Genomic DNA, 288,358 nt, shown 5'->3' with positions numbered 1-288,358 from the left:
GATTATTTGATTTCTTCTCAGGAAAGAGCAAGACAGCTCTTGTTTCAATTAATATTTCAATCTCACAGAACACTGCATAATCAAAAAACGTAAGAGGCCCCTGCTATTTCAAAAAATTGAACTCAGTGATTAAAATAAAGATTAAAAATATCATGGAATCCTTAAGTGGCCATAGCAGTATAAATACACCTCAAGATACCATAGCAACACTTTCTCTTTTATTATTAAATAAATTAAGTATCTTGCAGGCTCATAAAATGCCAGTCAGTGCAGACGTATTTTGGGCATCACTCCATAGAGCGTTCGCCTGCTGGTCCTCTTCTCTTGAGCTTGTCATATTGAAACACTAGAGGTCAGCCTCCCAAAGAAAACTAACCACTGCTCTGTTTTAAATCCATGAGGAATTATGGGACTTGGACTTCACCGCATTCAAAAGTAGTACTGGAGATGCAGTGATCAGCAGAGTGCCATGCTCAAACTACACAAAACCATACAAGGGCATCAGGCCAGGGGAATGGTTTTGTTCTTAAGCGAACCTTCTTTGAGTATGTTGCTGATGGGGATTGAACCAGCTAGGCAAATATGAATTTTGCATTATATTCCACAGACACCTGTGTGAAGCCTAGAGAGCTGTCAAGCACAGAGACTGAATAAACAAAAGGTTAGGCTGTATTTTTCCCAGGACAGAGAATACAGGTTCCCCTTTTTGGCCATCTTAGATTCACAGGAATTTCCAAAAAGTAAAGGGGCTAGCAGCAAAAGAATTGTTTATTAAAGGTAATAAAATACTAACTGGCCCATAAAGAGAAAAGCTGGGTTTCTTGCACAAAGAACAGAAAAATGCTTTTGTTTCTTTGCTTCTTATAATTAGCACTGTTGCATTTGCCAAGGATAAATCACGCATGACCAACCTGACTGTCTACTAGGTGAAAATTAGCAAATTCAGGGACAAGGAGAGAGCAATGCACATCATTTACATCAACTTTAGCTTTTGACACTCTCCCCCAAAACAGTCACCTATTCAAGTTTATACCTTACATTAGATGCATAGACAACTACATGGATTGAAAACTGGTGCAATGGGCAGGCTCAGAGGGCAGAGATTTGTGGGTCATACTCTACCTGGAGGTAGCAAGCAGAGTACTCTTGGGGCCTATCCTGGGATCTGTCCTCCTTCACATCTTCCTCTACGACCTGGAGGAAGGATGCCATGCAGGCCACTCTCATCAAGCTTGCACGTGATACCAAACTGATGGCAGCGTCAGGGGGAGCAGGTGATACGCTCAAGGGCAGGGCTGCCATTCAGAGGGAGAGGCTGGAAGAATGGGCCAACAGGAACCCTGTGAAATTCAACGAGGACCAATGCTAAGTCCTGCACCTGGGAAGGAGGAACCCCTTGGAAGGACACAGGCTGCAGCTCTGTGGAGAAGGAAGATTAGGTCTTGGCAGACGCTGACCTGGCTGTGCATCAGCAAGGACCCTTGGCAGCAATGAAGGCCAACAGCATCCTGGGCAGCATAACCAGCAGCATAGCCGGTACCTCAAGGGCAGTGATTCTCAGCACTTTTACACCACATCTAGAATGAGGGAAGGAATAGCTGTCTGCCACTATCTCTAGCAATGTTACAAAGAACACAGAGCCAAGCCTTTCACAGTACTGTGGGAGGATGACAGGCAATAGGCATAAATTGAAAGAAGAAGAGTTACGCTTGGACGTGAGAAAAAAATTTTTTACCCTGGGATGGCCAAGCAGTGACAAAGGTTGCACAGGGATGTGCAGGCTCCATCACTGGGTGTTTTTAGGGTCCACCTGGATAAAGTCCTGAATAGCCTGACTCCTCTGCCCAGCTGACCTTGCTTTGAGCTGGAGTTTGGACTAAAGAACTCCTGAGATCCCGTCCAACCTGAATGGCTTTATGACTTTTCAGCAAGATATTCTGTTTAAAAAGTCTGTAAAGGATGTTCCCTTCTTTCATCTTAAAGCTTAGCCGTGCATAGAGTTCCCCAATTTAGGGAATTATAAATTAAGAGATCTCAGTTTCAGTCCTTATTCTGTCAGTACTCTGTAAAACGGTCACTCCTCCTATTTCAGGTTGAAAGGCTTTACACAAAGGCAAAGCCTTATTAGATAGCACTGACCCGTGCTTCTGATCCCATGGAACAACTACAAGCACTTCAAGGTGACAGAAGCCACTTCACCTCAACACACAACAGCAGTTCAAACGTCTACAGCAACACTACACAAGACATCAGGACAGGAGATAAGGCAAAGTAATGAAGCCATTAGAAAATGAAATCAGCACAATATTAGGACAACTACCAGAACAGAATTGCCCAGACTGAAAACACGCCAGAACTCACGGTGAGAAATCTCTGTTTTGACAAAATCAGTCATTAAGGTCTCATATAACTAAGTGCAGGGGAAGGGCAAGCCCTGCTGAACCCCAGGAACCCTGCAGCCTCCTGCCACCTACTAACCAGGCTCAGTTTTGCTTATTTTGCTCAGTCCAGTGGAATCACTGCCTGCGGCATTTCCTTTGTTTGCTTATTTGCTCACTTTGCTGAATGGCCTTTTCATCTCCAGCTGTTTCAGTCTCCCTTCTTCTCCCACCATTTGCCTTTTCCATGGCTGTTTTTATGCTCAATTAGCTCTCCATTCTCCATCCTGTCTCCCTAGGCAGGCATCACTGCACTCCTTGCTCGGCCATAACTGTCCCCAAATCCCTTTGTCACCTCCAGCTCTTCTAGAGCTAATGACCAGAACAGATCATGTGACAATGAAAGTGACATCCTGTCTCACCTGTAAGCTGGTGAGACAAGCAGGAGGTCTTCTGACAGCAACATGGAACACGTATATCTTCTAGCTGCCAGATAACCATCAGAACAGCTGAACATTAGTGACTGCTTCCTAGTGTAATGTCTAAATTTTTAGTAACATAGTGAAAATAAAGGTGGAAGAGAAAAAGAAAAAAGGGACAAGGCTAAAAGGATCTATTTTCATATGCAACATACATCTAAATTAGTATGTGGGAGAGAAAGGATGAAGAATAAGTGAACAATATTTATCCCCAAATAGAAATAAAGAACATTGCAACTTCTGTCTAAAAGTAATGAAACGCACTGTCGTGTTGCTATCCTCCAGATCTCAGTGGAAAACAAAAATCAGCACAAAGCCACTGCAGACATAGTAGCCTACATCAGCTAAAGTACCAGATAATTTATTATAAGGAAACTATTTTTAGAAAGGCAGAAAATCTTGGGGTTTTTTATTTTGGGGGGGGGGGGGTTGTTTGGTTTGGTTTTTTTTTTTTTTACTTTTTTACTACCTTCTTCCCTCATTTTACAAAAGCTTATTGCTTAAACTATGTGCTTGGGATCGGAGGCATAAAAGCACAACTTCAGTGAGGCTGCAGTTGCTGAAATCCTCTGTGAAGCTGGGTCCTACTGATCCTGCTTGACACAAGGGACAAACAACATAAATGTATCTCAGGCTTGGCAAGAAATTGCCTTGATAATCAGGTCTAGCACACACAGTAGGATCGTCTAAGAAAGACGACTAAGAAACAGCTGTGGAAGTAAACGGAAAAGGAGATGAAGACAGACAGGAAAGCGCTACAAAGGACACTTCCCTCCCTGCCCCCCCTGCATAATTTAAGCCATGTATTTATGAAACATAGTGAAGGTCTAATTATGCTAGCTAGTAATGAACACTTAATTGTAATTAGCCACAGTTTCAAGCTAGAGGGAACAATTATTTTCATTATTGCTAATTAACGTACAGGATGCTATGTAAGATTTTTTTTTTTCCCCTAATTCTAACAAAGTGACCTCACCCACTTCATTGCTTTCCTCTTTTAGTACAGCAGGTTTCAGCTCTGCCTTCTCTGCTGCTCATCACGATCCCATTCCATTTATTCTCTTGCTTTCATTAGTCCTTTCAACTTTTCAGTCTGTGTAATTTCTATCCATATCACAAATACAGCAAACCGTTGAAGTATTTAGGCATTTTCTTAGCATACGTGTGTAGTCCCATTAACTTTAATGGTTTCTCAGAACTGGATTTCAAAGAATTTCATTTCAGCAGATATTTTCCTGAAAATTGTATTTTCAATGTTTTTTATTTTCCTTTTTTTTTTTTTTGCTTTCCACTTTCAGTTATGTAAAAGAAAAAATATCCCTTTTTTTGGCTGAAACATTTTTGTTTGCAAAGTTATGCTGGGGAAAAAAAAATCAATCTTTTTCACATACGAGAAATGATCAGATGAAGTTATTCATATGGACAAAAAGTAGTTGAATATGGGGTGCTTTTTTCCTGGAATTAGTTGTTGTATGGCACCCAGAACTACCATCATGATGACCACTTCTTGCATTTTTCCACTATTTTTAGTTTCATCTCTTCAAAACAGTGGTGATCTGCCATCCCCACTGAACCCATTATCAGCTCTTTCTTCTGCTGTCTTCCGACAATCAAGAACTGGGACTATGGTGTCATGTTAAGCTTCACATCTTTGATATCTTCTTGGTAACATTTCAAAACAGTCTGCTATATGATCATCTGATAATTACCTTCTTATTCCTCTTTGTCTTTGGGGTTGAGTAAGACTGTTTCTAATTCTGGGAAAGTCGATATGAATTTGACTACCACGTAATTCCAAACAGCTGTATCATTATAGCAGAAAATTATAGTCTTTTACCAAACCTAGCACATTCTGAACACTCAGAATGCAGGCAAGACTATTTGGCACATTTCAGCTTGGCAATCCTTTCAAAAAACAAAATTTGCATTTAAAATTGGCCTTTCCTGATTTGTGGCATAATGATAGGCCAATGGGGGAAAGCTTGCACTCCTCTGATGTTTCATCTAAATTGTATAAACAGAAAGATTACATTGTCCAGAGGGTATTTGTGAGAAATATTAAAATCCACTGAAACAGTCATAACTCACACATATTCTTGGTACCATTTCAAGGCAAAAGGAGTCCAGGATTTTTAAGCATGTATCTCACAGTCTTACATGTTACTCTGCTATTTAATTCAGTTGATGAACAAACAACAACAACATATAACTGGGAAGGATATAAACCCTGAAGGCATAAAACAGACTCTATTAATTAGAGATTAGGATAACATCAAAGGGGAGAGCATTACCTTTCCTTACATGTTCATCTGAAGCACCTGGTACTGCCTATTACTGTTGGATATGGACACCAGCACAAATTGACCACATGGTTAATCTAGTTCAATGATTCCCATGTCTTCTGCTAGTCATTGCCATGTAGGAGAAAGAGGGTTATTGATCTCTGTCCTCATATGCTGCAACTAAATCCAGGTATATTATGGCTTTTGACAACCATTGCAATAAATCTTGCTACAGCAAGCCCACAAAAACAATTATCATCTCTCTATAACTACTAAACAACAAGAACAACCATCCCTGACATAGTCTTATGACAGTCTCTGCTACTCCATAAACTCCATATGGACAAGTACCATACCTATTTTTCAGCCTGCAGTAAGACCTTATGCAAATCATCAAGGCTGACACTGTTAGATAGGTTGGTACTTGTCACAACTCAGGACAATGAATCATCGAATATTAAGCTGTATTGATTTCATGGGTTACTACTAGGAGACACCAGCATCAGAGAAAACATTCCTCAGAGATGGTTCAGCTCACTCAGTTCAAGTACAACTTACCTACCTAAGCAGCACATATTTTTTTTTTTTTTTCCATAGAGTAGGACCCACAACTTTACAGACCTCCATAGCCCTTGCGTGAAAACTAGTTCTACTGTTTTCCCCACAGGTTAAATGTTACCTTATGTGATAAACACACAATAACCTACCATAATGTAGGTTAATGTAAAATGCAATTTTAATATTTTGTGTTTCTTTCCTACTGCATCTCCTACCTTGGCTTATACTTGTTTGGAGTGGTTTTTTAAACTGGTTTCCCCACACTGCTGACTGTAATGAATAAAGAAGCTCCAAAACACTCAAAAGAGGTATTTGAAATCCTCCACGGCAGTATATAGGTACCCTAAAATAGCTCATAGCACTCGGTCTATTACCAGGAAGCATGTTTTAATATGACAGATGCATAGCAGCTCATCTTCTCCAAAAGCAGGGAAGGGAGAGAAGGAACACCAAGTTCTGTGAGCACTTTGCAACATCCCCAATTTATATAATCCACAAGTGAATGAGAAAAGGAATATGCAGATTCCCCTGGTGAAGTCCCAAGCAGCTAATACATGTCCACACTTCCTGTAGTTCTTTAATTAAAAGAAAAAAAAAAAACCAACCCACTAGTCACTGAAGATGCCATTAGATTTCCCTGAAGCTTCTGAATAATTCTGTGATTGAGGTAAAGGGATAATGCATACTGTGAGGGCCAAGCCCATTTCAAGGAAAGAGGTCTTTTCTACAGTTTTTTCCACAGACAATTGAGAAACCAGAATCTGTGAATTAAGGTCAGCAAATCAAGTCACTGTGCTGTTATGGCTGGGATAGGGTTAATTTTCTTCAGAGTAGCTAGCACAGGGCTATGTTTTGCATTTGTGCTGAAAACAGAGTTGATAATACAGGGATGTTTTAGTTACTGCTGAGCAGTGCTTACACAGCATCAAGACCTGTTCTGCTTCTCACACAACCCCACCAGCGAGTAGGCTGGGGGTGCACAAGAAGCTGCGAGGCGACATAGCTGGGACAGCTGACCCCAACTGACCAAAGGAATGTTCTGTACCATATGACATTATGTTCAGCAATAAAAATCTAGGGGAAGAAGGAGGAAGCGGGGGACGTTTGGAGTTAGGGCATTTTGTATTTCCAAGTAACCATTACACATGATGGAGCCCTGCTTTCCTGGAGATGGCTGAACACCTGCCTGCCAATGGGAAGTAGGGAATGAATTCCTTGTTTTGCTTTGCTGTGTGTGCAGCTTTTGCTTTACCTATTAAACTGTCTTTATCTCAACCCATGAGTTTTCTCACTTTTACCCTTCTGATTCTCTCCCCCATCCCAAGCAGGGGGGGAAGTGAGCAAGCGGCTGTGTGGTGCTTAGTCGCCGGCTAGGGTTAAACCACAACAGCAGCATAAAAAGAAAATGAAATCATGATCTGTGCTGCTATAATTCCTGAAGTGCAAGGCAGCACTCCTTGCCCTCAAAGCATTAACGCCAACATGCACAAAGCAACACAAGCAGAAAGAAACTTTATACTTTGGCTATCTGATTGAGTGTTGCTATGCTGAAATACAACATACAAAAACATGCATTTGTCACTATATATTCATTGCAGTGACTACACGTTCTCTGGTAGAATAGAAAGAGAAGCCCTGGTGCACAACCTGGAAAACAACATTATCTGTCCCATGTGAAACCCTGTCATAAAGGCATCTTCAGCTACTAGAAGTCTGAAATGAAATAAATTTTGCAGCCCTGGACAGTGGAGCAGCTCCTCAGGAGCTTCTGTGCCCAGCACAAGCCTGGCCCCTAGCAGATGAGCACCTGGGGACCCTTGCTTGGCAATTTAAGACACCGCTATCTGCTCTTCCCCTCAGCAGGAAGGATGCATTGGACAGGTGACCATGCCCAAGCAGCCACCATGCAAGTCACAGCATAGCCTGAGAATAAAGGAAAAAAGCAGCAACTTTAGATCAGTATCAGAAGGTACATCAAATCATGCAGCTTCTGAGGAAGACAGAGTGACAGCCGAGACAGCAAGGAGAATTCCCAGGCCTGTGTCACTCTGATCCTTTTATGTCGTTTTCACAGTTTTTCATGTTTATTTTCATACATTCTAGAAATGCAGATCACTGCAGTTGCTATGAATCTTAATTACGGGAGAATTCCTATTTTTGGAGGGACAACACAGCCCATAGCATTCACAGGGTCCAGGCACTTAAAAGCAAGCTGTAATCCTCAGGGATGTTAAGTAACAGGGTTAGGGAAAAAAAACCCAACAAAGTAGTGATGAGTTTAAAAGTTTCCGGCAAGCTGAAGTACTAGAAAGCAAAGGGAGGCTGTGGGGAAACTCTTCTGACTGGTACTCTCAAAATCTGGTTATGTGCCAAAAGGATTCATACCATATATGAAGTTAAGATTTTATTGTTAGTTTAAGTAATAACTTTCCAAGCTAATTTAAAGTTCACTAATTATTAGTTATTAGCACAACTACGATACTACCAACGCTCATAGTCCACAATAATACTGAAAAGCATCATACAGTTAAACTTTTAACATACATAAAAAGCCTCTTCGTAATATCTATTATCTGCACCTTTTCTATGGTATTATATTTACGCTTCCAGTGTCCATCTGTTTGATGGCTTCAGTTTTCCTCAAGCAGAGTGAGGGTACAGCTGATGACAAGTCATTAGCATCCTGAGGTCTTCAGCAGTAGGAGTTCAATGTTCATGATGCCAGTCCCTTCTTCCCCCTCAGTCCTCAAATCCACCAAGCATCATTTTCATGTTTTCTTGACAGACTGTTTATATGTTCTTTCTTTCCTCTGGTTCCCAATTATTTGTTAGGGGGTTTTTTTGTCATTCTCTGTTACCTCTACACTGGCTTTACCCAATGACAAAGCAGCTCTCCTGTAGTGACTGCTAACTGACTGGAACCTCCAACATGACTTTGCTTTTTCACTCTGCTACACAATCTTTTAGTTTTACAGATGGTTGCTTGCTATTACTATAAGCTAAAGCTAAACTGAGGCCAAATGATGCCATGATCACCTGACTGCTGGACAATCACAGCTAAAATCAGCCTGGCTGGGGTAAGCCCAGAGAGCCCCCTGCACCATCATGTCAATACAAAACCTGCAGCCTTAGACTAGGAATGACAAAAATCCTATTCACTGGGCTGTGACTCTTCTGATCAAGTCTGACCTGTTGGCTGTAAAGCTTTAAAAGCTGGGAGACAGCAAGTTCTTTTACAAGAAGTGCAAAGAAACGTTACAGTCCATGCTTTAATGAACTTTGGGGTAGGTGGACCCTATCTGCTCTACAGTAGCAGCTGCTGTTCTTGGGGGGTTATTAAGATAATCTCACTCAAAAAGGAGCTCTCAGATAACTTACTGCAGGTTGAACTTCACTTTTAACACCTACTTAGGGCATCTGTAGACAAGTGACGTATAACAGGGTGAAGGTTTGGGTTAAGGCCACCTTTAGCAATGCCAAATTCCACTCATCCTGAAGGGAGGAAGAGCCTTCCCCTACTTTGCTACTTCATGCGAATGGGGGAAGCCACCAGCAATCCCTAGGAGAAAGTACTTCTGCTTACGGCAAAGGATAAGGGACTTCCCCAGGACCTGGAACAAGTTGCTTCTATGCGAAGGAATGAGTAACAGCTAGAGAGCAGACCAGGACACCTGGCTCCAGCAGCCAGAAGATGTCATCACTTCTGTTTATTGGTACGACTTGATAAAGTACACCTTCATGTCCTAGGCTTGAAAGCTTCTCTGAAGCAATCAGGACTGCATCCTCACCTCCAATATGTGTAAGGCTGGGATTCATGCACTATAAAGTTTGAACACTGTATTTTCACAGAGATCGTGGTTTGCTGTTGAACAAATGCCCTCTTTTGGCATCCCTGAACTGTGTCTTTATATCCCCATCCCTTTTAATTAGGCCGTAAAAGGTTGTTGAAAGCTTAGATCTAAGTGAGTCATGCTTTCCAGGGTAAATCGGGGTTGAAAGATTCCCAGTTGCCAGTAGGAAGGCTGGAAGTTGAGCACCATGGGAACAACTGTGACCCAAGTTCTCCTGGGTAATTCTGATCCTCACTCAGATTTTAAGCCTTCCTATTCCCCACCAGCTTTTGCAGATAATTATAGGGCCCTGTTATAGCCACAACATTTTTTTTTTTTTTTACATTGCTAATCCATAAAACACTATAAAAGAGAAATAAAAGATTGAATTTTTAAAAAGTGTTCAACACAAAGAACTAAGTATGTGAGTAATTTAACAATGTCCTCCTAAGTTCCCCTGATAATATATGACTGAAACCTAACAAAAAAAAATTATTCTTTATTAAGGAAATGTCCCTTGCCCTTCACCACAGGATTAGTCTAACTCGTCTGTCTCCTCAGGATCTTACAGCTGGCTCAGATACAGAGACCTTTTAACTTGCCAGGCAGTGTAAGATCTAAACCTCTTTCCTAGCAAATGGCCTAAATAATTCTATTCTGTGAGCTATGAAAGCCTAACAGTCTCTCCTGATCTCATCTGCTCACAACTTCAAAGTGTTTGAAACCTTAATAAATAAGCCTTCTCTAATTCCCACACACATGCTATGTTAACACAAGTGCTTCAATGATCAGGTCTGCAGTGAGCTTCCACAGTCTAAGAGAAGGGATGAGTGTTCGCTGCACTTTCCTGCTCTTGCTGCAGCAGTGAAGATATCAGAGTAACATCCCTTGCTGCTCATAAGCACCCTGACTGCAAGACCATAAAACAAGGACAACCTACATCGCTTCCAACCAAAAAACATAGTGACCTTTCTCTGTCACCTCAGCTCAGCATCACCTCCCTGGAAGGTCCAGCATCCCAATAAGATTTCTTTCTTAGTTAAGATCTGTGTTATGTACTTTTAAAATAACATTTTTTGGTTTGGGGGTGGGGTGGTTAAATGATCTTTTCTGAATGATGGGCATTAGGACCCTACAGCACATCTGCAGGTAAAGGTAAAGAGAGAAGACAAGATCAGGGTTTAAGTGTGTGTCAATAGAAGACATCTAATTATTTTTAAAACAACTGTTGTCATTGTTGATGAGGACTTCTGAGGATTTACACAGAACACGAAAACTAACCCAAATCTTGTTGCTCTGGGATAATCTAGCTCCCATTCAGTTCCAAAAATTTGAGGATCAAGCCTGTGTTTTCTCCAGTTAATACACCCTGAGATTCTTTTGGAAGCAGCAGTCTTCACTGCCAGAATGAACTACAACCTCCTGTAGCAAGGAAGTTGGTGGCAAGCGCTATCAAATGCAGCATGTACTAACAGAGCTATAATGGAGCCATTCCTTGGGCTTACCTCCTTCAGATGCATTATCTGCCACCTATGAAGACAGAACGCGTCTCATGCGACAGTTTATTGGCCTTTCACATGCTACAAGGTCAGCAAAACCTCCTCCAGAAACTAGGGCAAAATCATACAGCTCAGTTAAGGAAAAATCCCAAATGAATCCCAGAAGATACTGAATATATCAATTTCCACACATCTATTGATAAATCATAGTAATATTAAAGAGGCAGGGCATACAGATGTTTTATTTAAACCATTATTAGAACTGAAAGTTATAGTGATTCTTTTGTTTCCAAGGGTTAGTGATTGGGCTACAGGCCAAATTGCCATACTGCCAGCTTCAGCAACCTAAAAATTTCACCTGTATTGGAACGGTGACTTTCAGAGGCCAAAAAGCTAAAGTTACTGCTAAATCAGTAGAGCCTTGCTAAATTACAACAGCAAGGAATGCAGCACCAAAACGCAATTAATTGGATTTGGCTGTACTCACAGAGCTGACAGCCTCTGTCTCTCAAATCACCTTTCAGCAGATCAGCAAACAGGCATGACAGAGCCCAGCAGCATCCCAGCTCTCCTGTGCCAGAAGGGAAGGAGCACTGAGAGGGAAATGAGGATGTGAAAACCCGTCAGAGACAGCCTTTCCAGAAGGCCACAAGAAATAAAGCTCAGCCTCATGTGCTTGGCATCATGGATGTCTTGTTAGTCAATAAATCAGAAATAGGTACTTGTTCCTGATCAGCATCTCCACTCTATTTGCATGACCACCACCTTAATATCTCCTCCCTGTCTCAGAATTAGACAAAGTCATGCTGCTTCTTACAAAGCACTTTGAAGTCCTACCAGATAAAGCATAAAATCTTATTTATTTTTACTGTATAACTGTCAGGGGGCTGCTCCCTAAGGTGATGGTGAGCCAAGGGCTAGCAGTGGCCACAATGCAGGCTGGGCAGTAAGCCCACCGACAGGGTTCAACACCACAGCACCAGAGCTGGGCAAGCAGAGTGGGGTGGTGATAACAATGTGTCCTATCTATGGTCCAGTGATCATCAGGCAGAGGTAAAGGACCAAGTCGGGTCCAAGGTCAGTTCAATAAACCCAAACAACAATTCAGGAACAGAACTAGGGACAGCTACACCTACAATGTAGTGCAAGGACTGGGTCCCTAAGCCTGAGCTTAAATGAAGCCCCTGGGCCCATGGACAGAGGATGTGGCTGGGGTCCCAGATGAGGCTAGGCAGAGCCATTAAGGCCTGTTGGTGACAAGGTGTGAGGGCCAACAGCAGTTCCGGGAACACCTTCTCAGCAAAGCAAAGCCTTTCCCACAAGAACTCTGGGCTTCTTTCACATGACCAAGCTGCAGTAAATTGCTGATTGATAAAGAAAGTCCTGAGAAAATGTTTCTGTAAAATTTCATACTTGCAGGTGTTATCAGTTAAGAGGAGACTGAACTCAAGTTATTCAGTGCAAATTACAGCCAAAGCAAGTCTGTACTGGTATGCTGTGCTTGAACCCAGCTGGCCACCACAGTCCTGCTGAGATAGACTGCCCAGATTGGGCTCCAGGCTTTTCAGGATGGACCTGCACACCCTAGAGACAGAAACGCTGGGTCAGCACCAGTGTGGAGCAGCATCGTTCCCAAGAGAGCAGAAAGAGACATATTGGGTCCTCCAGCCTTCAGGTATATTTCACATAAATATTGCAAAGTATCCTGAGGCTATACAGTTTTCACCACCACCTGCACCAATCCACATCAATAATCAGTGCAACGGACACATCTTTGCCTCTCCCAAGTTTTCTTTGGGGCAAACTGTGCCCCAGAGCAGATGGGAAGAATGTCATGGCACTAACCTCAGCTCAGTCTGGGGCCATTTATGCCTAGCTATTCTACTGTCCATTACATGCAAAGGACAAATAAAATGTGCACCTGCCAGTGGTGACTGCACCTTCACTATGTACCACCACCAAGGGGTTGGAGACTGTTGCCACCTGCACCTTTGTTGGGGTGAAACATGTGAGTTCACCCTCCTCTGCATTAGGCAAAATGCCAAGATATCAGCCCAAACCCTTCAGACTGTTTGAAATAACTCAGAGGACTCTGCCTGCAGTGGGTCAGGGAGCATTTGCACAGCGTGCTCTGCTGGTAGGGCTTGATAGTAACATCTGATGGAAGGGGGTGGATAAAGAGCAGGGGCACAAAAGCTAAACCTGCTTGAAGCAGCTTCAGAAGAGGCCCTTTGCCTCTAAGCTCTGAAAGGAGAGATGAATTTCACTTCTGATTGAAGACTGATGTTATCCTTTAGCAGCTAGTTATCTCTGAGCAAAATAAAAAACTGATTAGAAATCAAGAGTTGGGCACTGGCTTGAAGTTAATGAAGTTAATTTATCATAGATCCTGCTTCAAGTAAAAATAACAGACTGTGTCTCATGAAAGTCTGGGATAATGGTTGCTCTGGCCCCAGTCAGAGCTTCTAGAGAGAACAGCAAAATTAGCGGTCAAGGAAATGAAATGCGCATAGTGATTTATATACAGCCCTGGGTAATATCAGCAAAATTAGTGAAATTAGCTCCTGATATTATTTCTGCTCCTTAGGTAAATTATTTGAAACAAATGTCAGGCAAAACCTACTTCTTATATTAACTGAAATTGGCCTGAGTGAGAATGCATTTCCAAGGGTGTAAACCTGGAGAAAAAAAAAAAAAAAGAACTACAAAGAGAGATTAATGCATCATGGTGCACAAGGTAAGGGAAAAGGTCTAACCAACATAAGTTTTCACCATTAAGAATCTGTAAGAGAATGAACTAGATGGCTTACTGAATATGTTAAGGTGCCAGAGCCTGCTGAAGATGGAGTTTTGCTCTATCAAAGCCAATGCAACACTCAGTGCTCCATTCGCCCCAAAACACACTTTCTGAATGTTCACATCATATCATAATACACTACAGAAAGAAGCCAAATGTGCACTAGAGATGGAAATTCAAAATGGAGTCAAGAAAATATTTAAGGCTCAAATGTTTCTTTGGATGCAAAAGTAACACATTCAGCATGTGCCAAAATGGGTAAAATAGGTAGATAAACAGTACGTGTGGCTTATGAATATTCACTGGCTTGTCTACATAATAAAGCAATGTCTGCAACATGAGAGTACCAACAAATTATATTGTTTACTTTACTAGTCTAATGACACAATAAGGACAATGATGGTAAGAGATTATACTGAGCCCACAGAGAGGTGTTACCTAATATTGAGTGCTCAGAGAAAATAAGAACTGAAGGAAGAACACAAAAGATTTTAACATTTGGAAGCCTGGCTTTGAGCTAATGTAAAACAACTATGGAAGTACAATTATGCCTCTCTAATACATGGAAAAGCCCGCTACAGAAAGCGGAAATACTTAAAAGACAGGGACTATATAAATGAAATTCATCCTGGTCAAGTTTAAAGGCAGCAGAAGCTGATACGGTTTAATAGGAATGTAAAAGCAATAAGCAAATGTCTTCTAAAAATACAACCATTCTCACAGGTAGGATTGAGAGCTCTAAAATAAATTAAAAAAACCACAAAAAGGAAGCATAAAGAGAAACACTGAATTTCAGATTGCAAGGACTGTTCCAGCTAACTGTTGAGATATCTTAAGAACTGCAGTCACCTCAGACAAAAGATAGCAAAAAAATTCAATCCCTAAAGGAAACAGTGTAATGCTGAAGAGGAGCAAAGAAAAAATAAAATACAAAGACTGCATTTATAAAGACAATAAAAACCTAAGGACCTCTAAGCCAGACAAGTGACTTGCAAGTGCCATAAAGAAGTGGCTTTACTCTTTTCGCTTCCAGGTAGAAGCAGTTGTGAGCAGAATGTGATTAAATCAGTGCAGGGCAGTAGAGAGAAACCAGAGTGGCAAGCATTAGATGAGTTAACTCCTTTCCATTATTTTCCCATCCCAATGCTTACTTTTGTCTTTATTCTCATCCAGGTACTCTTCCAAATAATCATTCTAAATAAGTTTGCTTTCTAAGACCTGTAAGCACTAAAACCGTAACTGTTTACTCCAATAGCAGTACCATGTCTTCAGCTGAGTATGTACAACTGAATGCTCTGCATCCAGTTGCTGCATTAAGGCTGAATTAAGCAACAACAGAATGTCCTGACCCTCATATCTCAAAAGTGCTGCTCTATTAAAGACAGAAGTGTCCTCCTAACTCCTTGAATGTGTCTTGAAAATTATGCTCTAGTATGAACCAGAAAAGCATACGTAGAGGTTTTGACATTTATAGATATGCTAACACAAGGACTTAGACCTTGTCTCAGTCAGCTATGAGAAAATCCTTTGTTTCTCCTTTTGTGCCTTACTCAAAGCAAAGTTCTCATCATCTTCACTCATCATCATGCAAGAGACCAAGCCAAAAGCTTTCATGCCAAGTAAGACTGCTGCTGTCAGTGAAGAGTTTGTAGTCAAGAGCCAGTCCTTGTCCTAAAGACCTTATCCTGCAGAGTCATCATCAGTCTGCTCTGTAGAGGTCTGTGGGAAGAACTTGAATTTCATCTGTCAAGCACCAACCACAGTGAATGGCACAGAGTGAAAGACAAATAGTGTGTGTCCAAAGGAGCTGACATGACAGGTAAGCAGAAAAATGCAGGTTTCCAATACTATAGGAGAGGTGGGCAAGAACTGCATTGTCATTGCACCTCCTGATTTCAATATGTATTGGCATCTCCATACTTATTTTTGACTGGTTTAGCTAATAGTAGTGGTGATGAGAAAGCAATACCTCACTGTAGCCAGACAACCTTCACCCAGGGTCAGCAGTGATGTTTGTACAAATACTCAAGGCACTTTCAAGTCCATTACCACCACTTCTACTGGGGAAGGTAGAAGGGAGAACAAAAGCAGATTTAAAACAAAACAAAACAAAAAAAAAACCACCAAAAAACCCACTACAATAAGAGAAACAATGATTTCCCACCAGAGCTTCTTAAAACTGTTAGAATTGAGCATATATGTGTAAACACACCTTATCACACTTTAAAAAAAATCTTGAGATGTGTGAGCTAGAGAGAGATGTATCACATACAAGAATATGCAGAACCATTTGGAAATCAGTAATTAAGGAGTACTTTCTGAAACAAATACTTTATGATATTCCAAACAGATTTGCATAAAGCAGACAGGGTGGCCTGCTCGCTAGGAGCAGGCTGACAGCATACTCAGCATTCCCAGCTAGTTCTGGAGCCACCAGGTACGTGGCAGTCCTTTCAAATAAAGGCTTCCTAGACAGAATCAAATTTATTTGAATGGCAGCAACCCTCATGCAGAGAGTCTGACAAGCAGCACAGCTCTCTGCAGACCAATATTGCTGACAGACAAGAGTGTCATGGACTCCAGTCACATTGGGAAAGGGAAACCACAACTCGGGAGCTCCAGCTCTGATGAGCCAAAACAGCCTCTTGTAATAAGAATTAGCAGGCACACCTGAGAGCCACTTACATGTCCTTTCTCCCACCCCATGTCCATCAACAGGCTGGGCAGAACAACACTGGGGAAGGGGTGGAATCAGATTTGACCGACTCACATGGTTAATTAAAACAAATTTCCTCTGTGGGAAGGAGAACAAACAAAGTTAAAGGGCTGAAGAGAAAGACAGACCTTATTGCTTATTTTACCCACATTCTTGCTGTATCACACACTTCTTTATTGTTCCTGTCATGGCATTACCCACCAGAAAGCAGGTGGCTGAAAGATCCAGTAAGCATCTTGGGAAAAAGAGTCCAGCATAGTCAATGGCAGAGGTAAAGCAAGCAGGTGACAAGGAGCTCCCCATGCTTTGCGTAAGAGTCTGTTCACAGGAGAGGGCTCCAACATGAAAAAGACTCAGAAAAAGGGGAAGGGGTGGTACTTCCACAGTTAACAGTAAAGTATAAAAAGCAGAAGCATGCTATTTTTTCAGAGTTTAAAGGTGGGTTGTAAAATAAAAGGTCTTTTTGGGTTGTTTTTTTTTTTTTTTTTAAACAGCCAGAAAGCAAACTTCGCTTCACTCTACAAAGATATTAAGGCTGCAGTTCAAAGTCACTAATGAAGTTGTTAGCATCTTCTCAGCCCCCTGCATCCAGCATTCTAGTTAAAGGTCCTTGCTGACACTTACGCAGCTCTAGCCCAATGCTGTTCCTTCTGCAGTAGTGTCTGTCACCAGCAATCAGTTTTCTACTCATCATCCTTCCGCTGCCTATCCCTGCATTTTCCCTTTCCTGCCAGACTGTGCTCCCTGCACTGGAATATCTCTTCTGAGGCCCACCACAGATGGTCCACATTAACATTCCTCCCCCATAACCCCTTTGGAAAGACTTATTCATTTTGGAGGGTTGTCATTTTAAGAGTTTTTCATTACCTAGCTTGCCTCTCCCACAACTGCATTGTTGTCTTTGGAAGTATCCCTTTCAACACCCCTAAGCCTTCCCTTTCTGTCATATAACAAACAGCATTTTCTAAAAAGTCCCCAAACACTTCTTCCCCACATCTCAAACTAAAATAGCTACTGTCTATAAAACCAGACAATATGCAAAAGAAACCACATTGTCACAAGTTTATTCATATTTTGCTGTGGTAGAAGTAATCACTCTGGCACCACTTGCAGCACTAGGTATCTAATTTTCAAGTCAGAAAGACTTCAATTTAGCAGCGTAAGGCTCCAGAATATGCAGTCATTCTGCAGAATTGCAGCTTGGAACCACTTCCTGCATATACGGCAGAATCACTAATATTCAATGTCATTTGCTGAAAGTGTAAGGCCACTGAAGCGTGGCCCATCTGTAATTATAAAGATTGTCCTGTCAGTGAGAAGAAAAACATTTGATTCATACACCACTATCCTCTTACAAAAATTATTCCCCATTCATCCATGAATGAAATGGGAATTTTGCCTCAGCTGATGGTCCCCAATTCATAAGCCAGAAAGTACCTCTTATTGCTCTATCATTTAAAAGCACATCCTTCAGGCCACACTGTAACCACTTGTAAAAATATGCTCTTAGCTGTACAGTGTTTCAGTTAACCCCCCAATATTAGTGTGTGGCCCTGTCATAAGGTAATGACTACCTAATAACTGTTTCTCCTCTCTCTATCTAGAGCAAAGATTTCAGCTCAGTCATATCATGGAAATTTGTAGACAGCAGAACACCATATTCCTATTCCAAGTAGATAAAATTGTCTGGATTACAGTTAGTAAATTCCTTTCTACAGGATGGAATAGTACGTCCTAGAAAATTTTTATAACCATCTGGGTTATCAACATATCCAGGCACACAAGTGTCATGTGCTACAGGACCAAATGCCACAGCCATCCTAGCAGTGCTCATTTATCAAGGCACTACAAAAATATTCTCATTGTCCCCATATCCATACCACTGTGACTCCTAATGTAAAATACTGGTGTGAGATTTTTTTTGACCCTTTTTCAAATGCCAATTTTTTAGGCAAAGCTTGTTTGGTACCTCTCTAGGAAACTGATTATTCAGGTTAAGAGTCCTTTATGTGGAACAGGGTTATCAGCATGAGGCAGCAAAATAACTGCACTCCACAGGAATAAGAGCTAAAAAAGCTTAACATCAAAGTTTGGACTATTCAGGACAGGCAATTCTCAGCCTGTAACTCTAGATAGAATTTGTTACCAGAAAAGCCAAAATAAGTTAAATCATTTCCTCTCTGAAAATACCTTATGCCAGTGTCCAGGGTTTTGAGCCATCTGGAAGGATGCAGCACAGATAACACCCAAGTGTTCATAAAATACTTCCTCCATTGGAGCACATTGCCACCATCAGCATGCAAGGAAAAGTGTTTCAGAGAAAATGCAGAAGAATGGAGAGCTAAAAATCCGAAAATAAGGATAGACTATGAACTCAAAAGAAACAGTTGTTAAATGTCTTGCATTTCACAAACACTGGAGGAAATAGTAACCAATGAAAAGGAACCAGGAGATTTTTTTAAAATATCCCCACAGTTCCTGCAGTGGGCAGAGATTTCTACTCTGATAGTTCAGGTTTTGATGGTATGAACATTGTTTGCTTTTCCCCTTCAAAACACACACACACTTGCTGAGTTTCTGACCTTCTTCAAGCCATTTCCAGAGTGTGGTTGAACCAACAGCTCTAATCAAGATGTAGATGCACAACCCTTGTCGCAGTTTAACCCCAGTTGGGAACTAAGCACCACACAGCCGCTCGCTCACCCTCCCACCCTGCCATGGGATGGGGGAGAGAATCAGAAAAAAAAAGTAAAACTCATGGGTTAAGGTAAAGACAGTTTAATATGACAGCAGAGGAAGAGAAAGTAATAATAATAACTATAAAAGATTATACAGAACAAGTGATGCACAATGCAATTGCTCACCACCCACTGACCAATGCTCAGCCAGTCCCCCAGCAGCGATGACTGCCTCCCAGCCAACTCCCCCCAGTTTATATACTGAGCATGACATCATATGGTACAGAATACCTCTTTGGCCAGTTTGGGTCAGCTGTCCTGGTTGTGCCCCCTCCCAGCTTCTTGCTGGCGGAGCATGGGAAGCTGAAAAAGTCCTTGGCTAGAGTAAGCACTACGTAGCAACAACTAAAATGTCAGTGTGTTATCAGCATTCTTCTCATACTAGATCCAAAACACAGCACTGTACCGGCTACTAGGAAGGAAATTAACTCTATGCCAGCTGAAACCAGGACACCCTACACTATTGCCCTTCAGAATTTTCTTAACTGCTCAGGAGATGTTTTCCTCTGTCCCCACTCACACTGATGTTACATCCACTGCTTCCAAAGGAGACTTCCACTTCTTCTCCCAACACATCTCTGGCACAGATTAAAGTCTGAACAGCTGTTCAGCAGATCTGAACATAGCAAGAGAATGAATTGGTTGAAAACTCTTGTTACTTTACTCCTAGAAGACAAGCAAGGTTACAGAAGCATACAAACGAGAAGCTGCATCATCCCTGGCACACCGAATCCCACAGCATCAACAGCAGAGGTCATATACCATGGGGAACTGCAGTTCAGAGGAGATGAGGGCCAGAAGGTAAAGAACAGCTCAACCAAACTTCAGCTTCCCTTAACACATGAATAAATATTTTATGACCTCTGCCTGTTATAAAAACACAGTTAATATCTATTTCTTTGTTTCTTTGATATTAATTAGGAAAAGGGAATGCCTGTTGGGGCAAGAGCACTCACACTTCTGCTTTTTTTTTTTTTTTTTTTGAGATGTGCTGCCTCGTTTGCTAATGCTAAAGGCTCATAAGGGTTCCTGAGTGATGAATACAGATGTTTTTTCCCCTTTTGATCAAAAGATATCTCCACTGGAACACCATTATTCCCTAAAGGCATTTGTGGTCATGGGTCCATTCTCGTCAGTATAGAAATCAAAGTTGCAAAGATTGCATTTGGGATACTAAACCCCTCCCATTCTGTCCTGACTAATTTCAACCAATAATAGTATAGTAAAACAGTATAATAGAATAATAAAAAGAAGCATGTGTGTACTGTGCAATGAAACACAGAAATAGCTCAGAAAGGACTCACCAGAATGTAACCTGACCTTCAAGATGGCTATAAAATATTGACACCAAGGTGTGTATGTTCTGTACTGATGTACAGATTTTAACAACTCATTTTAAACATCCCATATGAAATACTGTGCACTGTGACATAGGCTCCATTGTGCAAGAGACAGAATCCCAAACTCACAAAGCAGCAACTCTTCTAATGTTGTATGGAAAACAGAGCTCTTTGTTCCACTTTCAGTGACACAAGTAGGAAATAAATTTGTTGCATTTATTACATCTACCAAAAGAATGCAACATCTTTCTGTCAACAACACTCTATCCTGAAAGGCTGAGACCATCAGAGTTTTTCCTCCCTGCAAAAAATACAACCAGAAATAGCTCTTTCTTTTACTCATGCATGAACTGTGGCTGATGATCAAAACCTTCTCATTTTCAAGCTTTTCAAAAATCACAATACTTTGGTAAAATCACTGTCAGGTTCTGCCTTCTCCAGGATTCAGGATTATGTTTATCTTATTTTGCTACCGAGTTCTTAGGTACTTCTATTGCATTTCAAAGCAGCGAGTCTTTACGCATAGCTGTACCTCATGCCCTGCTTGATTATTTACTAATACTTCTTATTTAACTCCATTGTTGGATCAGTCAAGACTGGATTAAGACAAAATATTCTCAGTTGAAGGTCACGAGCATGAAATTCAGGCAAAGAGCACACGACATGGTCCCTGGGACAAAGACCTTGCAGTGCCTCTGCAAGTATTTTTGACAGCTTTATTCTTAATGGTTTCATGGGAGCTATTCACTCTTTTGATTTCATTTTAGAGGCTGTGTGTTTCTAATAGGGGTCTTCCAGCCCTCTGGGATCCCTTGAAAATACTTTGTTCTGATACTTTTCTTTAGTAATAATGCAGTTCGCTATTTTGTCCATTTTTTTTTCTTGAAAGTTAGCTCTTTATTGTGGGAGTAGCTTATTTCAGAATTAACACTACATGTTTATGCCACTGAATAGCATGCTGACACCTATGAATCAGGAGCATACTCTACAAATAATATGCATTAAGCAAGGGTGATAGGAAGAAGGAAGAAGCTGAAGATGGAAGCGCTGTATGTTAACATTGCATGACCTAGGAAAACAGATTGCACAAACCAATATTAATTCAACAGAAGCTGGGAGGAATGGAGGACTGATACATGTTTAAAGCCAAAACTTTATGGTATGAAGGTCTCAGGTTTGTCTAATAAAATTGGATATAGACAGACAGGCGCACGCATACACAGAGAAAAGCCCCAGGAAATTAATTTTGACTTAAAAAAAAAAAAATGTAGAAGGGAAAAATGCAAGTGTGGGTGCATGGCTACTTGATATACATGGCTCCTAACGGTAGCATAGGCACCTCTTTTTGAATGTCACAACTTTGAATCTAGCTTTATATGGAAATGGAAAGTGGATTTTATTTGGATCATGAACAGAAAGCTTGAGTTTCTCAGCTGCAGTATTTTCTTCACCACAGAGAGAAGCGATCTGTTCAGTCCCCATTTTCTTCTCCCTTAAAACATCTTAGCTAAGCCTCTTTTTTTTCAGCTGGTGGTACAGAGCTTCCTTACAAATCAGTGCCTTCCTGGAAGATATATATAGATTTATATGGATTTTTTATGAAGAGAGAGAAAGTGCAAGAGAAAGAACTGTGCTTAGTTAATTTAAAATGCTTGGAAATATGACCTGCAGTCTCAGTAGCTACAAACATATTCTCTAGCAACCCAATCACTGATAAAGATTTCAAGTCCCTACTGAAAGTCAGTAAGCACACCTCCTTCTTTTAAATTAAGTGGAAGTTTGCTAGTGAGGAAACAGTTTTCTCTCTTGCTATCTTAACGAGTTCCTCTCCTGCTTCAGTCAGACCTTGGCCAAGCTTTTCTTGCTTACACAGAACTAAATAGTTTCTTCTTTCAATTGCAGTCTCTTGGGGAAGTCTTCTTGCTCAGTCACTAAACTCAAATGATTTACACAAATGCACACAGTTCTTTTACCAGCCGTACAGAAGTATCTTCTGAAGTCATCTTTCATACAGCTCAGATGCACAAAGGCATACTAAAACCTTTTAGTTTGGTTCTGCGTGCTCTGATACCAGAAGCACCTGTAAACAGCAGTTACCATTAACAAATTAAGTGGCTTCAAGGTCAGTTGCAGGATAAGGAGCATTTAATCTTATTATTTTTAATATGCATTTATGCATAAAGTGAACTGCAGTTGGTTGAACTGCAATTTGTTAAACTATCATTCCTCATTTGTATAGCACAATAATGATACATTATTCTACTCTAACCAATGTGTATTAGACAAAAAGCTTATGTCTACATCATTCATTTGATAATACAGAAATTTAACTTCATATGTAATAAGCCAATGTTATGAATAACTGTATTTTTCTAATACTTCTTACAATCTAAACCTCAAAGCATTCTACAAAACTTCCTGGATTCTCTCGACAGCTGTACAATGAAGATGACTAAAATAGATAGAAGTGAAATGATTCACACAGTCACACAGTAAGTAACATAGCCAGGCCTGGGGCTCAGTTCAAATGGAGACTAGCTAGCAAACCACAAAGGCACTCTGTATCACCACATGATTTGCAAATCCTGTGCTGAAAAAAAAATGAAATATTTTACTTTTAATAACTCCACTTACCACCTGAACTAAATGGTAGAAAGGCTTTGTTTTGCATTAGCATTGTGAGTCTGGAAAAATTGTTTGATCCCTAGCATATCAGTTTTGATGTATATTTGCTTCCACTTTCTTTGCTTTCAGTCAGTGGTTCAGCTTTATAGAAAAATAACAACCAATCTTAGATGTAAAAAGGTAAAAAAACCCTTACTTCCAAAATATGGTGATGGAGATTTTACTAGTGCTTGTCTGACCAGGAACAAGTTGTAGCCACACACACAACAGATTCAGAACTTTCACCGCAAAAGTACACACAATCTCGACAAGAACTCAAGCCGTGTTACCTTGAATCCTTCAAGTCAGTGTCAAATGTTGTTCCAGAACACCTGTAGGCACTGCAGTCTCCAAAGTTAAAATACATTGTGGAAAACACATCGGGAATAAAGTACAAAGTATCTGCACTTCAGAAGAGACCTAAAATGACCAAGTAGCAGTACTTTGGTGCAGTTTTCTAAACTTTGAACTGAATGACATGGGGCTTCAAATCTTCCCAGCCTGTATCACACACCTCCAGAGCCTGCTCCTGCACTTACCAACTAAATTCATTTGTTTCAGTTGGAGCTGGGGAAGTTTTATCATCATTAAGCTTCCACATAGGGCAAAGACACAATCCCTTCTTCTGCTTCAGCTCTGAACTTTAATCTGCCACCAGGCAGAAAGCTTCAGTAACCCCGGAGCTAAGTGTGACAGAATTACAGGTCACGCTTTCAGTGACTTCAAAATGTAAAGACACTTAACATCCATCTTGTTATTTCTTTTTTAGATACTTTGAATTTTAGATCTGGGTTTTCAAGTCTAAGCGCAGATCAGCAAGTCAAAGTGTTATCTAAGCATCCAAAGCGGCCGCAGTCAGGGGGGGAAAAAAAAAAAAAAAAAAAAAAAAAAGAGTCCCAATTCCTGCTTTCTTGTCTGACTGAAAATGAGAAAGACTTGAACTATCTCCTTCTGGGTGTCCCAAATGTTCATATCCCTGACCACAGGCTAGAAGTTACTGTCATCACCACTCCGTAGCTATGAAGCATGATTGTACTTTAAGCTACTTCATTCAAAGCTGTCCAGTTTAATGTAGTCAGTGTAATTGGAGGTTAGGCTAAAGCAGCTGGTTTTGCCCTGAAAAAGATGGGGAGAGTCATAAAGATCATCCAGCTGTAATATGACAGGACTAGGAATAACCAGCAAATAGTTTTAAGAAGCCCTAGAAGCAATTACATCTTAAACCACCCTGAATGTTTGCAAAGACAAGTCATTTCTACTCTCAAACATGCAATCAAATTAATGGCATTTAACACGGTTTAGCTCACACCAGCAACGGACATGTGCACAGCCATACTGACTCATTACTCCACAGTACCATGGTCAGGTACGCAAGTCCTCATCATTTTTCCAACAGAGTTTAACTTATTGACAATATCATGTAACTTAGGGTAGTGTCCTGGTTTTGACTGGGATAGAGTTAATTTTCTTCCTAGTAGCTGGCATAGTGCTGTGTTTTGGATTTAGTAGGAGAAGAATGTTGATAACACATTGATGTTTTAGTTGTTGCTAAGTACTGCTTATGCTAGGCAAGGACTTCTCAGCTTCCCATGCTCTGCCAGGCGCACAAGAAACTGGGAGGGGGCACAGCCAGAATAGTTGATCCAAACTGACCAAAGGGCTCTTCCATACCATATGATGTCATGCTCAGTATAGAAACTGGGGGGGCTGGCCAGGGGGCAGCAATCGCTGCTCGGGAACTGTCTGGGTATTGGTCGGCGGGTGGTGAGCAATTGCATTGTGCATCACTTGCTTTGTATATTATTATCATCATTATTATATTGTTATTATTATCATTACTATCTTACTTTATTTCAATTATTAAACTGTTCTTATCTCAACCCAGGAGTGTTTCTCACTCTTACTCCTCTGATTCTCTCCCCCATCCCATTGGGGCAGGGGGAGTGAGCGAGCGGCTGCGTGGTGCTTAGTTGCTGGCTGGGGCTACACCACGACAGGTAGGAAAAAAACCTGGGAATGATAGCAACAGGAGAAAACAGCAGGGGTATGAGCACACCCAAACAAGCTTCAGTTCAAAGTGGGACAAGGTCAGCTCATATCATTCATGAGGGCATAGAACGCTTGAGTATGCAGGAGTTGAGGCTACAGAGAAAACTAGGATGAAAAGAAAGCATCTCACACTAGGCAGTGGTAGGAAGCATCAGAACAGCACCAAAACAAAAAGGAAAAGAGAAGCAGTAGGGAGGGAGCTGCAAGGACTGCCAGGAACCCACAGGGCTTACCATGAGCTCAGCTGATGGGAAACAGCAACAATGTTCTGTGAAACCTGGAATTTTCATTCCTCTGAAAATTCCAGTATTTTGAAACAAAACTCAGCTTGCACTCTAAATTGGAACAAATATTAGAAATATTGATATTTCTCTGTGAATATTTGTTGCTTCTAGGGGAAGTAAAATTAATTGACTAAAAATTTTCTTAAAAAAATCCAGCCACCTCATCATCTTCAACTCTTGGTCATTTGTGCTAAGCCCTCTCCTCCCCCAAAGAAATTAATGTCAAACAAAAGGGCTCCCTGTCATTGACCATGAATCTAGGAACCTTGTCAGCCTTAGCCTGGGCTGAGAGTATAACACTTTAAGCGGTTTGGGAGCTTTGCAAGTTATGCTGCCTTCCACAGCTAAGGGAGAAATTCTACCCTGTATCCCTGCATCTCTGCTGTGCTGAGAAAGCCTCAGGAAAAAGCAGTGAATATTGCAGGAAGCACCTTCCACACAGCAACACACACACACAGCAAAAAGATAGGATTTGGGCATGTATAGATGCGCCTCTGCTGGAATACACCTCCCAGAAGTTCCTGGTCTTCTGGCAAGGAAAACAGCCAGCAGTCCTGCCTCCATAACAACACACACTGTATGCTGCAATGTGAAATCCCCACATACTAGCAGGAAGCAAAGGACTCGCTTTTTGGGAAAAAAAACAACCAAACAAAAAAAAAAACAACCCTAAAACAACAAAAAAAAAACCCCACACCACAGTATGCGCTCCTCCTAGCATGCATCAGCAAGAGGGACTTACCCAGACAGGCGCAGCTGGGGTCTCTGCACTCCTGCCATCAGCAAACAGAAAACTGGGTCATCCATGTCAGTGTTACCTGTCCCTCCTCTAGTTTCTGAGACTTCTCTCCCCACCCCAATAAAATACAAGAATTATAGTCACAACCTGCCTTCTAAATACGTGTAATGTCACCGCTTCCAAATGCAACCACTAGTAATGAACTGAAAGAAACCCTTTAAGGGCCAATTCATTTCTGTATATTATCTTGACATCAGAAGTCCACATACACAAGCACACTATTCCAAACTCTTCATTTTTCAGTTAGCTAAACATTTTATTTTGCCTTTGGGGTTCACTCTCCTCCCCCCTCCTTCTTTCTTACTTTTTGTTTTACCCCACTCCTGAGTATCCTGGATCAAGATCACCACCAGCAGTACCATTCTGCACACAGAGATTCATCTTCCTCCAGTTCATTATTCATTAACAGCACATATAGCTATGCCTTTTGACTCCTAGGTCTTGGGGTTTTTTTTGGTTTTTTTTTTTTTTAAAGCCCTGTTTTGTGAAACATGGAGTCTGGAGTGAAAAGGATTCAAAGTCATCATTATTCCACCTTTATCTGCAGTGATCTTTCTCATCCATTATTCCTTAAATGATCTAAAGCCTCCTATCTGCTGTGTTCCTCTTCATTATCTGCTATTCCCATCTCATCCGTTTCTCACCAGCACCGTCTTTGTTCTCTGCCTTTCATTTTCTGCGCCACATATCAATACTGCTTGGCATGATCTAGAGGTTCACAATGAGGAGTCACACAAACGATTTTCTAAGTGTGATGCAGATCACAAAAAACAGATTTTAAGCTGTGCATTAGGATACTGTTGCTGTTATTCAAACTGAGCCCTGCCCTGCAGTAAATGCCCTGGCTGCTCCCTTACCTTCCAAGGTTTTTCTCCAGAAACACTCAGAAATGGCACTGCTAGACTATAACTAATGATGGAAAGAGACTTGACTTTCAGAATCCTCACCTTCATCTTTCTCCTCCAGATTTACTGCTACACACGCTTGACTTTGTGACACTTTTTAATTTCGTATGTTGAACAGCATACATACAGTACACTGATATACATTTCTCTATAGCCCTGACATCATTTATTAGCAGTGGCTGAATTACCCTTGTCATGCATTTATTAGCCTTTTAGAAGATGTCTCTCTATGAATACATAAGCTAGCTGTATTCTTTGTCAGCATTCAGCAAAATTAGCACTGTGGTAACTGGGAAGTGACTGAACTAATCAAGCTGAGCATGCTTTCTGCTGTTTCATAGCAAGAACTCCATGTAGTTGATCAGTCATCAGGTAGCCACTGGCTTTCAGACACCAAATGGAGCTAGTCTGCCTCTCAACAACTCTGGACCATGAGTTTCTAGCTCAGGGGTTGCTAGTAGGATTGAAGGATTGCAGTGCTCCCTTCTACTCCTTTTCTGTACAGCTGTGGATGAAATATGTATGAAATATAGCCCAACCCACAGGAGGAGGAAAAACATCAAGGAGGACAGGAGGAAAAGCATCAAGAATAAGTTATAGAAAAGACTGTTCTAGACAAAATAAAAAGCATTTCAATGCCTGTAATACTGGCTTCAGAGTCCATCATTCCCATTCAGTCACATACAAGAGACATAAGTATCTGGAATACAGCAGAGATCTGTGCTGGCTGCTCACACTGCCAGGGAAAGACACAGCCCAGATATTACTGCATCTGGATTTGCAGACTGGAAAGTTTGCTTTTTTTTTTTTAACCTGCCTTTATGTTTCTCATTGTCTCCAGTTTGTGACTACTGAATCTTTCTGAAAACATAATGCCAGGTACATCAGTAGAGTCTTAATGTCACATAACAAACAATGATCGTGCTTGAAATTTTCCTGCCTACTAGGAACTGGACTTTCTGTAGGCAGTTCCTTCACATGACTTGATGAAATTGCCTGAAATGAAGAACTCTGCACCCAGTCCTACCTTGCACCCAACCCTCCTGATGTTTGCTAGGCAGAGGCAAAACGCTCCCACTGGTGTGACCAGACAGCGCTGGTCTGGCAGCCTTTTGGTTTGTGATTAGACATGGCGACTTCAGTACAACTTCCTTGGAAAATCATCTAGAGCTTAGGTGGACATCTGCTTGCTGTCTGCATTGATTTTACAGCTTACAGGGAAGAGAGTCAGCACAGAGGAGGACAGAAATGACACAGCCTTATATTCAACTGCAGAGCTTCCACAGACAAATGACGCAGATTACTAGAATCAACTAGCTAGTGAACTTTGCTTAAACCATTCTCACCTTAAAGTTCCCCAGGGCAAAAACTGAAGACAAGTTTGACTGGGGGAGGGGAGAAGAAGAGAGAGCAAGTGTACATCACTAGAAAATCTGTTCTATCAGATAACTAAGTGCATTTGCATCAAAGTTTTAAATTATCAAAGTAAATCAGCACAGACATTGAAATACTAGGGTGCAAAGAAAGTAAATCCAAAAGGCTGCTTTAATTACCTCACTTAGGAAGGAGGACTTTGGTATTAATTCAACTTCATACTCATAAATGTCATTCTATTCCTCCTTCCTTATAACGGAGCTTATGATAGGTTTATATCTTTCATCTGACCCTCTGGTCCTGTTGTAAATACAGTAGTGTTCAATGCCTGTACTTGCTGAGTAAAAGGAATGAAACTAGGTCCTGTTCCCATACAGGTGAAAAAACAATTAAACCCCATAAAGCTTGGGGCGGGGGGGGGATGTGTTTTTTTGGGTTTTGGTGGTGTTTTTTTTTTTTTACCTACACTCAACATACTCCCAAGCAGTCAATCCTGACTCCACCTCGCCCATTTGTCTAATGTTGCTTTATCTGCCATTCAAAAACAACTCGAGATATAAATTCCTCCTGTGTGTGAACATTTCAGAGTGCCAGAATAAGATGTGCCTCAAAATACCATGAGCACAGGAGAACAAAGCACATCACATGCAGGACATCAAGTTCTTTCCACAAGACAGGGAAGTTTGAGAGCATTGTATTTGTCAGCACAACTTCCTCACTCAGAAAGGTGACAGTTTTGAGCACTTCTGAGGATTTTGAAATGCAGGCAGCATATGTTGCCATTGACACACAAATGATACCGTGTTTTGTTTTTCAAAGAATAAGCTTTTGATAGCCATTGTCAAGGGATGTGGCAATCTATTTAATAAAAGACAACGAGTCCAGATTTCAGCTGCTGTAGATCCCTGCTGCAACGCCTGTGATAACAATAGGGCTATGTTGGCTTGGAGCAGCACAAGTTTGTAAAATCTGCCCTGATAAATTTACAATGCATCAGAACATCACCACCCTCAACAAGAAGCCTAACACAGCTCAACCTTGTTGTCCGAAATGACCTGAATAAATGGAAGGGAACTACATTTTTCCTCTCATCTTTGGAAGTTCATGGGACTGATCAGCAACGAATGGAAATGAGGTATGAAAACAATCCATGCATTGTCCTATAAAATCCAAAACAATACAAAAGATATGGATTTATTCCTTAAAGGACCTGAGGATTTCTCAGTTGGAGACTGCTTTTCTCACAGGGAGAAAGTTGCACAGTTTTAGTCATCTTTTTTTAAAGTACTATCAGTAAACGAGAGGAATTAACACATATAAGAATAAATTAGACCAGAAAAGCTTCTCTGAGTATCTGTTGTTGTCCCACTTTGAAGGTTACAACTACAGGCAATATTGCCAGGTACCCTGCATGACTTTATCTTAAAGGACGTGAACAGTTTATCTGTTCAGTTTGTTTATCTCTGTTCAACTTGGCCTGAAATCAGTCTGGTTCCTCTAAATCTAGCTCTAAAAATCCATTCAGGAAAATCTCCTATTTATATATAGTACCTCTCACACAGTTTTCCAAGCACTTTTCTTAGCCTTAAATATTTTGTACTACCTTTTAACTAAAATTCCATAACTGTCAGTAGGTCTGCCTTAACATTTCCTACTTGAAGAAACAAACATCAAATTGCTTACCACATTGTCAACACAAGAAACCTGCTATGGAAGTAGGAAGAAAAAAAGCTCTTGGTTCCCTTTCCTCCTCTTAGAAACCATAAGGAATTTTTTTTTTTTTTTTTTTTTTTTTCCTGTGAGGGTGGTCAAACATAGGAACAGGTTTCCCAGACAGCTTATAGATTCTCCATATGTGGAGCTGCTCAAAACTCAACCAGATACCGTCTTGGGTAACCTGCCCTAGCTGACCCTTCCAACCTGAACAATTCTGTGATAAACAAGCACAGAGTCTTGAGCTTTTTTTTTTTTTTTTTTTTTTGTGGATAAGCGGTGAACCAGGCAGATGTTTGTTGGGTACATTCAAGTTCCTGTATCTCTTTTGTATCCTAAATGCACTTCTCTCTCTCCATGACACACTGTTTTAATATATACATCTGGCAACCCAAGACAAATCCTAGCAGGTACTGTAAATGAAGATACAGTTTGGTTTTCAGTAAAGAAAGACTAAGTAAAGCTGTTTTTACTTTGATCTGTCTGATAAGATGAAGACAAAAAATATATATATATATATATATATTCACCTTGAGGAGTTACATCTATTGAACATGCAGCAGCACAGCCCTGTGGGGATGGAGGCTCTGAATCTGTAGACTTAACAGCACGAACTCTTCCTGTGTACAGCTAACACGGTTGCACATCAGAGGTAGTAAATAAAGGCTTGCTGACTTTAGTACCTTTTGTTCATCTAAGAATCCGTAAAGAATATTTGAAGGCAATATTTTATCTCAGCATTCACCTCTGACTAGACTTTCTTGGTTTACTGCAGGAATACCTCTATATACTTTTTTCACATTAGACAGCATGCGCATATTGTAAGGTGAGGTTTTTGTGAGGACAAACTTCAATGTTCAAAGTTTGAGTAACAATGTTATTCAAAGACAAGAATTATCCCCCCATTTTTAAGTTACTTTGATAGGCATTAATTAACCACATCATGTAGACTTCCATTAACTTAACAGGAAAGAAAAAAGAATTAGCACAATATACAATCATTCAGAAGCTGCCCTTTTCCATTCTCCCAAAGACAGTTATTTGCCTGAGTGTCCTGCTACATTTTCTCCCTTCCTATATCTAGATTTGATGCTGGTAACTGGGCCCAATGGCTGCAGAAAGCTTACAGAGGAGAAAAAAAAAAAAAAAGAAAAAAAAAAAAAGGATTGTGGGGTGAGGGATGGGGAAGTTAAAAACAAACAAAACCCATTATTCCATCCAGACCAGAAAAAGACGTAAAAGTAGGAGCAGCTTTTGCAGCAGCAGCGGCAAAAGCAATTCATCCAAAAAGTAACACTGCCCGTGAGCCAGCAATACACCCTCATGGCAAAGGCAGCCAACAAGCATCGTGGGCTGCATTAGCAGTGTTGCCAGCAGGTCAAGGTAGGTGATCCTTTCTCTCCACCCAGTGCTGGTGAGGCCACACCTAGAGTGCTGGGTCCAGTTCTGGGCTCTTCAGTAGAAGACATGCACTTCGTGGAGCAGGTCCAGCAGAGGGGTACAGAGATGAGGAAAAGACTGGAGCATCTCCTATGCAAGGAGAGGTTGGGAGAGCTGGGACTGTTCAGCCTAGGCAAGAGAAGGCAGGGGGTTGTGGTGTATCTTAGCAATGTTTATTTAATACCTGATGGATGGGAACAAAGAAGAGGGAACCAGACTCTTCTCAGTGTTGTCCAGTGACAGGACAAGACAAAAAGGGGCACAAATTAAAATACGTGAAACTCATCTAAACACACAAATCACCTTTTTACTGTAAGCATGGCCAAACAGTGGAGCAGATTGACTAGAGATGCTGTGGAGTCTCCATCCTCAGAGATGTTCAAGGCAAAATAAAAAGAAAAAACTATGTATGGCAACATGCAACATAGATAATTATCAACAAGATCAAACACAGTTTTAGCTGCATGTAAATGAGAGAGTAATCCCATTTTGTAAGGAAGCAGGAAGAGAAGCAGCACAAACAATCCTCATCTATCAGAAACCATCCGTGACAATTCATCCCCATAGCTTAGTTTTATATTTCACCTGTGCTCCTGAGGGGTCATTTCAGGGATGAGGCAACTTGACAGAGCTAAACCAGCAATTTCACTGAGTATTCTTTCATTGTCTGCATCCATGCATTATCTGGAGAAGGCCGAGTTAAATGCCTGCAAATTAGATTGAGGGGGGCAGGAGAAGCAAAGTAGCATTTTATAGCCTGTAATTAATGAGTCACTCAGCTTGTAGACAAACATTTTGAATACTGATTGCCGCAACCATCATTCCTATACCCATCATTTACACCAGCAATAGTGTCACAGCAGCAAGAGTTCTGCAGTCCCCGAAAGCCTGAACTCATAGCCTTGCCAAGCCAGCGTACGTTGCCGGAGACAGAGGAAGAGTTAAAGGACAGGGCCATCACATTGGTGGGCAGAAAGGGATATTGAGGGGTCACCTTGAGCATATTAATTGTTTAGTAGGATATCAGTATTATTCCAAATTATTAGTCACCCACATTAGAGCTGTTCATTGTCCTTCATTGTCAGGCCAGACCTGAAGGCCCTGATTCAATGTAAAACAAATATTTTCACTGCTGGCAAGCAGTACTCACATCCATACAGAGTAATTTCAGTCTTTATCATTTTCCCTATAATCAATGCTACTTCTGTTCTTAATTTGCACGCAGAATCTGGCACAGGGAGTCTGTTGTACCACCAGTTTAGAAGTACACTCAGTCTGACGCAGGGTGCATGCACACACTCTTCTAGTGGTTTGTTTATAATTGTTTAATACCAAGTAGCTGTTTTCCTCCACTGGAATGCTTCACTGATCTCCCCTCCTCCCTGCCACCTTATAGGAAAAGTCTGCTAGTAGGGATGTGACAAACATCTGGTTGTCACTACAGGGGTGTACTGTACTAATCACATAATGACAAATTATGCCATTAATATGTAATAATTAGCACTTCCATATACAAGATGCACCATCTCCACAAAGCTCTTCAGGGCCATTTGCCTGCAAGGTGAGAAGTCTCATGCATTTTACAGGAAGGTTAACACAAAAGACCAATAGCTATATGTTCTTTAGCACCTGTTTGAAAGACAGCTTATTTTAGTATTTTTTTTAAAAAAATATCAGGTGTTGTGAGAAAACCATTGGCTTGTTTTATGGAGCACACTTCTTCAAAGTTTCCTGTCATGTCATAGCCCTCTGATGTATGCAGCCTTGTAAACACTTCTCTTGGAAATTAAAAATAGTGTGTTACTTGCCTGGTTGACCACTTACCTCTTATCTGAATTACCCACCTCATTAGGTACAATTACTGCTTAAGACATGCTGATCTGCTCAATCATGGCAGCCACTGAGGATTCAGCATGAAACGCTGATATCTCAGTAAAGTGTGACCTAAACCTAATACATCTTAACATATATCGACCCTGTTGTTTTTCCACTTTTAATTAAAAATTGACTTTTTCAGTCATTTTACATTAGTAACAGATGGGGATGAAATAAGGATAAGCAAAGATTTGCTTCTTGCACCTAGAAGACCTAATATTGCAGCAGTATAGAGAAATGGGCTTGAAATAATCCTGTGCACGTGCCTGCCAATGGTCCTCCATAACACAATAGCTAACAAAGTGACAGCATCAGCCACGGGGAGGGAAAGAGTGCTGGTTAAGTTCAAATTCACCATAGCCCAATTGACTGGATTTCTGACAAGTACTGGTATATTTTAAACCCAAAGGAATGCACATGCAAAACTAACAGCAGCAGCATTACCAGCTACCCCAATTTTAATCACAAGTCTCATGATACTTTGTGTCTTCCTTAGAGGCCTATTATCAGCAAATCTCAATTTTTCTTTTTTAAAAAAGTAGATTTGTAGACCTCATTGTGGAGGAAAGGTTAAAAATTCAAACTAACCACTTGTTACAAGGTAGATCTTAGGGGGAAAAAAGCTACCACAAATGTATTGACTTTTAAGCTAGTGCTGTGATTTGGGAAAGCCTGAAGTTGGCAGTACTGTACTGACATTGGAGGTAGTCTGTTTGGTTGCCTTTCTTACTCTTTTGGGAGAGGCAGACTAGGGGTTTATCTTGCATTAACCTATTGAATATACATGCTCATACTTTGTGCCCAGATGCAATAGCCCTCTTGGATAGGTAGCATTTTTGGGCAGCCCCAAATTCCTCCTAAATTAGAAGGAATTGTTCTGATTTACACTACTACCTCCCACATCTGCCTTTAGTGGAATGAAATCAAGCATAATACACTTGCACATATTTATCACAGGAATATTGCATTACATGTGCACATTTTCCAACACTGCATAACCTTGGCTATGAAAACCTCATGTCAAAATGTTATCACCTATTGCAAAGTATTATATAGTAGGGGTGGAAATAAATTAGTCTAATACTTAAGCTTCCAAAGGATCAGCTGTCTCTTCTCCAACATAAATAGGCCAAATACTGCAGAAGAAAAAAGAAAGAGAAAGAGAGAGAGAGAGAGAAAGAAAATAAGCCTCAGCCAATCTACACTCCACTTGCATGCAAACACTGGGCAAGGAGAGCCCCTCTGCGTGCACAGACACACGACCACCATCAGCACTCGGCCACCGGGCAGCTCACCAGGCAGGTAGACATCCTTGTTTTGAGTGGGGAGGTTGTTTGGACACACTCTCCAAAACCACAAAGCAATAGTTAGAAAGAACATAAAAAATAAATTTATTCATAATGCTATGAGCTCCAAATAAACAAAGAGTCTGGTTCAAAAATCCATGAGATTGCTGTTAAATAATTATGAGAAATTATCTCATCTCCACATTCCTACATTGCACCTATTCAAGTTTTTAAGTTTTCCTCTGCATTGACAAGAACTAGAAAATTATCATTTTTTTTTAAAAAAAAAAGCCTAGAAGCTCTTGCAAGCCTTTTTATTTCAGTTTTAAGAAAGGAAAGAAGCACAGATACTAAAACACATAGTATAATTGCACTATAGATAACAGCATTTGGATTGGTTTTTCTATCTGTGCACATGTCACTATCTCCCTAATTAAATATATCAGAATTCAGAGAGGCCTGTATTTCTGGATTACAGCCATTGGCAGCACTGGAAAACACCAGATACTTTTTTGCTCCAGCTGTGCCTACTCAGTGCTAGTATCGTTCATAGAGCCACAATGTCACAGCTATGAATGCGGCGCTTAGCAGAGCTGCAGCAGTGCCAGTCTCACCTCAGCCAACAGCATAAAAATGTAAGCCCTTCTGGGAGCATTAATAATGCAAGGTAGGCAAAGTACAAGGCTTGGCACAGCCTCATGTGTACATTAGCTGAGGCAACCAGGATGAACAGTTAAATATGGCTGGATAAGTCAACAGTCTATGTGGATTCCTGGTACCCTTTTCCATCACCCTCAAGGGCTTCATGAATAAAGATAAGCTACACAAACACTCTCCATCTATTTTTTTTTTCTTCCCCACCCCCAACATCATTGTACGTGCACACTTAATGAACTACCTTATCTCTTTTGGTAGCAGTGACCTGAAAGATTCAACAAACCCAAGCCTGAATAATTTAAAAATAACCAAACAAATAGCTGAGAAAAATGATAAGGGAATGCTTAGCTGACAACGGTGGATGAACAAAAACTTATCTTTAGCTGACAATGTGGTCAGTGTATGATGTCAACACAACAAAAATTGCATCAGAAACAACAAACAAAAGTTACCTTGACCTTTCTGATTGTCATTTGGTGACTTCAAGTTAAATGTCTGCAGTAACAAAAGACAAAGACATGAGGGAGAAAAACATTGAAACTTGTTATGGCTTTGTAGTATGAGGTTCAGGTTTTGAAAACCTATGGATTTGGTATTAGATTAAATGCAAAGTCCTAATCTTCTTCCATTGTTGTTTCAGGGCTTGTGAACAATTTCTGCACATCTCCCACACTGCAGCAAGACAACATACCATTGTTCCTCAGAAAAGGAAATTGAAAGACGCTATGCTTTTCCACAGAGTTACCACCCCAAGGTATTTGTCTTTGATAGTCTTATTTACAGAGTTGCTCAGATTTCACAAATCCTGCTAAAACTAATGCAGACTAAAAGTGTTTGGTGTCACTGAGCGCTAAGCAGGGAGCCACTGAGACTTGGTCCATACTACAGAGTTCTGCCTCTGTGTCAAAGCCAAGTTCCCACCTTGGTTGGCATGCCAGAAAAAACTTCATATTGGGGAAGCAGCTACATCAAGAAAGAGGAGATTCCATTTTTTGTTAAAAAGTGCTGTATTCATAACTCTACCATCAGCAAAATATGCTCTGGATAAGGTTCAAGGCAGATTAGAGATAGAGTTACTTGCAAAACTAATATTGAACACATACTTCTTTTGGCATGAAGAAATTCCAGTTAAAATGGAATCTGTCTGAAAAGGGTCTTTGAGACTTTTTTTCTTCATTTGTTTCGCAACTCAGGATATCCTGATCTTTGCTTGTTCTCTGAGCCACCTTTTAAAAAACACCATGTACTTTTAACTCTCCAAAAGCTACCAGATGGTTGAAAAATCAGGCCAGTTACTTAAAAGTGCGACTTCAGTAGCTTTTAAAAAAATGTGTCCTAGACTGGTTCCTGTCTCCAAGGCTATTACAGTACAGGTAGGCTGTTTCCTCAATTTCGTTGTTTTATTGGGATCCACAAGGAAGGATAGGCATTGCCACTTTTTGTGAAACACACAACTAACTTTTGTTGAAGCACAATGCATTTGAGGTTGGTTTTAATTATTACTATTTCCTGTCCTCTTTGACAGACATAGCGCCTTCTATCCTTTGACATTGTTTAGGGCTGAGGTGGCAGGTTTCATCTGTATGAACGGCAGGTCTCTTTAAAACCCAAGATCCTTCCTTCATCTCTCCATGTATACAAAGGTATTCTTGTGCTATGGTCTCAGAAGGATACGCCCACCCTCCTGTGCCACACACTGATGGAAACTAACTTTTTTCCCCCCTCCTAGATTATCAAGGCCTCTTTTCTGTCACTAGTTCATTAATGTGACATTGTCATCAGATTTACCTGGGTTGGCACTAAGCAGTGAAAAGCCCTGACGTCAGAGATGTGCTCCTTGTTCCCACTGGCAGGCTGCACACAGCCATGGGATTTTGTAGATGCGAGGGGAAGGAGTGTGCAAGGCTGATCAGTGGGGTTGACAAAAGAGGGAACAGAAACACAATCTGTAGTTAAATCTTCTTAGCCCTAATGAGCGTTCAAAATAAATTAGACAAAAATGCTGTGAATGTAACTGTTGAGGTACTGGAAGAGTAAGGCAGAAAAAGGAAAAAGAACTAATGCATCAAGGAGATCATCTGCCCTGCCCACGTGAGGAAGAATGAAGCTGTTGGGATGAAGCAAGAAAAGCAGGCTGGGGCCAGAGATCTACAGTAGCTGCAGAGCCAACCTGAGATTAAAAGTACTGTCAATTAGCACGAGCCAGCATCACAAGTTAATGCAAGATAGCACAGTTCAGAGAGAGAGGACCTTGGAAACCAAGTGACTACATGAGACAAAAGAGACATCACATTCAGCTGGGGAGAAAACACAAAAGCAGGATGTGTGACTCAGACTACTTCAGTTTCACAGCCATGTTTGTTCTAAGTGATTGTGTTTCCTCTTTCCAAAGGAGATGCCAACCACTTGCTGGAAGAACATAAGCCCCATAGGCTTGCTTGCCTTTCACGGAACTCACAGATGTAGTCCAGGAAATGCCAGGGCCCCTGGACAAGAACTTCTGCATGAACATAAACAACCCAGCAAACTAGAAAAGTAGCTGGCCCCTAACACACCTCAGTGCTCATTTTCTATTTTGTTATTAAGCAACAGCGTAGGAAGACACTTCTGTTATGATGCTTCTGAATATGACTTTTAAATGATCACCTGGTTGAGTAAAGCATTACTCAGTGCTACAGAGAGAATGGTCCTTTGTGTTCATCTTCAAAGTTTGATAAAATACCACCTTTTAAAAAGCTTTTAGTAGTATCAGTCAGTAATATGTGATGCCCAAGGGTTTAGAATAAAGGCTTAGAGACCAAGATCTCTTGCAAATATTTCATGTTTATAAGGTTTTGAATGAACTTTGGGCCTACTTAAGTGTTCAAATAATGCTGCTAAGCCCAACTCCACTGTCCGCTTAACAGTTAGGAGGTTTCTACATGTCATACCTTGTGCACTACATAATAGGAGCTGGGTTTTTTAAGCAAAGTAGTAAGGTGCTATTCTCAGCTGAAGAGAAAAATTAGTACTGAATGACATTTTAGGCAGATATGATTAAATATTTTATAATCATAATAAAGATATTTTTGAAGATTCTGAGAAGCAACCTCAGTTTTTATCATCAAAAAGAAATATAATTTACCTTTCAAGCACATATGCACACAAGAGCCATAGGGAAAGGGCATCTTGTTCACCACTGAGATATTTCAGCCAGCTAGGCATATGTAGGAGACTGTAAATCATATACATGTTCAGGACTGCTAAGGAGTTAAAAAATAAAACAAAAAGGTCTTTGAAACAGTTTTGCTCTTTCAAATACAAAAAGAAGTAGAAATGATTTCTGGGTGTGACTTTTTACTGGAGTCTTCATGGAAGATTATCTACTTTTGACAGCAGTGACGAACAGCCCTCTCTGGTGTGCTTGGAGAGGTTAGTCATCCAACTCCTATGACATTCCCTGACTTTCACCAGTGTCTACCATTGGGAAACATGCCAATGGCTGCACAATAACAACTTATAAAGGTCTCAGGTTCATTTGTTTCTAGTATGCCACAGTCAGAAGAAGCACATTTAAGGACCCAAGCACTTACTGTATTTAGGACTTACCTAAGCAATTTGATTACAAATGGCTGTGGAACTTTGAAGTTTAAAACAAGTTGTCTCACTACAGACTTTTAAGTTTGCTTCTTTGACTTAAAGAGGCTCTACTGTTTCAAAAACGACTGGATAAAAGATGAGCTCACAACAGCTAGGCTGCAATAAGTGAATTCCTATAACCACCAGGCCAGAACTTAGAGCAAACACATTGCAGAGCATTAGAAGTCTGGTCTAGAGCAATATAATATCAACTGCAAGATTTCCACCAGCTTCCATGGGCCTTGGATCAAGCTCCTGGGGCGGGGCGGGGAAGAAGGGGGGGTTCATCCATAGTAATATTATCTAGCATGATACCAAGACTGTCTCATCTTGATCTACAAGTAGAAAAACAGCTTTATAGCAATGTCCATATAGCCATAGCAAATGCCACAAAACAAAAATGCATGGAGCATATAACGGAGGATGTCTTGAAAACCAAGATGCATCAAAAAATTGACACAACACAGCTCAACAAGACTTTGTTGTCTGCATGTGGTGTATCTACAGACCACTCAACATTGTCTACCTACAGAAAAGACTCCACTCAAAGCTTTTCTATGTACGTGTAGTATATAGACAGAGAACATACACCCTACAGACAGAAAAGCCTCTCCTCACTTTGTATAGACCCTTCCTGCCATATATGGAATATACCTATCTACCTGATCCTCAATATAAGGATAGCATATACTCTATATACAGAAAGGTCTTGTCTGGTTCACTCAGGGGTTTTGGTGGTTTGGTTTTGGGGTTTCCCCCCTACCCCATCTCTATATCAAGCCTATACAGAAGACACCAACAAATTCCTAAAGGAGTTCATTTTCTAGAAACCCCAGGTGAAAGTCCTAAAAAAAGTGCTGTAAAATTCCTATGGAGATTCCAGGTTTGAGAACTCGTAAGAGACTTGTGGAAAATTCCTTGGGAGTTAGAAAAGAATTTCCATGAAAACCAATGAGGATTTCTTAGAAATATGAAAAACCTTACAGCCGAAAAAAAAAAAAACCCACCAAAGGAATTCCTACAAAGCCGAGCAGAAAAGTCATACAAGAGAAATGGGCAAGTCCTAGAAAACATGGCACAGTTCCTAAAAGACAAACTAGGAATTCCTTAAAAGCATATGGGAATCCCTAAAAAGCAAATGTGACATTCCTAGGAAAAAATCAGGGAATACTCGGAGAGAAAATGGGCACTCACAGAAAGCATATCTGACATTCCTAGGAAGCTGACAAGAAATTCCTGGAAAACAAATAGAGAGTTACCAGACAGCAGGGGAGAAAATCTAGCAAAACAGAAAATTCCTAGAAAGCAGATAAAGAACTCTTGGTAAACAAGGAGTGAACTCCTAGAAAGCACAACAAAAGTTTTTGGAAAGCAGATAAAGAATTCCTAGAAAGGAAGGGGGAGAATTATTAGAAAATAGATGACGATTTCTAAGAAAAGCAAGCAATATATTCTCAACAGCAGTAGGGAATTCATAGCAAGCAGAAGGAAAAAAAAAAAAAACACAACCTCTAAGAAAAGAGATGCAGTTTATAAATTCTGGAAAAAACACAGGGACCTTCCAGAAAGCACTGGAGAACAGCTAGAAGGAAAAGCAAAAATTCCTTGAAAGCAAGCAGGGCTTTCCTTGAAAGCACAGTAGGGAATTCCCCCAAAGCAGAGAGGAATTCCCAGAAATGACACTTAATTTATCTGAAAGGGGGGTCTTTCCTAGAAAGTGAGTGGGAGTTCCCCAGAAAGCATGTGACAGAAAACAGCTGGGGGATTTCCTGTAAAGCCATGGGGAAAATCTGAGAAAGCAAATAGGGAATTGCTAAAAAGCAAATCAAGATTTCCTCAAAACAAAAGCAACCATTTCTAGAAAGACAAGGACAAATCACTAGAAAGCAAATAAGGCATTCCTACAAAGCAAATGAAGAACTCCTAGAAAGCAGAGAGGACATCCATATATTGTAGGCAATCATAGAAAGCAATGGGGAATTGCCAGAAAGCAGATGAGAAATTCACAGGCAGCAGAGGTAGGGACATTCCTAGGAAGCAGATAGGGAATATGTAAAGGAGACATAAGGATTTGCTAGAGACCAGAGAGGAGACATTCCCAGAAAGCCAAAGAATGGCATTCCTAGTAAGTAAAGGGGGCAGGGTATTCCTTAAAAGCAGAGGGGTTACTCCTAGAAAGCAAAGGAGGCTGTAAGGGAATGCAATACGAGAGCATCCGGTTCATTAAGCTATTTGGTTAAGGAGTATTCAGTATAAAGAACTAGTCACAAGGAATAATTTAGACACATGGATGCACAAACAGTATTGAGCAGATGATAACGAAGACAGTAACAAAGACCAGAACTCTTTGGTCGCTGATTGATTGGCTGCTATAGGAGCTACCCTGGCATAACCTTGAAGATGGCTACAAATGAACTATACAGTTCAACATGAACTTCATAAGGAGAAATACAATTATCAGGAGTGCTGTAATTCACTAGCAAGCTTTCAGAACTAGGAAAAGAGTAGAATGTCTGCATCTAGAAAGACTCAAGGTCCAAGCCAGTGGTTGAGTAAGGAGCCCAGGGTCCAGACATGAATATTAGGCAGATAGAGCCTATACTGATATTCAGAGGAACCGTAATTGTAAGTGTGTTTGAGACAAGCACATGACAGCATGCATCTGTCTCACTAGCAAACATCGCACTGGATAAGCCAGTAAGTAGGAGGAGACCCCCCTACCACATGAGGAGGCTCAGGATCCAGGCATGGATATCAGACTGACTTAGAGGTCATGCTGATATTCAGGAGATGAATGTGAACCTACACAATGAGGACATTGAACTGCAATGGATGGGCAGACTCCTATAAGACAAGGGATAGTCCCAGAAAACAAATGCAAGCATTGCTTGAAAGCAGATAGGAGATATCTAGAAAGCAAGAGAAGCACTCTTTGAAAGCAAAAGGTGGAGGTATATTTCTAGCACAAAAAGTGGGGAATGTTCCTAAGAAACAGGAAGGAACTATTCCTAGAAAGCAAATGAGGCAATAGCTTCTGAAGAGCAGAAGAAATTTTCTTCAAAAGCAGAGAAACATTATCCTGAGGCAGCTGAGGCAGGTTATAGCTAGAAACCTGGATGTTCCTAGAAAGCAGCTAGAAGATATTACTGGAAATAAAAAGGGGACATTCATAGAAAGCAGAAGTGAGGTGTTCCTAGTAAGCAAACAGGACAGTCCCAGAAAGCAGACAGAGAACATAGGCAGAAAATAAAAGGATGTTACTCCTGGGAAACAGTGATGAAGCAGTAGCTAGAATGAACATAGAAGGTTCTTCAAAGAAACAAGAGGGGGAATACTCCTTGAAAACAGAGAGGGGATTGTCACAGAAAGCAGAGGCAGACTACTCCTACACTTCCCTAAGGTGGAGATATTCCTAGAAAGCAAAGGGAGAATATACCTAGAAAACAAATGGAGGATGGAGTATGTTCCTGGAGAACAGAGAAGGAGATTTGTTAAAAGCAGAAGAAAAATATTGCTATGAAGTAAAGGGAGAAACTCGGAAAACAGAAAATAATTCTTTCAAGAGAGCAGAGGGACCTTTTTTCTAAAAAATGGAGGACCATTATTTCTAGAGAGCAAAAGGGGACACAGTTCTAGAGAGGAAAGTGGAGTTAATCTGCCCAGAGCAAACACAGGATCTTCCCAGAGGCAAAACAAGGGAAGGGGGATATTTCTAGAAAGCACATAAGGGGTTATATTTCTAGGAAGCATTCCCAGGAAGGACATGGAGGAATATTCCTAGAAAAGCAATACCTAGAAATTAGAGAGAGATTTCTAAAAAGCCAAACCAGAAAATATTCCTAGAAAACAAGATGGTTACTTCTGGAAAGCATCTGGGTTTGCTCCTAGAAAGCAAACAGGAAAATCACCTTGGAAAGCAGAAGAGGAGATATTCCTAGAAAATAGAGGGGCAATATGCCTAAAAGGCAGAAGGGGTATATTCCTGGAAAAACAAAACTTCCTGGAAACTGAGACCAGGCAATATTCCAAAACAGCAAGTGGGGCTTGATATTCCTAGAAGCAAGTCAGGCATGTTGCTAGCAAAGCCACCTGTGGTGTTACTCGTAGAAAGCTGAGAGGGGACATTGCTAGTGAGCTGAGAAGGTATGTTCCTAAAACAATAGCTGTTAAATGGCTAGAAAACAAAAGGGGGAGATGAGGGCATATTCCCAGAAATCAGGTGGCAGGGGACCTTCCCAGAAAAAAAAAAAAAGAGGATAGTTCTCGAAATTCAAAAAGGAGTGTTCCTAGGAAGCAAAAGGGGGCATATTCATGGAGAAGGGATAATACTCCTGGAAAGCAGAATGTGACTATTCCTAGAAAGCAGCTGGTGGGAGAGGAATATGAGAAAGCAGCAGGATATTTATAAATAAGGCAGAAGAGAACACCCCTAAAAAGCAGAGGGAGAGTACTCTGACAACAGAAAGGAGACTATTTTAAATGCTTTTTAAAAAGCAAAGCAGGGAATATTCCTGGAAAGCAGAGGTAGATACTGTCCTAGACAGCAAATAGTTGCATTGCTAGAAAGCAGAAGGACAATACTAAAAAAACCAAAGCGGGGGGAGGAAATAGAGAAAACAAATGCCAGAAATATTACTTCAGAATATTACTTAAGAACAAACGTTAGGAGCATTCATGGGAAGCAATTTGGGGGGATAGTCCTGGAAAGCAGAGAGAGTATTCCTCAAAAGCAAAAAAGGGGATACTACTAGACAACAAAGGGCATATTCCTGAAGGCAAGTGGGGAGTATATTTTTTAAAAAAGTCAATGGAGGGCATGCTACAGGAAAATGGGGGGAATGGTCCTTCAAAGGAGAGAGGGGGAAGAAATATTCCTAAGACCAAATAGGGGTGGAGGGAATATTCCTAAAAGCAGGAAGACATGGTTTAGTCTAGTCTACCCTTGATTGGCTTAGAGTAGACTTGGTAGTGTAGGTTAATGGTTGGACTGGATGATCTTAAAGGTCTTTTCCAACCTAAACGGTTCTATGAAGATATTTCTTGACCATAAACAGAAGAGACATTCCTCCCAAAACCAACCAAACAAAAAACACCTCAACACAAACCAGCAAAAACACCCCACACAAATGGGGAATATTTTCTAGGAAACAACAGGTATGACTCCAAAAAAAGCCTAGAAAGCAGTGAGAGGAAATCCCAGCAAGAACCACAGGGAATATCTAGACAGTGGTGAGGGGGATTCCTGAGGAGATCTGAGGGGAAGAACCCTGGAAAGTCATGTGTGCTGGGAGGTCCTGGGCAGCAGCAGGGGAGAGCTCCTGAAAAACACTGTGCTAGGACAACTTCTAAGAAGGGGAAAAAAAAAAAGGGGGGGGGGGGGGGGGGTGTTATTCATAGGAGTAATATTTCACAAAAAAAAATGAGGGAGAATAATGTCTTAAAACAAGGAGGGGAGATTCTAGAAAACAGCAAGAGCAAGTGGTTGGTCACTGGATCAGGGTCCCCAGGGAAGCAGTCACAACATCAAGCCTGTCAGAATTCAAGGAGTATCTGGATGATGCTCTTAATTGTACAGTTTAGTTTTAGGTAGTCAAGTAGCAGGGAGCTGGACCTGATCTTTATAAGTCCCTTCCAACTTCAGACATTCTATGACTGTACGAGTCTAATGCTGGAAAGAAATGGGGCAAGGAGCAGGTGGGTATTGAGGGCATCCCTGAGAAGCACAGCAGGGCAGGGACGGTTTCTCAGAGAGCAGCACAGGAACATTTCCTAATAAGCACTAGGGTTTTGCAAGCAGTAACAGGGGAATCTCTAGAAAGCAGTCAAGAGAATCCCAAGAAGGAAAAAGGAGAAATTAATGGGAAAGCAATATGCAACACTTCCTAAAAAATAATTATGACATTTTAATAGAAAAGGGGATATTATTCCTGAAAAGCAGTTGGTAGGAATCCTACAAAACAACAAGGGGAATATCCAGAAAGATAACAAGGGGAATATCCAGAAAGATAACAAGGGGAATATCCAGAAAGATAACAAGGGGAATATCCAGAAAGATAACAAGGGGAATATCCAGAAAGATAACAAGGGGATACCAAAGCAAAACAGGGGATTCATAAGAAGTGTGGAAAATTCCTAAAAAGCAACAGTGGAGAGATTCCTAGCCAAGGTGAAGAATTTCAGGAGACCATTAAAGGAGGGGTGGGGGAAATGCCTTGGAAAGTGGAAGTTTTCTGGAAAGGGATTCATAGTAATCAGGAAGATGGATTTCTACAAAGTAATAGGCAGAATTCCAGCTGTTAAAGTGAACCCTAGGAAGCAGTGGCAGACAAACAAATGAGTTGTTGGTATCAGTCTGAGTAAACTATAGGGGGAAAACCAGGGGTGGGGGCCAGAAAGAGGCACAGAAAGCCATGCAGGAACATTCCCTAATAAGAATTACAGGGAATGCCTAGAAAGCAAAAAGAGCTAGAAATCATGCAAATTTCTAGGAAACATGAAAGGGACATGCTTAGAAAGCAAGCAGCAGGGATGAAGTGGGAGATGAAGAGGTAGATTCCTAGAAAGCGTGGCAGATTTTTAGAAAGCATTAAGGAGAGATTCCTAGAAAAGATTTGGGTCATTAATGAGAAAAAATAAGAGGGGATTCCTACAAAATGTGGAAACATCCTAGAAACACTTGCAGGGGGATGGATTTCCCACAAAGACTTGCAGGGGAAAGGCAGGTTCCAATAAAGCTTAAAAGGGATAATTCCTAGAAGGCTTGATGAGGAAAGGGATTGCTAAAAAATATATTTTGGAGATGAATTCCTAAAAAGCATATTGGGGGATTCCTAGAAAGTGTGGGAAAACTAGAAGGTTTTTCATAATAAGAAGCAGGAGAGGGTCCTAAAGAGTAGTTGGGGAGCAGTATAAGAAAGCATTACTATGGGATTTCTCAAAAACATTTGGAGGGAACTCTAGAAACAAACAAGAGGATTTCTAGAAAGCTATATTAGTAGGACACCAAAGAAAACCATATTGGGAGTTTTCCTAGAAAGCTGTTTGACTGAGTCAAAGAAAACACTAGGGGGAATACCCAGAAAACAAAAGGGGATTCTTTAAAAAAGGTGGAGGAATTCATTAACAATAAGAACAGGGATTCCTGCAAAGCAGAGAGGGAATTTCCCACAAGGCAGAGGGGGAACAGTTGATCAAAAGCAGTGCAGAAATGCTTCCTAGAAAAACATGCAAGGACATTTCCTAACATGAAATCAGGATGATTCCTAGAAAATAAAGGAGGTGGGGGGCTCAGAAAGAAGTTGGGAGAAGCTCTAGAAAGCATTAACTGGAAAGGGGGGGCAAATTCCTAGAATGCAAAAGGGAAGGATTGCTGGTGTGGAGTGTTTCTGGAAAGGGATTTATAGTTAGCAAGAGGATTTACTACCTAGAAATTAATGTGTGTTTCCAAAAGACCATTTAGTGCAATTCCTCAAAAGTTTTTAGGGTGAACCCTAGAAAGCAATGTGGAAGAAGGGTTTCTACAAAGCAATGTTGCCAGGGCACCAAAAAAAAAAAAAAAAAAAGCAATATTGAGTGGTGTTCTAAAAAACCTGATGGGGTAAGTCCAAGACAAACAGGGGAAACTCCGGGGGGGGGGGGGGGGGGGGGGGGGGGGGGAGAAATTCCCGGGGGGGAAGAAGATTCCTACAAACCACTATTGACACATTTCCTACAACCCCCCATGGAGCATTTTCTATAAATCCATAGAAGAACACTTCATTTGGGGAGCATTCCTAGAAAATACAGGGAATTCCTAAAAAGCACGGGGTTTATTCCCAAAAAGTAAAAGTGAGGAGGGATTGCTAGAAAGATTTAATGCAGGATTCCTTGAAAGCAAAAGGGAATTTATTCCTAGAAAACCTAGAAGATTCCCAGAAGGATTTTCAAGGCAGAGTGTCCTTAAAATTTGAAGCTTTCCTGGAGAACACAAGGACTGGGTTCCCAGAAAACATGGACAGTTCCCAGTGTAGTCAAGCATTGGAACAGGCTGCCCAGAGAGGTGGTGGAGTCCCCATCCCTGGAAACGTTCAAAAAACGGGTAGATGTGGCACTTGGGGACATGGTTTAGTCTAGTCTACCCTTAATCGGTTTAGTGTGGACTTGGTAATGTTAGGTTAATGGTTGGACTGGATGATCTTAAAGGTCTTTTCCAACCTAAATGATTCTATGATTCTAAATATTTGTGTGGGTACAGTTCCTAGAAAGCATTTTGAGGAAAAATTCCTAGAAGGCACTCTGGAGGGGGGGATTCCTAGAAATTTTCAAAGTCTCCTTGAAAGCATTGGGGCTGGATTCTTCACAAGTCTAGAGAATTCCCAGCAACCATTGGTACAGGGGGGCATTCCTAAAAAGCATTTCAGAGCAGGGAGGGGACAGGATTCCTAAAAAGCATTGGTGTTTAGGAAATACTAGCAATTCTGGAAAATGCCTAGAAAGCATGGGAGTGGAAAGATTTCTAAGAAAATATTGTGAGGACCATATTTCCTTAAAAGTATTCAGGAAGGCAAGGGGGATTCCTAGAAAATGTAGATTATTCCTAGAAAGTGCTCAAGAGGGCTGGGGTTCCTAGAAAATATTGGACATCCCAAGAAAGCAAAGTAGAGGATTCCCAGCAAGTATTTAGAGGGGATTCCTGGGGTGGGGGGGGAGTCACCTAGAAAAATGTAGACATGTCCTAGAAGGCATACGTGCACATGTGCTTTGGGCTCAGCGGGTTCCTAGAAAGCATGTGTGTGGGAAGGATGCTACAAAGCATTGGGCATTCCTAGAAAGCAAAGGGGAGGGAATCCTAGAAAGCATTAAGGGATTCCCAGAAAACTTGGAAAAATCCAAGGAATTGTTAAGGGGAAATTCCTGGAAAGCTTTTGGAGAGGATTCCTAGGAAATGCAGGAAATTCCTAGAAAGCAGTAAGGAGGGGACTCCTAGAAAGTGTTGGGCACTTCTAGAAAGCATTAGAAGGTAAGATTAATAGAAAACATTGAAGAGATTTCTTGGAAAGGTAAACACCAGAAAAAGCAGTAATTCCTAGGAAGGGAACTAGAGAATTCTTAGGAAACATTTGGGGAGCATTTCCTATTGGAAAATCCTAGGAAGCATTAAGGGGCAAATTCTAGAAAGTGAAAGAGGTCATTTCTAGAAAACAAAACAGGCACATCCACAGAAATTGTGGAAAGTTCCTAGAAAGCAAGAGGGGTGGGGATGCCTTAGAAATTAAACCATGGAGTCCTAGAAAATGTGGACAATTCCTACAGACAAGTCACAGGAGTCCTAAAAAACATGAAATATTCCTAGAAATCAAGGAGCAGTGCTAAAAAGCAAAAGGGGAGGATTCCTAGAAAGCAAAAAGAATGGGTTCCTATAAATAGTGAAAAAGTCCTAGAAATCAAAAAGTAGGGGGAGAATCCTAGAAACAGAAAACAGATGGAGTCCTAGAAAACATTAAAGGGCAAGTCCTAAAAAACCCCATACAGTTCCTAGAAAGCAAATAAGGTAGGGTTTGTAGAATGGAAAAAGGAGTGGGTTGTGGTCCTAAAAGAGAGCAAAATCAGGGGAAGCTTCCTTTAATGCTTTCTAGAAAGCATTATGAGGGAACCAATCTCTATTTTGAAGGAGAGAGAACATTCAAGCTGCAGGACAAGGCTTTTTCCACAATATATATGCCTCTCAGCTGCACTCATCCCAGAGGGGCTTCTTCTGAAGAGTGCATTTAAAAAAAAAAGAATCAACAGAAAACAGCTCAAGCTAAACCCCTAAATCTTTGAACTGTGGAATTTATTGAGCATTGGACAGAAAGTTCAGAGCTTGAATCCAGCCCTAGAGATAGAAAGTAAGTCACACATAGCAGACTGAAAAGCTCACCATAGGACATTTTACCTTCACCAACAATTTCCTCTTGAACAATTGTGTGGGCTTGTCCTGGTTTCGGCTGGGATAGAGTTAATTTTCTTCCTAGTAGCAGGCATAGTGCTGTGTTTTGGATTTAGTAGGAGAAGAATGTTGATAACACACTGATGGTTTAGTTGTTGCTGAGTACTGCTTATGCTAGTCAAGGACTTCTCAGCTTCCCATGCTCTGCCAGGGGCACAAGAAACTGGGAGGGGGCACAGCCAGAATAGTTGATCCAAACTGACCAAAGGGCTATTCCATACCATATGACGTCATGCTCAGTATATAAACTGGGGGGGGTTGGCCGGGGAGCAGCGATCGCTGCTCGGGAACTGTCTGGGTATCGGTCGGCAGGTGGTGAGCAATTGCATTGTGCATCACTTGCTTTGTATATTGTTATTATTATTATCATTATTATATTGTTATTATTATCATTACTATTTTACTTTATTTCAATTATTAAACTGTTCTTATCTCAACCCAGGAGTGTTTCTCACTCTTACTCCTCCGATTCTCTCCCCCATCCCATCAGGGCAGGGGGAGTGAGCGAGCAGCTGCGTGGTGCTTAGTTGCTGGCTGGGGCTAAACCACGACAGGGCTTATCTCCAGAAAATGGCAGTGCATGTGCAAACTCTGGGGAAATTAAAAAAATAACAGTTTTTAATAGGAAAGTCAATGTATACACAGAGCCCATGTTATTTTACAAGTCTTATCTGTGTGCCTGTAAGGGATTACTCAGCAGCCCTCTGTGTTAACATGTGGGGTGATTTCTTCTTAGAGCCTTATCCATCTATTAATCTGTATATTTTATGTAAACTACTACTCCAAGCTGAATCAGAGCAAAGTAGCTACCACCACTTTTATTGTTAAATGAAAAAGAGATAAGAGAAAAACATATGATTCTTCACTGACTGCGCAGAAGTTATTAATCAAGTTTTTGCTTCCTGGAGCCACAAGCTCAACTTTTGATGGAAGTAAGGCAACACCCCCAGTTACCAAAGTATCACAAGGCTTCAGTGCTGGTCTAGTAGACTACCCACCTCCCATGGACATCAATCAGTTTTGCCACAAAACCTTCAAGACAGCCGGATTAAGTGTCCATTTTCTGTTTCATTACCTGCCTTTGCCTCTATTACATAGTGGCTGGCTCCTTTCCAAAGGAAATTAACTCTTCTGAGCCAGGATTTGACTCTCCCATCTTCCCCCCCCACACTTCTGTTTTATTTCAGGAATTACTTTCATGCTGCTTTATATTCAAAAGATACTACATATAAATGCCATATGTTTATTCATCACCATACCCTATCAATCTTTCAGACACAATGACAGACTGACAAGGCAAAAGTGTGTGTTTCTAAACCCACCTGAATGCTCCTGCCTCAGGTGGCACATGGGGAAATGGTCACAGCCTATGCTAGCAGGACAACATCAGGAATGGAAATTTTTTAAATTGCCTAATTTTCACTCTCATCTTAGGTTTGCAGCACTGGAAAGCAAAGTGGTTTGTAAACAAGGCTAGTTTTAGATGGGATTTAGCAAATAGATATGGTATCACAGCATAAGATCATAGAATCATAGAATGCTTTGGGTTGGAAGGGACCTTTAGGGGTCATCCAGCCCAAACCCCCTGCAGTGAGCAGGGACAGCTTTGACTAGATCAGGCTGCTCAGAGCCCCATCCAACCTGACCTTGAATGTTGACAGGGATGGGGCCTCTACCACTTCTCTGGGCAACCTGTTCCAGTGCTTGACCACCCTCACTGTAAAAAATTTCTTTCTAATGTCTAGTCTAAATTTTAACTCTCTCAGTCTGAGAAATCCAGGTAGCACATCTGAAAGTCAGGTTAGTGATGGTGAATAAGACATAACTGAGTCTACCTCAGGCAAGACAGACTTGCCAGGAACCCCAAACAAGCTACGTTAGGTGCTGAGTGCAGAGAGGGTATGTTACTCCGCAGCAGATCAGCATTTTAAAAAAGAGCAATAGCTGCAAAACAGGTAACTGAGCAGTTGCATCCTTTACAGCACCAAACCTCTAAAATCCCAGATTGAAGTGAAAATGAAAAAACCCACTGTACCTCATGCCAGAAATGTAACATGAGCAGGCAAAAGGTGGATTAGTCTAGTTTGGTAACACTGGCTATTAAGGTTCACCTTGGAAACCTGCTTCCAGCCCTGCCATCGCTCCTCCCCAGGCTGCAGCTCAGCAAGCAAAGTCATCTTGTCCATCTTCCCCCTTGCCTAGGCAGGCTACCAGCGTGCAGAGAGCCTAATCCCTGCATGGTAAACTGTTTATCTGGGAACATCTCTGTACCTCATCACATGCAGTCCTTTGATCCTTACCCTGCTGGAGGGGCTGTGTGCTAGGGAGGTGAAATAAAGCTGCTACTAAGCTAATCCCACGATGCAGAGGGAAGGTGGTCCTCACTCTGGGCAGCAGGATGGCATTTCCAAGGAATAACGGTACAGCACCCACATAATCCCAACCCCATTCAAGAGTGTCAAAATGCACACAGGGACCAGCCCAGCCTTAATTCAGAGGATGCATAAGGGTTCACATAAAGGACTTGAGAAGCTGCTCTCAATCCCTGTCTCAAACTCCAGCTGGGCTCCTATTCCAACCCACATCCTCCATTCCTGCTTCCGTCCCCTCCCAATCTCTTGAAAATATATTTTAGATGTTGAACTTGGATGACTCAAAAAACATTCACCCAAAAACAACTATGCAGAAAAAGAGAATTAAGCTCTACTTTAAGGCATTAAGACATTTCCATGAACTAGTGTGTGTCAAGAAAATATGCTTTTTGAGTCAAATAATATTTTTTTAATTAAAAAAGAACCTGAACTGCAATGTTTAGTGTTCTGGAAGGGTTTTTCATTGGGTTTGTTTTTTTTTTTTTTTCACTGCTGCTTCTTCTGGTCAGTTCCCATGGTGGCTGCCCCCACCCTCCCAGCAGAAGTTCCTCCACCAACATCACAGGAGCAAGTTAATGCTTTAGCACACAACTCCTAATAGCTGTAGCCCAGTTTTTAAATTAGTACCTCACACTCCTTAGCTTCAGGGTATCTGTAGACCTGCACCCTGAGGAAATTGGTGGACTGGAGCTTTTGAAGGTTCACTCACCAGCTCTGTCAACAGCTTTAGTTCCTTCTAGAAAAGGGGACTAGGAAAGCAGGTAAAGAGAAGTAGGAGTAAAGAGAATCAACACTGCCTTGCAAGAATTAGTATTTTAATCACAGATGCTCTCTCACCAACTTTCCCCCCAGAATCAGGAAGTGGCATCCAAGGAGAGTCTCTTCCTGAAAGAAAACTTTTCACCTTTCTTTTTACCTCTTCTCCAAGACTGTAAAAATTGCAAAGAAACTGCTGTTTAAAACATGGAAGCAGATGACTTAAGTCATAAAGAAAAGGCTATACTTAAGAGTAGTTTCAGATCTCTCCCCTCTTTACCTTTGATGGAAGCAAAAATATGTGTTTTCATTCTGCAGAGCTCTCAATCATTCTGTTATTTGCACCTTATCAGGGGTAGTGGGGAGACATGGACACACCACAATCTAGTTGACAGGTGTATAGAGGAACAAGATCAGCTCTGCAGAAACTGAGATTCCTAGAAAGTCGATCTCTACTCATATGACACTATATTCAAATGAAAAAGTACACCGAAGAAGCCTCACAGTCAACATCCCCTAAAGTCTTGATATGTTGGCATCTTTGTTTTCTAACGAAGTAATCAAATCTACCTGAGCACCAGTCAGCACCTGTAGATATTCTAGGTGTTTGAAGGTACTTGCAGGCCCAGCTTCATCTTAACAAACAAAATGAAAACCAAATTCTGTTTTCCCCTAAAGATACAGCGATACCACATAGCTTCAGTGAGAGCTATCGTAATGTTACATAATTAGTACTGCCACATCATGAGCAACATACTGAGTGTAACATGAAACACAGTGCATGAAGTGGGCATGTTTTTACATTTTTGACAAAACCTTCATGCGGGTGGTATCAGCGGTCAAGTAAATTAGGAAGACCCATTCAAGTCTGTTTAGTCTCCTCAGAGCTGCAGGAACTTCCAACACTTACAGTGAGAATAGTCATCTTTGAAATATATGGTCATATCCACAAGTACAACAAATCTAGGCCTAAGTAGATCTACAGAGTCAGTAAGAACACAAGTGATATTTCAGTTATCTTGTAGTAATATAAATTCCACATGTCATACACTAATTAGATGACAGTAAATACAGAATGGGAAATAGTGCTGTTTTGAGGCAACTCAAACGCCATGATGTAAAGGCTCCTACTTAAAATACATAGCTAAATACATAAATCAAGAAATCTTAACTTACTCTTTCACCTGTGATGTCACTAGTTCACTTCAATACAAATACCTAAACTGTGATGGTTAATCAGTTTGCTATTAGAGGTACTTGAGAGGGGTTTGGGTGAGGAGGTCAGGGCTCCTCTGTCTTGGCAGCTTAGAATCATAGAATGCTTTGGGTTGGAAGGGACCTTGAGAGATCATCGAGCCCAACCCCCCCTGCAGTAAGCTGTATGAGTTCACCAGTGTTTTCTCCAGGTTCTGAGTGGTTCAAAGTGCTGGGGTAGGCAACCCAGAGGACACTGGCACAGAGTTTCAAGTTATGCAATAAAACTGTGTTTTATTGTTTGTTTCCATTTTACATGCTATGTGCTCAGGAGCACCCTTTAGGAAATCACTTGTTCAAAAAAAAAAACCAAACAAAAAACCCAACACCAAACGAAAAACACCAAACCACCAACCAAACAAGCAACAGAGTAGGGAGTGAAGACCACTAATCAAACAAGTTGCTTACCAGAGCAGAAACTCCTGTTCCTGACTTGTACAACACTGTCATAGCCAGGAGTGTGTCAAATCCATAGACACTAATGCTATACTTAAACACTTTTTTCAGCTGATCAGTGATCCTGTGATAACTGACTACCCACAGATCTCTATCCCAGCTTGTGCTTGGGACAGGACCTGTTCTGAACACTAGTGAGGCAGAAATGAGTCGCCTTTTAATTAAATCTGCACACAGAGAGCAAAATTCACATTATTCACCTTGAAGGATAAGAGCCTCTCTTACCTGCTCTCCTTACAAGCCTAACTTCATTAATTATGTAAGGAACAGCCTTACCTCCCTGATACCTTTTTCCATTTTTCAGCATTCATACCTGTCCCAGAACCTCCAGGCAAAGGTGCAATGTTAAGAGCAACCAAACCTGTGCTAGGGGTATCTTCTGACAGTAACAGTACGAGGTAGCATCTTCTTAGGAGTTGCCTGAGAAATGGTGCAAGGTAATGTGCAGGAGGTAGCACGACACATAGCACAGCTATTCCATACTTGATGCGCTACTGCTCACACTGGCTTACAAGCTCAGCAGGACAGATTTGTGCAAGGCACTAAATAGCCCCGTGCGGGTCACATGGAGATCAACTAACCGCCAATTTTTATTTAATCCCCCAAAATTATTTTTTGCACACCTTTTTATATGACTGTCATTAATAGTATCAGAGAAAACAGTCAGTAATTTCCAACAAATATTTGACTCACTTTAGCTAAAGTCAGTTCCATGAACATCTCTACAATTCACTGCTGTGACAAGAAAACCCATTTTTCACTCAAAGACATTCAGTATAACACTGTGCAACTCCTGTTGCTGCAGTAAAGCAGTCTTTTAAGGAAAGATAAAAAACAATCTGTATTAAAAAATTAGGAAGGAAACTGGCAAGAAGTTTTTTTGTTTGGGGTTTGGTTTTTTGTTTTTTGGTTTTTTTTTTTTAACATCTTTAAGACATCCATGGATTATCCTAAAAGCCTCTCATTAACAGAACAGAAATTAATCTCTTTGGCCAGCATTTGTCTTTCAGGTGTTGCACACTTTCCATGAAAGAGGGTTCCTGTGGCTTTTGTTGTTCACTTCTTCACTCACTAATAAATTACCATGTGACAGCCTGAGATTCACTGCCTACTCCATTTATTTGTATAACCTCTCTACCTTGGAGACATGGGTGATGTATTTTCTTTCAGGATAGTCAATACAAAATATATTCAGTTCTACTCTCTGTGCAAGAGATACTTATTATAATCTAATTTCAAGGCAAATACTGCAAATGCTGAATGGTGTTTTAGACAAGTAAACATGAGTGGTATATTGAAGTGTTTATACTAGATCATGCTTTATGGTTTTTCTCATGGATAAACTGGTAATGCAGAATACACTGCTAAAGTGCTAATATGACTAATGGTTACTCAAGCAAAGAAAAAAATATGTTCATCATTTTGCTGCAAGCTGCTGGTTCAGTACAGTACCACTTAGCCAACTGGCCACAGATTAACCCATAACTGTCCTTTATCACACAGCTTAGTTTGAGAGAAAAGGCAAAGGCTGCACTCTTTGGCAATTAACAAACTGATCTATAATAGCCCAACAAGACTCACCTTCTTCTACACATCTACCACTTTCCCTAGTTTGCATAAGTGATGCATGTGCCACATAAGCTCCCATGCCAGGATCAGCACAAAATGGGTATTTCCCATTGACACATTACAGGGACTCTTCAAGAGAATCTTGAAAGCCCACCTGGATATTTTTACAAACACTTGATATTTTTATTCTTTATTGCAACAGGTGGAATGATTAAACATCAGTTTAACCTCAGGAAGCATCTTGGTTCTGTGGGACTTACCTCCCTCGCCCCAACTGCTCCACTACAAGACAGATATTGAGGTGCTGGAGCACATCCAAAGAAGTGCAACAAAGCTGGTGAAGGGTCTAGAGAACAAGTCTTATGAGGAACAGCTGAGGGAACTGGGGGTGTTTAGCCTGGAGAAAAGGAGGCTCTGGGGAGACCTTATCGCTCTCTACAGCTACCTGAAAGGAAGCTGTAGCAAGGTGGGTATCAGTCTCTTCTCCCAAGTAACAAGTGATAGGACAAGAGGAAACAGCCTCAAGTTGCACCAGGGAGGGTTCAGAGCGGATATTAGGAAAAATTTCTTCACCAAAAGGGTTGTCAAGCATTGGAACAGGCTGCCCAGGGAAGTGGTTGAGTCACCATCCCTGAAGGTATTTAAAAGACATACAGCTATGGCACTTCAGGACATGGTTTAGTGGTGGACTTGGCAGTGTTAGACTTACAGTTGGACTTGACCTTAAAGGTCTTCTCCAACCTAAATTATTCTATGATTTTGAATTCACAAATAAGAAATAGTTGTCTATAGCAGGCAATATATTGCCTGTTATATCTCCTTTGCAGTAGCTAGCACAGAATATTTGAGTTCACTCCACACAGGACATGAGACCTTGGTTATATGAGAGGGACAGAATACTATTATGTTTAAATGAAATTTTGAAAATAAGTGTTATGAAACTGACATGAAGTTGTTGTACATAGTAGATAAATTGTTTTTATCTGCAAAGACCAAATTCCTCCTTGATTTTTTCTAAACAAAATCGTCATTTAACTCCATTTCTACTTCAGCCAGAGCAGAAGTATAGGAATATTCTTATAAAAGTGACAATCTCTTCAGCCATGAAGAATAGGAGTACAACACAGGACCTCTCATGGATTTTTTTTTTTTTTTAAAAAAAGGATAATGAATTATGATGTTGTTTTCTGCAGTATAAAATCACTGCCTTAAAGAAAGAAAAGAAAAAAAATCATTTGCCATGTTTCCTCAGAAAGCCTCAAACTGTTCACACCACACTCATCAAGTATATTGCAGGCACAGATTTCAGAAAGGACAGACTAACAAATAACTATAATCCCAAAAGACAAGCTAGTACCAAGTTGAATAGTTCAAACAAGCTAGCAGCTTGAGAAATGCAGGAACCATTTCAACAGAAAAATTCTCAAACACATCACCTTGAAGAGAAAATCTCTAAAAAAAATATAGCAAAAGATGCTGAAAATTGAAAATTACCATATGCTAATTTATCCTCAGTAACAGGTCATCCTTGAAAGATAAATAAATTCAGTTCCACTTGAATAAGAACCCTGTCAGCTTCAGGCAAATATCTGCAGCTTTCAGCTGTATATGGTCATGGATAGTGGTGGTAGGGACACAAACAGCAGGATGGTACCCCAACTCTTCAGATGAGTGTATAGTTTCAACTCCTCGAACACTTACTGTTTACTGCGAAAAATGCAGGGTATAGGAGGTATCAACTCTTAATGTAGACTGTCAAGGAGGCTGTTCCATGCAAAGAACAATTATAAGGAATCAGAGGGGGAAAGAAGTTCAGCAAAGTTGTTTCCAATTTTCTCTAATTTGCTTTCTAGCAATTTATCTTGTTTTCTGCTATACAGCAGGCCCCATTACCCCCCTTCCCCCCTCCCTGAGACTCTCCCCAGTGATTTCATCCATGCTACAATCACAAAGAAACAAGCCATTTATACCCTGGGAATAACAGTACAGGCAGTTTGTGAAAGAAGGAGACTCCATAGGTTTGGTGGCATTTCTATAGCTAAATGAACAAGCTGCAACCAACAATAATGGAAAGCAACCCTTAAGTAATTGCTTCAAGTAGTGTAATAGTTAGTAATTACCAAGGAAAAAATTTGCAAAGAAAAATACTATGCTAAGCAAGTGACATGTCTGCTTTTCTAACAATTACAAGTTCTTAGAAAATATCAGATATATGCAATGAATATGCCTGAAAGAAGAATAGTAGTTTTATAGTCAAGAAATTATTCCAAAACTGATGGTCCAGTAAGATAAAATGACTGCTCAAAAAGAATAAAATAAGTAAATGGAATACTAATGACTGTATAATAGCTACAGACTACTAGGTCAGCCCATAAGTAGTTTACTTTTTTTTTTTGCTTAAAAGACAAAAAATACAAATGTTTTAATGTGTAAGTAGACAAACAAAGATAAGCAGAATTTTGTTCCCTTTCACATACTGTTTTCCAGTAATGCATGACAAATTAGCCTGTTGAGTATAAAAATCACCTGTTTTCAGGAAGAAACCTCTGCCTCTGTCATACTGAGCAGTACACCATGGCTCTCTGAGAAGTGAGTAGAGCTGTTGTGCAGCAGTAAGGAAAAAGGCTGGGAGCCAGGATCAAATCACCCTTGCAAGCACTACTGCTACCTTTATTACATGCATCAGCTAACTGTAAGAAAGTAGACTTAATACAGAAATATGAAAACAGTAGATAAATCTATTGAGGATTTATTTAAAAGGTGTATCTCTTTGGGACAGATGCAAGAGCTGCACAGCCTGACAAGTCCTGGCTCAGCTTGCTGCCCAAGACCAGCTCCCTGGTAAAAGGTGTTGTGCAGAAAGCGCTGGGAGATGCCCCAGCAGACACTCTCCCCCTTTTGCTTGGGAACTGCTCTGACACTGAGGCTCACACCCTTGATCGCCACCTGAGCTATGCTGCAGCTGCGCTGCAGCCATCCCTGTGCCCAAGCAAGCGCCCCATTGATCTGGACCCTGGCCTCCCAGCTCAACCTTGGGCTTGCCTCATCACCAGCAACTTCCCTGGTGATGTGGACTCTTGGCTGAACCTGGTGGCCACCCCGAGGTCTGCCCTGCTTGCTTCACAGCCTGCACCAGGCTCCCAGGTCCCCTGCCCTTGCAGAGCAGCCAGCCCTTGCTGCTCTCTGGCACAAGGCACTGCTGAGATAGACCAAAGAATATGCTTCCCCTGCTTACTTTGGGGCTTTGGATGCTGTGCCTGCACAGTAGCAGCAGTGATCACTCCCCACAGCAACCAAAACCAAATCAGCTTCAATATTCTAACTCCTGCCCCACACATTGACTTCAGAAAAACTGAAGAAGCGAGCTTCTTGCTCCAATGGAAGACCATCCTTCTTGTGATTAGAGATACAGTGACAAGATGACATTTCTCTTTTTCCCCTGCTCAGGCAAGATTGAGCCCTAAATCTGTTAAAATAACTGACCACATGCTCCACAGATAAGCCTATTATACTCTTAGGCAGCAGCTGGGAGAGTTAACCTTGATCTGAAATCACCTTTAGCTCTTTGATAGAGAGGTGACATAGGCAGCCAGGCCATCACAAACATCGTAACTGCAGAAGTGTTGGATACGAAGGGACAGCATTTCTGGCTTAAACAAGTTTGCAGTAAGCCCAACTGCAAATGCACCGTGCATGTGGCATCATTTAAAATTCCTATCCAACAGTTATTCCGGGCTTTGTTAATTTCTATTAGTACTTCTTTCCTTCTGTATTCATTTGCTAGTACAGATGAAGGTCAGGGGAGAACAATTCAGCACAAGCTGACCAGAAGTTCAGAGCTCACCTCACTACACAGATATAACCAAAGCATCAAACATGAAGGACAGCATCCACTTTCTGCTTGGAATATGTGTCAGACCCCAAAAATCAAACCAGATGGTGATCTACTCCTTTCCGAACACATTTTATTCATCATGAAGTCTATTTCAAGCAACACTGTATGTCACCTGTCAGGGTAAATGCAGATGAGTCTTCCCAGATTTCAAATTCAAATTGATTCACATTTCCTAAGCAGGGAGATATAAATGTACTTGCATGTTTTGGAGCATTTTCCAGCCAAAATGCCATTGGTTTATGTGACATACCACCACATCGGGAACTAAAGGTAATCAAGCTGTCAGGCACCTTCCAAGGTGTAGGTGTCCTTATAAGTCCATACACTCGTAATCTACATTTCACACTGTGGCAGCCTACCAAGGATGAACAGGCAAGCAAATCCTACATCTCCCTGTTCCTTGTCTGCCTGCCTGCTGCCTACCTCTCCCCTGTTCCTAGCAGCTCTTTGGCCTGCCACTGGCTGTGAGTAGTCTCCACTCCTTATAACTGCTCAGGGAGAGGGGGAGTCACATCTCTGGGCTCTCAGTAGGAAAAGAGATAAAAGGAGCAGCTGGTTTGGGGAGCAGGAGGCCCACCGGCACAGGAGCTTACATCAGTAGGCAAAGATGCAGCTCATCAGGCACCCTGCCATGGTTTGCCCTTGCTCAGCACCTCACACACACTGAACTCGACATGGGGCTTCACACTGAGCTCAGCAAGCTCTGGGCAAGCCTGTGCTTCCCGTCTCCCAGCCCAGGACAGCTTCTCCATAGAGAACAGATCGAGCGAGCGATAAGAAACAGCCCAAAGTAGCCTCACCAACAGAATAGTATAGTGATACTGTTAAAAAAAAAAAAAGAAAAAACCACCACAAACAAAAAAACGCCACACACCAAAAAACACCCCACCACACACCACTTTTGAAGACCAACCTAAATGTGTTGAAGCACTGTAGCCCAGCATCACAGACTTCTTAAAGATCTTCCCCCCTCCCCCTCAGAACATCTAATATCTTGCAAATTATCAGTGAAAGCAGACACAGACCTAGCAGGCATTTGTTTTTCTTTCCCTGTGAGGCTTTTTTTTCTTTTTTTATTTACAGACTTCAGGTTTTCAGATTAAAGAAAACCCTATCTCCACCTGCTCTGCAATGCCCTAAAGGTGTCACTCATTCACTTAAAATGTGCACCTGGTAACCAGGGGCTCCCACCAGCCTAGGCATACATCCCACACCTCAGAGTTCTCCAAGGGAGGCATCACACTCCAGCAGATGCTGTGTTTAGAAGTGACATCCTTGGCAGCTGGTATTATGAATATTCCTTAGAAATTCATGCCATTTACCTACCTGTTCTTTGTGACAAGCAGACCTAAAAGCAGCTCAAATATTGATCCAGCTGGGACAGAGATATGTCATCTTATTTAACACCCTCACAAGCCTCTGCTAGAGGGGCTGGAGTTTAAAAATCTTTTGCAGGAGGATGCCCAGGAAGATGCTGCATTCCCAGCAACCTGCAGCAGTCACAGGAAGAAGAACGATGCCATCAAAGCAGGGAGTTTGGCAGGGTATCAGGACAGCTATTTGTGTGCACATGGCTGCAGTGCTGTTTGAAACCAGTAGCTCTGTACATAGTGCACTAATAAACAGCTAGTTTGGTCCGAGAAGGTCAGAGACCTCCTGTGTTGGCACAAGGACATCAGAGAGGCGATATCATAGGGTATATCGACTAAGATAGTTTCAACACTGCAATAGGACCAGTGAGATTACAAAAGAAGGTTTCCAAAATAAGCCAAACAATGGCTTCTTACAATTTGTTCTCTGTATTTAGTTCACAGTTCTTGGATTTGAGAGGTTTCCCAGGATCCTCAGTCTCTCTCACAGGAGTGGCAAATGCGATGGCCACACATCACATTTAAGCGCCTCTTAAGCTGATCTGGAATTCGGTTTGGTACTTCAGTACCTAGCTTAAACTAAAACCTGAATATCATCCACACTTCTACCACTTCCCCAAACTATCCCCCATGTCCACAACTCCCTTCCTTCACCACCTGTTTCACAGCTTTTCCATACCACTTCCTGAAGGCCAGCTAAACACAGGAAAATGTAAACCTGCTCTTTCTTCCCAAGCTCTTTCCACCCACCCCTGGCAGCTCAGGCTCCCACATCCACCTTGTTGTTTGACCCAGAGCCCTCATCCCCCTCTTCAGGACACTCCCTACCTCCTGCCTTGGATCCAGACCCTTTAAGCTATCTCCCATCTTTTGCCTCCAGCTGGCACTGCCCACACTTTTGACCAAAGCTGTGTCGCACCCATGTAAGACTTCCACCCTGCTTCATCAGTTCCATGCACCTGCCATTCAGATGACATTCCTCCTTTTCCAAAGCCTCCCTTAGCCTCCCAAAGTCCTGCAAAAACACAGGTGGCAGTGGATCAGGAAACACAGCATTAGGACACAGGAAGAAGAAAACTTCTGGAGAATCACAGAAACGTGATATGTCATTCTCTGTATTCCACATCTGAAAAACTGCCATCATTTTCTGTTGTGCCGCCACTAGGACACAGACTGGTATCTATAATACAGTTTGTGTATAAATAGTAGACATGCAAAAGTTTGTCCCTTTAGATCATGTTAAATCCTATTTAGATTTCTAGCAAATGCCAGCCTCCCACCGTCATTCACATCAGCATGGCTTCCCTCCCCTCCCCACCCACTCCCCCCCCCCCCCCAAAAAAAATCTTTTGAGGATTTGGACTATCTGATCTTGAAAATTACCTGAATTACACTTTAATTATTCTGCATTTAATTGCATATTAAAACATCAAAACAACTATAATATTTCTGAGCACATCACTCCCACCAGTTTCCTCAAATACATTAGTTTTGAAAATCTGATTCACAATAGTTTTGCATAGCTTTCAAGAGGGACAACAAAACAAAGGCTGAGGTATACCAAGGGCAGTATATGCACATTCTTAAAATAAAGGATTTCTATGCTAAATAAACCTTTAGTTAATCTATTTCTCTACAAGCAAATAAACCTGATTTATTGCCTGACTTCTTTCAAGAAGAAAAGATAATTGACAGTATTATACAAATGACAAGCTGAGTTTCTAATCAGAGCTGGCATAAGAACAGATAAAATTGCAGTTAGAAACCTAGGTTAAGGTTAAAGAAAACTTATAATTAAATAAATTACAAATTTCACACATGACAGACAGGCATTTAGCTCCATTTGGGATTTGACAGTTTCAGCTACAAATGTAGACAAACTATACTAAATTAATAGAATTAAAACACAGAGTTGTCAATGTCTATGCCATTAACAAGAACAGATTTATAAATGAAGCTTGAGGCAAAATGAGTCTGAAATTCAGGACATTTCCATCTTCATATTTGTTTCTACCTAATCTGATTTACAAGATGCTGTGTGGCCTAATACCCACTTTAGAGCTCTGCCATGATATGAAACAATAAGATTATATAGCATGAAAAACAGGTTTGGGTCTCCCCACATAATAGATATCATTAAAGAAGTACATATACATATATATTGCTGTTAAGTTACAAAAAGGGTGCTGTCCTGGTTTCGGCTGGGATAGAGTTAATTTTCTTCCTAGCAGCAGGCATAGTGCTGTGTTTTGGATTTAGCAGGAGAAGAATGTTGATAACACACTGATGGTTTTAGTTGTTGCTGAGTACTGCTTATGCTAGTCAAGGACTTTTTCAGCTTCCCATGCTCTGCCAGGCGCACAAGAAACTGGGAGGGGGCACAGCCAGAATAGTTGATCCAAACTGACCAAAGGGCTATTCCATACCATATGACGTCATGCTCAGTATATAAACTGGGGGGGGGGTTGGCCGGGGAGCAGCGATCGCTGCTCGGGAACTGTCTGGGTATCGGTCGGCGGGTGGTGAGCAATTGCATTGTGCATCACTTGCTTCGTGTATTATTATTATTATCATTATTATACTGTTACTATTAGCATTACTATTTTACTTTATTTCAATTATTAAACTGTTCTTATCTCAACCCAGGAGTGTTTCTCACTCTTACTCCTCTGATTCTCTCCCCCATCCCATCGGGGTAGGGGGAGTGAGCGAGCGGCTGCGTGGTGCTTAGTTGCTGGCTGGGGCTAAACCACGACAGGTGCACAAAGAATCAAGTTTTTCCATTTAAAAAGTACCAATTGAAAACACTGGATTTCCTGACATTGTGCTTTAGGGACATTAGAATAGGGAAAAACACGCTCAAACACAAAGCTTGGAGAAAATCACCAACTGTGTTCATAATCCAAGAGCTCTCTTATCTGCACAGAGGTATAAGCCCAGTGTAGCCCTGGCAGAAGAATAGTCAGCACCTCTGCACTTGCTCATCTGCTCCCAGCAGGGAGCACGCTTGGCTAAGGACAACACGGCCCAAGAGGCACCAGGGAAGTGCTACCAGGTTGATATGGCAGCAGTGCCCCAAACCGCAGTGCAGCCCCTTCCCGCACACCATGCCCTACTCCTCCTGCACCCCTTTCCCCACGCTGGCCTCCTGCCCTGCCTCACCCCTCTCCTGGCCCAGCACGTCAAAATCCTTTGCTCAGATGGGATGGGAAGCAGAGCACAGCAGTACGGCCATTCCAGCCTGGATAATATAGGGGAGCTGATTTGCTCTGCTAAAAGACTGCGTTTATCAGCTCTGGCATAGCCTTATGCTCAGACAGCTGTTGCTTCCAGACCCATGTGAACTTGGAATTGTGTGGATACACAAGAAATTTTTTCAGAGGGTGCCATGGGTTCCCTGCTCTATTCCCCAGCACGCAGTGGGACACACACAGATGCCACTGATCAGCCCCTGCCCTAACCCTGCATTTCAAATTAACACACAGTAGAAAACCCTCACAGCTCAGCTTTTTATCAGCCTTGCAAGCTGGTATCAAGCCCTGGGTAACAGCCTCCCATTACCTCCTCTGCAACTACCCAATGGCACATGGAAACACCTCCAGCAAGGATGCACTCACCTGAGAGACGGTTACCCATTGCTTTTACTCCTCTGCACCTCACCTAGAGGTCAGAAGACATCCTTCATGGTCCCTATTAACTTTTTTTTTTTTAAAGGAGGGAATGTGGTAGTTCTGCACTGTCAAAAGTTGCTAGCAGAGGCTCAAGGGCTTGACAGCACAAGGAATATGGAGATTTGGTGGGTATTGTCAGGGAAGCAGGGCAGAGAAAGCTTAACTCACAGGAGATGGAGAAGGACACCCCTGGGTACAGGCTGAAATAACTGTAAGTCTAAAAAAGGGAAGATTTTGTTCAGAGAAATTGCTGGTAAGCAGTAGTTTGATCCTAGTATCTGGGTGTGTACACAGTAAAGGTGGTCCTTCAGCCTGGTGTTTCTGCTGAAAGACTGTGGATCAAAAAGCTGATGCTGGTATCTCTAGCAGCTTTATTTGGGCCACAGAGTTAAGACAAACAGGACCTTTCAGCCTGCCTGAAGTACTAGAAATAGGATTGTGAAATAGATGAGAAACAAGGCACTATCTGAAGAGCTAATTTTGATGAAAAAAATACCACTCAGATCCAGGAGCATAATATTAGCAACCAGACAGTCATATTACATGCAGAGCCTTGAGCAAGTAACATGAGGTTTTAAAGCAAGAATTAAAGAAGCTATTCCACCATTCCAGTCCGCCTCCAAGCTGGGGTTCAGGGGGAGCTGGCACACCTGTAGCCCTATCAACACTATAGAAATACAGTGTGGCATCTGACAAACGGCCCACAGCTGGAGCATCATTGCCTCCACATTCGCAGTGAGGCATCAGATGTATTCACCAACATCATGGTTCAGTGCCTAATTGCTTCAGCACACGCCATGACATGTCATCCTCTCTGCTGAAGCTCAGAAGACTACAGAACTATTTTGGTAGTTGTTTAGTACATTACTTGACAGCTACACAGTTAAGCAACTGTTTTGCTTTCTCATGAGCAAAAGAGCTGTCAGGGTGAAATTTGTCCCATTGTGTAACTGACATTGGCTTAAATTTGATTCCTTTCCTGTGTCTGGTGTCTCTTACTCATGTCTTCTTCACAGGGGTTGCAAACCCCACATAGGCATTATCAGCGGTGAGTGTGAAGTCTTACTGATCATCAAAAAAGGTGTTCCATGAATTCTGCGCAGTGCGAGGCAGCTCAGGGTTTACCAGTTTGTGAAAGCCTGCCATCACATCTCATACAAGAACAACCTCTCTCAGCGTTATGCTCCAAGAAACTAGAGTGCCAGCCGCTGCATCAACAACAGCAAGGCTCATTAAGAGGCAACTCTGACAGTTATTTTTAATGTAATTGCATCCTGGAAAATAGCGTACCTTTGGAGTCTCATCACTGGATGTTGACACAGCCTTAAGCAGGAACAGTAAGATCTCCTGGGATTTGCCTGATGAAGTCGATAGAGGGAATAAGCAAAGAAACAACTGCTTGGCATGGTAGAAATTAGTACCTGCTAATTATGGTATATAAACATTTGCTGATTCCTTACCTGTCATCACCTGCTAATAGTGGATGCTTTAGCTGACTACCTTTTCCTTTTGAACTGAATTCTTCTTTTTGCAAACTGAGCAATGAAACAGCCCACAGAGCATTTCCTTTTCATCTCTCATGCACACACAACACTTGAAAAGCAATAAATTACACAAAGCAGAGTCATTCAAAGGAACAGTCCTCTATGGCATTGCCTACCAGCCTTCATTCAGTCCCATCGCAATTGGTCCAAAATGAGTTTAACCAACAAAAAAGAAGAATAGACACAGAAAAACAAGCAAATGGGACTAGCTGACAGAGACAAGCTCCAAAATCAGTAGCTGGGTGAAGTAGGAGTCTCAAGGAACTTGGACTAAATGAAAACAATTTAGTTCAGCCAAAAATTGCTACGCATTTCCCAGGCAACTTCTTGCAAAAACAGGACAAAACTGAAACTTTCCAAAGTTATTTGGAAGAAAAACATGTCCTTTTCTATAGATAAATGGGATCAATAGTAAGGGGTGGGACAGGGCAAAGGACACCACACACCAGGACTATTCTGGTGTCCCTTATTCTTCCATTCACTGGCATACACACAAGAATCCCCAAAACCAAAATAGAAAGTGTGAATTTTTCCATTATTTTTCACCTCTTTCTGACCTGTAATTAATAATCTACTAAGCTATTTTTGTGGATGGCTTGTTAAAATTGTCTTGCAAGACAGATGACTCTAGTAAGTTTCATACCCAATAAATATTCTTGGCAGTATAGAACAGACTACTCCTGACTCTCAGAGGAATCCAAGGGCCACCACTAGGAAATGTACTTCCAGAAAAACAGAGCAAAAGAGCAGCACCTGTCAGAAATATTAGCACAGGCTTTTTAACATGTATGTGAAGGGCAGCATCACAAGCACCTATCAAAATAAGGATCCACTGTGCTATGCACATGCACTTTGAAGGCTTGATAATGGTCTAAAGAAATCACTACTTTCATCACTAATCCATCATTTTGCATAATTTCTTTCCTTCAGGTTTCTAACCTTTTAACGGTTCTTCTTAACTATTCCCCTTCCATGCTTAAAACCTCTGCATCCTTACATCTCTAATGTCCCAAAACATGCTCCCACTCAGTCTGTGATGCCCATACTGACTTCTACTTGCTCCCTGGGGTGGGATGTGTTCCTCACCTATCTTATAAAGTTATCTATCCTATAAAGCTCTTAAGAAGCTCTCTTTAAATTATGACCTTAAATTACCAACAGTCCCAGGGAACAAAGAATATACTTTAAAACAAGGAAACCATTACCCCAGGCATATTTTACTTCTCTCCCTCAGCAGAGAGGCCCGAACATTGGATTAAACATCCAAGGAGCCTCTCCTGTATGACTATCCTGACTCTTGAGTGACAGATGGCCTGACCTACTCATATTAGGTGATTTCAATCCATTAGCACTGTCTTAAATCCGAGTCATAGATCAAACCAAAAATATACTATATCCAGTGGTCTAGATGTCTTGAAAGCGTTAGAGGTACAGTCTAAGTAAACAGTATGCAGACTGATCAAATACATATAGAGCACGCACCAAAATAAAGCGCATATTAACTTAGGTAAATAGTACTTTTGTCAAAATAACTCCTACAAATTTACACAAGTCTAAATGGTGTTTATCCAAGAGTCCAAAACAGCTCCCAAGTTATCACAGTATTCTACGCTTTCCCAGATTAATTTAAATTAAAGCATGCACAACTGTTGATCCATGTTGGTGGTGCATTACCATTTCCAAACAAAGCCCTTCATTACTATGGAGGTAGGGCTGGATTCTTGAGGAATATTTACCCTGCATGTCAAGCGTGTATGCAGCACTGGAGTGCCCTGTGTGCATATCATTACTCCCCACATCCTGAAGCCCTCAACATAACCACACTGCTGAGAGTTTCATGACAGCATCAGCTAAGGCTAGTTTATTTTATCTCATACCCTCATCTTTGGATCTTTGCTGCTTCTGCTGCACATCATCTCTGCTCCCTGCTTTTGCAGCACACATCATGCCTTCAACAGCAAAGCTTGGCACTTATTTCCTGCTTCACAAATTGGCAATACCCCTGTAAAATTTTAGAATGCCACTAAAGCTCAGCAAGTATTTACTGGGGAGCTGAAAATAAGAGTAACCTGTCTAGCAGTGACTATGCAAAAGGACAGCAAGAAGCAATACTTTACTGGTTGCTGAAAATGGCTGACAAACCAAAACAGGAAGCTAGCAACAATCTGCAAGAGCCATTAATTTCAGGATCGACCAAAACCTCTCATGTCAAGTGTGCATGGCACTATAATCCCAAAATTCCTTCCTTTCCTTTCATTGCCTTTGAGTTTTCTTGTTACTCCTCCCCTCCAGAACCAGCTGCATAAGCACTAGCCTGTTGAACTCAGCGTGTAGTCTGCCAACACAGCAATTAGTTTAAGCCCCAGGAGAAGTAGGTGAAAACCAGTAATTATTTGTAGGAGGGATTATGTTGTACTAGTGATAACCAAAATGGCTTTGTTCCTTCCTTGGCTGTATTTTGTTCTTTGGAATACAGATGACCCAAATAATTACCTATTTCAGACTCCACAAAGGCAAGCCCAATGCTCTGGTTCAAATCATGCATGTAAAATAACCTAGAATTGTTAACCACAGCTTGTAATTGCAAACAATAAATCAAAGAGCAAGAAGCAGTACAAGAGATATCCACTGTAATTACAAGTCAAATTAATACTTCTGCACAGAATACACCCTCCTTTTTCCACCTGACTTCAAATACTATTTCCTCTCCTCCCCGTATCCCTAGATTCAGAGATTCACTTTGCTTGAAATGCTATTTCTTTCACCCAGCTTTGTGCTGAATCTCTTTTTCCGTCTAGTCCCAGGACTTACCTTGCTGGTATGGTGCCAGCCAGGGAGTTTGGTGGCTGCAGTGAGCAGCTGACCCACGTGAGGTGGGTGAGGTTGTACCTGGGAGTTGGCCAGCAAGACCTGCATGTCTCCTTCCTCCACAGGAAGAAAGAGTCTGTATCTGTTTAGTTCCTTTTAAAAGAATTATCTTTTCTTAAACACAATCAGAAAATCAATCACAAATCATTGACCTAATGAAGACATTTCCCTACACAAATGCACATACTCACAGTGTAAATAAAATGTCAGAGCCCTGAGTGCACTAGCAAGCCCTCAATCATCTTGACCAGCCTCAGCTGGGACCCCCAATTAAACTTCTGCCCACAGTGCAGCAGGTCTGGATAAGCTCAGGCTGCACCCCCAATCCTCACCAGAGCTGTTTTGTTGCTTGTCTTCACAGCCCCATCTCCTGGATGGACCTTGGACCTACGCTGTAGTCATGCCTGTGGTACACCCATCTCCCCCTCCCCACCCTGCTGCTGATGCCCCAGAGAGACCCGAGTGTGGTTCATCCCCTTGCCTTGTGCAGGGCTGCGGGATCTTGCTACCAGCTCCCTTCCTTGTCTACCCTCCTTGGATCCTGTGGGGCTGCACCCTGGCCAGTGTAGGTGCTAGGGTCTCCCTTGGCTCTGAGCTCATCCTTGAGCAGCTCCCTCACAGGCAGAGCCACAGACAAGTACCTCAAAGTCAGCAATGAAAGTTGTATTCCCCTTGCAGGAGAGAACATCCCCAGATTTCACAGGTCCTGCACAAATTATAACCACCTACTCTAGAAATCTTAGTTCAATCTTTTTCTTAATTCTAAGCCTAATTTCTGAAAGTAAATTCATCTGTCCCTAGCAAAAGATAGGAAGCACCTTTTGTCTCCAACAGGATGTGAATAGATGTTCAACCAGCACGAGAATTACTCATCCTCTGCATTTCACACCAGAGCAGCAATACACATATAGTGCAACAAGCACAGCAACATCAGTAGTGTGATAAAAATGGTCTTTCCCTTAGTTTAAATAAAAAAATTAATTTAGTTCAGTTAACCAATCACCTGCACTTAACCATGATTTTTTGCACATATCATTAGGAAAAGTCAGGAGGCTAAATGAGGCACAGCTGTTAGCAAGAGGTCTCCTTGCAAGCACAAAGGAAAATACATGGTCACCCACTGAAAATTTAAAATGGTGAAAAATTAAGAGTCAGTGACCAAAACAAGACTCAATCTCTCCATTTTCCATGAGGTATAAGTATCTACAAATCTTACGGTGAGAACTGGTCTGTTGGAAGGCTGATATTTGCATAAGAACTAGTTCAGGCATACCTACTACAGTTTCAACAGGAAAACTAATTATGGTGGGCAGGGATGAAAGGCAATAGTGAGTAGACCTTGCATTGTAGGTGACACACTGCAGCTGCTTCCCCATCAGGAGCTACAGGTGCAGCACTGCACCAAGCACAAGCCCTCACCACCCACATTCCAGCATTCCAGTCCCATCCCTATTTCCTAGGCCAATAACAATCCTTAGCCCCCACTTTCAAAATGGTCCTTCAAGGATAATACAATAATAAATTAAGGGTTTGGGCTTTTTTTTCCATCTAGAAGAGATAAATACAACAAGAACCAAGAGGCCAAACTAACTCAGATTACAAATAAAGCATTTTTCACAGTGAGGGTAATTATCCACTGGAAAAAGCTTATCCCAAGGAATGGTCCACATTAAGACCAGCACCAGAAAGCAGTCTGCTTTCTGAATGACAACTTTTAGCTCCATTAAGTTACTGAGCTCCAGATGCAACAGGGAGAAATTGATAGAAGTGAGGAGTAAATGAGGCAAGTCAACAGTTCTGTTTAAACAAAACCTATTCCACCATGGCAAAAATAAAATGTAGCAGCTGTAACATTGAAAACAAAAGTTATTTCCTAGAGCATCACAGATAGTTGTAACAAGTGAGCACCGTGGAAGTTATGTAAAGAAAACTAGATGATTAAATTAGTGCAGACAAAAAGTTTACTGCTACATTACATTAATATAGCCCCAGAAACATGAAATCATACAAGAGAATGACGATTCAGAGAATACAATTTGTGAATCAGACATTAGATCTCATTGCTAACCAAAACCAACTTCTGGGCCCATCCCACTTTCGCAGGGGGTCTTTTGGGGAAGAGAGAGAAAAGCTTGAGGGAAAGAAGGCCTGCGCCAAATCATTCAGAAGATCAGAAGGGATGGTAAGAGCAGTTTGTAATCACTATTTCCCACTCCATTACCCCCTGAAATCAAAGATGTGCTATGACCATCTTCTCATCACAATCATTAAAGATGTCCCAGCATAGCCAGACCAGAGACTGACCCAAAAACCATCCCACTTCCATTAGCTGCCACCACACCTTCAGCACAACTTGCCGTGGGAGATAGGTAATCATGCAGTCACCCCGGCCCTCCAGGGGAGCAATTCTCCCTTGCTTCATTCCTTGTTTCTTCCCCTATTTCCCTCTTAAAATTCACAGAAGACCAGCTTAGCTGACCGAGACTGCCTCTCTCGCCCTGGCTGGGAAAGGCTGCGGTCACAGGGGCAGCCCGGCTCTGCTGCCACAATGGCTTGGGAAGGCTGGCTACAGCAGCAGCCCTCCACCAGCAGGCATCCTGTGACACACAGCCCGTGCCCCAGACAGAAGTTCCATTTTCTGCCCTTGGCTTATCCTTTTGCTCCCTCTTCTTTCAGTGGTTTCTCTCATTTTGCTCTCAGAAAAAAACAAGATGAAATTTTAGCAACAGGCACTTCAGCTTGCTTTCTTCTCAGTGCCTCCGCAGACAAAAGTTAGATATAACCATCTCTAACACCAGGACTTCAAAAAGCTGTTAAATACATTTCCCTCCTCCCCCACCCCCCCCAAATAAAAATTCTCTTCTGCCTTCAAGCACTTCAATTCCCCCCCCCCTCCTTTTTCTATAACCAATAAAAGGTTAAAAAGGCTTTTCATGCAAGCAGAAGCCATGGGGGCAGGCAAGTAAACACATCCTCTCTTTGAATCCCAAGCTGTGCTTTACTGTTTAGTGCCATACAGTGACCAGTCTGCGCCCAGCCAGAGACAAATGCTGCAGGCTTCAAACTCTTCACAGCCACCTCGACTTACACCCACCCACTTCTTGAAACAACTCATATACATAATTGGTCCCTACGTGGACACTTGTTTCCTAGTGGCACTCATTCCCTATTTTAGTCTTAGGTTAAAAAGAAAAGGTTTTAAAGACATTGAAAGACTTTCAAAGGTATTTGGTAGAGCTAAGCAAAGTGGCAAGTACAGGAATACCTGTCCACGTTTAGAAGCACACCTTTCATTCTTTCCTGTCATAATTCTTAGTGTTTCTTTTCATTAAATTACTGCAGTAAGCGTGAATACATGAGACAAATGCACTTTTATGCTCCGGTATTTACCAAAAATCACATTTTGATGCTGGTTCACAGCTCACACGGTGCATGCCAGAAGTCATTCAGCAAGAGAAATGCTTCTGCTCTCCAAATACAGAAGTCTTAGCCAGTCAGTATACATTTCAAATTCCAAGCCCAAGCAGTTGACTCTTCTAACACAGTGGAGAAAGTGAGACCTGAAGAGGTCAAAAACAGTTTCAAACCAAATGAAGAAACACACATCAAATGAGTTTCAGAACTTGAGAGCAGGAAGAAAATGTGAGCATTTTGAAATACACTAAAAAATGAAAACAGCACACCTGAGATTTTTAAAGGTAGCAGCTTTAGCACCTGATTTCAAACACATTTGAGGAGCCTGAATTTCAGCAGGTTATTGCTGATCAGCTTCTGGAAAACCAATTTCCTCCAGAGCATGCTCCTAGCTTAGCACCCTCAAACAACACTCAGTAGTCACTCAAAGTGCTTGGCTTGAATAGCAAAGCCTCATGCCATCTCCCCCAAAGCTACACACATCAGCTTGCCATCACATACTGGGGTCGAAACGCGCATTTTGCATTCGTAGCTCACATCTGTTTCTAAACCTTAGACCATGACTGATGGACTCAAACACATATGGCAAGTCCTTTCAAAATCAGAGGTGAAAGTGAACCAACAGCCACATGCTAATACTAAAGTGAAAGCTGTCATATTTTGGGCTTCTACAGCCTATGGTATCAGTAAAGGGAATTTTGACAACATTGCGTTACTAATTTGCTGTCACTGAGAGTGAGTCATCGCTGCCCCACAACATGCATTGCACTGTCACTTATGACAGACTTGCAGCTGGAGGTTGCTGTGTTCAGGCTGCAAATCCACCTAGCATTTCAACGATTTTCCTTCCTTCTGTAGATGAACATAAGTTTTCAGACTGTTTTCTTCCACAAGCAGGTGTTAAAATAACTAATTATTTTACTACCTGCAACAGACATTGCATTGGCCAAAGCCAGACCTGTGTTGTCTGGCCAGCAGATCCCAGTGGAGGAGCAAAGCCCACTGGAACCACGCTTTGTAACTAGCCCAAGCTATCTCTAATTTTCAGTTTGAAGATGTGAAAAAACCTTTTGAGAGAAATCAGCTTACATCCAGTTGTCTAGAAAGCCTTCTTTCTAGGGGTGGAAGAGATCAACAAGACAAAGCAGGTGGCAACTCTAGAGGGATAACACTCCCAGGGGTCCAAGAGAAACTGGAAGGGTCGTCTTCAGAGGGTCAGAGTGCGCTTTAATCTCCATCCTCATCTGCCAGCAGGAGCATCTTCATAGGAAGGGAAGAACAGGAGGAAACTCTGCCTCAGCCCAGGACACCAAGCAGGGGTCTTAAAAGAGGTGGCAAGCTGCATTAACCCTCCAACGCCCACGGTCCAGGGCCAGGGGCTGGCAGGGAGCTGCCTCTGCAGCACTCTCAACCCTTCTGCTGCCTGCCGAGCACCTCACTGCTGGGCTGAAAGCACCACCTGGTGTCTGCAGCACCTCAGCCACTTTCTCAGTTCTGTTCGCAAGAGTGAGGCCCTTGGGGAACGAGCAACACAAACTCCCAATTCCAGGGGAAAAGGAAATATTCAAGCCCCAGTTCTCTGTTCCCCTGTGACCCATGTAGTTACTTTCTCCACCACAAGACTGACCACCGTTTACACTGGCAGTGGTATTCTGCTATGCCAAAAAACAAAGCTGTGAAATTCAGATCCCAGGGAGTACGCAATCAGACTGCATGTGTTTAATTAGCGGCAGATTCAAAGGTTGCCCCCAAGCTACAAAGCAGGAATTTCAGTACCATTGTATACTATAATTTTAATAATCTAATTAAGTCTGTTTGGAGCCTAGTAGAAATACGTGAAAATGATTAAAGAATATCAAATTCTTATTATCTCTTGCTATGTAAGCTTACATACTTCTGTGCTTCATTTGCAGAACAGTTATAGATACCATACCTTCCTTGTAAAGATTGCTCCTATTTTATATTTATTAACCTATGGGGGTAGGGTCAAGTCAAAAAACAGAAGTAGATATTTTTAGTAATAACTTTCAGAGTGCTTCTGATTTACTGACAACAGCTAATATTCATGCCATGAACTATTCTTCATCTTGAACATGGAATAAAAAAAAAAAGGTTTAAATAGGTGGGATGTTACACACCCAAGCAGCAAGCACAATCTGGCTCAGCCATTTCATCTTTGTTGCTGTGAAATGCATATCCTTGTCTAACTTGATACCTGATGTCATTTAGATGTTGAGATACATTGAACCATACTAGAGCTCTGATTCTTTAAAACCTGTGGGTTTCTTGACCTGTCATCGTTTTCCTGCAAAGTAACGTCCAAATGGCATCTCTGACATTTCAAAGTGACAGCAAACAGGCTGTGTAAGTACATTCACTGGAGGGAAAAAAAAAATCAATAACAGAAAAAGAAGGCATTTGCTTACAGTACAGTAATGAATTCTCAGAGCTGGGTTAAGCAGACATACTGTCACAGTGAGAATCAAAGAGTTCTTGCTTTGCTTTTTGGCTTCCAAGCAGTAATAGAGGGGAGTCCCATAAGGTCATTTTGTGGAAGGAAAGAAAGGGTGGGAAGAGAACTACAAAAATCCATCTGGAAAGCGTATCTACGCTTTCTTATGAATATTACTATCAAGTTTTCCAGTTAAGACTGGAATACATTTGCCATAAAACTCAGCTATCTATTTCCAAATGAAAATAAATGCATGAAGTAAAGCAGTCCCTACCAAGAAGCTTCCCAGATGCTGAAAACCTACAGAACCCATCAGGCCAAACCCAAAATAATTTCCCACATTCTGATACCTCATTTCAATAGGACATAAATTAGTGACAGCGGAGAAACACACTAAGCGCAAGAATGACATTTTCCTGCACAGCAAAAATGACTGAAGATCTTGAAGAGCAGCAGTCCCTGGTCTATTATTCAGATACAGTGGATAAGGTTGTTCAAGGCAGTTTTGCACTCTGATATAAGTGATTTCTGAACTAGAAAAGGATATAATTCTGTGTAAGGTTGATTGCCACAGCAATCCATGGGCATTAAAGTGAAATGGATATAATGGATTTCATAGCAGGAACAGAGTACAGCACCACAGAATCACAGGTAACCCCACATAAGGCTGCTATGAAAAGTCACTGGTAAATAGAGCACTTCAGCAGTCTTCATTGCAAAAGGAATGGATACACATAATTCTATGTTATTTTAGGAGAAGCACCCACCTCCTCTCTGCCAATAAGAGGCTGTCCTTTGACTTGACACAGTAACAAGGAATGGAGGCACTGGCAACCAGCATTAACCTTATACATTCAGACAAGGACCTAGTCTGTTCTTGCCCTAACACAAATGGAGAGCACATCCACTGAAAACAGCCAGCAGTGCGAAAACTGGAGGGAAGGCAGTTTTGTTTCCTATACATTTCAAAAGCATTGAGTGCCAGACCCCCTGGAAATAGACAGGTGTTTTACCCCACTAGAGCTTCAGGGGACAGGTTGAGAAATCACATTTCTTCTAATTTGCTCTTTCATAACAAAATCATCATGCCTCCTGGAGCTCACATATTGCTGTATCAGAAGGCAGGGGTTTACTGAGAGATTGCAAGGCCTGACTCCAGAGGCACCTTGGATCCATATGAGTGCTGTATGCAGCATCTGCTAACAGCACATTTCATTGCAATGGGTCTTAGACAGACATCACTTTAATTTTAGTGGTGCTAAGGCATAGAAGTTGCCCTAACCTAGTTTTTCACAGCTGCTGAACCAGGGGAAAAAAAAATTACACCAGTTTCCACTGAGACAGGGTGTGAGCACTCAAGAGGGAAAAAATAAGCTCTTCTTTGGATGCCTAGAACAAGCTGGCATGATCATGAGATCTCTCTACCATCTACTCCTAGACAGAGATCCAGGTGAATGACCATAGGAACACTTCACCCAGCAATCGACACCTGAGGATACTAATCAGTCTTGCACCATGAGAAAGGCACTATCACTCCTAACCCTCCAAACCTGTCCAGCATTGCAGGCACTTCAAGGAGTTATTAACATGCACCTCCATTTTGAAAATTTTTGTCTTTGATAGCAAGAGCCCCCAGAGCTGTCAGATCCCCTTGAGTTTACTTCACATAGAGGGCCATAAAGAATAAAACCCCCAAGAGCTTGATTTGAGCAAAGCAGAGAGGAAAGTTCTTGAGTACAGGAGTAGACAGTAGTAAAACAGAGAGGGAAAACACCAAAACAGTAAAAAAAGTTTTAAGATATACCTAGTATCAGTGTTGCTTTCCCAGGAGTAGATCAGGAAGTTATGTAGTGCAAAAGTCCATCTCTAGAATGTTTCTCCTTCCCTCTCCTTCAGTCAAAAAAAAATTCCCTTCTAATTTAGCAGTCTGGTATTTGCAAGATTACAAAGGGAGCACTGGCAAGCATATTTAGCAATGATATTTCACAGGTGAAGGGATTTGCTGAAATGCTGACTACTCAGGTTTATCTTTTCCTCCCCAGTACAAATAGCAGCCACATATCAGTACACTGACTGCGTCTACTTGGGCATGCCTTTAAGTAATTCAGCTTGAACTCTCAATCAAGCACTATGAGTTTGTTTCCAAACCTTACATTTTATATTGCATAAGTCCAACTGGGTGGCAGGTACTGGCTGCTCTAGTATTGATGATGCACCCTCCTTACCTCTCATACCTCCACAATGAACTACTGACAATGACTTATCTTTCAAAAGAAGGTAAAATACATAAATATATACAAATAATTTTAGGATTAAGGAGTCCCTAAAGGAAAAAGAACATAAAGATCAGATATTCCAAAATTGTTCTACTGATTTACTTTCCAAAAGGCAGATTCAAAACACACTCCTTCACTGGCTATGCTCACCTTGGGCTCCTGGCCAGCAGTGGAGAGCAGCGTTTGCCCATGGGGAACAGAGCAGCACCAGCGCTCTGCCTCAGAGATCTCCACACAAACACAGCATGGACCAGGGAAGCTCCTGCTCAGGACTTCCATCCTGGCTACATTTTACACCCACAGGGTGCTCTGTGGAGCACAGCTCTACGCTCTCAAGTGCCAGCCTTGTGTTCACAGGGAAGAAGAGTAGAAGCAGTGGGATGAAACTTGCAGAGACTGAAGGATTGCTCTGTGTGGCCGCAAGGCATCTTAAGGCTCTTCAAGTTTAGGATGAGTCTAAGCCATCAGGCAGACATAGCCATTGTCACATTTTGTAAACAACAGGTCATAAAAGGGTGTCCATCTAGTTTCTTTCACAGGCTTTTCCCCAGAAATCAAGCTTATGCAGGGTGTTGCAACCAGGAGCAATTCCCTGTGTGGTTGGTTATCGTGGATCTGTGTCACGTTACTAATTTCAACCCCTGTTTTGGAAAGGTTGGTCCTAAGTAATGCACAGCAAGAGTGAAACAATGCCTGTGGCTAGTCCAAGGACAGGAATCCAAATCTGCAATAGCTACAAGACCATGCTTTCTTAAAGGAATGCCTACTCTTGGATACATTAGAAGTTATTAGTCTGTGCCATTAAATCCATGCTATTACAGTTCTAGTTTTATTTTTGTTCTAAGAGACAGTTCTACACCAATAACAGACGGTATCAGTAAGGAACCATAATAAAAGGGTGAAACACTTATTTGTAAAGCATTATAAGTTACAGGGAAGGAGCACTGCTGTATTATTAGCTTTAAATAGCAAGGCTTTTACTTTTTTTTTTCAGCTTGCTTACTTGTAAAATGCACATATCATTCACTCACAGATGCCCAACTTTATGCTGAAAGTGAGAAGTGACCAATGTAGGTGCTTCCTTTGTTTCAGACAATTAGTAGAGGCTTGAAAGGGATGCAGTAGTTAGATTTCATAGTTTATTCATTCTAAACAGAAGTGTATAAACATACATGGCTATAAAAGTAAGTTAGCATTGGGTAAATTTGCATTATTTGAGTTATGGAAGAACTATACTGCATTACATCTGTTGATTCCACTCTATTTATGCTCGCCAGAGTCTTACAAAGGAACAAACTATATTACAGAAATAAAACTGGCAGGGAAATGCCACAAAATAATTATAACATGGTATTATATTTTATCTCCCCCAAACACTTCCCTATGATTATTTTCTAAAGGCATTTATGGTTAAGGAAAATGCCTAGTTTTAAAATAAGAGATGCTAAATCTACAGCATGAGCTATAAATTGGCCAGGCACAAAGAAGTCATCCCTCTGGAATAAACGTGCAATAAATTCTAGAAAGTGCTTGGGATTTCAAATCACTGCTAATAGATTATGTGTGGTAACTCACTCAGAGGCCAAAAAACCCTCTTCCTATAATGGCCAACAAGTCTGACTTAAGCTTGAAGCTTAGGATCATAGACACTTTCAAATTGCAGAGGAACCTTAGCAGCCAGTCACATGTGGTTTGAACAGAAGCCTGGAGCAGAATCTGTATAGTAACAACTGATAACTTTAACGTTTTTATTCAGTTCAGATGTTGGCTCAGTACCTGAGCATCAGAGTCAGCAAGATCAAGTGAGGGTGTCATGCTCCCAACTGGGAGAACTTTCCCTACTGTCATGTCCTCATTCTCATTCCTCTGCATCGCCTTCATTTTAATTACCTCCAAATCCTTCCTCACAGAGATTTCACTTAAGTCCCTGCACTCCAGCTGCTAAAGTGTCAACATAAAACGATAAGTAACTGAACAACCATCAGCAAGAGATAATGGAGAAGATACACCGAATTCCCACTTTTCAGCATTGATATAAATTATTCCCAACTCCTAACACAAATGAAGACACTAAGGTCATGATAGGACAGAACATGGAGTAACTAACTCCCAGCTGCTTAGGACAAACACATATGGTAACATACCCTACAGCTCAGAAGTCACTGCTTCCAAAATGAAGCAGTAAAATTGATGTAAGTCAGGATCTATTGATGAGTTGTCTAGCAGGAAAAGCATCTTTAAAAGGAAGATAGAGAAGTCACTGCCAAGTTCTGAAGAGGAATGAGCTCTGACTAAAAAGGAGAACTAACATCCTTAGTCATTAAAAAAAAAAGCACGCTGAGATCCTATTCAGGTTTCTGTTCCACGGATAAATTGGGTGTGGAAAAATGTTGGAAAAACCTTTAAGATGACTGTTTAATCATTCAACTTTATGAAGGAGCGACTGCATCAGTGGACAAGGGAAAAGCAATGGATGTCATCTACTTGGACTTCTGTAAAGCCTTTGACATGGTCCCCCACAACATCCTTTCTCTCTAACTTGGGGAGATATGGATTTGATGGGTGGACTGTTCGATGGATAAGGAATTGGCTGGATGGTCGCATCCAGAGGGTCGTGGTCAATGGCTCGATGTCCACATGGAGACCGATGACAAGTGGAGTCCCTCAGGGGTCCATACTGGGACTGGTGCTATTTAACATCTTCATCAATGACACAGACAGTGGGATCAAGTGCACCCTCAGCAAGTTTGCAGATGACACCAAGCTGAGTGGTGCGGTTGACACACCAGGAGGATGAGATGTCATCCAGAGGGACCTGGACAAGCTGGAGAGGTGGGCCTGTGTGAACCTCATGAGGTTCAACAAGGCCAAGTGCAAGGTCCTGCACCTGGGACGGGGCAACCCCCAGTATCAGTACAGGCTGAGAGATTAAGGGATTGAGAGCAGTCCTGTGGAGAAGGGCTTGGGGGTACTGGTGGATGAAAAGCTGGACATGAGCCAACAATGTGTGCTTGCAGCCCAGAAAGCCAACCAAATCCTGGGCTGCATCAAAAGCAGCGTGGCCAGGAGGTCGAGGGAGGTGATTCTGCCCCTCTCCTCTACTCTTGTAAGACCTCACCTGGAGTACTGTGTCCAGCTCTGGAGCCCTCAGCACAAGGACATGGACCTGTTGGAGCGGGTCCAGAGGAGGGCCACAACAATGATCAAATGGATGGAACACCTCTCCTATGAGGAAAGGCTGAGAGAATTGGTGTTGTTCAGCTGGGAGAAGAGAAGTCTCTGGGGAGACCTTATTGTGGCCTTTCAGGATGGGGGCAATCTTTTTAGCAAGGCCTCTTGTGACAGAACAAGGAATAACGGATTTAAGCTAAAGAAGAATAGATTTAGACTAGACATAAGAAAGAAGTTTTTTACAATGAGGGTGGTGAAGCACTGGAACAGGTTGCCCAGAGAGGTAGTGGAGGACCCATCCCTGGCAACATTCAAGGCCAGGTTGGATGGGGCTCTGAGCACCCTGATCTGGTTAAAGCTGTCCCTGCTCACTGCAGGGGGGTTGGGCTAGATGACCTCTAAAGGTCCCTTCCAACCCAAAGCATTCTATGATTCTATGAACCACAAAGAACGATTACCGACACTTGGGATCAGGTCATTTGGTTTTTAAGAACAAAAAAGACAGAGGTATAGTGCCACCAATTTGTTTTACACTGTTGGATATCCACAACCAACATATCTATCAGTCACCCTTTAGGATTTCTTACCTCAAGCAAGCACAGGTTGAAGGCTGCGCTGGAAAGGTGCTTCAGCACCCACACCACTGTGAAGATGTGAAGAATCCATCCGATTCCAACAGTGGCAAAGCTGTAGAGGTCAGAGGTGGTTCTAACCTCTCAGGGTATCTATGTCTTCTCATGAGTAACTTCAAGACAATTTGCATGCAGAAAAGCAAAAACAAGAACTGGAGCAAGGGAACACTGTATTTCAGAAGCTGCAAGTGTGAAAAAAGAATGAATGTACCAAGCACACTGAGTGAGAGAGATATATAGAGCACAAGAGGAATGAATGTGTCCTCAGGTAAATGAGGAAAGTTATCCCATGCAGTGTCATTCTAATGAGAATGCTTTCTATTGTAGATATTTTACTTCCAAGGCTGGATCAGTAAGCATTTGCAAAAATTCATGAGAACCTCAAAACAAATATTATATTCAAGAGCACATAACTGGTTGCAGAGCCCCCATCAGAGGTTACATTTCCAAATCCCAACCCTGCAATCAGGCATTCACAAGTTTGAGTGTTTTTATTTGTTCAGATAAGTATCTTTCATTAGTGTCTTGTGTGTACATGTACTTTTGAGAGGAAAAGCTGGCCAGAATAGTTATGCCACAGCAACCACAAGGTTGACATCTTCCCGTACCAACCTTCTCTATACAGGTCTTCTGTGCATCAGCCATGCAGCATTCAATAGCCACGACAGCATCCTAACACACATGAGGCTTAAGTGTTTACTGGATCCGGAATCTCAGGGGCAGAAACCATAGTATCTTAGGACTTGTTTGTAAATTGCCTTGTATAAGAGAATCCCAGATCAGATTATATTACAATGCAAGCAGCAGCAACCACATGAAATTTTAATCCAGGAAAACAAAATGGAGACCAGCTTTTTAAATATAACAAATAATCATGAAACAAGTTTTGATGACAGAGTAACTCAAATAGCTCAAGTTGCTGGTTGAGTAAAGATATCAATACATTTGGAAGTTATTTTAAATATAGTATAATTTAATCGTATCAGACATGAGGCTGGTCAAAAATGTGTTCATCTGAATTTATTGCAATATGCAACAAAGTCAATCACACAACAGCAGCGGGGAAGCAAAACTGAAATTCAAAGTAAAGTACAAGTAAAGGCAGAACATCCACCCCTGACTTGAACAAACCAAGCCAATTAAAATCCTGCTGATTTTCACAGAAGTTGTCTGATGTCATGGAACCCACAGGACTTTTATAAAATGGAAATATTAATAGTAAACATTTTACAGTATTGTTGAAGTGAGCATCACAGTTGAAAGCAAGTAAAAATAATGCAGAGGTAAATAACACAACCTGAACTTCCACTTGAGGGAGGGAATGGAATCCATCATGTAGCAGAGAGGTTTTCCACTACAAATTTAACTGGATTGTTTTCTGTCAAAGTGTTATTTGATACAAACATAATGTCCATAATACCACACTTTTCTGTATGTATTCTCTGCAAGATGATCCCTCAGACAGCAGTGATAGCTTGGTCCTACACTACTGTAGATGTTTAGAAACAGCATGAATTAAAAGATTCAAGATGATCTAGAGTCAAGACCTAATCTGCAAAGCACAACCAAGTCCAGAGGATCAGGCTTTTAGCCATGCACTTGTTTGATTTTTTTATTTACTCCAAGCAAGAGCTAGCTATACTAAAGCTGACCTGCCAGCCTCATACACTCAATGCTACAGCTCGCAAGATGTCACACCCTAGACTGGGTAAGATGGACGAGGTTTGGATACAGCCTAGCCAAGTGCATACTGAGCTCTAAGCATATACATTGTCTTATTGACTTCACAAGTACTGATCACAGGCCAAAAACCAAGGACTTGCTTATGCAGGGCAAGGGGTTAGTGCTCAGTACCTTGCAGGATGAGCCCCTACTGGCTACATTAGTCCATCGGCCCAGTTTATATCACCTTTAGGTAGAAGAATAAAATTGATGGCACCCGAATGACATATTCTCCCAGATCCTTCAAAGTGTGAAACTTCAGCAACCATATACCCACAAATGTTCCACCTCTTACGCAGAATCTTCTGAATCTATCAAAATTTGTATTTCTTCAAACTACATATTTGATCAGTGTGCTGCCTGAATATAGGAGATAAACCAACTCACATCCAGAATCAAGAGAAGAGAGTCACAGTATTAAGATTTCTGTGTACAGATCTTAGCTACTTGATCAAGGCAGCAAAGGTTTTAAACATCCTCAGCAAAGAGATTCACACACAGAAAAAAAACCAAAGATCCTTTTGCTCCATTTTGCCTTTTTAGTTTATCCCTGCAATGCAGAGGACTGATGCAGAGAAGGAAAATGCTGCACAATATTAACCAGTTCTTAAAAAAGGGACTTTCCATAGTTTCTGCTACAGCAAGGTTGCTTTGCACCTCCGTTGGGCAGTGCCCTTGTAAGATAATACTGAAATAGTTTACATAATGCATCAGAATACTATAGTGGCATCACTGCAATCTGTTTTATTTCTGGAAAAGAGTTAATCAAATAGATCCGTTCCATGACAAAGAGATGCATAGGGGAGAACTGGCACATATTAACCCCATACTTGAAAAGAATGAACATTATTATATGGTTTTAAATGACCACCAAAAACCTATGAAAGAAGAAATGTGTTTCTCTTGCTTCATTTGTAACAACTGAGGTGCTAGAAGAGTGTTTCAGAGAAAAACTGCACATATTAAATATACACATCCTTCCCCTGAAGCCATCGTTGCTATTCTCTCTCTCCTAGTCCCTAAAACTGAACAACCATTCCAGAACCAGGCAGTAGCACAAACATGTGAGTAACAGAAGACAAGTGACCATAACACTAAATAACTACACCTAGATTCTTTTAAAGCTTATGAGTCTCCCAGATCTATTGTTCAAGGCTGTGGAGAGAAGTTCCATAGTTAGCAAGAAATCCAGTAATATTTCCCAAGGTCCCCTCTGAGCAATCCCAACTTGGAATTTTAATTCAAGTTTTTAATAGAACAAACTATGCATAGCAGCATACTTCGTAATATGAAACAGAAAGCCCTGGATATACTGCCTTTATTGAAAGGGGTTTTTTTTCTAAATCCAGAATAAATAAAACCAAGTAAACAGAGCACAGCTTTAACCTCCCACTTCTAACATGCATAATCTTATTTGGGAATGGCTTAAATGAAGATACAGGAGGAAAGATGTAATAACAAGAAATGCAAACACTGCAAGGAAAGAAAAAAAACCACATGTATTTAAATTCCAGGTTTTCCCTGCTTGTTGTAAAACAGTTCTTTTACAATCAACTGTGCTTATCACCCAATCTACAAAAGACAAATTATACACAGGCTTTATGTTCATTTGAAGATACAACTGGAGTGCCAATTTAAAAACAAAGGGCATTTCCTTCACCAGCAGAACAGAGCTCCCAGACAGCCATTACAGATGCCCCTATAGCTACAGTTCTGCTGCAGGAACATCTACTGCCCCTGCCTGGCATCTGGCTGCCGTGGTCATAGCTTGAAGAAGCAGAGGAGGCGGCAGGTATAAGCTTTACGTAGAGACACAGGAACCAGCTGGCCTGGACAGCAGCCATCATCGCCCAAGACAGCCCTGATGGCTAGACAGCCCTTGGTGCCGAGATGGGACACTTCGTAGCTAATGACTTGGGGCAGCTGAACAACATGGTTCCAGGGCATTTGGAGCTAGCTCATGCCATCTGTGTGAGGCTGCTTTGTGGACACCCCACCTAAGTGCAGCCAGCAAGCTCCTTCGTCAGGCTATTCTTCCAGCCCTGCTTCAAGACAGCACCATCCCACCTGCAGTCCCTGTACATTTTATTTCCCCTGTTGCTTCCTCCCTGTCCTTAAGTGTATAGCTTCTATTCGGAAAAGTCCGGATGATGTCTAAGGATTGTTATCTGTGACTTCTCTAGTGACCAGAGCTACTTCTTGAGAATCAAGATGCTCTCCCAGGTCCTTGTGGAATTTGGCTCTTATAGCCTGAAAACAGCAGGGTTTTTTCAAGTGTGCTCCACTGCTTTGCAGCCTCAGTAGTCATCTATGCCCAAGTACAGCAATATAAGCGTTAAAGGCACTGACAGGTAGGAGTGACCAGGGAAGGGCTAGGCAATGGAAAAATCCAGGCTATCACTCTGCAGCTTCTGCTCTTCCATTCCTAAATCAGAGCACAGTGCAGCACTGGTATTATTCTATCCACCTGACTAATTACAGCTTCGGGCTTTCAAACAGGTACAGGAAAAGACTTCCTATAGGTATGTTTTGGCAACTCAAATGTGAGACTGTTGTCTAGTGTGCCAAAGCACAGGAAAATCAATTTTGCTTGATATGAAAGCTCCTTAATATGACAGTGACATTATCAGGTTTCTGTTAACCTTTAGAAAAATTATGTCCTCATTTCTATATTCTTTGTATTCCAACATAAGCCCTTCTCCCTGCCCCCCTGTTTAAACATGCACTGATAGATTCAGCTGTTGGGCTTATTTATTCAGTGGGCAACCTATACAACTGAGATTTTGTCCACAAAACACAGTTACAGTACCTCCAACCTCTTCCCCTCTACTGTAACTGTGAACCACTTGGAGATGCATCACAAGCTGCAAAACATTAATGAAGTAGTTTTACATTAGTGGAAACAGGGGCAACAACTTTGAAGGTCAGGGTCTCCACCTTTCAAACTGTAGAATAATAGTAACATACACAAAACTGCAAAATACACTACTGCTGGAAAAGGAGAAAAAGAAACCTGCAGTATGGTATAATTAGAAAAGAAAAATGCTCCTCAGAAGAAATGCCCAACTGGCACCAGGGGAAACTGTGGGTGTAAAACTCATAAGTGTTTGAACACCATCTGCCAAGATATTAAAAAATGCAATTCCAGGCACAAAAAGCAGCATAACAAATTCAAGAACTGCCGAGCACAAGGGGTCTGAAATCCAAGCTCCAAGAGGCCAGGAAGAAGACAAGAAACATGTTTCTTCCTACGTGTGGCCAGTCACCACTGTAAATGTATACAGTTCTACAAAAATAATCTAGTATGAACAAGAAAGTATATTCTTGCTTTTGAGAATCAGTAGAATAGCTGGTTTTGAAGTGCTTGAACTTACTGGCAGAAGTTATTTACTGCATACTTTTTTCAGTATAGAATGGAGTCATTATACAGTAAATATCCAAGTCCAGAAACACATCCAAGCACTTATTCACGGCTGCTCCTGGCCTCCCTCCCATAAAGTTATTTTCCTCAGAGGCAACTCTGCTCTGCGCTTCGGGCAAACGGTCAGTGTAGTGCACCACCAGCATTGCTGATTTATATGTATTTAAAATTCAGTCCAAGACAACAAGCACTGGGCTCCAGGAAGCAAACATGGCCTTAATGCAGCTTTCTCTTCCTATTATTTGGGATTTAGAGAGATTCTGATTAAAATTATCTTGTGAGAGCTAAAGTCAGAGGATAAAATGTAAGCTATACAGCCAGTTTCAGAAACTGTTACTTCTGGAAGATAAACAACAGGATGTCTCTCCTGCACTGAGGCTGCTCTGAGCTGAAGGTTAGCTACAAAGCTGTTTCCTAAGCAAGCATGGCTAAGCAAACAAAATAAAAAGATAATAAAATCCCAAAGAACAGATAGCTCCAAAACAACAGCAGAATGACCCTGGGTCTTGGGAGCGAATAAAAAAAAAATTTAAAAAGTGTGGTCTGAGCCCTGCCAGTCCCAGCACCATGAAGCTGGCCTCATGAACAGACAGCCTGTGACTGAGGAGGTAATGGCCCCAAAATACATCCTCCCTAGTCCCACCAAGGCTAGGACACATTGCACCCTCCACAGCCCCAGCTGGACCAGTAGCAATATGAGATGGGCTCCCACAGGGTGAGCAACAAACACCCCAGTTGCTCCACCTAAGGGGACTGAACACCAGAGACACCCCAGAGGGACCACACAAAACACAGCTTCTGCATTTCCGTCAAACCCTAGCAGTGTCATTGCATTCAGCAAGTTACAACTGCAGATAAATCACATGCAGAATAATACAAAACTGAATGTACTGGGAGATCTAGTGCAAAAAACACACATCAGAATAAGTCATCATGTTGGAACAGTTTTCAGGTTGGTAATTACATGTTATCTGCATCTCCATTAAGAAGCTAGGCTTAAGCACCATTTGGACCTCTACAAGCATTGCATACCTCCTAACAAGCTAAAACACTGTATCTGCTATAGCTATGAAAATATTAAGATCACATTTTAAAACTAGGAGACTTGTAACAAAGAGGAAGGATTTCAGATGGTCTATTAAGTTATGCCACATTTAGAAATGGTCCATAAAGACTGTAGTAACTAGATTTAATGGATAATTTTTTTTTTCCTCTCTCTCAATACACAAGCAAGCACCGATACTGGCAAAAGCAAGCATGACCCTCTACAATGTATAGGACACCCTGCATTTGCTAACAGGCCAGAATAATTTTGTTCCATGCCTCTCATATGAAGAAGTCTGTAAAACAAAAGTTATCCTTCATTCTGTTTCCATCGCAAACCTCGGGGGGGGGGGGGGGAGTGGGCAGAGAAAACCTTCTGTAGCAGAAATGGCTAAGAAAATATACTTATATACTTCATTCCTTATACTGGTATTTGAGCATGTATTTCAGCCAAGAAAGGACTGTGGGTTTTAGTGAACTCCTGGACTCTCAATAAGGCTTTTAATTAATCAATCACTAATTCATGAAACCTGAATAATTGATTCAGCACATGGCAGCAGCACCCTCGGGGAGAAGAGAGAAAGCAGTGAGATCAGCTCATCTGCTCATACTCCCCATGCCTGGTGAACCTACTCTCCATCACCCCATGGGTGGTATCCTGAGTAATACCTCTATACTCCTTGAAAAAGTGGGTACCAAGCTTCATACTGAGATAGGCTCAGCATTAAATTAGAGCACAGGGATTTGGTGCTAAACTGCCTCATCACTTGGCTGGCTTAACTGACCTCAGAGCCTCAGTTTTCTGGGCTCAGAGATAAATGGCTTTAAATTTTTCATCCAAATTCCTACTGGCCTACCTCCCAGGCATTCCAGGGCACCTTTCACTGGGGTCACCTGTCTCTTCAGTACCTCAGCAAGAAACTGGATAGTCCAATTGGCCAGGTACTGTCCACAGCAAATAACCAACATTATCATGTCAGAGCAGCTTCTCTCTACTGCTTTCATCAGCAAATGAGTGGGTTTTACTCTAAAATTGTGGAGAAGTAGGTATATAGCATGACTACCTTCCTTTCTGCCAAAAAGTCACCCCATGGTCTCCCATGGTACTAGCAGGCTGTAAGAGTGGGTGGATGGATGTAAGATCAGGGCCCTGTGCACAGCACATCCTGCATCTCTTGCACTAACATTCACCACCACCTTCTTGTCTTAAGGCAGAGAGCTGGTGAGACACGATGCAAAGAGAGGAGGTTTCGAATTGCTTCGTGTTTGTCAAGAACATTATTGCACTATGGTCCAGTCCACAGCACTTGCAAGCACCAAGTTATTCTTTAAAAGAAAATTAAATCCCAGAAGAACTGTAGGATTTCACTGTACATTTGGAACTTTGTATTTATAAGGCTTAGAATTGCTTTGTCCCTCCAGTTCAGTTGCCAGTGGGGAATTGCAACCCTTAACTTTTAGGTACCACAAAAATCTACTGGAATCCAAAAATCCCACTTTATATGCCAAATCCTGTTTCCAACAGACATGGGAAGCTGGTTGTCTGTGTGTAGGATCCACAAAAGTTGGCAAATGAGGAGTGAGTTTCCTTAGCTGTTCATCAAGACAGACACAGAAGAGGCATGAGGATCAGAGTTAATTCCTTAACTCCAGAGCAGAGGGAAGCAACAGCCATGAATCCTTTACTCAAGTCAGGCCATCACCTGCATTTATCAGAAATGCAAGTACCACATGTTCCTTCTTCGGCTGAAGGGACCTGGGTCACATCTCCAGTAGGGTACAGGGTGTTACAGCCTTGCAGCCGCCTTCTGCATTGCCCCAGGATTTGCTTCACTTCTGTAGCATACTGAAATAATTGTAGGAACGATCCTCAAAATTTTCTCTTCTCTCTCCTGAAGGACTGTGGTGGTCCATCCTCTCCCTTCCTTTTTTTCTTTCTTTGACTGCTTTACGATTTCAGGAATTCCAGACCACAGCCTTTGTGTAGCGAGTTGTCAATTAAGCACCCCTTAATTGTACCAGAAACTCCTACATGGAGAGCGGCCCTGTCCTTATCAGAAACTCCATATTATGGTTAACAAGGGGACCAAGAACAATAAGCTACCCCTGACAGCCTTGAAACAGAGCGGTATCATTGTTAGTGGAATTCCAGCAATCACCAGCCCAGATTGTGGCTCAGATGGAAATTTACCAATGACTAAAGCAAATCATCTCATGATCCTATAACCAGCAGTCCTAAGTGAGGTCCTTTGAGCTCTCCTGGACTGCAGCAGGCTGCAACCAGCATCTCCCTTTGAGTGGGACACCTCTCAGAGCTAGGAAACTCTTAAAGTTTGCTAAAATCAGAGGTCCATTGCCAAAGACTGGCAGTGGAGCCTGGGCTGAAACCCTTCACTCCTCATGGCTCAGCCCCTCACCTGTTGAAAAATTTAACATATCTCACTGAATTCGAGGGGAATTTTTAACAGGTGTACCTTTATATATATATATATGTGCATTTGTGTCTGTGTGTATGCATGTGTGAATCAGTTTAAGGTAGTCTGTAGATGTATGATTTAATTATAAAGCGAGTCTTATACTGCTGCATTATCCTTAGTCCCATACACCGCTGACCAAGTCTGAGGCTAAGATTGGACCTAGCCACATCTAAACTCCTCTCTGAAAAGGAGTTTAGAAAGCAAGGGGGTCTAATTCTGAACCTCATGACTCAACGGGAGGGTCCTCCTTATCCCCTGCATACACGATCTCTCTGTGAATCATTCCAAGTCAGTATAACTTAATTTTCCTTTATGCACTTCTCTGTAGTAAGAGTGAACCTTGCCATCTTCTAATCTTTAACTAAGCCACTGTTTTGATCAATTTTGTCTAATCATTTTGTTAATCACCGATGATTGAGTGCTATCAAAATATCACAATCAAATCCTGTGATTTGCTACAAGTAAATTCTAAACTGCTACTAAATCAAACTGTGTGAAGTCAGTCATTCACGATAAATTAACATAATCAGCAGTATTCACAAACCTGCATTCACAACAAGAACTGCCTGTGTTCACATGTGCTCACAGCAGCAAACATTAAGAGAAGGACCCCTCACCCAAAAAAAAAACCACCTCTAAACTGAATAACTTCTGTAAGCAAAGTATCCATACAAACACTGGTCTTGATTTAATGAGATATTGATGCCCACATATTTGCCTGTGCACAATACATCTGCAGATACAAACTGTATCTATTCTCAATTGATTGCACACTGCTTCCTAGTTGGCTTATTCCATCTGAAACTCAGAATGAAGATCATTATTTCAAATAAGGGCAGATGACCCTGTTGCAGGGTAGAAAACAGAGTGCTGTTGCATCTACCTGCCTACAGTGCCTTCCTACAATTCCTTTTTTATCCAAACTGGATTCTACACCCCACACCCACCCCCGTTTTCTTACTTTTTTTAATCCAAAAACTAAAACATCAGTGATAAATACTGCACTATCTAACTCTCCCACACTTCTGCTAGCACTGCCCTCCATCCAGGAGCCAGTCCTTGCCGCACTCACTGAGGATGGGAGACACCAAGCATCAGTTCCTCCCTCACTGGGAGAGGAAACCTGACTCTGATGCCTCATGATTGCAGTCCTTACTAGGGAGGATGGGAGACCTGTGTGGCCTATTCCCATATGCTCATCTGTTCATCGGAGAGCATACTGATGGACTTGACCCATGGCTTTTCTTTCTCCACCTGAATGATTCAGCTATGCAGTAACTCTCTCTTGCTATTTGGACCAATTGGCACTTAAGTATCCTATATAAAGAGCACCTCTCAGCAAGAGAGGGAGTCTGAGAAGCCTATCTCAGGACTCCTTATGGCCAGGTTCGCTTAGAAGTGGAAAACATGCATTCGGAGTCCTCCAGCAGAAAGAAAATTAAATCCTATGATTGCTTTCACTGGTTGAATGCTCTACCTGCTGTGTATTGCAATGAAGAAATGAGGGCAAGCAGAAGGAGAGCTTCTGGATCATACGCATATAATCACCTGAATGCAATACCTACTTTGTTATCAGCCACTTATAAAATAAAACAAACTTTTATTATGCAGAAAAAATAGCCAGAACTAATAGCTCTGGACCAAAGGGAAAAATGTCACTGTAGTTATAATAAAGTATTACCAGCCTAGGCCGTGAAACTGCCCAGGTGAAATTAATACTAAATTCCTAGAGGCTGCCCATAAACAACACTTATGCACAAGCCTTATTGCCAGATAAATGAGGTGAAAAGGGTATCACTGAAAGTAAAGTGGCTTTAATGGCAAAAAAAAAAAAATCTGGTGTGTTCACTATAGGCATCAGAAGAGGCCTGATCCTGTCAATTTTGTACTAATTCAGCTGCTTCGAGGATCAGACCTTGCAGCTATTGTCTCTGCCCTATAAATATGCAAACAAAGACTTCCAGACTTGCCAACATATGCAAAAGTAATTGCTTCAGAGACCCTAGATAGTGCAAACAAATAACATGCCAATTTAATGTCTGCTTCTCTTGTTTGCAAGCACAAAAAGTTGTCTCAAGGTTTTTCATCCAACTATCCTGGATACCTAGGAGAAGATTTTTAATGAAGTTTTTTGCCAGGTAAAACTATGCTTCCTGTATTTACAGATCCACAGCACAAGTTCCCTAAACAAGCACTGACAAAAAAAAAAACCACCAAAAACACACACACATAAAAAAATACCATGAGCACAGAGGCAAAACAGCTTTCACACAAGCAGGTTTTAGTGTCTCCACTTTTGCCCATTAGGCCTTCTAATTTCGCAGAGTCAGGTTTTTGGGTAGTTTGTTGTTCGGGCTTTTTAAACACACTTGAATTTTTGTACAGTATATTGATTTAATATATCAAGAAATTAATCTCATTTCATAAATATTCTTAAGTGAACTACATTGTAAATTCTTCACAACTAGAGAACCAAAATATATTTTTATCCCCATAGTATCTATCAAATAGGTCCTGCTCTAGGGTTACAGGCTTCTGTCAAATACTGGAAGAACAATGCTTATTGTATACTGAATTCAAATTGCTTTCAAGTCCGGAATAAAGCTTTGATACATGTATATGCTTAGTCATCTCCTCTCGAATCATAAGCAGAACATGGTTTTGCCCCTGGCTTATTTATCTGCTTCCAAAAATACTATTAACAGGGGGAAATTTGTGTTTCTTTAATAAATGACCGCAAAAGTTAACCTGCTTCCCTGCTCTTCTAGTGTGGGTATGTCCATATCACATGCAAAACATACCTGCCTCTTACAGCCTCAATTGCAGTGCATAGATCAGCTCGGTAAAGTCATTATTTGCCAGCCTTTAACACACAGCAGACTCTGGGATATCACCTTCTTCCTATACAAGGTGTGTAGAGCGTTTCTACCATTTAATGTCAACTCATTGGAGGCAATGACTACACTCCACCACTAAATTGCAATTTATAGGTTTTACACATACATTTTACATGCAGCAGGGCACCTCCTGCAAGAGCTTACAACCAGTTCCCTCTAAGCACCTCTTATGCTGCACACAGAGCAGCAACCACGAGAAGCCAACGCAGGAGGGCATCTGTGACCCATGCAACTAGTCTAGCATTATGCTAAAACTGGCAGCTGAGCCCAGCTTCAGAGGAGCACAGCCTTCATCTGTAGCATCACCCAAATCCATCTCTCCCATCTCCCCAGCCACTACTCAGCAGTATTAAACAACAACCTCTTATCCTCACTAGGTCATACTTGACTAATATCACTCTTGTTTGTTCTCCTTTTCCCCACCCCATCCACCAGCTTTGCACAGCAACAAGAGCCTATTTTAATGTCCAGCTTCCCCGCAGCAACAGCTCCACCTTCTTGTGTCCAGTGACAGCCAAACCTTCCACTTGCAAGTTTCCTTCCCCGACTAAGCAGCGGCTAACATGGCTTTTCTGTCTTCCCTTTCAAAGACAGACACTCCAGCTTGTTAAATAAAGACTACAAAAAGTCATTCTCTGCTGAAGTAATGTCACAGTAGAAGAGAGAAAGAGGATCACCAAAAGAAAATTATGTGATGCCATGGACTGTCAGCTCCGTGTTATTAGCACCAAGCCTGTCTCCAGGTCTGCCTGCTCTGCTCTCCTGGGCCATTCAGCACCCACCATACCTGAAAGACATTAGTCTGTATTAAATCTGGCCTCAGATCCTTCGGTAGTGTCATGGTTTAGTCCCAGCCAGCAACTCAGTACCACGCAGCCGCTCGCTCACTCCCCCTACCCTGATGGGATGGGGGAGAGAATCGGAGGAGTAAGAGTGAGAAACACTCCTGGGTTGAGATAAGAACAGTTTAATAATTAACTCTATCCCAGCCGAAACCAGGACAGGTAGCAACACATACCTTCAATTCAACTGATTCTCCCTCATAAGTATTGTTGGCATCCACATGGACTTGGACAAAATTACATGTTTTTCTGGGCATGCTACAGAAGGTTTTTTGTTTTTTGTTCCTCTTGTTCTGCCTAACTCAGGGACTTGGTAGGCATTGGGCATCCCCCCAATGTACTTTCTTTCAGTCACCGGTGACTTGAATTCTCTTATCAATACATGCAAGCCTTGCTGTATGTCATTGCTTAGATATTTAATTGCCATGGCCAAAATCAATCAATTTGTGAAAACACAAATGTTCAAAAATACAGCAGGCAATGCAGGGAAGCTCTGGAAATGCTAAGTTCACATCAAATGAGCTCACATCAAGGAGCTCATATCGTGTATAATGATACATGCCTATGCTTTGTCCACGTGTTCGCTGTAGGGTAATCAGAATCTGTTTATGTTTCCATCACACTCCCTGTGAGCCACGTTTTCTTTCCTCCTTGGATTACATACTGAGAAATCGAATATACTTCCATACATAAACATCTTTTTTCATATATAATGCACCTAAACTCACATATTTCTTTATTTAAAAAAAACAAAGAAGTAACCAAGAGATGCTAGGATTACCTTTGAGAACCACTGAAAGGAGCTAAAAATCAGGCTACAGGCAGCGCAAGCACAAAGGCTGAGCAGAAAGACATGTCTGCCCCAATACCATACACAATTTCTACAGAACCCAGCATTGCTGGACTAGGAAGCCAGACACAAAGGTTGGAAAAATGAATCTAGATCTTTTTTATAACTTTTCACAATATTATTGCCCAGAAACCATCCTAATAGTTCAGTGCTGTGAACAGACATTTATAGGGTAAAATAAAGAGCAGTCTGATATATTGGTGTGATGATGAACTTCAAACCAGAAGGACACAGAGGAGGACTGAGAATTCAGATGATGCCATGCAGAAATACTGCAAGTTCTTTCTATGGGACTTGGAAGAAAACTATTGCAAGCACTCAAGTCAAGTGAAAGGAGCCAGGGGAAGTTTCCAAGGGACTAGGAGGGCAGAGAGAACAGGAAGCTCTTCCAGAGCATGATTTGCTACATCTAAGCTGGACTCTTGCTCTTAATTGTTCTCTGCAGCACCCTCTCTGCCCTTCTCAGTTCTTCCCTCCCTATCACCTGCAGACCATAGCATCTGCCTCCTACATTGGCTGCCTGAGTTTTCAGGCTCAAAACCAGCTTGACCCCTCCCTCACAATTCCAGCAAATTGCAAGACTCCGTTCCATTGAACAACAGATATGACAGATACACTGAAAGTAGAGCACAGTCCCCTTCCCTAAGTGAATCTAGCACATCTAAAAATCTTAAAATCAGTTCAGATGTGAAGAGTTTTAATCACATTCCTTAACAGGAAAAATAGGTTCAGGCTTCACTGGTGTCTAGTTTAAAATATAGTAATAAATTTCACTTGAGCATTTAAAGAGAGCTAAAATAAAACCTTAAAAGCAGACATGGATTTTTATGAACATTTCATATACAATATAGAGGAGCAAAGATTTTATTTTACAGTACCTTGGTCTGCAGGCAATTGGCAATTCATTTACTGGGTGCCACAGGCATGCAGCCCATCTGGTGTTAAAAATAGACATAGAAACAAAGGTCGTTTGTTACAAACCAGCACCTAAAGACAGATAAGGGCATCATCTCCCTGGTGATACATTAAAAAAAATGAACAGAAAGTATCAAACCCAAGAGATATGAATCCAGTGTGCTGGACACAGCAAATGATGCCACCATAGTCTGGAGGCAGTGCTGTGCTTATGAGGTCCTAGGATTTCTCTGAGGAGGAAGAGCAATCCTATCTTGGCTTTGGGTCAGTGCATATGAGGGAGGCATACAAAATTCCATGTGCTACACTAAGGAACTTGGTCCCTTCCCTTATTCAGCTGCCATGACATTAGGAGTTACTTCATGTCTAGACCACTGCAAGGACAGTTTGGTACAACCAGTGGACCAGCCTTCCAGTGAAATTCAGGTATAAACAGAATACAAACACTGGTCACACCCTTCATGTCCTTTCCAGCTCCCTCCAAGGCTAAACTACAAAGGGGTTCAACCAGGATCCTCAGTCCAAGACACAACCTTGGGCTACTCTTTCAAGAAAAGAAGCATTCATGTGGCTGCACCATCCTCACAGTACTTTCTCAGGCTCAAACACACCTGGCAGCTTTCTTTTTACATTTCACTAACCCTACAGCACTTGGTGTAGCCTCTCCTCTAACTTCAGAGGTCTCTGTCGCTCTCCTCAGGCTATTCTGTCATTCAGATTTGGCCATGGTTGTCCTTTCCCTCCTTTCAGGTGAGAATAGACAGTTCTCTCTGCCTACCTCAAGCTCCAGGACCGGTCCCCCTCAAACACACATGATCCTGTTTTATTTGCAAGTGGTATTTTATACCTGTTATTGGGGAGGGGAGGCAGAATCATTTGTAAACACCTCATATGCTAAAGTTCACGGTCACATACCCCAGCATTGAGTGGGGTATGTAGACAAAGTGCTGGTAGCTGCAGCTGGGGACAGAGGGAAGGTGGGTGCTCCAGGCTGGCAAGAAGGAAAACGTGAATGAACGGTGCAAGCCAAAGGAGAGAGCAGCTGCTCCCAGGGCAATGAGGGAGCACTGCTGGACATGAGCTCCTGGGGAAGACCACAAGGACACTCTTGCCATGGAGACAGAAGCTGACTGAGCAAACAAGCTAAGGGCAACTTCAGATGGAGAGCCATGCCAGGTGACTGTGGAAATGCAGACCACCCCACCTCCTGGGGGACTGTGGGAGACAGGATGCAGAGGAAGGACACCTTATGATATTATGAGAGTCTAACAACTTGGACATACTCCTTTCCAAAGTCTGCAGCTGAATTTAGGACCACCAAGTCCTTACGTTCTTTTGTTGCAAATAAATTGATAAGAAGCCTACTGTCAGGAAGGGAGTATATTTGACTCCAGCTACAGGAAGATAAAAAGTAGTGAATATCTTGTTAACATTATTTGTTGTTCAAACAGTTCTTCAGTTACAGTATGACCATAGGGGCAAGAACCTCCTGACCCAACACAGTTTTTCCATTATTTCGGTTTGAGGATTTTTTTTTTTTTAAATTTTTTAAATTCTTTCCAGATCAGAAGTCTTAACTTAAATGAGTATCTAAGTTTAAGTCCAGTATTAGAAGATGACAACACCCCTTAGGTGCATATCTGTGACACCACAGCTCTTATTACATCAATATCTTTTTCAACAAGGCTCCTGCATAACTGAGGAGCTCCTCTGTTATCTCTTGCTAACTAAACTCAGAAATTGGTTAATAAATGGGGTAGGAAATTCATCTGACCCCTGTCTAGATGCCCGCATAGCAGAGGATAGTTAAACACTCGCTCTTGCTAGGAGCAGCACCTTCAGCATAATTTCTAACTCATAAGACTCTAGACATCTAAAGCTCAGTGCCCTAATCTAGCAAGTAGTGACAGCCCCTAAGCCTCCTAGATGCAAAACAGGACTCTGCTGTTTCACAGGGTTTCACTGAAGATGCATACAATAATGTTTGGGCAACTCTCTCTCCAGCATCTTAGGGTACCATGAAAACTTATTTTTGTCAGGGCATAGACATGCAACACAGAAAGGCCTTGAATCACAGCTGAATAAGGAAAACAAAAAGGAATATTAAGTAGTTATTCATTGAAAACGACAAATATTTCCATTAGACTGCATCTAGTAATAGAACATTTCATGACACACGAGGATTGCAAAGACAAGCTCCCTCCCTTTAGCATTCTTGGCTTTGCAATCTTAATATCCTTCACTTTTCTCTCTCCATTCACTTTCCTGCCAAAGAACAACTACCCCATCCCATAACAGCAACCAAAGTGGTATTTGTGACATGCCTTTCTAAGAAACAGTATTGAAATGGAAAAAAAAATCCAACTGAGAATCTTATTAATTCATCCTTCAAAGGCATTTTCATCTTGGACTTTCATAATCTAAATCTGTAGTGGAGATGTGTTTGTTTTCTAAGCAAAGAAATTTACTTCCTGCCAGTCAGAAAAATTTGATACAAAAATAGAAATTTAACACTGCTCTCCAGAAAGAAACTCAAAACATGTTCCCTGACTGCATGCTCATCTATAGCACATGTCTACTGATAGGAAATCTAAGCTACTGCAGGGAAGTTTTCAGTTCTTTGTACTGTCGTAACCCTATCATATGCCTGTATGAACAGATTACAGGATATTTCCATTTGAGATAATTTCTCCTGTTTGTGCAAGATATTAAGCTAATGTTATATGTATTATTGTGACTGACACCCACCTGGATTAGCAACAGTGGGCAATTCGCTGAATTATCCTGCATCACCTCTCTGTAGAAAGGTTTCAGTTCTAACACTGGCCTATTGTAAAAAGCCACTATCTGAAAATACATTTGAGAAAGCAGTTTAATGCTTGGTTCTCCTTTCATAATATCAGTTTATTGTGTTTTTGTTTGTTTGGGGGTTTGGGTTTGTTTTTTCATTGGTTGGGTTTTTTTCGGGGGGTGGGGGAGGGAGTGTTCTGTTTTGGGGTTGGTTTTTTTTGTTTGTTTTAAAACCAGCCCCTACTGCCATTTTCCTGCCTAATTAAATTAGGCTGTGAAGAAGGACAGACATTTCCAGCACAGCTCATTAGAGCACATCAAGGCTCCAGAACACCCACAACACCCCAACAAGCAGCTGGTCTGAGGAACCCTGCAATCTCACAACCCTCCACCACATACTGCGACTGCCACCACAGCCACTGCTTCCTCACAGCGTAAGCAGATGCTCTGGAAACATTCCCATGGGGTGAGAAGCTGTGCACAAAGCCCCCCTGCCACAACACCATCAGCGATCAAACGAGTTTTGGGCTGGCTGCTGTTAGTCCTACAATAAGGGAAAGTTAACATCATGAAAAAGAAGACATTTATCACATTTCAACATTAACAAGGCACAATGCAAAGCAGGAGACAGTACATGAGCTGTGGTTCCTGTGGTCATCATGACAACGTCATCCAAATAAGTTTCACAGGAATGGGAGCTGCGTTCAGCCTGATTTGCCAACACTTCGCCTTTCTCAGGGTCAGCCTCAAGCCTCGGACCCATGATTTCAGAGAACAGGTGTGCTGCACTTCAGTAGTAGCATCCTGGATATTTTAAACTACAAAATACAACATGTTTATAGAAATCTACGATATGCAAGAGATAAAAGTCCAGGGACTGGTTTTGGTAGATATGGTGGTATTGTGTCAGAAGGAAGCAACTGCAGCACTAATGTGGATGGTACATCCTGGGGAGGAGCGTTCTGCCACCTGTCTACCTGATGCAGCATTTTTTATTTGTCCAACATGAAACACTCATCCAGCGAGCAGAAAACCAAAGCCCATGACAAATGCATTTAATGCTTCCCTTTTCTCCAGATATCAGCACTACACTGAGCACTCATAGAACTCTGCTTGGTCAGGGTGAAAACAGCAAGCTTTACTCCAAATAGCAGTACATGGTCAAGAATCTGGTCTCATTATAAAAAGATTCATCAGAGTGATAGGAAACAGGATGTTTTAGGTGACCCAAAAGTAGTTCAAGAGACATAAGAAATGAAAAAGCCTATTTGAATAATAACCAAACTACAAAGCAGGCATTTCCCCTTTCTCAACCCCTTGTTAGCCCAACATACACCCAGGAAGTTATACGGTCAGAAAGGGATTTGAGAGACCAGTTTTCAATAAGAAGTTGTCATAAAGATGGACTGAATCAGTACAGGTGCACTTCATGAAAATTAAGAAATACCCTGAATGACAGGGCTCCTCACTGTGGAGCTCACCTGAATTGGGCAAATACATCAAGTGAAAATACAGCTCTGAGCACTGTGAGAAGCACTCTGTGGATGACTGGATGCTGCCAGCTTCAGTTAGCAAGAGTCTGCAGGCAGAAATAAAGACTATAATAAGTTTGAAACAGAAGACGGTGGTGGACTTACCCAACATATTGATAAGGGCAGCAAAAAAAAAAAAATTATTTACATAAAACCATATTGGCAACTGGACAGTTAAAACATTCTCGGTTGCAGCCTCTTGTTACTCCTGGCCTGTTTGACATCAGGGGAAGAAAGATATCATGTTAGTGCTCATGACACCTGCACACAGAACAGGGAACCCTCTAAAGCTAGTGTGTGGGAAAGCCAGACCACCCCCCTCCAGGGATTAAATGCCTGTGTGCTCCTGCGCACAACCAAGGCCAGATTCATTTCAGGCTGAGGTCCCCATCCACAGCTGGGCATCCCAGACTGGGCTGCACTGATGGTTCCCATGGCACAGCTGCTGGACAGCTGCAAATTAGCATGGCATATTAAAGAAAACTGGGATTTTCTTAACATGCATGGCAACAGCTGTCTGAGCTATGCGCTGAGACTTACTGTTGCAAAACCCATTTTCCCCTCTGTTAAGATACTAGGCATGCTGCTATTTCAGGCAAGTATCCCAGAGGTAATACACACTGGAACAAAAAGGATCATTTCTTTCATGTCTATTATGCACTACTAATAGAAGGAAGATCTATTTGCTGTTTAGCTGAGCAGAATCACTGCTTCCTTTTCCACTGGGGACTCACTTAAATATTTTCAAAAATCCAATCCACGGTGGAAAGGGGTTCCTGAGTGTATGATTTTTAAGAGCAGCAAGGAGAAGAACAAAAGGAAGCCAAGGTGCTGGGTGAAACGCAGCACAGAACACGAGTGAAGATACCCTGGGGGAGAGACAGGCATCAGTCGGTAATTCTCTCTACGGACTACGTAAGAGCACACGGGTACTGCTGTAATACCTGGTAATGATCTACGGCATTACGCCCTGCCACGACTCATCCCAAGCGGGCAGCTGGCCCCGCTGGCTTTGGGGTTTGCCACGTGCGAAGAGCTCCGCCAGGCTGCCGCGGGATGCGGCCGGGCCCCCCCCGGGATGCGGAGGCGAAACACGCCGCAGCCTTTTCCAAACATCTGGCTGCTGCTCCTGGCAGCGCGGGGCGATCACCGTCAGCCCTTGTAATTCTTGTTCGCTACGTGTATACAGCTGGCAGATCAGTTTAATTCCTCTTTATCTACATCGGGTTTCTTTAACCCTGCCAGGCATCTGCTACTCCTCCCAGCCTTATCATTTTCTTTCTCCTTCTTGGGTGTTTGCCACTTCTCAGTTTTTCTCTTCCAAATCCCTGTCACTCTCCCTTCCCCCCTCAGCTCCCCCCACAGCCCCATCCCTATCTCCTCACTGTATGTCTTGTTTTTCAAGATAAAACAATGAGTTATTCAGACAAAAAAAAAATCCATACATCTGCTGGATTGAACAAATACTAGGATGTGTTTTGCTCTGTGTAAAGAGGATGTACACATATCCCGAACCTTTCTGCCCCTTTAATATGGTGTCCTAGGCAACCTGAATTTTCATATTGGAGATACAACCATCCAAGCTTTTCTGGTTTTAATAAAAAAATTAACCTTTGCACATCAGATAAGGATTTCAGAAAACACATAACCTGATTATGCCTAAACTCCATGAATTATTCATTTCTCCACAAGTAAGAGACCAGATTTAATTATGTTTGAGGGTCATCTTCTGTAGGATTAAATGTTGAAATCCTCATGATTTGTCTACCTAGCAGTTTTAAACGCAACCTACATTGGGCTTTAGATGTACATACATACACATGGCATTATCTCAGAAGATGTATGAAGTTAAAAATATACCAATACCTCCATACATATAAAGAATAGACCTGTCTACTGACAAGCTGTTTGTATATTAAATCCAACACAACATTATCTACATTATTACAAAATGAAAACAATAAATTAATAATACTGAGTTATCTAGAATGTGGCCATGGGTCATATAAAATGTTTATGCACTCTGTTTATAAGATCAATTTCTTAAACAGCTATAGGCCAATGTTAGCTGTCGGAAAATGTGTATCAATCACAGAGTAACAGCCTCTTGTCATATTTGGCATGCCTTAAATCAACTTCAGATGAGAGACTTTGATTGTAATCAATATTAGTTGTCTGTGTAAGCACTTTATAGAACACTTTTACTCTGGAACACTGATGAAAAGTGCCTTACAAGAGCTATAATAATAAAATAATATAAATGCTTCCACCATTTCAAAGGAACTCATTGCCAAAACCCAAGATACACTCTGGTTTTCCTTCCCATCAAAATTATTTATTTTAAGGGCTGACTCACCACTGCATTAATCTAATTTCACACACATGTGTAGCCTAGATTTCAGCATACCCATTCCCCAGTAAAACTAGAAGCATATCACAGTTAAGCAATCCCACCATTTCTCCATATTGAGGGGTTAGCTTTAATTATTTTATTTGGAACTGCTAATATAAATCAAAATAATTTACTGACAGCAAGCACTCTTGTTTGTAGGACCTGATGTACAGACTAGTTTCCTTCTGATGGCCAAGTGACCTATAGCCACAGTCACTGCATCCCTCACCCCTGCAGCCAGCAATACATGCAACCAGCAGGTGAAGAAGTTGCACTGCCTCAGTTTCTCTACCTAAAAAGTTGGTGACATTGAATTTTTTTCATATAGTATTTCAGGACCTACTGAGAAAAGGCCTATTTAAGAGGCTGTTACTCTTCTTAACTGCTTACAGAGTGGATTTTCAAAGCCAAAAAGAGAGATTGCTTTTCATTCATATTTTCTGATGGTTTGGGGTTTTTGTGGGTTTGTTTTGTGTTTATTGGGGGTTTTTCATTGGTGGTGGTTTTGTTTTTTTGAAATCGAGTTAAGCATAACTTGTGTATATGAAACTTTCCCTAGATGTTTGGCTTTTCAAAGGTATATAGAAGGGATTTGGAGAGCAAGCTAAGCACCCGACTCCTCCAAACATCACAGCTTTAAAGCCTGCAGCTGTCTTATTCTGAATGTACAGCTATGCTTACAAAAATTAATTTGAGAAACAAATATAATGTTTAGCAACAAATAAAGGATAACTCTTCCCAGACCTCTGCATAAAACAGGCAATTCAGTGTATCCGAATGAAACGAAAACAGTAGGTCTCAGCTACAATTTCTCCATGCTCTTCAGATGGGGACAGCTGTGGAGACAGCTGTTTGTGTGTGGCACTTACACATGTCACTAGATATATGATGAAGGCAGTAGCCCTTGATGGTTTTGAACTGAATCAATGTTTAAAAAAACCCAGAAATTTAAAAATCCTAGGCTGCCCAAAACATAATAGAACATTTATTATTTCATTACTCTCCCCCCATCACTACTAGGGAAAGTGAGCAAGTGACAGGAATTGGTATTAGATATGGGTCAATACTGCAGAAATCAGATCTGGACTTTGAATCCCCTGAAGACTGCAGGGATGGGATCCCATACTTAACAACAATATACAGCAAAGGCTCTTCTCTTATTTATATATCTAGGACAAAAGAAAACATTATTTTCAATGCCAGTAGTCTAAATCTAACCCACTGGTTTTTAAATCAGAGATCTAATTTCAGGACAAAGCAAGCACCACAGATACCAATTAATTTTATCAGCTTTCACTTAGTCTTTCTTGACAAATCTTGGTTGTGAATCACCAGTAAAGCAAAAATAAGCCCTATGTTTTCCCCAGTCACTTTCTCTGCCATTTGGCAGAGAGGAGGCCACAGCAGCTTAAGGTATTCTGTTCCAAACATGGCACTTTTTCACCACAGCACCTGAAGAGGTGCCTGCGCTTGGGGTGAAGCTTAGTTTATGCTACAGCTGGTGTCTTATAAAGGACAGAGACAAACTGTTCAGTCTTCCCAGCCCAAAGCTTCACACAGGGAGCAGTCATTCACAGGAGTAACCCCACTGGCTTCAGTTACTACTCAGCAGTTGGAATATCAGCATCCTGCTAAAGCATCTTCATTTTCAGCTGCTGAGCAGCCACGCGTGCTCACAGAGCCAACAGCTCTGAAAATGAGTGTGTAATTCTGCCTTCAGGAGGCCAGCAACAGGCCTCTGAACATGACTGTCATATTTGTGTGTATTCACACCAGCTAAGTTGTTGTGCGTTTATCCCAGGGTACAATATACAGTTTAAATATGTATGGTTGTAAAACTAGAAGAGACCCTGAAAATTGCTTCCCTTCTCCTAGCTAACACCTTTTTATACCAACAAAGCCTTACATGTAATGTAAATTGCATGTCTACCCTGATGTTTTTTCCTACAGGGTGCCTTCTTGCCATTTGTTTTCCATTGGAAGACAACTAAATGGCTAACATTATATTTTAATACTTTAATATACAATATTTCATTGTTTTGTGAAATATTAACGAGTCCTCAATGCATCCTCACATAACTACTGTAGGTGTCTAGACTACTGCTTACTTCAGAACTGCTATACTGCATAAATGTAGGTTTTCTGTTACTTTTCTAAATGCATCATTTTCTGATATGAAATCCCTGCCCAACATAAATAAAAATACTTTATGGATGACTGTCTTCACATGGCAGCACCCTTGCAGTCTGAGCACAGGGGTCTTTGAGCCCAAAGTCCTGCAAAGATTCGTAAAAGAATTTAAGGATGCACAAAGATTAACCTGACCCCCTGGAGTACCCAGATAAATATTATGTCCCTTTCCTTCATAAGTCAGGATATTGCATTATATAAACATGCTCTTTCAGAAGCCACAATTCAAAAGGACTTATGTGGCCAGGCACTCCAGCACCAATTTTAGCATAAGCTAAAATCCCAGCAGTACTTATACTCACGCCAGTATGAAGCCTCAATAGGACTTGAAGAATGTGCTTAAAGCTAAATCCATAGCAGGCCTGGCTGAATTGAGACAGATTCAAACACAGAGGCAAATATGCTCTCCCGAGCTGCGGGGAGCTGCAGGCTTTTCCCTGTTGACATCAGTAGGAGGACACCTGCAAAGGACTTGTTTGATTAGGGCCAGCCCATGCAGCAGGACATGAGGTTCACACTAGTTTCTTTCTGGTTTAGGGTTTGTTTTTTGTTAGTAAAAGGAGATAATTTGTTTCCCCACATGGAACGATTTGAACTTCCAAAATTCCCAGAAGCCTTACTATCTATTCAAAAAAAATTCTCAGTTTGCTTGGTACGTCATTTCCACTCATTTTTTTATTCCCATTGCTAAGGCATGTTCTCTTTTTTTTTTTTTTTAATTGCAAGTAACCCACATACTACTAATTTCATACAAGTTTAGTGAGATTTCAATGGTAAAGAGCATAAAGTGCATTAACCATGCCAGACAAGTTGCCGACACCTGTACAATGACTGGCACCTCACCAAATCCTAAAAGATTAACACCAAGAAACTAAAACCAAGGACCTGCTACCATTTGCTGGTAACTGCCTACAGCCCTCCAGCAGCAGAGCCTGCGTTTTTTGCTTTACCATCAGCCGTCTGAATATCTTGCAGTCCTTCCTCCCCACTAAGTAATCAAAAATACCATTGAAACTGTTGTTTTATGTAGCTTCACAGGCAAAAAAGCTGGAGCCCTTACTCCAGCTTGGTGGAGCACAGGCTGGAAACACTGCTGTATTACCCTCAACCATAGCATACCCGCATCCTCACTGCCCAGATGCACCTCAAATATGTGGCTGGGAGTCACACATGGACTGTGCAGTAACCATTTACACACAGGTGGATTTTCACCAGAACAACATTTGAATAAGTGCTACTTTTTCTTCTTTTCTTGGGTGGTCTCAGTTTTTATCTCTACATGTCCACCTGAAACAAAGTCTGTCATGTTTGTCACCTGCACAGGTTGCTTATAGCTGTCTTTTCATCCAACACAGAACAGAGGATGTTGTACCAGATCTCTAGAGAGGTTTCATATGAGTCTGTATCATGTCAGAGAGTTACAGCCCTATCCCCTGAGCAGAACAGTTATAATTTAATAAGATAAGCTATAGAATTTAGTACATTTTCTAACCAGCTATAATACACATGCTGCAATTCTTCCCAATACAACATTGAGCTGTCAAAACCACACTCATATTCTGGAACAATTACACACACAGAGCCATAACCACAGACTCTGTACGGTCACACTTAGAGTACAACCATTTTTAAGGGGCTTTCCCTCCGAGACTCAGTAGTCTTGCATAAGTGTTAGCTAATGTTAACCTTGAACCCAGCAAAGTTTCCAAGCCCACAGACACATTTGCAGACCTGATGTCTACTCCAAGTCAGGACAGTTCATGGTCCAGGAACTCTCTTATCAATGCAACTCCCATTTGTCCCCAATTACCCAAACACAACACAGGAGAAGATCTATACAGTTTCAGTGCCTAGCAAGGCAGATGAGGCCATTCTCCCAGTACCACACAAGCTGAGCTTTAGCATTGACTTCAAATGCAAAAGGTCTCCTCCAGCTTCTCCCTTCAAGGAGCCTGCACTACACAGCATGCTTTGCAGCAGCTGCTCGCTAAGGAGCAAACTCACCTTTTGCTCCAGAGCGCATGGGGGTATCTCCTAAGCTGACAGCACGCTTCACCTCCTGGAAAGCCAAGACATGGAGATCCCCTAGCCACGGGGAACTTGTGCAGACCAGAGGAACTTGTCTCACCTCCTAGTAAGGGTAACTACAGCAGCCACCAGATATACTACTTGCAGGTGCATGCAAATAAGAGTTGCTACAGCTGTGTGTGTTTATATATTTAATGCCCATTTCACTGATGAGTGATATAAGAAAGGTGGGAGAGTCTTAGTTCTGGTTAATCCATGAGAGCTGTGAAATGGCATGACTGTCTTCATAGGGGAGGGGACAGCTATAGCAATGCCCCTGTGACTCAAAAGGGCTAAAAACTAGCTATAAGTCTTCAGAATCCAGGGACCCTCCCTGGTGCTGCTGCTCTGGGCCAGAGTCTGCTTACTTATTCTGGAGGAGTAACACCTGTGAGATCTCTCAGCTGGCTTCTTCCAGCAACGTTGACCCACTAAGATAAGCTAAAACAGAGACATTTCTTGCAATCCTGCAGGGATAGTTTTCTTCTGTCAGCAGCTCCTTCAAACCCTCTTCCTCACATACATTGCTTGAAAAGGGGTGCAGATGCCCTCACCTCAACTGCTGAGCTCTGAAGCTTGTCCCTCCTCTCTTTGGCTAGCCCAAGAAGCAGCAAATTTCTGGCCATTGTCACGGGGTAAAGCCTGTGCACAGCACAGGCATATTGCCCCAGTTTCCCACCAGTGCAAAGCACCACACAGCACAATGGAGGCATGTCACTGTTTCCTGCAGCACATCCTTGGCCATCGGTGCAGGGTCCCAGATTTTCCCCCGGAGCATCAGTTTGCTTTCAACCACATTGCAGTGTAGTACCTCAACCCCTTAACATCACACAGGTCCCCCATGTGGAAAGCGTGCCATCTCCATCTGCCAAGCAGAGAGTCTCCACACAGTCCCTTTACAAAGGAAGCTCTCTTTTTGCATGTCTTACCATTATAACCCTAGGATGTGCACAGCATGGAGCACATAGGACAGTCCTTCAAACTCAGTGTCTGCTAGTGAACATATACTCTCCTGGTTTTAAAGTATGGGAGCCTTACCCTGTGGGTGTTCAACACCTTGGAAAGTCAAGCAATTCATTGATGCCACCTGAAAATGGACCAAAAAATACAAAATAGGAGGTTCCCACCTGCATGATTTGTTCAAGATTATGCAGCCAGAGATGAGGCCAGAACTAGTAAACAGTATCTCCTCTTCGAAAACAGTCTTGATTTAATGAAATTGCAAGTATTCGAAAGCAGTGACCAGAGCTCAGAGTAGCAAATTGTACCTACAAAGGCGCCTTCATGAGTCCATCCAGCTCCCATAGAAATCAACAGGGTCCTGCCCACGTTTAGCTCAGACCCCACCAGACAGATTGCCCTCCTAGCTAGGTAGGGGTAATCCTTCACACCCAAGCAGATGGGCAGAGAAGGGAGAAATTATTTCTCCATCATAAGTGTTCCCTGGGCCAAATGCTCCAAGGCTCTCTCTGTTACATAGGCACAGCACAGCTGCTCTCTGGTTTCCAAAAATTTGGTGTAGGTGTGCATGCTGCAGGTTAGCACAGTTTTTATCCCAATTCAGAAAAGTGCATCTTCCTTCTCTGAAATATGAAAGGTCAAGAAAGAGAGGCAGCAAAATATTAACCTGGCATTTAAAAAAAAAAAAAATGGTGGGAACTCAAAGCCATTTCAGATTTCATGGATAAGAATTAGGCTAGAGGTGGGGAGAGCAAAAGCAATGCACAGCCGCTCTCCTTAGCCTTTTGCCCTCCTGTCTGAGAAGGTGCTAATTTTTTCTGCGAACACTATTATTCTGTCTACCCCAGTAAGGAACAATGCTGAGCTCCTCACTGTTTCTAGAATTAACAGAGCTCATTAAAGTTACCTAGAGTTAATGCTGCTGATCTTTAATCCTCTCTGCTCTATTTCATAACCGCTGTTGTATGAAAGCCGTTTGAGCTGTGAGTTCACTTTTGTTGTATTCCCCTGCAGACAGGCAGCAGCCCTGTTGTGGAGAAACCTGGAATGAACTCCGAGATCCTATTAGGGGTGGCAAAACCTCCCTGGATTCTAACAGGGTTGAGATTTCCCTTGTGCTCTTCAGAAGGCATTTTTCTGTATAGCAAACCCACTGCAGAGTTTGGAGGCTTGAGCTGAGCCCCTCAGCAGAATTGGATAGGTTCCTTGCTTAAGTCCCTACCTACGCACATTTCTCCTATGAAACCTCACTTTGTTTTGCCTGCTGCAGTTTGAACACCATAGGTAAGGGCCCTGTCAGCCTGTCTCTTTGAAGATTATTTTATTGTCGCTTGTCAGGACTGAACATAGTGTTGGACACCCTGCTCTGTGCTTGCTTGCTTTCTTGCAGCATATGGCTGTATGCTTTAGTCCCTTTCTCTGCCCTGAGAAATCTTTCACTTTTGACCCCACCAGCTCTTCATAGGAGATAGTTAGAAGCCCAGAAAAGCTGTCTGAAGGTGCCCCAGCACAGCTTGATGCCAGAGTGTCAATGACCATCTCCGTCCCTGACCGTAGCCATTCATATGAGCATTGTAGCAGCTGCTCTGAGAGCAAGGGCCAAACCCTACAGTCTTCATTTGAGCTCAGCTTGCAAGACAGTCAGCTATTAAGGAGGGCAGGTTACCATAAATGGCCTTTCTTGTTTCCCTTTTGGGCCCAGCTGGGGGTACAGGAAAGACTCATAGTGAAGTTAGCAGAGCTGAACCAAGCCCTGGTACCAGGAGGGATTATACACAGAACAAACCCTGCCTTTTAATAACACCCCAACTATATGGGCTCATATAAATTTTGTAGCATGCAATTTTAACAGCTAACAAGCCATATCACTTTTATTACTGAGACAGTAATAACAGTTTTATTAGTTTTAAATGCTCTGCTGGCAAGCAGAGGACTTTCCCCTCTGCAGAGCATCTCTTGCTCACAAAGTCTAGTGTCTCTGCTGATAGAGAAGTGAGAGCTGCCCAGGTTTGGAGTGATTGAAATGAAGACATGGGAGACAGCAAAGAAGAAAAAAGTGAAGGTTGTGTGTCAATTCAGAAACCTGATCCAGCCCCAAATTAACTCTGCAACCCTACAGCTTCCCTCTGCACTCCCAGAGTGTCAGACATGGTCCCACCACAGCCCACTGGCCCCTTGGAGCTAGTGAGATGGTACAGGAGCTTACAGTCAGTGTCAGGAGACAGCATAAATGTGGTTTCCACTCTTTTTTCTGCCCCTGAACCTTCTGCTGATATGTTTATACATTGCCAGGTTGTAACATGAGACACCACTTTTAAAATAGTTCTTTTCAGGCACAGAAGTCAGACTTACATCAGAGTTTCTGCAACATCAGGAAACTCTACACAACATGCTCTGAAGGATAAAATTCTCCCTGTACGGTTTCCTCTGTTCTTCCAGTCTCCCCACCTCTTCCCAAATCCGAAGCCCATGCTCTTGTTAGAGTAAAGCTGCAGTCATTGCCGTTCCTCCCCAGAGCAGTATCTTGTTGTACGATGACTGCCCTGTAGTTGCAAAGTCCCTGCTAGTTTGAGATGCAAATCGTCTTTTGCAGGAAGACAGCTGAAGACTGAGAGAATAAAAACTCAGGATGCTCATGAGGATTAATAACAGGCTCAGGTGGAGTTGCTCTAAGGAGTATCAGTAGAAACAGATTTTCCTTTTTGTTGGCTTCCTAAGGTTGACATTGTTCTTTGTGACATTTGACTAGGAATTCTGTTCACACCTGCTGCCAATGCCTGCATATATGGATATTATTTTTGGTTGTCTACAGTAGTGTCTCTTGTTCCTGTTGCCTAGTTTCTGCAGTGCTGCTGCCTGGATCAGCTTTGTTGCTTTTCTAATAATAGGGGAAGAAACCTCAGAACGATACACAGGGTTCAAACCCTGGAAAGCTGGAGGAAGAGAACTGAGCTTCAAAGAAAATGAAGTGGAAAAAGAAAACTGCCTTCTGCTGAGAAACTACAGAGGACTTAGGCATAGGGTAGACAGGATCTACCCCTTCCCAGTATCTTGAATATTTTATTTTACCATCTTACTCCCTCCTTTCATCCCTAAGTATTTTTAATACATTTGTGTGGGTGTAACTCTCTTAAGATTTTCATAAGAAGTCAAAACTAAGTTCCATCATTATTCATATGGGCAATCAGCAGTGCTGAAATCTTTGGACCCATGCCACAGACCTTTACCTGCCTGGTCCTTCCTTCTGTGGTATGTCCAGCAGCTTCTCCTTGCTTGGAATGTTTCACCGAAACCGCAGGGGAGACTCCCTGTTTTCAGTTTGCATGGCTGGGTGCTAGAGCCACCGTAATCACAGGAAGGGTCCAGCTCTGTCCCAACCAGAACATGTTCAGTGCAGGCAGCTCTTCAGGAAATTAAGCTCCTAAAAGCTAAATAGCCTATACATTATTTGCACTAACTGCACTGTTTCAAAGGCATTTCGCTTGTTATGTTCTTGGAGACGGTCTTCCCTACAGCAGAAAATTGTCCATCTCTGACAAAAACACCATCTTCCTGCTCAGAGCAAGAAGGAGGGAGGAGCCACCAATGTGCCACAAAATTTCAACTATGGCAAAAAGTTGGGTTTATTCCCACTGATTAGTGGGACTGAAGCAGAAACTCAAAGCAGCAGTTACCATTTAGCAAAACTCTGCAAAGCCAGAAACACTAGCCCCACAGGGAAGCGGCTCGCTGTCTCCCCTGTTGAGACAAACTGCTTTCCATTGGTTGAGTCCCAGGACTGAGAAGGTCAGCCCAACACTGGGGATGGAGACACAGCTCCAAGTGCAGTGGACGAATGCACAATTTTCCCCTATTTTAAGGTATATTTAAATACCTTAAGGGGGATGTTGCTGAAAGTGAGTAGGTGGTGTACTATATCTTTCAAAATGTGTGTACAAACTCACTAGGTGGGAAGAATATACAGAAGAAAATATATCAATGACAACCCAAGCAGCTCATGTCTGCCCTGACATTGTTAAATGTGCAAAAAAAGGTTCTGGGGATTTCCTTCAATACAGTCTTACAAAGTGAAGTTCAATTTATTCAGCTTGTTGAAAAGGAGGTTGAAAGGTGACTCAATCATTGTGTAAAGGTAATTACATAGGGAAACAGTATCTGATAACAAGGGACTCCTTAATCTCACAAAGAGCCAGCAAAGTCACGTGGCTGGAATCAGAACAAAACTGCTCCTGCCATTAGTGGTGTAAAGGCAATTAGAGACTGGGAAAAAATTATAAGGGGAAGCTTTAGAGTCATTCACTGGAGATGTTATGACAAGATTAGGTATCTCTCCAACAGATAGATGTTGCTTGATTCTGAGGCACATTTTACTGGCTACATATGCACAGTCCAGGTGCACCATCACGGCAGTCCCATTTTGTCTTGAGACTCCCTTCCTGCATAGTCTCCTTCTTTATGTTGTCCCTAATATATTTGTAATACTTATAATACTACCATTAAGATAACAACCACAGCTTCACATTTTGGAGCATCTGACAACCTGCAGCATTTAGAAACAACATAACTTCATATCCCCCCCACACTGATTCTCCACTGATAAGGCATATTACTTTTCTTGTTTTTCTATCGTCTTGCTTTAAAGAAAAAGAGATTGGACAGATTGTCAATAAACAGGATAAAACACACCCAGAAAGATCAATCAGAACTGCAAAGCAGCACAAGGAATGCTCTTAGACACATGGCTGGTGTGCAGACAAAGCTCATACCAGCTTTGGGTAACGAGGAAGGGACATCCAAAAGAAATTTCCCTCATTTTTCTGGTGTCATGTGTGGATAGCAGCATAGGGTCAAACAACAGAGCAAGAAGATAAATCAATCCATGAGATAACATTGCTAGTGATATTTCACCTGAATTCATGCATCTAGTAGTCAGGCATCCCTTCAACTAAAAAGGAATACCACAACCAGGGAGTATTTCAGTCTCTCCTAAACTGAGATGACTCTCGGTTTGCCATCTGCTAGGAGCAGACGTAGGCAACTGGCTTGAACAAAGCGTGCAGCTTCCAAAGCCAGGTACGTGGGACAGTTTTCAGCTCTGCCCCTTTTCCAGTTTGAAATGTGAGGAGCATAAAGTGAAAAAGCGTATTAAAATAAAAATATAGTTGATCTGATAAGAGCTCTCCAACATGATTTTTTTTTTCTCTGACATTATTAATCAAGTGGTTGCTAGCATAATGAAAATTCATTGATGTCAAGGACTGCAAAATGAGTATTGTTTACTAATAATGAAAACCTGCAGTTTGCTACAGCTTAGTACGTAAGCAAATATTTAAACATACAAAATTCACAAGTTAACCAGATTTTATGCAGCAATTTATACAGAGAAAAGGATCCTATTGATTCTATAATTCATTGTCTGTTTGTGAAGGAAACAGAAACTTTGAACCACCTTCTCCGGCAAAAAGGAATAGAAAATTGTAAAGCTATGAAATGCACCACTTCGTAAATTCATCTACGTAGCAGGTAAAACGTAAACTGCTTTCATAAGCCTGGCAAAATATATAGTGAGCTATTGTTCTAGGACAGCCTTTGAACAGAACAAACCTATCTTGGAAAACTTTCATAATGCAGCCATCACGCATCTCCCAGTGTTTGAGTAGTCTCAAATATCTCCCAGATCCTGGGTCCTAACATTGTCAGGTGATCTGATAGTCCGTATTTTGTATCAGTTGTTTTCTCTTGAAGAAAAGGAAGATGCAGATGTGGTTCCTAGTCCTGCTTTGGGGCAGTATGTGTGTGGCTGAATGGCAAGGCTTTGTCTGCAGGCGTCAGGCCTTATAATCAATTTCTGCTTACTGCACTCCTGAAATTCCTGGTCTGCCATCCCTCCCTTGCCCGCCTTGCAAAGAGAGAGAGGCACAGACCACAGCTATCATGATGGGTACTGAGAAAACAGATTTTTTTCTATATGAAGAGACCAAAATTTTTACGGAAGTTCCTTTTATGGCTGGTATTTGATATATATTGCAAGTCACATTAAAATTAAATAACAAAAATATCACTCAGGATGAAAGAGACATTTGAAACTGGGATTTAGTGTGAGTTATACGGCTTAATTCCATTTCTCCAGTTCACAGATGCAACTCATAGAGGCTTCGCTTAGAACCATAACTATGTATTTGAGGTACAAACCGTATTCTTTAAAAAAATCATTACTCCAAATCAAAGTTGTAAATTTTCTGAAGGAATTATGATGTTGATATGCTAGTCAATTGAGTAACAGAGACTATGAAACCTCTTGACTTCAAGTCATGCTGCTTTATTAATACTGTTCAAATACAATGATTTGCTCCTTGGTAAGTATAAAAATGTTGACAAAAAGCAATAGTGGAGTGAAACAAGCAATAACAAACATTACTTTGACAGGGATAAAAACAATTGGCTCAGCTTTTAACCTGATCATAATTCAGAACACATATTGCAATGGCTATGAAGTTCAAGGAAAAAAAATGTGTCAAAAAGATTCACTCCTGTGGGTCATTTGAGGGTTTTTTGCTGATATAAATGTATAGAATACATGTATGTACAGGTTGACTCATTATATAGGTGCTTCACTCTTTCAAAAAGCATTTAAATATCCTTTTTTTTTTTTTTTTCAGAATATGTAACTATAAATTCTGAATTCATTCTGTAGCACTTAAATTCTTTTGTACAATCATTCCAAAATATCATTGGAGTAACCGTTAATTCAGGCGTTGATATGAGCATTGTATATTTGACTATAGTAAGCATGTATAAACCTGATCCACGTTTCCTTTTTAGTGACATGAGTTCACATTAGAAGGACAAAAAAATTCCTTTCAGAAATAGAAAACTTTAGCAGACTTAGAAAACTAGGCAGACTTTTTAAACAAGTACATGGCACAACTTGCACAGAACTTGCAGAGATGGTATAAAACTGCAGCATGAGAAGACGTATTACTGCAAACAGTTATTTCCAGTAGCTCTTCCCCGGTGTCTGCTAATTGCCATAATGACTTCTGCAGCCCCAGCGTTGGGTCACTGGCAGCATCATCACCTCATGCACCAGCATTTCACGCTTCCCTCTCCTCTGCATTGGCAGGGCTAGTTGGAAGAACTGCCTCCTCCATCCCCCCGAAAACCCACTGCTCGTGCACCAGTGCTCACGCTCGGTAAATGCCAGCAGGGAAGGCAGTCCTGGAGATGAGGTGGGAATGGCAGCTCCAGGGCAAACCGGTCACCTCGTAGGTGCTCACTCTCTACAATGGACCAGATAACAAAGATGAGACAGGGAAGCAATAAAATAAACATTTTCTCTTTAGTCAGAAAGTTTCATTCAACCAGCCTAAAACAGCCAGCTGCTTGGGAAGAGAGAATACAGAATAACCAGAGGAATTTATTATTGTTCAATTTATTTTAACCTAACTTCTCTTGATGTATTAAAACCTGCTAAGACTCCTAATTATATTTTTGTACAGAGCACATGTAAATCACGTTAGCTTGCATGCTTCAAGGTGAAAAGAGAAACCAGTCCATGGGAACCTTTTCTGTCTTGGTCTTACATAATGCCAGACATTCTCATTGCATCTAACACTAATAAATAATTGGGCAAAGGATACACAGTATGATAAAAAATACACAAACATGTCTGTAAAGGTGCATTCACAAAACTTGAATATTCTGGATTTGCATATCCTAATGCAGTCTTGACATTTTTGTCTCAAATATGGTCAGAAAGACCTGACAGCAGAGTTAGCAAAACTTCACGAGACTGCAGCCTCCAGGACTTCTCTTCCGCTCGCACATTTGACTTCTTCACAGAAAAGTCTCATTTCTCACTGTCTTCTATGAAGTCTCTTGCCAGAGATGAATGTGCCCGGCCCCCATTCCCATGTACAGACACCCCTTTTGCAGCCCTCTGCCAGTGCAGAAAGGTTGCAGTCACCCGCAATAATATTCTGCCTTTAATAACCTGAGGGTTTAAACCAAATCAGAAATAATAGGCCAAGCCTTTTTTCCACTTACAACATGAATATATTTAAAGGAATATATACCAAAGAAATTGTATCAAGTTCTTTCTAAATGTATCTTGTAACATCCCAGTCAAGCCTGATAACTTTTAGAAAGTTTATTTAAATTTGACTGCAGGAATCAAAAAAGGCTCTTTTAAAAAGGGAAGCTTGCTTAAAACTTACCTACAAAGTAGATTTCTGTTTCTTTAGATGTTATAAGTGTGATACAGTAACAAAGAACATAGATTGAACTAAAGTTTAAGCAGGCTGAAAAGCATTAAAGGAATCTGCTCCGGGCTTTCTGCCAACAGCATTTAATGGCAGAGAGAAGAAGGGGAACAAGAGAACCAGCAAAAGGTGTTGGGGTTACATTTCTGGAAAAGAGAGCCTATATATAAGAAAAGTTCAAATAAGAAGGAAAGAAATGAGAGGAGAAGCCATCAAAAGTAGCAGAGAACAGCTTCTGCCTTTTTGGTGAACTGACAAAGGGGTAAGTTATGGAAGAAAAGGTTAATCTAATTAACAAAATACTCAGGTGCAGACATTACTTCATGTCTGCTGGCCGGCAGGAAAATAAAAACAATTTCTGATCAGAGTTTAACCTAACCTTTTCATTACTAAAAGGTGGTATTTAATCTTCTTGTTTGTCTATTTAGCAACTGACGATCACACACTGCATCTTCACTACCCGTTTCCCTAAATGCCTGGTCTGTGGTTATGTGGCTTCCATAAGTAATTGGCTGACCTTTATTTCAAGAACAGGAGTGCAGCAGAGCAACAAGAGCATTTATAAAATACAACAATGCATGTAGTTGAGAGCTTTAACTGGAAAACAAAACTGTATGTATGTCCCCTTGTGCCCAGATAGGATGAGCCTGAAGTCCTTTCCATCTCAGAGCAGACTCAATCTATTTCTGTCAGGGTGTGGGGCGACAGCCCCTGTCGTTGTCTCCGATGTATAGCACAGGTAAGTAAAATAGAATAATCTTGCCTTTGGAGCCCTTTTCCCCTTTGCCGCAACCTTTCCTTTAGTCTCTCTTCCTGGGATCAATGTGAGTTACACACCTGTACCACCTTGTTGACGGCCCTTGGTTTGCCTGCTTACCTGGGTGGGGAAAGAACCTCCTCCCTTGACAGCGCAACAGCCCAAGGAAGCAGTGGTTTGCCAAAATGGACGTATCTTGTGTTGACCGTAGCAACTAGTGAAGAGCCAGGAGTCAAAAGGACCTGGCCAAGGAGGAGCGAGGGGAGCAGCTGCAGAAGGTCACTGAACCCAATTCCCGAAGGAGTGTGCTAATCTCAGTTTACAAGCTATCACCCTCACAAATGCTCATCTAAAACCAAAATCGTATCTTATTTAGCCATTTTTCAAAAAATGATGATTAAAAACAACGATCTAAAATTAAGAAGATTGATTCCTAAAATACTACTCCAGGCATGACAAATAACTCGCACATCTGAGCAAAAAATAGAACATACGGTATGAGTCAAGAATAACCTGGCAGTCTTTAATACATATTCTCTGTTGAAAATGGCATCTTTGGTTTCCTCTGTATATATATATATGCTTTTGTTGTGCACAAGCCTGATATTATATATTTCTGGGAACCAGTTAACACCAACAACCACTCCAGTGCCTCCAAACCCTTCTAGAATTGCTTGCCCATTTAGATTACCCCAAAGTAATCTAAAATATTTACTGCAATCATTTCTGCCTCACTTAAGAAAAAATCTGATTTACTTTTTATATGGTTCAGGCTAGAGAGGAGCCTGCTATGGTCAAGCCAGTCTTCCTCACTGAGTCAGAAAGCTCACCCCACGGAATGAGCACCTTCAGGTGGTGATGCTCCCCACAACAAAGAGTGCAGAAGGAAACGTGGAGTTGTTGCTTCACAGACCTTCTTTCTAAAGGAAGCAGCATTCTTTATTTATTTATTTACTGCTTTTTTTTTTAGAGGTTAAAGATGTAATTTATTGCCTATGCTGGGCAATCAGTTATTCCCAGACTTTCTCGCTGTAAATCTACATACCACACCTGGTTCTTTGAAATTCTAATTATATAAAAGAAACTGTGGTTGCAGAGGCTGCAACCCCTCCTAAGAAAGACAAGACAAATTCTTCTGATATCCAAACTAAGTTTATCTGTAGTGTTGATAAATCCCATGGTATTTATTACATAGAATCATTTAGGTTGGAAAAGACCCCTAAGATCATTGGGTCCAACCATAAACCTAACACTACCAAGTCCACCACTAAACCATGGCCCTAAGCACCACATCTACATGTCTTTTAAATACCTCCAGGGATGGTGACCGCTTCCCTGGCCAGCCTGTTCCAGTGCTTGACAACACTTTTGGTGAACATTTGGTATATACATTCTTTAGAAAGTTAGCTCCTGAGATGGATCAAATGAGAATAAGTACAGTTCCTAGAATCAGAGAAAATGAAAGTATAAATTATAAATATTCAAAGCATGAAAAAAAAACCCCACTCATTTCTTCAATCCATTGTTTTAAAATCCTAATGTTCATTTAACTTCCTAAGCAAGAGGGTGAAATGGGAGAGAGGAGTAATTTTGATCTAATATTCACGGCTTCTACAGGCCTGGAACTAACATCTGAATGGCTCCTGTGTTCCAAAATATTTCTGAATTCAAGATCAGTAGAGGAAGCGTGGAGAGGGTTTATCTGCATACAACACTGTGCACTAAGAACAAGAGTTCTTGGCAAGTAATAGTTTTGTTCTTTTTGGAAAAGTCTGACGTTACCTACAGCTCAATCTATGTCATCATTTAAATGATACATAATTTAGAACAGCCTCTTTTTTTTAATGAAAAAACTTTAACATTCAACAAAGCTTGGTGGCACTGTCATTGCAAACAAAATCCAATACATAAATTACACATGGCCTGATTTCAGCGAGAACATTTTTTTATTGCTACAGAAGCCAAAGCACAATTAATACAGCTGGCCAGCAGTTCATAATCATGCTCCCAGAAACTAAGGCAGGGTCCGTTTCATAGATCAGGACCTTTTGTAATGTGTAATTGAATACAATACTGCATATAGGAACTACATATTATGTGCTGCACATTTAATGCTATGTAATAATTACAGATAAGTATTGGTTACTTTCCCGTGTTGAACAAGGGGATTAATGCTGGAAAACCCTGTGGAACAGCCTGTGGCAAACACCAAGTCATAGCACTTATCAATAAAGTACAGAGGTCTCAGAAAGAAGCATGGGGTAATTATCTGTGAATCAAAAGCTAGGGGTTTTAGCACATTCTCACCAATAAAAATGCAGCTTGTTATAGTAGTCTCAAAAAAACCCACTAAAGCCTATTGCATTTTTGTAGCTTTGATGTTGTTTTCAAACAAAAAGGCAGTAGCTTTCCAAATGTAAATCTTGGCTCCAGCCTACCACCCTAATGACCTGCATTCAACTTTATTCACTGCTTCTACAAAAGAATTTCATTCAGTCATATTTGCAGTCAAAAACACAAGTAAAGGTTTTTAAAAGTAATGTTTACTTCACTTACTTCAATCCTAATATTCATATGTTTTACAGTACCTTTTGTGATGTAAAATGAAAGTTCTACTTTGGACCACAGCAGAATTCAGCTTCTTGGGAAACTCTTCCATTGCACACTTGCTATTTCATATCATAATAGCACACTTTGAAGACGACTGCATACATGTCAAGTCACTAAACACAGTAAGGCAAAAAAGAAGCTGGACGTTGCACTGAACCTTTTCAATTTGTTATCAAATTTTAAGTACTGCACAACTCAAAAGTTACACTAAATACAAAGGGAAGCTATTCACTCTTTTTCTTTTCCTGTAAGAACACAGTCCGCTCTTCCAATAAAAAGCCCAAAGTTGAGAAGGAAAGTAACTCATTGTTACAAGGACAAGGGTGAGCAACATAACAGGTGCAAGAAGCCAGTATCTTCTTGAAAAAAAAAAAACTGTTTTTTGTTTTTACAATATTGCAGCTTTTCTAAAAAAAATTAATTATTTTATTATGTCACCTTTTACCCCCAGATGCCACTGAATAACATTCAGGATAGGGAAAGACCAATATGAAGCATAGCACAGCATACACATGAAACAAAATGTTTTTTCCTATTAAAAAGACAGGAGTCCACTTCCAGGCATCTTGATGGAGAAGCAAAACACAAAGGTATTGCATACTCTGTAGCAACTTCCTTGTATTGTAAGACAAAGATTTTTTTATCATCTCTGAGGAGCAATGCTAAGACAGTCAGACTTCAAAGAAGAAAAGAAAAATTTAACAACTAGCAACACCACAGATAAATGCCCTAAATAGCTCCTGCAAACTGAGGAATCATATTACTGAAATATTTCACAGCTGCTTACTTTTATAACTTGATTTTCCCTTTTTAAAATGGTAAATAATATTCAGTTGTAACTTTGGATGATGGCTTACCCTTAAACCCTAACTGCACTGTGTTCTATTTGGTACGTACTCCAGTGCCTGCAAGCCACAAGCAACACTCATTTACTATTAACATGGACATCACATTCCAGAAATAAAAGTATTTTTAAAAAAATTAAGCATCAGCATCACCATTCTTCTATGGGTTATCTTACACGTATGGAACCCCAAGTGAGCAACCGGAGAAGACCTTGCTTCTGCTGTGTGACAGAGGGCGAGCATCTGCACTGCATCTGGCTAGCTGGGATGTTTGCTAGCTCTGGCTAGCTCTAGGGGAGCCGGGACGGGGGATGCTGGTGTCCGTCACACTCCAGAACTAACAAGCAACACAGGGTCTGAGCTGGCTGTGTGCAGAGCCAGTTGGTTACAGACGGTTCCTTAGCTTCTTGGAGGACCCACATCTCCAGGAGCCACTGCCTTCCCATTATCCTGGGTGATGGGGGCTGGGTGCCAACTCCAGGCAGAAAAGGCCGCAACAACGTGGAGTACGTACGCAGGGATTGCCGCGAGCATCCTCGCTACAGCAGAGCCCAGACTGGCCGTGAGCAACATGGTCTCAAGCTGGTTCAAGGAGCTGGTGAACAGCAGCTGCTCCTTCAGCTCCTTCAGGGCTCACGACAGCAGGTGCGCAGCTCCACCGGGCTGTAAATCCAGTATGCTGGGGGCTCGCGTCAGCTGGAGGTGTGAACGCCAGTTCTTGAACTTGTCGGCATGAACCCTTCATTTTTAATTTCCTATGCTCAGCCACATGTTGAGTTTGTCTCAAGTGCTTAGTACTTTTCAAGTGGGAAAGGCTGTACCTCAGCACAGCAGCTAGCCTGCCTACCCGGATTGCTCTTGGCTGAAAAAATGAAAAAGTGAAAACTTTTGACTTTTTTCCCCCCTTCCTCTCTGCCTCCTCTCTTCGTGTTTGTTTACTGGATACTGAGCCCACTGTGCAAGGATGCAACTGCTCGTCTGCTGTAATTTCAGCAAGACTACCAAGGATGGTTCCCAAAAGCCTGGGCAATACCGGCTGCCCACCACATCCTTGTTTCCGTGGAACACATTCCTTCAAAAATGTTAATTACAGACTCGCTCTCATGGCTTTTGGCCACTGAGGTGGGCGACTTGCACACACACACAAAAAAATGAATGTAAACAATCATACTTTTCACATGTAGAGTTTCAAATAGCAAAGGAAACAAAGAACGAACTCCAATTAAATTTCCCCAAGCAACCCCCTTTGTCACTCCAAAAACCTTATGCTAATTAGCATTAAATATAATATTCCAAAGAAAGTTTTCTTCAGTAACATTAACACAATTTAGTTCCTTTCAAAGAAGAATTTTGTTAGAAATGGTTAGTCAGTACCAAAGACATTTGAGTGCAATTTTTCAATAACAATACATCAGTCATATTGCAAAGCCTATATGTTAAAGCTGTTTTCTAGAGGGTGGCATCTGCAGACAAACAGCTGTTGAATTTTTTTGGGCTGACCTCATTTTGTTTATAGGAGTGACAATAAGCTGTAAATATTTATTATGATAATTTATGTGGTTTGTATTTTGATTACTATCAAGTGCTAACATAGCAGGATAGACACTTTGCTGGAAATACAAATCAAATTCCAAAACTAATAAACAAAGTCAGTGGGATATTGTCTAGAAAATGTAATCAAGTAATATTCATTATCTTCTCTTAAATCTTCCAAGGGGCTGAACAAATCGTGTTAGGAAGGTGCAGGGATAATTTACATTCACTGCCCCTACTTTTTGTTTCCCACCTGAACTCCTCCACCTAGTTGCCAGAGTGCTTCCGTAGCAGCTCCCACCTCCCTTGGGGTATCAAAGGTAGCCAATACAGAGCAAGGCCATGTCACCGTTTCCCAGTTCCTCACCTCATCTGAAAAAAGAAGAAAAAGAAAGCTCAGAGAATTGCACTTGGAGCATACGTTTGTGTATGTACACGTACAGACATGCTTACAATGACACCACCCCGTTGCGTTCACACGTACGGGGATTCGTAAGATATTATCTCAGTGACTTTCCACAGCATTCAACACAGTGCACACACATTAATTTTAAGTAGGCATGATCACCCATATTAAAAGTACCTCCCTGAAACATGCAAAATATGAATTAAACGTCATGATGAGTGAAATGCATTCAAATATATTTTTTTCTACAAAAGGTAACGGCTATTTCTGCTCCCCAATTTCTGGGCATGAAATTACTATTGACTATTAGACTCTCTGTTGCCATTGTGCATTAGCACAAAGAGCTGTTTCCCACTCAAATTCTGGAAACCAGTTCATACAGAGGGGTTTTTTTGCTAATTGTACCACCGCTGGACACTCTGGTAGGTTCTCTTTGTGACCTGAAAGGTTTTGCTCCACAGCTGGACAGAGTCCCTCCCATTCATTAACTCCAGAATGAAATCAAGGGCATCCTCATTCACGGGATAAATCCTACATAACAAAAAACTCCTCTAAAATTGTAACTTTTTACACAATAGCATAAAAATAATAATGGAAACAATACATGGAAAGCTTTGCTACTTTCTAACAAATCCTTAACAATCTACATCCTAAGGGCAGAAAGCCATTAAAGACAATTCAAAAGTAATTTTGACAGCATAACGCTTAAATAAGTTAGACTGGAAGAAGGCGTATCTGCTTGCAAACGTATATGCCTCAGTAGTAAGCAGCACTCTCTTCTGCGGCAATTCGTTATTCCGCATATAAGGTCTCCTGTTACCAGGGCATTATAAGCGTTTCCATCACATTTGGAAAAGAAAAAAAAAAAAAAGCCAGATCAAGTATATTTAGGTTGGGTTTGTTTTTTTTTTTTTTTTTTTTTTTATACAGAATTAACAAGTGTTTCAAACTCTCCTTCCACCAGAGATTGCATTTGCACATATTCAGAAATCGGTGTGACTTACATTTCAAATCTTTACAATGTGTGAAGAACTTTCAACGATAGCTTAACTCGGTAAGTGGGTAACACAGCAGGTATGAGCAACTGTTATGGTATTATGTATGATAAAAAGCCGTGTCATTTCCCAGAATAGATTTCTGCCTAGATGTATACGTTCCTGAATTTCCATTTAAATGGAAAACTAAATGCTCTAAGTGCACAAAAATATCAGACTAAAAATCTTTAATAATTTGCTTTTTTCAAGGGATTTATGTCAAAGGTAATTTTATTTTTTTGGTGTGGTTTTTAAAAATTATTTCCTTTTTCAACATTAAGAGACTTCACATTTGACTGCAACCAGCAGAAAACAATTTTTTATACAATTACCAAAAACCATACAAGGGAGAGATCTGATTGCCTAGCTCTCTTCAAGCAAATGGTGATTTTGCTTTGCCACTGGTAACAGGGCCATTAAAATTGTCAGTGCACTAGGCTGACCGGTACATGATTATACAACTGTTTTGCACAGTGAGCCAGAGACAGTTGATCAACCATGTGCATAAATGTGATTTATCATCTGTAATTGTCCTGTTATTTTCCAGGATGAAATCACTAATACTGCAGTTGAGCTTACAAAAACATCAGTTTTCTAGATTATAATGTGAGAAGTACTATTTTAAAAAGCAGATTTTTCAACAAGGCAAGCAATCCATATAAAAGCATTTGTGGATTACATAACAAAATATTAAAATCATTATATATGATATAAATGGCCAGCCAGGTATGTTTGTCATGGAATTGCGATTGTGTAGTACATTCACTTTTACAATTACACTCAGTCTTCTATATATAAATATGATCTACAGAGCCACAGATATACCAACTTTTAAGTATGCTCCTCTAACTACTGCTTAGAAAGGTGTGAATGCCAGTGAACGACAGAATTTCACTAAATGCAATTAAAACTACAAAAAGCATAACAGCAAACTCTTATAAACATTTTTAAATATTACTTTTAGCTTAAAAAGGTTTTACTGAAATACATGTTGACATCTTAATGGTATCTGAAATATAAATCCATATTTAAAACTAAGTAAGTCTCAAAATCCTGCTCTTTTCATATATTTAAGTAACAATTTTAATGACATTGTACATCTTAAATTATTTTGGTAAAAGTTCATAAATATGGAAGTCTAAGCATCTTTTCATGGATAACAAAAAGCAGAAGAAAGTACAAATACTCCATAATTTTAAATACAAGTTTAATTCTATAGGGCCTAATCAAGAGCTAAACATTACCATGCAGTTATTTCCATGTGGGAAAAATACAAAAATCAGACTGGTATTTTTGCCTTGTTGTTTTGTTTCACGCAATCTCTCACCGTACCCATTTCCTTCCCTCCTAACCTTGGCACAGCTTCACTTCATTTTCATCTCCTATCTCTTCAGACCTCTTTCTATGCATTTGAAATTATTCTTGTTGCTCAACAAAATTTGGGGACTAACAGGAGATGTTCAGTGTAAGAATAGAGAAAGGATGCTTTTCTCCAGGGTAGTAAAAACCCGATTTTCATTACGGCTTTCTTCCTATAAAGGGGGAAGAAATTTGTTTTGCTGAATCTAGCATTCACCCATTAATTTTTTTATTCTAGATTTTCTATAACCACCACTATGCCTGATCATGGTAACTGATTATCATGTATCATCCTTTGAAAGCACATGTTAAACCAGCCAGGCAAGAGCTTTGGGGATTAGCATACCATATTTAAACAAGCAATATCGTATTATCTGCTTACCAGAATCTGCACAGTAAATTCACCAGATTAAAATCACCCAACAGTAGATAAGGCAGCCCTTCCTCATGCTGCTCACGTGCTTCAGCTGCATAACTTAAGAAGCGCCAAGATAGAGTAAACTTTTCTGTTACAAAGAATATCCTAAATTAATCCGAAGTAGGGTGATCGCATGTTTCAGGAGTATATTAATTAAATCAAAACCCTAGAAACACAAGGAACAGCACATCTTATTGGTGCATCACAGACAGCATCTGCCACTTCAGTTCTGCTAATTACCACTGGGAAAGCAAATTTCCTTTACCAAAGATCCCCCCAAACCAAACAAAAACCCACCAAGCCCTCATGACTGCAGTTATTTCTAGGCAGCATCAGCTTAAAATGAAAAACTAGTTTCAAAGACTCCATTGAATACATTTGTTCATTTTTTTTTTTTCCCCCCAAAATAAATCCCTTCGGTTCTTTGCCTCTGTAGGGCTGCGACGACCAGCTGTGCTCACTGATGTCTGAGCGGGGCTGTCTGGGTGAGCTGGAGCTACCGAAATTCCCACTCTCCACATTGGATGCATGGAGAAGGGAAACAATGTGGAGTCCCCTTCTACTGGCAAATCTCTATGTCCGTAACCCAGGGATGCTACTGCAATCCTCGCCTGCTGTGGTCTTGTCTTAGACAACGCTGTGCCTGCTTGCTTAGATTTCACCTTAAATCTGTGTCACATGAAATATAAACACACAGCATCTCAGAATTAGGGACTATCCTAATACTGGAACTTTTTTAGGATCTACATTCAGCTGTGTTTGTTGGAGGCTCTGCAACCCACCTTACTTTTATTAAAAAAATTTAATTGCTGCTTTTAGATTTTAAAAAAACTTGAAATAATTTTGCAGGATGCAATGAAAGTGATGGTGTTTAAGCACTCGAGAGCTGTCAAGAAAGAGGTTGATTTTAAGTACTGTTTCTTTCTACCCTCAATTTTATAACCAGCCTACAGACTAGAAGGTCATACTTACCCACAAGGCCGCTGAATCCACAGAGTCTATTTCAACTCACATAGTAACTCTTTCCCTTGTGCCCAGCAAAAGACAGAAGGATGTTGCCAAAATAATTTGCTTTCCTTTGCCCTCATTGCAATTAGCAGCAAATCATATTTCAACATTTTGTTCACTATTCTACATTAATTATAATCCAATAATGGATGAATTTGTGTGAACACCAGTAATCTGTGTTCGTTTTTAGTTAATAATTTGACTGCACATTACTTCTATGAAGTGATTTGGAAGCTACCTCATCTATAGAACATTTTTTCAGTCTCTCTTTCCTAAATTATTTTATCATACACTAAGAGTAGGACAGGATGTGCTGTCCAGGGATGTTTAAAGACACTTTGTAGGATTTTGCAGTGAAAATCACTAACAATAAATCCTAAGCTTTCACTTCACTGCAAACCTTATATATAATTTATAGGAGATGTGGCAAAGCCCATACTGGTTATTATCTGGATGTGTGATTTCACATGCGCAGTTCGGGATGTGGATGAAGCAACCCACTGCCGCTCGCAGCCTGACCCCAGACGTGCTGGGCTGTAATGGGCACAGTCAGTGGGATGTGCTTCATTTTAAAAAACAAAAAGGAAAAAACACACTTTCCCCTTGCTGATTTTCTGCCTTGAAATAAGCTCTTTTAGTTGAAGTAGGAGAAATTCAAAGCAAAATATGACTGCAGTCTCTTTCCCTTTAGGAAAATCTGCAAAACTGGCAGGTTATTTATTAAATTCAGGTACCATCCCTAGACTGATGGCCAAAATTTGGTAATGTTTTTAAAATACTTCCTAAGCCAGCTGTAAGAATATGCAATCCTATTAATTACTAGCAGGTAATTCTCAAGAATTGAATCATAGAATCATAGAATTGCTTAGGTTGGAAAATACCTTTAAGATCATCAAACTTGAAAGCAAAGAATATCCCAGCCACACTAATTCTTTCAATGTCTTTCCTCAGGGAAAAGAAGTGCACTACCACAAGACCACCATTTTTAATGACAACAGGCTTTTCTCCTACCAGTTAATTTCTCCAATAGCCTCTCCACGTCTACTGCATTCAGACCTCACTTGGTTATAGGAGTCAGGTTGCAAGAGGCACTTACTTTAAATTTGAGTATTTTGGCTAAGAAGCTTTGCAGGTAAAAATGTTCTGGAATCTAATAATTGTTAAAATGTTGCTTAATTTGATTTTTCTTCCTTAAATAAAGGAAATCAGGGCTGGTCACTTGTGGAAGACAAGAAGGAAAAATGAGACACTGAAATCAGGATTCACAAATGTAAGCCAGCCCTGAGAGCTGTGTTTTTGGATCAAGTGGATAACTTGTTGTCTTTTTATAAATGGGAGATGAACTAAATTCACTGCTATCAAAAACATTAGAATTCGAGTTTAAAGAATATTTAAAAGCCTTTATGAAGAAGTTTTCCTTCATGATGCACATTAGCCACTTGTATTACTTCATGATGCTGAGGAGAACTGTCTATAAAGGGTGGCCTAAACTGAATTCTGGCAAAATATTAAATGAAAGACAGCAAGTAGCCAAAGACGAAAAAAAATTATTTTTCAATTGTATTCTCTACCACATGAAAGTTCTGGGTTTCTCTGTTGTTTTCCAGCATAAAGCAGACTCGGGTACATGGATTCAATTCTCCATTAAAATCTGTAAACTCACTGATGCTATAGCTGTAGACAGTATGCAAAGTTCAAAACTTCCACATGGCTGAGATTGGATCCTACATCTTGATCTGAGCCATGACAATATAATAATATAATGATCCTTTGAATAATATTTTATGCATTCAACTTGTTTGGTAGGAGGACAAGAGGAGCTCAGAGACAGTAATATAATTTTATTAGAATAATACACTACTTCGAATTAATTCCTGTAGAGTTAGGAATGAGAATCTGTATTATTAAAGGAAAAGTCAACAATAAGGGCATGAAGGCAGCTCACTGATCTACCATACGTATATATGTATATTCAGGAGTAAGGGTTTTATATACTATTAATTTTTCTCTTCAATTATAGGCGTTGCATTATAAAACAACCTTATTTTCTTCTCTGTTGTATAGCAGGGGTGTGTGCATCACATACCATGCAAAAAATTATTTGGGTTGTGATCTAAAAGGATTTATCATTCAATAAATTTCAAGTCCTTGTTAGAGCTATTGTGTTGAACTGGCATTCCGCTTGCATAGCACAGTGGTCATGTTGCAAGAATAATGAAGCAAGGAAGGTATGAAACATGGGGGGAAACTTTAGTTATAAAAGTATGTCTAAAACTTACATAGCTTTGTTTTCATGCCCAACACTGGCATGCAGAGAAAGTAAATCAGTATTTTCCAATAACTCATGCTTACTGAGAAGGAATCTGACTAATTAAGAGTCTGTTTGATTCAATTACTGCTTCAAGCCGAGTTCCCAGAAGACAGGGATGGGCTGATGAGGCCTTTTGAAAGCACAAAAACTAGACTGCAATCGTGTTCTACAAGACTCCTCTTCAAAGAGCCGAGCTTCCCAGAGGAGGTTTCAGCAAGGTTGTTTAGCTCCTGCATGTGACCTCAACCCCGCACATCATCCAGGTACTAAAGGTGTAACTCTGTCATCTCAAGAGTTAAGGAAGGAGGGCAGGAAAACTCTGCACATCAAGCCAAACAGGGAAAAAAAAAAAAAAAAAGTAAATAAAGGCCAACACAGAAATGAATAATTTCAAAATGTAAGAGGTAGACTTACTCTTTTTGGAAAGCCACACACCTGAGCGTGTGATCTGCAGCCAGAAGTTAGGCACTTTTGAGCATCTGGGCTGCAGCCGCCTTTAAGTAACATTTCCAAACATTTTTCATCACCGGTGCTGAACACATGAGGACCACTTTGTCTGCTCCTTTGTGACAGATCCCATCAGCACTAGCAACCCCAGAATACTGCAAATATTTGAAGTCACTAATTATTTGTGAGGCATTATGGAACAACTACATTTTAATTTTCTGGTCATTTCTCATACAGTCCTTAAGAACAAAATCCTACCTTAAGAACAAAATCCTACCTTTTTTTTCCACTACTGAATTTACTTAAAAGAACAGCATTTATCATTCAATAACATGATCATAACAAACAGTGTGCTTTGGCACTGATTTACATCACTCACTGGCTATATAAATTATATTGCCACATACAGGCTCAGGTGCTTCTAAAATCTTGTGTTCCATTATTCTAAGTAGGCAAGCAATAAATGTGTTTTAATTAGAACCAGAGACAGGTATTTTATATTAGCCAGCAACCCCTTTTACAGCAATACTGAGTGCTCATGGCATGTATTTAGATCCAGGCTTCTCTGGAGTTTGGAGGTGAAGTGAACATGTGAGCTGCAGACAAAATTAGTATTTCCTTCTGTTGAACAGCGCTCACCAAGATACTGAAGCAGAAAAATCATCTTATCTCATAACTCATCCCTCTGACCTGCATCCTTCCCAGCTAACGAGGATTGGTGGACAAACACCGGCTCCTTTGATACTTGGATTTATCGATGCTGCTCAGAGAGTGCAAGCTACGCATTGTTGGAAGGGCTATGAAGGCAGTATTTGATTTAAGGACGTTTGTAGTACTGACAACTTTGCCAACCCATCTCTCATTCCTGAAAAGTTGAAGAAAAAAAAGCAGCGCACTCAATATCTGCTGCAGTCTGATGTCCTCATCAGTCTGAGAAGAGTCCTCAGTCTGACACACACAGTTTCAATGACAGTTCAGCTGATGATCCCCTTTTGCTAATGGTTATGATCAAGCATCTGCTGATAATTTCGCAGTTTTAAACATCTTCAGCCTGTCTTAAATATCTTTGTTCCTAGGTGGTGCCAGCCATGTGCAAATCACGGGGTTCCCGGGAGAGGCTTCTCTGTGGTGACCTGCTACTCTGGAAATTGCTTTCCGCTCCTGGTTTTCTGCTGCAAAAGCTACTTATATCGTAGGGATTGGGCAAATCTATAAACGCAGCAGGGGTCCAGGAGGTCCGGATCTGCCCCTTGGCATGGCCATCCCATGCCACGGTCTGTAGGGCGGTGGCTTTTTCCTTGGCTTGGCAGTTGGTGTTTGCACCTGACAAAACAGCCAATACGCTGCATGGTAGATCACTACCATTACACAGCACAAAATAAACAACAAATTACCCCTAATTACTAGATAGTGACTTCACAGAGTGACCTCATCCTTTAGCAGTTTGTCCATAGTAATACGGGAACCAGTAGTAGGTTGCTGCTGTATAAGCTGTCACTGCCATGATGTACCGGCATAGTGAGTGACCTTCCTGACTTCTATACGTGTGGCTTGTGGCCACAGGTTTCCTCTTTTCTACACAGGAAAGAATTAACTTATCTTCAAAAAACAGTATTTTAAAGAAGACTTGGGGCTGCATACCTTCTCCAGACCAGCACAATGGTCTGCTGAAGACACACCATACTGATCACCCTGGTTTTAAGTTAATCATAACATACTAAAAAATGCAGTGCAAAGAAAAAATGCAGCTCTTGGGTAGTAGTTATTTATGCTGCACTATTAAAATTGCACTAAAATAACATAGTACAGAGGAGAACCACTTTATCCACTGCAGAAGGTGCTGCCATTATTCAATACACCAGCAATCTTCCTCAGCTGACAGATTGCTAGGTTCATATAGCTGCAAATTACTAGCAGTGTATTGTATGCTAATAATAAAAAAAAAAATGTAAGAAGTGGAACTGTAAATCATATTCATTGGTTATTACTATCTACAATCCTACTAAAGCATTACGTTTAGTTTTCTACTCCTAGTGTGAGAAAAGAGATGAGGGGTCACTGGTCCAGCTCCCTGAAAGATCAGAGCAACAGCAGATAAACAACTGGCAAACACGCTGGAGGAAAGGCAATGGGATGGATGGTATTTCTTTGTCCTACCTTTTTTTTTTATATATATATATATGTATATATATTCCCCCACGGGTATGGACAGACCAATTTGTATGATTTCTCTGGTCAGATTAAGGCACCCTCAGGTTTAATAGCAATACATTTAATTTTGGTTGAAAGGAATAATTGCACTTAACAAGTTTTGTATGTCTATGTGAATGAAAGTATTGCTGTCACTTAAGGACCAGAGAGAAAGAGGTTATCTTCACTGAACAATACCCTATTACAGGAGCAACGTCATCAGAATCAAACCCTTTTGCTAGTGCTGCCAAGGGTGATTAATAATACTGTGAAATTTGGTCTTTAATCTATTCACAGGTTTGATTTCCTATTTCTTGCTATTACTTAAGGGAAAATATATCAAATTACTGAAACAAAAAGATTTAAATAATAATTGTTTCACATACATGCTTACAACTAAAATTAAATTGAAAATATTGAAATTTGACGTTATAATGTCCTAAAGTAGAACTGAAACTGTAAAACTGTATCCAGTGACAATTCAGTGCAAGTTTAAAAACCCAAGCTAAACAAATGACAACCATTACCATGTGATAGAAGCTTTCTTAAATTCTCGAGCTTGAGTAGCAAGAAACAAAGGTGTAATTAAAAATCATCCTCATATTCCTTGCTTGCTCCTTTCTCTAGAAGTTGGGGTTTTTTTTCTGTGTATCCCTAAAATAAATATTTTTGCTCTTAAAAAACACCGGGGAACTGACATAGCCTATTTTTTCCCACATATTCAAAACAGAAATCAGAAAAAATGCAATATATTCAATATTCTAAATATAAGCTGAAAAATTAATGGTGGAACAAATTAGACAGATTTAATTTAATTTTTCACATTTGTTCATTTGCCCAATAAATAGAAATGGAAATTGAATTAGTTTATTAGAACCATTAAGCTAATATATTTCTGTTCTTGAAATAGGTCATATATCTCACTTATGAAGAGATACTAAACAGAACTCTTTCTCAAAAAAAATCTCATAACAGATTCACTTCCCAAATATAATAAATGAACTCATAAGTACATGCAATATTTATAATACTTAAATAATTATTGCTTCCTAACAGCTGATGTAGTCTCAATACGCTCTTTTAGTGCATTTCAACTCCATTAGCATTTAGACAGCCTTATGGCTGTCAGGATAGATTAGGAAAAAAATCACCTGATAACAATACAAAAAGTATACAAATTATCATTCAGAATACAGCAGTACATGGAAATGAGATGACAGACTTACAGGTTACCTGAAATGAAGCTTGATGCAAAGAATTTCGTCCAGACCAAGGATGGTGTCCATTAATGTTCACTCCATGTTGGAACAGAAACTTCTCAATGCCTGCATGCCCATTTCCAGCACCTTCAAACACAACACAGAAAAAAAAATCATTCCTAAAAAGAAGATATAATTGACATAGTTAAAGAATTCAGTGCACAACTTGATGGTTTCATCACTAAACTCTCCCTGCAATAATCATAATTCTTCTGCTTTTACCCTCCCCTCTCAAAACCAAAACTAATTCATCCGAAATGATCATGCAGTGCTGGTTACCAGGATGTTTGTAGTCTGGTCTAAAAACCAAACACACACACACCCTGCCTTCTATTGTGTTTCATGTAAAACAAATTATTTGCTACATTGCTTAGAGACAAGACAAAATATTTCAGGCTCTGAGATGAAAACTAAGGTATGGTCAGTGAATGGAGAAAAGAAAGTACATTCCCCTTTCTTCAGGAGGCATAGCAATAGAAATCACAGTCAAGTAAACTTATCAGTACCTAATTTCTTACCCTCAGACTTAAGGCACTTTATTTTAAAAACATTCATTACCCACACACACAAAATTTATATGTTGAGGTTACCGCAAATAAAGAGAGGCAATCACTTGCGCAGTCAGAATTAGTGCTAAACTTACCATTCAAAGATATTTAAGAAGTACTCAGAAGAACATTATCTCTGTGTGTTCGTAAGAAAATGCTGGTTTTCTGATTAATTAGAATTTCATCAGACCGGTGTAAAAAGTAATTTGAAACTGGAGGAACTTTCTTAGGCTTAGGCATGGAATGTAATGGCCTGAATACTTATGCGAGTAACCATTCGGATCAGCCAGCTTCCTCATGTTTATTGCGCCTGACCCAGATCTTGCCTGTGCAAACTGCAGGTAACAAGGGGGTTTACTTCTGATTTATATCGTAGGTGGAGAGCACAAAATCATTCCTATCAGCACTAGAAATTATTATTTACCCTCGTATTAAAGAGGATGTGTAAAATGTAACTACATCTGCTTACCAATACAAATTGAGAGATAAATCAATATATGAGAAAAACCTGCTAACTGTTAAGTCCCCAAAAACTGATCACTGAAAGGTGAGACCCTTCTCTCATTAGATCTACTACTGACTGTCCCTGTCAGACACTGTGTATGTTAAACTTCTCTGCATTTTGCAAATTTAAGATATATTTGTTGGTGCATAAGGCTTAATAAACTTTGTGCAACTTTTCAGAAAGCCTGAAAGTGGAAAGCAACAGGACTTCTAAGAAGTCAATGTTGGATGTCACAGGATCGCCCTGGTAAATGCCATTTCACAAGATGTACCTTTGTCTTAAAATGCTCTGAACCCCAACAGCGCTAAGACAGTTATCTTTCTTGTACCTCAGCTTATTAGCATGCATTACGATAAAGGAAAGCTCATATTTTAATGGGACTGTTAAAATAGTAGAAAGCTAACTACAGTTTTGGTTTGGTATGCTGCATTTCTGGAATTTATACAAGCACATGTTTAGGAAAAAAGATCTAGTAGAAGTGTTTATATTATTCAAAGTACTGGCAGCCAATGCAAGCAGCAAGGAATTCACCAAAAGTACTCCGTGAGGGAAGTTAAGAAATATTTGCATGGAAGAAGCCTTGTAACCCCAAGAAGTCTCTAGGACAGGCTCCAAGGAAGCCTTAGGTTTCACTGTGGGATCAATGGAGAAGAACTAGAAAAAAATACAAGTGTATGCATAACCATCTAGAAATTATCTAAAGTTAATTTCACCTGACATAACATTTCTCCTTCTTCAATTTTGCTTCCAGAAGCATCTCCTCTTGATAGCTGGAGCTCCTGCAGGTGTTCTGGCAAAGCTGCTCACTCACGTGCTCACTGATAGGAGCCTTTGTCAAACATATGTAAACCCAAGAACCAATTAATAGAGAAAAAAAATTACAAGAAGGAAAAACTACATCATTCTACCCAGAGGTTTGTCAAAAAACATGCCTTGTGTAGCACGAGGAGTATTAACAATTGTGGACGATGACAAAATCCCCGCTCCTGCAGCTGCTCAAGCTCTCATGGACCTACTAGGAGAGATTAAAAAGGCAACACCTTAGAGCTGGGGCAAGGGATCGGACTTGATGAAGCCTTCTTAAAGAGTCTGATAAGACCTCTCCTAGGCACTGAAGGCTTTCCCAGAGAGACCAATAAAGATTAAAGGTATCATTCATTGCATGAAATCATCATAACTCTCAGCCCACGAGTCTAATTTGAGCATTACCGAAATGCCTGAAGAGGCATCAGTAGGCAAACGTGACTGAGCGCTGATCCCGAAGCCTTGTATCGTCCTGGCACAGTGCTGAGTCCAACCCAACCAGCCCTGATAAGCAGCTCCATCTAGTACCCAGGGTCCACCACCATGGACCACAGCCTCCTAAGGGCCCACGCAACTGTCTTGGAAAGTCAACATGCAAAAAATACCCATTTTTATACAGAAAGCGTGACTGTTTCCTCAGTCGTTTTGAATCTCCCCCTTTAATCTCTCTTGCTGAATTGGGAAAGCAAGGGACCAGCATGGCTCACAATGCAGAGTCAAAAGCTGGCAGCCCACCTCAGCAATGCTAGGGTTTTTGTGAGCGACAACGAGAATGACTATAAAATAAAACAAGATGTTGCAAACTTTGATGTGCACTGCACCCCTCAAGGAGACCAAGTTCTGGGGCCTTTGGAGTGAAGGAACAAGTAAAACTGCTCCTACGGGCTCTCCGATAAACAAAGCTGCTACAGCAAAACATAAAACACCTAAATATATTCCATATATTCCACTTTTGTGGAAAAGGCTATTCAGTATTTCTGTAAACATTGTTTTATAGGTGACAATATAGGTCTAGGTCAAAATCTCTTGGAGTATTATTTTGTCATGTTACATTATACAGTACGTTTTTGGATTCTCTTTGAGAAGCAGGTAAGATGACGTGAAGCCAGTGGTCCTAAGAAGTAAGCAGTGCAACTTCAGGGAAACCCCTGTGCTGACAACACACCTTGGGAGACTCCAGCAAGGGTGGAAGTAAATTCTCTTTGAGAGACGATTCTGTTGATCAAAACAGACTGGAAAACAGAAAAAAAAAAAACCAAACCACCCAGAGTTCAGCACACTGTCTGAAGCAAAAAGGTGCTGGAGCTGCTCATGTCTATTACACGAGCACATCTCTAATGCAGCCAGCACAAACTGACGCTGCCAAGTGATCTTTAAGGTTGTTCTTAATAAGAAAGTACCAGAGCATTCCTGCCTGGAGGTGACAGATGCATATATATATATATATATATATGCATCTTCTGCTGGAAGGAGAAAAGTTGGCAACTCTCAAACCAATCACAAAGAGAAATGCTGTATGAAACCCTGCTGCTGTGAGGATCCAAGAGATACCTTACATCCCATAACCCAAGCTGATTTGACAAAGGCACGGCATAATTCCTGAATACAAAGAGTGGCTGCAGTTTCACCAGCGTCTCTGAATTTCCCCATCAGGAGCAACATTTTCATTTTATTTAAATTAATCCTCTGCCAGCCCACACTCATGAAGTAAATCGCCACGTTGCCTAGGTGCTGGTGACACAAGAAAACTGGACTAACTGAATTGGATGACCAGAAGAGCTAGAAGTAAGAATCATTACCGTATGAACAACACCATGGCCCAAGAGGTCTTCATCAACATCTCCTGTGCTTTCTGAATGGGGGAGCAATAGCAGAACCTGTACAGGACACAGGGGATGAAAGGTTGTGATATGTATATTCTTCCTCATCCCTCTCGCATCACTGAGGATTCACCAGTCCATCACCAGATTTTTAGCCTCCACAGGAAGCACACATGTCCAAAGTAAGGTTGGGGCTTGATATAAAGTAGACTTAACAAGAGCAGCATAGATGGGACAGCGGACAAACCTCAAAGCTCGAATATTACACTTCAGAGACGTACAATTACTGGGGACTGACTGCTGAAAATGATTGCATTGCATTAAACTAGCATTCTAGCAAGACACAAAAAAATGTTGATGCTCCAAATTCTTGCTACATGTACATTTAGAGACTAACAGATGGCCAACGTATAGACCCCACTTCAGAGATCTTCAGACCATGGGTCAATGTATTTTATAGTTTATTTACAACAGCCATTTTGGGAACACCATTATAGTGCATTTAATTCATCTTCTATGGCCTTTACACTTGACAGTACTGGGCACACTGCCATTAGTCTAGAAACATTAAGTTCATACAGGAGGCATCTTTTACTCCACTTGGTTCCCTTCAAAGAAAAACTGCATGGATACCACTCGAGCTTCCAGCTGCTTCCCTTTCACCTTACTCCTCATTACCCCACTGGGGCATCAAAATGATTCTTGACTGCACAGGTAAATGGCTTTTCTTCCTTCACAGTGCCTTTTATGTTCTTTTTATACCCTTCTAAATATTTCCAAAACAAACACAAAAACCACTTTGCAAGCTGTGCTGGAAATTGTGCTTACACAGGAGCCCTGGTGGGATAGGTCCACCTTTCAGCATGGGGTTACAATAGATGCAGCACTATGGAGGAATAGGAGTCGATCAGCTTGATCGTGGCGAAAGAAGGGATGCTGGAAGGCAAGATAAAATGTACTCAAAATCAATGCATCTGGGACCTTCCCTATGAGGCACTAGGCATGAAACAGGAATTAAAAGTATTCTGTGTTTATCTTTACAAATACAAGTATTTCAACTAGAAAATACTTGAAAAAAATTGTTGACTGCCCTCATATTAAGACATGCAAAATCTTTCTGCCTTTTCCAGCAGAGATTGGAGGATAATCAACAGTGGTACTTGCATCAGGAGCAGCACTGCTTCTCCTGGCCTGAGATCCTATTCACCCCGAAAGGTTTCTAGAGCTGGTACAGGTGAAGAAACAAGTGAAACCACATGAACGCAGAGCACAGTTTAAACGCCAATGCAAACAACAGCAAACAAGTTTCAAAGTTGAAGTTAAGAGGTTGTAGCCAAAACTTCTGGGCTAATTTTGAAACCTTTTTCCTAAACGATGTTCAGCATAATCAGTTCCATTTTTAATCTCAGCATTTTTACTCTTGCAAAAAAACCACAGTGCTGCTCTTCAAGACTGTTTTCTTATTAGCACATGACTACATGCTCCATGAACTTAACAATAGTTTCTCCTAGGCAGAGGACATTAGTCTAGAGATAAATACGCTGATCATCTTTCTTTATGGATTTTTAATCAATAATGCATTATATGTCACCGTAATTATTTGTAGGAACATTCTGGTTAGCTCAATATACTTTTAACAAAGGAACATAATGGAAAATATACAGTTCCTCCCACCATCCGTAATATTTCTAGTCAGTTTTTATAGCAGAGCAACATGGGTTTCCCCAAAACAGGGTGGAGAAATGGAAATTCAGTCATAAAATTTTTAGCTAGACCTGTTAAAAATCTACATACTTTAAACTTAGAGAAAATAAAAGTGAGTTTCTCACCTGTCTCTTCCCCCTGAAACACAGTGGCAGTTTTGCAGCAGGCAGACAACTACTTGACGATTGCAGTGGACACCTGAGCTTATGAAGCCCACTGGCTGTGTTCCAACAAATTCCCTAAAACTTAAACTTTTCATTGTTACTGTTTTTAATAAACAGTAAATAATAAACACCCCCATTGTTTCAGCCTCCCTCCCCTTTCATGGAGCCCTCACTATGCGTTAGCATATCAGAAATTATTTTAGCAGGTTTGGATTTTTTGTTCAGGTTGCTTTTTTAAGAACATTTATCAGCTGTTTTGAAATTTTCCACACTGGCCAGGAGTTCCTTGGCTGGGCCAGGCTTCACAGGTTGTTGCCCATACTGCTCCACTGCCCTACAACATGCCTGCTTCAGGAACAGCAAACCCCAACATTGCAAGACCATGACAAAACATCCCAAAGAACATAGCAATTAATCCTCCATAGAGAGAAATATTCCATCTAGCTGCCCTTCTGAAGTATTATCCTGAAATCATAACATTTAAAACATGAGTATAATTTTAGGATTAACAACAAATGCATTTGTTCTTTACATTCCTACTCTGTATCCTCCTAACCCAGGCAAAAAAAAAAAAAAACACAGCCTTTAAAGAAAACTGATTTGCAGGTATCATGAGCCTTTTATTTCTCTGTACATACAAATAAAATCCATTGTACAATAAACAGTGTCTGGCCTCTGAGTAGCCAGGGCATCTCAAAGAAACTAACTCTCAAGAAACAGCAAAAGACGTATTTGTAGCCTAATTTATACTGCAATGACTCTGCACAAGCAGAGGGAAAATAAAATGTCCAGAGATTACCTGGAGCAAAGGCAATCTTCTCCCCTAACAGAGAACTTACATGTATTTGAGTACAATCTTATTCTGTTTTTATTCAAAGGGAACACTCTTGTTTTCGTGGGCAGATAATTTGTCAGTCATAAGGAGCGGTTACAGTATTTGTAAGCATTGAATTTATCTTAGGAAAAAAACACCTCCTGCCTTTAAACCCATGCCATATATTGGTGGTGCCAAAATCACTGCCGTCTGTCTTGGCAAAAGCTTTAAACCAAAGACAACCCAGAATCTAAGGTTTCCATAAAAGTAGCAGAGAAAATGCTGGCACCAGCACCACAGCAGTGTAAATTATGTTAACGGGTAGCACTAGGTGCCTCTAATCCAGTTACTGCTCATTCCCCCTGCAGCTTCTCTGCAAGGCTGAGGGTTTTCAACAAATGTAATGCAGATCATCTTGTGAATATGCAAAAAACTATTATATTCTACAGTTTTTGAACAGAGCAGCTACCTGGAGAAGGCTACAAATCCCACTTATAGGCAAATACATGCACTCTAAAGAAAACAACCAGCTCAGTTATCGCCAAAATGATTATTTTCCTTTAAGGAAGGAGACGTTAATGAAAACCGCCTTAATCCACTGCAGTGATTTTTCGGTTTCTTAGGTTTTGCTGACACCTGGTGGCACACAGGAAAAGGGTCTTGATGCAATAAAATCTACGTGCTCCTGCTCCACCAGCTACATCATACCTTAACCTCGCTGCACAATGACTTGGCGTTTCTATTACTGCAAGCCAAAATACTCAAAGTTTTAGAAGAGCTGCCATAGAAGTCTTTTACAGGTTCAGCCTTGACATAGTGACATCTACATCTATATGAACTATTCGGTCCAAAGTGCTTCAATCTTTTGCATACGCTTGTGTTAGTGCAAAAGGATTAATAAAAAGATATATATTCGCTCCATAGAGCCACAAGCTTTTCAACCACCCGTATGAAGTGAATCCCAATTCTTAACAGGAAAAAAAGCTTGCCATCATACTTCAGCTGGCACTGGTTGACATCCCCCCTAGATAACCTAAACACAAGAAGGAAAAAAAAGCGCTAAGTACTCTCTTACCCAAAGAGTAAATCTCCTCTCCTTACGTCGCAACTAATCCACACTCCCTTCACACCAGCATTGCAATGTATTTGTTGTAGCAACAGGAATACGTTGTTGTCAATGCAATAAATGGAGCAACTCTAAAACATTGTGGGTATGATGTTGACTGCAAGTATTAAAGTATTTATTAAAGCAGAGGAGCTCTTTGAAACAAATTAGCATGGAAAAATAAAATATTTGAATATTTTGGAAAAATATTTACTTGGTACACAACTGTCTTCAGTAACACTATGGTGCATTTATTCAATAAATACTTTATAAGGATATTTGCAGTGTATTTTTGTGTGATTCTCAACACCACCTCCCAGACCACAAAACAGGTACTTGCAATTCAGCAATCTCATTGAGACTTCAGCAGTATAAGGGTTTATGAGCAACTCTGACATTATTCACGAAGCTTGTTTTAAACACCAACCTCAGATTTACTTTGTCATGTCTACACTAATTTTTTCATTACCGTATTTCTTGACAGGGCCTCCTGTAACATCCTGATTCATCCTCAGGGTCAGCAAATCCACCAAGACGCATTTCTTGTGTAAAGACAAATGGCTGTGACCATCCATCCATGTGAATTCCAGAGCCCCAGTGCACCCACTCACACAGCAAACACCCCTCTTTTGTAGCATTGGGTGTCCAGCACAGAGACACGCCACAGCCTAGAAAACATGACCACACACTTTCTCCTCCTCTTAAAATTTCTTGGCAATGCAATCCCAGCACTGTTCCCTGGTTCAGCCTGGCCTTTATAAGCACTTGGTGTTAATTACCATTATCAAGCATTCCTTTAATGAAGATTAGGAGGTTAATGATAATACACATGGCATGTACACAAATTAGAGAGCAAAAGCCTTCAGAGAATTGTGAAGAGCCAGCTTGAGAGAATGCCCTGGCAAAGGCATTCTGCTTTCCTCCACTGAAAACCCAGCGCAGGGACAGGCCAGGGGGGCAGAGCAGGTGCCGCTGACTTGCTCATGGCACCCAAGCCACCAGTGTTTCACTCACAGATCCACTGTCTCCTTCTCTCTAGATCATAGAATCATAGAATCGTTTAGGTTGGAAAAGACCTTTAAGATCATCCAGTCCAACCATTAACCTACACTACCAAGTCCACACTAAACCAATCAAGGGTAGACTAGACTAAACCATGTCCGAAGTGCCACATCTACACGTTTTTTGAACACTTCCAGGGATGGGGACTCCACCACCTCTCTGGGCAGCCTCTTCCAATTCTTGACCACCCTTTCCGTAAAGAAATTTTTCCTAATTTCCAACCTAAACTTCCCCTGGCGCAGCTTAAGCCCATTTCCTCTCATCCTATCGCTAACTACATGGGAGAAGAGACCAACACCCACCTCACTACAACCTCCTTTCAGGTAGTTGTAGAGAGCGATAAGGTCTCCCCTCAGCCTCCTCTTCTCCAGGCTAAACAACCCCAGTTCCCTCAGCCGCTCCTCATAAGGCCTGTGCTCCAGACCCTCCACCAGCTTTGTTGCCCTTCTCTGGACACGCTCCAGCACCTCAATGTCTTTCTTCTATTGAGGGGCCCAAAACTGGACACAGTATTCCAGGTGCGGCCTCACCAGTGCCGAGTACAGGGGGACAATCACCTCCCCGCTCCTGCTGGCCACACTATTCCTGATACAAGCCAGGATGCTGTTGGCCTTCTTGGCCACCTGGGCACACTACTGGCTCACATTCAGCCGGCTGTCTACCAACACCCCCAGGTCCTTTTCGGTCAGGCAGCTTTCCAGCCACTCTTCCCCAAGCCTGTAGCGTTGCATGGGGTTGTTGTGACCCAAGTGCAGGACTCGGCACTTGGCCTTGTTGAACCTCATACAGTTGGCCTCGACCCATCGGTCCAGCCTGTCCAGGTCCCTCTGCAGGGCCATCCTACCCTCCAGCAGATCGACACTCCCACCCAGTTTGGTGTCGTCTGCATCCTGCTGTTTCACTGACATTATCCTAAGTCAAACACCGAAGCTGTCCCCGCCATGCTGAAATTGCATCATGTCTCTGTTGAAAGAGTGGGAGTGGTTTGTTTGAGCCACATATGATAAAACCTGGAAGCTTTCAAAGAAGAGCAGGGGACCTCAGCATCAGCAGGTCTGGCAAAGGTCCTTGCAATGGGTACCACAAGCACAGAGCAGCGACAGGAATGTGAGCTAATGGGTGCACAGGCACAAATAACTTCAAGTTACTGAGCCCACACCAAAATTCAGGTGTCCGGCAGCAGACCCCTCTCTCAAGGGGCTGCGATGAACACACAAGCCTGAGGGTGTTACACACATGGAGACGTCCTGCCCTCACCATCTGTCCCAGATGGCGCAAGCAGAGATGCTCAGACCCCACTAAGCCGTGGGCTGTCTCCAGCCCCTTGTATCTCTTATGTTGCTCTGATCTCAGTCCCATTTACATCTGTGGCTTCCTAAAACATCCCATGCCAATAAACTGCATGATGTAGTTACAAGGAAAACAGGGATTTTTGGGGCTGGGTTTATACCTGCTCCATCAGCCCTTCCACGCTGGGTGTGAGAATCCAAGGTCAGCCACAGCTCAGCATTTCCATGGTCCATTCTCAGGGTCATTGTCATCAACCCCTCAAGCTTCAGCCTGACTCCTCATCCCCTTAAAAGACTTCAGCTTGGAGCTATTTGTGCCAGGGTGAACAAGAGAACAGGAGGCCAGTTTTCATCGGAAGGACTAGAACATTGCTTATTTCGCCTACCAAACCATGGATCGGGGAGGAGACAGGGTGCTCTCCTCTCATGGCACTGGGAATAGCGTTACGTGTGATAAAATGGAGCTTGGCATGGAAATAAATGGGTACTCCAGAATATGGAAAAGTGACCAGCTTTAGGATTTGACGCCTTATTTCAGACAACTAGTTTGTATTTTCACACCATCTGTTCTGTTTCCTGCCAGGGGTCTGCCATCCAACTGACAACCAGATAAATGCAAAAAGATTAGGAGGCTCTTTTTTAATTGTCAGCAAACCTTTGTTGCTTGCAGGTCCATAGTTACATGCAGCTGAGTTAATGGCTAAGCATTTCTAACCATACGAGCACAAAATCAACTGAAAATGGGCGTTTCTAAGGACAGTGTGGAAATGCTCAGTATGGACTGGCAGCCAGGGAAGAGCAGACACCTTGCACCGGCTGAAAACCTGCTCTGGGAGGTCTGGCTCCCCATTGCTGGGCAAGTGCTGCAAGATGGAAACTCCCTTAGTCAGAGCGAGGGTGCTGGCTGTCGAACGGGAGCAGCCAGGCTGCTGGCAGAGCAGGTTTCCTTCTTTCTTAGAGCCCTGTATTTTTCTGTACCACACCATGAAGAGGTACTTCTGCCCTCCTTCCTGCTCTGCAAAATCCATCTCTCTCCGCTCAATCAATAGCACTGTGATCGCTGAAAGGATTGCAAATCTGCTTTAACTGCAAGCCCCTAAATGCACCTGAGTGTTTTCTCTGCACCGGTATGCAAGCATGCTAGACTCCATTTTTGGCATGGTATTGAAGCATGGTTTGCAATGGACTGGAGCTCCCCTGGTCCTGTGGAAGAACCATAAGAAGGTGTATTTTAGCAAAGTGCAATAAATTGAGACTGAAACCCATCATCACAGGGCCACCAGATCAGAGCAGACAGAAGGAGCTACTGCCAACATGTCCACAGGGATTCTCCAGGAACTAAAATCTCTGTATATCAGACCATTTTTAATTCATTGTCCACACTAGCTTCTAAAATGGGAAAACGTGAACTTATCCATTGAGCATTTACATCAATAGTCGTAAGTTATTTTGCCTTTAATTCATTTGTATTTACACACCAAATTAAAATTATCCAATCATTTTTCCAAATGGCTTTGTAGGAGCGTCACTCTGACTGTTCCATTCTTAAAATCCTACTTTTTAAAGCAATGTAGTCCATAGAGTCAGTATCTGAATGGAGATGTTTGCAAAACACCTACAAAACAGTTTTTTACTGTTATAATTATTGTCTTTTCTGGTTATAGCAGTCAATGAAAATTAGCAGTAAATTTTCAAAGGAGTCCTAGCATAATTACTGCTTACCGGGGAGATTTCCTTGGGGAGTCTTCTGCTGAGAAAATAAGGTTGGAACTAAAATAGGACTGCAGTAGAGTGTCTAAGTGAGAGTTTCGATACAGAACAGTTTGCGCACACTCCCTTGTTAGCTAGTACTTTAAACAGTTACAGAAAATACCTGTATTCAGATTTATATTGTCTCCCAGACACCTGCTGGGAATTTCAAACTGGAAAACACAGCATGACTTTCCTGCAGACCTTGCTCACATGCAAATGCTACCAGGCATTTGCAGAAATCCTACCAAGAATATTTTCTGTAATTTTATGCGCGTTTGTTGTAAAGGCAGAATCACTTGTTGACTACACCATAGTTGTGGAGAGACTGTAAAAAATATATGGAATTGTGAACAACTGAAGCCACAATGAAACAATAGATTAATGTGGTTTCTTTGCTTGAGGACTAATACTGGCCCTCATTTGTCATCTTTATTATTTTCATGACACTCAAAGATTCCCCGGGCATTTCACTGAAGAGGATGATTTTTGCCTGAGTTCACGAGACAGCGCGAGGCAAAGAGACACCAACACCAACACAGCAGGAAGCTGAAAGGAATCTGAAAGATTTGACCAGGATCCTTGAAGCATTATCACAAAGACAAATGGTCACAGGACATTGATTGTTAGGGCACTCCCCAAAATGTCTACCTTAAAGGTTCTGCCTGCAGGACTTTAACCTGAGGGCAGCCAGCGTGCAGCTGGAGATGAGACATTGCAAGGTCAGGAGCTGCTTTATTATAGCTAGCAAATATTAGATGGTCATATTCTGACTGTAGCCCATACATCACAAAGAAGTGAACTCTGGCAAAACTGCTCTGTGAGCTGGGACAGGAAAATGGACAAAAGCCTGTAAGTCTACATCTGTAGAAAAGGGAATAATGAGCAGCAACTTACCATGCATTAATATTGTCCCTTAACATTTTATAAACATATGAAACAAACACACTTTTTTGTTAAATAAGGTAATTTTCAGCATTTAGGAAAAAAATAAGTAACACTCCTTCCAACTAAAAACCTCATCTATTTCACAGACAGACAACAAAAGCTCACCAAGGTGCTAGAAACCAACCAACCCTAAGAAATACCAGGCAGAGGAACAGATACAGGAATTCGAATCTCCTGGTTTTTGCTTACAGCTTGCTACAAGCAGGAAAAGCCATGGGACAGATACCGAGTTTCTAAGCCATTTAATGCACTTGGAAAAGTGGCCTTTCCCAAATTTTGCTGCCAGTAGCACTTTTAACAAAGTGGCCTTGGCTAGTTGGGTTTTTTCTTGGATCCTAAAACAAATCATGGGGCATGAAAATACGCTGGGCACAGGACAACAGGAAGCATCTGTCCAAAGCATACAGCTTTCCTGGGTATTCCCAGTTCCCAGGCCTCCATCAATGCAGGTCATGACCACATCCCAACTTATGGTGAGCTTATCCTCACATCTCCCACATGAGGCAGGAAAACACTTGATTAGAGAAGAGAGACTCAGAAAGACCATGTAGTTGGGTTACCCACAGAAATCATGGATGAGCAGGGAGCCAAGCATCAGGTCACCCCATCTTTGACCAACAGCCACCACTTCTTTGCCCTTTATTTCTGCCTAAACATAGCCAGAATACCACCTCTTGCCTCCCCAGAGATGTATTTATACTACTTTTTCTTTTCAACCTCTATTATTCTTTTTTAGTTTGGTTTCTACCAGCTTACCTTTTAGGATGCAAAGAGACTGTGGGACATTCTTCACACCATTATCTTCTTAAGAACATGTTGCAAAGCAGAAGACAAGATTTCAAACATGCTGGAGCAAGCAGGACACTTAAGCTAGATGAGATAGGCCTGATGGTTAGTTGGTCAACAACCATATCAACACCTGAGAGGTAGACACTCGCTATCTTCCTGCCTGAATTGGCCCTTTGCAGCCCGTTAAGCACTAATCTGACAACCACCTATCAGGCTCTAGTCCCAGGCGAGGGAGACTCTGAAGGGACAAGACACAACACGTGCACCTGGAGGTGAAAAAGCACTGCTTGTGACCAGGCTGTGACTTCAGGCAAGATAAACTGCATGCAATGGCCAGATGAAAAGTGATGTAAATTCTTAAAGGCTAGAATAAGTGTAACATTTCAACCTATCCTGACCGCTCCCCATTCCTGATAAATGCTAGGTGTGTGGCTTGCTAAATCTTTACTTAAGCTTCATGTGTTTTAAAAAGCCATGTCAGGGTGCAGTTCTGAAACTCTCCTGTCTTGGTTTGACTGATACTTTACTAAACAAGCAGTTAGAAGCAAAAAGCCACAAGAGAAAAGTTAAAAAAAAAAAAACAAAAAAAACCCACAGTGGTTGCACGGTCTGCAGTATTGTAAATATAATACGCATTTGGGTTAAGAACAACTATCATCAATGGGTTAGCCCTACAATCAGGTAAAGACAGTTGTGCAGTAAGCATCCTGACTCTGATGGTGGCCACGGCAGATGGCTAGTGAAGACCATAAGGCCAAGGCAGGCCTGGAGAACGCCCTCTATAAAAGGTACCACCACTACCTCTGAAAGAAGTCAAAGGTGTAACGATCCGCAGTCTTTCATTTCCCCTGAAACTTCCTTGGCTTTAACACCCACAGGAGAGCAGTTTGCAGCTGCTTCTCAGTTCTTGTTTGCCAGCAGCTTCCAAATGCTGTTTTGCCTCTGATGAATCTGACAGAAACGTCAGCAGGCACATGATGCATTACGTGCAGCAGCTGCTGCAGCATTTTGATGGCCACCGTAAAGTAACTAAAGGACTTGGATGTGTCGGAAAGAGCAAAGATTTCAGGTCAGCAACCCGACTTCCGAACTTCCAAAGGAGAGGTGGATGAGTTACAGTACTAGGTGTTTCTTGGCTTGTAACTTTTGCTCTGTATCACTTACATTGTTAAACACATCGCTGTATCTTAGGGAATGCCATACACAAACACCAACAGGCACTCAGCTAGCATCAATTGTTTAATAAAGTCTTTTCTGTTTTTAAAAAAGTTTACAAGACAGATGTGTTCACAACTAGTGGCTGATCTTTCCTTTTAATAACTTAATCCATGCAGAAAGACTGGACTGCCTAACTTGGTCTTACGTAGCAGCTGAACAATATACCAAAATATACAGAGATCTACAAGCTGCCAGGGAAACAGGTAGCACATGACACCATAAAGTGAGAATCAAAATACAAGCCTGCTTGGATAATTTTCAGAATTCAAGTGTAAGTTTAAGGAAAACCCCTGATTTATCTTTGAAATGGAGCTTATGTACTGCTACAATCTGCCTACAGTCACCCTTTATTCAGCAGTCATGTGAAAACACATACACAAAAATGTTACAAGTCCTTTTTACTACTGATACTACACATTAACAACTGAATCTGATAGCATTGCTTTGGTTGTTTCAATACAGAATGATATAGGTTTCTAACGTCTTAGTTCTGTTTTCCCATTTTCCATTCTTTTCCAAAGTCGTTGAAGAGTGATGCTGAGGTGAATGTCTGTTGGGTCTCTCTTCAAGAATCCAGCGTAGCTTTTGTACGAGAAACTGTGGAAGGCAAACAAACAGGAACATTACTACGAGTGGAAATAGAATATGATTCCTTCAAATCCCATAGAGAAACCTATCTTTACCTATTGTCACAACATGAAAATTAATGCTAGGTTCTCAGTATATCACATTTTAGAAATGTTCAGTTCCCTAGAATTTCAAATGCTATTGGAAAGGTCAGACTGGCCAAAGCACTCTAGAAGGCTTGCAAACTCCTGCTCTCTCAAATGTTCTTACTTCAACACACAACCCAGAAACAGTGGGGGAAATCTTGTATTCCTGTAGCATGGCAGCAAGGCCAGCAGTTGCTGAGAAATAGTACACCCTTGCTTATTTTCTAAGAACACGTTCTCCTTCCCAATGTGCCTGCTCATCTCCAGTATTAAAACAGGAAGGTGCACTGAGCATAAACCTGAAGAGAGCAGAACTCATGTGATTCCAGCTGTTGTACGATATGACAATCCACTTTTGACTGCAATGCAATTAATAAACAGAACCATTTCACACCAGTCTTGAAGCTTCTCTCCATGAGGCCAGCGTAAAAAAGCCTGTGGACTTGAAAGGTTCTTTGATCCCTTTTGCAGGTCAATCCAAAACAAATTAGCATATTTCGAGAAATCTATTCAATGCCTTATGCAAATTCATTTATATTAGTACTACACAGATAATACAAACTTCTATAAAACAGAAATCATCCCCCAATGTCTGATGACCAGAGAAATTAATGGAATTTTTTTTTTTTTAAAAAAGCAACTTTCTGAGCAATGTGTGATATTGAATTGAAATCACAAGCTAGACTGAACGCTAGGATGGGAAAACAAGAGAAAGGTTAGACCTTAACTTTGCAAAGCTGTTAATAATTAAACTGCATAGCCAGCTCAGGGCTTCAGTGTGAAGATGAGGGAAATAATACTTTCTTAAGAACTTAGACATGTTTGAAAGTTCAAAATCAGCAATGTAGCTTTTTTGGGGGTGGGGGGAAGGCAGGCAATGAAAGCTGTGTCCTGAAGACTTAAAACTGACTGGAAGAGTATGATAAATACATGTCTACATATGTAGACAATCCATGACACAGGATTCAGGTCTATATTCAGTCTACTTCCATTCACTCATGTCCAGGCACGTCCTGCAGGTCCAGTGACTGAAGGGAGAGAAAATCCCAGTTCTCATACTGAATTCAAGCAGCAAGTCTGGCTCTCGATGCGTGGCATAATGTTCTCATTAGCTGGTCAAGGTATATGAAATAGCCTGTTATCAAGTCATCCTGGGAAAGAACAAACTGGGGAGAGCAGGGTAGGAACCATGATAGGAAGTTGCAGTTCTGGCCTGTCTCCAACTTCTGAAATGTTTTCCACTTCCATTGCTGGGGACTATGTGTTATTTGGGTATTACAAATGGTGGGGGCTGTTCCAGAGTGGCCTGCCTGCTAGGTAAAGACAGAGAGAGAAACACAACCATGTATCTCTGCTCTGAAGAATATAAAGCAGGATTCTGATTCAAGTGACTGCTGTGTTTTAAGACCAAAATTTTAGATTTCCTGAGTCAACCTGGAAACAGTCATGCTGAGCCAGGCTCACAGATACACACCCCCAGCCAAGCACACAGCTGGGAAGAGGTTTTCACCCACTTCTACATTTTGATGTGCCAACGGCAGACAGAAGCAGAGGTTACCCACCAGCAAGATTATCAGAATTTCACCTTTCAGCACTTCTAATGCAACTCTCTGCATGTGCTGCTTCAGTAAAGCACCCAGGGTTAGAGACTGCCAAGCAGGAGGACACAGCTTTACAGAGGAGTGGAAAAGCCAAACCTGAGGCCTGCTTTGGATGAGCTAAGGCTCTCTTTCTGAAGACACGTCTCCTTCTGCTCCACTGCTTGCACTGGGGTCATCCTTGTTACGGGGGGCATTCCTTTCTCTACTTGACTCAGAGGGCACCTTGGTTCTGGTCTTCTCTTTTCTTTGTTGTTGTTTTTCAAGTTTTGTCAGCTATTCACAAAGTAAGAAGAGTGAGAAAACACTTCATGGAATAAAATAATTTCAGAAGACTATTTCTAAAAAATGGTAAATGTGAGCATTTGTATAAAACTTGCAACTCAGATTCACAACACCAATACATATATCAATAAAACAGAAAAGGAAGAAAAAAAAGCCCAAGGCTCAGATTTTCAGAAATTTGAGGAACACGGTGAATTATCATCATATGCTAATACAATCACCCCGAGTATAAAAGAGAAGTGCACATATTCAAAGGACTATCCTCTGCTTTCCAGGGTTCCTTCTCCACCCAACACAATCTGCAAACATGGAAAAGAATAAAACACAAGGACCAAAAGGGGGAGCTGGATTCCACCAAACTCCTCTTCTGTTTTGGGTCTTAAGTGGCAGTTTTGTAGTTTCAAAGTTGCTGACAACAGATGTATCCCAAGTTCAGCCACCCAGCACATAAGAATAAATTTATTTTATTCTTTATCCACAGAAAGAGATATATGAGCCTTAGCATCACCTAGGATATAGATAACCATTTCAAATCAGCTTGGACAAAACCCTTGGCTAACACTGCCTTGCCACCTCTCAGTAGAAATGCTTTCAAGGCTACTAAGAGTCAAACTAAGTTGCACATAGCTGTCACTTCTACGTTTCTTTCCCATTTTTCAGAGAAGCAGGTTGCAGTAAGTTTTGGGGACACTACATATTGATAGCTACTGAAATCACTACACTTCGTGCAGTTTATCCATTTGGATAATTTCTGTAATCTACTGATTTTCTCTACTGCTTCCACAATTTCCCCAAGATAAAACATACTAGTCATAAATCATAATTTCATGGCCAGAAGATCTCTTCTGAGGTGAAATCTTCATAGAATAAAATAAACTAGATTATGTGTGTCAATTACGAATTAGACAGGCTCATGGAAGATGCATACAAAGACGTAAATCTGAGCTCCAAGTCAGTAAAAGCAAAGAGTGCAGACTGCAGAGCCTTGGCAGGATGCACAGCATCCCCTTGTACCTTATCCCACATATACACACCCTCCTTGAACACCTGCACACATGGACTTCTAGCCTAACACAGAATATTCTTAGCTGGCTATTTCAAAACTAAAAATATTTTCTTTTTCCTATGTGAAATGACAAAGTACAATGTATCTGTTTGTCAAGCATGATCCAGTCCTCAAGTCACATGCATAGATGTAACAAACATGTTGGGCATGATACAGGCAATATTTTAACTCACATGTCTGACAACATGCACACTACTCTTCTGCCAACAAGCCTATATACACAGCACATAAATGTTAAAGGTAATTGATAAAGTGAGTGCATCTGCAGGAAGGGAAACAAAAGTTTGTAAGCCCTTAGTATTATAGGTACTCAACCTTAATTAATGATACTCCCATGGTCTCTATGCAGTTGAGTTTTATTTTTGCAAATGGTATTGGGGTCATCCAGCTGCTGAAATCAGAATTGGGGTTTCAATGATCTTCATGGCACAACAATATACCGGAAGAGGGAAGGCACACTACATTAGCTGCAGGCTGCAGAGACATGAAAGCACAGTTCCTAGGTTTCAAAATATAGATTTGTACACATTTAAATAACTACGTGAGCAGGTAGTGCATATCCATCATTCCTCACTGGCCCTCAACCTAGCAGTCAGTAATTGCAAAGTACCCCCAACACAAGTACCCCCCAACACCAAGCCAAACCACAGTCAAACCTCCTGCAGCAAACCTATAAACAGCTGTTGCAATCTGCACCCCTTTCTTTTACTGCAGCATCAAGGCTCCTAGCAATGACCCTTTTTTGACAATAATGATGCCAAAAAAGATTTCTGTTACCTTGTAGTTCTGTAACTTGTAACTCCAAGAAACTTCATTGTTTCTGTAAATAATGTGATTACTGAATGATATGATAACCCCTCTTCTCTAATTAGTGTTTCTTATCACTTGAAAGAAGAAAAAGCCTAAGACACATGACACCGATAGTTTAAATTGAGTTACCTTTATCTTTGAGAAGGCTGTGAGCTAACCCAATAAAGCTAACCCTGCATTTTCAAAACATGAAAACCAGTAGCGTATTCACACTGTGAACCTTGTGTTATGCAATACAGAATCCATACCCACAATGCATATTTGTTCATATATAATTTACCTATAGACGCAGAAATGGCTCAATATATGATAGCATGTCATATTACCATTTCAAATATGCCTACACTGGCCATTTTCCAACATGGTCTTGGGGGCAAACAGCATGCTCACTAAGACTCCTGAAGTATATATAGTTATATATAGTTTTATAAATACATATATATATGTGTACATATATTCTGATGTACAAGGGGACCATGTTTTCTGTAGATATAGAAGTAGCATTCATGTCCTAAACAGTATGCAACAGATGGTCTCCAAAGTTATGACATGTATATTTATCATGGAGGATCTGACCCAACTGCTGAATTTCTGAAGCATGAAAGAAGTCAGAAAAGTCATGAAAGATCTCAAGTGCTTAAGACCATCTCCCTCATGACCACACACAAAAATGCAATTTACACCACAGACATGAAATTCTAAAAATTGAATAATTACAGTGGAAAGCTAGACTGCACTGTGAAAGAATGTTTCACCAAGGCAGAAACGTCTGCCGTTATGTCAGCTGTAATACTACATCACACCACTTCTGTAATCAACTTGCTGTAGCAAAAATATGCAAACAAACTGGCACACAAAGTCACCCACTTGAAAATGCTAATAATTCTCCAGGTTGCTTGTTTTGCTGAAGTTAATTTCCCACATTCAGAAATGCCTTAGTGTCAGCCTTCCTTGTAGTTCTACCTTCCTGAATACAGAAACGTATCCTTTGTTTTCTTTTTTTCTCTGTGATCAGTGTGTACACAGAGGTTGATTGCTGCTCTAGAGACAGCTTTTCCTTTTGCAATAGCCATGAATAACAGTAGTAAGAACTGAATGACACCAAGAGAATTATTTTGTTAGCAGTCTGCCGGAAAATCAGTGGCAGTGTTCATGTTTCTGGAACCTCAAACCACAAGAAGATCTGCAGATGTACATTTTAAATTTCAGTAGTGGCATGCCACGCTGCTACAATTTCAAATCCAAAATAAAATAAATAAATCACAACAACTTTAAGGACAGGTTACATTTCAGGAAGAGACCAATCCTTCAAACTGCCGCAGGGCATTACAAATCTAGCAGTTTAATACTAATGCCACTAAGCAAACTATAGCACTGAGACAAAATGGTTACCAGAGGTCTACTGCAAAAATAAATCAATGGAAAGGCTGTGACAGAAGAAGGGTAGTCTTCACAATCTGCTAAGGAGATGGCAGACCATCTGACTTTTTCCTTTCCACGTATCTATACCTTAGACTTACGATCAAAGTGTTATTAGGAGTTTTTTCCTCTTTGAGAAGAGGACATGATCCTTTTGGCCAATGAGCAGCTCATGCAAGGAATTATATACTTCATTTTGTTCCTAGAAGAAACATGAGCAGCTCAATGAAGTTACACCACAGAGGCCCAAAGCCTGAGGCAAGAAAAGTGCTACCAGCCCTTCACCAGTTAGCCTGGTCTAACTCACTGCCCAGGGTATTGGAAAAATTCCCTAGCCAAGCAGTTTATCAGCTGCATGGCTTCTCCACTCACTTTCCTCAACTGCTCTTTATCACCAGTGATACAGATAACCAGTTGAGCTCCCTTTGGTTCATTTACCTCACCAAAACTTTCAGTATAAGAAAAGGAACTCACAGCTTTTAGATTTGTTTCTTTCAAAGTAAGTTCAAAAACAGTGCAACTGGAAGAAGAGAAACATCAAATCTGGCAACTCAGCATCTAGAAAAAATGTCAGCTGATGGTGCCAAGGAGAGGACTGTAGTTTATTTCTCATAACGGTGCATATGTTTGCATGGGAAGGAAGAAAAACTAGGTGACAAAAAACAAGCTCAAAGACAACAGGAAAAATCCATTTGCTGCATACGGAGGCCCTCACTGTACAGCCACTTACCATAGTTTAATATTATAAAATATCTGACACCAGCTGCATCAGGACTGTGCTACTGATCACACAATTCCAAGACAATCCCCATCTGTCCCGCAAATAAAAATGCAAGCTGAAGCAAAGCCATACTTGGGGAACTGAAAACACCTTCAGTTACATTATATTAAAATGTTCTAACTGAAAAGTGATAGAAAGGTTAAAATACTAGATTTGGGGTTTCTCCACATTCAGCAGAGAAATAACTTTTGGCTACACAGTTATGAGAAGTTTTTTAAGGCATTAATAATAGAATATTTATGTGGAATTCGTTTAATGGATCTTCCATAGTCAAGATCCTCCCGCCATTTAAAAATGTAAGTTACTTAAATGTCAGTCTTGAGAAGTTCCTCTCTCATTCAAAACACTGACATTTCCAAGGGGCATTACATTATTATTTATGCTTCATATTGACAAAGCATGCACATGCTGCTTTACAGTACTGATACCGGCAGGTTCAGTAACAAAGATCTGCTCCAATGCTTTCATTCTTCTTACCCTCCCACTACAGTGTCCAGTTCCAAAATACGGTTTAGAATACAATGTAGTTTATTTCCTTCTGGACAGTAATGGAACAAATGGGCCCACAGAGATCAGTTCAGTGTCTAATTAGAATATATGCATTAAACACTGAAAGTACTATGTCACTTCCCCTAGCAGAAGAAATAAAAATGCACAGAATATTTCCAATCTGAATTCCATAATTATCCATAATGCTTTCAAAGTTCCAGAGGCTTTTTTTGATTTGTTGTCATGTCACCTCTCCAGGCACCCTCTCAAACCTCTTCCTGCTCCATTTCTGTCTGGCTACTTCTACTAGCTACAAATTCCTACAAAAAAATAGAAAGCACATCTCTCTAACCTTTCCCAAAATGGGATATAAATATACAAAGCATTCTGGGCATAGCTAACCTAATCCGAGCAACAATCACAACAAACTTCATCTAGACGGCACAGAAATTTGCTACACTCTTAGCAGTGACCTCTGTAATTATCCAAATGGATGCATGTAAATTCAAAAGGAATTATCCAAAATTGCTTCACCAGTTAAGGCTGGAAACTACAATGCTTGTGATTTGTACTAGAACATTAGGAAAAATCCTTTTGTTTTCTGCATCACAGCCAACAGTGAAGAGCAATACTTGATCTACCCTCACTCTCAAAGACTAAGTAGGAAACACAGTCACTATTACTGAACTCAGAATGACTGCATGCATATATTGCCCTTCTCCCATTTTATGCCTTTTTGTTTTCACATTTCTTATCCAGTTTCTAATCCGTGGCTTTATTTTGCATTTCAAGCAAAATTTCTTGTACATCAGACTTACCAAAATGGTCTTTTAAGAACTCAATTAAATGCCAGCTATTTTTTCTTTTTCTATTATTCCATTCGCATACCTAAATTCCAAAATAATCACAACTCTTCAGAAAAGGCCCAGCAATGACTGACTACTGCTGGTCTAAGAATCTGCTGATTTACTTCATACTTTCAGTTAATTTGCTTACTATTAAATCAGACGACAACGGAACTGAACAGTTCACAACAAATTGAACTGTAGAAGCTTCCCCTGCTAGGGTTTCACAAACAGCTGGGATAGTCTCTTTTTTTAATATATGTATATACACGCACATATTGGTTTTTATATATATACATACGCACGCATATATTTGTTGTATGAGGAGGACTTTTTTTAATTATTTTTTTTATTAATTCTGTGATTTATTTATACCCTCTAGTGTATAAAGGAATATAAAGGAATTAAAAAAAAAAAAAAAACCCAAGGAATATTAAACTACATTTGGATTAATCCAAATGTATTTTTGCTAATTACATTGCTAAGGAATTACAAAGATCAGATTACTAATTACAACCACAGACAATCACTCAAAAAAAAAAGAGGTATTTCACTGTCACATCCAATGACATAAAAGAGCTATTCATCGGCAATTATTTGTCTAATCGCTTTCTGTTAACGTCACATTAAACACTGCAGGATGGTTTATTTATCTCTTCTTGCTAAAGCAGAAAGCAAAAAGATAAACACACCATCTCTAAGCCTTAGTTCCCATGCTACATGCAAATCAACAGACTGTGTATCAGCAAAAAATAAAAATGCAACAGGGAGGGAAAAGAGAAGAGAATGACAAATTTAAATTGGTTCTTCCTCATCCCACATATTGTATGATGGGTGAGAGATGATGGCACACATGTCAAATAATATCAGGAAAGGATGCTTAAGTGTCAGAAACAGGAGTGCCTCCAACAGTGTGTGTTAAGGTCCCGATATGAGCTGGAAAAGATACCCAGTAACAGTTAAAAGAGCTATCAATTTTCAAGCAAACGGGGTTCTCTGAAATGTGGCATAGATTAAATTCTTTGTGCATCCAAAGCACACACGGCTGGACTGCTTTATCAGTGTCTGTGCCACTCTAAGAGCTCATCCATTTCTGTGACAAACAAGAATCCCCAACATCAGGACTTGCAACAAGCTGGAACGAGGGTGGCTCATGAAATGTGTGTGGACAACATATTGCAGAAGGAAGGTAAGCGAATTTACATTACTCATTCTCATATAAGGACTGTCCGGAACCCACTCAGATAGCTCACAGAAGGACTCTGTCTGTCCTCCTTTTCATAGGGTCCAGACACAGACTCAGTAAGAAGACACTTGGTGTAACCCTACCTTAGGATAAATGACAGTGCTCTAAGCACATCCTGCACAAGAAGCCTCATCTTTGCTGATGAAGAATGAGGTTTAAGGAGGAAAGGAAGGCAATCAGCAGGCAAGACTGAAGCAGAATCATTCACATTAAACAGGGAATTAATGCCAGACAAAGTTTGAAAACCAGCATCCTTCCCAGTCTTCAGCATGTTACGGCCACCAGGAAGGTGGTGTCAGATGGGAAAAGCAGGCAACTGTGAGGGCAGAACCCTTAAACAAGCCAATGTTCCCCAAGAAAGAGATGGAAACTTGCAAAATCCAGCACGTCCTGGTGATTCCTCTTGGGTTATTTCACACCCACACATGGGACAGCAGGGGTAAAAGCTCTCAGTGCTCTCCATTTCAGTTAGAAACTGCACCATGCCATCCTTCAGTGATCCACCTACCTTTACACCGATGATTCCCTCTAGACTGCTTGAGCAAAAAACAGGTCACCAGCTTTGCCCTAGAGACCAGGACACCACGGGGCTCCATCTCATAGTCACAGGCAGCGGTACACAATGCTGCCACTAATGCCCTCAACTGCAGGCTACAATAAATGCTGCTGTAGAAAGGATATGGCCACCTGCACCCGAGACAGAGCCATACAAGAGCATGGAGACTTTGTGCAGTAAACATTGCTTTGTGGCATGGAGGAAACATGTCTTTTCCTATTTTGCAAACAGCTGGAGTGGCAAAAGCAGAGGGTCAATACTGCCACAAGTAGCACAACTAAACCTCAGCCTTAACAAGTCTATACCATAAACATGGCACCTGAAAACAGTGGGCCATAACTCTCTTGAGGGTTGATGAACAGTTCAAAGGGGACATCAAAGCACTCCGCTTCTCTGCCATCCAACTTTCTGCAGACTCTATTTCCCAGGCAAATCAGGCAGCAGCTCAATTCCTCCAAGTAGGGATGTGAGTGTTAACATCTACTATCATTCCTCACTCCAAAGACAGACCTGCTGCTGCTAATTATGCACGATTTGGTCTCAGAACTCTTTGTGCTAAAGCTGTGAGGGTATAGAAAGGAAGACCAGGACCAGATGTAGTTCTTCCAGGGGCTAAAACATCACAAAAGGATACAGAACAGAATTTGGAGGTAAAACAAAACTGACTCCAAACCAAGATACCTTAGCTATTTAAGGCAACAAGAGATGCTTCTTTAGGCTTTCCCACACTCTTTTCCCAGTAGGCTCCAAATGCCTTTAGTACGATATTTTAAGATATGCAGAGTTCCCAGGAGATGCATATTTCCCACCAATTACAGCCACCAGTTGCACTGCAGTTGTCACAGAACCTATAAGCAGGCTTTAAAAGAGCAGGTATAAACATATATGGCTGGCTGAAAAACCCATATGTCTGATTTTTAATTCAGAAGAGTAATGGTCAGATGGCAACTCAAAGAAAGACAGACATGATCAGCAAAGTGATTTTATCTTGCTGGTCAACTGGTCAGGTAATTTGGTAGGATCACTGTACATAGGACAAACTGCAGCCAGAAAGACTGAACACAACAGAGCAGAATAGCATAGTTTAGTTCCAGTTGGAAGGGACGTACAACGATCATCTAGCCCATCTGCCTGACCACTTCAGGTCTGACCAAGAGTTAAAGCAAATTGTCCAAATGCCTCTTAAACACCGACAAGCTTGGGGCATTGACCACCTTTTTAGGAAGCCTGTTCCAGTGTTTGACCACACTCTCAGTAAAGACATGCTTCCTTATGCCAAGTCTCAGTCTCCCCTGACCCAGCTTTGAACCATTCCCCTATCACTGGATACCAGGGAGAAGAGATGAGCACCTCCCTCTCCACTTCCCCTCCTCAGGAAGCTGTAGAGAGCAACGAGGTCATCCCTCAGCCTCCTTTTCTCCAAACTAGACAAGCCCAAAGTCCTTAGCCGCCCCTCACAGGACATGCCTTCCAGCCCTTTCACCAGCTTTGTTGCCCTCCTCTGGATGCATTTAAGGACCTGAACATCCTTCTGAAATTGTGGGGCCAAGAACTGTGCACAGTACTCAAGGTGAGGCCGCACCAACGCTGAATACAGCGGGATAATCACCTCTTTTGACCGGCTGGTTATGCTGTGTTTGATGCACCCATGACATGGTTTGCCCTCTTGGCTGCCAGGGCACACTGCTGACTCACATTGAGCCTGCTGTCAACCAGCACCCCCAGATCCCTTTCTGCAGCGCCACTCTCCAGCCACTCCTCTCCCAGTCTATACTTGTCTCCAGCATTAGTTCATCCCAGGTGCTGCATCCGGCATTTATTCTTGTTAAATTTCATGCCATTGATGATTGCCCAGTGCTCCAATCTATTCAGAACCGCTCTGCAAGGCCTCTTGTCCCTCGAGAGAATTAACAGTACCTCCCAGTTTGGTATCATCAGCAAACTGTCTAATGGTGCATTCAACTCCTGCATCCAGATCATTGATAAATATATTGAACAGAACTGCCTCTAGAATTGAACCCTCAGGGACACCGCTTGTGACTAGTCGCCAGCCAGATGTAGCCCCATTCACTACAGCCCTCTGAGCTCTGCCCTTCAGCCAGTTCTTCACCCAGCACACCACGAACTTGCTCATGCTACAGCTGGACAACTTGTCCAGAAGGATGTTGTGAGGGACAGTATCAGAAGCCTTACTAAAATCCAGAAAAACTACATCCACTGCCTTCCCTTTATCCGCTAGGCATGTGACCTTATCATAGAAGAGTATCAAATCAGTTAGATAGGACATTCCCTTCATGAACCCATGCTGACTGTGCCTGATGATTGCACTGTCCTTTAAATGCCTTTCACTAGCACCCGTTACAATCTTCTCCATAATTTTTCCAGGTACTGAGGTTAGATTAACAGGTTTGTGGTCTCCTGGTTCTTCCCTCATGCCCTTCTTATAAACTGCAGTAACAATTTTAACAAGGTTAAGTGAAGTGTTACACAAACAGGATGGGTGTGGCCTTGCTGAAGCACAGTTGGTAATAACATTCCCTGCCCCTTCTCTCTCAGCAAGGAAAAGTTGGTCAATGTTGTGTTTAGAGGATGAGAAAACCTCATCACTGCATTTGACTTTCAGCATAGCTTCTGCTGTTCCTCAGCAGAGCTAACACTCCTCTCCAGTCCAGACTTAAATTCAGGACTTTAACTTGCTGTTCTCTTGTTTCTGACAGAGGCAGGTCTCCAGTTGCATCCAGCCACCCACATGCAAAAGCTCCTAAATGTCAAGAAACTTCACTAAAAAAAAGGGAGGGGTCCAGACACATTAAAAACATAGTTAATGAGTCATGATTAAACAGCATCTTTAATGATGAGCAAGAATAAACTGTAAAAAAGCTGTTTTGCATTACACACGCATGACCTTTACCAGAACAGCAGGTAGCTATCAACAGGCCAGAAAACTGAAGAAAACAATGCAACTACTTAACTTTTCAGAGGCTGCACAGGAAGCACAAGGTCCTCATGCCTAAGGAAAACTATACTGCTTCATAACAGAAATCCTACAAATCTGCAGAGGTGGCACAGCCTATACATCCATCCCTTCCAGACAGACCTTCTGGCTCACTTACCTGTTTAGGGTCGACAGTGGCAGCCGGGGACTCCAATTCTATTGTTACAGGACCATCATTCTGGATGTGTACCTGCATGTAGGCACCAAACTTGCCATCTGAAAAAGGAAGAGACAGGAAGTGCTGAGGGCTCTTGGAAGGATAACACATACCAAAATCTTTACCAAATGTGCTACTGAAGAGAAAAAAAATACATAAAAGGACAGCCAACTAACAAACTGCAGAAGGCTACTAAGAAAAAAACAGTCTATATGCACCTAGCTACGTGGTCTGACATTCAGAGATGATAAATACGCAGCTAAGTACAGAAATGTCCACAAAACAAAACAAGTCTACAGATAACCAAGGTGCTCACAGGTCAGGATAGGCAGGATAGTTCTCACAGGCAGGGGATGAAATTTTAAAGGATGTAACAGCTAAGCCTAGGGATCCAGTCCAGCTAACCAGCTGATGTTTTGAAGAAATCCTATATATAAGCAAAAGATAAAAAGACCTGAAGACTACTCTGAGACATTTGACATTGAATACTCTAGAGCAGGGACCATTGGGTGTGCAACTCAGTCCCAATCTGCTACAGCAATTTCTACATTCCTGTTTGCAACTAGGCCGTTCTTTGACAGAGTTTGGCAAAAAGGGTGGAAAAAAAGACAGTGTCTGGTCCCTCAACCCTGCCTACTTCACAGGAATGCACTTCTGAAATCAGAAATGTCTATGTCATTTGTCATCAATGGCATTTATTAGCACACCAGCCGAGGCACAGACCATGTTTTTGGTAAGCATTTGAGAAGTTTCCATCACAATAGACCCATGACATTTTTATGCTGTATAGTCTACAAAAGCCATCCCTTTGTATGCTGTCTTCTCCTCACATCTCATTTTTCTTTGTGCAAATTTCCTTGCTCCATTTTTTTTCTAGTCCAGCTTTCTACTCCTCAAACTCACCCCACCCCTGCCTGAGCCTACTTGATTGCTCACTCCCACATATTCTCTTCTCCTGTCCTGCACACCTGAGTAGCCTTTCTAGACCTTCCTGTAGAGACAGCAACAAGAACAGACACTACCATATCAATACAAATGCACAGAAGAGAAAAAGGTGTACTGCAGCAAGCAGACAGCAGTTATCCAAAGACTGGAACAGTCTCAGTGGGAAGGCAGGCCTGGAGCCTGCTCAGCAACACAACCAAAACCGCTTCCAGTATCACCTCGGACAGTGAGCAAGAACATGCTGAAAGCCATAGGCTCAAACTTCAGTGGAGCAACCACCCACTTGGAATATTTACATGAGACTTTGTCTAGCTACACAGCAGCTTTCCATGGCAACATGCGATGCCCCTGACTGAACAGAGGTCTAACTAAACTGTCCTGATTCTTCATGAACATGTTACTGGGGATGAACAGCTCTGGAAGAGTTTTCAGTCTTTCCCTGTAACATCCTGTAAGTCAGATAGTATTTGCTTAGAAGAAAAACAAAAAAGAAAAGGGATGTTGAGGCCTCTCCAACACATATGGGCCATATCACAACAGATCTACTGCCCAACTGCTTTTCCAAAGGCTGTATGCCACAAGCCACCCCATGAGCTAGAGATACAAGCTCTGACGAAGCCAAAAACTATAGCAGTGCACAAGAGTCTGCTGGCAATGGTCCACCAGCCAAGGAAAAGGTTCCTGGACTGATCACTGAAGAGTCACAGCAACAGAAACGCCAATGGGAAGGGGGCAAGAGCATGATTCGAGGAAGTATTTCTATAAAAAGGAATGTGATTTACTGAACAAAATGCTGCACAATTTTACCAGCTGCACTCCTCAGACATTTTCTGCCCCACAGAGGAGGTGGCAAAAAAGAACACGTGCCCAGTGTCCCAGCTCACTGTCTCTACACGGGCTCCTTTGATCAAACTGACCTTCTTCAATGTTTCAGGTGGGCTGACAAACGTTATGGGTGTTGAATCTAGAAGCCTGACAAAGGCATGGCTGCCACAGCTGCACACCCCCAGGTCCAAAGAGTGGCAAGGCTGAGTGTGTATTCCCGGTAGGCACACACGCAGAAACACGTGTATGCTACACACACACACACACACAGAGCCAGCTGCACAGATACCAACACAGAGACACCCAACACTCACATGAACACAAACAGCACCTACAGCTTCACTCTGAACCCCTCACTGGCTGATCAGGATGAAGGTCCATTAGTGGGAAACACGTATATATATACAATGCGGATCCCTCCAGCTGGACTTAAGACACTCAGTCTGCCCAGTAGCTGCCCATGGATCTTGGCCTCCCCAGATGCTGGCACCTGGGGGTACAAATCCCTGAAGCCTGCAGCCCTGCTCCAGCTGCTGGTACAGACCCCCTTGCACACATGCACACACACACACATCTCCCCCCAGCTCTATGGCAGTTTGCTGGCTTCCCCCCCAGTCTTACCCTTAGAGACACACACACAGGTCTCATCTGTAGAAACCCCTGGTCTCTCCAGCAGCTGGCCAGGACTCCTCTAGTCCCTCCGGAAGCCAGTTCTTCGCGTGGTCTCACCCTCAGAGAGACACACACCCAGACTCAGCTTTGGCCACCGCAGCTCCTTGCCAGCTCATCCTGCTGTGTATTTGCTTGCTCACCCTCACTCGCAGACATGAGCCTCGGACCCATGGTCCCACTCAGGTGCTGCACTCAGACCCCCATTCACAGACATGCACACAAAACAGCAGGTCCTTCACCCAGGAAAATAGTCAGAAATGGACTTTAGTAAGAAGACAAGGCAGACAGTGCTGATTGGGTGCAGGGCATGGCCACAAGTGTACTGACCAGTCTTTGCTTACATGTGGCTGGCCCTTTTTTATACCCATATCCCTTTATTTTCCCATGCTTGTTCCTGCTGACATCACCTAGATCCACCCCTTTCCCTGCCTTTGCTTCCTTACCCATAATAAGTCTTGTGTGACCCTGAAATGCTCTCCTCCTGCATGTGTCCTGTATCTCTAGGCAGTGATCCCCCCTCAGTCCAAAAGGTGCTCTGGAGAGCCACTCCTGTTGACTCCCCAGGATGGGCATCATACCTACACCACGGGAATGAGGGTCCCCCAGGACAGCCCTGGGACGGGCCCAGACAGGGTTTGTGATGCTTTCAGAACCCAGAATTTGGGATCCCCTGCCTGCCTCTGTGCTCCTTTGTGTGTGTGCAGACCAGTTTTGTATCGCATAACCTAAGAAGAACTGCTACAGCAGGAGTGAAAACATCTTCCCATCTGATAACTCCACTGTAGGCTCAGTACCCTCTGAAGGGAGGGGACAACTGAGGCTGTGGTGGCATCAAAGAATGGCACATCAGAAGTTACTGGGACATCAACAGTTACTGCTTTAAAAAGGTGCCGCTGACTTGATTGGGTAAGTCAGGTAAATAGAGATACCATGAAGCTGTCAGTATTTCAGGAAAGGATCAGTGTGTTCTGAATGCTAGCTAATGGTGCAGAAGTAAAAAAGAAGAGCGTTACTAAATAATTACAGAAAATAACAGAAAATTTACAAGACAAAAGTATTACAAAGCAAGTGAAAAAAAATCAAAAAGATCTGTTCTCATTTTACAAATTTGCAGGAGCCTGGAACATGTAAAGGGTCCCACTGAGAAAAGATGTCACAGCAATCAAAAAAAGAGTGATTATAATTTTCCAGCACAGTTTTCAAACCCTTTGCCACCCATGATAGATAAAAACCTGCAGAGAAAACCCAGGCAGTTTTTCCATAAACCTGTAGCTTATAGTTTCACTGGTGAATCATGCAGACACACATTTTCAGAGATGCCTATAAATGACTCTCAGTTGAAAAATAAAAGCCTGAAGAATGATTGCTTTTGGTTAGCTTTATCTGCACACCTGAAGTCTAGCTACCATAATGCATAAGAGTCTCTTACAGAATAAATACCGACTACAGCGCAGGAATCTCACAGAACTGTTTCTTGCACAGAAACAGATAGCTTCTGCATCTGAAAAGCACAATAAAACAAGACTCTAGACCTTCATGCAGACAATGAGGGAAGGATCTACTGACATGATTATATTGCTTCTTTAGGAAGATCAAGCAGACACTACTTGAGCTGCTGCTCCTAGAAGGTTTTTTGTTATATTTACAGTGTATATGGAAAGAGATGTACCTATATGCTGATCACATAAACCAGTCAAAACTAATGCATCTTTCTTTAGCAAAATAATAAACAAAAAATACCATGTTAAACTTTATTAGTGGGAGCACAACTTTTCAAATAGCTCTCTACATATCGTATCATCCTTCTGCTGTACTTTACTCACAGAAAAGGACTGCCTTTTGCACTTCCCATACATGTATGGACCTAAAAAAAAAAGTAAACTTCACAGGCCCCTTTTTTCAAAGGCTGATAAAGTGGTCAAATAACCCCCTACCTTTACCAGAACACTCAGAGCACTCCCATGTCACAAGCACTTTCTGTCTTGTTTCGGCATCAGAACTACTGTCAAGGACATCTTTCTATAACAGCTCCCTCCCATTCTCCTCATGCTTAAACTTGCAGTCTTTTGACCCAAGGTCACCCCAGGTCAAGGTGAATGACAGCTCAGAAAGTTTAAGATTTACAGCTAATGGAAACAGTACTTAAAACAGAAATGTCTGTTAATGCTGCCCTCCTCTATAGCCTCTCTCTTCTAGACCTTCCTCTCAAAGACAAGAAGGGTCTCAGTGCCTTACAACCACCACGATATGAAAGGCAGCATGGGTTTCAGTCTCAGCAAACTCATTCTCTCAGAGGATTTAAAAAGCCAGCTGAGGGAGAATTTCTTCACACATTCCAAAATCCCTTTATTGGTCTTAATTCAAAATGTCTTGTGGACCACCGCACACCCTCATCTTCAAGCTTTCAAACATACTGCAAAGGTGATGCTCTCAGAAGCAGCTGCCACCCTCCCTTATGACAAATGGATGCGTCCTGTAGTTTCAGGGACCATGGTCCCTGATGGGATGCTTCCTCATGGGATGCTTCTGGATTTTTGGGCTGGCAGCTCCCTTATACAACAAAACCAAAGGGTTCTAGCAGTCCATTGGTCCTCATAGGTCTTTTCAAGAAGTACCCTCACTGTACCACAGCTTTTTTCTCTGCAGCTTCAGGGTCTGGTCTTGCCTGAAAGAACAAGGGAAAGCTAAAACCTAGTTTCACAATTTCTTCTTAAATCAATGCCTAATTCCTCCTTAGGAAGAGATGCTTCTTCAGCAGAATCTCCCTATGTCAGCTGCCTGCCTCAAAAACATGCTCCTGCCTTCCTTCCCTTGTCCCAGTGTCTACTGTAGTTTCAGTATACGGCAATTCATATAACCTCTCAGAGAAGGCATTTTTCATTTGTGTGTTATGGTTTCCTGAAGAGGTAAGTTGAGAGACAAGGCTGACCCCCCTAAAACAGACTGACATCTGTGGTACCACTGCATTTTGCATTCACCTAAGGGCACACCAGTGGAACACATCACCTCTGCGGCACTGGGGCAGGCAGGCTGCAAAGAAGTTGATTGTTCTGCCCTTGAATGCAACTTATGAAACTCTGATGCAGACAAATCCCTCTTCTGCACAGGACTGCAAGGAAATTCAAGGCATCATCTCTTCCATCTCTCTGTCCCAAGAGTCTGTCTGGATCGACTTTCATTTTTCAGTCAGAAGGAAAGGAGGAGAAAGAATCCACCCTCCTTGGATGTTGTTTGTTACCCCAGCAACTTCGGGTAAATTTATCACATGACCCTGTACTGTCCATGGGAGACACTAGCAACTTACCCTTAAATACTATTTCTTTTCCTGCTTTTTATACCACAATGCTCTTCAATATAGTGAGTACCCTCCCCCACTTTAAGACTTCTTGACTGATCAAGTCACCTCCTTACAATGTCCTCTGCAACATCCTCTGCAAGGATCCTACACGTATAATTAAGGTGACAAGTTTATTCTGCTGGACACCCATCTCCTCAAATTCCTTTTCCCTTAGAATCTGGCATGCATGCCTTTTTCAGAGGCAAATAAGATCTTTATCTGAGGTGAGACAGACAAGCCACATCTAAGATGTAAAGACTTGAAAATTACATATGATTTACTTCCAGAATATTTTTTGGACATATCTCAAGCCTTATGACCTAGAAACTTCACACTGGTTTAATTCAGAAGTTACTTCTAAGATTGTCTACTTGGAATGTTATTCCTAATTAACCCCATGCAGGTACTCCTGCTCCAGATAAGAGCACATATTCCAAAGTGACAACACTCACAAAAGGAATGAATCAGAGAGAATAATTCTGCCTTCAGCTTGCACCAAACCTTAATCTGAATTAAACTCCTATCTGTGGAACAGTCCTCTCATATTTACTCAGATATTGCTATTAAGAGAATGAGGTATTTCACACTCTTTGCCATGCTAATCCTTAGTGCCTCAGAAGTCTAAATCCACATACAAGACAAAGAGCGAAGGCCCTGACACAAGGAGAAGCCTTGGTAGGCCCAGTGGTTGGATATTACCTTGTGCAACAGAGTCCTCAGAGTGGAGTGAGGTGTTCAGGAATGAATTTCACAACAAGAAAGTACTGATGCGAGACAAGCAAGGATTTCTGATGCAGCCTTCTCTTTCCCAGACATGGGTATCCATCTGCAGTCTTAAGACATCTGTGTGAAAGTAGGAACCATGGCTCTGAGCCTTCTCCAAGATTTTGTTTGTCAAACATTCCCCTGTTCTGGGTGTGAGAGAATGATTTGCGCTTCTCTTTGGGGAACACTTACCACTCTGAGCTCCTAGCTGGCAAGCTCCAGATAGACCAGATGTCAGACAGAGGAGCTGCCTGCCCAGCACCTACAACAGTGGCACACCTAGTAGCTTAACTTCAAACAGCCAATGTAGTCTATTGAAAAAACACAGGCACTAGAAAACACAAGGCTCTTAAGCAATACTGCAGGACATTTATTGATCTGTCTTTGACTCAGGTACACAAATTCCACTTTAAATGATGAAATGATTCTTATAAAATGCATTAAGCAATTTGTAAGATCAAAGGGAAGGGCACCTACAGCAATCCAGAGAATCAAACTCTAATCTCCCAATAACTACAGCTCTCTCTGTGTGTGTATGTGTATATGTCAGGCAAATACATGAGTACAGATTTTGAAGACAGAAGGCAGAGCCTCATGCTGATATGCTAAGCCTATTTGAATAGCCCAGCAGCTCATTCATGCAGATTCAGGGCCCTTACATCACCTTTTATAACACAGTAGCACATAGGACAGGTTCTCGTTTCATTAGGACTTTTTCAGGGCAGAATTCAGTATGTTTGCACGCCACACTAAATCACAGCCCAGGTATCACAATTTCACAAAGTTATACTCACACTCAAGCAGTCCTGCTCACATACAGCCTGCCAGCGTGTAAAGGCTCTGTGTTCTAATCCACCCAGCTCAGGGAAATGTAAACTGTTGACTTAGCCTGCCATCCATGAAACCACCAGGCTTCAGAAACTTTGCATGCACAAAAATAAATGGATAAAACAAGCAAACAAAGAAAAACCACTGGCAAAACAATTGGCACAACAGAAACTTCAATCATAAGAGTCTAACAGACTTGGATGCAGCACAGTGCAAACTGGCACAGCGTAAAAAGAAAGCAAAATGATAAATTAACAGGTGGTTCCAGTGCTGCCAGCAGTTTCAAATGCATGCGTTATCTGACACAATAGCACAGGCACCCACTCTTGGGTTTCTAAATCTATGTTTTCAACATGAAAAAAAGAAAATGCGTAAATGAAAGTTCTTTTTACAAGAAGCATTGGCAAACAAATGCCAAAATATGGGCACCTAACAGCAGTGGCTATTCATTTCAGATGTATAACTGTTATCCACTGAAAAGAGAAGTTCAAAAAGCTGCTGTCAAAATATAAGCTGATTGAAAGTATTCCAGAAACGAAGCATTTTCCAAAGTCCAAGGACAAATATGTAGATATTCAGAGATACATAACTTATTCTGCACCTCATTTAAGTGAAAGAAGCAAGCCCATGCTTACTTTTCGTTTACCTAGACATAAGGGTCCAACTCAATCAAATCTTACTAGAGCAAATGTTATTCCCACTGGCTTCCCAGGAAGTTCTGTCATCAGTTTCAGAGGCACAGGAACAGGTTCTAACTTAGTCATAATTCAAGAAAGATAAAGATTCAAAAAGCACACATTCCAAATTCATTAGAACAGAAATCTTCTATGTTATGGACTAAAAGGGATGCATGGAAGGTGTATCAGAAGCGCCTTCCATATCATCAAAAAATGTTGATTGGAAGAATATTTCAAGCTACTGGAAAGTTGACACAAGACGGACATTTTATGTGTGTACTTCGCTGCGCCTCTTTGGAAAGCACTTCATGATATGGGTACCTGAGATAATTATCTTTCATCTACAGTCAATACAGAGATTAACCTCTAAACACTTCCCCAGCTACCAGTTTTCTGCCTTTTTTCCCTTTTTTCTTCCTCATAAGGAAAGTAAGGCTGACCATTATCATGACCTCCGTTTTTCCACTTCAGTCTATTAATAGCCCCCATTTAAAAAACCAGTCTTTTCTAGACACTTGTCTTCTGGGCAAGTGTACCAAAAATTCAAGTCTAAATACGAAAACAGCTGGAAAGTCAACAGAAAAGCAAACAGAAAAGATTAAGTGCAGATAGAGCACAAATGCAAAGGGAAGCCAGGCATTTTGTGGTAAAGAGAAAACCGTTGCATACATGGCACAGAGTTGAGAAAAGATAGTCTAAACCAAACGCTGTTCTCAAGTAGCACATTATACCTCCCACTGTCATCGTTACCATTTAACAGAATGTAAAACTAGAGTGACAGATGGAGCTACGCTGTCCATCACACACTGGCAATGCCTTCAAGCCTGACTAACTACATATGCCTCAGAAAAAAATGCTCCTCCTGGGTTAATCTAGCTACACAGCACAGAACATCCAGCCTCTGAGGGAGTGTCCTGGTTTCGGCTGGGATAGAGTTAATTTTCTTCCTAGCAGCAGGCATAGTGCTGTGTTTTGGATTTAGTAGGAGAAGAATGTTGATAACATGCTGATGTTTTTAGTTGTTGCTGAGAACTGCTTATGCTAGTCAAGGACTTTTTCAGCTTCCCATGCTCTGCCAGGCGCACAAGAAACTGGGAGGGGGCACAGCCAGAATAGTTGATCCAAACTGACCAAAGGGCTATTCCATACCATATGATGTCATGCTCAGTATATAAACTGGGGGGGTTGGCCGGGGAGCAGCGACCGCTGCTCGGGAACTGTCTGGGTATTGGTCGGCGGGTGGTGAGCAATTGCATTGTGCATCACTTGTTTTGTATATTATTATTACTATTATTATTATATTGTTATTATTATTATTTTACTTTATTTTATTTCAATTATTAAACTGTTCTTATCTCAGCCCAGGAGTGTTTCTCACTCTTACTCCTCCGATTCTCTCCCCCATCCCATCAGGGTAGGGGGAGTGAGCGAGCGGCTGCGTGGTGCTTGGTTGCTGGCTGGGACTAAACCACGACAGTCCTTTTTGGCGCCCAACGTGGGGCACGAAGGGTTTGAGATAAGAACAGATTAACTAGAGTGTATTAAGGAATCTGTTAACAGTTGCCGGTCATGATATTAGTTCATCTGATCTGTACCATGTTCTTTTCTTGGCTGTGCATGTTAAAGCTTGGTGTTGGTCTGTGCATGGCGCTATGCTCTGTAGTGATTAAGGATGTTTTGATTGGGAGGTTCCTTATCAAAATCCTGACCTTGAGCATGGTTTTGTATCTGGGTTTTATACACAAGTCATTACTGTACTTCGGGTACCACCTCATGGAGAGAGTTAGCAATTATACCTTTCCCTCGGAGACGTTTGTTGTGGAGGAAGTACAGAATGGCACCTTCATTACCTTATTCTATAATGCTTCCTCCCTCATTACAGAAAGTTTTCAGTATTTTGAACATCCCTGGGCAGTTAAGATACTTCTATTGATACTTCTTGGGAATATTGTTTTGGTTTTGACAAAGGTTAGTAAGCAATTTAAGAATATCATCCAGAGATCTGCCCCAAGGCTGGAGAGTTATGAGTGGCAGGGTGTGTGGGATCGTATGCGCAAGTACCTAGGGCAGTGGGGACCTCCAGTGTTTTGGAACTTCACCCCTGAACAAGTGCAGAATCCTGAAGAACTAGTAAAGTATTTGGAAGAAGTATGTTCTCACCCTGGCAACTCCAAAGAGACACAACTCATTGCAACATGCTGGGGACTGGCCCATGCTTATAGAGCCCTGTTCAACACTATTCAGTACCCTCAAGGGAAAGAGAGGGTCTCTGGATCTGATGACAAAACAACAGGCACTGTGGCTACTCCAACCACAGCCATGAGCACTGTGGCTACTCCAACCACAGCCACAAGCACTGCAGCTACTCCAACACCCACCACAGGTACTGCAGCCACTCCAACCCCAGTGGCAGGCACTGCGGCTAAACCAGAGAACCAACCTGCGCCGGTATCAGTTGCGCCTATACAGAAGAAAAAATACACGAGGAAATCAGTTCGTTTAGTAAGGGATGAAGATGAACCAGGGCCATCACGAGAACCAGAGGAGGAAGAACCCATAAATGAGATGGTGACCACCCGATCCCTATCCCTGAGTGAGCTGCGAGATATGCGAAAAGATTTTGGTCGTCATCCAGGCGAGTACATCATCACCTGGCTGCTCCGATGCTGGGATAACGGGGCCAGTAGCCTGGATTTAGAGGGTAGGGAAGCCAAGCAGCTGGGATCCCTTTCCAGGGAAGGGGGCATTGACAAAGCAATTGGAAAAGGGGCAAAACCGCTCAGCCTCTGGAGGCGACTTCTGTCAAGCGTGAAGGAAAGGTATCCCTTCAAGGAGGATGTTTTATACCACCCAAGCAAATGGACCACCGTAGAGAAAGGTATCCAGTACCTGAGGGAATTAGGCGTGCTGGAGGTGATTTACAGTGACCTGAATGATGAACAGTTAACCAAAGACCCAGATGAAGTCAGGTGCACACAATCCATGTGGCGGAAGGTGGTACGGAGCGCACCAGCATCGTATTCCAACTCGTTGGCAATACTAGCCTGGAAAGACGACGAGGCACCAACGGTGGATGAAGTGGCTAGACAACTCCGGGACTATGAAGAAAAGCTCTCTTCCTCCCTACGGGCCTGTGTCTCGGCTGTGGAAAAACTGTCTGAAAAAATGTGCCAAGAGTTCCAACAACTCAGAGAGGATCTGTCCTACTCCCCACCTGCACGGACCAGTGTCTCAGCCATTAGGAGTCAACGTCCCTATGCTCAAGAGAGAGGATATAGAGGATACACACCACGGGGCACCCTGTGGTTTTACCTGCGTGATTATGGAGAGGACATGAGAAAGTGGGATGGAAAACCCACCTCAACCTTAGAGGCACGGGTGCGTGAGTTGCAAGGAAAAACTATTAGAAAAGGCGGTTCTCCCAGGAAAATTGCAGCTCCAGTTTCCAGTGAGCATTTCCCGAGACAGAGTAAGAGGGCTAATTTTACTTCCGACCTTGATCAGGGGACTTTTGATTCACATTTACAGGAAGTGAACAGCGAATACTGTGACCAGTGTTACAGGGGCCCTCCCTCCAGCCAGGTGGAGGAAAGGGACAACCGGGTTTACTGGACTGTGTGGATTCGATGGCCTGGAACGTCAGACCCACAGGAGTATAAGGCTCTAGTGGACACTGGTGCACAGTGCACGCTAATGCCATCAAACTATAGAGGGGCAGAACCCATTTGTATTTCTGGAGTGACAGGGGGATCCCAACAGCTAACTGTACTGGAAGCTGAAGTGAGCCTAACTGGGAATGAGTGGCAAAAGCACCCCATTGTGACTGGCCCAGACGCTCCGTGCATCCTTGGCATAGACTACCTCAGGAGAGGGTATTTCAAGGACCCAAAAGGGTACCGGTGGGCTTTTGGTATAGCTGCTTTGGAGACAGAGGAAATTAAACAGTTGTCCACCTTGCCCGGTCTCTCAGAGGACCCTTCGATTGTAGGGTTGCTGAAGGTTGAGGAATGACAGGTGCCGATTGCTACCACAACTGTGCACAGGCGGCAGTATCGCACCACCCGAGACTCCCTGATTCCCATCCATAACCTGATTCGTCGACTGGAGAGCCAGGGAGTGATCAGCAAGACTCGCTCACCCTTTAACAGTCCCATATGGCCAGTGCGAAAGTCTAATGGGGAGTGGAGACTAACAGTGGACTATCGTGGCCTGAACGAAGTTACACCGCCGCTGAGTGCTGCCGTGCCAGACATGCTAGAACTTCAATATGAACTGGAGTCAAAGGCAGCTAAGTGGTATGCCACAATTGATATTGCTAATGCATTTTTCTCCATCCCTTTGGCAGCAGAGTGCAGACCCCAGTTTGCTTTTACCTGGAGGGGTGTTCAGTACACCTGGAACCGACTGCCCCAGGGGTGGAAGCACAGCCCCACCATTTGCCATGGACTGATCCAGACAGCACTGGAACAGGGTGAAGCTCCAGAACATCTGCAGTACATTGATGACATCATTGTGTGGGGCAACACAGCAGAAGACGTTTTTGAGAAGGGAAAGAAAATAGTCCAAATCCTTCTGAAGGCTGGTTTTGCCATAAAACAGAGTAAGGTCAAGGGGCCTGCACAGGAGATCCAGTTTTTAGGAATAAAATGGCAAGATGGACGTCGTCAGATCCCAATGGATGTGATCAACAAAATAACAGCTATGTCCCCACCAACTAGCAAAAAGGAAACACAAGCTTTCTTAGGCGTTGTGGGTTTTTGGAGAATGCATATTCCAAATTACAGCCAGATCGTAAGCCCTCTCTATCAAGTGACCCGGAAGAAGAACGAATTCAAATGGGGCCCTGAGCAACAACAAGCCTTTGAACAAATTAAACGTGAGATAGTTCATGCAGTAGCCCTTGGGCCAGTCCGGGCAGGGCAGGATATTAAAAATGTGCTCTACACTGCAGCCGGGGAGAATGGCCCTACCTGGAGCCTCTGGCAGAAAGCACCAGGGGAGACTTGAGGTCGACCCCTAGGGTTTTGGAGTCGGGGATACAGAGGATCCGAAGCCCGCTATACTCCAACTGAGAAGGAGATACTGGCAGCATATGAAGGGGTTCGAGCTGCTTCAGAAGTGGTTGGTACTGAAGCACAGCTCCTGCTGGCACCCCGACTGCCGGTGTTGGGCTGGATGTTCAAAGGGAGGGTCCCCTCTACACATCATGCAACTGATGCTACATGGAGTAAGTGGGTTGCATTGATCACACAACGGGCTCGAATAGGAAACCCCAGTCGCCCAGGAATCTTGGAAGTGATCATGGACTGGCCAGAAGGAAAAAACCTTAGAATATCACCAGAGGAGGAGGTGACACGTGCTGAAGAGGCCCCACTGTATAATAAATTGCCAGAAAATGAAAAGCAATATGCCCTGTTCACTGATGGGTCCTGTCGTCTTGTGGGAAAGCATCGGAGGTGGAAAGCTGCTGTATGGAGTCCTATACGACAAGTCGCAGAAACTGCTGAAGGAGAAGGGGAGTCGAGTCAGTTTGCAGAGGTGAAAGCCATTCAGCTGGCTTTAGATATTGCTGAAAGAGAAAAGTGGCCAGTCCTTTATCTCTATACTGACTCATGGATGGTGGCAAATGCCCTGTGGGGGTGGCTGCAGCAATGGAAGCAGAGCAACTGGCAGCGCAGAGGCAAACCAATCTGGGCTGCCGCATTGTGGCAAGATATTGCTGCCCGGGTAGAGAACCTGGTTGTAAAAGTTCGTCATGTAGATGCTCATGTACCTAAGAGTCGGGCCACTGAAGAACATCAAAACAACCAGCAAGTAGATCAGGCTGCTAAGATTGAAGTGGCTCAGGTGGATTTGGACTGGCAACATAAGGGTGAATTATTTATAGCTCGGTGGGCCCATGACGCCTCAGGCCATCAAGGAAGGGATGCAACGTATAAATGGGCTCGTGATCGAGGGGTGGACTTAACTATGGACAGTATTGCACAGGTTATTCATGAGTGTGAAACATGCGCTGCAATCAAGCAAGCCAAGCAGTTCAAGCCCCTTGGGTATAGTGAACGATGGCTGAAATATAAATATGGGGAGGCCTGGCAGATTGATTACATCACGCTCCCACAGACCCGCCAAGGCAAGCGCTATGTGCTCACCATGGTGGAAGCAACCACTGGATGGTTGGAAACATATCCCGTGCCCCATGCCACCGCCCGGAACACCATCCTGGGCCTTGAAAAGCAAGTCCTGTGGCGACATGGCACCCCAGAAAGAATTGAGTCAGACAACGGGACTCATTTCCGAAACAACCTCATAGACACCTGGGCCAAAGAGCACGGCATTGAGTGGGTGTATCACATCCCTTACCATGCACCAGCCTCTGGGAAAATTGAGCGATACAATGGATTGTTAAAGACTACCCTGAGAGCAATGGGTGGTGGGACGTTTAAACATTGGGATACGCATTTAGCAAAAGCCACCTGGTTAGTCAACACCAGGGGATCTGCCAATCGAGCTGGCCCTGCCCAATCAAAACTTCTACGTACTGTAGAAGGAGATAAAGTTCCTGTAGTGCACATGTGTCCTGGTTTCGGCTGGGATAGAGTTAATTTTCTTCCTAGCAGCAGGCATAGTGCTGTGTTTTGGATTTAGTAGGAGAAGAATGTTGATAACATGCTGATGTTTTTAGTTGTTGCTGAGTACTGCTTATGCTAGTCAAGGACTTTTTCAGCTTCCCATGCTCTGCCAGGGGCACAAGAAACTGGGAGGGGGCACAGCCAGAATAGTTGATCCAAACTGACCAAAGGGCTATTCCATACCATATGACGTCATGCTCAGTATATAAACTGGGGGGGGGTGGCCGGGGAGCAGCGATTGCTGCTCGGGAACTGTCTGGGTATCGGTAGGTGGGTGGTGAGCAATTGCATTGTGCATCACTTGCTTCATGTATCATTATTATTATTATCATTATTATACTGTTACTATTAGCATTACTATTTTACTTTATTTCAATTATTAAACTGTTCTTATCTCAACCCAGGAGTGTTTCTCACTCTTACTCCTCCGATTCTCTCCCCCATCCCATCGGGGTAGGGGGAGTGAGCGAGCAGCTGCGTGGTACTGAGTTGCTGGCTGGGACTAAACCACGACAGGGAGCCTGACCCCTAAGCTTGTTCTCATGGCTGCAGCCTCTCTGGGTTATGTTGTCAGGGTCATTGCTCACACTGTACAGCCAGTAACAATACATCTACATGTCAAACTATTCCAGAGGAATGCCAGGAAACGGCTTGGCTAGAGGAAGACTGGAGTGATCACCCTGCCTGGCTGCTAGTGAAAATACCATAACAACCCCTCATCTACTGCCATGGAAAGACAGCTCCTTTGCGACACAGACAGAAAATCACAGAATAAAGAAAGTAACGATCAGGACAGAGCACATACGAACCAGGTCCTTCAGTCACATCAAGGACCTTACCAACCTTTTGCTCTTACCTTTAATAAGCTCTGGTTTGTAGGCTTTTCTTAGCTGCTCTAGGAAGTTGTTATAAAAACACTCCGCCTGCTCTGTGGGCATTGCCATGTGGTAGTCGGGCTTGTTTCCTTTCAGGATGCACTGGAGAGTAAATTGGCTCACACACAAGACTTCATACTGTTTATCCATCACGCTTTTGGACCAGTGCTTCCCACTTTCATCTTCAAATACTCGCAAGTTCAAGATCTTTCGAACCCTAGGAGGAGAAAAAGGTAACTCCTAAATTGTCCCATGCAGGATCAACAGGTATAAGTTAATGCCTACCACACAGGATGAGATAAAAGGGAAGGCATATGCATATTCATTCTGCCTCCATATAACAAGATACCCCTTGGTCCCTTCCTTCCTAAACCATGGGAATCTCGTCACATTAGGCAGAGCCATAACCAAGAAATCCCTTACACATAACATTGTCAGACCATTAATTAACATCATCATTTTACAGAGCATGAGATCAGGACAGAATAACTGCAAGTTACAGGGTGACAGAAAGATGGCATAGGAAGTAAGAAAGCTTACTCTTTACTCTCTGATTTTACGTGTCACAACATTATTTAACATGTGAATAGCTTTGGGAATTTTAATCCTCCCACCACACTAGGAAATAACACTCAGTAAGGAATGAGATCATCCTAAACTGTGGTTGTTTCCAAACATGATTCACATATATTCCTCCAGCTTTGTCACCTCCAAGCACTCTTTCCAAACCAGGCCCCACAAGCCAGATGAGGACAGCACTTTTTCATCAGGATCATAGAATCATAGAACGGTTTGGTTGGGGAGGGACCTTTAAAGGTTGTCTACTCCAACCCCCTGCAATGAGCAGGGGCATCTTCAACTAGACCAGGTTGCTCAGAGCCCTGTCCAGCATGACCTCGAGTGTTTCCACGGATAGAGCATCTGTCACCTCTCTGGGCAACCCGTTCCAGTGTTTCACCACCCTCATTGTAAAAAATGTCTTCCTTATATCTAGCCTAAATCTACCCTCTTTTAGTTTAAAACCATTATACCTTGTCCTATCGCAACAGGCCCTACTAAAAAGTCTGTTCCCATCTTTCTTATAAGCCCCCTTTAAGTACTGAAAGGCTGCATAAGGTCTCCCCAGAGCCTTCTCTTCTCCAGGCTGAACAACCCCAAATCTCTCAGCCTGTCCTCATAGGGGAGGTGCTCCAGCCCTCGGATCATTTTTGTGGCCCTCCTCTGGACTCACTCAACAGGTCCATGTCCTTCTTGTGCTGAGGGCTCCAGAGCTGGACACAGTACTCCAGGTGGGGTCTCACCAGAGCAGCGTAGAGGGGCAGAATCACCTCCCTCGACCTGCTGGCCACAGATGACAGGAGGAAGGCAGGGAACAGCGCAGAACTGCAGCTGGCAGCAAAGCAGTGACTGGGACTTGTTTGTATTTGTATTAGGGCTGTTTTCTGGATCTGGAGGTCAGAACTGACTGGTTTGAATACTCAGAGAAGACAAGGAGACTTTCACAAATGGATCCTGAAAAGCAGCAGGCAGACTTGCAACCCAGTCTACAGCTGGACTTTGACTAATAACAAGGCTGCAGACATGCCACTCACCTGCCTTTGTTTTCTTCTTTTCGCTTCTACAAATCTGCAGCCTCTATAAACAAGGGAGCATATCAAGTGCAAAGCATTTCAATTGCAGCCATCAGCCAGACACTTTACACTGCACCAGAGGTGAGGCAGTTAGTATGAAATAAAGCTGAGGCTTTGATATAGTCATAGAACAGAATCATAGAATCATAGAATCATAGAATCATAGAATCATAGAATCATAGAATCATAGAATCATAGAATCATAGAATCATAGAATCATAGAATAGTTTGGGTTGGAACGGACCTTTAAAGGTCATCTAGGCCAAGCCCCCTGAGGCACAGTCACAAAAACCATCCCTGCCAATTTGTGCATGTCATAGACAAACGGAATTGTCTCCTGAATGAAGTGGATGGTTAAAAGCTTTGGAAGGCCCCAGCAGGTAGGCTTAAACCATTGTCATTGCTGTGTTTTAATGATAAAGATGTTTGTTGTTTCATTTACAGGATTACTAAAGTTTCCTTTAATAGGACTTGAAGAGCCTGGTTAAGTTGATTTCTTTCATTCCTTTTTTTCAGATGGTGGCTTCCTGCCTTTCCTGTGTGAGTCATCCAACCAACCTGGTGTAGAGCACAGTCGCGAGGGATCACCAGCTTGCAATATTCAGAAGCATCTTTCACATTCACCAAGGTAGGAACGAGAAACAACAATAGAGTAAATGTTACACACTGAGGAGGCAAACAGTAAGGCAAAGCCAATGGAGCATGTCATAATAAAAACACCTTCAGCTTTGCTGCAATTCACTACAAGTTTCACATGTTTATGTGAGATCTTTGGTGAACTTTAGTTCACATCCCCACTCTCTACTTTCTCTTCTGCATCTGCTAAGGGTTGTTTTCACCTTCGCTTACATTCTTCTCTCTCCACTGCTTGAGCCTTTCCTCTTCTTGACATCAGTTAGCTCTTTTACCTGTTTCTTCTTTGCCTTCATAAGAACTGAGGTGAGATCTAAAACAATGAGCAGTCCGAAGGAGACAGAAGCAGCTCCTGAAGAACTCTCTCTTCCATGTGTTTGCTGGCCAAATCACAATATTTTGTGGCCTTGGAACAGCTGGCCAGAGCCAGCCCTCCGGGCTACCAAAATTGATTCACTTTTACAGAAAAGTAACTGACACGACTATCCAGCCTTTTCAAAGAACAAAACTTCTCATGTGCAAGCTAAAATGAGAGTTTGAGGTTTCTGGTACATCCCGTCCTTGAAGAATGGAGTCCTTTGGGGTAAATTCATACAGTAAAAAGGACAGACATTTAAAAAAGGCAGATCAGAAAAAATCAACAAGTTGATTCTTCCTTTTTCAGTCTGTTCTTGATAAAAAACAGGGAATGGAAACAGATTTTTCTTATTGGAACATAAAAAGAAAACTCTAACTAAGAAACCTGTATTTAAGGTAAAACCTGAAGAGGAACTAACAGGCAAACCTGAGTTTCCCAACAGGAGCACCCCATTTGTTTGGCTACTGCACAGGTTATCACTGACTCAGTATCAGAAACGCACAAATAAAAGAGTACAAGCAAAAGGAAATACGTGACTTACATGTGCTCCAGCTCTCTTTGCGTATCTTCCAAAGAAATGCCCAGCAGCACACAGAGGCCTCGTCCTATTGAACTGATTTGTTCACCACCCACTGGGGAAGGGGGGAAAAAGAAAAGTAAGGCTAAATGCACTGTCTTGTTTTATGACACAGGTAACTACTGATTTCAACTGGCAACTGTGCAACCACCAAAAAATACATCATTCTAAACCCTTCTTCTCCCTCTTAAGTTTGTTAGAGAGTAAAGATCACGTAGAAGCCCTCTTTCAAAAGCCTTCCCAATGCCATCACTTATTTGTGAGGGACTAGCTCGAGATGCTTACTCCAGCGTTTAAAAACACTGTATAAAGATCTTTTACTACAATTGGATCAGCAGTGCTAACCAGCGAGGTGGCCGAACTCTCTCCAATCCTTGTAAAAATTATCCACCTGGTTCATATCAATAAGTGTACTCAATTTCTCTACTCCACCACTCCTTACATACTTTGCATCAGTTGTGAAAAGGTGATTTCTACTTGACATAGTCCTCATGGATTTTTTGAAACAAGACTTTTAACAAACTGCAAATTCTACCCTCCTAGTTGGGAACACCACCTCTTTAATGACATTTACAATAAAACACAAACCATTGCAGATCCATTGTGTTTTCCTAAGAAATGTTTTAAATTATCTTAATTAAATTATCTTAATTTAAATTATCTTAACATGGTTGAGCCTGAGACGACTGTAGTAAGATTTAAATGAGGTCTTAAAACTGAGATAAGCACCAGCTACCCAGCTGTTAAAACCGCACCCAGGCTCGTGCAACTGGGAAAAAAAGCCCCAAACATCCTGTAAAACGAAAGGAGAGCAGGCCCCCAGAGAAAGCTGAAAGCTTGTGTCTGTGCCCCAGTGGCCAGATCTGGACTATTCCCAATGGGCAGAAGCAAACCAGGGGGGAAAAATCCTCCCCAAAACTCTTCCTTTCCATCTGAAGTGGGTACAAGCCCTCCAGCTCAGAAATCTATTGTCCTGCTAAGCACAGCACTATCTCCCTCACAGAGGGACATCTCAAGATCTTTAACAGCCAGAAACAACAGTTTAAATTCTACCCAGAAATGTGGCAATAAATCAGCCACAATCCCAGTGTTGATGGGGTCTGACCACTATTGTACCCACAGCACCAGCTGTGCACAAAAGCTGTGCTCCTTACTTATTCACAGGCATGCTCTTCCAGTGCTTACTGACCAGCCACACACAAGCAGAAGCTATTTATTTAACGTGCGGGCTATCCTGCCACACACCACCTTGCCCCTGGGCCCCACAGCAGGCACACCCACTGCCTCACATACAGACTTCTGCGGGATTTTAAGTATCTTGAAGACAGAAGGTCCAACCGGTGCAATAGCAGGGCCATACCGTCAGGACACACCATTCCTACAGGCAGCTAAGCAAGGACCAGGGCTACCACTGGCTTCCTTGACCCACACAAGCACTGCATGGTGGCGACCAGGACAGCATTGCTGACACACGCAAGCAACGCGAAAAGGTGAGTCAGGCTGCACTCCCAACGCACTTGCAATGCAAGGAGGCGACTGCAGTTGCAGTGCCAACGCATGCAAACCATAGGAGAAGGCAACTGGGATGGCACTGCCACCACACACAAGCAATGCAAGGCGATGACTGCGACTGTAGTGGCAGCACATGCAAGCCACGCAGGGAGGCAATGGCAACTGCAGCACCAATGCACGCAAGCAATGCATGGAGGCAGCTCCGATCATAGTGCCAACGCATTCAAGCCATAGCAGAAGGTGATCGAACTGCACCGCTGACACACACAAGCAATGCAAAGAGGCAACTGTGACCATAGTGCCAGCACATGCGAGCCATGCGAGGAGGCAACTGGGATGGCTCCATTGCCACACACAAGCAATGTGCAACAGTAATCGGGACAACGCAAGCAAGCCATGCAAGGAGATTACTGCAGTTATAGTGCCAATGCACGCAAGCCATGCAAGAAGGCAACTCTCATTATAGAGAGAACACATGCAAACCATAGGCAAAGGCAACTGGGATGGCACTGCCAACACACACGAGCCGTACAAGGAGATGACCATGACTGTAGTGCCTACACATGCAAGCAATGCAAGGAGGCGACTGTAACTGCACTGCCAACACACGACAGCAATGCAAGGAAGCAACTCTGCTTATAGTGCCAACACATGCAAACCACGTCCCTGGCAACTGGGATGGCAGCGCTGACACACAGAAGCAATGCAAGGAGGCAACTCTTAGTATAGCACCTGACAGAAGCAAGCTGTAAGAGAAGGTGATCGCAACTGCACTGCCGACACATGCAAGCAATGCAAGATGACTGCAGTTGTAGTGGCAGCACATGCAAGCCACGGGAGAAGGCAACTGGGATGGCACCGCCAAGACACGCAAAACAATGCACGGCAGTCATGGGGACAGCCCTGCCACGCAAGTGAGCAATGCAAGATGCCTGCGACTGTAGTGCCGATGCATGCAAGCCACTCAAGGAGGCGATTACAACCGGACTGCCAGCCCATGCAAGCAATGCAAGGAGACAACTCTCAGCACACAGACGACGCATGCAAAAACCACGCGAGAAGGCGACTGGCGCACGCCAAGAGGTGGCTGGGCCAGCGCTGCCAGCGCAGGCCGGCAACACAAGCAAAGCAAAGCCGACCCACGGCAAACCCACGCAAGGGGACGGGGGGGGGGGGCGACCGCCCACGCACGTCAGCCGTGGGAGAAAGCGAGGGGGATGGCGTGTGTGCCATACACACACACACACAGAGGCAACGCGAGGAGGGGACGGCGCTGAGGGGAAGGCGCTGAAGGGCCGCTGGAGGCCGCGGCGGGGCAGCGCGGCGGGGAAGGCCCGGCCGGGGGAAGGGGGAGGCGGGGGCGGGCGGAGCGTTACCACGCTCCGCCCGCCCCCGCCTCCCCCTTCCCCCGGCCCCGGTAACCCTCCCGGTGGCGGCACACTGACCTGTGACACTGGCCTGGGCCACCCGCTGGACGATGGCCTTCATGGTGGCGCGGCCGCGCAGCGCAGGCCCGGGCGCCGGGGTGTGCGTGTGTGGCGGGGCGGGGGGGGGGGGGGGGGGGCCCAAGGCGGCGGCGCTGGGCAACGGCGGCCGCTCCCCCGCCCGCCTCACAGCTCCCCCTGGCGGCTGGGAGGTGTTGCCGCAGCCGCCCCCGCCACAGGCCCTATAGGGGTCTGTACGGTATAGCCTAATGCACAAAGGGGTGCCTGTTAGGGGCTTGCCCGGTAGGAAGCCTCTATAGAAAAGGGAGATACGCGTAGAGGCGGGCGAGGTGTTTACCGATGGTTTGCGTGCGGACGGTCTCCCTTCCTCTGAAGGGAGTCGGTGCCTATAGGATCTTTCACGGGGGGGTGCCTACAGAAAGGCGCAAATACAGGACTGCCTATAGGGACGCGGCAGGGCTGGGGGTGCCCACAGAAACTAATGGCTGGGAGGAGCCTTCTGGAAAAGGAAGTGGTGGCTGTAGGGACTGCAGAGCCCGTAAAGGTGGGCCTATAGTTGCATGGGTCAGGACTCATATGGTATAACAGCCCCTATAGAAGCTGGGGGGTGTGGGCGGAGGGGCTGGAGACAGCTTTCTATGCAGGAAGGTGGTGTCTGCAGGGACTGTGGGGAGACCTTACAGACACCAGTTGCGGGGCGGTGGGGGTGTCCTAGAAAAGGCTATAGGAACACGGGGCAGCCCCTATAGAAACGGGGAGGTATCTGCAGGGGCAGAGGGAAGCCCCCATAGAAAGGAAGGTCTGCTTGTGCAGGGTCTGGGGTCAGCTTCCTCTGAAGGGAGGCAGTGTCTATAGGGACTGGGGAAAGCCCCTGTAGAAAGTAGGGGCTGGGGGCAGCCTTCTAGAAGTGGAAGTGGCGGCTCCAGGAAGCCCCTATAGCAATGAGGGTCAGCAGCGAGAGAAGCTGGGGGAAACACCTATAGAAAACAGTGGCCAGGAGCAGCTTCCTGTGAAAGGAGGCGATGCCCATAAGGACTAGGGAAAACCCTATAGAATGAAAGTTAGTTGCAGCCACAGCAGCTGGCAGGCAGTACCCTACAAGGGGAGATAGCATGTATAAGGATCAGGGAAACCCCTATATAAACAAGGGCCTGGTGGAGGGCCTGGAGCAGAAAACTTAGGAAGTTTTCAGCTTACAGTAGTATTTCAGCACTTGTAGTTCATCCTCTGTAAGCTTTTATTTGGAGGACAATTAACAACTCTTGTACCCAAAAGATTAAACTTCTTTCTTCCCATTTAGTAATCGTTCTTTAAGTATCCGTTAAGAGCTGATCAGTTGAGGAGGGGATCTCAGATCACCCAGGTACATCCTGCACACCAGCTGGGAAAGCAACTTCACAAAAAAGCTGCCACGGCCACCTGGTCAGACTGTCAGATACAGGACACCAGGCAGCACACAGCACACAGCACACATTAACGTCTCACAACCCAGTTCGCATTTAGTAATTTGAGTACATGTGCAAAGAACAGCCGCGATCCCAGCAGACGAGAAGGTTTGTGAGTTCTGCAGTTGTGCCAGAGATGGAGCTGTCATTTCAGCAATGCAAGAGAAAGTTTTCCACCGACGGTCTGGTGCCAGGCGTCAGGATGACATTCTCAGACAAGCCAGCTCCAGCACAAAGTTCTGAGCTTCTGGACCACTCAATTTTCGGAAGGAGGGCTGTCATTAGAATCAAAGAATGATTTCACACGCCTGAGCAGTCGAGTAACAGGAGGTTGAACGTCCTTGTACGTTACTACTGTTGTCACTCGGAATCCTAAAGCTGTTTCTCTAGTGAATACTTCCTTGTGGGTTCCTTGGTTTGCCTGAGGATCACTTTCATTCTCTAAGGAATAAGGGAGGTAAGGGGGGAGAAAAAAAGAACATAGCAATAAAAAGGTTTTATCCCCTTGTCATAGCAAAACAGCATCCACATAGGCATTCAGTCGTCTTTTTGCTTTTTCTCAAATTCTGAGAAATAGATAGCAAAGATCTGGTGACTGAGTAGACAGAAAAAGTGATTTACTAGGGTAAGTTAGGTTGCTGCACTGGTACTGGACTAGTATCAGTACTACAACAGCAGCAGTAACAACTGGCTTCTAAGCTACCCACAGTACAGCTAGCTCCACGTTACTACACCTTAGTAAGCAGCAGGCTGCTGAGGAAGAGCAAGAGGAACAGAGAACGAATGGAATGGAATGGAATGGAATGGAATGGAATAGAATAGAATAGAATAGAATAGAATAGAATAGAATAGAATAGAATAGAATAGAATAGAATAGAATAGAATATTTCAGTTGGAAGGGACCTACAATGATCATCTAGTCCAACTGCTTGACCAATTCAGGGCTGACCAGAAGTTAAAGCATGTTGTTAAGGACATTGTCCAAATGCTTCTTAAATACTGACAGGCCTGGGGCATCGACCACCTCTCTAAGAAGCCTGTTTCAATGTTTGACCACCCCCTCGATAAAGAAATGCTTCCTCATGTCTGGTCTGAACCTCCCCTGGTGCAGCTTTGAACCATTCCCACAGTGCAGATAAAAGCAACAGGTTGGAAAGGGTCTGTCACCAGAGATAAAGCACATGCTTGTCCCATCAACACGGGATTTATCTTCCTTCACGGTGAACCTCCTCGGGCTGCCAGGAGGCTCTGGGCGCACACCGAGCCCGCAGGAGCCCGCCTCGGGTGCCCTGCCGGGCCATGACAGCTCCCCCGCCCTCGCACCCAGCAGCCGCGCAGCTCCAAGAGCCCCGAGAAGCAGGCAGGCAGGGCAGTTCAACGCAAGCAGCACCCGACGCTGCCTTCCTCGGCCGAGGGAACAGCCGGAACCGGGGCTGGGGGCACGCTACCGCCGGCGGCGCTTGGCCCCCACTCCCCGGAGGCTGCCCAAGCCCCGCCCCCAGCCAAGCCCCGCCCCCAGCCAAGCCCCGCCCCTCGGCCACGCTCCCCCTCAGGCAAGCCCCGCCCCTCGGCCACGCTCTCCCTCAGGCAAGCCCCGCCCCTCAGCCAGGCCCGCCCTCGCCCGCACCCGCCGCCGCTACCACGCCCCGCCGAGGTGACCCCAGGCGGCGTCCCCGGACTCGGGCCTGCGTTAGTCCGTACCGGGCCCACCGCCGCTCTCGGCGCCGCCGCCGGTGGAGCTGTAGTGGAGCATGGCCCCCAGCATGGTCCAGCCGCCCAACGAGTACAGCAGCGCCGCCCGCGCGTTCCACACCGCCGCCCGCATCGTCCCCCTGCAACGCCCGCGCTCATTGGTCGGGCCCCGCCGCCAATCGGGTGGCACGCAGGGCTGGGAGGGGGGGGAGGGGGAAGCGGGGGGGAGGACGCCGGTGCGCGCGTGCGCGCTGGCTGCGGGGCGGCCGCCGGAAAATGGCGGCTGGGGGGGGCGGGGGGGGTGCGCTGCTGCCGCCGTGACAGAAAAGCTGTGCTCGTCCTGGAAGACAGCGCCCGGCCCGGTGCGAGGATCACGGCGGGTACAGGGGCGAGCGGTTTGCACGGCAGCGGCTGAGAACCGAGTTTGGGCGGGAGCTCCGCGACTGAGGCGGTGGAGGGGGTGCGGGGCGATGCAGCCCAGCCGGACATCGTCTTACTCAGGTGCAGAGCCCGAATTATCAACAGCTGCATCGCCGGTTTTCCTGTCAGTTTTCAAGCCTAGTGATGCTGTGCTAAAGTGAGAGAAGGGAGGGGCTGACGTTCAGGCCCTGCATCATGGTGACACAGAGGCAACGCTTCAGCGCACCTCTGTTCTCAGAGCACACGTTGTACGTCTCCCCCCTCATTCCCTGCGTCTGTCACAGCATTCTCCACCACCTAATACTTGTTCTGCACCATCTTACCTTTAGGAGCTCCTCGAAATTATTTTCAATAACATGTACATACCCCGGTGTTAGTTTTCAAAAATGAAAAGGAGGTAGGCCAAGTCCATTGCACACAGAGGTTAATTAGGCATAACACTAAATAGTAATGCTTTTGCCCAGTTTTATTTTTCCTTAATACAGTCCCTGGTTGCTAAAAGACACCTTTTAAGAACACACAACATTACAAATCAAGATAAAGACTTAAAATCTATATTGACTAAAACGTCCTTTAGCTCCAATTACAATGTATGAAAATGTAAACATAGTATAGACAAAAGGGAATACAAATAAATTAACATCCAGTTGGGGCACGTACAAAACTCTCCCCGAATATTTATTTCATACTTAAAAACCTTAAAACCTTTTTCATGCTTAAAAACCTTAGTCTAAAAGAGAAGGAAATGTAAAAAAATCACTCCGCTTCTGTCATCAACATGAGCTACGTAGCTCTTCTGTTCCTGCTTCTTGGTTAGATGAAAGTCATGATGCACTTGAAACTGCCAGCTTTTTTAGATGGTCCATGAATACCTGGAGACTAACATCATCTGTCAAGATTGGAGCTCCCGATTCCTGCAGAAAAATAAATAGTGAGCCTAAAACAGTGTTGTTAACACTGGGGACTAACTGAAAGCAAATCACGTCAGCACTCTGAACTGCCTGCCTGCTCAATCAACCACCTTTTTTTCCTGCAAAGGACAGATCTAGTGGAAAGATGGTACTCTTTGGCAACAGCACTATTATCCTCTAGTGCAATCTGAACTACTGGAAAAAAGAAACTCTCTTCCTTCTAAAGCATTAGGAATTTTGCTGCCCAAAGCTCTACACAAACAAGGTAAAGAAAGAGCATATAAAAGTCTAGTATTCTCAGATAAATTAGATCCGTATGTATCCATATGCTAGTTACTTTTTCCAGAATACTAAATACACTGTGACCTAAGAGTTTCAAATCATATTTGTAGGGAAGGGTGAAGATAAGTTTCTACATCAGGTCATCTGAAACCTGTTAGAGCATATTCTACATCAAATTAGCTGCTTCCTTCAGTAGCAGCCACCACAGAAAATTCTCCCAGTCTGCCTGTGCCACACATGTCGCTGGGATACAGGAAGGGAGATCAAAGAAGCAAAGCACTCCTTGTGGAGACCACTCATCTCCTGCCATCAAGCTGCTGAGATACTGAGCTGTTGGGGCAGCACCTCTATTTGGACAGCCATTCCTTGGATCCATTGAGAAAAAGTCCCAAAATCAATTGGATTTTGCTGACAATTTGGGGGGATTCAGTACAAGAACACGAGTTTAGTCATCCAGGCTTGAAAACTGTATTCTCATCATCTTGTCTTCTAGTGCTCCCCACCAGTACTGTTTATCTTACCAATAACCATGGAATAAGCAGGTTGAACAAAAACCTAACCTGCCTAAGCTTTAGAGACAAATCTAATAAATCAGTTGTGTCTTTTAAAATGCTCCGATTGCAGTCTCAGCTGGTAATTCCATTATAAGATCCTTTGATACATAGAAATAACCTTGTTTCCTTGCACCGCAAAGCACTGTAAGATCTTCAAATCGTGTCACATATGTCTGCAAAAACCTCTTAGGTAAGAAATAGAGGACACATGTAACCTGCTCACGGTTTGTGGCCATGTGTTGAAACAGGATGGCTACCGCGTAGACAAATACGTGTGTGTACATTTTACAGTATTCCCAAACATGCGCAGCTCTTCGATTGCTTACCTGTTCCCACACATAGAAGTTATTGTGGGTCTGAGAAGGGTTCACTTTAGACAAGAGGAACCGGGCCTGTTAAGACAAAACATTAGAGAAGTAGTTTTGTAAAATGACAGACCTGTCAGCTCCCTCAAGAGTTCTTACCGCCTTAGATACATGACTAGCCATGTTCCTCTGCTTTTGCAAGCAAGGTACTAATTTAACTTAAACAGGTTTCAAGTCCAGAAACAGCCCTGCTCCACAGACAATTTTTTGCTGGACTTAAAAGCAAGCAGCTGCTTACTTTGAATGGTCGTGTGTTCTGCAAGGATAAATAAGGGATACTATGATTCCGCTGTGACTCCCATAGGACAGAGACAACAGTATTGCTTAAAAGCCTTCTAATTTTACAAACTGCTTTGCAAGAAACAATTTTCAGGAACCTTATAACAGAATAAGGTTGAGGAAGAAACCTTGGGGGAGAGAAAGCGGGGAATCAAGTTAAAAACACTGGGCATCCTCCTATCCTCTCCAAATGAGAGCAGGAATTCGTGCTGGTTGTGCTCCCTTCCCTGCTATTACTTTGGAGTTAGTTTAGCACAAGGTGGTGGCAGTACTCTATGGGCACCCCCATTTGGAAAGGGAAAACGTTATCTCCCAACCCTGTCCAAGAGGCACAGAGTGCTGTGCTACAGCAAGGGGGGCTCGCCTGGCAGGGCAGCTCCGGTTCCATGTGATGTGGGTGTGTCGCCAGCACTGCTGCGTGCCCCTATCTGCTCTTTGGAAAAGAGGTCAGCGGAGAACCAGCATTAACACTGTCACATCAGAAATAAATACCAAATTTTTGTTTTGGAGCATCAATTCCTGCCTCTTCACTGCTACAAACAAGCTAGACACAGACAAGCACAGCACAACTGCAGTTCCAGGAAGAGCAAAAATAGGAATTATTTTATATCCTCATCGGGCATCTGCGAATAAAGGAACAGATGGTCAATCATTCAGTGTAATTTACTGTCCTAGCAAGCTAACTGCACTCCCTGTCTTGGGTAAGTTTAGATACGTAGCTGAATCATTTCTTTCCCACCTCTTTGGGGAATAAAAAGATAACTAAGCTGGCTTTTTCAGGTTTTTTTCCATCCTCAGCCTTCAAAAGCATATCCAGTGAGTTATTAAAGGACAATGCTGTAATAAGAGCTCATGAGAAAATATGCAAGCTCTGTACTTTGAAGAGCTAAATTACCATGGTATTTAACTTACAGAACCATCCTTTTAGTAAAGCAGAAAAAGACAGGCATTTGCTCTATTCAATAACGGAAAGAGTTCCTCAATAAATCTCCTTACCTGACTGCTCCCATGTTCAGTGTGGATGTAACGTGGCATTGGGAATCTAGTCTGCAAGATTTCCTGGGCGTCATCCAGTGGGGCTTGCAGCAGGTGCTTGAAGTTTTCATATTCAGGCATGTCTTGGTAACCAGCTTTCTGCCACTGCGCAATAGTCTATTGATGGGACAGGGAGGCAATTAAAAAACGTACAGATGTCTGCAAGCCTCCCCTTTTTAACCTGTACGTCTTGACGCAGCAGAACATTACACATACTTCTGCTTACAGAGCACAGAGCAAATACATACTTTCACTACTCTGGCAATAACGTTATTTAGTTTCTGTCTGTTCCTGAATCTAAGAACAGGCACTCAAAACAAAAACTGGTAGCAGTTTGTGCAGTGCAAGAGCAATTCATTGAAAGTGATCTTCAAGCCTTTATGTTTCAGCCTGCCCCAACACAGAAACACAAAGCATTTATAAATCACTGACATTTTGAATGTGACTCGGTCTTAAATGAAGCAGCCATTGCCTTACAGTATTTTCAAGGTACCTAACAATATGTACCTAACAATTGCTCTGTACATGTGCAGATCACACACTTAACTCTTCCTTTGCCTGAATTTTACTGCAACAGTAGATACAAACTGTTTAACTCCAGAAGATTTATTGTCATTGTTGACTCAAGCGTTCAACTCTTGTTCACATCAATCGGGTATCCCTGCTCACTTCTCAAAGGGAACAAATCCTACATGGAGTGAAGTTGGGAGCTAATAACGGAGCTGCCACAAAACATCATGCCAAACTTCAAACATTCTAATAGCAGTCCTTAGATGTAGTAGCTTAGTTCAAAAACAAAGGGAAGAGTTAAAATGCCTCCCAAAAAGTCTTCACTAATAGGAATGTTTGACCACAAACCAAGATGGATTTAAACTACTCCAATCTGATGCCATGTTTAGATAGAAGAAATTGGATGAGGGCCACTCCCCAAGCAGGACTATAAAGGGTATGAGGGGGGAAAAGGCATCAAAGAACAGGGAGATTTCCAGAGAAAACAGTGGAAACCCAGCTTCCTCTTCATCCCTTACCCTGTAACTACTTTAGGGTGTGAGACATTTCCATTCTGCAGCTACAGTCGCATATGCTCCCTTACAAAACCTGACAGGACTGAAATAGAGATCTACAGGTCTGCATACTGAAGAGGCACTGGAAAGCCAAGGCTTTGGATGTGGGTATAAACCTGGATGTTCAGAAGCAGACGGTACCTAAGCACTTATCTCAGTCATGATGGAAGGAATATAGGAGCAACTGTCAAAAGTGTCCAATATTTAAAAGCAAAAACTGGAAAAATTAGTAACTTATCTCTTTAAGAGCAGCAGTATTTAAGTGTCAAAACCCAGCAACCAAGTATGTCACATATCTGAAAATCAAATTGCAGCTCTCTGCCCTGCTTAGTTTCAAGTTTCTCTGTCCTTCTCCAGGCATGGTAAGGGACCATCTTCATTACCAAGCCAATGTGACAGCTATTCCTCAGTGCAGAACACATCCTTAGCAACTCCAGCAGGATTTTTTTGTTAAGTTTGACTGTGTGGTAATTGTATTACAACTGGCAGCATGTATACTATCATTACGCTAGCATGGGCTTTGCCAGCAGCTCTTTTTACACTAACAGTGACACTGTCTGCATGCATGGCAGGAGGGATGGAGCGCAAACAGAGAAAGAGAACATATTTCACTGTACCTCACCAAGGTAGATAACTATCTGGAAGAAAGTATCCATCAGCAGGATTCTGTGAGGAAGAATACTGCTGCTGTCCAAAAGCACTGGCTGGGGAAAACAGAGAAGAAAGTCAGACGCCACTAAGACCTCAGAGCTGTATTAACCTTCATGGTTGGCTGAACAGGTTGCTCAGCCTTGCCTGTACAGACGCGACTCCACCGACGGCTGCTCAGTCTGTGTGAACGCCTTGCAGAGCGCGGTCAGCCTCCTGCAGCATCACCGAATGGAGCAGCAGGTTATCGGCTACTGTATGATGTGCAGGATGAGAGCGAGCGATTTCTATGGCTATTCAAGTTTAATTTGAAATGATCTTGAACAAAAGTATCTCGAGAATAGTAAGGAATAACATGTGAACTCTGGGAAATGCTGCCAAGAAGGTTTCAAAGTGTTACTCCAGCAGCTCCTGCATTTCTTTCCTGCCAGACACACTCCTTTCAAGGAAGCTGTCAGTATAAGGGAATCCGTGTCTGTCCACTGAATAGTTGCACATAGTTAAACACTGCTGCATAAAGAACCAAAACCAAGCAGCTCATGGGAGATTATGACCTGGGAGGGCTGAGGCTTGCTGACTTAGCAGTGGAGATGGCAGCCTCTGGCAGAGAAGCAAAAGTGATACTGACACCAGCAATACTCACTGGATGCTGGGGGGCAGGGGCTGTGGCTTGGCAGGGAAGAGGGTTGGGGCATTTTTTGGTGGTTTGGTTTTGTTTTGTTTTTATCCAAAGCTGTAAGCTTACTGAAAACACAGTTCATACTTTACATTGCCCCATCTCATCCTTTAATAATTACCTTGATTAAAAAAAAAAAATAAAGGGTCCTTTTTGCTGAAATAGTGTTACTCTGACTGAATACTTTGAATATTTTGGATTGAACCACCTCTTTCTGTTAAACAGGGACTCACCTCAGGAGGTCCATGGAAAGAATAAGCATAAAGGATGGGCTGGATCATAATGAGAGACTGGGTCAGATCTTGCCTAGCAAAGTGGTGACGGTAATAAGAAGATTCATCTGGACTGTTATTGAAGACCTGCAGGAATGGGGAGCGTCGCAGATGGAACATGAACTGCACCAGAAAGGTAAGTGAGAAGAGAAATGTCAGCAAGTTGCCAAAACTTCTGTACCCGAGCCCAATCCTTCTGAACAGCAAGTTCTTTAGAAAAAAGTACCCCTTATTAAGTCCTCAGAGTTCTTCCCTTATCAGTCATTTGCAGGACTGAACTACAGGACCAGCCCACCAAGTTAAAAAAGCATCTGTTCCTCCCCTCTTGAATTTGATAAACGGTACAAAATGTTTTATCATCACTCCCACTCACCCTTGCACACTTCTCCCATGGCTGTGGGAAGTGAAGTTCTTACCTGGGGATACAAAGAAAATGATTCTGACAATCTGAAGGAGTTGGGATCATCTTTGTTGTATTGTCCAAATTTCTGACACTGTTGGAAGCAAAATGGATACTTTGGTTATCTCTCTCTTTTTTCTTTTTTTCTTTTTTTTTTTTTAAATTAACTCCTTTTTTTTGGAAGGGTGTTCTTTTGGTTGTTATTAAACAGAGCAACCAAGGCACGAAAATGACAATAAGTAATATAAAATTTATTTTTCTTCAAGTCAGTGGTTTCTGTATCTTACTGGAATGAGAATGATGATTCGATCTATTTATCTATTTTTTTATATATATTAAATCTAGATTTAAAATTACCTAAGAGTGAAAGAAATAGTGCTTCCAGTACTACACAATTTTTTCCATTAAATCAGTGATACTACGTTATACCTAAGCTGCTTTGTACGCTATGAAACACTTCTGCAGCAACTCTACTTCCTTCTAGAGCAGCAGCAGCCTGGCATTTCACCAACCGCTTCACTGAAAATAAGAAACATCAATGATTTTAGCAATTTAACTATAAATGACTCCACAATCATTTCAGCATGCAGCATGCCCGTGTGTGTTTTGGTGCTCAAATCTTTATTTGATACTGGCCCTGTTTTTTCAGTGTCTGATGTACCGTATCTGTTAGTGTGAACTCCACGTGGGTGTTTGGACAAAGCCAGAACCAATTTAGGCAATTCAGGCTTATGAAATTCAAAGAAAGAGACAGTATGAAGTTGCAGAAGTGATTACTACCCTGAACTTGGCACCGGTGAGCCCACATCTGAATGCTGTGTCCAGTCAGGGGCTCCCCAGTGCAAGCCAGACATGGATATACTGGAGTGAGTTTAGCAGAGGCCACCAAGCTGGTCAGGGGCTGGAGCACCTCATGGAGAAAGAGAGGCTGAAGAAGCTGGGTATGTTCAGCCTGGTGAAGAGTGGGACCAGGGAGTCATATCACTGTCTACAGCTACCTGATGGGTAGCTGGAAAAATGGAAATTCTGACGGGAGTGAGGGGGAGAAAAGAAAAGAAAAAAAATATCACAGTGACTGTGACCAAACACTGGAACAGGTTATCAAGAGAAACAAGAGAAGATCTTCAAAACTCAACTGAACAAGACCTGGAGCAACCTGCTCTAACTTCAAAGCTGGCCCTACTTTGAGCAGGAGGGTTCAACCAGAGACCTCCCAGAGGTCCCTTCCCACCCGCATTATTCTGTGTTTCACTATCACTTCTTTAATCTCAGGCTTAACCCTCTCAGCATAATAGGATGTCTACCTACCCTGATCATACTGACTTCTGAGCTATCGTGTACTACACCTATGTGACCATGATCAGAGCACAAATAAAGCAAGTCAATCTGGAAAAGAATGGTGTTTTCATTTCCAGAGACAATTTTTACTAAAATCAAGAATGCACCCAGCTGCAGTCTATGGGTCTTACCAGTCTGATCAGCTGTCTGTCCAGCCATCGCAGAACATCAGGTCCCTCCTCAGATTCAGCTCTGTACACTCCCAGTCGTGCCATCAGCACAGCAGCTGCTTCCTGGTCAAATGCAGCTTCTATATGCTGGAGTTGACTCTGTGCATCTGCCCAACTATAGGGTTAGTAAAGTGTTAGTGCTACATGCATTCACCTTCAGCAAAACCCAAACCAGATTCAGCCTCCCTGTGCCAAATACTCTGTGGCCAATGCATGCAACAAAAAGCTAGAAAAATTCTAGCACAGACTGCGGCTTAAGTTTCTGCCATTCTGCCAAAGAACTGGCATGAGATACTCACTTTCTGGCTATGGTGGTGACACGAATGCGTTTCTGCGTACTGGAGTGTTGATACTGAGTGACAAACTGCACTGCCCCTCTGCCTCCCTGAGGTATTGGTGCATTGTGCTGCAAATGAAACAACGTAAGCTTTCAAAATGGGCTGGCTTTTCCATAACTCTCTACACTACAGAGAACTCCAGGGCACCATTTGAGCAATCATAGAACAAGTACAAGCTAGAGATGGACCAGAGAAGAGAGACACATCTGTTAGTGTTGGGTTTTCCAGCAGCCCTCAGAGTCAAGTGGTGCTGGGCCCATTTCATATTGTGCCTGACATTTTACTAGCTTGTCCCTTAAAGGACAACTGCAATTTATCATCTCTATAGCAATAAACATAAGAATGGCAGCTAAGGTCCTGCAAGTCCACCATCCTACTCCCAGCAGTAACAAGCCCACAGAGCAGAGAAGACACAGACACATGTGGAATAGAATTCCTTTGGGGTGGCCTTCCTAGCTTCTAGCTGCCACATGCTCAGAAACTTCCTCAGCTGAAAGTTGCTTCTGAGCTATCAAGTTATTACAACTTGGAGGACCAATTCTCCAAGAATGTTAAGGTATTTATACTTTTATTCTCCACAGTACCTACTGGCAAAAAGACAATTTCTTCTTTGTTAAATAAATACCACAGGAAGAAGACAAGGAAAGAATGCAGGTTTTGTAGAGAACAAAATTATTAGGCAATTTATGTATATGAAAACAACCTCTGAGACTACTTCTTTGGCAGAAGACACTTGGTTGCTTTGCAAGCATCCATCTGCAACACAGGGGATGTCATTGCATTTCCTGGCCCTGTTACAAACAAATACGTTGGCGTGTAAAAAAGATGACCAAAAAAGAAGAAAGAAAAAAAAAAAGAGAAGCCAGGACTGACCTGATTTACCACTTCAAAGTAAATGGCCAGAGTTGTGCTGGGATCCAGGCTACAAATTTTCCATTGAGATGTTCCTCCAATTCCAAGCTCCTGCACAGATTGAAAAGAAAGCAGCATTTTTGTCTCTAGCAGCACCTAAGGCAAGCTTAGGTTAAATTCTGAGCAGAGGGACAAGTTACAGCAGGCCCTCTAGATTTCTTATCTTTTGGGTGTGAATGAAGTTACTGCAGGACATACAGTTAAAAGAAAGCCTTATGGGGCAAGAATTTAGTCTAGGAAAGACTGTCTTTTCCTAGGGGTGTTTCCAAATTGTTCTTCTCCTTGAAAACTCTGACTAGGTGAGCTGAGCTGTAGGTCTAGACAGAAACTTTGCACTGTTTATTTACTTCTTTATTGAAGATTTTTCCACATCAGCAACTTACATTTTCAGAGACACATGGCCCTTTAGCATTCAAGGATATGCATGGTCCAATAGCTCCTGCAATTTTCAGCTCCCGAGAGGTCTAGAACAAGGTAAAAAAAAAGCTGTGGGTTTTTTTTTTTTTTTTAAATCAAGTCAGTCAAGTAGAATACACACAGACTAAATCAGCTTCGATCAGATGATTCGTACACACAGCTGTCAGGGAAGGTGTATCTCAGTACTTCCCATATCACCTACTGCTACAATTAGTGAACATAAGAGAATCTACATAGTCACATTTTAATAATGAAGACGTATTTATAATGACCACAAAAGTATGAAATGTTCCTTGCTGAGTGAGGAGGGGCTGACCTCAGCTACCTTTCTTTTTTAAAAAAAGAAAAAAAACCCCACGAATTTAATAAGCTTTCAAACAAAAATCCCTCCACTCACTCCAGTACGGTGCTTCTCTCAAAACAGGCACTACGGCTGACCTCAAACATGTAGAATTTTCTACACCCCAGATACTTAATCGACTTTTGAATGAACAGCACTTGTATTGCCCAGTTAATGTCATCCAATGAAACTAATCTCTCACCTTCACATCCAAACTTGCACCAAAAGCCATCTGAAATTCCCCACTGAACCCTTTGTTAAATACCCGCTGGAAGGTCTGCTTGAAGAGAGAAGTGTTGAAGGAGTCTCCCATCGCCATGTGTCCTCTGGGAAAGAAAAAACATACGGGAACTGAAACAACTGGGAACTAGAAGTAAAGCACAAAGGATACATTACTCCAATTCTCATGCATGCAAATACATGCAGAAACTGTTTTAAAGCATGCCTCTGCATAGGTAGAATTCACATCAGGGAACGCAGATTCATGGATGCCTCCTCCAAAGCCAGACAAGTTAATGCTCCATCTTTGCCAGCTTGTTTTCTCAACTATATTTCTAGCAGCCTTAAAAACGTTCATGTTAGAAACATTTCAACCCAGAAAAGAGCTTTGCTCAGCCTGCTTCCCCTGAGCAGGACTGGGTGCGCGGCTGGAACCACCCACACTACAGACAGGATGGCTGCACCGCTGCAGCATGAGGGCAGGTGCATGGGTCTGTGCTGTGACTCCCCTAAGTGCCTTGGTAAACCCAGGCCTGATCACATGGGGCTTAGTAACACAACCAAAGGGTCAAACAATCTCTCTTCTGCTTACTGAGGGTTATGTGATTATTTACAAATACATTGCATGTGCCCAAACTCTTCTTTGGTCCCTAGATGCAGCAGATTTAAAATGGCCAATAAAAGACACAATGAGTGCCTAAAAGGCCCAGTTTAGCACACAGCCTTCCTCACAGAGACCATAAGGTTTTCATCAGTATGGAACACAGACATTTACCCCTTAGGGATGCCACTTAAAACTAGATCCAGGGAAGCCAAGAATCCCTGAAGAAAGTGCAAGTGACCTGTTAAGCAGATAAGAAGGAAAGCTTCTATCCACCATGCCTGAGGCTCTGCTCTTCTGATGGCACTTCAGTCATGCACACACCACAAAGCACAGCATCTCTATCCCATTAATTCTGGAAAGGATATTTGCTATCTCCCAAGAAGGCAGAAGGCATTTGCAAAAGACATGTTGCACCATGCTTTAGAATACCTTTCTCAAAGCAGGACATCGAGTTTTCTACCAGCAGTGCTAATTCACTTGCTGTTTTGAGACTTCAGAAATGTGGGCTGGGATCAGGGAAGGTTTGCCATGTAATTCCTGGCAAATTCAAACCACAGTTTACAATAGAACCATAAAAATCTCATCCTTTTGCCCTGACAGCAAACTTAAGCACTTTCTGAACCATCCTCCCCCTCCAAAAAAAAAAAATATACAGGTGCCAACTTTGTCTTCTTCTCCTGCTATGAACATACCCGGTGAGGTTTGCACAACACTTCATCTCTAGCAGTCCAGTCTGATCCAGGGCGCAGGCATAGATGTCGATGCAGTGCCCGTTGGCTGCAGAGCGATTAGCCAGAATCTCATAGTGCTGGGGAAAACATACACAGTGTTTAGGATGCCACAATGGGCAATTTTTCTTCTGCTCTCCAGCTGAGGCCAACACATGAAACACAAGATATAAATGAATCAATTACCAGTGCTGTAGTAAGAAAACAGCTGTTTACTTTTACTACTGCTGGAGCACACTTCTCCTTCCTAGGATGTTTGTACTTGGATGAGCTTGAGTTGTACGTTGCAAATACGAAGTGCAGGAATTGTATGGGATCTTTGTCTGTGATAACCCAGTGGAAACCCAAAGGTTCCAGGTGACCGTTAAGAGAACAGGTCTCATACTGCTTCCTCTAAGCTGACAGGCACATTTCATGCCTGACATTTTAACTATTTTAACTGTTGTTTTATATGCCAGGAAAACAAAGGAGGCTTTCTGGAAGTGACCAATTCTTGGAAAACAGGTTTTTTTCCTCCCCAGGAGGAGAAACAATGATGTTGATGAACAAACTGAAATAATTCTTTCTCTGAGAAGCCACAAGACTGTGCTGGAGAAGTAACCAGGGAGAAGTCTTTTTTACCCCTCCCTTGACCATTCTCACAATTTAATGTACACAAAAGGCTCAGGCATTTCACGGACAATCATGCAAATATCTGGACACACTGCTCCCACATCGAGAGAATGGAGTATGTTTGTTCCCTGGGGAAGGACATTGGACAGCTGTCAACATAGCAGCGTATGTAGGTTTGTGTTATGTCCTTTCCCCCCATTTAGTGTTCTGACGTAATATTCAGGTTTTGTTTTTAAACACACCCAGCAGGGACTAGCACCTACTTTGGTGGCCTTCTTCATGAACCTTGCGTTGTCCTTCTCTATGTCGTGCCAAGAACGGATGGGTGTTTTCAGTTCATCTCCTACGACCATGCCTGGTCCTTGTGTTGGTGGCCCACCTGTAAACAGCATTATTCTGGCCCCTGTGTTTGGAAATGTGCCCTAAAATAAAAATAAAGACTTGTATCAGAGAGAGAGTGAAAAAAAATAAGGAATAGACTGATTAAATGGCAACAATGCTTTCTTTAGAGAAGCATCTGAATGTGTTTCTGCAATGTCATTAGGGACCTGTCTCTGCTAGAGGCCACCTTAATAAATAGCAATGCATTTCCTGACAGTTACAGCGCTCTCAAGTTTAGACTCAAGCTACCTCAAGCTTCATGTCTTTGTAACAGGAAGCAAGCAGTTTCTGTTCTTTTTACTTACATCTTAGATGACCCTCAGATAAACCCAGCGCATAGCATCACCTTCATATGGTGATATACACAAGAATTAGAGACGTCTACACACCTGCACATTTTACTATTTAGAAGTAAACTCCCAGGCCACTCTACACCAGCCAGTGCTAATTCATGTCAAATGTCAGTAGAGACAAATTGCACCCTTGCAGCCCAACCTGGACTGACACCTGCACATGTCTTAGCAAAGACTGCCAGGTGCTTACTTTGACCAGCTCATCTCGAACAACAGCACTAAGAGTACCTCCAATAAGCTGACAGCAACCAAAAGAGCTACTCCAGTGGAACGTAAAGGCCTCTTTCCCTGGGTCATTGGCCATGGGTCCCTTTGCAGTTGTCCAAGCAGATCTGTTAAATTCATGTCAATCTTATGTACTGGCTGCAGAAACCTGCAAAAATTCAAATAAAATGTTTTCCTGCTTATAAGTCCTTTCAGTTCAGAGAACAAAGAAAGTGCCTCTTTGTTCCTGGCACACATAAATTGCACTGAGATAGTTATCAGAAGCAAAAAGTCACATGGCATGTTCCCTTCTTACATCCAAACTTTCCGAGATAACAGGCCTGTGCAAATAAAAAAAATTGATCAAAGTAAGACATCAGGAACTGACAAGAAGGCAAAGTCACATAAAGCATAGGAAAGAAATTCAGTGGTGATTTAGTCTACCAAAACACACAAGAGCTGCCACTGAAAAAGAGGAGCTGAGAAAGAGACAACTGTATTCAACAGAGGCAAATACAGCTTTGCTGTTTAGGGGTCACTGCTTGCCTGTCAATCATTTTTTGGACTTGCTGGGCCAGGGGGTAGGAGGTGGTATGTAGGATTGTTATGCATAGACCAGGCCCCCCATTGGCTGGTCAATCAAAAAGACAGGCCCTTGCTCCAAATGACTCCTGAGCAATATGCTTTCTGAAGACAGCTAGTCTATTTTTCAAGTAGAAATCTAGCCTGAATGGCAATCATGTTCTTGCAACTGCAAAACTAAGATGCTATAGAAGCCTAATACATTGCCTGCAGCTCTAGTAAATCCCGTCCATACATATCACTTGATGTAGGGAAATAACTGTGACAAGACAATGCCATTTAAATCTTCTTACAAAGACTCCTACTGGGAAACCCAGGTTTAGAAGTGTGACCCCAAAGGGGCATAGGACATCTGCCCTGCTCTTCTGCTGTGCTGGTGCAGCTTACCTGCTTGAAATAACAGGTTGCTCTGGAGTCTGAAGAGGTCTTCCCTGTTGAATGGGGACAGCTGGCCTTGAAAACCCAAGCATATTCTAGAGAATAGTAAAGAGGAGACAGAGGAGATGTACTATTCAAACAGTAAACATTATTTGCTGTCAAGCAATATACCCTGAGGAATGCCATACTGTAGCATTAAATACATTAAAATCTGTGAAATTATTAATCTTTGCACTCCCTTTAGCAATGGATCAATGGGTCCATTATGCAAGATACACAACCTCTATCTTGGACAAGCTTCCAAGGAATTTACAAAGGCAAAAAGACAGGACAGACATTGAGAGGGAAACGGGCTAACAGTTAAGAGCACTGAACCCTCCTTCCTCCCCAAGAGCCCAGAGCTTGAAAGACCAGCAGTGGTGTCAACAGAGCTGACAGGAACAACCCACTGGCCTAAGAGATGGGAGAACATACCTGTATTTGTTTAGCTGTCAGGTCCTTTGTGCCCCTAAACACGTAGCTCTTCGAAATCCCTTCACAGCTCAGATCATGAACCTGGACCATTCTGCCAAAAGTGATAAGTCCCACCAGAGCATCGGGAGGCAGCAGACTTAGGGACATCTGGAGGGACTCCTTCAGCGCCTGCAAGTCCTCCTCTTCTAAGCATGTGTCAACAACATACAGGAAGATCAATGGCGTCTGCGGACCGTGCTAATGTGGGAAGACATGGATTTACTAGGTGCGTGCATATGCCAGGTGACACTTTATAATGCCTCCAGCCAGGGAATAAAATGAGCCCTATCATAAGCGCCTTGGAGAAATGTTATTTATTTGCATTATCTTAAGTAAATTTAACACATACATAATATATCACAAACAAGACAATATTGGGTGCTTCAAACTTGCCTATGATTATTTTACCTGCACAATATATTCAATTGTTGAAAACTGAGGCATAAGCTCTGCTGGTTGATTGACTTCAGATATGCCTGCATATGCTGGAGGGAACTGAAAAAGAGAACAAAAAATTAGGACAAAGAAGTTGCAGGACAGAAATGCAGGGCCCTCCTCTGCAGTACAGAGGCTGCCCTGCTCATGATGTGGTTATTCAACTCTTTATTTACTGCCACTGCACCAACCTGATTAATTCATGACAAGAGACCCATACTGCTGTTTTCCTAAGCACAGACAAGACCTGGCCAGCAGTACGGACAGCTGCTCAATTCAGTGTAAATAAAAGGTAGGACTAAAGCAGCAACTATGTGTCAGCTGAAATTCATTTAGCCACACGGCAGTTTCTGATGGCAAAAGGCTACTCAAATCTGATGAATTTCATACTCGACAAGAAAAGTAAACGTCAAGTGCAAAAAACACACTGGAAACACATGAGACAAAACAGCATTTTTATCTCTTTCCTATGCCCTGCATGCTGGTAAAATCACTGGCAAAACTGAAGTGAAAATAGACACGATGCCAGGTAAAACAGACCCATTAACAAATACTCTGGCCTGGGTTCAGCAAGAGAAAAAGGCCAAGGGAAGGAATCTAGAAAAGTCGAATTTATGCTTAACATCCTTTGCCAAGGGAGGCCATCAATAAAATGTTCACTGAGAAGACGGAAGGGCTGATGCTTTTTCCAACTTACCTGATTTCTCTGAAAACAGAAGTTACAAGTCCAGAGCTTGGCCCCATAGTCAACTTGGCTGCAAGGGAAAGATGAGGCATTAGGATAACTATAGGAACAATTTTACAGCACAGCTTCACAATTATCTATGCTGGTTCACAGCACTAAAGAAGAAACAGAGTATCAGACACTCCACCTTGAATGACAAGAGTTTTAGGGATTCAGACTCTTGTTCTATTGCCAGAAAGTCCATTAGCTCATCCAGCCCTGCCACTTCCAGGCTTGTCAGCATGATGGACCATTGACAGCTCTTCTGAGCTTAGCCTTTGGCAAAGACTTGGGTCTAATCATTCTTTCACTACACTTGGGCTTATCTCAGTCATCTTATTGTTTGTACAGCTGTAGCACACAAGTACGCCAGTCACAGAGCTGCAGGAACCATTTACCCAGATCCTGTGCAAACACTGAACAAATAGGCTGTTCCCTGCCCCAAAGAGTTTACTCTCCTCAGCTCGTTACAACATCCTGTACTGCTGGTACAGTAAAGCCTGGACATATTCTTATTTCATGGGCTTGATCTTTTCTTACTTCCTCTTACCGGCCTTCCCTACTTTTTCTCAGCCCAGTGCTTTGCTCTTGAGTATGTACGACCATCATATGATTTGGGGACCGAGATTATTCCTCTTAAATTCTCAGCAAAACTTCAAAGAAAACCTTGATGCTTACACTGGAACTGACCCACAAGCAGCAGGATGTATAGGAAGCAGGAAACCAAGTGAATGTCACAGCCCAGAGGACAATATCAGTATAACTGGCATCTTTGTTTAAGTTTCATCATTAACCACAAAATCCTCTGGGATGGTAAGAGGACTGGCCATTTCCATATTATCTCTGCCTTAATAGCCTCCCCAAAGGCACTCCTCTCTTCTCTGTTTCTGGCAGCTCTAGTAAAGGGCTGACATTCAACGTATCTCATTAGGCACGCACAGATTTTAACAAACCCACTACATCTAAATGAAAGAGGCTACCAGGCACCAAGCAGAGAAAAAGGCAAATAAGGAAGCAGTGAAGTTCAGATAAAAACTAGGTACTACCCAGCCTCTCTTAACATCCCCAGCCAAGAAATTCATACCAGAGTGGGTTGAGCACTGCTTTGCAAGTCAGCCTGCTACAAAGCAGTGGTTCATACTGCACAGGTGGCAGGTCAAGACGCTCCTTCAGTGGGGTCAGAAGACAAGCCAGGGGGACAACCATCCTTGTGGCCTCCAGCCTGCTGGAGGGCCACACATTCCAGCTGAAACGCACTCCATCGCGCTCCTCATTTTGCTGGATGAACTCCAGGTACGTCGCCATGGGACTGCAGAAGCTCTGAAAGGACGTAAGCAACACACGTTCAGACAGCGGTTGCCTGTTTGGACAACAGTCCTGAAAAGAGGTTAGCAGATCAACTACATGTAGGCACAAGACATTGCAGGACAAAGCCAATACATTATAATGAGTTAATCCCATTATCAAATGAACCATGTGACTACATTAACCTCTCCTGTCCAGTGCTCTCATCAACATCCCAGACAATTAAAATCACGCCAAATCTAATGAACAAACAAGAAAATCTGACATCAAAGCCAGAATGCAAGGTTTTTTCTCGTGATCCGCATGTAACATCCCAATACCCACTCAGGCTGGCCTCAAGGCAATCCTGACTGACTCAGGTCAGTAAAAGAGAACAGGTCAGATCTGCACACATCTTGAAGCCTTCAGCTGAAACCTTGCGGAGAAAAGGAGGCCAGGTCTGAGACCAAAACACTCATCACAAATGTCACCTGGTTGCCAGCCTGCCCTGCTCACAGATGGAAAGGAGCATATGACAAAAAGGGCAAAAACGGTCTTTGGTAAGTTTAGACACCCTCTATGAATGGCACCATGTCCCACTCCCAGTAAGGGAGGAATTGAGGGTCCAGCAGAGTTCAGAAAAGACATGCTATTCAAGGAGGGATATCCCCAACACACCGGAGAAGTCACTCTCTGTATTGCCTTACTAAACTCTGAAGAGTAAGATGTGAACAAGAGCTCCCAGGCCATTGTTACCTTTGATGTCTCAGAAAGGGAAGGACAAGACTACCAAAAACCCCATCAAATCCAGCCCACAAAGACCACACAGCACTGGCAGCAACTCACCGAGTGAAGAGCAGCAGCACCATGACCTGGTGCAGCCAAGGAAACTCAGAGGTTCACCTGTGGCTGCAGATGCTGCAGGATTACCTAATTCCTGCTCCTCACTGCAGGCGGGAGATTCAGGAGGGCCATAAGCATAAGAAATCAGAAGCATCACCTCCTCCAAAGGAAGAGAAGTTTTGATGTAACATTTTCCTACAAACCTCCAAACTCCTCACCATTTTCTTTGTCCTTACTATTAAAGATGTAAATCAAGCTCCTGGGCGTTGCCCTGGATTTCCACCCCCACCTCTGGACCGACAAATGGAGGGGTTCAGCAACACATCCCCACCACGAATGGGTCTGTCAGAGTAAAAGTCAGAGCTGAGCCTCCCTGTAACAGATCCCACACATCAGAACAGCCAGATAAACACCTGCCATCTCAGGTATGCAGCACAACCACAGTGCAAATTTACTTCATGTTCCTCCAACTGCAGCCCAGCACCAGTCCCCTGCCCCGGGCCGAGCCCCGATTGCCCGGCCGGGTTTGGCGTGGGCTGTGGCCCTGCTTTGGGGTCAGGATGGCAGGAGGGGAGGTGCCCCCACCCCAGTGAAGGCTATGCAGGGCTGGTTTAGGGCCAGGTGCCTGCCCAATCTGCCAGCCCCACCATCAGAGCTGGGCTCTCCCACCCCGGTCCCACAGCAACCTCCAGGGCTCATCCCGGCAGCGGGGAGGTCCCAAAGCCCCTGTCCAGGAGAGGACAGACCCTTGCAAAGCCTCAGCAGATGAGTGGTAGTAGTATTCCAGTCTCCGCATGGGATCTGCTATAGGGCACACTGCTGACCCCCACTCCTTCCAGCAAAACTATAGGCAATGCTGCTGCTTCCTAGCAGTGCTATAGGGAATGCCAGGGATCCCCCGGCTGTTGTGCTCGGCACAGCTACAGGAGACACCACAGATCATAGAATCGTTTAGGTTGGAAAAGACCTTTAAGATCATCCAGTCCAACCATTAACCTATACTACCAAGTCTACTCTAAGCCAATCAAGGGTAGACTAGACTAAACCATGTCCCAAAGTGCCACATCTACCCGTTTTTTGAACACTCTACCCGTTTTTTGATCCCCAGCCCTTTACCAGGAAGCATACAGAGGACACCACAGACCCCTGGCAAAGCCAGAGGGGCCACCTCTGACCCCTACGCCGCTGATCCCCGCTACTGCCGTAGGGTAAAGCACCGACCCCCTACACTTCTGCAGGTGGCATCGCTGACCCCCGGCACAGCCCCGGGGGACACGGCTGACCCCAGCTCCGCCCCGGGGGACACCACCAGCCCCCAGCACCCTCGGCACAGCCCCGGGGGACACGGCTGACCCCACCTCCGCCCCGGGGGACACCACCAGCCCCCAGCACACTCGGCACAGCCCCGGGGGACACGGCTGACCCCAGCTCCTCCCCGGGGGACACCACCAGCCCCCAGCACCCTCGGCACAGCCCCGGGGGTCGCTGCCGATCCCCCGCCCGGGCAAAGCTACAGGGGACGCCGCTGAGGCCCTGCGCTGCTCTATGTGACACTGCCGATCCCCACGCAAGCACCGCTGTAGGGGACAACACCGATCCCCCCAGAACCCCCCACAGGGGACACCGCTGACCCTCCCCAGCCCCGCTACAGGGGACGCCACAGACCCCCTCAGCCCCCCCACCCCCCGCAGGGGACGCCACTGACCTCCCAGCCCCGCTACAGGCGACACCACCACCCGCAGTCCCCCAGCACGGCCACGGGGGACGGGGACCCCCGGGGACGCCCCGCGGCGGCCACTTGCCCGCGCCGCGCCGCTCCCCGCAGCCGCTCTCTCCCGACAGGCTCCGCGCGCCCGGCAAGGCCAGCTCAACGTTACGGGGCGCCCTCAAGCAAGATGGCGGCACCAGCACGCCCCGCCCTCCCCCGGCGAGGCTCCGCCGACATCTTGGCTAAGGGCCCCCTACGCGCCGTTCTGAAGGAGGGGAAGCGGCGTGACCCTACCAAACATGGCGAGGCGGCGGCGTCAGGGAGGCCATCTTGACAAAGGGCACCAGGTGCAGCGTTGGAATGGAGACAAACGGGGTGCCCCTACTAAATATGGGGGGGGGAAGGCGTCGCCTTCCCGCACCGGCGCAGGCCGGCGAGCTGCGGGATGTTCAAAAACCGAGTAGACGTGGCACTTCGGGACATGGTTTAGTCTAGTCTACCCGTGATTGGTTTAGTGGGGACTTGGTAGTGTAGGTTAATGGTTGGACTGGATGATCTTAAAGGTCTTTTCCAAGCTAAATGATTCTATGATTCTGTGGGGAAGCCGCTCTTCTCTCAGGGTGCTCGGCAGCTTTGGAGGGGGCTATCGTGTTCAGCAGTGAGAGTCATCTTTGGAAGCATAGAAACTCCTGGGAAAAGGTTGTCAATAACAATTTACTAATAATACAGACACTTTTAAAAAAAAAACCAATAAACTGCAAGCCCCAAGGGGCCTCCTCTTTGCCTCAGTTCTCAGCCCGGGGTCACCTTCCCCAGGCACGCTGGCTCTGGGAAGCATGGCAGGCCCAGCCTTGAGGCCACCCAGGCCTGTGCCAAGACAGGGCCAGCCGGCTTGGGGGACAAGCCGGGAGCAGTGCAGCTGAGAACTGGAAAGGACCGCCGCAACATTTGCCTGGTTTGGTTTGCCCTGAGGACACGCACTCTTTGACAGCACATCTCCTGCCATTCACATACCTGGTTGCTGGCGTTTGCTTTCAAATATGCCTGATGCCGGTAAATTGGATTTTCTTCCCTTGCTGTTCCCATAAAAGATGTGGGAGCCAGCTTTACCCTCACGGCTGGCTTGAGGCCACAGTGGTTCATCACTCCTTGGGGAAACATGTATCCCAACCCAACACTGGGAAAACCCCAGTGCCCAGACTCTCTGGTGAGGAGAGATCTGGGGATTGCCACAATATCCGGAAATGCAACATTCTGCCTGTGGATGTGTGGTAGAGGTTTGACCAAGTCTGACTTGCCCCAGAAACTTGTCTGTGCCTTGAAACTAGGCAAATAGGTTCACTCTTTTGTTGCTTCCTTCTTGTTGCTTCCCAGAGTCTCATTCCTAGTGATACCGATGACATGAACCCTCCACTACAGCTTTGTGTAATGGCATGCAAGTGGGATTTGTCCTATCTTAATGTGTGCATGCAAATCCATCTCTGAACACTGCAAACTTTCACACGTACTTCTAGGGGCAAAGGTGGTGTAGTAAAACATCTCAACCCGCTTCTGACAGTTTGAGTGCTTGCCTTCAATTCGTGTAGTAGTCAGCCTATAAATATTCCCCAGGCTACTGTGTCCATCTTTGCTTAAAGGAAATTAATGCCCTGTGACCAAGTTCACTCACCCATGCACTGTGAAGCTTTGGGTTTTTTTCTGTTTTCTCTCTAAATGCAACAGAAATATACGTTTTGAATATTTTGTATTTTTCTTCAAGTAACTGGTTAGAAGAAAGCTTAAAGTTTGTTCTGAAGTTCCTTGGTAACGCTCCGCATAAAACAACAGGAGCAACATGTTTGAAATGTTGTGCAGCAGTGTGGTCCTCAATGCAGGTTTGATCCCCAGGCTCCTGTTTTTCTCAGGTATGTCAGAACTCACCCAGTTATCATGTTGGTGTCTGCCTACACCTCTGATATAGCAGATTAAAAAAATCAAGAGACAATGGTATGGAGATCTACTGATCCAGGTGGCATTACCTCTTTCCAGTTAACGAGCACAAGAAACATAAAAGCTGGCCAAACTGCAGAGCTTGGATTGCCTGTAGAGGCTCTCTGTTGTGACTAACCACAGAGTCTTTCTACTCTATAAGCTTTGTGGGACACATCTTATGCTTTTCTCAGTTATATGAAGGTTTTGGTGAAACTGTGCATAGGAAATGTGGCCAACTTTGCCTATTTTTCTTTTTATAGCCAAGCATTCCATCATAGACTGTGCAGTAACATTTAAAACGTATTAATATTTTTAATTGCTTAGTATATGTCAATCTCTTCTCAGCCTTCAAGCACCTGTAAAAATCTGTGACTGCTCCCAGTTCGCAGTCTGTGCTAAGAGTTTGTTTACACTAAAAATAGCAAGAAGTTAAACCATTGAGAAGGACAAGGTTTTCAACTTTGTTCTTCCTGTCCCTCAAGATACTTTAACAGATGGTGGCATTGGAAGAAGATCCAATGAAACTGCCATTGCACTATTGTAGAGTTTGGATCCCTTCCCTGGAAAGGACAGAAGAAATTGGCTGATATATATGGAGCAGAACTGTATAAGTACACATAGTACATAGATCGGAGCTATTTTCAGAACACTGAATTCCACAGGGAGATTGACATTATCCAGGGAATGGTCGAGGAAACTGCTTTAACCAAAAGCCATTCATTCCTTCTTCCCAGGGCAGAAAAGATGTATTTTCTACTGAAGCAACTAACGGTGGAGAGCAATGTTCCAGGTCCAAAACAAAGCAAAAGTTCAGCTCAAACAGCATCATTAATACTGCCTTCCCAACTTCCTAACATAAGGCAAGCTGTGTGCTCTGCAGGGATTAAATTTGCTTGTGTAAAGTCTGAATGCGAGCAGAAAGATCACAAATTCAGTGGGAATAAAAAAGTAGATGAATGCTACCTATGCATATATGCTAAAGTGTGTAAAATTCAAATTACTACTATTGTTAACATTCTCAGACCCAGGACTTGCTCTCCAAGCAATATCAGCAAGAGGCAGAGCAAATTTGCTCTTCTGGAGTTATTAACTTTATCCTTCATTTTACATCTTCCTCTCATTGTCATGTCTCAAAAGCAAAGCACGGCGCCTTCCTGGGACCCAGGGCTTCGAGGCCATGCTGCACCCACCCTGCTAGCATTAGATTAATCAAAACGTTGAGCAACTATTGTGGGCTTTCAAGATGAGCAAAATCCTAAAGACCTGTGTTTCTAGACCAAATAACTAAAGTAAAAGCTTTCCCATTTTTCTGTTTTCCTGGAACAATCACAATCTTGCTCAAAAAGTGAGAGAGAGGGAGAAAAACACAGGCTACATACATAAGCCCCAACTTGTTTTGTGTTCAACAGCTGAAAGAGGAGAATGCTTTGAGCTCCACTTCCCTTCCTCCCCACTGCCCCCAGGACCTCCTGAAGAGCATGTGAAGTGCAATAAATAACCTTCTCAGGGAGGAAGTGAACATTTTCAACAAGAGCTTGGACACAATCCGTGGAGCTTCTCACCGTACCCGTTTGTCCCCTCCAGGCCGCAGGCTAAGCTGGGCTCAGCACGGCTGAGGGCCTGGCTACTCATTTCTCACAGATAAAATGGCAGAAAGTCCCAGCCACGCAAAGCAAGAGGGGAAGGTGGTCTGGAGGACAGCCCTGTTGAAGGTATCTATACCCTGTTTCAAAGCATGAAGTGTTTGGCAGCAATAGGAGACCCAGCTGTCCCCGCTCATTTCTTCCCAAAAACTGCTCTGCACCTGGAGGCAAAACAGGAAACCCGAGCAGGGTTTAAGAGATTTCTCTTTTCTTTCTTGAGCCCTAGGGGAGCCATACCGGGACGAGACAGAAGATGGCACTCGAACAGCACCAGATGAACAACTATCACGCTTAGCACCTCCAACAGGGGCGAGAGTTATAATCAAAGTAAATAAAAAAAACAAAACCAGGAAAAACTGAACAACCCCTCAGCCAGGGGGTAAATGTTTTCATTATCAAAGCTTCTAGTTTGCCATTAATGTTAATGTTTTAAACCTTGGACTGTAAAGGCTAGACATATTAAACAGTACTTGCTAGCTGTGCTCTCCCTCAGTTCACAATACAGCCTGGTACTGTAGTTAATGTTTCTCTTGGAAATAAAAAGCGATCTTGCACTTGATTCCATGTGAAAATAGCATTTGGGTGTGATCACCCTCCAAATTGCTTTTGTACAGTCGGTGACCACTAGTGAGGAAACCGCTCAGGGCAGGCAGGTTCACAGCAGGGTGGTTGCGGGGCTGAGCTCTCCAACCCAGGAGGTCCCCTGTGGTCCTGCAGCAGCTGAACTGTACGGCCTCTTGTATGAGGCCTGCATGAAGAAATGAGCAGATCATGCTTCCAAGTAGTCATCCATGTTTTGAGGATTAACTTTAGCTTTCTACACACAAGTATTATCATATTCAGTATTGGAGCTAGTATTACCGCTTCCTCAAAAACATTACGTTTCATACCAGTTTGTAAAGGGAATAGCTTTGCTAGGTAGAAGACTGAAGGAACTCAGGGAAGGGAAAAAAGACTAGACTATGTTACCTTTTAGCATTTACTCCCTCTTTAAAAAAAGAATTACAGGCTAATCTATGATCAGCCAGGTTCATGAAGAACCAGAGTGACAGAAAGATCATTCCTCCAATTTAGAAATAGATCAGACAGATTCCTATTTTACAGACAGGACAGTGAAATTACTTTACTTTTGTCTATAGGCATGCTTTTTTTCAAATTTCAGAAGTCTTGTTACAGCTGCAACACTAAAAAGCTTCAGAGACCACAGAGATCATCGAAACCAGATAAACCCAATACAAATGAGCTAGAATTTAGACAGCTTAATAAACCAGCTCTCTACTTCCTAAAGCTGTTCGCTAACAAGCTCTCCCTCCTTTTTCTTACTGCAAATGAATACGGTCATACTGCATAAAGTGACGTACCTGCATCATAAAGACGTGTTGTTTCCCTGAAAGCTATCTTGTAGCTGCAGTAGAGCACAAACAATATGTTATCTCTGCAGCAGCAGGATTCAGGGCCCCATTGTGTTGGGTCCTCTTTGAAGGCAGGAAGACAAAGGCAACCCCAGCCCCACACCTCAATGCAATTACCTTTAGCCACATAATGAAGTCTGAAGCTGAGGTTAAGGCTCCCTCCAGTGAAGTGAGCAGCCATGAGTTTTCCTCAGGCTTCAGTGTGCTGAGTGGTTAAAGTGGGCAGAGAAAGAACAAACATCTGATCATTTCACCCCCATTTCTCTTTTGTAAGCGCTCTTCTGCCTCTGTAGAGATATGCATCCCCGTCACCTGGAGACAACACTGCAACAAAAGGAAGAGACCACTCTGGGTGCTCACACTAGCTAATACAATCAAACTCCTTGCACGGACATGTCAACTTATCAGCACTAGTTGTTTGCTCCAGTCAGAGACAGCATGGCTACCCGCAAACAAGGAGCTTTTGCCTCTGTATCTATACCATCCCTGTACGGAACAGGAACTTTTTTTTTTAATTATTCTTTGAACAGCACTTACTACCATTAGCCTCCTGTCCACAGCGCACCCTCTAAGTAGGAAAACAGGAATCAAGCAAGATTTGAACACTTCTGTGGGATCCAGACTGCTTTTAGAAGGTGCAAACTCCTGGACAGTATTGAAATATCTGATGTAAAGTCTCCTACCCTTATTTGGTAAACTGTCTTCCAAAATCTCTCTATGTTAGCCCACTGTTTACTACTCATGGTCAGATTACCTCGCATGCTGATAACTCAGTTGTAGAAGTGCTTGACCATTGCCCTCCCAACAGTGTCCAGGAGGGCTTATTTTCAGACAGGGAATTTTGAAAATAGCTAGATGCAACAGGTCCAGTGTTGTGTTCATCCCGCTAATTGTTTCCCAGTGCTGGAAGGCTATCATGAAGATATGAGTAGTTGTGTAGAGATCCAGCCGGACACAGCAAGGCTAAGCCACAGGTAGCAAGTTGTACTGGGACCAGACTGTCTCTGCACAGTTTATGTGTCTACGCTACCCTGCCTGCTAGTACTTCATTCCAGCCCTCTTATGCTGGATGGTGAGGAGCTGGCTGTACCATACATGCACAATATTCTCATTTATGAAAAAGGATCCAACTTTTTTTTTCCTAGAGGTCGCTTGATTATAGGTTAAGGAAGAGGTGGAGTAACTAATTAGTATAACATAGTTGGTACAAAAATCTGTTTACTTCCCAAGTTGGATTTGAACCTACATTTTGCAGAGACAGTATCACCCCTCTAATACCACCAGATGGACATCAGGAGCCAGAGGAAACAAGACACAGCTCTCTCTTAAGAGGTCCATGGCCCAGCATACCCTGGGCACGAGGCTTATGACAACACCACAGTCTGTATGTTATTGCCAATTCATCAGTCCAGAGTCACACAGAGAAGGAGCCAGAGCAGTCACACTTAAGAGAAACACAAATTGGCTCCACCTCACAGGAAGAGAAGATTGTACTTTTTGATGATATGCCAATATCATGCCTTTCTCAGATCACAAACCAAGGCCAGAGGCCATATTTATGTACAAACAACTGTCACTGGCATCTTTTTCAAGCTCGAGGGTATTCAGATAATCTATAAAAAAAAAAAAAATCTTCCCTGTGCCATCAGGCCTGAGGAACTCTTTTTTTCTGTTCTGGAAAACATCTTCCCAGAATACTTCTACTTAAAATTTCAGCTGACGTATTCATGTACATGATGCAGCTGCCAGAACACACCAACACACTTGATGATGATCTTGTAGCTGTCAGATGAAGGAATAAATAGAACAGATGCATCACCAGGCAAGGCAGCAATGGAGAAAACGAAGCACAGATGTACATGAGAGAAATCAGGGTTTTAATGATAAATTAGCAGGTAAGAAAGATAATAAAGAATTAGTGAGTTTTGTTTGACCTATTTAGGATCTTTCCCACTTCAGATTCTTAGTCTTCAACTAGATGGTAGCTATCATGGGAGAAAAAAGTGTCAGCTTTAGGACTTAAGCACCCACCAGTGGGCATTAGTCTGAAAGCGAAGTTTGGAATCTCATTCTTGGCAACATTTGTTAGCAAGTTTTTCTGATCAGCTAATGACTTATTTTCTCTCATTCAGAATAAAGGTCTGTGGAGTACTCGACACAATCCTTGGAAACGATGCATCACCACTCAGTTGTTCTGTGGCAGTTTTCAAGTCACACAACCAATTTTTGGTACAAGAATGGATCTACATTTCCACTTCAGCCTTGATCTTCAGTGCTGATTCAATTTCCAGTCCTCTCACAGGACTGCTCACACAAATGGCATTGCTGCTTTACGTTTCATTAAAAACAAAGTCACTTCATGTCCTGAAGTTACTCACAAATTTGAAGTCCACTTTTAAAAAAAGCAAGCTGCTTTGTCACCTTGGCTGTGAAGCATGAATCCAGTTTACAGTTTTCTTTCACTTTAAAACTCCAGCCACTCTGTCATATAAATACAGTTTGATGGAGAAATCTCACCACCTTCATGGCAATCATCAAAAATCTGCAAAAGCAAGCCCTGTGTCAGTAATTATATACAGCAAGCATGACCTAACTGGAAGCAACATGCTCGCATGTTTTCTGCTCCTTCCCCAGTAGAAAAGCTGTAGTCTAACAGAGGCCAAGAGCTAGGAAGTCCTATGCCAGCCCTGAAGAAGAGAAGCAAAACAGACCCCACTGGAGTAATGATGCGAACAGATACACTGGCAAGTTTTACCTACATATCAGTTTACAATCCAAGTGGGAGAGACCAAAAGCTAGACAGAAATAAGTTCACTTGTTAAAAAACATAAATAGGCAAACTTGAGATCAGAAAATATAATATGATTTGGAACAGGCTACACTTGACAGCACCCTTTCACGTACGGTCCAGTACAGGGGCAGGATATAAATGGGCAACATCGTGGTCTAAACTAAAGAACCTGCCTCTTACACCATAGCTAAGGCATCACGGATAACACTCATAAACACAGTTGGCTTAGAAAGCCACAAGGATCACTCACGGGCATAACCTGGCAATGTGCTGGCTGGCCATTTGCAGGATTGTATTAAAAATTTGCATGCACCCACCTATTCATACACAGAATTAGTTACTTACAGGGCAGAGTCCACAGGGCGTCCTGACTAATCCAGTGGGTTGTATGAGAGGACTAACAGCTCTGTACAACTTCATCTGTCCATCCACACTGCCTACCGTCCCTTCCTTTGCGGCAATAATAGTCATCTCCACTTTTCCATCATATATTAGCGTATTTAAAATGGTTTCAATGTCTTCCATTGACAACTCTACCTAAGAAATAATTTGTAAAATAAATATTAGGAAAGACACATGCCAGTAAGTCCTGCAAGCAGGAAATGAGCAAACCCCACGAGTGACAAATCTAAGAGAGTTCTAAGCAAGCCCAGATAAAGGCACCACTCTCACTGGGCACTTTATGGGGTTGTGCAGATACAGAAAGAAAAGCAAATACCAACACTTCCCAAGCACTTCTGGATTACACTTGCCTTGGCTTACCAAAAAGAACTTCCCTATGCACCTCAAGTGTCTACATCATCCTAGCATGATACATTTCCAGTTTCACAAGAAAACGGTTGTGAAAGACGACAGGCTACTGCAAAGATGCCTGTTGATGGCGACTGGTAATTGCAGGGGGTTCCCCCCCCCTCCCCGAAACTGCTTGAAGTGCATAGGCAAACTTGAGAGAAATTACAAAATGTCAACTGCTTGAGATTGCTAAAGGAAAACTTACTCCAGTTCCCACCAACAAGGATGTGAATGCTAATTCTTTTGTAAGTCTTTGAAAACCCACATGTACAAACTACCCTGGAATCCCATGCAGCACCGCTGACCCTCCTCAAAAAGCAGTAAAGCAGCAAAGCCCACTTCCAATACAGTAACTGTAGCACTTATTGGACCCTCACCAAATTTGAAGGACCCAACTCCTGCAGCTAGTAAAGCACTGAGAATTTTGAGAGTAGTAAGATTAATCTATTCTGACCTTACTGATACCCAGTTCACAGATGTATTTCCACACCTCATGGGATGAGGCAAATGAGCTGTTCCTTTGTATCATGGGATTCTGTTTGCTGTCTCGAGCTGCTTCTGCCTGAGAAAAAGCAAAGGTGAGTTATGGGCAGTACTCACTGCCAAGAGCCTCCTTCGTGGTTCAGTTTCAGGCAGACTGAAGTACAAAAGTTGATTTCCAAACCATTTCTGGGACATGTTTTTTATTTAGCATTTAAAGCTATATCATTAAGACTGAAGTACATGAGACAATGCAGTGCACAACCAAACATAATTTTACACTAAATATGATACAAAATTTACACAGTGATTTAGATTAATATGAAGGAAGATCAGCATCTGGCAGTTTTTTGACACAGAAGAAGTTTCTGCTGTACCTAAATATTTTAATGGAATAGAGAAATGCTGCAATCTGCATAGGACTTATTTAATGGAGAGCAGGCTTCTCCTGCAGTTATACTAGAGAAAATTGTCTTCTAGGCAGAGCTAACTGACTAGTGCCTTCCACCCTCTCAGAAATTAGGAGCTCTGCAGGGAAAACAGTGACTTTTGCTAGTTTTGGTCCTGTGTTCTTTGCTGCCTAGCTTGTCATTGGACTTCAGAGAGAGAAGGCTTCACTCTCTGTACAGGGTGTGAAAATACACATTATTAAAATGCAACACCAGCACACTTGCTGTGACAAATACAATCCAGTATGGATTTGCCAATCCAGTTATAACAATGGCCAACCCTTACAGAAAACACTATGGAAAACTTAAGCCTTGCCTGTCACAAGTTTTCTAAGGAAAAGAATTACTTGCACAAAACAAATGGAAGGTAACTCTCATAGTGGCACTCACCTTACTCTGTAGAAATTTAAAACACTGTTGATTTAACACCTCCACAAATTCAGACTCAAAGTCTTGGTCACTGTACCAAGCCCCACCAGTCACTGACCTGTCAGGCTGCAAGTTATAGAGCATATACACCTTCTTCTTGGATGCCTGTTAGAGAAAAATGCACAGCTCTTAGCAGCTGAAAGTCTTCCATAAGAAAGGAAAACTTAAGAAGATATCTGCAAAAGACATAGTTCATTACTTCTAAAACCTGGGGCACAGCAGCCCAGCTGACTCAAGCTATCATTAACATGTTTGACCCACAGGTAAGATGGAGATAAAGGGAAGATCAATACACTCAGATTCCTAATAATTTTGTAACATAGCATTAGAAGAGAGAATCCTACTAACAATGTGCACACAATCCAAACCTCACTGAAGATGTCAGAGTCTAATTTTAACCTGTTGACTCTAATCCCCCTCCACAGTTGAAGGAAAGCAGAGAAGTGTCTTTAGAAGACAGCAAAGACAAGCTTAACAGAGAGGCTTACAACTGTTCCTGCAAGAGACAACCCATGCACTGATGATAGGAGAGCCTTTACATGATTAAACCCTGCAGTTAAAGTTAGCCCTTGTGAGCCCACTCCTTACCGCCACACCTAGACGGGGTGAACAGGAATGCTGCTTCAGTCCTGATATTAGTAGTCAGACAATTAAAGAACAAGTCATCCAAAGGGCTACTCAGCAGCCACTGAAGCAATTTTAGCACCGTTACGTTCCCTGTATGACTAGACAAAACCAGCATCTCAAAAACTTGAAAGAGCTACTGCTTCTCTATGTCCAACTTCTTTATCTCAATTTTAATTTTATTTAGGAAGTTACCTTCACCTCTCACTACCCCCTCTGTCCCCTCCAAAAATACAGACACGCAAGCCAAGGTATTGCCTCCAAGGTGCAGATGAGACTGGCACATGGAAGTTTTCTGTTGTGTGCCTTTTCTAAGAGTTCACAAACAAGTAGTCTTCCTGGTGTACCAGGCCCTGCAACAAGACAGAATCTCTGCTGGAAACCAGGAGAAAGTCCAAAGAACATGCTAATACCAATGATTTGTAATTAAGCAGGTAAGGGAGAGCAGGATGCTGCATGAGCATTACAATAGAGTGAGAAAAACCATGGAAAAGGATAAGCCCTACTCTGGTACCTGGACTGTCTGCATGTAAGATAAGAACGTCCTCGAGTAACTGGAACAAAGTGGAGGAGCCAAGACTAAACCAGAATCAAGTATCTCAGACATTGTTTGAAGTAAACAATACAAATCCAGTATGAACCAGATAACTGAAGGGAGTTTCAGGATCTCCAAGGGAGAAGAACGTTGCAAGGCCACTTGCAGCGAGGTAACCATATCACTAGTCCCATATAAAAGGCTGAGATTGCTTCAGTATCAGAAATACCTAATTGTAGTACAGCAGCATTGGGATCGATGAAGAAAAAGTAATTACGGGCATGTTGCTTATTTGGGTAGAGACTGAGTGGACAAAGGAGAAAAGGGTGGTAGAAAAGAGAGTTAAACAAAAAAAGAGACTAAGGTATAAAAATCAGAGAACAAGAGAGGGCAGGATCTGCAGACAGCAGGAGTGTGGATGCGACAGCACAGAAGCTGACCTGTGGACCCAAGCCCATTGGTATGCTGGAGGGAAACCCACCAGACCCCTCCCTAGGTTTATGTCCTTAAGACTGTATGGAAGCGCAGAGAAAATGGTGACAGAACTGCAGATTAGTAGTAAGAATTGCGACAGGTTTGTGAGAGCTAACAGAACTATAACAACAGTCGTGTGCAATAAAGAATTAAGAGAACTAAAACTGCAATTTGATACTAATAGTGTGTAATTAGTAGTGGTGGAAAGAGTGATAGAACTGTGTATTAATAGTGATGTGTTTATTAATTAGATTATTAATCAGTTTGTTAGCAGTATGTTGATTATTTAATAAACATTATAGCCTCCTGTATCTGTTGCACCTCAAACCTGTACACTAAAGGCAGAGAGTCAAATGCTGGTGCATAGTCAGTGAGAAAGCTGGAGGCAGAATGAGGTTTCTCTGCTCCCAGTCTCCTGTTCAAACATAAACAGCATGCAGCAAACATTGGAAATGGTTTAAAAAAAAGTCATAAAATACTCACTGCCACAGATTTAACTGCTTTAATTAGTTTCTTGCTTTCCAAGTTTTTCAGTATCTTGTTGATCTCCGTTAAAGGCAAATTACTTTTGTATCTAATGTCCCTGCTCCAAATACCTGTTTTAAAACAGAGACGTGAATGGAAATGAATAGAAGAAACCATTTGTTTCTGTGCATATTCATAAACCAGAAGCCAATTCACAACACTGCTTGACTCGCTTGCCAACCGAAGGATGTATCCTTGATCCTACCATTCCCAGCAAAAGGGAGGGAAGGGACAGAAGGGGATGGAACAAAAAAACCCAAACAAACAACAACTGACAAAACAAAAAATGCATACTACAACCACCCCACTGTCCTTCTGCCCTTTGCCTCTCCTCCAAGAGCTCTTACAAGTGGACACCATTTCACTGCCAATGTGAATACATCACATAAATGTTCTTGCATTTTCAGGTAACTAGTGTTTGCTCCAACAAAAATATGACAGCCAGTTCTACCTGCCATCTCTCAACCACAGTGGGCAACAACTGCTGAGAAGCCTAGTTACTAGCAGTGGCTTCTGCTGGCAGTACACCTATTAAATCCAATATAGATAATACATTTTCTTTTAAGTAGTGAGTGTTCTGCAGATTCCTCAGCTTGACAGTCCCATAGATAAATCTTAATTCACATTGCAAGTATTCTGAAAGAGCCACCCCCCAAGTCAACCAGCAGGACAGGCTGTTATTTTAATAGAGAAACATGTCGTTTTCTCTTTTGTTTTTAAAAAGTGGACACATGGAACATTAGCTACAGACCTGGTACGGGGGCTCTAGATTTTGTATTTGTATTGTCTGGATAAGCATTTAAAAGTTTGGACAGGAATGGTTCCATAAGTAAACAGAGTTAGTACCATTCACAATTATAATTTATTTAAACTACCTTTGTTGCCTGCATCTTCTATAATTTGGTAAACCAGCTTCTCTTGATTGTCAGAGCCTTTCATTTTACTGTAAAATAAGACAGACATCAAGATTTTTGAAAGGTCCAAAATTTCAAAGAAGTTGGATTTGTTTTAAAGTGAAAACAAGGACTATGAAAAAAACAATGCACAAAGGAAAAAAAAAAAACCCACCACACAACAAGCCAGCCACTGGCAAATATAATACATGACACTAAACCTCTCTGGATCAAGCCAAGCTTGCCACTGAGAAGCCACAGTAAAGAGAAAAGAGCACAGTATGAAAGAAAAATGACTAAGCAGGAGTCACTCAACTTGTCATAACAATAGGGAATTCTGAGTCACATATTAACACAACTGTGGAAGGTCAAACACAGTATGGAGCATAATTTAGGATAATCTGTCTCTAGACAGAACATCTACAAAGGGACAGCAGCATGCTCCCAACTCTAAAACATGCCTTCTCACTTGTCTGAGAAAGCCTGAACTCAGCAATGTTTTTCTAAAGCATTGGAAAGAGAGGATGACACGCCTGCACTGAGGGTAATTTTGAAGGGTATTTCTTTCCAGAAGTATGTCTAAGGCATCTTTTACTCAGGTTTACGTAAGTATCACAAGGCATGGTTTGAAGGTACATTTTAATAAATCAAAGAGCATGAGTAGCAGTTCAAGTGGCCTCCTGAACAGCTGTAAATATGAGTGCTGATCCTGTAACACAAGCAGTGAGGAAGACCACAGAACCACAGTTTGCAGGTGGTATGGTTGGGCTTCAGGTGGATTCCACCTGAGCACGTACATGTTTCCACAGATCCTTCTGCTGTCATCTGGACCACAAACTCTGCTAGCAAATTAGAGCTATAGTCCCATGGCACCCTCTGTTCAGTAGAAACCTACCTAAAAGTTTTCAGGATCAGCTCAGGGGAGTTAAGTGTACCCTCCTGAAACAAGCAGTTATGTTCTCTAACATCCATGTTACAGAATCCATATTACATTGCTGAGTGTCTTCTCAGCAATGTTGCACGCGAGTTGCAGGACTGTGTTCCAAATATATTTGTCCAACAAACATGAGGCTTACCTTGCATTTTGAGACTCTTTGATTCTATACAGGAGACCTGCATTGCTCCTGAGAAGGTCCAGTTGCCCCTAGGAGAGATGGGCACAATGCATTTACTTTCTTTCAAATAGCTTGTTTCAGAAGGAGGCAAGAATCTTCTAAACTTCTAAAATAAAAACCTTATTTCATGTCAACTGAATAAAAAAAAAAAGGGAAAACTAACATTTCTAACCACTGGAAACCATAATACCCTTGAGGATATTTTTTTCCTCTACAAGTATCCACTTATCATCAGCTATCAAAAATAACAAATACATTTCCGAGCCCTTCCCACAACATCTATGCACTTCCTATTATTTCTCCTAACTTTTACCATTGCACAAGGGACATCAAGTTCTTGTATACTTTGCTCTCCACCAGAATACTCATTTGCATGGCTACCCAGAAATCATGTTGGAGCTCTACTGAACAAGTTTTGAACAATTCTGCATCCCAGTAGCAAAGTTCTATTTTTCACTAAGTAGAGATCATCGGGAAACTGCCAGCCAGGATCAATAGTGCCTCTCAGAGGCAAATTACTGGCATCTCACACACACAAAACATTTGTCCTGCCCTTGACACTTGTGCCTAGGCAAGGCAAATTCTTATTTCCTATTTTGAAGGGGCAATTACACAAGCCCAAGAGCATAACTGTGTATAACAGCATTAACTCTTTCATTGCCAGCTAATCCTTTCCCCATAGTTACTGCCTTGTTTCTTACAGATTTGCATTATGTGGTTGATTGGAGCTCACACCTCCACATGATGCCCTTCAATGCTCTTCTGCAGATGAAGTACTTGCAGCTTATCTCAAGTGAAGTACCTGATGCTCATTAAGGCTGAGCTCTCACTGCAGTTTTTCCCCATATTTGAGGTACTTACCAGATCTCCCCACACACTCCCCACTCCCCCAGGCATCTATTTTAAACTAATTCTAGAGACCTAACTATCTTTGAAACCTCACTGTGAAATTTAGCCAGCCCTTTCAAAAGTTATTGAAAACACAAGCTCACATCCAATATGCTGATAAATCTCTCATCTATAAGAGAAAGACCAAAAAGACACAGATTAGATTACTTCCACTGGCACCTAGTATGGTCCAAGCTAATAAGTTTGGGTTGTTTAAAAAAAAAAAAACAACCCAAAACACCACACCTTGCTCAGTTTGGATACTTTCCAACATCCTCCTTTCTCAGAAAGCAAGTGCCCCTCTTCTCAACAGTGCTCTCTTGACTGCACCACTCAGTCTGCTTTATTCCCTGACATCACACGCCCATGAAGCAGCTAGCTATGGAACTGAAAGGAATCTTGATCTTTAAAGACCCTGAATATTTAGCTGATAATCAAGTTTATGCCACACTGAACCAACAAGGCTAAACAGGTACTATCTATTCCTGAACACATGGCAGAAGCAGTTGACGATGACCCTCACTCTTATCTTTGACTGACTCCTGATACAGTAAAGTGAGATGTAGGAAACTTACAGAAGATGCAAAAAAATTCCTCGAGATGTTTCACCTGCATGTTATCAGAGTAATCCACAATTTCAGGATTTCGTGAAGGGTTTGAGAAGACCTTCACATATAAGAGCATGGGCTAACATCCAGTCTTTTATCTCTAGCTAATTCACTCCCCATCATTAATGGGCCTTGTGGTTGCCACCTGTGGCCATCTTTCCACCTGCTGAACCACTGCAACTACACTTGCACCTGACTGTTACATTAGACCATCATATCACATTCTGCTTTACAAAGTGATACACAGGGAAAAGATGACCAAAGGACTCTAGACACATCAAAAAAATAAATGTGGTACTTCTCAGTGGTAGCTTCCACACCTAGAAATTGACATAGATATACACATTCATGTCAACTTTGTGTTACAGAATGGAAAGAGTAAGTTGAGGTATGTTTTAATTGGTTTGGGCAATCATGAGTGCTTATGGCAACCAAAAGTAAGTTAAAGTAACTGTACATTATGGCAAATGCCACTAAATCCGAAAGGATTAATTTGCTAGCTCTGCCGAACAGGTTGCTACCATGCAGACTGTGTGTATGAACAGTGCTCCGGGTCGGCTGAAGTAGCATGAGGAAGCTGAGATCACCCTACCATTGAGAGCAACCTGTTGATCGCCATGGCTCGCTGCTGGGCTTCCATGTGAGGCATATCATTTTGAATCACCTGGTCTGTGATACCATGAGGGAACTGATGACACAGCTCAATAATCCTGGGGGAGGAGAAAAGCAAGTTTAAAGTCATTTTCTATTGCATCCAAACAGTATTAGAGCCAGAATGGAAGAGAGGGAAAAGAACAACTCAGGGAAAAATTACCCATTACTGGTTCTTGGTCACATCTATTGAGGGAACTTAGCATCCACTCCGTGTACTGACAAATATGCTTTTGCAACTACTGGACAAACTACCTTTGCTCTTTGTGACAACACTGAACGTGGTGCTCTGCTTTACTTTTAAGTTGCTCTCATTATTAACAACATGGATTTAGAGCTCCCTGTACAGTTTCATTACACAAAAGGTTCTAATAGGAAGGAATTGCTAGCTAGTCAGAGAATGCAAATACTGATGGAATGCCTGTTGGAAAAAAATTACTTAATGCAGAAAAGCCACAACTCCCCTTTCCAGGAACAGAAAGACACCAGGACAGCGGAAGGTAACCTGACCACCACCTGATGGTGGTGGAGTCACCATCCCTGGAAGTGTTCAAAAAACGAGTAGACATGGCACTCTGGGACATGGTTTAGTCTAGTCTACCCTTGATTGGTTTAGTGGGGACTTGGTAGCATAGGTTAATGGTTGGACTGGATGATCTTAAAGGTCTTTTCCAACCTAAACGATTCCATGATTCTATGACCCCATCCCTCACTGCTACCTAAGCACCTCCCAGCCCCAGCACAAAGCACACAGTGCCCCCAGCAACAGCAAACCTCTCCTTCAGGACCCACTTCCTGACCACCACCCGGGCCTCGACCAACACCCCCCCAAGACACCGGCACGCCCTGTGCCCTGCCTGCTCCCCTCACATCTCTGCCGCCTCCCCCGACCCAGGACCCCTCCCTCGCCTCCCTGCCAGCCCCCACACACCTTCCCCCTTCACGGCCCTCTTCCCCCCGCCGCCAGGGCCCTCGCCGCCCGGCAGCCTCCCCCCAACACACACAGCGCCCGCCTGGCACCGCCCGCCCCGCACCTGTTCTCTATATCCATGGGGTCGGGGACCTCCGGCTTCACCTTCACCTCCGCCATGGCGCAGCGGACCCGGGCCTGCGGCCGCGAGCCAGACCCCGCGCACGAGCGGCGCGGCGAGATGACGCCAGAGCCGCGCGGCGGAGGGGGCGGGGTCGGTTGCTAAGTAGCGGGACGCGGGCCAATGGGCGGCCGCGCTGGCGCGGCCAGGGGAGGGAGGGCGGGGGCGCGGCCGGGCGCGCGGCGTCTGTGGTAACGGGAGGGCGGGGGCGGGGGGGGCGCGCTCTGTACCGGGGATCGGGCGGGGTGGGATCGGGCGGGGTGGGCAGGGATCGAGCGGGGTGGGCAGGGCTCTATAGCAGGGATCGAGTGGGGTGGGACGGGATCGAGCAGGGTGGGCTCGAGTGGGGTGGGCAGAGCTCTGTAGCAGGGATCGAGCGGGGTGGGCAGGGCTGTGGGATGGGATCGAGTGGCGTGGGCAGGGCTCTATAGCAGGGATCGAGTGGGGTGGGCAGGGATCGAGTGGGGTGGGCAGGGCTCTATAGCAGGGATCGAGTGGCGTGGGCAGGGCTCTATGGCAGGGATTGAGCAGGGCGGGCAGGGATCGAGCAGGGTGGGATCGAGTGGGGTGGGCAGAGCTCTGTAGCAGGGATCGAGCGGGGTGGGCAGGGATCGAGTGGCATGGGCAGGGCTCTATAGCAGGGATTGAGTGTGGTGGGCAGGGATCGAGCGGGGCAGGCAGGGATCGAGCAGGGTGGAATCGAGTGGGGTAGGCAGAGCTCTGTAGCAGGGATCGAGTGGGGTGGGCAGAGATCGAGTAGGGTGGAACGGGATCGAGCAGGGTGGGATTGAGTGGGGTGGGCAGAGCTCTGTAGCAGGGATCGAGCGGGGTGGGCAGGGCTGTGGGATGGGATCGAGTGGCGTGGGCAGGGCTCTATAGCAGGGATCGAGTGGGGTGGGCAGGGCTCTATAGCAGGGATCGAGTGGCGTGGGCAGGGCTCTATGGCAGGGATTGAGCAGGGCGGGCAGGGATCGAGCAGGGTGGGATCGAGTGGGGTGGGCAGAGCTCTGTAGCAGGGATCGAGCGGGGTGGGCAGGGATCGAGTGGCATGGGCAGGGCTCTATAGCAGGGATTGAGTGTGGTGGGCAGGGATCGAGCGGGGCAGGCAGGGATCGAGCAGGGTGGAATCGAGTGGGGTAGGCAGAGCTCTGTAGCAGGGATCGAGTGGGGTGGGCAGAGATCGAGTAGGGTGGAACGGGATCGAGCAGGGTGGGATTGAGTGGGGTGGGCAGAGCTCTGTAGCAGGGATCGAGCGGGGTGGGCAGGGCTGTGGGATGGGATCGAGTGGCGTGGGCAGGGCTCTATAGCAGGGATCGAGTGGGGTGGGCAGGGCTCTATAGCAGGGATCGAGTGGCGTGGGCAGGGCTCTATGGCAGGGATTGAGCAGGGCGGGCAGGGATCGAGCAGGGTGGGATCGAGTGGGGTGGGCAGAGCTCTGTAGCAGGGATCGAGCGGGGTGGGCAGGGATCGAGTGGCATGGGCAGGGCTCTATAGCAGGGATTGAGTGTGGTGGGCAGGGATCGAGCGGGGCAGGCAGGGATCGAGCAGGGTGGAATCGAGTGGGGTAGGCAGAGCTCTGTAGCAGGGATCGAGTGGGGTGGGCAGGGCTCTATAGCAGGGATTGAGTGGGGTGGGCAGAGATCGAGTAGGGTGGAACGGGATCGAGCAGGGTGGGATTGAGTGGGGTGGGCAGAGCTCTGTAGCAGGGATCGAGCGGGGTGGGCAGGGATCGGGTGGCATGGGCAGGGCTCTATAGCAGGGATTGAGTGTGGTGGGCAGGGATCGAGCGGGGTGGGGCAGGGCTGTGGGACAGGATCGAGTGGCGTGGGCAGGGCTCTATAGCAGGGATCGAGTGGGGTGGGCAGGGATCGGGTGGCATGGGCAGGGCTCTATAGCAGGGATCGAGTGGGGTGGGCAGGGATCGGGTGGCATGGGCAGGGCTCTATAGCAGGGATTGAGTGTGGTGGGCAGGGATCGAGCGGGGTGGGGCAGGGCTCTATAGCAGGGATCGAGTGGGGTGGGCAGGGATCGAGTGGGGTGGGCAGGGATCGAGCGGGTTGGGCAGGGCTGTGGGACAGGATCGAATAGCATGGGCAAGGCTGTGAGATGGTATCGAGCGGCATGGGCAAGGGGCTCAGAGGCAGGGCTCGAGTGGGGTGGGCAGGGATGCAGCTGGGATCAAGCAGGTTGGGCAGGGGCTCAACAGCAAGGATCGAGTGGGTTGGGCAGGGCTGTGGCTGGGGTCAAGTGGGGTTGGCAAGGCTGTGGGATGGGATCGAGTGGGGTGGGCAAGGGACTCAGTAGCAGGGATTGGGTGGGGAGGGCAGGGCTGTGAGGTGGGATCGAGTAGGGTGGGCATGGCTGTGGTTGGGATCAAGCAGGGTGGGCAGGGGCTCGGTAGCAGGGATCAAGTGGGGTGGGCAGGGCTGTGGGGTGGGATCGAGAGGGGTGAGCAGGGGCTGTATGAGTGGGTGTTGAGTGGGTGGGCAAGGGTCTGCCATGGGACTGCGTGGGGTGGGCAGGGCTGTGGGACACAATCGAACGGGGCGGTCAGGCTCGTGCAGTGGGACCGAGCGGGGTGGCAGGGGCTGTACAGCAGGGGTGGAGTGGGGTGAGGCGGGGTGGGCTGTGCCGTGAGGGGACGGGAAGCAGGCAGGCACGCGCAGGCAGGGACGGAGCCCGCGCTGGGGCAGGGGCTGGGCACGCTGGGGATGTCGGCAGGACCGGTCGTGTCCCACCACCGATGGGCTCCCAGAAAGCTGAAACAGGGCACTGTGCTTTTAGTCCAGGTGTGCCAAGAGCAGGCGGGTCCTTGAGGAAAAATACTCTCTGCCCCCTCGCATCAGGTAAAGATCTAATCCACCCATCCTTGCATCCCCTGTGCTGCTGCGTGCGACCCAAGGGAGTCCGGCTGAGAACGGCCCGCAGTCCTTAACCACTGTTTCGGGCAGCCCAGCCAAGGAGATGGGCAGCTGCAGGCAGCGCTGTGGCATACCTCATTTTAGCCCCAGTGAGAGCATGGACTAACGAATGCCTCCCATGCTGAATCATTACTGTCTGCATTGACAAAGTAGCGTGAGAGACGTTTCTGGAGGATTGAAGGGTTGGTTACAAACCCAAATCCTTCTAGTGTAGACATGTTTCCTGGCCCTGAGTATCAGTTCCCAAGATCTGAAGTACATCTTTTTGTACTGTAAAATGTTATCATATCCAAATGCAATTTTTCACTCTTGAATTGCATGACATGATAATGACTATGTAAATTATGATAAATCATGTTTGGCACCTGTTTTATAGGTATATTCTTAATGCATATGATAGCTGAGATAAACTTTAGGAATAGCTGTCTTGCTTTAGTCCTTTTCAGGACATCTTGCATATATTCAGATGGCCACGGTGAAACAAGAGGCTGGTTCTTCCTGCAGAGAAAATGACACCACATCTGCCATGATTAGGGTTGAGATACTTTGCTGTCACTCACCCTTGCCATGTATCACTGATGTACGGTGCTAAAGCTGTTTCACTTGCATACATGGAAACAGACTTGAGCAAGGAAGGCCAAAGTAAAACGAAAGCAACAGTGCTCACCTCAAGCTTTGTTCATGGTTCTGAAACAGGAGAGTAAGAAGTGTGATGGTCATTAGGATCTTGCTCCTTTTCAATGTGAAAATCGTGCAAACATTAATGACAGCTAACAGTTTAAAGAATACGGCGTTCTCTCTTTTAAGAGAAATGAAGACAAGGAATCACATTAAAAGACTGTATTTCTCAATGCATTCTTCTGTTTAGAAAAATTACTGTCTGCTTTTTTGTTTTTCTTTTTTTAAAGATCACTGCTGAGAAAAATGACAGCTGGCTCTGTCTCAGTTCCTCAGGTCATACCGCTTCGAATCCCTCTTCCAGGGAAGGCTAAACATGAAATAGACACAAATACGCTCATAGAAATAAAATCAGGTATGAATAAGAGCTTTAACTCTATGTAAAACATTTTCTTATGTGTTCATTTGAAACTTTTAGCCTCTACACTTTTGTTTGCATTTAATTATGATCTTTATGAGTGCCCACTTCCTTAAGGAAGTTCTAAAATTAACCAACATGTTTTGATACACCAAATACACTTGCATTTAATTTTATACATTCAAACAACATTATCAACACGGGTTATTTCATACATGTTAGCAGTCTTAATTGCTTCCAAGATCAAGCTCTCAAGCTGTTGCATTTCACTTTGACGGCAAAACCAGCACTTGATAGTATCGTGTGCCAGGCTCATCCCAAAGGTTTCCCTTACAATTTTTGAAATGCCACCTTTCACCATGACAGAAAATATCTTTTCTGTCATTAGAACAGACAACCTGTTGCAATGTTTTCAGACAAAACCACTGCACAGCTATTTTATGAAGAGAAATATTGCTTATAATGAAATTGCATTTGTTGAGTAATTTTTCATGGGAGGAACAGCTTTGGTCACAAACATTCAGCCATTTATGGAACTGCTTTATTTTGTTTATGTGAGAAAAATCAAGCACAGTAGTGAGTACTTTGAAGCTTAGAGCTTGTTTTTCACAGGTTGACTACAGTTCAGCTAAGTACTTTCTCTGTGTCCTTCAGATACACCCGAGGTCTCCATTTATTACACTTTAGATGGAAGTAAACCAGAACTCATTAGGAAACCTGGCTGTGGAGAGCATAACACTTTTAAGTATAAGGGTCCTATTGTATTACCAGTTGGGAAAATAACAGTCAAGGCACTGGCAGTTACAAAGTAAGTATCCTGTTTTATTTTAGTTGTATTTTGACAAGGCACAGATGTCCCAGTCATGGGATAAAGCACTCCATACCTCACAAATGAGAGACGCCCCTTTTCCCAACCAGTTTGCAATCTAAGTGATCGTCATGGGTTGCATTGACTTCACTTTCTCATAACACTTTTTATCCATTAAATGTTTGTGTGGATGGATTATCTCTCGGATGTTGATCTCCTGGGCTGTGGATGTAGGCCAATGATCCACAGAGGCTGTGGGTGAGAAACTAATAAAATATGCTATACTTAGAGCTCATTCTTTTGAGCGTGATCATAAAAAATGCCAGAGGAACTAGTATGGTGTTTTCTGTGGTCATCCAGTGATTCAGCAGATTTATAGAAGCTGGTCTTCCCAGGAATCTGCTTAGTTTCTCCTGAAGGAGCACAGAATGCTAAACCTCACAGCTTAAGTACAATGTTAGTACAAGGGTAAAGTAAAAATACAATATATAGAAAGAAAACTGTATTTTGCTGTACAGCCACTGACTTTCTCCAAACTAATTCAATGCTTAGAGACAGAGAGAGGACACATGCATTCTCTGTTTGTACCCTCTCATATTATCTTTTATCTCCAAGGGAGCAGAAACTTACACTCCAGTTGGGGATTTGTGCTTGCTGTTCCCCACTATTAGCACCTGCAGCTAGCCTTTGCTTGTGTCTGCAGTGGAATATAATAGCACAAACCTAGACCTGTGTGTATTTTCTGATATCACTACCTGGATTAACATTTGTTTCCAGTATGTTTTTATTAGACATTTTTGGGTGGGCTAAATAGATGATCTAGAATGACAATAAATCCTAAATGGTTTGGTCATTTACAGCCATTTTAATGTTACTGCTGTAATTTAATAAATGGTAGAGCATGACGGTTGTTACATCAAATGAATAGAATGCAACCTGCTGCTTGACTGGGAAAATTAATATGGTATTACGAATGGAAGAAAACTCTTGCTCTCCTCTCTTTTCTGCGATGCTGGCACAGTAGTTACCCCAGAAAGCAGATACAGGAGTATCAAGAGTTTTACAGGTAAAAGATGTTGAGGGCTTAGAATATTCATACATCAATCAAGGTCCCTTCCAACCCAAAGGATCCTATGATTCTATGATTTTACTGGTAACTTGTTAGTGCACACAATTTAAACTGGAAATAAATTTTAAAAAGAACAAAACAAGGCAGTAGTTACTGAGAGTATTGCCCAGGATTATACTTATTAACCAAAATAATGACTGGCAAGCTTGGAAGAGATGTACCAGCAAATAAGCCATGTTCATCAGTGATTTACTTTTTGCTGCACGTGGGTTTGTGGCATGTATATAGCTTTCTGAACATTGATTTTCAGGGACTGCAGGGAGAGTACAATTGTAACAAAGGTATTTCTGGTAGAGTACAAGCAACCAAACATCCACTTCTCTGTTGAAGACAATGACAAGAATTTCCTAAAAGATATCACCACACAGGCAAGTTTTAGCAAATTTAACTCCTTGTCTGAATATAAAATGTTGTATGTATGGTATTACCTAGAGATTAAAACTTGATTGCCTATACTTTTCATATATTTTTTCACCTTTGTTTGACCATCTTTGCTGCCTCAGTCATTTTTGCAATACTAAAATTTCAAGGGGACATTTTTTTTTTCTTATTCGCTGGTATTTCATTACCAGTACAGGTCAAATATTTAAAAATACATTTATTATTTAAGATTTCCAAATGCCTGCATTGAAAATAAGCATGTACTTTAAAAATCATAACAAATAACTATAGAAAGAGAGGATTAGAGCAAAACCAAGTATTTCATCTGGAATTCAAATGGAATTACTTTTTAGGAGAGGAAAGGTGGGATGTTTACTACAAAACCAAAGAAGAATGGAGTGAATGTGGAAATCAAGCCTGCCTGGAGTGAAGCACCCCAAGATTTTCAAGGTGTAGTATTACTTCATAAGACTGAAATAGACTTCTGTCTTAGCTGAAAATAGGCACTGTAAGGTTTTCCTCTTATATCATTGGTAAAATATGGGTAATTTCAAAACCACCTCAGAAGACAGAACATCCTCTGGGAATTCAAATTTTGATTGTTCAACACTGCAAATAGAGAACAAAAATTAACTTCCATACACATCACATTACCTCTTAAAACATATTAAAAAGTCATTAATTTCTGAGCAACATAACAAGGCCCAGTCTATATTTCCCTTTGTGCCAGAAAATTCTGTTAAATTGATGGACTGCAAATCCTTTACGGAGTTCTTTACTGATGTTTGCTTGCAGTGAGATTCCAAAATAAGCAGACAAAACAGACATGAAAGCTTGACCTAAATTTTCTCTATAGATGAAGCCTGTTATTCTATGGTAATTGCAATGGGTCTGTTTGAGAGCAGGGAATTGTATTAATGTTTACTCATTAATTTACTCTTAGGAGCTGGGGTTTCTTTGAGCATGCAGGAAGGAAGAAAACTGTAGATAGAGAGACATACAAAAGTAAGCTCTTTCAGAGAGGAATGAGGTTTCTTCTAGTTTAATTTCCTGTAATTCCATGCAGTTTATTTGAACCCAAAATCTGGATGTCAAATACATTTTAAAATGTGCTTAGCTGTTGGAATTTAAAATGAGAGTATATAATATTCATGTTAAGATATATGTTAACTGCATGAAGTGAATGACAGTGGAATAACAGGATTGTAATTTTAGACTTGGAAACAGAAAGAAAAAACGCTCACAGGTCCCTGCAAGGACCACAGCTCCTTGCCAGTCATTTGGAAACAACAGTGTACAGAGGGGAATCCATCTCAGCACCACCAATAGAGTCATTACAGGTAAGCAAAGGGGTGTTGAGGAAAACTGTAAAAGGCTGTCATCAGAACTGAGCTCTAAAAAAATAAAGATGTGAAGATATGTGATCATTCTCATATAATCTCTCAGAAATTAATGCCTCTGGCTATATTATACAGTACTAAATTAAATTTACTGGTAATAATACACTGGAATGGGAATGCCCAAAGCAGTACACAGTTATCAGTAAGGACAAAACCGGGCAAAGCAAATTAACAATGTCTGCATTCCTACTAATTCTCCGCTAATACATTACTGAATCTGCAATTAGCAATAATTATTGCTATAGGTTGGCAAGTTGATATTTAAAACTTAATATTCAGTAACACTGTCTTGGAAATAAATAGCAAGACATTGATTTATCTTTACTGGAAGAAGCTGTGGGTCCTTAATGCAGCTAATGTGGGAATCAAGTGTAGCAGATAATCCTTACAGCAATGCATTTCGGTGTAGTTTGTCTCAAAAAACATCTTTAGAGGATTTGGTACTCTTCCATGCATTTTGCAAATATTTGCTTACTAAGGCTAAAGAATTACCTTTATTTCAGTTTACTAGTTCTTCTGCAGTGACTAGCCGAAAAAGCTTAGCAAGCACACAGGTGGCAAGGATCCAGAGGGAAACAGATTTCCTCAAGTAAGTGACTTCTCTTTTTGACATATTTGTCCTTGAAAACTGAGCAATTGCCCTTTGCAACCAAGTCGATAATACTGGGGGGCTCTATAAAAATGAGGATAGCAAAGACAGACACTGGCTTATAACTGGAGAATGTGATCTCAGTAGGGCACTGAAAATCCTTTCTCTTACATATAGTTTTATTTACATGTCACCGTACACAGTTATCAACTATCTTATAATCCTTTAAAAAAAATTCCTAACACCTGTAGGATTAGAGGAAAAGCTGTCTTTTTAAATTAGAGTACAGCCCTTACTGCTATAGGTGAAAACTGCTCACTGGATATCCTGGTTTCAGCTGGCATAGAGTTAATTTTCTTCCTAGTAGCTGGTATAGTGTGGTGTTTTGGATTTAGGATGAGAATAATGCTGATAACATAGTGATGTTTTAGTTGTTGCTAAGTACTGCTTATGCTAGTCAAGGACTTTTCAGCTTCTCATGTCCTGCCAGCAAGAAGCTGGGAGGGGGCACAGCCATGATAATTGACCCATACTGGCCAAAGGGATATTCCATACCATATGATGTCATGCTCAGTATATAAGCTGCAGGGAGTTGGCCAGGGGGCAGTGATCACTGCTTGGGGACTGGCTGGGCATCACTCAGTGGGTGGTGAGCAATTGCATTGTGCATTGCTTGCTTTGTATATTGTTATTATTATTATCATTATTATATTGTTATTATTATCATTACTATTTTACTTTATTTTAATTATTAAACTGTTCTTATCTCAACCCAGGAGTGTTTCTCACTCTTCCTCTTCTGATTCTCTCCCCCATCCCACCAGGGCAGGGGGAGTGAGCAAGCAGCTGTGTGGTGCTTACTTGCTGGCTGGGGTTAAACCACGACACTGGAGTAGTCTCACAGAACGTTAGTGCTGGATATTGAAAGGCTTTTTGAGCTACATCACTGGTTCCCCATGTTGCAGCAGTGAGGCCTGACACAGATTGTGTGTCAGGAGACTTGTTTACCTCACATGGTAAGGAAGAAAGTATGAAACTCCATAGCAGCCAGAGAGCTTTCTACCTTGCAAAGCTGTTTAGAGTTCAGAACCTCGTATCCTGGACGCTGGGGCATGGTCTGGTGGACAGCCATAGCTTGGAAACTACAACTGAGAAATCAGTGGCCTAAGTCCTGTTGCAGCAGGTTCCAGATTAATCATTATTATGCAGCACTATGTACCAAAACAAGCCCAGCCAGTTTGCTCTTATTTTCAGATGTTCACACTGTTCTTCACCTCGCCTGTCTGATCCCTTGGCTCACTTCTGTCAGGAATGTGGATCTCTTATCCCACCTGTGCCAGTACACCGCTTCCCACCCCCTGAAGGAGCGCAGGTCAGCAAAACATCATAACAATCAACAAATCCTCTTTGGCAAAACCGACTTCCTCAGCAAATTACACATTCAATGCTGGCAAAACCATTATTTAGTCACACTTCCATTTAGGAAGCTCTGTTCTGATTGTTTTGTTTTGTTCAATACCTTTAGCAGTGGACCCTATATAATTCTTAAATGATGGGCAAAATTAACCATAGATTACTTCAAGTGCCATGTATTTTAATAAGGATAACAACGAAAAAGTAAATTGTGTTTTATTCACTTGTGCCAGGAAACATCACCAAATTCAGATTCCTCCTCATCCTGTATCTTCAGGACCTGCATATGCATCTTACTCCAGTGCTGACTAGTGCAGTTAGTTTGTAACTAGTGCCTATGTCGTAGCTGTAGAAGATCCATTTAATATGCCTGAAACCTTAAACAGTGTCATGTGTGGGTGTATGTAAAGGCACCAATTTCTTTACAGTGATGCCTGTAACTTTCTTCCCTAAGCTCTTCCCGAGAGATAATAACCTGATCTAACAAGTCAATGGTGTATTTTTTTTTTCCTGTATCATCAGAAAGTTGTCTTGTCTGGGGCAATGCTGTAGTTTCAAGTGATGAATGAGAATATTCAGCACCTCTTTAGATTAGGTTCATAATTAGGACGACTTGAACTGCCTGCACACATTTTATAGTAGCATTTTTAATTTACTGCAAATTAACTTAATACCTTTCTGGCATGTTTTTAGTAGTCAGTAAAGCATTCTCTTTCCAGTTGTCTCCATATTTTCTCAATAGCCTTGGATCTTTCAGGATCGATATGAGCATCTGTTGCTGTCAGTTGCTATGCTTCCAGTGACTTTGCTGCTGATGTGGACTCTAACCAGGAAAATATTGAAAATCTCATTATAACCTTAATGATCTCATTATGGCCCTTAACGTGATGTGATGTGACTTTTTCTTCAGATGGCACCATGTCTTGAATGCAGACATCTTGTGCCAATGAATACACCCACTTGCCTTGTATGTGAGTCACCAATAGCTCCACAGCTGCAGCCCCAAACCAACAACTGCGTAAAGGTACTTGAGAATATATATAACGAAATAGCAATTTACCTCCTGGCATGCATTTTTCTAACAGATGACTTCATTACAAATATTATGATCCAACTTGGGTTTGTGTAATTACATTATATATATATATAAAATAACATTATATATATTATATATATATATAAATAACTATATATATATAATAACATTATAAGCTTTAAGAGTTAGTAGGATTAAAAGTACCTTGAATAGAAATAATCATTAAAGGTAAACCACACAAGCTCAGGAAGGCATGCTGAAGAGCACATGATGTAGCAGTCTGAATGACAGGAATGCATGCACTTGTGTTCAGTAGAGAGAGATTCTACGATTCTGTGATTTATGGCCTTAGTATTATGAAGAATTTTAAGTTTATTAAATATGTCCTCATTACTCTGCTTATCTCACTTGATTGTGTTTAGCACAGATGGTCTGGCAGGAGTCAGACTGTGGGTATATGCCCAGAACGTTAGAGTACAGTGTTGATCAGTACTCCAAAAGTGCTGGTGGTCTTAACTAGACAAAATTTGCCCTACAAAATACTCCCTACACAGGGGTATGGGGACCCAAGTAGGGGCCCTTCTCAGTCCCCCCGGTCAGGGGAAAGGGTGTCAGGAGGAGAGGACTGATACTGCATGTCCACAATTGTTTGCAGAGCTGGTGTTGGCAAGAAGGTTTTGGTTTCTATGATAGTGGGACCCTGTTTGAGGATCAACATCTCCTTAGGAGAGATGGGATCCACCTCACAGGGCAAAGGTGCCAGCAGGAGAGCTGGGATAGTAAGAAGGGTTTTAAACAAGAAACAACAGGGGAGGGAGGGTTACCAGCAGCCCTGTGAGGGAGTGAGGGACAGGGCTGACAAGCAAAGGGTCTTGGGTGATGTGGAGGAAAGGGAACACTTAATCCACAAAACAGGGCTTGAGTGAGGTCGCCTCAAGCATTTGCATGTAAGCAAGGAAGTGCCTATAAAGCAGCATGATGGGGAACCTCCCCCCACCAGACCCTTTCTGTGAATCAGCATGCTGGGGTCCCTCTCTGAAGTGCCTGGATACTAGCTCAAGCAGTATGGGGAATAAACTCAAAGAATTAGAGACCTTTGCACAGTTGCAGGGCTATGATCTTGACGGGACTACAGAGACGTGGAGAGATGGCTTGCATGACTGTAGGGGTGACATCATAGTGGGTGTCTGCTGTAGACCACCTGACCAGGAAGAACCAGTGGATGAGGCCTTCTACAGACAGCTAGAAGTAGGCCCACATTTCCAGGTCCTGGTCCTCATGGGAGACTTTAAGCACCCCAATATCTGCTGGAGGAACAACGCAGCAGGGCATAAGCAATCCAGAGGTTCCTGGAAAGCATTGATGACAACTGCTTGATAGAAGTGATAGAGGAGCCAGTGAAGAATGGTGCTCTGCTGGGTCTCATACTTTCAGAGAAGGAAGGGCTTCTTGGGGATATGAAGGTCAAAGACAGCCTTGGCTTCAATGATCACGAGATGGTGGTGTTCAGGACCCTGAGAGGAAGGAGCAGGGGCAAAAAGCAAGATCATGGCCCTGGACTTTAGGAGAGCAGACTTTGGCCTCTTCAGGGATCTGTTTGAAAAAGTCTAAGGATATCCTGGGCTGCATTTAGGAAGTGTGGTGCCAGTGGGTAAAGGGAGGTGATCCTTCCCCTCTACTCAGCACTAGTGGGGCTGTATCTGGAGTTAAGTGCCCAGTTCTGGGCTCCTCAGTAGAAGAGAGACACAGACTCTCTAGTATGAGAGCCCAACAAAGAGCCGCTAAGATGATTAAGGAACCGGAGTATCTGGAGGAAAGACGGAGACAGCTGGGACTGTTTAGTCTAGGGAAGAGAAGGGTTGGGGGAACATCATCAATGTATACAAATATCTGAAGGGAGAGTGTAAAGAAGACAGAGACAGGCTCTTTTCAGTGGTGCCCAGCGACAGGACCAGAGGCAATGGGCACAGACTGAAAAACTGGAGGTTCCCTCTGAATATCAGGAAACACTTCTTTACTGTGAGGGTGGCTGAGCACTGGCACAGGTTGCCTAGGGAGGTTATGGAGTCTCCATCCTTAGAGATATCCAAAAACCATCTGGACATGGTCCTGGGCAACCTGCTCTGGATGGCTCTGCTTGAGCAGGGTGGGGTTGGACCTCCAGAGGTCCCTTCCAACCTCAGCCATTCTGTGGTTCTGTGATAATTGCAAGGGAACATTTTTGGAAAGAGAAGGATGCTGAAAGGAAACTCTTGACTGAAGACTATCAGATAACAAAGGAGATTCCTAATCTGAGGGAGTTATCAGCTTGACGTCAAAGCAGATTATAGATGTTGGCCAAAATTTAATGCCTTATGACAACCTTCATGTAGGTGCAGACAATCCTGAACTAATTGGTGCCAACAATCAAAATATCAGACTCATTATTCTTAGCCCTTGTGGAAAATCACTTGTTGATAGCGACCATGCTAAGATCTTTTAGGGCACCCTCATGGTATATTATTATTATTAATTTTCCTTGTAGATACTGGACTGTCTGTTTTGTATGAGTGCAGTGACTAAGCAAACTGACGCTAATACAAAAAAAGATCTGGAGGTATTGATGCTGGATCCCCTCAGGGAAATGTACCATAGTTTAAAAAAAAATTGTCACCAAGATATGTAGATTTGTGATGACCAGGCAATATGGCCTAACTAAAGTCTGCAGCCCACAGCACAGACTTGAAGGATCTCTTCTACTGCAGGGCTGAATAACCACAACACTTTGTAAGATCAGGTCCTCTTCTTATTATTGTTGTTCACAGTTTTCAAATACCATGTGAAATATATTCTTTCTCTTATTTAAAAGGGTAAAGTAATTTGTCAGGCGTGTGGCACAGGAAATCCTCTTCACCATAAACACTGTGTGACTTGTGAAAGCAAACTGCCTGAAATACAGACGGTAAGGCTTCTTGCATCAATCACACTGGGGCTAATCAAATCAAAGCATAACATTCTTTTTCTTTGGAAAACTGAAGTCATACCCCTGTGTGCCTATGCTACAAAAGCAGAGAATCCCACCCCCATGCCATATTCAAGCCCAGTACTCCCACAGATGCTCCATCACAAATGTCCAGCTAAACATAAGTGTATTATATACCTTCAAGTTTCTCCTGTGGAGGTCAGGATTGCAAACACCCTTGCAAAAGCTCAGAAGGCTCTTAGAAAACACATAGTCTTGGCTCCAAAGGAGTCTTGTTTGTGTTCAGATTATTTTCAACTGCAATTGAAAACTTGAGTTTATATATCAGGAAGATCATTCTCGTTGATTTTGTGAAAATAAAATATTTTTTGCATTATTTTTCTTATCTCCATTTGCTGCTTCCCCTACATCCATACAGCTACTATGCTTGTATTTGGCTGTGACTCTGCACAGAGGTGAGAAAAGCAACAATAAATGTTCCCCCTAAAATTGCTGCTGTTTCAACTCCCCATTTAGCTTGCTCATGTGGCTCCTTAGAAGAATTTTACTTTCACTTCTGAAAAGTCTTGTATGAAAACCTTATGGTACGTTTCACTTCTCCAGGTTGTGATAAATACAGAAATGAGAGAATAATAATGATTTGCAAGTTAAAACCATGTGATTATATTGGCAATGTCCTGAGTTCTAAAGCTGTCAGTAGCTAGAGGCAAAGGTCTCACTGAGGTGTCATTTCAAAGTGAATTTCAGTAGGAATCTGTACTTACCAAAGATAGACATATGTTTAACTGCTTCACTGAATGTAGATATTAATATGTAGCTGCATATGTAGTTTGGCATATGACTTGAATGGTGAGACCTGTAGTAGCGAAGAGAGAAAGTTAAATGCTTACTGAATTATTATTAATAGTAACCAGATATTTGACTAGTAATAGTGATTAATTACTCATAACAATAGTAATTCCTGGATAGTTAATAATTAGTAATAATGTTGATATTACTATTAATGGTTATTTAATAATTTAGATTTAGAACATGTTTAGACTTGTGCTCTTGTAAATTTTACCTTCCAAATGAACCCCCAAGTTACAGTTACATGGTTCAAATTGCAATGTGGGCCACAGATGAAAACAGGGCTACTTCATGTTTACTTACTTGCTGTTGTGGTGTCTGTAATCAAAATCCTCGGGTTCTGTTCCTTATCCATATTCCTGACTTGCAGAGAAAATAAACTGCATAAGCCCTGAGGCAAAACCTAACAAAACATTTTAAGACCTATTTGTCCTAACTAGGATCTATAATCAATCTCTAGAAGTTTCAGCTGAAAAATCTGTTTTCTTTGGCATACCCATGTAAGTTAATTGTAGTAGGAAAGCTAGGTAATATGTAACTTGTATGAGGTAAAAGAGTGCAAAAAAGTATTTATGTAGCAAATATCAAACTGAGAGAAAACTCGATGTCTGAACACACTCTCCCTGCCATACTATTAGAAAGAAAGGTACAAAGAAAAATAGCTGTTGTGTTCTGGGTTTGAAAATACAAGTTTATCAGCAGAAAAACCTTCCTCTTAACTTCAAGTGTACTTATATACGGGGCCATATTAATAAATACTCAGTGTAAAAGGACATGATTTATAAGGAAATAGGTTTCTTTTTGCACTCAGTTCTGCTAAAAGCATTTAAAAATTAAGGCACATTTTACTGTAGTTTTGTAATGAAACAACCTTACAGGTTAGAACCAAGTCAGTCTGTTTCTTATTCTAAGTTGAAATCATTCTTTTAGGCTGAATATTACTTTGTTATCTAAGTAGCTTGCTTTCCTCTTTCACCTTATTTAGCTTGTGAACTTTTCTTCATAAAAAGTATTTTCTCCCTAATTCTTTTTTTATTAGCCCACGTTTGGACGACACACCCCACCGCCTTATCCCAGCCAGCAAAGGAAGACAGTTTTGTGCTCGAAATGCAATCATGTTAACCAATGTGATGCCCGTTTCTGTGACTGGTGTGGAGCCAAGGCACGTGTTCTCGGTGTCTGTGTTGACAAATCTGTTTTTATTCATCTGTGACCTGCAGCAATTTCAAACTTATCTTTCCAAAACTCTTGTCAGTTAGTACATAGCTTATTATTACCAAAATTCTTGCTTAGAGCACATAGGATTAAAGAAAGAAAAATTAAAGGCTTAGATGACATCCTGGCCCCATGTCAGTCAGGTTTAGAGGTGTACACAAATTACCATGGGTCAATGAGCATCAGCTGATTGCACCAGTTGAGATGCAATAGCTGTGAACTCAGCCAAAGTAACTTATCCATCAAAGGTTAAAGTATAGGCTAACCTAATGCAAGTTTTCCCATATCTACTCTGGGTTATGATCACCAGGTTATGATACAGGTAATCGCCAGAGATGAGATGCTGCATGCAATTTTTTTTGGCTGAAGGCCTCATTAACTTCACTGAAGACAAGTACTTTCTCTTAACTGCTGCTCAGTAGAGCTTTTGCCTGCTACAATCAATGTAAACGGTTTCCTCTGGCATATATTTTTATAAGTATAGCATTTCAAGCCAAGATCACACTTGGGGAGAATTTTTTTTTTTCCTGTGAGCTGAGTCTACATAAAATTTTAAACACTCCCCTATATGCATACATAACCATTGGTCCTGTACTGTACCAGGGGACTCAGGGTGGTGGGGGCAGTGTTAGAATTGAACAGGAAAGAATTGCAGTCAATATTCAGTATCAGAGCACACACTAGTAATGACAGGGTTTTGCCAAAGAAAATAAATATTTTTGAAAGTGTATGTTAAAAAAAAACACACCAAAATTCTAGATCTGTCTGAAAAAAATGTTTGCCTCCATAGCACCGTGCTGAGATAGCTGAAGATTTACTGTCTTGCATCTGCCAGTGTGTTAGCAGTCTGGTATCCTGGTTAATATTTCTGGTTTAATAGCTTTAGGTAGTGCTACTTTACTTCCTTTTAATTCATGTCACTGCTTTTATCTTTCCTGAACCATGCATCACATGTTTCTGCAGTGACAAGTGTTTCATTCAACCTTTCCAGCCTGGACCTCCTCCATCCTACTTTACTTGTTTCAAGTGTGGTACAAGCAACCGTCCCTATGCTCGCTTCTGTGGGTCCTGCGGTGTTTACATAGAGCCCCCGTCAAGGGTGGATTCTCAGAATGGCAGTCTCATGGATGCTGGGGACTCACTGGGGTTTTCTGAGGTAAGACACACAGTATTACAAAGCCATGCTTCAACACAGCTAAAGGGCTATACATGCGGGTATACATCGGCAGAACTCTATTCATTTCCTCTTCGAGACAACATTGTGGTCTGTAAGCACGCTGACGGCAAAACTGAGGATACGTTTATTCTGAGAACTGCTTTCTGCCAAAAAGTGGCCTTAGCCAAAGGTCTTAATCCAGCCTTATTCTAAATAGGAAAGTGAGAAACAATCAGCTTTCCAAAAGTCTTAGCTCTTTAAGTACTTTTATTACTTATGAATTATTTGCATCCTTCTGATACAAGGTATTCTTTCATGCATATGTAACAGTGCTTTGAAAACTCCGTTTTAAAAAAAAGACCATAATACTCAGCAAGGCCAGCTTTTGTCCTACAAAAGCATATGTGTCGTTCTGCTGGCAATCATGAAGAGTTTTGCTTTTGCTTGAATATTTGTGATAAGTTGCTTCATTGTTACAGACTGGTGATTAAAATCAAGAATTGTTACTGATTCTTCCTACTAGCTTTTTCATTCCTTTACAGTTTAGTATACTGTTCTAGTTAATTTCTGCTTGTAAGCCATTTAATTATATCTAATTATATTACTTACACTTTTCCTTCCCCTTCACTCCCCACAGGCTAAACGATTTCAAGCTCAAGTTGCCTGGCAGCCTCTTCCTATTTCCTTGCCCAAATCCAGGGCAGAACTAAAAGAAAGAGAAGATAAAGGAACCCAGACCATTGGACTTTTTTACCCATCTAGCAAACTGTTGGAAAAGAAGGAGCTTGAGCTGATTTCACAAAAACAAAAGCTGGAAAAGATGAGTGATCATAAGCCTCTCCTGACAGCCATTAGTCCTGGAAAAGGTTAGGAGTTTTGATTTTATGTTTTCTAAACAAAGCTGCAAGGTATGACTGTGCTTTTTCTTGAAAAGATTATAGTCTATGGAATGTGGCATCAGTAGGACACTGATCTACATCTTGACAAGTCTGTCTTCCCGCCAGTCACTTGTAAATGCAGTGCCTTAGAATTCAGATCACTGATCTCCATCAATAGCTAAAAGAAAGCCTATCAGCAATACCAGAACTATGGTTACTGACCCCTGTGCGGCCTTACTAATTTGCTAGCAGTTCGATTTCTTCAGATCCTATGAGATCGGGGCAGGTGTCCTCTATTTGAATTGGAAACCACTGAACAACCACCCCATCTCCCCATCCCCTGCAATGTGAAGCTCAGTTAGTACTGCGATAGTGCCTGCTGGGAGTACTGTTAAGCAAAACTCTGAGACACAGGGGACCGTAGCTCTTGAAAAATATGATGAGGCTTGTCTATGTGAAGAACTTGTTTGGGGTGCTGTTGTGGAATAAATTCTAGAAGTTTCGGAAGCAAAGGAAACTAAACTAGAGAAAGGGATTCTTCACAGGATTACAAAAAATAGGGTTGCTAGAAACTTTGAGAGCTCTTGTAGGCCCCACTTTCCAGCCCCACAAAGGTGTCAGTACATGTACATCGCTCACTGCAGAGACCATCCATGCACAGACTACTGTATCAGTACTGCAAACAATTTTATTTCACAGTCCCTGGTTTGGTCAGTTAGTTCTTTGTGGAATCACTTGACTGTTTGCTGTCATTAAAAAGTTTGCAATTTTTAGAGATTTTAGTTTTACTGCCCTGGGAAAACTCCAAATTCAGCTCTCTGGATCCCAAGCCCTTGAAGACAGTCCATCAGTATTTATTAGGGACCTAATAAATGGCCCAATTTGCAAAATTGTCTTTAATCTCACAGGGCAGTCCAGCTGCGCAGTCCACAGAATTAAGTTAATTTTTAATAACTACAGCATGAAACCATGGTTACTTTTTTTGATCTGCTTTCCCATCTCTAGCTCTTTTCTACAATCAGAGGGTCAACGACTCAGGCCATTATCAGAGTTATTTATCTATTGGGTAGAAAAAGTTACTAATGAATGTTAGAATTTCCTGTTTTGACTCTGTGTATAAATATCCAGATGATGCACTTTTATTTTTAAAATTATCACTAGGGAAATCTGTTTTCCTACTCCTTTACTCTGAAATGTGGCCTGTTCTCTTAGACATCAATGTAGGAAATACAACACTTGACTCAACATGTCAGGGAGCTTAATTTAGTCAGAGATAATAAAGGATTGGCCTGGAATAGTGCTGAGAAGAAAAAAAAAAAAAAAAAAGGTAACTGAACATTCATATATCTCTATCAGAAGTACAGCTCCTGACTTGTGAGTGAGAACTCCTTCCACTGGGAAAGGTTGGGAAGAAATTCTGAACTGCTTTTGAACTATTAATTTTTATCCATTTAGCAGAGGTAATTTTGTTGAAGTTGCACTGTGTAATGTATTCTCCTCTAGACCCTGCCAAGGACTGAGGAACATTTTTCATTCTGTAATTCCATAAATGTCTGTTACAGTCAAGTCTTTTATGCTGTTTCCTTTCGTTGATGCTGAGCTGTATATATGGCTTGAAACTACAGGTATCAACAAGACCATACGCTATCACCCAGGGAAATCTTGTTTATATATGCCAAACGTGTCCATTACTTTTTTCAATACAAATAGTATCAGACATTTGATATTAAAGTTTTTAAATACAAGTGATTTAATAAGGGTTGGTTTGTTTGGATTTTTTTTTTTTTATTTATTTCTTGACCTGTCAGCCATTTACTAACCTTCTTTTCTTTTGTGAAGATTAAAAAACACCGGTTAGGACAGGGGGAAATAACAGCAGCACCAAACCACTAATCCTCTGATATGTACTGTATTTTTTTTTTTTTTTCTGTACTTTCAGTCTGTTTTGAATAGGAGCCAAGTCATTTACCAGGTAAACTTTACAAAGAAGCCTCCCCTTTTCTAATGTAACAAAGAGTAAATCAGTGTGATATAGGTGTAATCAACTACTGACAGCATGAATTTAAGTATTCCATCAGTGCTGCCAAAAATCCTTTTAGATGTAATAAAATGTCAAACGTGCAAGAATATGTTCCTGGCCATCTGGATTTTTTTGAAATAAAATCTGAGTATCTAGGCTAGTTATGAACCAGTTTCTTGCAAGTAATACCAGCTTCTCTGGAGGGATCACTCACCAAGCAGTAGTCTACCTTAGACTTTTTTAATTACTATCTTCAACTTGTATTAACTTTTGCATGTGAAACCATGGCAGGGAGCAATTTATGTTGCTCTGTTGATCCTTTTTATATTCCTTTAAAGCTGCCTAACAAATAAGACTTGCTCTTTTAGTTTGTCATATTTTCTACCAGTTCGATATTGGAAGAGTCCTCCAAGCACAAAAATCCGTGTGCACTTGCCTTTTCTTGTAAAAGTCAGAGCAGCATTTTTTTTCTAACTTGGCTTCTTTTCACTGTTTTGAGCTTCTCCATACATGAAGGGAAGGGTAAGGTCAGAGCAACTTCACTGTGTAAGTTAAACAAGGTGACCAAGCCTACAGAATTTATTTACAACAAAATAAATCATACTCTGTAGTTTTCATAAGCATGCTCAAAAATAAAATTAGCCAGATCCTGATAACAATCATTTAAGAATGAGAACAAGTCCTTTTGTTTCTTTCTCTGATCAAAACAGAACATTGCTTCAGAAATGCTTGGAAATACTGCAAAAACTCTAAATGGCTTAAGATGAGTTTTGAATCCAGGCACATTCAGCCTCTCATGTTTCATGCCCTGTACCAGCATAAAGGAATTCTGACTCCCTCCCAGAGATCCTGACAGGCAAAAGAGCAGGAATGCTTAAGTTTTTAATATACTTTCCTATATATAATTGAAAGGCATTTGTTTGGGGAATAATTTACACAGACCAGAATGCTGTACAGGTTGAGTTACTATGTCTTCAGTTTTCAGATTTGGCTTATTGTTACCTGTCAGCAATCTCAGATCAACTAAAAATCGGTTCAATAATGCACAGTTGCTTAGTTGTAATATTGTACTTTTTTTTTTTTTTTAAATGATCTGGAATAATGTGAGATTCTCCTTCACACGGGGCCAGTTTTAATTCCAAAGGACAATTCCAAGACATGGTTTCGTTGTGAATAGAGGTGCCCTAAGAATGAATTACAACCTATGGATAAGAAAGCATGTCACCTTTTTTTAGGATATAACTTGCTTCTCCTTTTCTTGATCAGATGAATTTTCTAAAGAAAACTTTGATTTTTTTTTTTTTTTTTTTTTGTCTCAGTGAAAATATGCTATCTTTTAAATCATCCATCACATGAGTGGAGGAAATGTTAATCACAGTTTCAGGGATTTTTCTCCTGCTTAACTCTCTGTGATCAGGTTACTGGAGGAAACAGCTGGATCATGTCTGCGCTCACCTTAGAAGCTATGCTCAGAACAACCTTGAATTCAGAGCACTGATTGGAGAACCTCGAATGGGAAAGGTAGGAAGGAGCTTGTAAGTAGTATCTTCCTATACAGCCTCATGAAAAGATTGTTGTGGCTGCTAGATAAACACTGAAAAAAATGTCTGCCTTTTCTTTATACTTTGACCTGTTTGTGTGTGTAATTTGTTTTATTTTGTCATTCCATTTTTTTGCTCAATCTTTTACCAAAGATTTTTTTCAGCTTTCTTTCCTATGGCAATTTCTATTCTTCTCTCACCTCACAGCTATAAGGGAAATGATAGAAGCCAGAAAGCCCTTGCTCAGCTGCTTTTATAGTATCCCACAGCAGGCAAATCACTGACATCTGTGTAGTCGATCAGTTAAATAAGCCCTGCTAGAAGTGGGATGTAATGATATGTTTGCCTCTGCTCCGGACTGGATTATACCAGCAGATAGCAGCAATTCTCTTTGGCTACGCAGTCTACTTCTAGTATAAACTATACCAGTATGATAGGAACAGGGTATCACTTTTCTTACTGGAGATGTAGTCTTCAGGATGTCACCTAACTGCATTAAAATGATTAAAGGGGTGATAGCAAGAAGGTGGAAACTGGAGATTGTTCCTAAAGAGTCCTAGAAGATAGGGCTGGTATGACTGAGAGATCATTTGGTGCCTGTCCTAAGGGAGGATCAACTCTGCCTAAACTGTTCCTGACAGATGTTTGCCTTGAAGCTTTTCAAACTCACCAACAATGGAGATTTCACAATAGCCCCAGGCAGTCCATTTCTGCACTCAATTATCCTTGCTGTTCAGCTGCAGTACTGTATTGCTTTCTTTGGCAGCCCTGCTGGGTTAAAGAGTTGCATCCCCTCACGCTGCTTCCTAGGTGCTGCCAGCACAGCTGCTTGTGGTAACGTCCTGTGGACTGGATCAGCGACTGACCCAGGCTAAAAATAGCTCTGGAGGGAAAAAAAGGGCATCAGTGCTAGTACAAAAGTAGGTCGGCAGTGAGCAGCTGGAAGTGGGATGCAGGCAGGAGCAGGGTTGGGAACTCCTTGAACTGGCATAGCTACTGGGAAGCTTTTTCCCAGTGTCTGACCTAAGTCTCCCTTGTTAAAGTTCAAGCTCACTACTTCTTAGCCTGTCCTGACTAATGTGACACACCAGTCAAAAAAAACCCCAGTTTTAGCACATAGAAACAACTACAGAAAAGTTCATGAATACTGGGGGTCAGAAATCTAATTGTCATTTGGCAGATTACACTCTCAGGAGGTATAACGCTCCATCAGAAACTTTGCATCTGAATTCTACACCCACTGAGACCTACTGGGTCCACCAATATGTTCAGAAGCTGTAGTACAAGTATAAACATAAAAGATACCTGCTTGATGGAGATGAGGTGTAAGTCCACTGCAACTTGTTTCCCTTGCTAGAGGATTCAAAAAGATATACCTGAAAAATATTAAATTGCCTAGAGAAGGCTATTCCTGCTGCTTCTTTTGTCATCCTATTGTCTTGAAACCACTGCCCCCAAATGTAACAGAATTGATTCAAAGTAGATGCCAACTATATGAGTTTAATGCTGCTTTTTCAGTTTTCCTGCGGATTAGAAATATAACTAACCTTATCTCGAAATTCTCAACCTACTGCAATATAACCTTGTCAGCTTCATTCCACTTCTTTATAATCCCCTGTGTACTTATTTCTGTATAACTTCTTGTCTTCTTGCCAGCAGTACTGTCTCAATGAATTGATATAGAAAGGTGCCCACGTTTTACTACAGACTGTGCTTCCACAGACTGGTACAACTAAAGCAGCAACCAGTTGTCACTTGGAGTAGGGAGTCCTAAGGACAACACAGCCTTTCATGCAGCTGCAAAATCTGGCTGGAGAATGACTGAACTTTCATGAAACGTAGCATTATCACATCTTTTGGATTCATTTGGCATTTCAGTCGTTCTGATATTTCCAGTTACTCAAAATACTACCTGCCCCTTGCAGAGTTAGATGGGAAGTATTGGTACAATATCACAAGTAGGCAAAGGCCACGTGTGTGATTTTGTGTATTGGCTCCATAATAAACTCAATCGGCAAGAGTTATTCCTAAAACTATTTCTGTGTACTTTTTGTAAGAGATACTAACGGCTGCTCTTTCCCTCTAGATTAATTCTGCTACCATCCATGAGGATGACTATGAAGTCACTATTACATTGAATTACGCTCTTGCTATTAACAAGGTCAGTTTGGGGGATGAGGTCTATTGTTAGGCAGCTGGTCTAAAGCTGTCGCTAGACCAGTCAGTGTAATGTCGATATATTTTAAATTCACATCTAAACAAGAAATTCTTTTGTTCAGAGGGTGTTAACTCATCACTTCAGAGAAAGAAATCTTTTTCTGTTGAAGCTGGCTGAACGGGTATCTTTATCTGATTAAGCCAGACTTCATGGTTACATTGCTATCATCTTGCATTTCATTAGTTTGCTATTAATATTAACATTCTTTTTTCAACTGATGTTGTTTGAGCATTCTAGCACCCCTTAGCTCTTGATCTTAGAGCCTCCTTTTTTTCAGGCTGCATATTGTGCTCTTAAGAAACAAGCTTAGTAATTTTCAATAGTTTGGAGATAACATTTGCCAGAGCTCCTGTTAACCCTATTCAAACACTCAAAATCCCTACCTCCAGAATTACCATGTTCCAAAAACCACCCACGTATTCATTTCCAGCTTTTCAAAGATGAAAATCTACCATTTCAAACATCCAAAATTCAGACTGTATCTCTTGTGTAGAATCTTTAAGAGCTTACCTTGCCAAGTGGTGCCTGAAAATGTGTATCACGTCATTTCACAAGTGAGGAGTTAATCAGATCTCTCAAGTGGTAGACACACTTTCATTTGGATGAGAATCTTCATTTCCTTAAATGAGGTTGTTTCACTTTTTTCTTTTTTTTTAAATCAAAACAATTACCTAACGCAAGGTCTAGAAAAAAATACTACATTATTTTGCCTCAGAGTCCAATTACATATAATAATTTGTCTTGTGCTAATTTGAGACTGATATTAAAAGCCTATATATTTTTTCATAAGCAACACCACTGTTTTGTGCCACTAAGATTATAACAGCATTACATGATAATCTGATGAACTGCCTGCATTTGATGATTCTACAGGATATTCATAATAATAAACCAGTGAAGTTCAGCAGTCATTACTTGAATACTGTGACAGAAGTCGGAGGTGGACAAGACGGCAGTCAGACTAGTTTTGGTGAGATTTCTCCCCCCCCCCCCGTCTTTATCATAGACCATAAATACAGTAGTCAAGAATACAAAAGTAGGGCTTGGAAGGTTAGACACTGAGATAGGCAAACAAATATATTGGCACATTCTGGGCCTACTTAAGTTGATCTTTAAGTCTCCAAATACGGCTGAGTTAAGATTTAAGCAATGTACAGACTGTCAAAAGCTCATGGGAATGCTCCATCCCTAGAGAACAGCTGGAGAGGCCAGTAAACTGCAGCCGCAGCTCAGAGCAGCGTCTTTATTATAGCGATAGAACTCTAGATGCTTTGCATATTCTTTTACAACAGGAGCTATAAATGTCAATATTCTCTCTACTTTTGAGCTGTGCCAGGGACTTCAGCTTCAGCACATTTGGCAAAGATAAGAAATTATGAAATACATTCATTCTAGACCTAGTTTTCAGAGATGCTTAACTTGCATCTCCCATTGGTGTCAGTAACAGCTCAGCATTTTAGGCATCTCATATTGGACTTAGGTTTTCATTAAATCAACTAGTTGTAAAGTCAGCATTAGAATTCAGAAATTCCTACAGTAAAATTTGACATACTTCAATTCACATATATATTTCTGCTACCGCGTGCTTCTAATCTGTAGTGCTTTGACCCTGGCTGGATGCCAAGTGCTCATCAAAGCTGCTCTATCACTCCCTTCTCAACAGAACAGGGGAGAGAAAATATAATGAAAAAGCTCGTGGGTCAAAATAAGGACAGGGAGATCACTCAGCAATTACCATCACGGGCAAAACAGACTCGACTTGGGGAAAATCAGTTTAATTTATTACCAATTGAAACTGAGTAGGAGAGAGGAGTGAGAAGATGTGTAGGGTAATGAGAAATTATACCAAATCTTAAAACACATTCCCTCCACCCCTCCCTTCTTCCTGGGCTCAGGTTCCCTCCCGATTTTCTCTACCTCCTCCTCCCAAGTGGTGCAGGGGGACAGGGAATGGGGGTTGTGGTCAGTTCATCACATCACCTCTGTTGCTCCTTCCTCCTCAAAGGAGGACTCCTCACACTCTTCCCCTGCTCCAGCATGGGGTCCCTCCAACAGGAAACAGTCCTCCACGAACCTCTCCAACGTGGGTCTTGCCCATGGGCTACGGTTCTTCACGAACTGCTCCAGCGTGGGTCCCTTCCACGGGGTGCAGTCCTTCAGGAGCAGGCTGCTCCAGCGTGGGTCCCCCATGGGGTCACAAGTCCTGCCAGCAAACCTGCTCCAGCGTGGGCTCCTCTCTCTGCACAGTTCCTGCCAGGAGCCTGCTCCAGTGCAGGCTGCCCACGGGGTCACAGCCTCCTTTGGGCATCCCACTGCTCCGGCACGGGGTCCTCCATGGGCTGCAGGTGGATATCTGCTCCACCGTGGACCAACATGGGCTGCAGGGGCACAGCCTGCCTCACCATGGGCTGCACCACGGGCTGCAGGGGAATCTCTGCTCCGGCACCTGGGGCACCTCCTCCCCCTCCTTCTTCACTGACCTTGGTGTCTGCATAGGTGTTCCTCTCACATATGCTCACTCCTCTCTCTGGCTGCAGTTTGTGTCCCCAGTGTTCTGTTGGGTTTTTTTTTTTCTCCTTCTTAAATATGTTATCCCAGAGGCACTACCACTGTCGCTGATTGGCTTGGCCTTGGCTGGCGGCGGGTCCATCTTGGAGCCAGCTGGCATTGGCTCTGTCGGACATGGGGGAAGCTTTTGGCAGCTTCTCAGAGAATGAACCCCTGTGGCCCCCGCCCCGCTACCGAAACCTTGCCACGCAAACCCAAGACATAATCTGAGATTTGGCAAGTGGCAGCCACGGCACTAGGAGGTAGTTTTCTGGAGTGTCAATAATGTGACTGTGATTCCAGGCACTCCAGTCGCACCAGCTCAAAGGGTCCCCACATGCTGTGTAATTTCTTTATCAACCCTCCTGCACATTGGTAGATTATGTCTCTTAAAAACAATGAACGTACATATCTATTCAAGGTCCTCTAGTCTTGTTCTTAAGTATTTGGGAGCTAAACAGCATTGAAAAATTGTAAGGTTTTTGGTCAAAACAATTAATGAATCCGAGTCAAGCCTGTTGAATAGCTGCAGCTAGTTAAAAGAAGACTCAAACCCCCCAAACTCCACATTTAATTGAATCTTCATTTCAAAATAGGAAGTTTTTAAGTCTGCCTGAGTGTAAACCCTTTGTTAAAACCAGTCTGATGTGCAACAAATATTTCATCACTTTCTCTTGTAGAAAATGGATAAATACTGCTTTCATTTCAACACAAAATAAAATATTTTTGTGGATAAATTATTTCCAGATCTCTCCCCCAAGTTCTTGTTAGGATACTGACTTTGCTTTGAATTAACACTTGTTTCCCTTTCTGGTAGGCAAAGATGATGATAATCTTTTTTGTTCAAGAGGCAAAATAAAAAGAACAAAGTCAAGAACACTTACAGAAAGAGAAGATAAGCTCCCCGTACGTATCTCCTGCCAGTACAGGAAAAACTACCTATAGAGCAGCACTAACTTGAAGGAGGGCATCCAAGGGTAAAAATAGAATGCTTTTAACACTGATGGGGGTGGTGGGAGGAAAGGGGACAAAAGTGCAACTTAATATAAAACCTGAAAATTGGTAGCTGATATTTATTACAGAACTGGAAATAACCAAACATTTTTGCTACTAAGAGCTTAATTAGATTGTTGCTTACATTTTTGGACCCATTCTGTTTTACTGACACAGCATTAGGCCTAAAGACTGTTGCAGACCAACTTTGTTGCAGGTTTTTCTGAGAAACAACATCAGATGGAGGCATTATTGTCTTCCCTTGACCCTTACTACTTGGTTTGACTCCATAGGACATACCCTTGGCTGTGCTAGAACTACCGTTTGCACAGTCAGACTGAACTAAACAGGGGAAGATGATCTACACAACAAGCTTTTAAGTCAGCTCAGTTTTCCCATCAAGCTGAGATATCAGCACAATAGAGGGCTAGCTTAATGCAAGAAGCAAGGCTTGACTTCCACCACAGACCAAATATCCTGGAAGCACTGCCTACTAAATGGATTGTCATTAATGTAATGGAAAATTTCAAAACGGAAACGAGCATTAATCTAAGCTTGGATCAGTTAGCCAACTCAACAGGTGGAAGAAGATATAGAGCTTTATGATGAGTCCAGAGATAAAAAATGCTTGGTCAAGTGATTGGGCTTTCAAAAGGAGACAGGAAGGAGGTGGAAGGCTGGGAAGAAATAAAAGGGAAAGGTTTTATGTGTTGTTGTTGCTTTGTTGTTTTAAGATACAGTAAACTAACTTCTGTGAGGCAAAATATACTAATTTTTTAAATAAAATACTTCCACAAGTTCTGGAAGCTTCAAACTTTAATCCTATAACAAAGAACTTATGCCCATGTTTAATTTTACTGTGGTAGCAGATCCTTGTACAGCCCTGGGAGAGCTGCACTGATGTAATCATTTGCAGATACATTTGCTGAATCAAGACCTCAATAGTGAGATATTAGCCTGGGTTATCCAACACTTGCTCAGATTCAGAAAGACATTCCCACAGAAGGGTCATGGATTACTAATACTGAGGATCAACTACACTGCATTCATGCCACTGTGTGCATTTTCCACCTTTACTCAAAGGCAGAATACGGCCCACCTACTTGTATTTTCACTATGTGAAATGTTACCAGCTATTTTCTGTGTTTCCACAGCCAGAGTCCAGACAACTACTGGACGAACTGGGTCCAAATGGGAAAGGAAGAATCACCTTGGTAGAACAATTACTCAGTGAAGTAAGTTACTGCTTGCTGAAGTTTCCCTTTCCAACTCTCTGACCATTTACTGCATGAACATCAGCCTGGTATGCAACTTCAACTTTTATGCTTAGGAGGCAACATCCTTGCAATACAACTGGCTGCCTTCAGATGGAAAGAGCATTTTAGACAAGAAACAGACGATTTCACATTTACATATGTTCTTCCCAAATTTCTATTTGGCTGGTGTGTACGGCATTCTCCTCTGGGTTTGTCAAGGCCATACAGAAAGAAAAATATATTAATTTTATAGTTTAGGGTCAAGTCCTCCATATAGCAAAAGCAAACATAACCTCTACCTTTTTGCTGTGTGGTAAGGCACATCCTGACTGTGGGATATAGTTTGACTGCTCTTGTTATATATATATTTACTCTGGCTTTGAGCTAGGAGATGACAAACATTTTCAGAAGAAACATGAAAAAACAATACCACACAATTTGAACATTTCTCTGTCTTGAGCATAAAGTCCATCTGCCAACTTAAATTGGCATAATATTAAAGCAAGGTGGAAGCCAAAGAATCTTTATGGCTTTTAACAACTCACCTTCCCTCTCCTGTGCATTCTAGGGAGCTGACCCAAACTGCATCAGTGACGAGGACCGACCTGCTCTCACAGTTGCTGTCCTTAATAAGCACGCGGAAGCAATCTCCCTTCTTGTGCAGAAAGGTGCTGACATTGACCAGCAGTCAGGACCGTAAGTGAGCACGGATTCTCTGTCTCAGGTCTTTTGAAGTTTTACCAAAAAAGCACTTGTGCTCCAATTTTAGAGAGGATTAACCTCCCACCCTTCCTCCACAAACATGTAGTTGAGGACCTCCTTTCAAAGCCAAATTTAAAAAACCCAAACCAACCTGCAACTGAGCAAAGATAATAGTATTCACAGTCCTTCTTTCAGTTGCCAGCTTTGAAGATTTCTCATAATTTCTGTTGGGAAAAAAGTTGTTCTACTGAACTCCTTCCCCCATCCACTTCAACTTAATATGATAAAACCACAATAAAGCCTACCAAAAAAAAAAAAAAATCACCACAACTCCTAATATATTCTATATCCTCCTATTAATTTTCTTTAGTTTAATTTGCTAGATCACTTCTCCACGTACCAGGACAGTTTCCTCAAGTAACAAGTACATTGCTCATTCCTCCTTTGCAGGCACAACAACACTGCTCTCCATGAGGCAGTTCTACTTGGACTGGAGGGAGAGGAGTGCATCCAAGTCCTGTTACGGTGAGTACCGCAGCTGGGCCCCTAGTTCAGCTACAGGCTACCCACAGTCTGCTTGCACAGATCTAGTTGGCAATAATGAAGGGCCAGAGCCTGCACAAGGCTCAGCGCTCTTATCTCACAGTTGTGTCCCTGCATGAAGAGGCATCCAGAAATTCTGGTTACTCTGCATCAGCATTTACCTACAAGCCACTTCACTAAGTCCAGTAACTTGGAATGAATTTAAGTAGCTTAAATCAATCTGTTCTTTATTTACAGCTGCAATGCAAGCATAGAAAAGAAGAATGCAAACGGGCGATCAGCATATGATTTGGCTGTTACAGCTGGAAATAATGACATTATTTCATTGTTCACAAGTAAGCTTGGATAGGGAACATTGGGCAAACTTACAAAACTCAGGAACATTGGTCTCATCAGTGTGTGATTGCAACTGCCTCTTCCCCAAGATGGAGCTGGAGGTTCTTTGAGTTTGAGAGCACCTAAGCGCACATGTCCAGTTCTGTCTGCAGACTTCACAACCCTGTACAATCAACTCAGGCCCCATAACAGCGAACTATTTTGTGCAAGATTCCCCCATTCCTTCCCAGCAGTTCAGAGCACAGTTCTTCACTGTCTGTGCTGTGTTCTGCAAGAGTTCTTTTCCTTTCCAAACCGGTGCAAGGAGAGCAACCAACCAAGGCACAAGGACATTTTAAGGAGACCTGATGAGCACTGCTTAAGACAGGTTGACACTTGAGCAACAGCACTGCAAGCTGTACTTTGATTAGCTTATTTTCCATTTTGAAGTTAAAACTGCATTCAGTGCAGCTCATTGCATTAAAGGTCAGATTCTTTTCCTACAGAAAACCGAGTAAAATTACTTTGCTGTTTTGCCTTCAACTTTTATTTATAAATGCACCAACATGAGGCAGCAGCCAACTACAAACAGAAGTTTACAAGGATACCAGGCACACTAAGATTTGGTATAATTAGACATTAGCCACAATCCTAAATCCCTGAAGGAGTTTTAAAATTCCTTCCCGTTTTTGTTTCCAAAAGTATCCAAAAGCATTTCAGTATATTCAGTACAAAAATGGAAGTGCCCACCAGCTCTTGCAAGAAACACAAGTTTTTGCACCAGGGCTACCAGCATCTCCCAAATGGAAACAGCTGGGTTTAAAAAAAAAACAACAAATAAAACCACAAGTAGTAATCTTTAATTAAACCAACAAGAAGAATAGGAGAATCCCTACAGAAAAAGATTATGTATGCAGTGCATCAAACCCCAGGTACTTCCCAGAGAGACTCGCCTGAGTGAAGGAGAATTCAGCCTGCTTCTCACAGTGACGGCCATTCTGAAAGCAGTCTCGGGAAACTCAGTCATTCAGTCAAACTGGCAGTGCCAGTGCGCACATACAAGACAGATGTGACTAGCAAGTGAGAAGCTACAGTCGCCTAGATCAGGTTCTCTATTTCACGACGCACCCTCTTGGCTGCATCTTCAACCTCGGCCACTTTCTGAGAAATTTTTTTTTTCTGCAAAGAATAAAAATAATGCATTACTGACTACTACTAAATTGAGCATTGTTCAGCTTCAAGGGGAAAGCGGGCCACATTTCGTGTAAGGCAAAGGCTGAGAACCAGGAGTTAGGAAGCACTAAACCGCTTTGGCAGCACTAAACCGCTTTGGCAGCACAGTGGTAAGGAACCAAGAGGCCAGCTAAACAATCCCAAGGCTAGAAACTGAGTAACTCTTCCAGAGTCACGGGGGTGTAGAAGAACATCATAGTACCGACGTGTACGTACAATTGCATTTTTCATTCGTTCTTTGTCCAGCTTCAGGAACTCCTGCAGCGTCAGGTTAGTAGGATCTTTCCGAAGGGAGAGAAAAGCGCAGTCCGCAGAGTGTTTTTTGTGTTCCTCCCTGAAAAGCGGGAAAAGAAAAAGAAAAAGAAAAAGAAAAGAGAAGAAGAAAAGCAGGTCGCAACAAGACACAGGCTGCCGTTCTTCCCTGCCAAGCACCTCGGGCGCCAGCAGCGGTCCCACCGCTGCCGCTATGGCCCAGCCGCCGTTCGCCCCCGCCGGGGAGCCGGTCGGGGGGGGGGGGGGAGGGGAGCGGGGGAACCCCCCGCTACTCACAGGGGGTCGTCGTCGGGCTCCCAGCCCTCCAGCTCCTTGAAGCAGAAGAAGCACTGCGCCACGTCGGGGCCGTTCTCGCTGGGGCAGTGCACGAAACCCGCCGCCGCCATCTGCGGGCAGAGGGAGGGCCCGTCAGCGCCGGCCGCCCCCCGCCCGGCCCCGGCCCCGGCCCCGGCCCCGCTCCCCCGCCGTGCTCACCCGCTCGGGCGTGCAGGCGCAGCCCTCGGTGAAGGGCCAGTTGCGGAAGGTGGCGCCGCGGGTGGAGGCGAGGTAGAGCCGCCATTCCTCGGGCAGCGCCTCCGCGCCCGCCGCCATGGCTCGGTTCAAACGGCGGCGGTTGGGCGCGCGGGGCAGGGCGGGAGCGGGGCGGCCGCGCGGGCCGCCGGGAGCTGTAGTCCCGCGGCCTGCGGGCGGCTGCGGCCTCCCCTCAGGTGCCGGGGGGCCGGTGCTCGGGGAGGGCCCCGGGGGCCCCCACCGCGGCTGGGCGAGGGCAGGACCCGCCACTGGAGTCGCGGCGGCGGCGCAGCGTCAGCCGTCCCCAAGCCAGCAGCGGCTCGCACAGCCCTGAGCCCCGCGTCCTCGCACCCCGTGAGACGAACCACGCCAGCCCAAACCTCCCTCTGGGCTGCACGCCTCCGCCAGGCCCCGGTCTGACGTGCGGGCGGTGCTCTTGGCATCTCTGGGCTCCCCTTCCCTCCCTGCGAAGGGGGGCCGAGCCCCACCACCACCCCACCCCACACAAAGCGGCGTCAGCCAGGGCACAGCCCTCACAGCAGCGCCAGTGAGGGCAGGCAAGAAGCACCCTCGTAATTCCTGAGGAGCCTGAGGTATGGCATGAGCCAGCAGGACAAAAGGCGCTTTTTCAAAGCTTCTAGTACAAATCCAAGGGGAAGGAGGACAAGTTTGCCAGTTTGACCTTTTTTTTTTTTTTTTTTTGAAATTACACCCATAGGAAGGTGCTATGGGTTTCTGTGTTGACAGAACTGTTAGAGAAGCACAGCAGGAAAGGTCCTGTTGAGGCAGGACCCACACGGAGATACTGCCGCTGCTCTGTGGCAATGGCCGCCTGTTCTTGCCACAGGCAGCTGCCCTTCCCCTCCCGCAGGCAGCAGGAGTGGCTGAACTCCCCATCTCCGCCTGACTAACCCTGCCTGCCTGGAGAAGGAAGCGGGACCAGGCAATCTGGCTCGCCGCCACAGGGGCAGGAGGCAGCTGGTTTTGCGGGGAAGAACCGGCTACTCATCCATCACAGCAGCAGGGGCTCAATTTCCTGCACTGCCTGATGCGGCAGGCAGTGTTTGCTCAGAGAGTCTCCTCCAGAAAAAACGCAAGGGCTAGAGGGAAGCAACCCCGTGGACCAGGTTACCTCCTGCAGCAAGCTGATGTAAGCAAAGTAGTCAGAGACAAGGGGTAAAGATAGCTTAGCTCAACCACTCGCTAAGAGCTTATCATCACAAGCAGGTGGGTCTGCAAAGCAGCACATCCTCACACCATAGGTGGCAATGAATGGACCAGGCAGGCTTCTGCTTCTTCCCCCAGACTGAATCTGAAACACGAAAAGAGTCATTCAGCACGTATGTATGCAACATTAGGACTCTCGGGAAAGAGACTTCTCTTTTAAAGTAAACTACAAAGTATTACTTCTACAAAATTACTGACTACTATGCAGAATGATCCCAGTATTTACCCAGTTCAGCTGCTATAGATCAATGGCTGTGATAAGCTGACCACAGTGGGCAGCTTCCTGGTTGGGAAGTATCAAAGCTCAGGCAAGCACGTGGAAAGGTTCAGGCTTTGCTGCTCTATCAGAAAAGGGTGAGGTTCCACCTTTATTCTCCAGAAAAACTTTGTTCTGTTAAACTGGGCTGTGTTTGGCAACCACAATCACTGCTACAGTCACTGGGCAGCTTAGGGAAGCGTGGAGTAATTGTGTCATTAAGCGGGGTGGATTCTGGCTTTCTAATCACAGCTAACATAACTCATCACACTGGTCTCCAAGGCACAAAGAGGCAAGCAGAGGGCTAAAAGCACAGTTTGTTTCACTGCGTGCCTTGGGGGAGCCTCATCCGTTGCAGAGAAAGCCAGCTGTGCGTGACCATTCAAGCAGTGGCCTAAGGCTGCTTGCTACAAGCCATTTGGGCTTCTCATTATTCAACATTTTGGGGAGGAAATGTTTTCTTGAGAGGAGGCTGGAAGTGGTCGCTGTGGAGCCACGAAAGAGAGATGGAGCTGCAGCAGCTAGTTTATAGCCACTTCAAAGGCTGCCTAATTCTGGTGCTGACCTAGTGTGGGCAGGTAGAGCTCCCTGGCAACCCTGGTGCGTTTCCCCAGGGCTGCCAGCCCCTATCAGATTGCACACCTGATTTCACATAATGCCTGTTACAAGGCTGGCCTCAACCTCCTGTCCTTGGAAGACTCTTGCTGAAAGTGTGTGTGTAGGGGGGTGTGAATTCCTGCTCACCAAACAGTGCCTCCGTGCTCTGTGCTCACCCATATAGCCAGCAGAGTAAACAAAACTGTCTCTTACAGACAGCTTGAGTTGCCAAGAGGAAATAATGCACAGATACCACAGGCTTCACCAGCGTCCTCAGATCTGGTTTGCTGGGATCCCTTCACAAGTCAGGAAGCTCTTCTTGAGTCACGGCTATTCATCTTTGCCCAGACCATCAACAAAGCGATCCTCAAGGCAGCCAGACGCTTGCACCCTGTTCTCACCAAAGCCATTAGGATCAACAGGGATGTCACGGAAAGCAGTTCAAAGCCACACCAGATTTTCACAGGCAGCACTAAGGAACAGGGTGTGGAGCATCCTCCACATAAGATAACACCAAGAGATCAAAACTTAAGCCTGCAGTCACAGGAGTGTGGGATATAATAGCTATAGCAGTTAACTGGCTGATTTTCCAAGAAATGTGGGCAAATTAGCAAGTAACAAGTCATATCCATATAAGTGCTGGTGGACCCATGAAGTTGCAAAGCAATTTCCTGTTTCTGCAGCCTGCAGAACAGCAATATTGATCTCCATCCCCTGTAACCTTTAACGAGCTCATTCTTACCAGTCTCCCCGAAGAAGGCAAATACTGGTATTTCTACTTTTCCAGGTGACGGATAGATCCAAAATGGCTGAGGTGCAAAGGCCCAAAGGCACTTCATTGCCTTTGAAGGATCTGGGGGTAAAGGAACCGCCTGGATAAAACAAGTGGTCTGCAGCACAGCAGGAATCCCAGGACTGTTCTAACACCTTCTTCACTTGGCATCCTCCCTCTGAGGGACAAAGCCACAGAGGCATAAGCACAGAACAAGAAGCTCCTCAAAATCTTCAGTCACCTTTGAGAACATTACACAGAACTGGTCATCTTCTTCAGACTATCTTTTATCTCCTAATTCTGGCTGGCAAGAAAACAGCCCACTAGGGCCTGCATGTGTGCGGCTTCTGTATGGATTCCCAGTAGAGAAATAAGAAGTTTCTTGCCTTGCCCTGCTGCCCACATGCACACTTTGCATCCTCTATCAGCCATACTTGAGTTCGCTAGATTTCAATTAAATAAGACGACAGAGAGACAGCTTAACAAACAGTATGACTAGAGGCAGGCTTTTCCAAGGGATGGGCTTTAATTCCATTTATAAAGACAGATTTTTTTTGTTTCCAAATACAGCTAACTCATAACATCAGTAACACTGAAAATTTTCACATAGTCATAAAGCAGGCAGAAATGTGCATGGATGTTAGTGCACACAACGCTTGGATGGGTTCTTTTTCCCTCCCACTAACACTGTTTTTGTTTTGGTGACGACGTACATGGGCTACACAAAAACATTCTTTGTGTCCATCTCTCTGCTGTTACCAAAATGAAGACTCCATTAAGGCAACTACTACTATAGCCAGGTACCCAACAGGTATACACAGTGGATTAAGAACAAAGAAGTCACATTTGTTGTGTAGCTCTCTGTGGGGCTTGATGTGGAAGGAACAGCACAGTGGATGTGTGATTCCTATTTAAAATGCATGGGCTGACCTTTGGTCAGGCAGCAGAGCAAACTGCCAGCTTACTGTTCATATGCAATAAAAGTCAGGGAGAAACTGCTGAACTGTATACAACAACTAGACCCCACTACCACAGAAACTGTTTGGAGTTTGTATTTTTTTTAATTCTTGGTTATTTCTATTTATTATTTGCTCTCCTCTTTACTTAGAGCCATGAAATCACAGCTTAGATGCTTCCAAGAACTGGAACTGGCCCACCTTTGCCCTCTCCTCCCTCCAAGCTACAAACAGATTGCTTCTACAAACCAGAGCCTGCATTTCAACCGTCAACACTGACTTTTGTTCTGGGTTTCTCCTCGCCAGAGTGTCTGTAGCAGGAGGAGGTGGATGCTGGAGCCTGCGAGCCTGACTCTGTGGTTAGAGGTGTGCCCAAAGGGCTGATCTGCAGCATCAACAACTGGCAGATAGCTTGTAAGATTTCAAAGAGCTGATTTGGCAGCTGTTGTGTCCTACCTCGCCTAGCTACAAACCCGCTTGACATCTTGTTTCTGAACACAAAACATTGCGCACTACAAGAACTTCACATTGAGCACAGGGTCAACAAGGGGAAAAGAAGGCAGTAGAGAAGGAGCGGAAGAAAGACATCTCCTCTGAGCCTTGCATTTGGGATCACGTGAGTTTACACCTCTTCATTATTCCTAAAACAAGATTCCAGTATTGCTGTTCTGGCACGTGTAAAGCTTTCCTAATGTTAGCATCCAGCTAGATGCACCAATATCTTATTTCCCTTCACAGATTGAAGACATGGTTCCTAACAAAGCAATCAAATCACAGACACACTAAGCAATCCAATCACAGACACACTGTGGATGACTTAAGTTTAGATGTTCATTTCCCACAAACAAAAACAGGAACAAGAAACCTGCGACCTTTTTTGGATAGGTTTCAAAATTTGAAATCCATGGGGCCCCTCTGAAGTGACAAGTATTTTTTTGTTTGTTTGTTTGTCAATGAGGCTCTCCAAAGTAACAGTGGCATGAAAACTCCCCATAAAGAATTTCAGTCTTCCAGTGGTTTCAGCATGTCCCAGTTGGCATTTCCAGGCCTCACTCCTTGGAGCGTAGGAATCAATCCTCCTGAATTGCAGTTTCAGCACACAACATAGCACTGTTTGCATTCAAAGTCCTAGGGATAAAGGCATCGGTGCATTCCAGCTGTCACATGGCAGCCAACGTCCTCCACTGAAAGCCGTGGTAGTTCTTTGCTTGACAGTTTGGGCTTTTTGCAGACCCCCAGACAGCTGTGACGGATCAGCGCCGCAGCCTGAGAAAGAACGCGTGCTTGCACTCCTTGCTGTCCAAGGGATAATATTTGTCATAAAAATCCAAAATGTATTCTTCAGTTTTAAATCCAAACTTTTGGTAGAGCAGCATAGCCGGGTTGCTTGCAGAGACGTGAAGGGTTACGTCTTTGCCCATGCAGGTCTGCCAAGGGAGGGGGGGAAGAAAAAAAAAAAAAAAAAGTATTACAGCAAAAGAATGAGACAGCCTCTGGGGGAATGCGGAGGTGAAGAGAATCATCAGTTCAGGTATTCAAGTTACTGAGGAAATGTGAGAAAATCACAGGCCCCGACACAGAAGTTACCACGCATAGCAACAGCTGAAAGGCAAAGGGAACACTGCTGTTCCTCTGAGCCTTTGTTTCTGGGAAATGTGGACTCTGACAATGAAAGCAGGTTTTGGATTATAATTTGTCAGCTTTCCGTTGTCAATTGCTAAGTAATTGTTAATTAAAAATAATCTCAGTGTACAGCACTGATCTCAAATATTTACTGACAATGGCCTGAAGAAAAGACGAAACATGCCAGAGGATCAGGCGCCATGCTCCTCCCCGTCAGCAAACAGAGCTGAGCTCCCTGGGACCGTGCGAGCAGCCCCAGTGCACCTCTGGGCTGTCACGCTGGAATTCCTGTCTATCCCACCCAGCTCCTCTCCCATCCTTCAGGGCACAGCACTCGCTTCCTGAGAAGGCAGGGAATTCAGTTCAGACAGCAAATGGCATGGCTGAAGTTACCTTAAAGATCCCAGATTATTCTAACCAGCAGCTCTCTGATAAAGATGCCGATATAATATTTTTTTCTTGCTTTCATCTAGTGTTTTAATAGCATTCTATTTACATTGAATGTATTGTAACTCTGAGGGGGAACAGTAACACCCTTTAGGAAATTTCCATGGTAGATTATTCAAAGGGAAAGCTCTCACAGGGATTTAAGGGGAAGAAAAAAAAAAAGAAATAAAAGAATCTGGATTCATTTTTGGGAAAAGGGAGTTGGAATGAGATATTAAGAAGATGCAGTTTGGTCCTCTGGGCCGGATGCATTAGAGGGTAACTTCTGAAAACAAAACCATCATGAAGGCATCATTTGCATCAACACATATTCTGTTAGATTATGCTGTTCCCAAGAACCCATCCCCAAACTCCGCATGCTGATCCAAGAGACAGAGAATTACCCTTAATCCAAACAGCGTATGAAAGTGGCTCTAGCTACAGACAGCAGACCCTGGTGTCAGCCCAAGCAGGCTACGAAGCAGCACGTACAATGTGCCGATTGAGGAACAGAAGGTCACAACCATCATTTCTTCTCTTCCACGACTAAATGCCTTCTACCACTGATAGATACTTGGCAATGGAAAAATAAATCTAACATGAGCCGACAATACACTGGTGTTCTCTCATTGCTAGCAAGCCTAATCAGCCTCAAACCTGCCTGGCTCTCCTCAATGTGATAATTTTATGCTAGTCTACCTGCAAGCAGACTTAGGTAATTGACTGTGATATATCCTACAAAAAGCTGTGATGATTTTCTACAGCTGACTTGCCAACACATCCCAACTCTGCTGGAGAGACACGAGTCCAGCTGCTGGATCCCTGCAAACCTTGGCGCATCGCTCATGCCTGTTCTCACTAGGTGTTGACATCTCACATCAACAGGCTACAGTTGAGGGCAATTTACTTAAACACTTTACACAGAGATGCTTGGGAAATGTAAGGGGTGAATTTAAAGTAGATTGATTAGTGGCCTGTGTCAACATGTAGAGCAAAGAGAGGTGGACACTGGAGAGAGCTGTGTAGGTAGAATAGTTACCCTCGGGTGGCACAGAAGAGCTACCCTCAGTGGAAACTGTTGTTCCAAGGTACAATCACTGTTCCCAAGGCTTTGCCAGCACTCCCTACCTCTCTTCAGCCAAATGAGTATGAGGAAAAAGAGTTTCAATGGTGAGTTTTTGCTAGTGCAGCTCATCTTCACTAAAACAAGTTAAGAAATGTTTCACACAGGCAGCTCTGCCAAGAGAGTTCAGGGAGTGGTAAAACTGTGGGCCCTGAAGAGGCACAGCTGGGCTCTAAAAAGGACATCTGTCTGCATCCTTACTCAAAATTAAGCTGGCTTTCCTGCAATTTAATTCAAGAAAGTGAATGGAATTAAGGCCACCTGAATAACAGTATTCATTCAGAGATTTAATGAAGTTTAACTACTTTAATACCACCCGTTTAGTTAGCTCAGATTAATTTTCCCAAGTGTCCCTGTGGAACAAAGCCCAGTACAAGCTAGCTTGAACAAATTTGAATGAGGTTGCAAACATTTATTCTTTATCTTCAACTCAGCTGGATTTGAACCAGAGTATTAAAAGTGGAAGAGAATGATTAAGATCAGTAAGTGATTTGATGCAACAGCCCTGGTCACAGAATAAACCTCCAGGTGTAGCCAAGAAAACTGCGATAGGTTCTAACTGAACCTCCCCACTATTATCTCATTTTCTCCTTTAAACCCCACATTTATGGTATTACTGTTATGTGAACTATTGACCACTGAAGAACACAAAGTTAATCCCAAGACATTCAAAGTCTATAGCACCTCGCTAATTCTGAGGACCTGTCCAGTATGGTTATTCTTCTAAATACATTTTAGTTTCTGCTTTTGAAGTGATTTCCCCCATAAATGTTCACACAGGCTGCTGACAACCTGTGCAGGTGTGTAAGCAAAGAAAGGGTAAGGGGAAAGAGACAGAAAGGAGGAACACAACACTACTTACTTTCTAATATTTGCATGTGTGCATACAAGGAAGAAGGGAGAGCTCGTTCTTTAGCAGAGACATGGGATTTTTTTGTATTACCTGGATAAGATGGTAAATCATGAAGGTTGCAATCCCAGCTCTTCTCCACTCAGGGTGAACTAACAGAAAAGAGATGTAAGCTTCATTGTATTTCACGTCTGGCACCATAAAGCCAAAGGCAATAATAACTTTCTTGTAAAGGACGACAACGCTGAAGTCTGGATACTGCAGGCATTCTGACAAATCAATTCCTACGGAGAAACAGAGAAACAGCAGTTGAAAGCTTTGCAAACCAAAAGAAGAGTGTCACACTTGCATGGAAATTCAGGGGTTTAAGGCCTTTTAGAAACACTCACTTGATCCCTTCCTTCTACCTTTATTTCAAAGCTCTGACGTCGAGATGCTTCAACAAAACACACGGACAAAATGAGACCTGCTTACTAGTGGGGACTCTTCCATGGAGAAATTAATAAAGCTGATTTCCTCCCACATGACTTGAGGATGAAACTAAAACTCAAAAAGCACGTTCTCTGAAACAGGATGGTTTAAAAAAAATAATCACATGATCTCAGCACCCAACTAATCTTTCCTTGGTTTGCATTCTGAGCCATATCAGCAGTCTGCTAAGGACCCAATTCTACGCATGTGGATAAAGATACATGCATGCGCAAATGTTTGCTGGATTGGGTCCTAGTAAGTTTGTGCCCCTTGCCCAGGGCTCCTAAGGGCTGCAGTAACGTTAATCGCTAAGGGTTTGCTTCTTCATTTCACCTGGGCTGGGCCAGCACCAGGTTGGTTGTACACCATTCCTATTCCAGTTGGCAAATGCTGAGAACCTTGCCTGCAGACAAGCAGAGGGGGGCAGGTTAGAGTGTATCAGCCTGATACACTGGGTGAACCATCCCGTTCTTCTTGCAAACTCTCTCCAGACGCAGTAGACATGGAACTGGGCTTCAGCTTTGGTAGCGTTACCTGCCTAAGGTTCCTATCTCTTTTCTCTACCTGGCCTTGAGCTCCTGCTGCTTCCTCTTGTGCATATGCAGCTGTTTGTGGAGCTGCACTGTGAACCTGACCACAGCTTTCAAGAAAACATTTGCTTTTAGCATGCAAATTCCCTAATCTGGAGCATGAAGCAGCCTCTCAGGCAGTGGTGCTTCTGTGAGTCAGAGGCTGGACAGAAAGACCTGAGGCTGGTGACTTCTGAGTGGAGGTTGTTACCTTGCCTAATCACATTGCTGCTGCAGCCTAAGAGGATCCACACAGCATGTTAGGGCTAAGCACTGCAGTTCAAGGCACAGAAGACTGCTTGGTCATTTGTGTAGACAGGCTCCAAATGAGGTGCAAGACATAGCGGAGCTGTGCCATAAATGTTAGTTTCAGCCTCAAATTGGCAATCGCAGATATATTTGGAATGTGGGATAACAAAATAGCAGAGTATGTTTTCCAGTAATGTTTATCACTCTTGATGAGATGCAAGACTTCGTAAGGCACCAGGCACAAATAAGTGGGTGAATTATTTTCTTGCTCGAGAGTAAGCTGGGTGGAGTAAGACGTGGGAGGAATCGATTGGCAATAGGGAGCCGTGTTAATTATCTCAAGGCTGCAATTGACTGTGAGTGCCTTACAGCATGTCTGTACAGGAATGCTACATTGCCCTGAGCGCACTGGCGTCAATGAAATGGTGCCGTCCCCTCAGCACGCAGTTATTCCTGTAGGAAGATGCTTAGCTCAGTATGGTTTACCACTCGTCTGTTCAGGAGATGTTTCCCGTTAGGACATGAAGGCACAAGATACTGTGAGAGACAACAAGGAGGAATCTTGCTTCACATCAGCTCATTTGCGGTAACTACCTGCAAACTTGTTTCTACCTTGTGAGAAACAAGAAGAGCTCTGATGGGAAGGATTTGGAGAGGTGGAAGGCCTGGGCTCACCCCACCCAGTGAAGTGCCTAAAACTTAAGAATTCAGTCAATGAGAGCATCACTATTAGAAGACAACTGAGGACACCTAAGATGTCATTTACTAATGATAGCATCCCCCACGCACACATGCTTCGGATGCCTAAACTTAGGCAGAATGACAGCTATTTCGCTGAACATCAGTGCTAGCTTAATGATGCCCTCCCAGCTGCAAATCCCACCCCCTCCTCAGTTGTACCATTCCGCTGTGAAGCTAAACCCTTTGCATCCACAAAGACGCTGTGCTTTATCTCCTGAAGTATCACCTCATCGCTTACCTCTCCTGCTAAAACAAAACCAAGGTGCAATAAATCATATAATCCCAGACTCAGAAAATTTAGACCACAGAAGAGATTTTGATTCCTGTTTGGAGACCGATGGGAGTGTCAGCTTTCTGATTTAATGATGAACAGTTCACCATCGGGTGGAACACACCCACGCTCCTTACGTTAAATAGAACAGGGTGAGTCCTGAAGAACTTAATAAAGGTGCGACCCAACTTGGCCAGAACTTCAAATGCATTATCAGAAGAGGAAAGACTATGACAAAAGGTTTCAGCCTCTGCTGGGATTGCAAGTGTCTCTCATGAGCTCCAAAACAGCTTGTGAAAGGGAAGGTATGCCACGTTATCTCCCCCCCGAATTGTACAATTTGGACAATGAGTAGCACAAAGAGCTCCAATCCCGACTGCAGCATATGAGCACTGCTGAACTACAAACCCTGTTGAATCACAATCTGCAAATCAAAATGTAAAGCAAACAGTTACTTGGAATAAAGGTGTGTACTATTTGCACTGGGCTTTTCTAAATTAGTCTGCCACATTGTTTGCTGATCAGAAGCTGATCCATGCAGTAGATGAACATCACTGTTACTATTTCAGAAGAGCTAAAGACTACAGCCTCATAACTGCCCCCATAAAGGGCAGCCACTGTCCCCAAAGAGCCTACAGTTCAAGAAATGATGCATAAAAACTGATATCCAAGCTTTCCCATACCTTGCACATACTGAGGCTTGAAGAAATAAAGGACATCACAGTGAAGACTGCAGTTCTAAGTGCAATTCCCAAATTTTACTCCAACATATCCAGCTTATGGCTGCTAGGAAGAAACTTTCTCATGAAGCTAATGAGCAGTAGATCTCTGATATAAAACTGTTTACTTCAGCCCCTGATTCTGCAAAACGTTTCACTGGATGCTTAATTTTAGTAACTGACTACTCCTACTGGCATCAATGTTGTTACCCAAAACAATCTATTTCTTTAAGTGCTGTGCTAATTAGGGCCTAATTGCCCAGTTCTAAATGATCTCAAAAGACAAAGACACCAAACCCATGTCTCCATCTGAACTGCATTCCTATGACATCAGATAATGGTTTTCTAAGAACCGAGCCAGACACCAACTGAAGAAAAATTTGGCCCAAGAATATTTTTTTCCAAACAAAACCACCTCCTTCTTAGAAAACCAAGCACTGAAGGAACCTTACCAGGCCAGAAGAATTCATGGCACATGGAGTTTATAGTGGGGATGTGATTAGGGCGAACATAGCAGTAATCAACGGGTGCTTCTGGCTCAGCCTTCCAGTTGAGATCATTCCTGTGTGGATACGCCCGGATTTCTGCCAGCAGCCTGAGTTTTGGGGGCTTTGTCTCATAATCGCGCCTGCCAGCAACATGAAAAGCAAACACAAAAGGCAAGTGAGCAACAATAACTGCCACTGCAGCTGAATGGGTACTGCCCATGAAATACTTTCTGACATGCTCAACTTAGAACAAAGGAACAGAGTCTTCCATTCATGTGGGAAAACAGCACCCAGCTCAGCAAAAACACCCTTGTGGCAGAGACCAGGACACTTCCTGGATATGCAGCACGAGAAGCCAACCTCTCCTTACAACAGGAGCAAGGAAATCATGGTTCTGACCCAAGAGCAGGTGCAACTTGCATTGAATGACTATGGTGATTCCCTCTCTGCCCTGCCCTTTCTTGGAGATTCCCCTTCCCAAGGCAGAGCCAGTTTAACTACTCAGCTAAACAAAACACTATCCTTTCAGGGTTACCATAGTATACTGGGTTGCACTTCAAGGATGAGTGAGGAGCACTGCCCAAGAAAGGTGTCCTCTCCGTGGGCTGTCGGTTCACAAGCCAAGAGGAAATTCAACCTCTGACCACCTGTACCTGATGTAAGGTTTCAGGACACGGGATGTGTAAGGACTGACAATACTGTGGTCTGTCAGCAGGTCTTCTGAGCCTACCAGTCGATACAGAAACTTTGTTGTCTGCTGTCGATACCCCTTCATGGCAGGCAGCATTGTCTATATGTACAAAAAAATGCAGAACATTTCAGGAAGATTAGTCCATGACTTAACACAGGGGAATTGTATCAACAGAGGGAGAATAAGGGCCTTTCAATCTGAAAGGATGGACTGGACCCACAGCACAACTGTCCCACCTCAGAGGACTCTGCTGTGCACTCTCAGATTTAGCACTCAAACCTATGAGCCGCACACATCACTCAGAAAAGCACTGCAAGTGATCTCCCTCCTACACAGCATGAAACCGCCTATTTGGGTACTTCCAGGCCTCCACCATCAGTGTTTGGGCAGGGCTGGAGTACAAATACATAGTCACTTCTGGTGCTGACACTGATAGACAGCTGTGCTGTACGAGCATGTCCCAAGAAGAAAAGAGGTTTATGTGAGCATTGGTGGGGACACAGCCCCAAGTCAAAATGAATCTTGTTCACATAATCCTTTTCACTTTGGGAGTCAGATAACCTCAAGGGGACATCGCTGTCTGCAGCAAAAGCTCTAAAATAACCAGTGCCAAAAGCTCACTTAGATTTGGAAACAACTCACCTGGTACCTGTCCAAGATCCTGAAGTCCTGGCTAGTAGTTCTGTATGTTGCTTGCCCTACTGGGGACCTGGAAACACCTCCTTCTTTGGCTCCGTAAATCCCATCAACCAAGAGCAGAGCAGCGTTCACAACTTGGTCCAAGTCAAAGAGCGGCAGTCCTCTTTCCCTCTTGGCCTGCCTGACTATCAACTTGCGCCTCAGTCTCCGGGCCTCTGGCGTCATGCTCATGGCATTAGGACAGGCTTCCAGTCTCTTCAGCAGCAGCTTTTCCTCATAGATGCTAACAGAGGTATGCTTGGGAGCTCTGGGTTTAGCATCCTTCTCCAGCTGTGGCTTCCTCTTGTCTCGCCCCCTCACCTGCAATGATGCGTTTGACTCTTCAGGATCTTCACTGTCACCTTCCATCCTTTCTGTTTTTTCTTCTTCACTTTCCACCTCTTGCTTGATCTGCTCAGCTGTCTTCACTTTTTTCCTACTTGCTATCACAGTGCCAGCACCAGCTGTCCCACTGGGAGGGGGCACATACTCTATTCCTGGGTCTATGACTCCATCTCCTTCCATCTCCTCATCATCTGTTCAACAGATCAAAATAATCCAGGAAAAAAATGTAAACATCAAAGCCCCATTTCAAAAAGGGCTGTCACAGGACTTTTCTGCTAAGGAGAAATAATGTGGGTTTACCCAACACACTCCATTTTCTATATACTTCTGGAACTTCTGATTTTGGACAGGAGACACCATAAGGAGTCCAATTTCAGGACACAGAATCAATCCTGCTCCTAAGGTGTCTTGCAGTTTGGCATCCGAAAACATGGCACTCCTGAGCTGCAAGCTCATGCTATTTGACAAGTGTTAAATTGTTGAAAATTCCTGAAGACTGGGGATCAAATGGTCAAGCTAGTGAGCTATATCTTCAGCTAGCATACCCTGGAGAAGATCTGTTTAAACTGCAGGAACAGTTAGGAGGTACAGAAGCACAGGATTTGTCCCTCTACAGAACTTGACTATCCTTCCTTCCAACAAGAAGTGCTTTATTCTCCAGTTCCCCAATTAGGTTGAGGTCTGGCTCCTTAAGTAATTAAAAGCATTCAACCTGCATCACTGCTTTGCAACCTGACTGAAATGTAACATTTGTTAATTGGGATGTTTGAACTTATAGAATTACTGGAACATTACCATGAGAATTAAATTCCTCCCATTTAAGAAACAGTTGAGGCAAAATTAGAGTTACTATTTAACAGCGTAATCTGTGTTGCAGTGAAATGCTTACGCTGAGTGCTGAAGCAGTTGCTAGGTGAAATCTTCTACCCACTGTTTATTCAGGATCCCTCAGAAGATGATAATGGTGATTCCTTCTGCCCTTAGAAGCTGGCAGTACAACTGTGGAAAACTTATCAAGATTTACATGCAACTAAGACAAACAGAATTTTACCAGTTACTTTCTATCTTACCTTGAAAAGATCCTGCAGCTCATTGGAAGTTTGGTTTTGTTTTGGGTTTTTTTTTAGCATCTTCCTTAACAACTATGTATGGTATGGTATTAAAGAATGTATGGTATTAAAGAAAAAACATGGCATCTCTTACCATGAAACAGAGCCTGTGGTGGCATGACATCTGGGATGAGATCTGCTTCTGAGAGAAGGCTGGGAGTAGCTGAATGCGAGGCTGGAGTGCCAGGAGCAGAGAAGTCCAGAGATGGGGAAGGAGAAGGGCTTGTCAGAGGAGTGCGATCTGAAGAGCTCAAGGAGGAGAAGTCAATCACCTCTCCTTTCTCAAGGACAATATCAGGACGACGGCCTCGACTGCTGAATTTAACAGGAGTGGAGGAAGTACTCCGGTCCAGGAAGCCGGCTGCCTCCTTCTGGGCTCTCCGAATATCCTTGGCTTCCTGAGTGCGAGATCTCTTCTCCTTCAGCTCCATGGCTGATTCGACTGGATTGCGGCTTACCCGCTTCCTGAGTCCTTCCACAGTAATGATGGGATCCAGAGGTGGCTTTGAAGCTGCTAAAGAAGCAGTTTGCTTATTCTAACACACACTGAGCTCCTGCAGTCACCGGATACATACTATACAGTCAGAAAAACACATTGACTACAAATCTTAGAAGATGCATTTTCAAAATATACGAGAAATTCACTCTGGGACAGGTAGCCAAAGCAGCACTAAAGCCTCATTTAAGCCCCAATTTTACTCCTCTGCACAGAAGGGAATTTGCATCTAGTGTGGACAAAACATAAAAAACCCCCTCCCCAGGGTAAAGAGGAGCAGAGAAGTTGTATATTTCAGCTACAAAAAAAACTGAACAAATCTCAAAAGCCTTTAAATTGGTTAGCGCAATGCAAAAAGGCAGAAAACGTAACAGGCTTCTCATACTACAGCATATGCAACACAGTCCTCTTAAATCAAGCATTACAGCAGAGCTAAACTAAGAAAAAAAAAATATCATGCCCTGTAACTGTCCACACACACAAACACATTGCTTTAAGTAAACTTTTCTCATGTCTTCCAGCTCTGTCAGCTCTGGCCCAACTGGGAACCTACACACCATTGGTAAAAGAGTTACCTTTTGCCTTTAGTGCAGATGCAGACAACTTCTCTCCTTCAGGTTTCATTGTTGGGGGTTTATTATGAACCAGTTTCCACCACCCCGGTTCTCCAAATTCCTGTGCCCCTGAGCGGAAAAACAAGGGGCTCCCCACAGAGAGACAGCCAGCGACTGTGCTCCACCATGTTGAGGTCTTTTTCCTATGGTGGGAGAGGGGAAAACAAGTGTTAGGTCCCCACTCACCAGCTGTGCTTTCATCCTGAAGCCTCCTCCCTCTGCCGAGACAGAAAGGGCAGAGTGCTTCTGCCACTGGCACTGATGCAGGCGGGTGACGTACTGCCCACACCCCCATCCTCAAAGAAGCTAAAGATTAATTAATTTCTTCTCAAACAGAGAACCACTCTGAACAGCAAGCTACAATGTACTGGTGGGCTCTGATGCACAAAGCGCTGTGTACATATGCTCCATAAATGCCATGCAAATGCAGCAAGGCGAGACACAATTTTTCTGTTGTGAATGAGCTGCCATACGCCAAGCCTACAGAGGAGAGGTCTACCCTGCCACTGGAACCCCCAGCTTTCAAATGCTGATGTTGCTACCTTCGTTAATAATTTGATGATGTAAGAACGGGAACAGGATCCTAGTGATAGCTGTGTTGACCTGACATTGCAGAGCCATATTCCATTACTGAAGACGGCAAACAGGACTCTGGGTGTACAGGATGGGAGAGGCAAGGGAAAGGTAGTGATGAGCATCACTTCACACAGAAGGAAAGACAAACTTAATTTAAATGCCTGCCTTGACTACTTTGAGATTTCATTTAGCAAAGCACACTCCCAGAGCTGTAGGACAGGATCCCTAAGGCTGAATTCACAAAGGGAGTTGGGATCTGATCATCCTGTGCTCCATAGCTGCAGCCTTGTCAGGCACTGCAGAGAAGCAGAGTTAGGGGTCTGAGAAATAAGTCACCAAGGACAACCGAGCTGCAGGAAGCAGCAAGGTAAGAGAGTATGTATGCTTGTCCCACAGACACATGCATGCAATATATACTGGAGCCCCATCCCTGCTTGGGGATTTCTGCCATAGAACTTCTCCTGCAGTATGGGGAAGAGGATCCCTACTAGTCAACATACCAGTCAGTCACACTTACTGAACTATTTTTGAAGCACATTTTTGGCCACGTGGAGGCAGGGAGCTGCATTTAAGCCTTTCACTCTGCAGGGCAGTGTACTGGGCATCTGAGCACTTTTTGTTCCTCTAAGAACTGGTCACAGGGCTAACTAAAATGTCATTTAGGGAAGAAGTGAGAAGAAATATTAAAAAATTGCCCCTGTAGCCAGTAACTGAGGTAATCCCTTGGCTACTGGAGAATGAGGTTCATGGTGTAGAGTCTAAACCCTTATTTGCACAGGATCTCGGGACTCCTCCTTGCCTTTGCACACCTCCACTGGCAAAAACTTCAGTACTCAGGATAGGCTTGGCCAAGCAGGTATTTGCTGCTGCCTGAGTGTTGCCAGTTACACACCTTGGGGTACTGACCCTCAAATGTGGGGGATTAAACTCAAATGCCCCAGATCAGAGTCCGGAGCGTTACAGCAAGTCTGGATAAACTGTGCTTTAATATGCTATGGAAGTAAAGCATGGCACGCCTTGAACCGCTACACACATGGTTCAGCTGTCCCTGCTCCATCAGCGGCTTGTCTAGGCAAGTGGGGAGACTACCTCTGAGGTCAGTAATCACTTCATCTGAATTTAATCTGAGCAAGGCGTGCTCAGTTCCCAGGGCAGGTCTGAAAAGGCAGCAGCAAAACCTGCTCAGGATGGCTCCCTGAGCTAGGGGCAATGGGCCATCAGCTGCCTTCCTGTCAGGGTACCCGTTGTTTCCAGAGGGGAAAAATGCTAACATTTCTGAGAACAGAGCAAGGAGGCACAGACAAGCAATGAAAGCAAAGCCAAAGAGCAAATCTGGTTAGGGCGAAAGGCCAGATCTTACAACAGAGAAACCTCTGGGGAAGAAAAGAAGCTGTGAAGTCAATCAAATCTACAACTTCGGAGGATTGCTCAGTTCCTTTCCTGCCTCTATAACACACATATTAACAGTGAGACTTGGGTTTGACAGCTTCAGCATGCTCATAAAAAATGTGCCATTTGCCTGTATGGCACACAACTCATCATGCCGCGAAGGCTGCTCTTTATGAGAAGGGTTCTTACTCTGACAGCTTCTTTCTTTACACACACTGAAAAACATTTCAGTGGTTTGTAATGCCTGCTATGTAAAAGCTATTTTATTAAGATCCAAAACAAGCAAACAGACAAGGCACAATTTTCCTTTTTGGAGAACTGGGTCCATGCAAGCTTTATAGCCAAGTAACATGGTACATTGCCTGGACCTCTTTTTTTTTTTTTTCTTTAAAGCCCAGTGACATCAGGACCAGCCCATCCGTTGTGTCTATTTAGAAATACTGAATGGCTTTGCAGGTTCATATGCTACCTACAGGAAGATAAGAAATAACCCAAAATATATGCATCTCCATTGCATTTGTGTGACATGCTTGAGCTTGTTTTTCCCCCACTAAGAAATGCTTATTCTTTCTCAAGAGTACCCCTCATGCCTACATTCAGGTCCTCAATATTAAATTCTCCAGTTTTCTCACTAGTGAAGCTCAACAGAGACATCACCAAATTAACCAGGATTCTTGTCCATCTGCATAACAGGTTTTAATTCCTTTGGCTCACCAACCAGGCCTTCAGGGAAACATCACGTCTTTACCTGTTCCCTAATAAGAAAGTCCAGTGTTTCTCAATAAAAGCGCAAATATCTTCTTTCCATCTGAAGTACCCCTGACGGCCTGTTCCTTCCAGAGACAAATTGTACATTGCCAGCATGACAACCTGGAACAGAAAGTGTTGGATACAAGTGAATCTTTTCTGTTTCATCTGAATTGCCCCCCAGAGCCACCACACACACACACAAATCATTGTTCCCTCATAAATATCTTGGTTTTGCAACATCTCATAGGCAACTTCTGCAATCCATCTTCCTGCTTTTATGCTGCCCATTCTTGTCTTTCTATTGTTAGATGCACATTCTCCCAGAGATTTCTTCATCCCAGGGGAATAACAAGCTGCCTAGTTATGCAGGTTTATGCTAAGATACAAGCTTTTGCAGCAGTTGTATAAATGAATTATATCACAACTGGGATCTGAATGTAGTGTAGAGGTAGGGAAAAAAGTCTTTCCAAAAAATGGTCACAAGTAATCCCACTATCTAATCCATCAAGTGACAAGGTCCTTCTAAATACTTACTGTTACATTTCAAACTGAACAGACTGTAAACGGTCTGTAAAATTAAATGATATCTACTAATTGTTCTGGGTATACAAGAATTAAGTTTGTCTCCAGGTGATCTTCCTTGAACACAATCCATTTACAGCTCATTCACGTGCTTCACAACCGAATTCAGTCTCCCCTATTACATGCCTAAAGGGCACGTTTGAAAAATAGCACACCTCTTTTTAAGTAAATCCTAAATGACCAGCTGTTAATTACATTTACCTAATTCATTTGAATACAACTAAAATCAGCTAGGCTGGGACCATCTTTCAACACTCACACAGCCTCAGTTGGATAGTACTTCCAATAGGGACTTTTTCTTCACTGTCAGAGAAATCTGAAATGTATTTTTCTTAGGGAGATAGGTCTCCTCGCAGTGGGCCATAGCTTTCTGGAATGCATTGCTGAAGATGCCAAAAGGAGGAAATACAGACAGCCTTAATGTCCCCTGTATCCTATTTCTGCCTTGCAACCCCTGTTAGCTTGATAACTATTTATCGAGGGTTTTATGGTTTTTAAGTCGGGTGGGACAGTGTCTCAGGACTTCAAAACCAATTCTCTTTTCAACTGGCTAAAGATAAGGATCTGTTTCACATACTCTGAAAAAAATCCAGGAATCACTGTCCCCATTTTTCCTACTTCAGATAAGTTGATTTGACCTCTTCCCTCAATTCAACTTACCCAGAAGCAGCAGCAACTCTGGCTGCTGGAAGGCTAGGGAGATAGCCTCTTCACTAGTCAACCTCACCCGTTTTGATTTTGTCTGTCCCCTTCCCCATGCCACTCTGAAGAGACCTGGGTGTAATGCTAGCAGCCTTTGCTCTCCATATCTGTAACTGCTGAAACCCTGCCGATCTGCTAGCCACAGACTGCTACGCCAACCTTTTCTCCTGCATAGCCCTGCCCTGGGCACCATGAGAAAGCACTGTAGGAGTTACAATTGATGTTTTAAATGATCTGTTATGAGACAACACACCACTACTGTCCCAAAGGATGCAAATAGATGTCTCGCACATACTGCCCAGCATGTGGAAACACTTAATGCTAAGCAACAGCTACCCCCTGATCAAATTCATTTTATGCAGAGGCAGCCAGCACTGCCTGCCTGCCCTTCCAGCGCCCTGCTTAGAGCAAGATGATGTGCATCAGCCTACCCATACGGTGGTTGCTGTATAATACAAATTATTTTGATTGCTCAGGTGTGAAAGTGACTGAAATAGCAAATTCCAGCAAGGAATGTTGCTAGTGAGTAAGCAGCCAGGTTGGAGCTTTGCGTTCAGGGAGCTGGCAAGCTTTCTGTTTGTATGTTGCCACCTCACTAGTTTTACATTTGCTCATATACACAAAAAGCTGTTCATGCCTAGCAGCCACATTGCATTCATTTTGCTTTTCCAAACCTGCCTGAAGCCATGAATTCATGAGCAACATAAGGTGAAGGAGAAGAAAAAAAAAAAAAAAGAATGTGGTTTGTATTATTATCTTTCAATTTACCTGCCAAATGCCCAAGTTCTAATATGCAGGCAATCCTTAGCTAATTAATTTCTGAAGTTCATGCATATGTTTCTTTGTTACCTATACCTGATCCTCCTTTTCTACACAACAAACAACAATTTTAGAAAGTCCTGTGGTTGTTCTGCTGGCACAAACGTTTTACTTACTTGTTGCCATGTTAATCTCAGTCGTTCAAATTGCTCCTTCCCATCTTCTGAGCAATCGGAGCAAGTAAATCTGAAAAAGTTATCTCCTTTGAGGTAGCTGAGCTGTTCTCTCAGTTGACCTAAAATGAATACACAAAAATCAATCCCTTGGTCCTTTTATAGGAAAAAGTACTGCAAAGGAGATTTGGATTTCCTACAACATCAGGCAGAAAAGTACTTTTTGCCTTTTACCCAGAGTCCAGAGACCCAGACAGTTCCTAGGAAGCATCAAGAACTTGCTGCAATGGAAGGCGCAGATTCATTTCACAGTTGCAGCAGCCAGCAGTGACCAACTGAAAAGCACAGGCATAAAAAACGGGTGTTCTACTTAACATCTGAATGCAGGTACAAAGCCAAGGATTTCCTGCATTTCTCATTCCTTCTTGCTTCCCCAGGATAACCTATATACTTCAATAAATAACTGTTTTCCCACTCTACTGTAAAAAAAAAGCTGACCTGTTAAAAAAAGGTATGCTACGGCAAAGGCTATCAGAATATACAAGCTTTCTCTTCCATGTCATCTTTCCACTCACTGCTGCATGTCTTTACAGCTCTCTCTTGCCCTGTCCACAAACTGTTACTAAAGTAAGGTTGTCAGTCCCTGTTTACAGCAGCCTCCAGGATGCACTCCAGCAGACTTGGTATGAAGCTTTAAGGTATTTATTTCTCCTATCAGGGGAAGATCTTTCCTTGAGACTGAGAGCCAAAAGAAGGGCCCAACATTCTCAGGAAGCACTTTTTCTTTACTGCAGTTGATGCATTAGATCCCAAATCAGCAAAGCACTTCAGCATATGCTTTGCTGTGTAAAGCTAACCCTGCATAAAAGTTTGTCTGAACAAAAGTGATCTGCTGGGATAGAGCCACCTGTAAAACCCCACGCATCCAAAGTTACAGGCTCTAGTTCTATCTTTCTGCAGCAGAGAAAAAAAACCATCATACGAATCAGGACTTCTAAACTCACCAGGGGTTGATTTACACAAATACGAAAAATTAAAAAATAAAATCACAGGACAGGGTAAGAGTTAAGAACACAGCATTTCTGGAAATTCACGCATGAAAGGTCTTTCTCTAAAAGTATGACAACTCTTTTATGTCTTCTGTATAACGACACTAGATCAAGCATTTGCAATATATGGATGCTCTGCTTCTGTAGTGAAGTGCGGAATAAATATAGCTATTAAAGTTGCACCTATGTCTGACAGAGAACACCCACACACACACACTTAGCAGGTTAACAGAATTTCTAGATGGCGATTCAGTGTAAAAGGTGATAATTTTTCTGAGCATGTTGGTGACTTTCACAAGTGACAACTGATATCCGTATAACTGAACAATTAGCAAAGAGCGCAGCATTTCCCTTTTCCAGCTTGTTTACTTTGCACATTTGTATCTAGTTACTGTTGCTCCGTGATTGGCTTTTTCTGCTCTTTGGATTTGTTCCACAGCAACGAGAGAGGGGAACATCTTTGTAAAATAAAACAAATAGAGTGTTAAATGAAGTGCTCTAAGATGAGCTATCTCATGCCACCATTTTTTTTTATTAATACATTTCAAGTTAATATGTATGCTACCTTAATACATTTCAAGTTTAACTGCATACTACCTTAACAGTACAGTGCTGGTTCCACTACATTAACATCAAAACACTCACTAACACGCCTTCAGAGGAGAATTCTACACTGTATCTGTTGGTAAATTCTAAGATGGCAAAAAGGGCAGCTCTGACATATCACCCTCAGTAAGTTTGCAGATGACACCAAGTTGGGTGGGAGTGTCGATCTGCTGGAGGGTAGGATGGCCCTGCAGAGGGACCTGGACAGGCTGGACCGATGGGCCAAGGCGAACTGTATGAGGTTCAACAAGGCCAAGTGCCGGGTCCTGCACTTGGGTCACAACAACCCCATGCAACGCTACAGGCTTGGGGAAGAGTGGCTGGAAAGCTGCCTGGCCGAAAAGGACCTGGGGGTGTTGGTAGACAGCCGGCTGAATGTGAGCCAGCAGTGTGCCCAGGTGGCCAAGAAGGCCAACAGCATCCTGGCCTGTATCAGGAATAGTGTGGCCAGCAGGAGCAGGGAGGGGATTGTCCCCCTGTACTCGGCGCTGGTGAGGCCACACCTGGAATACTGTGTCCAGTTTTGGGCCCCTCAATACAAGAAAGACATTGAGGTGCTGGAGCGTGTTCGGAGAAGGGCAACGAAGCTGGTGAAGGGTCTGGAGCACAGGCCTTATGAGGAGCGGCTGAGGGAACTGGGGTTGTTTAGCCTGGAGAAGAGGAGGCTGAGGGGAGACCTTATCGCTCTCTACAACTACCTGAAAGGAGGTTGTAGTGAGGTGGGTGTTGGTCTCTTCTCCCGTGTGGTTAGCGATAGGACGAGAGGAAATGGGCTCAAGCTGCATCAGGGGAGGTTTAGGCTGGATATTAGGAAAAATTTCTTCACGGAAAGGGTTGTCAAGCATTGGAACAGGCTGCCCAGAGAGGTGGTGGAGTCCCCATCCCTGGAAGTGTTCAAAAAACAGGTAGATGTGGCACTTCGGACATGGTTTAATCTAGTCTACCCTTGATTGGTTTAGTGTGGACTTGGTAGTGTAGGTTAATGGTTGGACTGGATGATCTTAAAGGTCTTTTCCAACCTAAACGGTTCTATGATTCTATATCTGCAAGGCAGGTGCCACCTGAAGAGTTCACTACTAGCCACGAACAAAAAACCCACCAAAACCAAACAACACTCCCCCAATTAAAAAAACAAAACCCAACCAGCGCTTAGCAATATCTAGCTTTGGGATCTAATAATAGATCTGATAATCCAGAATTTAGAAAGTAAAGTCTAGTCTGTTATGTTGCTAACAGCATATATCTTAGGTCAAGCAGCAGTAGCAGAGGGATCAAGTTTTACACCTTGTTCCAAATGCCTCCCAAAGCTAGCTGCTACAGGCTGGACACGCTTCTGTGAAAGCTAAATTAAATTCACACTATCAGGAAACCATTAAGTTTGAGATTCAGCCATATGTTCCACAGATGTGACAAACTGACCAGGAAAAAGAAAAACAAAAAAGAAAAAGTAACACTATCCCAAAGCCCTTTTCCTCCACAGGAAGAGCTTTGCAGCAAGGGTGATTATCTGAGTGAGCAGAGAGGCCAAATCACTTGGCCAAAGTCCCCTAAGCACACGAGCAGCAAGACTCGGGAGGGTGTGCATGTTTCTAAAGTCATACCCGTGTTCTTTACTAATTAAAGAAGACGGCCTCATTTCTTTACAGGGAATGCCAGCTTTGGACACCCATACAGTTCATGGATTGAAGCACCTAACGCACACCACTGGCATCAGGCTGCTGGGCTCCACGCAATGCCAAGACAGCCTGTCTCCTCCAGCACAGGATGGGATACAGCAAAACAAGGGCTGCCCCTTAAAACAGACATGCAGGACAGCACAACCACCTTGCAAACAACAACCCCAGCAATGCAAGCAAGACACAGCACAACTGGCAGACTTACTTGCTGGAATCCACTTCTGGCACTTCTCGCAGTAATAGGACATCTCCTCCATCCAGGACGCGTCACCTTCGTCGCTGTTCAGAGAGTCCCCGCTCTGGTCGTGTGATAAATCCACCGAAGCCTGGTCCTCAGACTCGACAATCAGGAGGGTCTCCCCTTCCACCTCACCCTCCTCCAGGCCCTCTGAGGTAGAGGTCCTGGTGGCTTCGTCATCATGGCGGCTCAGCAGCCCACTCATGTGAACGTTATTAGCCATCCTAGATGGTGTTTGCATAACAAGGAGCTATTATTCCTCCCCACACTGACAAGTCCATCCACGCTGGATGTGCTGGCCAAGTCTCCACAAAGTACCGATGACAGAGGAAATGTTTTGTGTCCACCCTATAGCTTTTGGGACTGGATTATAACCTATACAAAAGAAACAGTCTTTCACAGATTACCTCTGTTAGCTGAAACACTTGCAAGTAGTTACCAATGATCTTGCAAGTAGATACCAATGATCTCCAAACGTCTTTAATCAAACGTCTAATGACTCAGGTCTGTGCCTAGGACCGCTGGGACCCTTTTTCCATTAGCGCCTTGTCTCTTTCTTCCATAAGCTGCTTTGTCAAAGCAATCTGCTCTTCTAGCAGGCGAATATTCTCCTTTTTCTGATTTTGACGCTCAAGATCTCTGAGAACTCCACTGTGCAGCCTCTGAAAACACAAGGGACAGGGTTTATCACGGCCTGTTGGATGCTGAATGCGATTAACCCCCGCCCAGCTCTAATCCCTCCTGCAGGGCGGTGCACCATGCTGCCTTTGCGAGTCCTCTGCCGCTGCCTGTAGCCACAGCCACTTAATGTGGTTTGAATCTAAAACTACAAGAGCTACTACAAAGAACTACAAAACTACTACTATCTGATATCAATAAGCTAATGGTGCTATACCAAAAAGCCCTTTATTTGTACTCACTTCAGATGGGTGGGTTTACTAAGTGGTAAAGCTATGGAGCAAACAAATGCTATGCACCCGTAATTCCCATGCCATGCAGGATGGACATGATCTATAAAATCCCGTTACCTCTGCCCTAAATCTTTACCAAATGGAACTAATCTCCGCCAGACTTCTCTGCTTGAAGAGAATTTGGTGGCAAACTGCAAATGGTTTTAAGAAAAACTGCCACTTGTCTTCATCTGCTTCTTTCTGCTCATGTCTTACTCTTACAGAAAATACCTTGTAAAGTCTTGCTGCAAGGCTGACGAAAGTCCCACAGCCTACTTATGCCAAGCTCTTGAAAAAGCAAGGCACTTCATTAAAAAAATATCCCCTTTACCTAAAATGTTCATTATAAATAAAATGTGCAACACAGACCAGCAGTTTTCAAACTGGTGGGTAAGCCCTTTAAATGGGTGTAAAAAGACCTAAGAAAATCCCAACTGGCTTTTGTTTCCTCCTTACTCTTCTCTCTCTCGGTGTCTCCCTGCTACTTGGAAGTTTTTTTCCCCTCTGATAATTAGGTGAAACGTTTAACCTTTACCTCTCACCAGGAGAACAAAAAGTAAGTGAAACCAAAACTGGTGACATGAATTGGGGTGGGGAAAAGGAGGGGAGGAACTAGCTGGGAACCAGCTGTTCTACTCCAGACGTGCACCTCTGGGGACAGGTGAGGCAGCAGAGCGATGTGAGCGGAGGTGCGATGAGAGCAGACACAGGATGGAGGAGATGGCAAGGCTGACACTAACTCTGGAAGGAAACGGGAACCACGTGAAGCGTTTAATCGGTTGTGCACGTGACATACAGCTGAGATACCGTTCCCCAGCAAGTTCAACCAACCAAAGCCGGTGCCGCTGCCATCCTTCCAGCCCCACACTCCCTGCACTGCTCATCCCACCCCAGGGTCAGACAGCTCAGCCAGCAGAAAGCAACCGTCTCTCTTTTTTTTTTTCCCCTTTGCAAAGCAAGTCATACTCTGCTGATTTAACTCCCTGAGCTGGCTAACCAAAGACAAGTGCCAGTGCAAAGGAGAACATGGGATGCCCAGTCCACTTTGGTGGTTTGGCTTGAACTCCTGGGGCAGGCAATATGCTTTTAGATATTCAGACACTTACTAGATTTCAAAGCAATAGTCATAAGCTTATCAGAAAACATGATACTCGAGGACAAAAATATTATAAATTAGTAAAACCCAATAAATTATTATTGAGAGTCAACAAGGGCTCACATCTAAATCAAGCTGTGTGATTGCAGTCGTGTTTTAGCCCAACTAAAGATTAGAACCTTTAGTTGAAGTTAAGTTTAATTAAAGCATTATCCCCCTGCCTAATTTACCAACTCATGCTCAGCTTGGACTCAGGAATGAGAAAGTTTCATGGGTGCCAAGGTTAGCCATTGGATACTGGAGATACGAATAAATTATTTAGCCTAATGGTAAAAAAAGATGAATAATGTATTTGACCTGTTTGAATGATGCCAAAATGCACCTGCAAATAATTTATTTGAAAGCTGACCCTGAAGTCATTTTACAAGATGTTTGTGATTATTATTTGACAAGTTCTCACAGGGTTTTATTCTTCATCTAGAACGCCAATAACTGCACATTTCAAAGGCAATTATTTCTCCTGTCAAGATTAAAATAGAAAGGTTTTGTTTAAGAAATATTTTATCTCGTTAAGAAAATGCACAGACATGTATGTCAGCCAATAATCAAAACTCTCTCTGGAAAGTAATCTAATAAAAACAGTTCCTTCCCATCGGCTTCAATCAGCTGAACTCAGATTACAAATTAGTAAACACTAAAGACAAAGTTCATAAACTTATTATTTCATTACTATTAGTTAATAACGATAAAGAAAAGATGTGGGGAGATACAATGTAATTGAACAATTACATCAAGAATGTGATTCTTTTTCTTCACAAAACACAGCTATCCTGCAATCTTTCAGATGGTGAATGCATTTGCTTCGAAAATGCAGTTTGCAAAAGATACCTTTATAACTTGAGTATCACAAGTGGCAAAAGAGCTACAGAAAAGTTAATCATCTCACCTTCTTCTGTTCTCAGAAGTTAGGCCTGCTTGTCTTCGGCATCAGTTTAGATAAATGTGCGCAAGCGCAAATCACTTTGTGCCTGGCATATCAATTTATAAAAGTCAAAAGTTTATTAATTTGCATAAAGATAGACCTGAAATAATCCCTACACCCAGACTGCAGAATATCCACGTTACTTATTTCCATTACATTATCTAAATAACTGGGTTCCTTAAACCTGAAGCCATTATTCCCTGACTTGAAGAATTATAAAGAGAAAATCTCAGATTTCATTTATAAAAGACAAGCTTTGAGCCTTAGCGCTTCTGAATAGCGAGTGAAACTGATTGCTGGGAAAAAAGAATTGATCATTTTGGCTTCGCTTCTGCAGCAGCAACATCTTGAGGAATGCTAATATCCCTGCAAACATACAGATTAGCATCAAATCCAGCTTTTGGGGAGATCACTTCTAATTCTAGAGGATTGGTTTGCGAACCCATCCCCATGTGTGCAGGTCAGGCACCTCTGAAGTCATGAGTTCTCTACACAGAGTTCACAGGCTGTACCCACGCCTGGGTGTTTGGATGGACAGCAAAGAATAGACACTAGATCTGGCCCCCAAAACCCCCAAAAGGTTTTGTTGCTGACCAACTGGATCCTTCATCTCTAGGACACTCCGCAAAACTGCCTATCTGCTGGCAGCCTGACAGCAGTGACACTGATACCCTCCACAGCAACGGTTGCTTCCAGCTGTGGAAAAATAAGTTAAAACAGACCCACGGGAAGAAAGCTGCCCACTGGTGTCTCATTTGGGAAACCTAGGATCTCCCCAGGCAGAGGCTTGCAGCAGCAGCCTCAGATGTACCAACCAAAGCCATTTAACAGTATTTTTCAAACCAAGCAACAACTACAGCACAGAGCAACAGGAACAGGCAAAAGGCAGCAAGTCCCTATTTTCTTCCTGGTATCATTAGAAATATATGAAGCAACCAGAGGGCATTAACCATATCAATTCGTTGGCTGATCCGCCACTCCTTTTCCTAGCGACGTATTTCCTACACTGGTAGAATGCACACCGTAAACTTGCAGTTGGGTCCTTAATTTACACGTGTTTTGCACGTGAGTTACAATGCGGCCTTTACATACCAGGCAACCGCTGTCTTGCTCAGTGCTCAGCATGGATCCTGCCCAGGTACTCAGTGTTTCGTTTCACGTGCCTTGTTCAGCCTGTTGCCCGAGGCGTTACTTACTTCATGATACACAGATCCTGCTCCAATGGCAGCATTACTCATTTACCTGTAGACTGTTTTATGCCTGTTACCCCTATAGAATATGAACATTTTGTAAACATTTATTTATTTTCACAGTCTCTCTATAAGATGAAGGAGAGACATTATCCAAAGATTAAGGTCAAAAAAATCCATTAAGTTTAGATGTCTCACTGAAACACCCAAGGGTGACTTTTTTCAGAGCATGTGTTGTCCTGCAGCACATGCTCAAAGTACAGCTCCCATTTATTTCAGGTGTAGTTTAGGAGCATTTAGCACACACTGAATTAGCTAGCAACCACCTACAAAAATCTGAGTTTAAGTGATCTACCCAGCACATACGTCAGCTCTGGCAAATGCAGAGCCATTACCCATCGCCACTCGCAGCCTTCCTCTTCCTGCTGCTGCCTGTACCATTCAGTGTGTTTTCCAACTTCTGCAGCAAATTAACCTCTTTCCTTACCCAAATCAGTCTCATCCTCCAAGATCCATCATTCGCAAGCACTGACACAGAAAATCTCTTGAGGGAAAAAAATGTAATCCTGTAATTACGGACTGCATCATAAAGCCCATGCAACAGGCAACTGAGCTGGGGTACGGACTAGCAACTTGAACTCTGGTGTTTTGTAACTTCTGACTGCTTCAGACCTTTAACAACAGTCATTCAGCATAGGGTTTTTTTGTGTGCATTTTCTAGATTTTTTTTGTAAATAAGGGGGGAAAAAATCAGATGTGTGCCCTCATATCGATACCCATTTGGCTCACCAGCAGGGTCTAAACCTGCACACTCATTGCCCAAACTTCTGCCATGCGCAGCTTATCCATTCTGCAATCACACAACTTTTAGTCCCGGGCAGGATTTCTTTGTGTATGGACTCACCGTTGTCTGAGCTGACACTTTTGGCTGTGGGGCTCTCTTGCACACAGGGTGCCTGCCAGGAATTACCTGATTTTTGTAAATGTAGCACAGAAAACTTCCCTGGCTAATTATCACATGGTATTTCTGTCAGCTTGCACTCTGCCAGAACAAGAAGGGAACCAGGGCTGGCTGCACAGCACAGAACAGCGCTGTTGCCCGGCAGCGGGAGGCGTTTGTGAAGCTCAGGAAAAGCCGCACGGATGCGTTGCCAAAGGGACAAGCACCAGTGGGACAGCACTGCTGGACACGGGAGAACCCTGGGAATGCTGCCAGGGTGGTGCCCTTGGGCCTGGAGGGTGCAGAATTACATCCTTCCTGCATCCTAACATCCCCAGCCGCTGCAGAGGATGAGGAAACCTCTTCCACTGAGCCTGTCGTGCCTCACCCTGGAGCTCCGAGCTGCTACGTGCCCCCGCAAGCGAGAGCACAGGACCAGGATGGGAGAAGGGAGCGGGTGCAGCTATGGGAGCGCAGAAATGACAAGTGCCGAGGCTGGGATGAGTGGGGAAGGGGTCGTTCGTGGCGAGAGACACATCGGGGGCAGAGCAAGGGAGGCAGCGCCCAGGCAGGCACCGCTGTGCAGGCACGGCTCTGGCCTCTGGCCTCTGGGCTGGGCGCACACCAGTGCCCGCAGCCCCCGGTTTCAGGCGGGGGCACAGAAGGCGGCGAGGCGCTGGGGCCGGGCACAAGAGGCCTGCCTTCGGGTGTGGGCAGGGGCAGGGTGCTGCAGGCAGCTGGGCAGGCAGCGGGGCAGGCAGCTGGGCAGGGCGCTGCAGGCAGCTGGGCAGGCAGCAGGGCAGGCAGCTGGGCAGGCAGCAGGGCAGGGCGCTGCAGGCAGCAGGGCAGGCAGCTGGGCAGGCAGCAGGGCAGGGCGCTGCAGGCAGCAGGGCAGGCGGCAGGGCAGGCGGCAGGGCAGGCGGCAGGGCAGGGCGCTGCAGGCAGCAAGGCAGGCAGCAGGGCAGGCAGCTGGGCAGGGCGCTGCAGGCAGCAGGGCAGGCAATTGGGCAGGCTGCAGGCAGCAGGGCAGGCGGCAGGGCAGGCAGCAGGGCAGGCAATTGGGCAGGCTGCAGGCAGCAGGGCAGGCAGCAGGGCAGGCAGCAGGGCAGGCTGCAGGCAGCAGGGCAGGGCGCTGGGCAGGCAGCTGGGCAGGCAATTGGGCAGGCTGCAGGCAGCAGGGCAGGCAGCAGGGCAGGCGGCAGGGCAGGCGGCAGGGCAGGGCACTGCAGGCAGCAGGGCAGGGCGCTGGGCAGGCAGCTGGGCAGGGCACTGCAGGCAGCACGGCAGGCAATTGGGCAGGCTGCAGGCAGCAGGGCAGGGCGCTGGGCAGGCAGCTGGGCAGGGCGCTGCAGGCAGCAGGGCAGGCAATTGGGCAGGCTGCAGGCAGCAGGGCAGGCGGCAGGGCAGGCAGCAGGGCAGGCAATTGGGCAGGCTGCAGGCAGCAGGGCAGGCAGCAGGGCAGGCAGCAGGGCAGGCTGCAGGCAGCAGGGCAGGGCGCTGGGCAGGCAGCTGGGCAGGCAATTGGGCAGGCTGCAGGCAGCAGGGCAGGCAGCAGGGCAGGCGGCAGGGCAGGCGGCAGGGCAGGGCGCTGCAGGCAGCAGGGCAGGGCGCTGGGCAGGCAGCTGGGCAGGGCACTGCAGGCAGCAGGGCAGGCAATTGGGCAGGCTGCAGGCAGCAGGGCAGGGCGCTGGGCAGGCAGCTGGGCAGGGCGCTGCAGGCAGCAGGGCAGGCAATTGGGCAGGCAATTGGGCAGGCTGCAGGCAGCAGGGCAGGCAGCAGGGCAGGGCGCTGCAGGCAGCAGGGCAGGCAGCAGGGCAGGCAGCAGGGCAGGTGGCAGGGCAGGGCGCTGCAGGCAGCAGGGCAGGGCGCTGGGCAGGCAGCTGGGCAGGGCGCTGCAGGCAGCAGGGCAGGCAATTGGGCAGGCAATTGGGCAGGCTGCAGGCAGCAGGGCAGGCAGCAGGGCAGGGCGCTGCAGGCAGCAGGGCAGGCAGCAGGGCAGGCGGCAGGGCAGGCAGCAGGGCAGGTGGCAGGGCAGGGCGCTGCAGGCAGCAGGGCAGGGCGCTGGGCAGGCAGCTGGGCAGGGCGCTGCAGGCAGCAGGGCAGGCAATTGGGCAGGCAATTGGGCAGGCTGCAGGCAGCAGGGCAGGCAGCAGGGCAGGGCGCTGCAGGCAGCAGGGCAGGCAGCAGGGCAGGCGGCAGGGCAGGTGGCAGGGCAGGGCGCTGCAGGCAGCAGGGCAGGGCGCTGGGCAGGCAGCTGGGCAGGGCGCTGCAGGCAGCAGGGCAGGCAATTGGGCAGGCTGCAGGCAGCAGGGCAGGGCGCTGGGCAGGCAGCTGGGCAGGGCGCTGCAGGCAGCAGGGCAGGCGGCAGGGCAGGCAATTGGGCAGGCTGCAGGCAGCAGGGCAGGCAGCAGGGCAGGGCGCTGCAGGCAGCAGGGCAGGCTGCAGGGGACACGCGGAGCGGCTGCGGGGACCGGGGCGGGCAGCGGGCAAGGGGCGGGGCCTGACGCAGGCAGGGGCGGGGCGCCGGGAGAGGGGCGGGGCTCTGGCGGGAGAGCGCGGGCCCAGCCCGCAGGTGAGGGGCGGGGCCCGAGCCCGACACCTCGGGCCGGGCCGCCAGGTGAGGGGGCGGGGCTCGGGGCGCCAGGGGCGGGGCCGGGGGCGAAGGGGCGGGGCCTGCCCCGCCGGTGGGCGCGGCCGCGGGCGCGGGGGCCGCCGTAGGGGCGGGGCGGGGCCCCGCTCGCCCCCTCCCCCCCCGGCCCCCGCGGCGGGACACTCACCTCCCGCTCCCGCCGCTGCTGGACGTGCACGGCCGCCACGGTGGCGGCGGAGAGCAGCGCGGAGACGGCCAGCACCGCCCGGGAGCTCCGCGACATCGCGGCCGCCGGCGGCGGGGCGGGCGGCGCGTGCCGGAGCCGCCTGCTCGCCGAGGGGGGAAGGGCCGGGAGGGGGTGGGGGGGGGGGGAGAGGAGGCGCGCCCCGCCCCCAGCCGAGCGCCGAGCGCGTCGAGCCAGGCCAGAGCAACGGAGGGCCGATGCGGGGCTGGGCCGAGCGACGCCCCGTCCCGCCGGGCGGGCGGGGAAGGCCCGATCCGCGCCCCGGGGCGCTGGGAGAGGGGCGGGTGGTTGAAGCGGCTGCCCCCGGCCGCCTGCCCCGCACGCGGAGCGGCCCCCGGGGCTCCCCGGCTTTCTCGCCGGGGTTTGGGGCGCCCTCGCACCTCACGGGCCAGCCCCGGGCCTACGACAGGGAGCGGGCCGCGGCCTTGTGCCGTGCGCCTGAGGGCTGAGGTGCGGCGACGGCGGGAGCGGTGTCCTGCAGCCAGCGCCCGCCAGGCCTCACCCGTGCTGCACGGCCCCGCGCCGCGGGTTGGGCAAAGCGGGAGGGCCCTCGCCTTACCCTGGCTGGGCGCCTGCACCCTTCTGACCAGAACCGCTGGCGCGGGTGGCTAAGAAGGGCCTCTGCCTCGTCGACATGGCTACTGGGGAGGGCCCCCACGCAGAAGGGAGGGTGGCCAGCTGGGCCGGTGCCTTTCCGGAGGGGGTGTTTTCTGGAGCTTGCTGCCGGCGTGCGCTTGCATTTCCAGTGCGGTTGCAGCTCTGAAAAACAAACAAAAGGAGATTTCTTCTGAGTTCGAGAAAGATTTTTTTTTTTGCTTTTATTGCATGAAGACCTCCAGTTCTGCACTTTCCTTGCCCAGAAAACCCAAATTGCATAGGACAAGCAGCTGGAGAAAGCAGCTCTTCAATTGTTTGGTTTCTTCTCATTGTTCAGTGTGTGGCCTTAGGCCTCGTGTTTGGCAGTTTTTTGTGCTCTGAAGACAGCGTTATTCCTCTCCTTGGGGGCTTTTGCCTGGCATCTCCTCATTAGAGCATCCGAGTGTTTTACAGACAGAGAAAAATTTATGTTCCCAATGCCCCCGTGTGAGGGCCACAGATGGCTATCATGAATTACTTTGATTCACCATGTTCAGATGCACTTCAGGCTTCAGCTGGAGGACTTCAGATTTTCAGGGCACTTTCACCCTGTTACACTTTAAAGCAAACTTCCCCCTGGCTACTGTGGAGCAGACAGAGGCTCAGGTCACGCACCCGAAAAGCAGGGAACTTGTTGGCAGTCGCTATCTGCTGTGTTACCACCCAAATGAGCACATCAGAGGTGCAGAAGAGTGACTTCTACAAATCTCTCAAATAAAGAGATGTCTAGTGGGGAGGTGGGGTATGCCACGAGGTCTATAAAGCCCTGAAGGAGGGGTCAGGGAACAATCATTCATTTCACACAGTCCAGGGGTAACCGGTGGGGGTGTGGGTGGCAAGCTCAAACCAAGCAAAAAGAAGGTTGCACCATGTGTGCGCGAGTTGTGGAAGTCATTGCCCCTGGTACTACAGAAGCTAAACTTACCTGCAGACTCAGAAAGGAACTGTACAAATTCCCGGAGCACCCTTGATGTCTGGGTGCTGCTTGTGTCTCATGAAGTCCGTAAACCACAAGTGAACAGGAAGGTGGGAGGTTTATTGTGAAAGGTGTAAGCTTATTCCTGACTCCTTCCTGTACTTTTTTCTCCAAGCATCTGCCACAGCTCGCTACCAGGCAGGATGGTGAGGCACAAGGAATCTCAACCTCAGCAGGTACCACAGTCCCCATCTCAGAACCAGGCTCGGGTGTTTCCAGGTAGAGGTTGGAAGCGTTACACAGCAGTTGCTGCGAGGGGATGGTGAGGTCGCACCCCCAGCCCCATTTCCGACGAGGAAAACCAAACGTGTGAAGCTGATCCCTCCTCATTATAATCTTTTTCATCTGTCTGCTGAATGAATGTGATTAAAATGAAAGGCAAAATTAGTGGGAATGATAATATTTCAATTGAGTCTAATAGTTTTGCTCACATCGGTGTGTTTACTGTTATTAAGACTTATGCATAAGTGCTTGTAACACATCCAAGGCCACTGGAGTGCCAAGAACAGGGTCGAGCCAGCTACACGGCGGATATGAGCCAACGCAGCGCCCTTGGCACTGTGGAAGGGTGCAGCTCACCCCGGCTGGAAGCTGAGCGCCTGTACCCAACCCTGGCATTAATCACTTGAGGGACTAAAACCCCGGGCGGGGAACATTCAGGCTGTGCTTTCACAGCCTGAGTTTCTTCCATGGTAGTTCAGGTGTTCCTGCTCTCCTCTCTTCCCTCCCAAGGGCAAGGTCTTGCTGAAGAGCTCGCCTTCCCTGCCGCGGCCCTACTCTTCCCCTGCTTTGGGCAGTTGCCCCCTTCCCGTGCTCGGGTTGAGCTCATTCAGGGAGGCAACCTTCTGGAAAGCCCAGCCATGGACCAGATTAGCAGCTGGGTCTGGCTTAAAACCCTGCAGCAGCAACAACGTAGAAAAGCCCATTTCCTTTTTCCGAGACACTTTCCAGCTGGGTTGGGTCAGCCCAGATAGAGGCATGCTGCAGAGGCAGGGGAGTGGGGGTGACGGAGGAGGGAGGCAGGAGTGCCCAGCGGTCATACCGCTGGGGAAAGCCTTTTTAGCGGGCGGTTGGCAGAAGGACAAGAGAGAAGGAGATTTCAGAGTTCCCCCCGCAAGGAACACAACCTTGACCACCCCAGGCCCATTGCAGAGGCGTCTCTTTGTGTGTGTGACTGGCAAAGCGATGGTAACTCCTCTCAAGGAGACGAGCTGCGTTGCTGATGCTTTCAGAGAGTGAGGCAGAGGATGAGCTTGTGCCGAGGGAATCGTGGCTCAGGAGGGCCTCTTCCTTCGCTGGCTCTGCTGGTTGCTCTCCACATGAGATTTCCTCAAACAAATGCCTTGGCTGCCAATATCTGGCTCCTGGTGTGTTATGCCCATACCTTTCTTTGATGCCCTCTTTCCTGTGCCTCGGTTCCTCCTTTGCCGGCCTGGGCATAGTGGCATGCGTCGTCTCATGGAGACGGGGTTGAGCACCAGTTGGGGAAGGGTTGACAAACACGTGAAGGAGACTGTGAAAAGCTGAAAGCCATTTTTCCCCTGGGCAAACAGCTCAGAACTCTGTGGTGATCTTGGATAACATGTCTGAAGTCAATGCTTAGGGGGCATTTTTATCCTGGTTTCTGAAGAAAATGAAGCTTGTGCAACCTCTGTGCTTCATCCGCCCCCTCCTTCCCCTCCATCCTCTTACATGGGCATTTGCCAGCCTCCTCGGTAAGGCTGCATTGCAGGTCTTGTCTCAGTAAGACTTCCACGCTTATTTGCCCGTTCCAACCAGTTTGATGGATGTGGAGGAGTTCTGGCTAAGCTTCGTGTAATGGGTGGTTACGCTGAGAAGGGTAACATCCCATGAAGCAAAGGGGTGGCGGTGTCAGCTCAACCCTATAT

At 43.3% G+C, this 288,358-nt stretch overlaps 7 protein-coding genes across 16 annotated transcripts; 1 reads left to right on the top strand and 6 right to left on the bottom strand.

Annotated features, from left to right (window-relative positions):
- Positions 1-146,385: 146,385 nt before the first annotated feature.
- Positions 146,386-180,752, bottom strand: DTD1 (D-aminoacyl-tRNA deacylase 1). Of its 2 annotated transcripts, none has more exons than XM_075707431.1 (6): positions 180,674-180,752; positions 177,681-177,771; positions 174,499-174,734; positions 158,926-159,023; positions 148,415-148,591; positions 146,386-146,601 (listed from the first exon to the last, which is right to left on the bottom strand). In XM_075707431.1, exons 1-5 carry the CDS (start codon positions 180,714-180,716, stop codon positions 148,436-148,438), a joined length of 624 nt encoding a protein of 207 aa, XP_075563546.1. In that variant the 5' UTR covers positions 180,717-180,752; the 3' UTR covers positions 146,386-146,601; positions 148,415-148,435. The 2 variants fall into 2 exon arrangements, with proteins under 2 accessions (XP_075563546.1, XP_075563547.1); XM_075707432.1 differs by lacking the exon at positions 146,386-146,601 and adding an exon at positions 147,423-147,829.
- A 3,926-nt stretch (positions 180,753-184,678) lies between these two features.
- On the bottom strand, positions 184,679-208,974 carry SEC23B (SEC23 homolog B, COPII component). 3 transcript variants are annotated; one of them, XM_075707980.1, is made up of 20 exons: positions 208,943-208,974; positions 201,049-201,284; positions 199,938-199,995; positions 199,214-199,300; positions 198,767-199,003; positions 198,302-198,387; positions 197,357-197,501; positions 196,658-196,816; positions 195,747-195,862; positions 194,434-194,557; positions 193,858-193,938; positions 193,436-193,525; positions 192,524-192,630; positions 192,186-192,339; positions 190,733-190,810; positions 190,278-190,439; positions 189,338-189,424; positions 187,618-187,773; positions 186,304-186,369; positions 184,679-185,144 (listed from the first exon to the last, which is right to left on the bottom strand). In XM_075707980.1, the coding sequence occupies exons 1-20, from the start codon at positions 208,952-208,954 to the stop codon at positions 185,055-185,057; spliced, it is 2,331 nt and encodes a 776-aa protein (XP_075564095.1). In that variant the 5' UTR covers positions 208,955-208,974; the 3' UTR covers positions 184,679-185,054. The 3 variants fall into 3 exon arrangements, with proteins under 3 accessions (XP_075564095.1, XP_075564097.1, XP_075564096.1); XM_075707982.1 differs by having other exon boundaries at positions 198,767-198,946; XM_075707981.1 differs by lacking the exon at positions 208,943-208,974 and adding an exon at positions 203,797-203,822.
- A 2,313-nt stretch (positions 208,975-211,287) lies between these two features.
- Positions 211,288-221,190, bottom strand: POLR3F (RNA polymerase III subunit F). Of its 2 annotated transcripts, XM_075707983.1 has the most exons (9): positions 221,114-221,190; positions 220,021-220,138; positions 217,894-217,961; positions 216,800-216,867; positions 215,883-215,995; positions 213,728-213,871; positions 212,863-212,970; positions 211,962-212,153; positions 211,288-211,367 (listed from the first exon to the last, which is right to left on the bottom strand). In XM_075707983.1, exons 1-9 carry the CDS (start codon positions 221,167-221,169, stop codon positions 211,290-211,292), a joined length of 945 nt encoding a protein of 314 aa, XP_075564098.1. In that variant the 5' UTR covers positions 221,170-221,190; the 3' UTR covers positions 211,288-211,289. The 2 variants fall into 2 exon arrangements, with proteins under 2 accessions (XP_075564098.1, XP_075564099.1); XM_075707984.1 differs by lacking the exon at positions 213,728-213,871.
- A 3,825-nt stretch (positions 221,191-225,015) lies between these two features.
- On the top strand, positions 225,016-251,112 carry DZANK1 (double zinc ribbon and ankyrin repeat domains 1). The gene is made up of 20 exons (XM_075707893.1): positions 225,016-225,124; positions 225,815-225,935; positions 227,315-227,432; positions 227,799-227,895; positions 228,661-228,785; positions 229,349-229,434; positions 230,689-230,806; positions 231,758-231,871; positions 234,732-234,824; positions 236,734-236,856; positions 237,901-238,065; positions 238,703-238,931; positions 242,381-242,484; positions 244,591-244,665; positions 245,596-245,692; positions 248,087-248,175; positions 249,417-249,497; positions 250,087-250,214; positions 250,671-250,745; positions 251,001-251,112. Exons 1-20 carry the CDS (start codon positions 225,016-225,018, stop codon positions 251,110-251,112), a joined length of 2,259 nt encoding a protein of 752 aa, XP_075564008.1.
- Positions 251,113-252,064: 952 nt separating this feature from the next.
- On the bottom strand, positions 252,065-253,175 carry LOC142593284 (baculoviral IAP repeat-containing protein 5-like). Of its 2 annotated transcripts, XM_075708037.1 has the most exons (4): positions 253,059-253,175; positions 252,861-252,970; positions 252,528-252,645; positions 252,065-252,257 (listed from the first exon to the last, which is right to left on the bottom strand). In XM_075708037.1, exons 1-4 carry the CDS (start codon positions 253,173-253,175, stop codon positions 252,177-252,179), a joined length of 426 nt encoding a protein of 141 aa, XP_075564152.1. In that variant the 3' UTR covers positions 252,065-252,176. The 2 variants fall into 2 exon arrangements, with proteins under 2 accessions (XP_075564152.1, XP_075564153.1); XM_075708038.1 differs by lacking the exons at positions 252,065-252,257; positions 252,861-252,970 and having other exon boundaries at positions 252,556-252,645.
- A 3,719-nt stretch (positions 253,176-256,894) lies between these two features.
- KAT14 (lysine acetyltransferase 14) lies at positions 256,895-277,117 on the bottom strand. 5 transcript variants are annotated; one of them, XM_009492308.2, is made up of 10 exons: positions 276,833-277,117; positions 273,300-273,418; positions 271,079-271,200; positions 268,327-268,508; positions 267,350-267,769; positions 265,766-266,337; positions 265,086-265,222; positions 264,397-264,572; positions 261,018-261,208; positions 256,895-258,329 (listed from the first exon to the last, which is right to left on the bottom strand). In XM_009492308.2, the coding sequence occupies exons 1-10, from the start codon at positions 277,104-277,106 to the stop codon at positions 258,156-258,158; spliced, it is 2,367 nt and encodes a 788-aa protein (XP_009490583.2). In that variant the 5' UTR covers positions 277,107-277,117; the 3' UTR covers positions 256,895-258,155. The 5 variants fall into 5 exon arrangements, with proteins under 5 accessions (XP_009490583.2, XP_075563164.1, XP_075563165.1 ...); XM_075707049.1 differs by having other exon boundaries at positions 264,397-264,506; XM_075707050.1 differs by having other exon boundaries at positions 265,173-265,222.
- A 235-nt stretch (positions 277,118-277,352) lies between these two features.
- PET117 (PET117 cytochrome c oxidase chaperone) lies at positions 277,353-284,896 on the bottom strand. The gene is made up of 2 exons (XM_075707052.1): positions 284,801-284,896; positions 277,353-277,527 (listed from the first exon to the last, which is right to left on the bottom strand). The coding sequence occupies exons 1-2, from the start codon at positions 284,894-284,896 to the stop codon at positions 277,378-277,380; spliced, it is 246 nt and encodes an 81-aa protein (XP_075563167.1). The 3' UTR covers positions 277,353-277,377.
- Positions 284,897-288,358: the final 3,462 nt, after the last annotated feature.

Source organism: Pelecanus crispus, chromosome 3, assembly GCF_030463565.1.
Source record: "Pelecanus crispus isolate bPelCri1 chromosome 3, bPelCri1.pri, whole genome shotgun sequence".
Lineage (NCBI taxonomy): Eukaryota > Metazoa > Chordata > Aves > Pelecaniformes > Pelecanidae > Pelecanus > Pelecanus crispus.
Note: the sequence above shows the minus strand (reverse complement) of the source record. Positions and strands in the feature narration are given on the sequence as shown.

What these genes read in the sequence shown, in the direction of transcription:
- DTD1 (XM_075707431.1), bottom strand. Translation starts at nt 180,716, where the DNA reads ATGAAGGCCATCGTCCAGCGGGTGGCCCAGGCCAGTGTCACAG. An exon ending in CAAACCAGAGCTTATTAAAG is followed by an intron (nt 159,024 to 174,498) that starts GTAAGAGCAAAA and finishes TTCCTTTTTCAG; the next exon opens with ATGGCAAGTTTGGTGCCTAC. An exon ending in CCACTGTCGACCCTAAACAG is followed by an intron (nt 148,592 to 158,925) that starts GTAAGTGAGCCA and finishes CTTTGTGAATAG; the next exon opens with CTGACAAAACTTGAAAAACA.
- SEC23B (XM_075707980.1), bottom strand. An exon ending in TCATGAAGAAGGCCACCAAA is followed by an intron (nt 195,863 to 196,657) that starts GTAGGTGCTAGT and finishes TGTTTTCCCCAG; the next exon opens with CACTATGAGATTCTGGCTAA. An exon ending in TGTTGTGCAAACCTCACCGG is followed by an intron (nt 194,558 to 195,746) that starts GTATGTTCATAG and finishes TTTCTTTCCCAG; the next exon opens with AGGACACATGGCGATGGGAG.
- POLR3F (XM_075707983.1), bottom strand. Translation starts at nt 221,169, where the DNA reads ATGGCGGAGGTGAAGGTGAAGCCGGAGGTCCCCGACCCCATGGATATA. An exon ending in TTAAATTTCTACAGAGTAAG is followed by an intron (nt 212,971 to 213,727) that starts GTGAGTGCCACT and finishes GCTTTTTCTCAG; the next exon opens with GCAGAAGCAGCTCGAGACAG. An exon ending in GTGAACTGGGTATCAGTAAG is followed by an intron (nt 212,154 to 212,862) that starts GTCAGAATAGAT and finishes ATTATTTCTTAG; the next exon opens with GTAGAGTTGTCAATGGAAGA.
- DZANK1 (XM_075707893.1), top strand. Translation starts at nt 225,016, where the DNA reads ATGACAGCTGGCTCTGTCTCAGTTCCTCAGGTCATACCGCTTCGAATC. An exon ending in AGCCATTAGTCCTGGAAAAG is followed by an intron (nt 238,932 to 242,380) that starts GTTAGGAGTTTT and finishes CTCTGTGATCAG; the next exon opens with GTTACTGGAGGAAACAGCTG. An exon ending in ATTGACCAGCAGTCAGGACC is followed by an intron (nt 250,215 to 250,670) that starts GTAAGTGAGCAC and finishes CCTCCTTTGCAG; the next exon opens with GCACAACAACACTGCTCTCC.
- LOC142593284 (XM_075708037.1), bottom strand. Translation starts at nt 253,175, where the DNA reads ATGGCGGCGGGCGCGGAGGCGCTGCCCGAGGAATGGCGGCTCTACCTC. An exon ending in GCGCCTGCACGCCCGAGCGG is followed by an intron (nt 252,971 to 253,058) that starts GTGAGCACGGCG and finishes CTCTGCCCGCAG; the next exon opens with ATGGCGGCGGCGGGTTTCGT. An exon ending in GAGCCCGACGACGACCCCCT is followed by an intron (nt 252,646 to 252,860) that starts GTGAGTAGCGGG and finishes CCCGCTTTTCAG; the next exon opens with GGAGGAACACAAAAAACACT.
- KAT14 (XM_009492308.2), bottom strand. Translation starts at nt 277,106, where the DNA reads ATGCAAACACCATCTAGGATGGCTAATAACGTTCACATGAGTGGGCTG. An exon ending in CCAGAAGTGGATTCCAGCAA is followed by an intron (nt 273,419 to 276,832) that starts GTAAGTCTGCCA and finishes TATTCATTTTAG; the next exon opens with GTCAACTGAGAGAACAGCTC. An exon ending in TGAGATTAACATGGCAACAA is followed by an intron (nt 271,201 to 273,299) that starts GTAAGTAAAACG and finishes TTTCTGTTCCAG; the next exon opens with GTTGTCATGCTGGCAATGTA.
- PET117 (XM_075707052.1), bottom strand. Translation starts at nt 284,896, where the DNA reads ATGTCGCGGAGCTCCCGGGCGGTGCTGGCCGTCTCCGCGCTGCTCTCC. An exon ending in AGCAGCGGCGGGAGCGGGAG is followed by an intron (nt 277,528 to 284,800) that starts GTGAGTGTCCCG and finishes TTGTGTTTTCAG; the next exon opens with AGGCTGCACAGTGGAGTTCT.